Source organism: Pezoporus occidentalis, unplaced genomic scaffold (assembly GCF_034315485.1).
Source record: "Pezoporus occidentalis ecotype Australia unplaced genomic scaffold, CSIRO_AGI_Poc_V1 ctg36, whole genome shotgun sequence".
Classification (NCBI taxonomy): domain Eukaryota; kingdom Metazoa; phylum Chordata; class Aves; order Psittaciformes; family Psittacidae; genus Pezoporus; species Pezoporus occidentalis.
This window is the reverse complement of record NW_026915591.1, coordinates 2,227,192-2,465,472: the sequence shown is the minus strand read 5'-3', so window position 1 is coordinate 2,465,472 and position 238,281 is coordinate 2,227,192. Positions and strand designations below refer to the sequence as shown.

The 238,281-nt window shown below is 43.3% G+C and overlaps 3 protein-coding genes and 2 long non-coding RNA genes across 8 annotated transcripts; all 5 read left to right on the top strand.

Annotated features, from left to right (window-relative positions):
- Positions 1-10,433: 10,433 nt before the first annotated feature.
- On the top strand, positions 10,434-13,675 carry LOC134169861 (uncharacterized). Its single transcript, XR_009967033.1, has 2 exons — positions 10,434-12,266; positions 13,080-13,675. It is a non-coding gene; the product is annotated as an uncharacterized LOC134169861 (long non-coding RNA).
- Positions 13,676-43,426: 29,751 nt separating this feature from the next.
- On the top strand, positions 43,427-75,031 carry HIF1A (hypoxia inducible factor 1 subunit alpha). Of its 2 annotated transcripts, XM_062630759.1 has the most exons (15): positions 43,497-43,686; positions 57,524-57,714; positions 59,681-59,826; positions 59,926-60,010; positions 62,755-62,867; positions 63,930-64,132; positions 65,604-65,710; positions 65,891-66,038; positions 66,904-67,124; positions 67,302-67,582; positions 68,076-68,198; positions 68,420-68,814; positions 69,648-69,756; positions 72,246-72,372; positions 72,537-75,031. In XM_062630759.1, exons 1-15 carry the CDS (start codon positions 43,652-43,654, stop codon positions 72,686-72,688), a joined length of 2,436 nt encoding a protein of 811 aa, XP_062486743.1. In that variant the 5' UTR covers positions 43,497-43,651; the 3' UTR covers positions 72,689-75,031. The 2 variants fall into 2 exon arrangements, 1 of the variants encoding a protein (XP_062486743.1); XR_009967032.1 differs by lacking the exon at positions 69,648-69,756 and having other exon boundaries at positions 43,427-43,686; positions 72,537-72,676.
- Positions 75,032-81,672: 6,641 nt separating this feature from the next.
- SNAPC1 (small nuclear RNA activating complex polypeptide 1) lies at positions 81,673-92,214 on the top strand. Of its 2 annotated transcripts, none has more exons than XM_062630758.1 (10): positions 81,673-81,836; positions 82,469-82,628; positions 83,859-83,999; positions 84,475-84,579; positions 85,235-85,393; positions 85,842-85,916; positions 86,594-86,656; positions 87,704-87,845; positions 89,309-89,389; positions 91,717-92,214. In XM_062630758.1, the coding sequence occupies exons 1-10, from the start codon at positions 81,709-81,711 to the stop codon at positions 91,746-91,748; spliced, it is 1,086 nt and encodes a 361-aa protein (XP_062486742.1). In that variant the 5' UTR covers positions 81,673-81,708; the 3' UTR covers positions 91,749-92,214. The 2 variants fall into 2 exon arrangements, with proteins under 2 accessions (XP_062486742.1, XP_062486741.1); XM_062630757.1 differs by having other exon boundaries at positions 91,714-92,214.
- A 3,360-nt stretch (positions 92,215-95,574) lies between these two features.
- SYT16 (synaptotagmin 16) lies at positions 95,575-206,056 on the top strand. 2 transcript variants are annotated; one of them, XM_062630754.1, is made up of 10 exons: positions 95,575-95,695; positions 126,191-126,264; positions 127,720-127,801; positions 151,555-151,723; positions 163,262-163,304; positions 163,551-164,171; positions 185,398-185,645; positions 189,603-190,046; positions 191,133-191,322; positions 203,417-206,056. In XM_062630754.1, the coding sequence occupies exons 6-10, from the start codon at positions 163,619-163,621 to the stop codon at positions 203,728-203,730; spliced, it is 1,749 nt and encodes a 582-aa protein (XP_062486738.1). In that variant the 5' UTR covers positions 95,575-95,695; positions 126,191-126,264; positions 127,720-127,801; positions 151,555-151,723; positions 163,262-163,304; positions 163,551-163,618; the 3' UTR covers positions 203,731-206,056. The 2 variants fall into 2 exon arrangements, with proteins under 2 accessions (XP_062486738.1, XP_062486739.1); XM_062630755.1 differs by lacking the exons at positions 95,575-95,695; positions 126,191-126,264; positions 127,720-127,801; positions 151,555-151,723 and adding an exon at positions 155,588-155,757.
- An 11,942-nt stretch (positions 206,057-217,998) lies between these two features.
- LOC134169858 (uncharacterized) lies at positions 217,999-225,629 on the top strand. The gene is made up of 3 exons (XR_009967031.1): positions 217,999-218,359; positions 225,030-225,146; positions 225,237-225,629. It is a non-coding gene; the product is annotated as an uncharacterized LOC134169858 (long non-coding RNA).
- The last annotated feature ends 12,652 nt before the right edge of the window (positions 225,630-238,281 follow it).

The window sequence follows — 238,281 nt, the reverse complement described above, 5'->3', positions numbered from 1 at the left end:
CTTTCCCTGCTCTTCTGGAAGTGGGGTGATTTTTCTATAGCTCCTTGGCACACCTTTGCACTCCTTGCTGAGCTTGAAGCTGTGCGTCAGGACCATAGCCCATTTCTTGGGCAGATATGAATTACTGGAGAAGGAGGAGGATTTCTAACCTCTTGCAAAACTGATCATGGTTGTATAGGGCTAGTCACATGCTTTAACTTGCAAGAAGGGTGAGGTGCAGCAGAGAGGGACACATTCTGTACAGGCCTTGCACCACTGCAACTGTGGAGGTGACATGGGAGCAGAAGCTTTTGTCAAGGAAATTATACTGCTACAACCCTCATTACAGCACAAACCCACCAGTATGTACATGCTCACCTGCTGTAAGACCAAGTTAGAAATAAGAAATCAAGGCTGAGATCTACATAGAAGTGTTACCCCTTCTCACCCAAGCCCTCTCTACTTGACTGAGTCTCTTCTACCCTGAAACAACCTGCTGAACTGTTTGACAGATGGGGCAAAGGTTCAGTTACCCTCAGACTCTTCTTGCCTTTGTGCTTCTGTTATACCAGTTCTCCCTTTTTCTTCCCTGTATCGCCTCTTACATGTAAGCACAGCTTCATTCTCTGGCCTTCCCTCCCTTCCATGGGCATCTTCTGGCCACACTGCAGCCAGCCCGTCTCTTGGCCCTTTGCTGGTCTATAGATCCTTCAAACTGGAACAAGAGAAGAGGAAGGACAAAGGAGAAAATGTTGTGTGGTGTAAGTGGGAGAAGAGAGAGCGGATATCCAGAAAAGTTATCCAAGAACCAGTCATGCAGGCTATCTTGAATTGCTTTCCCATATAGAAAGAAACGGTGCAGGGATGAATGCATTTGCATAAGGGGGGCACTGTGGCCTCTAAACCATGATGTGGTGTGAATTAAGTGTAGTGTTCACCTGTCTGGTGCAGACATGAACCTAGGCATCTCCTCACTCAAGTGTCCCAGTGTTATGACTGCAGCAGTGTTTGCTCGGCAAGGGGTGAGTACAGCTAAGCTGGCCACTGAGGGTGAGAGCACCAAAACTATCTATGAATTTTGTGTTGACAGCGTTTTGAATGCCGCACTGTCGAGGATTATGAATGGCCTTCCCTAGACATCGGTGCAAGAGAGCAGTAAGTGATACGCTTTTTTGCCAGCACGTTGGTATCATCCCAGTGTTTTATTGGTTGTCATTCCCTGGGCTCTGGAGACCTTATGGAATCATTCCTGCTGGAGAAGCTAGTGCCACAGTGTTATCTTCAGCATCAGAATGTGATCCCGCTTCCATGGTCACAGGATCCAAGCAGCTCTGCTTACACCCCTGACAGTATGAAGAATGTCCAATAGTCACCTTTGGAGACCTTTATTTGTGTAGCAACAGCAAACAATCTGTTTCCTGAGAGCTTGGGGGATGGAAACTGAGACACCTCTGTAGTGCTGTGTTAGGATCTTTGTGAACTATAAATCAGAAAGCTTGTAGATTTCTGGAAGCTATAAAATGATGTCTAAGGCCACCCTGGGGAGCAGGAAAAGCTCCTGCCCTGGCCAGCCAGTACCTGCTTTGGCCCAGGGGCTTGTTGGCTTGATGGGGCAGGGATCAAATATCAAAGGGAGATTCTTTCCAGTTTCACTTCTCATTGATTTCAAATGGCATCAGGGTCCCTCCACCCTGCCATCACCCTTGGCTCAAAGCACATGTGCAGATCTGTGCTTGGACCTGAAGCCTAATGTTCTGCTATAATTTCCTTGATTTTCACAATTTCACCTAGATCTTGCTTCATAATTTAGGGCAGCTCTTCTCCTCCGTTGCTTGCCTGGAACTCACATGTAATGATTTCGGCTACTTGAGTCAGCAGATCCTGAGTCAGCCACATTTGGCTGAGGTCCTTGAACTCTCCCATACTTTTTACAAGGAGCTGCCATTTTGATTGTGTTCCCTCCAGACTCTGTCAGCAGCATGGATGAAGATCGGCTTAATAAAAAGTATCTATGCAATAGGTTTGCTTTCCAAAAGCTGAGTTAGTGTTTATGCCGCAATGGAATATACAAAGAAAAACTGATATTTAAAAAAAACAAAGCAGGGATACAAAAAAAAGAAAGAGTTTTTCCATGAGCGAGCCTGCCAGCTCTTCTGGCATCGTTGCTTGTCTGAGTGATGCAACATGGAGTTTAGCCTATTAATTTGGTCCTGACTTTAGGAGTATATTAAGCTGGCAGCCATGGTTTAAAGCATAAAAAGCTTGTATTTGCTCCAGTGTGAAAACTGACAATAGAGCAAATTATAATTAGTTCCCTTTGCACTGCTTTTAGTGCTTGCATGAAAAGCGAAGGTCTCTTTGATGTCTCTAAATTTGTGTTCTGTGCAATGGTTTCATTTTCAAAGAGGTTCCTGAAATTTAGCTATAAAATTCAGTGGCCTACATCTCATTCGTGGCCTTTGAAAGGTGGGGGTGAGAAGCAGATGGTCTACAATGAATAGATGAAAATCATCTCGCACCTACTCAGGCTGGCTGTGCTGCCAAAGACATTGCTTTTAATACCGCTGCTTGATAGGCGATGGAAGAAAGATCTCACAGACTCCAAGTGCCTAAGGGATTTTAATGTAAAAAAATGCAATTCTAACTGCTGGATGAAGATGTATAAATGCATTCTCAAACACTGGCACAGGTTCCTTACTCCTTGTGAAGTCCTAAATGATATTTTTCCTTGAAGCTTCATGCTCCTCCTGCAGAAGTTGCCGTTTCTCTAGTTGGATATGAGAGAGGCTCCGGTGGCTGCGGCAGGAAGACTTGATCAGCAATGCCCAGAGCCAGGAGAAGTGAGATCCTCTGCTCTGTCCCTTGGCCAGAAAGGAAAGAGCTGTTCGCTGCTGCCTGTTCTCTGTTGGTTTGCTCATCTGTTCAAGTGTCTAGGCAGGAGGTTTCTGCTCCTCCCCAGGGAGACCATTTCACAGCTTTTACAATTCTCGTTGCTAAGTAAATTTCCTGATATTTGGAAATGACGTGAATGAGATGAAAATCTGTCTTATCATGCCACTAGGATCCTTATTGGAAGCTGCAAGTCAGGGTTTGCATTACTAAATATATACTGGGCTGCCAAACCAAAGCATTCAGAAATGATGAGTCAGGTTGTCTGAAAATCCCGGCTCACTCAGGAATCAAGAGCTTTCCAAAATAATGAATGTCAAAGTATTTTCTTTTCTTTTTATTTTAACATCTGGATTATGACTTGCATTTATTCTCCACATCAATAAAAGCTGGAATGTCATGTCAACATAATTATTTTAGATAAAAGCAGGGATCCATGAATTGATGTGAAGCCAGGCATTGGAGCTTGGAAGAAAATGCCAAACACCAAGAGATGGGTGATAAAACTGCAAGAACAGAGGGCATGGGGTTTATGTATTTTTCCATGTCTTCCTATTCTTTATGTGTAGTCACCACAGTGGTCTCTTGTCTCCCTGTCTCAAACCCCACATAACAGGGCATGCATCATGCAGGAGGCCCAGGAGTGAAGAAAGAGAAAAGGAAGGATGGGGAAAACATTTACATGCTGTATAGTCACTGTGTATAGGGCTTGCTCAGAGGCATTTCTGAACTTGTGCATCAGTCCTTGCACAAGCCCGTCACCTTTTGCCTTCTGCAGCCTGTGCTGCCATTCCCCATCCGCCCCACTGCCTGTCCTGTCTTCCCCTAAGCACAGCACTCTGCATCACCCCTTGGACCATCATCACTGGACGTGTTCTGCTGATGGAGCCAAGACTGTAGGAAGAGCAGGAGGTCAAGAAGCGTGGAAGAAAGAGAAGGGGTGCTTGACCACCTGGGTGCCTTCTGGCCCTGAGCAATGTGGTGGGGACTTTGGTACTGTCACTGTCCCAGTGATGTCCGTATGACTGAAACCTGTAGGAGGATAGGCTATATGCCCTCTCACACCTTGTATTAGAAGCTGGAAAAGAGAGGAAGCAGGACAGTATCATCTGAGAAATGGGGTCACAACTCTTAGTTGTGATTGAGAGGATGGAGTTTATTTTAGAGGTGCCTTAGGCTGCTTGCAGACAAGTAGAAAGAAGACATGCGAGAAAGCTGCCCTTTCATCTCTGCCCCCATCCACACTGGGGAAGGCAGATGACTTTGCCTTGGTGAGGGTGGTTTGATTGAAGAGACCTGGGGACCACAGGTGCCAGGGATGGTGGGAGTTAGAAAGTGTTGCAGCAAAAGGCTGCCAGGCAGAATTGCCAAGGAACATTCCCAAACCCTTTCATCCCAAGAAGGAAGCCTGAAATGAGCTCAAGTCAGGCAGAGGCAGAGGCTTCACCGCGTGGGCTCCCACGTTTTAGCCCTGAAACAGTTTTAACTTGCCTGTGGTGTAGCTCTCCTGCTCCAGCTCTGAACTCCCACAGCTGTTGTTGGCAACAGGTCTTATAAAAGCGGAGTTGAGAGATTTTAGCAGTGAGTTCAGGATTGCTCAAAACTGATGACTCAGTTCCTCCAGTGCTTCCTTACCCCCTCCTTCAAATGAGGGGTTTATTCATCACCTGGTTTCTCATTTCCAAATATTTAGTGTGGGCTGGGGTCAGAGCCTCAGTTTTCCTACAACAGTGACAGCTAAAACTGTGTTTCTCCTTAAATGAAACCTGTTTCACCTTGGTCTCACTTGATTCCAGGAACAGGATCTCACGATCTTCAAACCACTGCAACAACAGCACCACCACCATGTATGCCAAGAGAGAAGAACATTGCAAGAGCTATCAATAAGCCTTTCTTTGGAGATTAGCCAAGACTTGCTGTGGTTGGGCTGGAACTGAGAGGCAATTCATAGATCTTCATCTTATCTGCTTCTAGACTCAGATGGGAAGCAGTTCCAGGCCTCCTAGTTATTGCAGACCTGTCTGCTGCCCAGAGATACCTTCTGCACAAAAGTCTTGCTTTCTTTTCCGAAATGCAGCCTAGAAGACCCAGGGTATTGAAAGCCTTTATTAGAGTTTGGTGCTGACCACGCATTTCTTCTGAACTGAGACACAGTGTCATGTTCATCTCAAGAACTGGGTCATTGGGTTTTCAAATGCCAACAAGAACTCTAGCCAATGTCTGCTCTAGCTTCTGGGATGCTGATGTCTCCCAGACTTGGGGTGAAAGCAGTGCCATTGGTAGCTTGAACCTTCTGACTTGAGGCAGGAGGGCAGTATTACAGCTGAGTCACCATTATTTTTAAGCTCTGTGAACACACTCTGAGGCCTGAGCTTAAGCACTGTTATCTGGTAGACATATCTGAACTTGTTGCTCTCCTTGGGGCAACCTTTGTTTGCCACTTCTCAGGCCCTTTATTCTTACTCATCCTTAACCCTTCGTCTAAGGGGAAGGCTGGGTGGTGGTTTTGTTCAGCTCTTTGCTTCTGCCGCTTCCCTGGACAGTGAAGAAAACCTGCCTCCAACTGCCTAAGGAAACTGGCCAAGTGAGCCATATGTCACGGGATAATTTTCAAATGCTAATCTTTGTAGGTTAAAACTCATTTTTAACTGGAGGAAAAAAGGTAAATGTGACCTTTAAACCTGCTCACCTAGGCCTAGACTTTAGCAAAATCCTTCTGCTTGCAGGAACCTTCATCACCAAGTTTCACCAGGGCTCCCTACAGACCCATGAAAATTGCCATGTAGAGCCTGCACCTAAATTACACCCTGGCAGTTGAAGGCTGTCTTTTGTTTTTGCTGCTAATGAGCAAGAATTTCCCCTGCCAGCTTGGGATGCCTTCTCTAATCTGTTGCCCTGACTCCTCTAATTTTCTTTGCTCTTCAGCAAATGACCATGTCCCCGAGTGTCCTGCCCATGGCAGGCATTTCCCTCACGCACACAGAGGGGAGCTGTGCTGGTGGTAATCTGGTGAAGATGATGTAATGCAATATGGGGCTGTCTGTCAGCTGTTCTGGTGGAGCCTGGTCATTTGTCTGAGATGGAAAATCCCCAAACTACAATCAGTGCCTGATACACTTGAGTGGAAAATGTCAAAATTATAATGTGGCTCATCTCCCCGTGCTGAATTACTCTGTTTCTATGTATAGACCTATCAGCACTGGTCTGGACCAGCCAGTGCGACCATAAAGGTGTCTGGGCCTTTGTCATGGCTCCATAGATGTCGCTCTGTTTTGATGGAGCACAAGTGTATCCCAAGGACTGCTGAGCACTAATAAATGGCTGTTGAACTGGAGTTCAACACAGGCAGCTGGCCAATAGCATCCTGCTTTGGAGACTGGTTCCTAGGCAGAGGCAAGGCATGATGAGCAAGGAGGTGCCTGGAGTTACCCAGACCTAGAGTAAAAGCCTAAATGCAGCAAGCTTACTAGCGCTCAGCATGGTGTACATGAGGTCACTTAAGGACTTTGCCTTAGTTCTCCACCCATTTGTGTCTTAGGCTGATGATGTGGTGAGCAGCTCCTAAGGGAGTGGAACCTGCCTGATGTGTAGGACCTTGCAGCTGGGCTTGATGACCGCAGGAAAAGGCGTTGCTGGAATCAGGAAACTTCTTTTAAGCAATTACTAAAGGAGCATCCTGGTTGAGAATGGGCAACTGAAGCCTAAGCTGGTTCTTGTGCCAAGACCTTCCCCTGCTGCTTGCTCCCAGACTTTCCTGCTCGTCACTGCTGCCCATGAGCCATGAACCAATTGTTTATGGGGAAATGACCACAGGCAGTGAGAGCCCTGCAACAATTTAGGGTCATCAGGCAAAGGTCACACAAGCAACACTTATGTTTCTAAGTCTTGGTGTCCACACAGAAAGCAGGATTCTGCAGCTTATTTTTATTAAAATCATAAAGTGAATCTGGCAGCTTTCTGAGATAGGGTACGAGATAAGCCTGCAACAAACCCAAGTAGACAAGTAATTTTGTTCTAATTGCTGTTGTAGGGCAGTAGAAATGAAAAACCATGTGTCCAGGGGTATACACACCCTCATCCCCTGATTAGATACATATAATGAGATGGAAAGCTAATCTATCATATTTAGAATCAGTCAATTAGAGGGTTAGGGCTATAGATGCATTTAGCTTTAGCATTAGGGAGATATTTAGACCACATGCTGTACTTAGTCATTACCATGCTAAGTGATAGTAGATGCAGGTCACCCTATATATGGGCCGTAGTAATCAGCTTGAAGTATTACCAAGTAAGCCATTTCACCTTCGGGCTCCCTTCCATGCCACCACAAATAAAATGGGCCATCAAGGTCATGGTGAGATGCTCTTTAAAACCCAACACCCACTGTTTATTGTGGAGTGGAGAGTGACTTGGATTTAAAGTTCAGCCTCTGCTGTGTGGAGAGAGTTGTAAACAAACAGCTCACCCTCTTTGACAGATCTTTTGCTTCTTAGTTGCCAGCAAAAGAAGCGGTGGCAGATGCCAGCCAGGCACTGCCAGCCCTCTGCTTGCCCAGGTGCCTGCCTGGTGTTATTTGAAGCCAGTGGACCATCCAGGTGAATAAATCATGTCAAAGTGAGTGTGGCTCTGGCACCTCCCTGCTGGCACTCCTCGCTCTTGTTTTTGGAGGAAGTCACTGAAAGCTGCACATGCTGTAGTTGCCCTAGAAAGCAGCTTATGTGATTAGGCGGAAGGTCAAAAATAGAAAAGCTCACAAAGGAATGCCTAAAATATTGCGGGTGTGATCCAACGATGGCTTCGCCACCTCTCTCTGCACCCCCTGAGGTGCTGCTCCCAAGGTCCTCATCTGGTTCTGGTACCGGCCCATTCCCCACAGGAGCCTGTGGACTCCTTCAGGCCGAAAGCTCTTGGTGGCTTTATTTTTATATGGAGGGGGTTTGCATCTGCTTTTAAGACTCTGATGTGTTGTAGCTCTGCCACAAGCCTCCCTGCTGCAGGCGGCCAGGAAAATGGAGAGCTTTGCAATGCCTCCCAGCCCAGAAGACAGGCAATGGGTGGCCATGGAGAAGGTGCAGTGTCTCTGGGTGCTCTCCAGCCCAAGGGAAGCTACTTTTCTGGACCATCTTCTGTCTCACAGTATTCCTGGCAGCACCCACTTTGCTGAGAAACACCCTGCCCTTAAACCTTCACCTCTCCATCCTTTCCTCAGAGGCTAATTGCTCCACTTCTGCCTTCATTTTCCATTTTTTAGGAGCCCAAGTAAAACTGTCTTGCTAGCAATGGGTATAGCTGAATATGTGCATGTAACAGCCCTTTCCAGACACTTCAAAACCCATCTGCCCTGTCCCTCTGAGGCAAGTTTTTGCAAGTAGGCAGGAACTGGCACAGGGGAGGGTGCTCCTGTCTCAGATGAACACCAGGAACTGGTGCTGCTCACCAGGAACTGGGAAGGTCTTGGCTTTGGCATGGGCTGGGACCAGGAAACAACTCAAAACGTTGGGTATCTGCTGGGACACAGCACAAGCATTGCCCCAGCTCCCCTCAGCCGGCTGGGGCCAGCTGGTGAAGATCCCTCAGGGGAAGCTACCAGGTTTGGGGCTAATGGAGACCTGCCCAGGGAGGTGGAACGAGGATGATGCAATGGGCCACAGCTCTTGCGCTGCTGACGAACCCCAGCAGCGGGCTGGGGTGAAGGCGGGCAGGAAAAGTGATCGTGGTGGCCAGAGCAGGCACTGGATGGTCTCAGGCAGTGTGAGGCATGGGCAGCCACTCTCACCAGGCTCTGGGGGCTGCCAGAGCTGTTGGCATTATCAGGAGGACCTCAGTGTTTCAATACCTGTTTTCCCATGGGCAAGGGGCTCCAGATGGAGCACAAAGTCTCAGTGTAGTCAATTTAGCAGCAACCACCGTGGCAAGAAGCCTATGGCAAAAACCTTGTGTTTTCCCCATGTACGGACCAGTGCACTGGTAACACATCCTCAAACTCCCACCACAGCCCACTCACTGCCCTCCCTCTTTGCTGGCAAAGACACTGGAGATGGCTGGGCAGGTGCAGTGGGTAGCAAGTATGGGGCTGGAGCAACAGTGATGAACCCCAGCTGCAAAGAAGCATTCTTTGTGCATCACCAGGTGCAGGAACTGTGGCCGGTGGTGGCTGCTGTAACGCCAATTATGCTGACGGGGAAGCTCAAACAGTTGAGCATAAGCAGGGCCATGCATTTTTGTCCCATGAACTGTTTTCCAGGGGAGTAAAATCCCCTGCTTTATGTTTTTTCCCTACTTCTTAGCCAGTGATGGCAGGTGTTGAAGGGACTTTCCATCTCTCACTAGTCTGGTTGGCAGGTCATGTTCAGCTGCACCTTGGCACTTGCAGGTTGGTCAATCACTGGACAAGCCTTTGCAAATCCACATTAAGTCATGCCAGCCTGCAGGGATGCCTCACTCAGTACCTACATGATCTTTGTATTGTCTTGTATTGTATTGTTTATCCTTGTATTGTATTGTTTATCCTCCTCCTTCTCCTTTTGTGTTTTTGCCTATCTGTGATCCTCCAGAGGCATTTCAGCACCCTGGCTGGGAAGGAGCAGTGCTATACCAAGGAGAAAGTATAACTGTGATCTCTGCAAAGTTGATTTTATCACTATTTGTACCTGTGTTTTGTTTTGGGGGTTGTTTGTTTTTCATTTATCCAGCTTGCCAAGCTACTCCTGTGCTCAGTCAGTGCTGCAAGCTTGCACAGTTAAGCACAGCACTGCCCATTTGGGTAGGGATGTGTCTGCTGTGGGTCTGTTTTGTGTGAGCAGTGTTGATGTGGTGTTGAAATGCCAGCTTTGGTGATGGCTTGGACAAGAGCCCCCTCTGTCACTGGTGGGGAGAGCAGGCAGAGCTCTGCACCATAGTGGCACCAGAGATGCTCACTTACTCCCATGAAAGGAGATGGGCACGCTCAGCACAGGGAGTTATTCCCACTCTTCCCCATGTTGCGCCAGCAGAACAGCTTTCAGCCCCATGGCACACACAGCCCATCCTGCCACAGCACCTTTCTGCTGGGCTTTCCCAGCCGCCCAGTGCAATGTGTGGAAAAGATGCAGGGATTGTGGAAAGACCCAATGCAACCAAGGAACCTCCTCCATCTCCACTATGTCATGGTGTGGGGATTCATACCACCCACCATCATTTCGGGGGATGTTTTGGCTGTTTTCTCCCCTGGGCATTGCTAGTTTTCCATAGGCAGCAGAAGTGTCCCACCGAACTTCCTCTGAGCCGTGGCCTATCTGTGATAGCCAAGAGGAAAGGAGCTAAAGGTATAGAGGTCCCGCACATTTGAGACCTCCAGCTGGTATCTATCTCTGCTCGGAAAGATGAAGATTTCTTTTGCCAGCCAGGCATTGTGAAACAACCGCCGTGCGAGGGTGGTGCCTGCAGGAAGCATGCGTGTGTTTTATGTATGGGGTGAGAGCCTGGATTTTCACAAGTAAACTTTGGGTCATGGTTTTGGGAGGTGCTAGGGTTGGGCTGTTTTTTTTTCCTGTATGCTTTCTTCCGTTGCAGCTCTAGGTCTCCTTCACTAGGTCTGAATTTCTGAAGGAGGGTGCTCAGCCTGGACTCCAAACCTGTGTTCCTGGAGGTGACAATGGAAAGTCCACCCGTGACCTGGAGCATCACTGGCTTTCTGGCTTTCCAAAGCCCAGCAAAGTCCCATGTGGATCATTTCATGACACCTCCCAGTGCCTCCCCAGGGAAAAGAGCAAGCAAGCCCCCTCCTAACTACCTGTTGCAGGGATTCAGGGAGGAAATAGAAGGCAATGCCTATGCTGGGCACCGACCCAGCCACAGAGCCCAGAGCTGAGGTGGTGTGAGCATCATGAGGACCACACCCCAGCACTGTGAAATGAGGGCTAAAGGCAGACCTGCCCCGTCTGAGCAAATAACACAGGCTGTCGGGACATTTAGTTGCAGCTTGGCTGTTTGCCCCTGTTACAAGGCTTGGCAAGGAGGGGATTGCATTTCTTGCAACATCCCCACGCGAGGTAACGTGGGTTGCCAGTGGTGTTTGTCTACTGGGACACACAGCAAATAACCTGGCTGTTTGTCCTGGCCTCCTGCCTGGTGGTTGGTACCAAGTGCTGCTGCTGTCCTGCAAGACAGACCCACACTTGCCACAGGAGGAGGCATCTCTTCAGCTGCAGGAAGCCCACAGATGCCAGGGTTTTTGGAAGAAGCAGATGAGCGGGTGCCATGGTGATGGGGGAAGCTACCTGCTCGCTGCATGTGCTGCTTTGCTTCATCGGAGGCTGTGGCGCCGTCACAGTCAGCAAGTTAAACATTGCAAGAAATATACTTTACTCCTTCCTTGATCAGCTGCTGCTGAATCACTCACCATTTGTCCTGATTACAAGGCCCTTATCAGAGCTTTTTACTACTTTACCCCCCCATTTCCCCCTTCCTGGTACACCGTGGTTCGTGTCCTGATCCCCTAGATATTTCCAGGCTCTGTGTTTGCAGAGTGCCAGGGTTTCCATCCTGGCTCTCTTAGCTGGGCTCAGCATCCTCACTGCCTTCCCAAAGTGCATGTCAGCTCTGGTGAAGAGCTCTGCCTCACTGAACCCGGGGGATTTAGCTGCAGCACCCAGCATGTTTCTGGCAGCTGCCTACCCACCCTGCATGTTGGCATCTCTGCTCCTGTAGTGCTCTTCTCCTTCTCACTCCTGGTTTGCAGATCCAGATTATTAGTGCAAAACACCACTGATCCCAATGGCATCACCTTGCCGACTGGGAGGCCAGCAGTTGATCAGTAGCTGCCCACCGTGGAGCCAGCACCTTTGGCATCGTGGCAGGCAGGGAGTGAGGCAGCAAGGGCTTGAGTGAAATGCACCCTCCGGTGTGAATCACAGCCCTCTGCACTCACTGAATCAGCATGGCCTCTTCAACACCCCATCAGCTTGGACTGCAAATCAATCCCCACTGTTCTGGAACAGGAATAGGGCAAACCAGGCAGAGTTGCCCAAGAAGCCAACCATGGGTGTGGATGGCAGATTGCAGAATATACGTGTTTTGCCCAGTTAAGTCTCTCCTGAGACATTTCTGCCCTCCGCAGCACCCTGGATGCCCCATCAGTGTGCTCTGCTAGCAAAATATGTTTGGTATCGAGGTGAGAGTCCACCCTGAGAAGGACCTAAACACCATGCATGTGGACATGCCTGGTGTCTCATTTTTCTCCCCTTTGCAGGGCAAGAGGGATGGGGTCCTCAGGAGCACAATTTGTGGCTGTTCTCCTGAGGATGGAGAGCCTTGTCTTGCTCATAAGCCATCCCAGCAGAGTATGCTGGAATTCCAGATGTGGCCTTAACCCAGGCAAAATCACACAGGTAGTTTCCAGCCACCCATGGGGATGGCAGGTGGGTATGGTCAGTACTGTGTGCTAGCGAGGCTGGTGTATGGAGCAAATTTGGGTCTTATGTAGGAGCTGCAACTCTTCCCCAACACCATACACCATAGTGTTGGCTAAACTATACAGCCCCTTTTTGCCCCACCCCTGTTCCCCTCAGGAAGCCTGAGCAAGGAGAGGCTGCCCCCCTGCCAGAAGCAGTTTACTGCACCCATGTATTTATGCTGCAGCTGATTAAAGCTCCAAGTAAGGCAATTACAGGTTATGGGGTGTATAAACAGGAGGTGCTGTGGTGTTGCAGGCTGGGGAGAGGAGCTGCTTGACTTTGCTGGAGAGTATCTGGGAATGTACTTGGGGCTTGCTTCTGCCTTTCTCACACTGCCTCACACTCAGGCTAAGGCACTGGGTCACCTTCATGGGACCGTGACTTCCAGTAGCAGTCTGTGGTGGTCAGCACTGGACTCGAGGCATTTTGTGTCCCTGACTTAGTGGTGTCTTCCCTCCCTGGCAAGGATGCTTGGAGCTGCTGGAAAACCTGTCCCTCCTCATATAGACATCCAGATAAAAGTGGACCCTGGAAAACCATGGCCATTGCCAGGAGTTTTAAACTCCTATTTTTAAACATTGCCTAAACTCCTTAGAGTTTGAGAGGTCACTACAGTTTTGTTTTCAAGGACTTTATCTCAACCTGCAACAGTGAACTAATAAAAGATAATCTCAAAGGAGAGGCGAACCCAGCCCCGCAGCAGGGCACTGAGCATCCCTCACATCTCAGTGTTCTTTTCTTCTTGATAATTTGAATTTTTATTTCTTTTCTCCTCAGAAGTCAGCTCTCTGTGTGCTGTGCTGGCTCCTATCTTGATGGATCCAGCTTTTACTGCTGCTCCACCTTCCTATCTCCTAGAGCTAGACAGCGGTTAAGAAACGGCATTCATGTGCATATACATGTTGTATACGGAGGGATTCTCTATTAATCTTAAAGATGCTTTGATCAGAAAAGTAATAACTTGCTGGCATGAATTATTTTACAAATTTTGCTTTTGCGGAGAGAAGCTCTTTGGCTTGAGATTTTCCTTCCTAGCAGAAACAAGTTATATCTGATGAACTAACCTTGCTGCTTTTGTTCTCAAAGCAGTAATTTACTCTCCAAGCAGTGGCATCACAACTTACCACCCCTGCAGCATCATTTATTCAGCAGTGCAGTCAGCCAAGAGGATAACACAGGGTGCAAGTGATGTGGTTACTATCTGTGCTGCACCATCTGACATGACTTTCCCCTTCTCAGTGTATTTTCGGACACACAAACTAGCAGGGAAATGTTTTTCTTCATGTGAGGAAATTCAAGTCACCACAAGATCAAATTTATCCCACAGAGCAGCAGCTACAGCTCCCAGTCCATTCAGTGGAAAATAGCTGTAACCCAGCAAATTCCACTTTGGCCCATACAGCTGCAGAGCCGTAAAACACTTGGATGTTTCCCTGCAAAAAGCTCCTGTAAAGGCTTCCTGCAGCCTTGACTCCTTGCCAGCCCAGCCTCCAGAGCTGCCTGAGCCTAACCAGGACTTTCCAAAGAAATTCCTGTCAAAATCTTCCCAGTTCTCTGGTTTGTGTTTTGTGCAGCACTCCGATGTGAAAATATTGATTCTGGACTATAGAGCAGCTGCTTTGTATATTTGACCAATGCAACGGTACCAAAGTTAGGCCTGAACTGTCATTGTCTGGTTCCTTTTTTATCTTTTTAATGCAGCCTTAAAAACGCAGTGGGCATTGATATTAGGAAGAGCCAAATATAGCAATGATGCAGCATAAATCCTATAGCCAGCCAATGTTGTCTGCCTCAGCTGCACACCTCTTTTCATTTTATTTTTTTTTTCTTTTACCCTCCAGATTGTGTTTAAAAATGGAAGATTTTACAAGGGCATTTCAGGAGAAGTTTAAGCATTTATGAAGAAACAGGGAAAGTCAGACTGAGCATTTGCTGACTGAAAACATACAAAACCCCGAGGAGCGTTTGCAGTATCACAGTGTTTCTATAGGCAAGCTGGGAGGTGTTGAGCTCTGCTCAAACCTGAGCTGATTGTTTTTTCTGCTGCTGAAGGAGCCTTGCCCCAGGCCAGGACCCTGTTTCATCCCTCCGTGCTGATGCACTGCTGCTACATCTGCAGCCAATGATGAGGGATTTGGTACAGAGGCTTCAAATACATGGGGCCAAGTTCCTGTTAGCATGAATTAACACTCTGAGCATCAGCCCCTCTCTAGCAAGGCATAATTCATCCCATGGCAGGGAGCTGCAGCTCCAGGTGTTGCTTTGTTTTCTTCCAGGTTCATTGCTGATGCCACATCCTGATCTCTGTTATCTCATAGGGACCGAGGATTTCACACTGCCCACCACTGTCAGGCAGTAGGTTTCAGTCTGTTCCCAGAGGACCGGAGTGTAACAGGCCAGCTGGGAGGTTGGGAAACTGCATCTCTGCTTTGCATCTCTAACAACAGCCTTCAGCTGCTTCAATTTTACTGTCAGCCTCCCTCATTCACAGCCTTGCAATCAGCAAATGAAGGTGAGTGAAAGGCATAATCACTTGCGTGTGGCTTTATAGTCTTGTCCTCTGCCTTTCGGGCTGGCTGCAGCTTGGCAGCCATATGCAGGGAAACAGAGCCTGCTCCTTCACCCCCACCGCCTCTGCCTTTCTCAGGGCCTGATCCGGACAGGGCAAGGTTTCACTCCCGAATCCCCAACAGACTGAGGTATTTTTAATGTTCTTTTATACCTGCTAATAACTTGAAGAAGCAAGACTCGAAGCATGCTGGTCACAGATGGACCTGCCCAAGTATTCCTGTGCCTTGGGTTTTTTTTAGCAATTTTTATGAGCAAATCTATACATGAGGTTTTGAAGGTGAAATTGTTTGTTACAGGGATCTGAAGTGCATCCCTTGCTCAATGTTCACTAGGTGCCAGTCAAAACTCTTTCTCATTTGGTTAACACTGGCTCAGCTTGTGCCTGTGCCTGCTCCAACTGTGATTTGGGTGGGAGCAGTGCTTGGAAGTGGTTTGGCCCCATGCTCTGCACACCACGCTCTCTGACCAAGGAGCTCTGAGAGGGACTCAGGTGATCAACTGTTTCCACAAAGCCACAAACGATCCTATATACAGCTCCAAAGCCCTGCAGCAGAGATCTGTGCACTTAAAAACACTTTGCCCTCCCTCAGTTGTGTCCAAATGAGGTGCCATGCTGGGTTAAGTCAAGGGTTAGCCTTGAGTGAGAGAGCATTAAAGGAACCTTTGCTTTCAGCTGGAAGTGATTTGGCACCACTGGATCAAAACTTTTGCAGCACTTGGTCCTGCTTGAAACTGGGTACATTGTAAAAATTTTCCTATCAACTGGGTGTCCGTTCTGAACCATCGTCTTCTGCCAGTGTTGCATCTCCCACCATTCCTCTGCACTGGTAAAGGAGACATGCTACAGGAGGGCAGCTGTGGGAGCCAATGTGTGTTTTCTCTTCCACCACTCTGTGAACCATATCAGCACAAGCCAGCCCATAAACCTGCAGCCAGCCTTGAGGACATGGTATTCGCAGTGCCTGCCATGGGATCCAGCTGGGGACTGAGCGTCACCTCTCCTTGAACTGGGATTCTCCATGTCCAGGTGGTACGGAAAAGCAGCCTGACCTGCCCCACCAGCTCCATGACTGCTTGATGCTAGAGGAAGGGTATTGTCCCTTACCACCTGCAGCCTGCTTTTATCTCCACTTGCCAGCATCCTGTTCCCTTACTTAGTCAGTCTTTTTAAAAGGCCAAAAGGCAAAGAAAGAAGATAAAGGGTAAGAGTTTTCTTCCCAGGCATGGCTCAGCGATGCTGTGGGTTGAGCACCCGAGTGTGGCTATTTTGGACACAAAGCAGGAAGAGCGGGTGGTAAAGGCATGGCTTCTATTGGTGACATGGCCATGTATGCCTGGGCACAGCAAGGGGCACTGGGGATGTCTCTGCTGATGGGGTTCATGGGGATTCACTGGAGCTGGGATTGGTGAGGGAGCTGTGCTGTTCTCCTCACTGATTTTGGACTGGTGAAACCCAAACCTTTCTGGATTGCATCCCAGTATCTGCAGTATGGCAGGACCAAGGAGGTATCAAAGGTGGATCATAGGCTTCCCACTGAGCCCAGTGGCAACTTTGTGGAGAGGCTGGTGGGTCTCATGAGGCTGCACCTCATCTCTGCATTTAGGGGAGAGGAGGGGAAAAAGTTCCAGCTTTGTTTCCAGCCTCTTTGGCTTTCTCACAGAGCTGGAGAACACTGAAAAGAAAGTATTGAGAGAGGGAAGGAAAATCTTGTATAAATGAGACACACGGTGCGGCCTCGGAAGCTGGGAGCTGTTGTCTGTTGTCTTGGTCTCACGGGAAGCTGCTGCTGCAGGGGGACCATATCTGATGCACATTAGACAACCTCGTGAAAGTGTCCTAAGGACCATCATGGGACCATTTTACTCTCTCCAGCTCATCTTAAAAGGCGAGGAGCTGAGGAACTTGCCTAGAGGGGCTCTTGACAAGCAACAGGACGATGTACTGTGGGCAGCCTGGTATGTGGCTGCGACTCAGGGCAAGTATCGCACTCCATTCAGCACACACAGGGGCAGTGGGGGGGAGCTAAACTTCAGATAACCTGGTAAGACCAAAGCAAGATCAGTTGAGAAAACTAACCCGGCTTTCAACTATTGCCAGTCCCGGCAGAAGCCGGAGATGGAGCAGTCCCGGCTCAGACAGAACAGCTTGCTGGGCTTTGTTGCCAGCCTTTGTCTGCCTGTGGGTGGTTTTCCACAAGGCCGATTCCCCACTCCCTGTAAAGCTGTGCAAATCTTGCATATCACTGCAAAACATGAAGAGGTGAGCTACAAACCAGAGATCACGGATCGCTTGAATTCAGCTAAAAGCAAAGGTGAGGGTTGTTCCTGTCCCCGCATGGGGATTTGCTCTCCTGGGGCCGCATGTATATACTGAAGTGATGAGAGCAAGGACAAAATCTTCAGATAGAAATGCTTCTGGAGATATCCCAGGGGCTCCAGCCTCCTTACTGAGGACAGAGGAGCAGGAGAGGGTTCAGGGGGGACTTAACACTCAGAAGAGAGGCAAAAAATGAAACTCACTGCAGTATTTGAAGCTCCTTGTGCCCTGTCTGGGTTAGTGCTCTTGAAGGGCGTCTTCCTTACAGCATTTGGTGAAAGAAAGTCTGAAGCTTGTTTAGGCTGCCAGTGTATCCTGGCAGTTTATTTTTAGCTGAGATGGCTTGTGACAGCACAGTGGTGTTGCAACACTACAGTTCTTGTTTGTGGTTCCCCTGTACTTTGGTACTGGAGTAAGTGAAGACTCCTAACAGGGACTCGTTGTTTTGGAAAGCGCTTGCAGAGATTTTGTGAGAAACGGTTCCGTCCCAAGGAGGCAGCATCTGAAGAAAAAAGACCTGCAAAAGCAGAAAGAAGAAAGTGGAGCTGGCCTCATGTGCAGCCTGCTGCAAGGCAATGTTGGCATGGATATGTGTCCTTGTTGCAGCCCCACAGACCCGCTATGGCATAAGGTATCTATCCCAACCTCACCACCATGTGCTGCCCAAGCAACCTGTGGACCTTCTTCAAGGGAATGGTGATGAGAGGCTCCTGCCACAGGTTATGCCTCTTTCCAGGTCTCCTGCTAGCCTTGCTGTTTCTTGCAGCCACTAAGGTCTTGCACAACTGCTTTCCCCTGGATCCCCTCCATGAGCATGAACCACACCTCTAAATCAGTTTTTCTAACTCTAGCAATGTCACCATAACTGTGAAGTGACAGCAAGGCAAACCAACACAGGACCAGGGAGGACACAAAGATGAGCTCTGAGGACTGAAAGGAAATCTATACCTACAACTCACCACTGTAACTAAACCTGTCTGCAAAAAGCAGACTTCACAGTTCAGCTTCTTACCTGGTATAAGAGATGAAACGTTAAAGGAATAAAGATCTGGTCTCCTTGGTTACTGTCCCTTCACTGGCACATGCTTTGAGCCTATTTAAATCCCTCAACTTCTGCTCAGGGTAATACAAAACAGAATGAGGTACCTGATGTGCCTCTTTTTTAGGCAACACAACCTGAGATTATAGTTGTGCTAGCTTGGTATGCTGTGCCATAAATCCCTACATGTTGGTTCCCTGTCTCCTCCTCAACAGCACACCAACAGCTTTCGGCTTGTTTTATGATTTCATGGAAGTTGCTTGACTGCCACAAATTAATTCATCTTGGCTACAGGGTAGGCAGCAGCTCAGGCAGCCCAAGAGCAAACAAGGTCAGGATTTCAGCATCAGCCCATTTAGAGAACTTGCTGGGACTCAAGCAGAACAGCCTCATTGCTCTGATTTTTATTTGGATCTCTGCTCTCTTGCCTTGTTTGCTAGTTCTGTCCTGTTGGTGAGGCCGATGTAAAGCCAAACCCAGAAGAGTTCGGCAGATGACTCTGCTCCATACAGGGAGCGAGGATTTGAACAGGGGCAGCATTTGGCTCACAAACATACAGTCACTACAAATAATTATTGACTTAAAATCCCTTTGCTGATGTCCCAACTTTTGTTTGATGATGTTAGAAGGTCAGAAGGAAAATTAAAGCTTTTTTGCCCTAATCCCTTTAAGTGCTAAATTCATGGAAAGCAATTGAAATAACAATTTAGATTAAGGCAATAGCTTCAGATGATGGAGAAACTCTGATCCTCAAAGGGTGCCTGAATGAAATGCAGCTTTTCAGAATGAGATTGGAATTGCCTTTGGCCTCCTGTTACAAAGATCCTCCCTGTTGGCCTGGTAAGTGAATAATCCAAAACTGCCATGGTTATTGCAGTGCTCAGCTCTGCAACATCTCCTTAGATCACAGCAAAACACTTTGAGCGGTAACAATAAATAGAGGGGAAAAGAAAGATCTATGTCAGACTGGCTCCAAATTAATGTTTCACAAACAAATCATTACTGCTGCCAGTGAAAAGTGTTTATCAGGTTGATGCTGCTCTTTACAGCCCTTGTTAGGGCTGAAATACCTCTTTGTTTTTTACTTTTTCTCTTCCCTGTCTAGCCTTTTTCCAAGCTTTCTCTTCAGGGTGCAGGGAGGATACCCTGATGGAAAGGAGGGATACCCACCTAGAGAGTACATAGCACAGTGAGGTGGCAGATACAAAGGAGAACCCAGAAGAGGGCTTGAGGGCAGTGTGGCTCCTTTCTCCCCTGATCCCGGTCCCAGACCCTGCTCCAACAGGGTGCCCTCAATGCAAGCAGGCATTAATCCAACAGGCTGTGAGATGGTAGATAAGATCTTGTACAGTTTAGCTGGGTTTCAGCCAGCTCGTTTCCTTGGTGCCTGTTGATAGAAGGGCTTTTACTGCACATACAAGCCTTAGCAGAAACAAAACTTGTGTCTCTTCTTTTAATAGGAGAATTGATAGATACAATGCTGTCAGCAAAATGTATTTTCCATGTATGGCTCTGGGTAGGAAAAGAGCCTGCCCCTGCAGCTATGCTTAGCAAGCAAGAGAAAGTCCTGGGGACAGGAGGCCAGGTTCATTGCTGAACAGCAGGGAGCAGCCAGCCAACCTGTATGGCGGCTGAATATCAAGGGAGATGCCTGGCTGTACCCCTAAAACTAGAGCACCCCTAAGGGCTAGGCTGATAACATGCCCTGTTATCTTTCCAGAGAGTTGCCTATGTCACAGGCCTGCTGCCAGGGCTGCCTCTTGGCTTTTCCTCCAAAGCCCTGCTCAGGATTGGAGAGGAAACCATACAGAGAGAAAATCATCCTGGACTTTCACACCAAGCCCGAGGGGTGGTGGATATTGGTATGTGGATTTCTATAGCACAGTCCCTATAAACTGATGGTTTTACTGTTATTATTCCCATGTCAAACGATCCTTTGTAATCTAAAGCACAGCAGTTAGCCATCCTGGTGAAGAATGGCTAACTGCTCTTACTAGCAGAAGTGACATGTTGAATTCCCAAATGCCACTCTAGAACAGTAGTTCCAGCCATCCCTCTATCCTGACCCCTTGGTCTCAATTTTCCTTTTTTTCTTTTTTCCAGTTTTAGATTTGCCTAGGAAATTTCTTGTCCTGAGAACAGTTCTGAGAAACATGTTTTCCATGACTGGTTCCTTCAGAAATGTTATTACTGGCTTGGGATTATTCTTATACAATAAGATTAAGTTTCTCTTGCTGGAAAATTCAGACACTACAAATTTTTAATGTCAAAACCCAAACAAGTAATAACAAGTAATTTCCTATGACCTTACACAATCTGGCATTAGTAGTCTTTCATGGGAAAATGCTTCATTCCAGTGTCTGTGTGTCTATTTCTAAGGAAACTATTAGCAAATAAGGTGAAAGGAAAAACACACAGGATAATTACAAACCCCTACTTATCAACCTTCTTCTAACCATTCTTTGGAGTGGTAGGTAAACATGCAAAGCACTAAACCACTCTGTATTTTTGTGCTTTTTGAAGTGTGAGTTCCAAAGGAATTTTAACTCACATCACTTCAGCATTCCCATAACTGGCTAGTGCTGGTGTCTTTGCGCAGCAGCCACCATTTGGCTTTCCAGAACAAAGTCCAAACCAGGTGACTTGGAGATGATGTGTCCTTAACCAAGATAAGAGATGGGCAAAGGAGGGAGCTGTTAAAGTCTTGTGGACAAGTCTCACCTCTGTTCTTCTCGTACACTACAGGATATTGCCACCATGCAACATCTGGTGCTCCAGGGTGGCATTTTCAAAGCACAAACAGGTTCTTGGTTTGCAGAAGGGGAACCAAGGTCCTTTGAGTTTTTCAGAGGTGATTTTTCAGGGATGCTTTGGTCGGGGTATGTTCCCTGCTTCAGCCAATCACGTGCATTTTATGTTTCCCTTTTTCTCGTGGCTGCAGCAGATAATCTTGTGTAAATCTCTGGAGCAATATGGCAAGGAGAGGTGCTGGGTGTCGACACTCAGGAGCCTCTGCCATCAGCAGATGCAGGTGTTGGCAAGTGCAGGCCAGCTTCTAAAAATACCCTGTGTACTTTATTCTTGTTTCAAAGACCATTAAGTATGTCTATGAGAGTCTTTTTCACCTTCAGCATGGAGAACTGCCTAATAATCCCACACATCCTTCATAATCCCCTGAATCTCAGGTTCTTCCAAATGGGAATATCTCGGCTGCAGATCTGTGCAAAAAACCTTTAGTACTGTGTGGAGGCACCAAGTAATATGGGCAATGAACCTGAATTTCTTCTTGTTTCAGCTGTCCTTCCAACACTGTAATTCTACCAAGTGCAGGCTGTGATTTTACTTCCCATATCTGTAAAGGACATAATCAAATTCAATTACTCTTCACACGTGCATAATTTACACACAATACTTTTTAACCTAGAATATTTAGGTCTGCCTCATAAATAACAATGAAGTGTCGTGAGGAAGTATTGGCTCACCCATAAGCACCTTACCAAACTCAACGCAATCATGCAAAGGCAGGAGAGACCAAGGGTCAGCCTTAAAAGCAAAGGCACATTGCTTTCCTCTTGCTCTGGGTTTGCTGCTACATTTCCAGCATGTGTGCTCTGTGATTCTTAGGAGTCCTGGTGTTTTAGTCATCCTAATATGTTTGCTTAGGCACCGACATTAGTGTCAGAAGAACTTAATACAAAGGAAACTTCCCAGGACTGCACTGGTCTCTGCCAGGGCAATCAGTCTTCTGTTGGGTGTGTATACACCGTGCCGCATTTACTACTGCAGGCTGGATAATGAATTACCCACAAATTCTGCTTCCCACTAGGCCATCTGTGGAAAAGTTGCTGTGCCCCATATGGGGTGCCTGTGGGTCCTCCTGCACTCACATCATCCTCCAATGGCAACAAATCTGAGCCAAGGATGGAAATATTTATTCTTGGTTGGTGCTGCTATCTCATTTCGAGCTGATGATTCAGACCAGTAGCACTGAAGCTGCACTATGGTGACAGCCCCTCACCCTGGCCTCTGTTCATGAAAATTCCTGTTTCCCATCAACCTAATTAGGGCTGGGTAATTGTGGGTAAGGTTCAAGCTGTGGAAGCCCCTGGCAAGGTGTCTGACCCCTTTCCCAGCCCTGTGGGGCTGGCCAGCATTTCTCCTGTACCTCCAGGTCTTTTCAATGCAAGCGGCTTGGTTTGGAAGCATGGCTTTAAACTAGACTCACGCCAGCCTAGCTGTGGGATTTGGGGTGGAGGATTTAGCCAAGAGCCTTCCCATGTGACCCCATTTTTTAGTAAGTAACTGCAAGGCTCTGTCTTTGGGCTCTCCTTACGCAAATGAGGAGAGACCTGCCTTGCGCGCTGCTTTAAGAAGCCCTTTTTCCCTCATGATTTGTTTGCTGCTTTGATTATGTTTTTTTTCAAGTTTCTGTGTCTTTGATGTAAAGGAAACGGTTACGAGGAATTTGAGCTGAGCTGTGGAGGTGAAGAAGTAATTGGAGATTACATTTAAATCTGCTGCTGGAGTTTTGAAGGCAACTCTTAGAGTGACTTTTGTTTTGTAACTTCTTCTTTCCCCTTTGTAACAGAAAATGAGCTTTCTGGGGATTCCTGTCCATCACATCTTGCCAGAGATGGGTGAATCTTCTCTGGGTCCATTTGGTACCTATCAGGAAGTGCTGCTTTACTGTCATTCACCTTCTGCAGATAGGCTCTGCCTGTAAAGATGCCTCCAGTGCCCGTAGCCTTCCTATCACACATGCTCCCTTCCTCAGGGACAAATATTTGTTAGCTCTGAAAAGGAAAGCACAATAATAATATTAACGCCAAAAAAAAAAAACCTAACCATTTCTTAGCTCAAGTGTTTTTTTTCTATGAGTTCCAGTGCCAAACCCTTATGCCTGGAAATATCCAGAGCTAATTCATCTTTATAGATGCCCAGAGTGACCCTAACAGCAGCTGAATCAAAACTATGCTTCCCTGCCCCTGCGTGGTACCTATATGTTGTGCTTATGGGCCCTTCAGAGCCTCGCAGTGACTGGCTCCGACTCATAGTGCACAGTCCCGGTGTCCTTGAAGATGGAGGGTGGAGAATCCCATTCCTGCGTGAGAGCTTTCCGGAGGGAGCAGGGAAGCGGCGAGGCTGGTTTGCTCTTCCCACATGCCAATTTACTGTAACGCAAGGCAAGTCACCTCATATGCTATCATCAAAGTGGTGGTGGTTATTCCAGGGGATTTTTGAGGTGGATTTGCCTAAGGCTGGTGCCTGAGCTGAAGAGGCCATTAATTACAGCAAACAGTATTGACTTTCAGCCTCTTTTGAGAAACTGAGGATTATTTTAAAGAGACAGATCCCTCAGAGGGCCTTGTGCCAATCTCCTTGCCATGCCAGGAGGGTCTGAGCCAGCCTGGCTCATCCCACCCCAGCTGCACTTCCTGCTCTTCTGAGGACTCAACATCTCTGCTACAAATCTGTAGTTTCAGGACTAAGAGAACTGACTTTCTTTCCATATATATATTTCTGGAATAGAGAGATCATTACAAGCAATGCAGCTATGAACAATTAGTTCCTACGTGAGCACTGCAAATAGTGTGTAAATCCCAAATGCCAGAGTTTTTCAGCCTGTGGAGAAGGGGTGCAAGCTTCCGCTCCTCCAGCTGGCTGCTTGAGTTGAAGCCAGCAGTTTTGTACTGCCAGTGAGCAGAATTCTGAGTATTTGGGTGCAGAGAGGATTTCTGCAGCAGCTTTGTCCCTGTTGTCATGTGTTTCGGCAGCTGAAACATGGAGCTTCTTAAAGAGCATGCCATCAGATTTCCTGGCATGGTGCAATTCACTGGACCCTTGGCATTTTGAGCCCACAGAAAGGTTTCTTGCTCAGAGCTTTGTTAGTGTTTGATGTTTTAAAAACACTAAGTAGACACTACTCTCCTAATCCTGTCAGACTTGCAAAGAAGCAGATATGTAATCCTTCACGGGTATTAAATTTAATAGCAATAAAATGTATTTAAGAATTACACTGTCAAATGCTTGCCTAAGCAGAGGAAAATATTCTTAATTTAAACTTCTTCAGAAATCTATTTCCAGCTGTTATTGCCTATGGAATCCCCCCCTGCATGTGTGGAAGTGAGGATGAGGAAAGTCAGCAACAGGCAGTCCCAGGCCGCTCTTTTCTGGACACTTGTGGGAGAAACGTTTTCCTGTAATACATGACCATATTCACATGCGTGAACATACTTCTGTACAGCTTCTTTTTTATACATAACAGCAGATGTAGATGTACTCAGGGCACCCATGTGCATAAGGAAAAGCCCCAAGCCGCATGATGCATATTCATGCCATAGAAGGATTTGAGGAGATGGGTGGGAATGGTACTGGGGAATGGGAGAGGGAGGAGGTGGGAGCCCTGCTACAGGCAGGATTAGCCGGCTCTGGAAGCCATCCCTATAGAGTGTGAGCAACAGAGCAGGTGGAGATTAGGGAATGGGGGGCACACCCCTGAGGAGGGAAGCAGAAAGGAAAAGATCCTGGTTTTGGATCCCCTTCTAACTCAGGAACTGTCATTTGGCTTTGCTTGGGGTTCGGCCAAAAGATGGGGGCAAGCAGCTAGGTTTGCCAGCTGAAAAGCAGGTTTCTCAGCTGAATAAACAGCTGACTTAACTACCTAATTTAACAATAATTTTAGCAGGTGATTAAAAGCTTTAACTCAGCCTCCTCTGTTGGCATGAAATGGGCAAAAGGTCTTTCTCTGACCTTCAATCCCTTAGTGTCATAGCTGGGAGCCCTACTGCAGGCAGGAGGATGAGGTGAAGCTGCCGTGGTGGTGGTACCCAGGCACAGGTCAAGGGGGGAGGTATCCCACAAAAAAAAAAAAAAAGGCTTTTGTGAGATTTCAAGTGGAGAAAAAAGAGGAAAACCCCAGCTACACTGGCTGTGAGCTACACAGGAGGATGTGGTGGGCAAAACAGGAATGGTTTTCATTTTTGAATTGTTTCAGATGCTGTGTGACTTTCCTCTGCGCAGCAATTCCCATCCTCCTCACACCAGCTGTGGCAGGAAACACCACCAGTTTGGAGCAGAGAAGCACTTCAGAGGTGAGACCTGCTGAGATCCAGCTCATACAGAGTCTGTCACTTCTTACCAGGGTATCGCACAAACAAATCCCACCCAACATGACTGCCCCCTCTCCACCTCCACTCACCACCCCCTGCCAGCCTGGTAGTCAGGCAAATGCATTTTGCTGTGGCTTGCGTGCAGACTTTTTCCATCTGACAAAATGAGCCCTGTGGTATCACCCGGGCGCTTCTAGCAGCTAACACAGGAACTGCTGGAGACCACAGGAAAATTAAGAAGCCTTTAAAAAGTTTCCGTAAGAGATGCGATAAAGTGCTGACTCTCGAGATGGGGAAACCTGGAGAAAGGTGACAGGGTTTTCCATGCCACCACCCTCCCCTTTTCTCTCCTAAGACCAGCTATCAGTGGCTGCCTTCCCAGGAGAGCTGCTTAACACCAAGGCAGTGCTGAAAGATGCTCCTTCACTATCAAATGCACTGATCATCCCTGCCACAGGCTCTGGATGCTGCAAAGGGGACCCTTGGAGCATATGGCTGACCCATGTGGGGTTGGAGTCAGCTCAGTCCTTTCCTCTCAACAGGGTTTATTTGCATCCAAACTGTGCCTGGTCAGTACTGGCATCTCCAGGCTGCCCTCTTCCTTTCTGGATCTAGCCTGCTTGAACATGAACAGGGTCTGTACAGAGAGCCAGGGCAAGAGCTGGAGTTTGCAGAAGTCTCCCCTTAAAAACCCAGTGAAGTGGGTGGGAAATCCCCTGCCCCAGGTTGCAGTAACAGGGCCAGGCCCAGCACTGAAATGAGTTTCAGTTTAATTCTGATTTGAGGAGGGCAGGAGGAGCCTGAGCCAGCACAGCCCTCATTGCTTTTAACCTCAGATAGCCCCATGTAAAAGTCTGAGTGCTAAAATCCTGTGATCCAGGGGCTGGCAGCTGCCTGCAGCATTCCTCCATAGCAACCCGCAAACTCCTTTGGTAAGAGCCTGGGGTTCCAGCAAGCAGTTTTAACTTCTGAGGATGGGGCACTGGATACATAATCAGTCTTTTGCTGTAAAGTGAGGCTTTATGTGGACAAATCTCTGCAGGCATGTGTTGGAAAACCATCAACTACATAATGATGTTAGGTTCTTTTTAAAGCAATACAGGTATTGTATTTGCTACACAAAATACATACTCCTCGAAAAGCGTTTAATCTATAGTGTTTGACATTAGGAAAAACCTGTGAAATAAACATCTTTTGGGTGGATAATTTGAGCTGAATTCCACTATGGAATTAGCAGACTGAAGTCTTGTAAACTCATTTTTTACAGAGTTCAAAACGTGTGATAAAAGGCACATATTTCTGTGCCTAAGTCAACCCTTGCAAACAGAATGTCACATTAATGTTTGCTTAGAAACACCTTCCTTTGGAGCAGCCAGCCTTGACCCTTTCTGACAGCATGAAAATATATATATATGTATATATAATTTCAGTAGCTTTTCATACTGTCTTGACCAGCTGCTGTCAGAAGCTCCCTAGGAGCTGCCTTCTTCTTGAGGCAAGGACACAAACAGGAATTTGTATCATGTTCTCAATTTCTTCTAAAAAGGTACAATTGTCTCTTTAACAAGAAAGATTGGCTGATCATGGGCTATTCTGTGGTGGATGCTGCATACCTGATGACTGATGAAGGCTGTAAATCTGCTCCCAATAGAGTGATGCTGATTTAAATGGGCTGAGGATTGGGATCATCAGATTTACGTTAGACAGGGTGACTTCTGACTTCCAGTTATGTTCTGGGGAGGGAGGGAAAAAAATCAGCCAAGCAAAGGCAGCTGCTCGCCTCTACGTCTGTGGCAGCACAATATTGGCCTCTTAATTTCCTACTGATTAAACTGTAGGAAAACAAAATCTGCTTTGCCTGGAGCAATTTGGCTTCTGCTCAAAAGCTTTCTCATCAAAATTAAATATCATTTCTGTGAAACTGTTAGCAGGAGAATAAATGTAGTTATTAAAGAAGCTATTTGTAAAACCCAAGTGGGGAGCAGCAAAATTCTATAATTTAAGGGGGAAATACTCCACAAGGGCTCTGGAAGGTAAAGCTGCTTATAAAGCCCTGGTTTCATCAGCATTGTCTAGTTAGTGGGCTTGTTCAGCAGCCCATCTGTTAGAACACAGAAGCGTTTTCTTTGCTAACATCTCTCATGGCTTGTCTAAAGGATGAGGCAGTTGGCATGGGGCTGGTGGGACCCTCCAGTTTGATATCAGTGTCCCCAAGCCCCAGAGTGCCATTGGTGGCATCTTGTTGAGAAGCACAAGGCAAGAAATGGTGGTGAAGAAGGGAAACGTAGTGTGAGCGAAAGAAGCAACTTCTATAATCCCATATAATGTTGAGTAAATAACAGGTTGTTTTAGTCATGGGAAGTAGCCACAAGAGGGAGATGTGATTAGATGTACTAAATCTAGGTCTTTAATAGGCAGAAATATCGAGGAATTGAATATTAACTCAGAGATCACTAGAAGCCCAGGAAGAAATTTCACTTCATGAGCCTGAATTTTTGCGGTGACCAAATACCTACCAAGCTGAATTTAGGAAGTACAATAGCAAAATTATTTGTGATTATTTTTTCCCCTAATATCTCCTTAATACTAATGAAAAATTGTGTTTTCTTGAATACTGCCTGAATTACACAAATAATTTTGAGAAAAAAAGAGGGAAAATGTTGACATCCCCAAAATCCAAACAAAACAAGGGGGCAGATTTTCCTTGCAAGTTGATGTAAAATAAATTTTTGATCAGTGAACCAAAAAATCCCTCATTCAGACAGCACAGCTGTAATTATCTCACCCTTAAGGGCAGACTGATGGAGTGATGTTGAAGCATTTTGGAGCGAATTATGGAGATGGCTTGAATCTGCTCCCCACAGTCTGTTCTTTAGGTTTAAACAAAGCGTTTCCTGAAAGCTATCGACTTCCCCCCATCTGAGAATAATTTCTACTAAAAATAAACCTCCTTATTTCTCCTCTCCCGCTCTTTTCACCTGTCCCTGCACAAATCCACACTTTCAGTATAAAAAGCTCTGAGAGGCTGAAGATTTAGGAAGAGTAGCCAGTGCTGGGGTGCTGTCTTTAAAATCATCTCTATACCCTTTATATCATCTGACTCTGGACTGTCATTGTAACAGTGGGGAAAAAACAGCATTTTTCCCTCCTCTTAGTGCTGTTTCTATTACGTAACTGCTAATACAGTATCTGGCTTGTTCAGTCCATCAGTCCTTGGGGCTTTTAGACCTATTTACACACAAACAGACTAACATCCATCTGAAAGTCATCTCGGGCACAGAGAAGTGATCTTTTTACCTCCCTAAAATAGCAGTTCTTTTCTGCAGGGCACTGAATAACTGTTTGGCAAAGCAAATGCCAGGTTGGTGCTCAGATTAATCTGCTTAGAGCAACTAACACAGTTGTGCAAGAGTAGAAAACATGGAGTCAAGTAAATTACATCATCCAGGGAAAAGCTATTCTGAAGAAAGCACACTTCATGAGGTTGAGCAAAATCCTGCTCAGTTAATCATTTAAATACATTTACAAGCAGAAGCTCATTTCTTTCCTTGTGAAGAAAAAATGAAAGGAGGATCTTTGAAGTTTTGGGTAATAGAAAAGCATCTGACTAAATTAATCACTGGCCAAGATCCAGAATTAATTAAAAACACATTATAATTTTTCTCACATTAGTAGTACTAAGTAGGTAAAGCCCCCAGTCCAGAAGAAAGGAGGTCAAAGTGTTGCATAGTATTGTGAATAAGAAATAGCAATTCCCTGGGTAAAATTGGGTCTGTCTTGGAAGTGATTTAATTTCTTCTACTCTCAGGCCATCTTTTAATATGATCTATCATTTGATGCTTCATAAAAATCTGTTGTTTTCTCTGCAGTCTTAAATACGACAAGGAAAACAAATTGAAGGGACAAGGGAATTTAGAGGCCATAACCATATCTGGATTTAAAACTTGACTCCTGCTGACTTGGTTTTTACTGTCCTCCTTGGAAATGTTTGTAGTGGAATATGTGCTGTCAGTGGTGAGACCTGAAAAGGGCTGATGGTGCAGCGCCTGGTTGTAAGCCGCTGTCTGGTTCCATTTTCTAGGTTGCTCCTGGGAAAACATTCACTAGAGAAAGGGTTCAGGCTTTAGCAAAATGAAAGATGGGATCAAAATGTAGGGTTTGTCTTGTGACCACCCACAGTCGCAGCACACAAGTGAGCTCTTGCTCCCAGCATCTCACCCAAGTATGCCTCTGGAAATTACAACCCAGGGGGCAAGCACCACAAAAGTCCCCCAAAAGGAGGAGAAATGCCACCAGAGATATGTGGAAATGTAGCAGACGGTGCTGGAGACAGACCAGGTCTTGGTGTCTCCATTACAGTCTCTGGACCAGAGCCCATTCCAGCCACCTTACACCTCTTGCTGGCAAACTACAGCAAAATTGGGCAGCGTGTTTTAACAAAGTGGTGGTTGTAACAGCTAAACACAAGACACAGCCAGGTCCACAGTGGTCAAGCTCTGGACAGACCCCAAAACCCAGCCTTGGAAGCCTCTGTTTTGGTTTTGCCTTTGCAGAAAATACTGTGTCATATCAGGAGTTCTGCCTCAGCCTTCTGAAAGCTCTCCTCTAGCAAAGCTCCTTGCCACTGTTTGAGCTTTAGATCACAGTTTGGGCCCAAATATGCAAGTGTATCACATGGGGAATTCCCACAGAATAGAATAAAAGTAACGTTGTTGTACAAAGACCATATCTAAACACAGTGGGTTGGGGTTTTTTTTTTAGCTCTGGTTGAACTTGATAGAAAATTGGACTTGGCTTCAAATCATTATTTCTTTCTTTACTTCCTCCCAAATCCATCTGATCAAGCCCTCTTCAGTTTTAAGAACACCTAGACACTCAACCTATATTACTTTTATTTTGGAATAACCTTTGCTTGTTACCTTCCCCTCCCATCCTGTTTCATCATTTTTTTCCTTTTTTTCACGTTAGCTTAAACTCACATGAAATAAGAGCTGCCACATTAGCAGCAAAAAAGGATAAAATCTCTGCAATTGTAATTGAGCCTTTTAGGATTTTATCTGCCTGATCGTATTAACAGAAGGACTATTATGCTAATGTGAATTTTAAAACTATGTATTTTATATTGTATATTGGCTTCTACAGTGTATGCATGTGATCAGCTGGGAGCTGGATGGATGATTCATCATTGGATGACTTAATATTGCTCAAGAGTTGAACAAGGCAGTATTAACCAGGTTCTTCACACTGATTGCCCTGCCCTGGCCAGCTTCTCCTTCCCTCCAGCTCTCCTCTAGCTCCTCCTTTCCTCTTATTCACTGGTTTGATCTCCCAGGTTCTCTCAGATCTAATTTCATACTAGCACTGCAGATAACCACATCTATCCAACATGTAGATGCAACCACATACATGTCTTTGCAGGGTGATGGTCAGAATATCATGTACATATTATTATGTGTATCACATAGAGTCCCTCTGTTCATAAGAATGAGGAAAGTCCTTAATAGGTGTAACTACTATCATTGGTATTTAGCGACAGTGTTCCTATGTAAGTGTATATTAAATGCATATTTAAAATCCTCACTCTATTTTTTCTATGCTACAAATGAGCTGATAAATGATTGAAGGCTGTTGGGATTATAATATGAATTGACATTAAAAAAAAGAGGGTTCCAGCTCCATCTGTTTGGGTTACATAACTCATGATCTCAAGCAATCTCAGAGGCAGGATTTTCTGCATAAATAGTACAATTTCCAGTAAGGAGATTAAGGTTTCTTTGCTGGGAAAGGAAGAAATGACCAGCAAAGCTGTCATTTCCATGAATACAAATAAATCATTTTTCCAAAATACATAGGAAGACAAATTTATGTCATTTAGTCCCTCTGCCCCAGATGCTGCCTCCCCACCTGTCACAGAGAGCCGTATTTTGACACAGAATACTATTTATCCTTTAAACATTTCTGAAATGCAGTTATACTTTCTATGGATGTTAACGCCCTTAAAAATCAGTGCTGATATTAATATTGTATATTTTTACAGTTTCAATCCTACTGCCTTTTTTTAATATCCAATGGCTTTCCAGAAGTGCAGGACTTCAGTAAGTCCAGGTGTTGGGAAGCATAAAATATATTCCATCAGTATAAACAGCAGCAGTCAGAGCAGCTACTATAGAGCAACCTGGCAGCAGATCCTGCTGTGTGTGATGGAGAGAAAACCTCTCCCCCAGCAGCTGACAGCGCCGTGCCTGAGCTCTGTGAAAGCAAGCACATTTTTAAGTTAAAAAAAATCTACCTTTTTTTTTTGGTGTGAATGAGGAGAAAACTCCATGTTTGGACTATTTCTGCAGACAGACAGGCAAGTGTTTCTGCAGACAGACTGTTGCTGCACGTCACATCCTCCAGAGGCAAAAGAGCCCATTAAAAGGCTGCTTGCAGAAAGCATTTATTAAAGCAACCCACAAAGCCGGCTTTCCTGATGGCAGCTCAGCTCCAAAACCAGCCGTGCACAGCGAGTGACTCCGGATACCTGCTGTGGCACAAATTCTCCTTTCTAGAGGGGCAAAACAAGTGGCGACCATCAGGGAAAGCCCTGGCTCACGCTTAGGCTCTGCGCAGGACTGGTGTTTGCTTCCCCAGGGCTGTGCAGAGCTTTGCCAGGCTGTGGGCTTTCACCCAGCTCTCTCCAGCGCTGCTCCCATTTCTGTCCCTGATTTATTTATTTGCTTATTCTTGTCTGCTGCAGCTCTTGTGTGCCCAGACCCTTCTGGGTTGTGATGGGAGTTTCTCATCTTTTATGTCTAGTGTAGTGCTTTGGCATAGACCAAGCCATGGCTCCTCAGCAGATCCCTTTTTCCTCTCCCTGGTGTCTTCTCCTTGGAAAGCTGAGAGAGGCTGGTATGTGGTTAACAGGAAATGTTGTGCTGGTAGCTCCCATTTTATTGCTTGTGCATTACCATTCCTCTGCTGAAACCACTTCATGCCTGAGTCATGTGTTTACCATCCCTGTGCTCTCAGGCCACCTCCATCCCTTGTGTGGTTTGGGAGCTCAGGGACCTGCAAGGACAGCTTAGCAGGATGCCCTGGGAAAGCCTCCCTCTTCCCAGGCTCACCTCTGCTTTTCTACCACAATGGTGTATAAACAAGTGAGGAGGCCCTCACTCTGCCCTCACACAAGTCTCAGGGACTTTAAAATAGCTCCTTATCTTCTTGTTTCACCACAGGGGAAGTGAACTTGGCTATGCTGATACACAGAAGACACACAGCAGCAAAGGGGGAATGGCTTGCCTGGAAGCACGTGCACTCAGCAGCACTGGCAAACTGAGCCAAACTCAGCATGCTTTTGAGAAGTGTCCTGTTTCATACCTTGGAAGCTGCAGCTTGCAACCTGCCACAGCAGAACCTCACAGGGGTGACACAGGGGGGCAAAGATTTTTGCGTATAGCAGCAATTAGAGCTGGTGCCTCCTCGCTGCCCGTCCTCCCCTCTTTCATGTGCATGCCCCCAACTCAGCAGCAACAGGGTTATCACACTTGGTTGGTTCCCTCTCCAGGCATCAGAGACAAAAGTTTCCCATCAAAACTCCTTTTCCTCAGCTTCACAAAAACCCCTCTCCAAACTGCTCCACCCCCAGTGAGGTAAATGGAGACACAGGTTTCCACAGCTGGTCCCTGTGTTCCTGGAGATAAGGTGAATATTGAAGGGGGAAGCCCTGGGTTTCCCTGACCTGCTGTGGGCAGCACATCAAGTGCCTGCATGGGTGCTGCAGCGAGCAGTGACTGGAGAGTTGCAATATGCCATTGCCTTTATGATGGACTATGAATGCTTCCTGTCATCTGAAAAAAGAAAGGATATCATCCGTCCCAGTCAAGCAGAGGAGGAAGCAGCTGGTGGGGCAGGAGCTGCCTGGAAGCAGGGAACAGCAAGAGTCACCTGAGCCCAGCCCCGTTTAACACCACACGCCCTGCAGAAGCTGCAGCCACTTTGTAAAGGTCAAAATTGTGTTATAACGGGACATGAACTCTGACATCATTTCAGAGTGACTGATCGATATGCCTGGCACGGGAAAGCAGCCAGTCACCAGGCAGAGCCCCACTGTTGCAGCCAGGCTTGGCAGCACCGCGTGGCTTGCAAGGGAGTTTATAATGCAGTGTGGCTAAGGTATCTATGCTTTAATTGCTATTTAGTAATGACCTGTTTGGGAGGAGTTGCCCAGGCAGGAGAGATTAGAGAGTGCCAACAGAAGAAGAGATACTAATCAATGAGGTGATTGACTTTCTCTGGTCAGATGTGTTAGCTAACTCCAGGAAATCATATTTTCTTCATACTCCTCCTACGAGCCTGCAAGAGCTTGGCCTGATTTCACTGACACCCAGCACTTCAAAGCTGGACACATCCAATCTCAGGAAGCATACCTGTGTCTGACACAGACCATAACCCTGTGACCAGCATCTACCTCTGCTGAGCAGCATTTTTCAGGTGAACATGCATATGCAGCAATTAAGTACTTGCACTGAGATGTGCAGTATTGTAACTGACTTTAACAAGTAAATTGGTTGTGCCATCTCAGACATGATAGGCAGAACTTTATTACTCTTTCCACAAGACTGCAGTAGCAATTTCTTTACCATGATATGCAGCAGAGGCTGTAGGACACTCATACATGCTACAGAAACTCTGAGGTCATGGGGAAACTTTTCAAATTAAGGAAGGCTCCTGGACATGAGATACCTATGTTTTGCTAAATACACGGTGCTCCGGGGTAGTTTTTGGCTCATTTTTTCAGCCATTTTCAGCTCACTTTTTAAGCTTTGCAGAGAAAAATAATAGAAGTTGTAGGATGCAAGCTACTTGTCTTTTCTTGATGGGGTAAAAACATGTGAGGGACTTTTCATCTATAAAAAACCCCTGTGAGGAAAATTAGTGGTTATGGTGCAGATCTGTGGGTTTGGAAACTTGAGATGTATCCCTGAGAAGCTGACTGGCTGCCTACGTGATCCTGAAGAAGTCAATGGACTGGCAATGAGCTGACCTTTGGTTTGAGCCAACCCTAAATGCCTGTATTTTGAGGGAGGAGGGAGTGTTCTGCTTTGTATTATTGTGGCTATGTTTCTATGTTTCCGATGTCCCATTGAAAAGGCACATGGCCAGAGCAGCCTGCCTGTCCCTGCCTTTCCTGCAGCCTGGTGAACTGGAGGCAACTCTCATGGGCTCTCCTCTGCCCCCTCTTCTTGCACGTACCTGCAGGGAAGTGAGATCACACCGAGTTGCCATGTAAGGGGCATTGCTCAGTGAGTGAGGCTGGCCAGAGAGGAGCCTGAGATGTGACCGAGGTGTTTCTTTCCCATAACTCTGGCACTTGCAGGCCTCTTTCTGTCCCTCTGAGCCTCAGGGATGCTTGGCAGATGGGTGAGGGTGTGGCACTCTGGACATGTCAGGCTGAGAGTACCAGCTGAGCCGGGCGTGCATTCCTGCCCAATAAATCAGTTATGGTGATACATATGCCTCCAACAGCTACTGAGACACTTTGGCTTGTGAATTCCCGGCTCAGTTCACCTCGATTATGTCTCCTATGGATCGTGGTACCTAAGGGGTTGTTTTTTCCTTGTTTGTTTACAAGCTTAAATAAATTTAAAACTCTGAAAAAGTGTTCCTGTTGTACCAGAGCACATTCTTCCTTCTTGAGAAACCGTGCTCTACTCCACCAATTAGATTTCTTTTGCTGCTGCTTTGGGAGAATATGGTTTAATGTTCAGCTGCTAGTCCTATCAATAATCCACGAGCTGCTGTACTCAGGCCTATTCTTGCTTTTACCTGGGGGATATTGCGGGTAGTACTGTCTTCTCCCAGTTTTGCGTAACAGTCCTAGTACTGTAAATGAAGAGTAGAGATGCTATTGCTATAGTCCTCTTGCATCATTTTTTTTTTTTTTTAATAAAGGCAGGAGCCATGAAATAGTTATGAAATTTAACTGGTTTCTGACCTTGCTGTCCTTTTTTTTTTGTGAGGTATTTTGTTCATGATGAAGTGAGGGTTTCTCAACTGTCTAAAGGTGAAAATTACATCCATGACCTTTTTTTTTTCCTCTCTTTGCCAAGGCAATAGGGAAAAGAAAACTTGATTGGCTTATGTGAATCTCTCTCTGTTGGGTGCATGAATACCTACCTATATGTACAAGTCTGCACTGAGCAAAAGCTGGCAGCATAAGCAAATTTTTATTTGGTTCTGAAAATGGTGAGGTCTGTGGTCATTCAGTTCCTATGAGATCTTTGTTTCCCATGCTCATGAGTTGCCTCTTATTGATAAACAGTTTCATTACTTAACGTGATCTCAGATAGCAAAGAGAGGTTTGGTGCACCAACTTTGTCATTATGGGTCTCAATTTTGCTTACTCAGTTCCTTGGCAAAATTCTTCTATCCTGTATTGACATCTTTTGACATACAAACCCAGGGTTTTCCCGGTCTCAAATGCTGTGCTTATTATCTCATACCATAACCTGCCAGGATTGCCAAATTCTTCATTAACAATTTAGGAATGCCCCCAGCCTATTGTATGCTTCAACCCAGCACTGGTGGTCCTTGTTCACTTCATCCTTCTTGCACCCCACAGTGACTCCAGCTAAAGTCGTTGGAAATGGTTTGAACCAAGAAACAGCTGGGAAGGGAACAAAGGGGATGTTGGTCTCTTACTGCTGGCTGAGGTAGGTAGCACTAAGGAGAAGACACTGGACAGAGAATCCAGATGCTACTTTGAGGTCAAATAATCTGGAGCTGTTCAGTCACTGCCTTTCCTCAGCTCTTGCTTAGCCTTTGTCTTCCATGATGGGAGTTACTGCAGTTCTGCTGGAAAGTACCTATTATACTATTCATAAGTGGAAAACTCGATCTCCTTCCAAAGAATCAGATCCACAAACAACTTACGTATCTCAGTCCAACTGATCTTTATCTCAGTTGCCTGGATATCTTTGCACATCTAGGTGTTTTGTCTGTGGTCATGCAGGAAGTCTATGGTAAGCAAAGAAGTGAAAACACAACCTAAGCTAAAGTTGTGACTGCTTGTGCCATTCTTCCCTTTATTGGGATTTATAGGGGTTTGAGAAGATCTCAATTTGCTGTGAATAACAGCATTATTTTGCCTCTGCATTTTGATATTTGTCTTTAAAATAATAATTAAAAAAAAAATCAGTACAGCAAATGATGCCTATTGATTAGCCTCTCATAAACTAGAGAGCTCATTTCAGCTGGCATTGCCATGGCTGAGAGCCAATACTGCAATTGATCATTTAATTAAGTGGAAGAAAATTAAAGGAACTGTAATCTGTGTCTCAGCTCTGTTGTTATCAAGCTGGCAAAGTGCTTACTTCTGCCTAGAGCAACGATCGGTTCCTTGACCCTGCTATTTAGAAATGATGGTTTAGGTATCCTCCCTCACCTACCCACCTGGCTTTCCGCAAAGCAAAAGCAATGTGACGTGGTCCTTCATCTGCTTCTGGATCCCAGACTCTGGGGTACTTGATACTTCTCACAGCTGGCTTGGTCAGCTGAACTCACATCTTCTCATAGCATCTGTAAAGGCTGTGGTTCTAGCAAAATAGGTGGAAAAACTGACTCTGGAAGAGAAATTGAGGTACTATAAAAGACACTATTTTGCGTCTGAAATGTGAACATGTGAGCTTTTGAGTTTACTTGAATACCAATATTTCCTTAAAGGGATTGTGATACTGATTTTCATTTTGCTACTTCAAATAAGTAATAGAGAACAGTGTGTTTGGGAGATTACTGGTCCTGAAAATACAGTGAGCTCTTAAAGTTTTGACTTAAGTAACTTGAACGGTCTGTGAACATGGAGAGAAAAATAAAAGATATAGGAAGCCATTGTTTTAACAATTGTGTTGCCATATCAAGAGAAGAAAGACAGCTGCTTCCAACTTGCCTTTGCATGCCTAAGTAATACATTAGTTACCTCATTCCCTCATAAATGCCTACAGTCCTCCAAAAGGCATGTTAAAACAGACATAGTCGTTAAAGCTTGCACTGCATTTTCTAATGTGTTGTGGGAAAATAAACAAACAAACAAATAAACAAAACCTCAAGTCCTTTGTGTTTTACCTATATCCAAGTCGGGGAAATGTTAAGTAGAAACACTTAAGAAACTGTATCTTTGGAAAGAAAGAATGTTTCAATGTAAAAACAGGGAAAGAAACTCCAGAATTTGAAACAGTTCTCAATTTCAGATCAGGTAAAATAGTTTGATGCCCTTTCCATTTTAATCACAAGTGAAGCCTATTTAATTTCATCTTTTGATTTATTTTGGACTCTTTTTTGTTCCATGTGAGAAACTTGTGGTCCAGGCTGTAAAATAATAAAGGGGTTGGTAGGAAGAACGGACAAAAAGAATTGAAAAAAGGAAAAAGAAACCTCTTTCAGAATGTTCCTGCAGACCATAACTAGCTGTAGGAGTCAGAAATTTGCATGAAATTGAAACCACATCTGCTTCTGAGAAACACATTTTCCCTCTGCTCTAGGTTATAACTTGTGCAAAGACTGTCGCACAGTTCATGCTGCATCTGCTGACTGCTCGTCTGGTTTCCCTTACGTGTCCTCAAAGCATTTCACTTGTGTTTATAGTACCTTCAAAAGGGAAGCTGGGCAAAGAAGAAAGTAAAACTAGCTGGGTAGGTATGAGGTGTTAGGGCTGATTGGCATATTGGGAGTGTCTTGCTGGCTGCAGAGTTGTAGGTTAAAAACACTTTGTTGGTCACAAGCAAAACCAGCCGGTGTCCTGCTTACCTGTGTGACAAAAGACTGTGCTGTGCTGGTCACTGCAGCCAAGAAAGATGTGCTTGGATTGTGTAAGCAGAGGCAAAGGGGAGGAAAAGGGAGTGTTCTATCTCTGTCTTACACAGTGAGACTGATGGTCATGAAAACAGCGTCTGGTATGTTCAAGAGTACTCAGGACCAAGCCAAGGAGCACCAAACCCCCTGTTTAAGCTCTCCTGTACTCTCTAAATGCCAAGTGGGGCAAACCTGTGCCCAAATCTCTTTTTTGTCTTGCTTGAAAGAGAGGTTTTAAACCCAGCTCCATCATGTCCCCAAGTGTCTCTCTGTAAACAGCAGTTAAGAGGCTAAAGTGAAACAGCTCCCTGAGGAAGGAAGAAATGAAGCTTTGCCCAAGTGGGTGCCAAACCCTGGTCTGAGCTGAACAGGAGAGAGGCTAAACAAACATCTCTGACCTCTAAGAGAGCACTTTACCCCCCAGACTTTGGCTAGTCTAAGTTCCATTGCTGTGGCTAGCTGCAGGGCTGAGTTGCTAGCTGCAGGGCTGAGTTACCAGCTGTGGATCTTGAACACAGAGAAATATCCTGAAGGACAAAAACTGGACCTGGCTTTGACAAGACCATGGGTCTAAGTAGAACTCCTTTTTTCAATGTTGACGTTGTGGTTATCTCAGTCAATCCCTCCTCAGCTGGTTTCTGCGGCTCCTGCTCAGGTCCCCAAATCTCCTAGTGTGCAGCATGGGGAACCAGGCTTCATGCCTAGCATGCAGTGAACTCCTCCACTCAGCATTGTAGTAAAGGACTGCAGCACTGAAATCCAAAAGCCTTTCTCTAAGTGATTTGTGTAAAGTCCAACAGGAAGCCTGGAACCAAACCTCATCTCCCCAAGTCTTTGTTCAGGGCTTTGGCCACAAACCCATCTTTTCTGTAATGATGATTTTAAAATTCCATCCTGCTTTTTGTCCACATCAGGAAAACCACCATACAATTGGCAGTATCTGCTCAGGAGTGGCCTGGGGTTGGCAGGATACAGCCAACTTGTGAGACTGTACAACACAGCCTGCTGAGCGCCTGCTTGCCTTATGCTTTCATCTGGTAAATTCCTTTCATGGGTAGAAAATCCTTCCCCCAAATCTAATTACTCTGAATTGGACATAGTGCTTTTATTATACTGTAGAATTTCTAGCCCACATTGGTATACATCTGTGCAGAAATCACAGTTAGGAGAGTATTTCTAAATGCCTAAATGTGCACTAAGTCAAGCAGGCTTTAAGAGGTGGGCATGATTTAAAAACTGTGGATTGTGAAAAAGCAAAAAGGAAAAAAAAAAAAGATTCTGGCACAAGAAGGGGAGGAGAATCACTAAGGTTAGAAAAGACCAGAGGAAATAACAGTTGCCAAAGAGAAATTGTGTCTCCCATCACATACTCTTGTTTCAGACAATATTTCGTATTTAGGAAAAAGCAGCACTAAGCTTTCACTACCAAAGATTTGGTTTGAATTTGATTCAAATTTCAATTCACTTTTCTGTTGTGAAATGATATGACCACCACAGATCTCAGGTTCTTGCGCTGTTAAGCACAGTAAGTTGTAGTAACAAGCATTAGATCACTGTCAGTCTGTGTAGCAGAGCCACAGGTCTGCACAGCATTCAAGACCATGTGGCACTTTTCTTTCAAGTAAATGCTCCCACAGGGGTGCTGTGAGTAAAGCAGGTTTTGTGGTCAAATATTGATAAACTAGTATGCACCCTTCATTGTAAGACCTTGCTTGTTTATTGAATCAATGAATATTTATTCCCTAAATGTAAGGGGCTGTACTATGAAGCAAAAGCCCAGGAAAGCCAGTGCTGCAGGCAGGTTGTTACAGTGACATCCCATGTGATATGAGCTGTCAACTCAAGCAAGATAAATGGAAGGAGTCTTACTTCTCTTTACCACCTGGTAAGTCCATGCTTAGAAATAGTAAATGTTCGTCAGAGGGATGATACACGAGACAGTTAAGCCCCTGATCATCTTCCCACTGAAATTATCAGAAGTTTCATCAATCAGTGTTGATGGGGATACATCCTGAGAGTTAATGCATACAGAGCCCATCATGCTGAGATGTGACCCATTAGCAAACAGATCTGAGGCCAGAGGCAGAAGCATATCTCACATCTTCATGTTGATTCGTTCTGCTGCTGAATCCCTTCCAGTGTCCTCACCGAGCTGTTTGCTGATTCATCAGCTTCTGTATTTGCCCTAATTAGTCATATGCAATCACTATTTTATTCAGGAATTTCTCTTAACGTAAGTTGGAGTATTGAACTTAGCACACCAACAAATGTCAAGAAAAATGACTAAGGCATTGTATACTGTAATAACTTTCTGTTATGAGCCACCAGCAAAGCAGGAAAGAAAATGTATATGCAGAATTTTAGTGGAGTGAAGCAAAAGCTTAATAAGGGGGAGGATGTGTGTGGAGGAGAGTGTTTGCTTAACATCTCTCTAGAGCTACTATAGTATGAAATGCTTAATTGCAGAACAAGTTTCCACTAACATCCTCCTGAAACACAGTTGGGTTTTGAAGCAGCATTCTTTATTATGATCTTGGGGTAAGCAAGTTTGTCATGAAAGAAATGTGTCTAGTAAGGAGACCAAAACACTTACTCACAGCTCTGCAGCCAGTTTGTACTGGGAATTCTGATATCTTTGAACAATCAACTTGAGCAGTGTTAGTAATTTGCAGACTGAGATTTTTCTTCAGTGTCTTTAATTCAGGGATTGCTAACACATCTTGAGCCTTCGTGCCTGAGTGATTTTAAATGACCAGAACCTAGTGTTTGAATACTCAGAGTAATCCTTTTGCTATATTGCACAGTATGTGAATTTGGGTAATGCTAATAAAGGTGCACATGTGAATCCGATACATCCATGCTAATGGGCACCGAAAACATCATTCAAAGGAGTGACAACTGTAGGATTGAAAATAAGAGTTTACTGGGTAGGATAAGCTGGGTTCTGTAGCTTTACAGCTAGGCAGTCTCAGGTCTGGACCACATCGGTGCTACTCTGGCTTTGAAGGGAATGTGAACACTGGGATTGCAGTCATAAGTGAAAAAGAGGCTTTCACATCTGTGCGTGGTGGGCTCACCAGGAACCACTTCATCCTCAGGCTCAGATTAGCGAAGCTGCAACAGCTGCTCTGAGTTGCAGCCACCTTCTCTAAGGCACAGGAAGCATCTCTGGTAACATCACTTCACTACCAAAACTCCCAATGTGTGTTCCCCATTGTGGTGGTGGTGGGGCATGTCATTTCTGCACCTGCCAGGAGATTCCCCCATTTCACTATGGAAATACCTCAGGGGCTGTTTATGGTGACTCTGCGACTGTATTAAAAGAGCGCATGACTACTGTGCATGGTTGAGTTTCTTCCTATGTTTAAACTCTCTATATCTCATTTTGAAAGATGAAGTTGTCTGTGAGTGCTTACATAGGGCTCCTTGGTACTTACTTATACAAGAGACTTGAGTTTGAGTCTTGCTTTGATTATTTCTCTTCTCAAGGCTCCAGGGAGCACAGAACAACAGAAATACCAGCAATTCACAGCCACACTGCCATGGGCTAATGTGTTGTCACATCTCACAAGTTAAGCAAAGCTGGGCTTTGTCAGCGTTGGGCTGAGAAACCTTAAAGGAATGAAAGGACTCAATAGCACCTGTGCCTCTTCTGTATATCTGACTCCTGCAGGCAGAAGCAATTAATTTCATACAGAAATTCCTTCTGATTTCTATTTAATGCCATGGTCCCTGCTTTTTCTTAAAAGAAATTACTCCCCCCCCAAAAAAAAAACCAAAACAAAACAAAAAAACAAAACCTAAACACAAGACATCCATGGTTGTATGCAAAAAGGACAGCTCATTATCTGGAAGTTTGGGCCCATCACAGAAGTATTGGGAAGGTGCAGTACTGAAGCATGGCTTTGCCCTGAAGATGTTTCTTACATTGCCTACGCACACAGCAGCACAGGGCTGTTGCTTATGCCTGTCAAAGCTGCTTTTTTTAAAGGTATCATTATATCTGAGCTGCAAACCGAGTATTCTTATGAGGTTCAGCTCCATACGATCACTTACAGTCCTTCTTCCAGGAAGCCCACAAAACATAAAGGAAGGTCTGAGCTTTCTGGAGTCCCTCCATCAGGGAGCTGCACCTCTCCAGCCTTGGTACATAGCTAAGGTCAATGTGGAGCCTGTAATTTTCCATGCGTGGGGTCAGTCCCCACTTTTCCTCTCCCTGTGCCCCGACGGGTGTGGCCTCTGGCCTGACTCCCCCGTGAGCACCTGCGTGCCCTCGGAAACACCAGGCCTCCTGGTAAGGCCCGGGCAGGCCCTGTCAAGTGTCCCACTCGTCAGGAGCTTCACGGGCCAGCCGAGCTTCGCAGGCGGCCTAGAGGCCCTTCGGAAGAAGCGCCCGGCGGCACGATTAAAACGGCCGTATGGGGCTGTGGAAGGGTGCGCGCCCGGGCCCGCCGCTCTATGGTGCCCCCGAAGGCCGCTGGTGGAGCAGGGGCAGCTCGGGGCAACGCCGCCGGGCCGCCCACCGCCCCCGGGGCAGGGCGAGGGATCGGGACGCTCCCGCCGCGCCTCGGCAGAGACTGCGATGCTGCGGACTGAGAACCCGCGTCCCGCAAGCCTGGACGGGTGCTTGGCCGGCGGGGTCGGGGCCTGCCTGGGTAGGAGGGAGGGAAGGCTGCGGGAGAGCTGTGCCTCAGCGCATCCCCGTCCTTTAAGACCTCCCTGGGCTCCTGAAGCTGCACAGCTTGCTGGAAATGTGCGGGATGACCGGCGCGTTACTCCGCTGGCCCGCCCGGAGACGTAGCACCCTGCCCCTGTAATTAGCGTGAGGGCTTGAACTCTTTAACTGTAAATGTCCCGGGTTTAGGACTTGGAAACGTTTGGGAGAGGCATCAAGCCCTGAATAAAGTTCTGTGCCATAAAAGTACGCGACGTGCCCACGGACGCGCGGCCGTGCCGGCGGGCTCTCGGGAGGGAGCGGCGGTCCCATCTGGGGCGACTCTTTAGCGATCCGCACCAGCGCTGCTCCGCATGAAGCCAAGCTACCCCGGCTGGGGCGAGCCCCGCTCGGCGGACGCGGGGGGTGCCAGCCCGGAGACCCTCAGCCTGGGGTCCGCCGGGGCCGGTCTGCGTCGGTCCCGCCCCGCGCAGCGCCACACGTGCGGCGCCGGCCGCTCCCAGCTGAGCGCTCAGCTGACCCCGCCGGCCGAGGGGCCGGGCCGCGCCGCTGCTTCTCACTGGCGCAGCGCGGGGCCCGGGCAGGCCGCGCCCGCCCCCGCACCGCCTCCTCCTCCGCGCGCAGCCCCGCGCCTCCCACCGTCGCCGTTGCGCCCATCGCAGCCCGCACCTCCCCGTAGCCTGCCCCGATGTGCTGAGCCCGCGCGGCCCCAAACCCGGCGCCTTCCGCCATCTCTCCGCGCCGGCCGTTGGAGCCGCCCGCCTCGCATCCAGGGTAGCCGGCGGGAGGAGGAGAAGCCAGCCTGCCGCCATGGACAGCCCCGGCGGCGTCACCGACAAGAAGAGGTACCGCCGGCCGCACGGAGGCCTCCCGAGCTGTCTTCCCGCGGCGCCGGGGCTCGGCCCGTGCCGGCAGCGCGCTGCCCGCCCCCCGCTCGCCGGCCGGACTGAGGGCCGCCTCTCTCCCTCTCCCCCCGCCGGCCCCCCCCCACCCCCCGGTGCTGCCGGCGCCTTCCCCCGGGCACCCCGCCGCCCCCCGCTTTGTTACCGCCGCCCCCTCCCCTTCCCCCGCGCTACCCCGGCCTGCGGAGCGCTTCGCTCTTTCATTGCTTCTCCTCCCCGCCGTCCACGTCGCCATTTTGTCGGCGGGGGGAGCGGGCCGGGGCTCCGCTGCCGGGGTGCTCCCTGTGGCGGGAGCTGTCCCGCCGGCCTGGCGTGGCGCGGCGCACGGCTCCACGCGCGGGTGGGAGCGCGCTCTGTGTTTTCTCCCCGCGGGACGTGCGTGGGCCCCGCTCCGCTCCCCGTGCTTCGCCGTGGCGCCCGGGCGGCCTGTGCGCCCAAACCGAGACACCCGGGTCGGGCGAGGAGCGGCCGCAGGGCTGTGAGAGGAGCCGGGGCGCGCCCTGCGCCTGCGGGGAGCGACCGCGGGCTGCCTTTGCCTCTGAAAACGAGTGTGGAGGAATCGATTGTGCCTTACTCCAGATCATCCCGGGCTCGGTGGCCGCCTGGTTTTGTGTAGAAACGGGCGTTTTTGGAATCTGAAAATATGATTTGGAAAAACCATCAAACCTAAACCCTTGTTGGGGGGGGGGAGGGGACGGGACGGTGTGAAGGGTGGCTGGACACTGAGTTGAGGAGTATGAATAATTCACCAAGGATTGTTACCTCAAATTAGAAGGGGGAAATAAAAGTCCTAAAAGCCTTTGTTAGGCAGTGAAGTTAGGGAGTTTGAGTATTTGGGTGACCAGATTTCTGCGTTGGTGCCTCACCGGCGTGCTTTGTGGAGGGATTAACTGCAGTAATCGCCATCTGCAGAAGACGCCGTTTATTTATATTGATATCAATACCTTTTTTTTTTGGGGGGGGGGGGGTGTGCTTTTTTTTCTGAGATGGGTTTTCTTAGCTGTTGTATCAGAGGGTCATCTGAGTAGGTTAAACGCCGTCAGTGTTAAAAGTGCGTAAGTTGTGTCGGGAAGTAGACTGGCTTGGGTTTTAAAATGAATGGTGAGCTTTGTGCTGAGCTGGGAGTGCAGGGTTCTGGGCTTGGGAGCGGGCAGCGCTTCACCTCTATGTCTGTATCACCTCGGTGGTGATTTGGAGTTGTTACAGTGGTGCAGGGGTAGTCTAATGAAATCCGTATAGGGGGGCACCTGGGGGTAGCACCGGTTCTCTGTAACCTTTCTCTGCTGAAAGCTGATGGCTATTGAGAAGTCTGGGAGAAGATGTTGCAACAGCAATGGTTATTTTGTGCTTTGCTCAGCTGCCCTGATGTAGTTGCAGGTTTTGGGACTTAAAATTGTTCTGTTGCTGGTTTTGGTTTGATCGGGTTTGTTGTTTGTTGTTTGTTTGTTTGGTGTGGGGCTTGTGGGTTTTTGTTTTGTGTGTGGTTTTTTTGGTGGTTTTTTTTTGGTGTTTTTTTTTTTCTTCAGCATTTGTTATTTTTTACTTACCATTCTGTCCCACGTGGGTACTTTTTTTTTGCAATTTCCTTGTCCTGGATGTAATCTGCTTTCTGCAGAATGTAAGAATCAGTATGCAAAGCTTATCCTTCCTTCCTTAAAGGCAGGGCTTAAGAAAGAGAATTCGTTGTTTTCTGTTTCCTGTAGGCAGAGTTCAAAGTTGGGAATGTTTCTTATAAAACGGTAAGGAACATTCAGGTTATTTCTGTTGTAAGGTTGTAATCGAAAACATAAAGTTGTATCTGTGGTAAGCTCATCCTGGGGGCTGTGAATGTGCAGTTGAGCAAAGATGGCTAAGCAAAAAGGAAGGATATGAGCTCACCAGAGAACTTACTGAGAATCTTGAGCGTTTCTCAAGAACCTGTGTTGTTTTAGATGGGTTTAGGTTTGATGGTGTCCATGTTGAGAATACCTTTAAGGGAGAAGACCTTTGAGTCTTGTTCTTCGATTACAGAAATTTGACTGATTGTATGTATTATACACCTCTGTTTTGGCATGCATTGCGATCCTTTTATTCCTTGTCTCTCTCTGTGCCTGTATTTGGATAGTGCTTAGCTCTTGATAGTTGAAGTGAAGCTTGTTATTTGCTTAACTATGTGCTGTGAGATGCAGAATTACGGAATTTGACCGAGTGTGTGTCTTGGTCTTACATAAATGTAATTTAGTCATAATAGTAAGTGTGGATTAATATACTGATGTGTTGAATCCATTCTTTCATCTAGTCCCAGGCTTCTCATATACATACAGGTGGAAATATTCCATAAGAAATGAAGTATCTGTAACATGATTAGGTATTTATTTGGGTTTTAGCTATTCTTCAGTAGTTGTATCACTTTCATGTGAGCCTGGGGTTTCCCCCATGTGCTACCAGGGTGAGTTTGTCTCAGTGCATGGAGTTGGTAAAACAGCATTGTTGGGAGTTTTGTTTGCTTATTGACTCTCATTTGGTTCAAATTTAAGGCACTTATTGAGAAGAATGCCGATTTTTCTCAATATTACTTTAATAAACTCTAGTGCGTAGGTGGCAGATGCTATGAAAAGGTTTTCCCTAGGTCTGTGGTGTGATGCTTCACTATTAGCAGAGTAATTCTCGCACCATTTTAAGTAAATGACCCATTTAGGGTTACTGGTTACACTGCTTTGGTGTAGTGGCTTGCAGGTAGACACGCTAAAAAATACGTATGTTATGCTGCAGAGAAGGACTTAAACCAATCCAGAATTCATTTTTCTAATGGGATGGGTGCTAAATAAAAATTAGAGGCAGGAGGATTTAAGTGATTCCTTGAATGTTCATTCTGAATCTTAAGATGGTGAACTTTTACATCCTCATTTGAGTGTCTTGCAGAAAAGCTTCAGCTTTTCAGCTTCTTGGATCTGAGACTTGAAACTTAACATCTAGTGTCTAAGGGATGATTTGGAAGACCAGGGTTTTGCTGCTGAATCTCTGCCACTGAGTACAGCTCCAAAATCTGTTTGAGAAGCCCAGGTCCTGTGCTGCTGGTGCTGAGGGGCACTAGCTACTGCTGTTTTTTCTTAAACTTGTGTGAGGTCTTCAGGGTTGTATGTGCCATTGTTTTTTGTCTGTTAGTTTCTTTCAGTACTGGTGGAACTGAGCCACCATTGCTGGAGTTGAAAGCAAATACAGAAACCTTTTGTATCTACTGTGTTGTAAGAAGGGGAGAAATCTTTCAGTAAATCTGCTGTAGTGTCTCCCCACAGGTATGGGGAGGGCAGGGTGGCTTCTGGCTTACAGAATGGTGGTTTTACTGCTTTCTGTTTTTTTTCTGGATTGTCTGTCTTGCCATGGGGCTTACCTTGTGGTAGTGCCTGTGCTGTCTGTTCTTTGCTGTTTCCTCAGACATGAAACAGTTTTGAGGTCCTTCAATAAAAGCCATCAGAAATTACTTTTGAATGCCCACTAAAAATAAAGGCAACAGCATAGTGCTACTGCCCTTCCTGTCTTGTTATTAAGGCACTGACACTCAGGGAAGAATAGCCATGGAGGATTTGCCTACTGAAGATATTTTCCATAATTTTGCTCTGGTGATGCTTTGGTCGCCTTTCATCAGTGAAGGTGGGAGTGTTTGGCAGTATGTTGATGGAAGCAGCAGGAGGGTTTTCTGTTTTTTTTTTTTTGTTTACAGTAAAGCTTGCTTTGCCCTTTTAAAACAGTGTCTCCAGTCTGCAGTCTGGGGCTCTTGATTGGCATGCCTGAAATACCAACAACCAGTCCACATTTAGTGAAGAGGTCTAGCACAGATGTGATCAGATGGCCCTGGTTATCAGGTGGTCTGTAATAGGGTGATGGGATGGTAAAAGGTTTTTATTTCAAGTACCTTCAAGCTTTTTTAGCAACTCTGTCTTGTGTAGGAATGCTCTTCCTTTCTGGTGCCGCTGGAGGCACATCCTGGACCCTTTTCGGGTGGGGGGAACAACACAAATGAATCTGCATACTGTTAACAGCAACTTCAGCCTGGCAATTAAGTCAGCTATTGGTTTAATGGTGAAGATGTGAAGTGGATAATCCATTTTATTCCCTCACTTAGTTGCCATCACAATTTTCTTGGTTGGTTTCTCATCAGAAATGTCCATCAAGGGCTTATTTAGGTAAGGACGTGCTAAAGTATGTCCTTTGTAAGCCTTGAGAAGAAGGTTGCATGCTGTTTTTCTACCACCACAAGAGATACCAGAGAAGACCATGCTGCTATCACGTGTAAGGCTTCAGTCAGCAATGTTAAAGTATGCACTTGCAGGTGCATACTTCCTTCTTGGTGCATTGTAAAAGCAATCGTAGACCTTTATTCCTCCCTATCCTTGAACTATGATGCATGGAGTTTATAAGGCTGTTTCCAGGACTCTGATTGCTGATGGTGAAGTGGAAATAAAAGTCAGTAAATATGGATAAAACTAGCAAATGTCAGCAGTGTTGCACTGTAAGCCCACACCCTTCTGAGATTCTTGAGAGTGTGCCTGTTCGCTTTGGTGTGCTTCTGACCCAAAAGCCTTGAAGACTCTTGCTGAGCCTATGTAACTCAGTGGATTGAATTCTTGAGTGTGTCATGTTGTTCAGTAGTAATATTGCACCATTTTATGTTAAAGGTTGCATTTCAAGTAGGCTCATCTGACATTTTTGGTATTAAAGAGGACATTGGATGACAGAAACAGCTGGTTTTTGATTATTCTGTTTGCTCTTCTGCAGAAGAGAATTTGGCATTTTAATCTCAATTTATTCTTGCAGAGCTTGGTGTTATGATATGCCAACAAAATAATTTTTATATGATTGTAGAATATGCTTTGTTAAGTAAACCCAGGAGGGAAGTACTGCATGGTTCAGCAATGGTATACGAGAGCATCTAGATTTTCCTGATGATGCTGCTCTTTCAAGGAGATGCAAATACTGATCTGATTACAAGATGTGTTATTTAACAAACAAACAGCTCAAACCAAACACAAATCTTGCAAGAACTGTAGCAAGAAGGCACAGTAACCTGTTTCTAGTAAGCTGATGTCCAAAAGGAAGGAATGTTCCAGATTACAAGTCATCAGCTCAAATGTGCCTTTTATCTTCACAGACAGTTATATAGGCAGGTGTTTACATGCCTCAGAAAAACCACGTAGGTAATGCATGGAAAGAACTTGGACCTAAATCATCTTTTCATGTTCTAACAGCCCTTTCTCTTTTGAATTTGAGAAAGTTTGAGTATTTTGAGCCTCTCTTGAGAAACCTTTGTATTAGAGCAAGTGGAGGAGCATGCAGAAAGTGAGTGTTCCACTGAGTACTGCGCCAAAATGGGAGGCACTTGGGGGTTTTACGACATTGGTAACAACAGAAATGGCCCAGGAGAGAAGGTGAGCTTTTTTACTTTAACTAATGACTGAAAATTCAGGAAAGTTACAGGTTTTCAAATGACCTATGAATATGAAGACTGTTAAAGGTTTTATTCTATTATTTAGTTTAGAATAAAAGCCTTTATAAAAATTAAGTTCTGAAACTATTAAAAACATTAACATGAAATCAAGGGAATGCATACCAGCATATATATATATATATAAAGGTTTTTTGGTTTGGGGTTTTTGTTTTTTTTTTTTTTTTTTAAATACAGTTTATGTAGGTGACAAACACTTTAAGGTTCTTTGTGGAGCCATAGGCTCAGTTGAAGCTATGCCCGTTCATAGCAGCTTGGGAGTTTGGTCTAAGATCTCAAGAGTAAGTGCATTGATAAAGAGGAGTTTCATCACATGCTGAATCTGTAATTTTTTTTTTTTTCTGTTGAAGCCTGATAATACTGGGACTTCTACAAAAAATGAAGCCTTTTAAAACACTGAGAAATTTTAGTATCAAGACATTTGAAATGGCTGTGCTGGCACTGAAGAACTGGTGCTTTGAGATGATCCATTAGTTGTACCTTAAAGACATCCAATACATTATAAACTGTGTGTGTGTGTGTTAGGAGACGCCGTGCATCTTCTGTTTAATTTGGTGTGGTGTGAATGAACGCTTGTTAAGCGTTCTGAGCAAAAATGTTATATCTTGTAACTCACTACATTAAAATAGAGCCTGAAGTTCAAGTGAAGAATAGAGGAAACTGAATCAGCAGCACTGAACTATGCTATTATATTTACAGCAGTGGAAGATTTCACCCAGTAACTTACCAAATCACCTTATCAACTCGATTTGTAATAGTCCTGGGAGTGTTACCTGAAAAAGATGACACATTTTGTTTGCCAGAAGGAGTCATTTCGCTGTCAATCCTAAAGCAGATTGGTGTTAATTGTGAAAGTACATTTCAAGAAACAGAACAATTTGAGGCTGAGGCCAAGGCCTGTTTGGTGGGTTTTTCTGATGGTGAGTTTTTTGGGGGTTTTGTTTTGTGTTTTTTTTTTTTTTTGTGAATAGTAAATGGACTGATAAAGCTAGAGAGGGAGTTACTAGAGGCTTACCTTGTTATGTTTGCCCTCTGCTTACATCCATCAGAAGAGGTGAGAATGCGTTCCACAGAACAGAAGACTTGAAGTAATCCACATCAAATGTAAAGGCTTCAGCCTGCGCTAAAGAAATGAGAAGGTCTACATGGTTTAGAAGGGGACAGGAGTATTTGGTGCCCAGTCCGTCAGAAAGGCCTTTTCCTGTGTTCCCTGTTGAATCTGCTGGATGTTGAGCTGACATTGCTGTGGGCTTTTTGTCCTAGCTGTTGTTGCAAGTATTTTTCTTGACTGCTTAGTGGATCTGTTAGTTCTTTATTCATACAGGAAAATAAGATTTTATATCTCTGTTGTTTGCTTGATTTTTCTTCTTTTTATATATATATATATTTATTAACCTTTGATCATAAGTGCCCTGTTAACTGAAAGTGGTTGAGGAACAAGAGGTAAAAGGACAAGAACTTGGATGGAACCTTGAAGGGAAAAAGCCCAGCCTCCCATCTGGAAAACCTGAATACAATGACATAAATTATACATATTAAAGCCATGATTTAAACTAAAATTAGTCACTTCATCAAGAGTTTGCATCTGTTGGAGGACAGACCAGTTTGTAGCTAAAGCATTCTTAACTGAGAGCCTGACAGATATCTCAGGGTTATGTTTTGCATCTTTGTTGTGAGCTTGGTACAAGTAAAAGCAGGAGGGCTGAAGCATGGGGAGTGCTTAGTGGCTAGTTGTGTAAAGTGGGTGTCCAGATACCTCTCTTGAATAGCTGTGTTTTTTTTCTGTAATAATAAACACAATTTAAGTACAAAGTATCTTTCATCCTGAAGGGCAGACTAGAGGTAATTAAAAAAAAATAATGCTGTATTATACCAAAAAGCCGAATAACCAAGCTGGGGAAAAAAAAAAATAAAGAATTTTCTGGCAAACAGCGATTTCTATGCCATGTGGTTGTTTAAAAACAGTAAATTACTATGCAGAGGTAAAATACCAGTGGGTTACATTGTGTAGTAGGACACAGCAGGTTTGCTTCACGTTCTGAATTGGAAATACTAATTCTGGAAGCTTTCAGTTCTTGATCACACTTCCTAATCGGGGAGGTAGTTGGGGTTTCAGGTCAGCTCGAGGCCAAATTGAGGTGATGGATAATCTTGGCAGTGTGTGGTCCTGTGCTGGCTTCAGGAATTTCAGGCTCTGCTGCCTGTTCCTGTGTGCCACAATTTACTTGTCTGTAGAATGGCTGTTTGTATAGACTTCACAGTTTTGGTAGTAAGACTTGACTTTGTAAGTTCATGAGTAGCTTGGTGGACTCTCTTCTCACTGCTTTTCCCCACCATCGTTTTGCAAATGGCAGTAGGTTTCAGTGTTCACTCAGAACATTTGTGCTGCTGTAGCTAATTTGGTCTGAACTGCCTGCTGGCTCTCTTAAGTTTTTTTTTGGTGGTAGTCAGGTTAGAGTAAATGCCTGTAACTACCTTACGTAATGAAAATGGATCAAATTGCTATGTTAGAAGGGAATATGCATTGGATTGAGTTCTAATAGTTTACATACAGCGTTGTCATCTTTGCCTGGCTATTATGCTGTTTTCTGCAGTTAAATCTCCTTTAATTCTTATTGTATATAAGGTATTTCTGATTTCTTTTCCTGATATGGGTTACTGGGCTATAATGCTCATTAATTCATAAAGAGCAAGACTTTTGTCTAGAAAATCACATGCTTATGGTTACACATAAGATTTGGGTGTGGGGTTTTTTTTTTGCTTGCTATCTTCCTCACAGAAAAAATGAATGGCTTTGGCAGTCTGTGCCTTTTTTACACAAGTTTGTATGTGGTCAGTATTTTCTTGGTGCGCTGTTGTGCTGTAGGTAAGAGCGGCTGGCATGGACATGCCTAAGGTTGAGCTGTTCAGATGGTTCACCTGAACACAGCTAGTTAGGCTGGTGTGAAGATATCAGTGTTAATGTCTTCTGCTGGGGTATTGCTGCAGACTGGGGGTTGCATACAGCTGTGCTGGCAGAAACAGATGGTTTAGGCTAGGTGTGAAAAGATGACCAAGTTTTGTACCAGCTGCAGGAATGAGTTCAATCTTAAAATCAAAATAAGAGGCTGCTTACAGGTCTACTTTGATACCATCATGATGGCATGTACTGTTAGGGTAGTATTGCACCGTAATAGCTGCATCTTTTTGGTTTTGCGTAGTGAATGAAAAATGAAGCTGTGTTACAGCAGATGCAGTTTTCGTGGGTCCATTTCTAAGCCTGGTATTTCCCGTGCTAGTTTTACAGTCTGAGGAGAGGTTGCATCTAACACTGAAGTACTGAGTGTGAATCTTGTACTGGTAAATGATGGGAATTAATGGCAGAACTGAAAACTAGTTGGAAGTTCAGTAATGAGATGTTAGCAGATTTGAGGCATGTTATTAATTTGGGTTATATTATTTCCATATGGTATACTCCTGTGAAACTGTTTAAGAGCAGGTACCATGATAAATACAAATCCACTCAACTGCAGAAAACAGTTGTAGAGTGAAAAAATGTGAATTGCTATCGGAAGATGCTTATGAATTTTTAGAATGTTCGCAAAACCTAAATCAAGAAAGATGAGCCTGGATTAATTATTACATGCACAATAGCTCTTTTACATGGGAACTGAAAACATCTTTAGGGCAAAATCCACCTGATTAGAGAAACAGTAAGTTAGAATGGGAGAAGTGCTAGAAAATAGATAACAGCAATAAAGGCACATACAGGAACTCCCTTGTTTCTTGTGTTACTGTAATATTGTGTACACAGTGTAAAATTTTCCTTATAATGAGTGGTGATTTAGAAAGTAAGAAAGAGGCAAAGTTGACGTACTACATGTTTTAAGCTTTGTCCGTTGACCATTTTAAATCTAGTTCTTTTAAACTGAAATTTATTGGTTAGTGATGGTATTTTCCAGGGTTCCTTCAGGCAGTGGTAAATAAGCAGGAACAAGTCAGCTTAAATTGATTTGTTTTCCACTGAAGGAGATGAAAAATGTGGGGTGTATTTAATTGGAGAACCACGTGTAGAAGTATGCAGTGGTAGACAGAGGGGTCTTTGGGATGCTATGGGGAGCAGTATATTGTTTGAGAGACCCAAATCATTCATATGACAATGACAGAAGTTGCACATTCGAGAGTCCATGTTAACATCTGTTACTCTGGTGCAAATGTGATTGCTGCTGATGTGCTTTGTTCTGAAGGCCATTGGGCCAGTTCTTGCTTGCTGTAAAACTTTATGTCCACCTTGCTGTATTTTAAAGCCTTTCTGATTTGAGGCAGTGAGTGGGAGCCTGCAGTGAATCCTGGTGGTGAAATAAGTTTTTGCTCTGGGTCTCTCATTCAAATAGCTGTTGGAACTCTGTTGTTTATTCAACTGTTGCATGTGAACATCTCTTACGTATAGAAAATGCATAGGTTTGGGTTTAAAACTGTCAGTGAAGCACTGCTTTCTGTGAGCTGTGATACATAACCTGCTCTGGATTGCTCTCTGCTTCTGTATTCTGGTGGCAGAAATACAAAATGGAAATGAATGTCTGGCACTGAAATTGTTCATGAAAAATCATACCTGAAAATGCATGCAATTTCCTGCCTAGCACTGGCATTTCTGATATTTTCATTGCATGTATAATCCACTCTTCAGCTCAGATTTTCTTCTGAGTCTTTAGGAGGTTTTCTTTCATGCAAGACTGATAGCAGAAGGTTGCTCTTAATTTGGGGGTTTGTTTTAAATGGAGCCTGGGTTCCTGTTGTCTCAACAGAATGGCTATTTCTGTTGTGAAGGCAAACTGCCCCTTTACATAGGGGCAGTTTGGAAAATCTCTCTTAAATGACTTATTTAAGTTGATTTTAAAGCAGTTCACATCTGGCTGTTTAAAGTCCAGCTTCCTTGAGCTCCTTTGCTCCCCTGTCCCCTTAGTTGAATGAGAGCTCACTTAGGAAATATATTTTCTATACAGGGATTCATCATCCTTTAATTGACTACACCGAACTTTGTGGGCAGCTACACATGATGATGTGTGTTTTTTCATTTACTTTATGCAACTGTAAGTAACAAAGCTTAGAGTAGTTGCAACAGTGAAGGATTTTTTTTAGTTGGTGGCATCCTATGTTGAGGCAACTCTGACTTCACTTGGTAATTAAACCTCATTTGTGAAAGACCTTTTCTCTATTAATTTGATCCATTAAAGAAATGCTCTTTGAAGCTGGTAGTTAATCTTCGTATTTAAATTGCTGGGTTTTACTCAGATTGGTTACAGCTTAGTTTTAAACAGCAGCTAAAAATAGCAAACTGTTGTGCTGTACAGTTTAAATATCTGTTTATAGTAGTAGCCTTTCTAGAAAGGAAATACCTAGTAAGAGGGAAAGGAGACTGCTGCTTGGACAGCACTGGTTGGTACCAGCATTGCACTTTTCCTTGAGTTTTGCCCATCACAAGCTCAGGCAGCCCTCCAGTAGGCAGCACTTGATTCTCTTACTCCAGGATTATTTTGTAACAGAAGCACTGTGAGCTTGATTAGAACAGTGTTTCATTCAGTGATCAATAATTCAGTGGTTTGTGAGAAATTTTGACTGTTCATGTTGAAGTCTGCTGCTAAGCATGCTAAAACCAGGCAAAAATCCAGAAACTAGCTGAAATATTTTCAAGAACATTAGCCTTTGAGAAAGAAAATATAAGGGAAGGGGCTCAAATCACAACTTGTGAGGTTAGCATTGATTTTAATCTCTTGTATTCTCCTTCTCTACATGCCCTTTGTGATTTGCACAAGCCTGACAAACTTGTAGACTTGAAGTGCGCAGTGTTATTGCCAAAACATGGGGGTTTTAACTTAGAAGTGTCTGCAGCTGAAAAGGAAGCCCTGACAAAACTGCAGGCATCTAGGCAGATGCAAACCAATTACTTCCAGTAATGCTCCCTTGAGTTTCTATTGTAGAATGAACTTTCTGCAGGTGTAGGGATCTTGAATGAGTAGCTAACAAAGAAAAATCGGAGTTATAAGCGTGGATCTCTCTAAGGCAGCATAATTACTTCTGTTAATTTTGTCAGTGAATCTGTGGTCTAAGAAGAGGAACAAAGATAATCCAGATGTGTTTTCACCTCCAGCCTTAGTTTTTCATGAAGAGGACAGTTCCTTTAGGCCTGTCTTCATAAGAAATGTTTAATCAATTAGCTTATATAGCATTTTTTTCAGTATTGTTAAAGGTCAGACTTCTTGTAATAGCTGTTTCCAGATATATCTGTAAGTTAAGAGCCTCAAGCTTCTCAGTGCAAGATGTCCATGACTGGAGCAGGAACTTCTGTTGTCATGGGGAAATTGAATATGAAGAAATCTGCAAGATGGGAAGTATTATCAGATATTTTAGGCTACCCTTCTGAGGAACATGAGCTTACATTCATGGAAACTGATAGAACTACTGTATGTCTGGAATTTTTTAAATGGTGAAATCCATAAGTTAGTTTTCCAAAAGATCTCCATTACTGTTGATTTATTAATGTTTCTCATTATATAGAAATAGTAGTTCTGTGATCAAATAGCCTGATAATGCCACCAAAGGAGAAAACACAATCCTATTCTTAGCTCTATAAAACTTACCATTCTGAAAACCAAGCTTCTAGCACTTCTTTCTGCTGCCAGTGGCAAGGGTTAGGAGGAGAGGATGGTGGGGTTGGGGATGGATGGGCATGCCATATGGTTTAATGAAGCTGGAGAAAATGAAGGTAATCACAGAAGAGATTCTGGTACTTTAGTTTGTCTTTATCACAGTTTATTGAACTTTTGTGTTTCAAGGCATTCATGCTTTCAGTGTTAGTTTCAGTGCTTTCGCTTGCATGTTTCTACACAAACTAGACAAGTTTTTGGCCTAGTTTGGGGGTAGCGCATCAGGTAAATGATTGCAAGCATGTCCTTTTGGGTATATATGTGCGTACATTAATCTGGTTCATTATTTCCCAAGTAATATCAGCTTGTGAATTGCTTTCCTCTATCATTTGTGGTACCTCTGACAAGAGGCATACTAATTAAAAAGTGCTTTTGCATAGATCTGCAAACTTAGCAATGTGAATTTGGCAGTGGTAGTATATGACTTTTAAGTCTAGTGATATTTGAAAAAAGTAATTCCTAAATTGTTGCTAATAAGTAATGCTGTGTTTTTTAATTAGTGATGCATTCTCTTTATGATAACATCGAAAGGCATGTGACTTTGAATTATAAAAGTAGCGTTTACAGACATGTTTATCTTACACTTTTCATGTAAGTCAGTGGAAAAAAAGAGGATCCTATAGATTAGTGCAGCTGCCTTTTGTACCTCAGGTGTATGTAAAATAAAGATAGGGTGCCTTCAGAAGATACATGAAAAGAAAAATGGGCAATAATACCGTATGCTTTTATATTGTCCATTAAAAAATGAAAGCACATTTAACTGCAGTGACATAATTTCCTTGGGGACCATATTTCTTTTTCAAATGTAAAAAAATTTGGAGCTTCCATCTGAAAATGCTTACTTGAAAACTCATGTGACAGATGCGTGAGACAAACGTGAACCAGTGTGGGTACTGGGAAAAGGGAGAATTATCCATGTTACCAACTGAATGAGAGTCTTAGCTGTTTGAGTGCTTGCTTTTAGTGAGTTGTCTTTTACTCAATGTGCCTTAGAGAAGGTGAGCCTAAGAGAAGCAATGGAAGGAGAATAAGGCACCTTCTTAACAGCTGGAGTTTTCCAGTATAGGGGAGACTATGGAAGGGGCTGTACTGGAGAAAGCTGGCAAAGAGACTTTTTGGATTGCTTGAAAGTCAGGACACCTCATGTTAAATCAATATCTTTGCTTATCTGGCCTGTTAGGTGGGCTTTATAAGGATGGTAACAAGGGAAGAACTCGGAGGGTGTACGTGAGGCTGCTAGAGCATTGAGCTGGAAATAATTTACACTGTAGTATTTTGAATGGACTTAAGGAGCTAGGAAAGAGGAAGGAAACAGGATTTGGAGGCTAGAGAAGCAGCTGTCAAAGCATAAGATAAGTACTTCAGGAATGGTTCTGAGTATGTGGATGTCTGTTTGAATTTGTCTTGTTGGAATACTCTGTGGGCTTGAATTTAATTCTGTCAGAGTCCAACCATGGCAGAACTCTACACAGAATTACAGTTATACTTTTGAACTGAGGTTTTCAATTACTTGATTTTGATAACTGGGTACTTGGCTACTGGGCAGCTTAGTTTCAAATTTAATTTGCAAAGAGAACTCTGTTTCCTGTATTAACTCCAAACTTTGTTTATATAGGATTAGCTCAGAACGCAGAAAAGAGAAGTCAAGAGATGCAGCCCGGTGCCGAAGGAGCAAGGAATCAGAAGTATTCTATGAGCTTGCCCATCAGCTTCCCTTGCCCCACACTGTGAGTGCACATCTGGACAAGGCATCCATTATGAGACTGACCATCAGCTACTTGCGCATGAGAAAGCTGCTAGATGCTGGTAAGCAGATAGTGTAGCAGAATCTGGAAAAGGGGCTGGAGTTATATTGAAGAACAAGCTATTTCCAAAAACTATCAGCAGTTAAAATACATAGATGTCCACCTTTCCATAGAAAGTATGTGACTGACTTTGCAGTAGAAATAGGCTGTTGGTGATGGTACAGGAAAATTATAGCCACTCTTCAATGTTTGTTTTTTTTTTTTTTTCCCTTTCTGTTTTGGTGATCCTAGTTAGCTCATCATGGCAAACTAGCTGAATATATATATCTGTCTCTGCAGTTACACCTACCCATGCAACTACAGGAGTATCTGAGTTAGCTTATGAACCAGTATCTGTATAGCATGCCACAGATGCTGTACTCGTTATTTGTACTCATGCATGCATACCTATACCACATGGAGAAGTAACTTGGATAATCCATACTCTGAAACTTCTCTTAGGAAGCCCCGAGAAGTTTGTAACGGCTTTTTGAGATAAATGGTAAGATTTTTGCTATGCAGTCCTTTTCCTTAAGGTAGAAGGTTTCTTGATTTATGCATAAAAGCACAGAGGGTTAACCTCACTGATTTTCTGTGATTTGTGATACCATTTCTATAGCTTGAAACATTTAATTGACCACTTAGATAAGTGAATTATACTAGTTTAGAACAGTTCTGCAAGATTGACTCCTTGCAGACTGGTGCCAGAAGTTGTTCCTGATAGTAAGTGAAGAATGGCCTTCTATGATGGGGCTACAGAACTGATGGACAGGGGTAGAGCAGTTGATGTCATCTACCTGGACAAAAGCGTTTGACACTGTCCCACATGACATCCTTGTCTCTAAATTGGAGAGACATCAATTGATGGATGGACCACTCGGTGGATAAAGAACTGGCTGGATGGCTGCACACAGAGTTGTGGTCAATGGCTCAATGTCCAGCTGGAGACCAGTAACGAGTGGTGTCCCTCAGGGATCGGTGTTGGGACCGGTCTTGTTCAACATCTTCGTCACTGACATGGACAGTGGGATTGAGTGTGCCCTCAGCAAGTTTGCCGATGACACCAAGCTGTGTGGTTCGGTTGATACGCTGGAGGGAAGGAATGCCATCCAGAGGGACCTTGACATGCTTGTGAGGTGGGCTGATGCCAACCTGATGAAGTTTAACCATGCCAAGTGCAAGGTCCTACATCTGGGTGGGAGCAATCCCAGGCACAGCTACAGGTTGGGCAGAGAAGAGATTCAGAGCAGCCCTGCAGAGAAGGACTTGGGGGTGTTGGTCAATGGGAAAATGAACATGAGCCAGCTTCAGTGTGTGCTCGCAGCCCAGAAAGCCAACCGTATCCTGGGCTGCATCCAAAGGAGCGTGACCAGCAGGTCGAAGGAGGTGATCCTGCCCCTTTATTCGGCTCTCGTGAGACCTCACCTGGAGTATTGTGTGCAGTTCTGGTGTCCTCAACATGAAGAGGACATGGAACTGTTGGAACAAGTCCAGAGGAGGGCCACGAGGATGATCAGGGGACTGGAGCACCTCCCGTATGAAGATAGGCTGAGGAAGTTGGGGCTGTTCAGCCTGGAGAAGAGAAGGCTGTGTGGAGACCTCATAGCAGCCTTCCAGTATCTGAAGGGGGGCTATAGGGTTGCTGGGGAGGGACTCTTCATTAGGGACTGTAGTGACAGGACAAGGGGTAATGGGTTAAAACTTAAACAGGGGAAGTTTAGATTGGATATAAGGAGGAAATTCTTTCCTGTTAGGGTGGTGAGGCACTGGAATGGGTTGCCCAGGGAGGTTGTGAATGCTCCATCCCTGGCAGTGTTCAAGACCAGGTTGGACGAAGCCTTGGGTGTCATGGTTTAGTGTGAGGTGTCCCTGCCCATGCCAGTGGGGTTGGAACTCGATATCTTAAGGTCCTTTCCAACCCTAACTATTCTATGATTCTATGATAATGGCTGATGTTTACTTAAGTGAAAATGTGTGGCTGCTTGTAGGTGAGCTGGAGACAGAAGCCAAAATGGAGAAGGAACTGAACTGTTTCTACTTGAAAGCTCTTGATGGATTTGTCATGGTTCTGTCTGAAGATGGGGACATGATTTACATGTCTGAAAACGTGAACAAGTGTATGGGACTCACTCAGGTGAAATACTAACAATTCCTAACACTGTTTCAAGTCTATAAAAGTTATGTTTTTATATATATAAAATTAGACACCTGTATGCCTCTTATTTTTTTGCAGTTTGAGTTGACGGGGCACAGTGTATTTGATTTCACTCATCCATGTGACCATGAAGAGCTGAGAGAAATGCTTACACACAGAAATGGTGAGTAGAAAGACAAAATTGATTTGATTTTTTTTTTTTTATGGATAGTTCCTGTTAGCATTAGTACAGTTGGATATCTGCCAAAAAAAGCTGTTGAGAGAACAAACTAATATCTTTTAGTGCTTAAATCTCAAAACAAACCTTGTTCAGCGATACTAACAGAAATAACCAGAATGTTTTGGCAGTATCATAATTAAAAAGGAGAGAAGACTTCATTACTACTTTAATCTAAAACAAAATTCATGACTGAAATGGAATTATTGAAGGTTGAAAGAATTGGCATGCCTGCAGGAATAAAATTAGAGGTAACTTGAATAAGGATGATCTTAAGCGACTGCTGTAGAGGGATACGGAGAAGTTAAATTGGTGCGTTTGTTCTGGTCTGGGTTTTTCTTTACAGGACAATTTGAAATCAAATACTTTCTTCCAGGAATCTGTGATGGTATACTTAAAATAAAAAAAGATACTATATTTGAGACACTGAAAAAGTAATTGTGCAATACTTGTATGGTCCCAGAAAGGGCTTTGGGACTGATGCTTCTCTGCACCTTTTAATTGGTGCATGAAATTGGTATCTTTTCACAGATTCCTGACTCCTCTCTGTCTGAGAGAGCAGAACACTGTGTTCACATATTCTGTATGCTTTTGAATTTAACCAGTGCCCATGAATTACTGCTTTTATGTCTTCTAAAGGTTTATTAATGACTATAAAGACTTGGCAGCCTGCATGCCTCCAAACAAATCTGCTTTACTCAATTGTTAGATGTCCAAAATCCAACCTTTTTAATTTCTGTTTCATCAAACAAGGGTTATATGGATTCTGAATCTAGGCTGTGCTAAATTACCAAGCCTGACCTCTGCTTTCATCTTAGGTTGCCATTCTGTTTAATTCAGTGGAAGTGACCTGATAAGATACCATAACATTAAGGGCCCCAACTTTGATTTTGTGTTCTCTAAACTGCCCTTAGTATTAAAGTATTGATGTAAGTAAGGCTTGATGAGACTTCCCCCACCATCCTTCTGGGATACAGTAATGCATCTGGGAGGGGATGGGGAAACAACTTCACTAAAGCAGTGTTTAAAAAAAAAAAAAAAAAAAAAAAAAGTCTTGTTGCAAAAGCTTATTCTTAAAAATGTCATATTAGTGAGCTTCTCATGCAAACCAACTGTAGTGTGTCTAAATTGGCCAGACAGGAATAAAATGTCTGGAAAGCATTATTACAAAATCTGTCTTGCAAATGAAGTTGGCAGACAAAAGTCTAAATTACAGTAATAATAGTACATTTTTATATTTATTAGAATTCCCAGGTTGCATTCTGTTGTAGCTCTTACATCACTGGAATTATTCTGGTTTTGAATTAAGCAGTAAATACTCCCCTTTGGGATTGTACAGGTGCAAATGACTATAAATGTGACTGGTAGAAACTGAACTGCATTCTGATTTTATGAAGTTTCTCTTTAAACTTTCAGAGCTGGCAATCTTAAAAATAATGTCCAGTGCTGAATCAGACTTGAGAAAGTTGCTTCATCTTTTACAGTGGCTTCTTAAAGCAGAGCCTTAAACATGAGGACTGGTAACAATAATGTGTGGTCTTCAACTATGAATTCCTAGATTGGTTTAACTCCTGTTTTATAAAAAAACTTACTGAATTAAATAATTTTTAGTTGCTTCTCTGAGCTCTGCTTTATTCCTCCTCCCCTTTAGGAAGGGTATTTTGATGTTGCATGAAGTAGGCTTGTCCCCCGTTAGCCTCAGCTAGAAGCTATCGACAGTGTAGCATAGGGGCTTTTAACATTTTTCTAGTGAATTTTGTGAAACTAGTAGCTGGAGTACAAGCCACCGTGAAGAGTTTCATAGCTGCTGTTGTCTGTGGAGGATGAGAGCAAATTACTGTATAAACTTGTATCGGAAGTAAGCTTGCATGGTCTGAACCTCCACCCTCTGCTATGATTTGATCCTTACCCCTTAGCATACCTCAGCAAACTTACTCTTCCACTGCTCCTTATCCTAGGTGCTTTATTTCCTTCTGCCATGCACAGTGAGCTGCCCTCCTGTTAGGATCAGTTTGCATTTTCTTTGCCCAGAATAGCCTAGCTAGTAATAGACTCTGAAAGGTTCTCACCCTGTAAAGACAAAAAATTAAAGCTTGATGGTAGAAAGACTAAAAAAAATTAGTGTGACTAATATTAATTTGTGTTACGATTTCTTGGCTATTTTCTCCTCCAAGAATGCTAATAATGTGTTTAAAAACTTGGTACTGTTTACTCTGAGTGTAAATATTTGAATGCATGTAAACAGCAGAGTTTTAAACTCTGAATTGAAAAACTTAAAACACTGCAGTCCTGAAAAGCTACAGGTCCAAAACATACTTGATTTGAATTTCCCTTCAGTGAGTTACTGATGCATTTCAGTGGAAACCAACTCAATAGCACTTCTTATTCTGCACATGCTTTTCTTGTTCTCTCACAATTTTAAAGGATATTAAATTTTCAGTTGGTCTCTCATTCTCCTCACTCCTTTTTCCTGGGAATGTGGGGTTGGCTCACAGTAAAACTTACTCTGAAAAGTGGTGTTATCCAAAGCACTTCTAGGTTTACCAATCTTTTTAATTTGTGGGTCTTCTCCTAGTCTCAGAAGTCTACAACATGGCGGGGGGGGGGGGGGGGGGGGGGGGGTTGGGGAATTAATGCCTTCCGAAGATGATCCAAGAGCTTAAGAATTGATTTACTGTTTGCTTTTCTAGGTCCTGTGAAAAAGGGCAAAGAGCAAAATACAGAGCGCAGCTTTTTTCTCAGAATGAAGTGTACACTGACTAGCAGGGGAAGAACAGTGAATATCAAGTCTGCTACATGGAAGGTAACTAATGCAAAGGAATATTTATGTAGTTTGTCAGCTTCCTGTTTAGATGTCATAACACTGTATTTCAACATTTTGACTTCATGTAGTGAGATGGAGTTTCACTATCTAATGATTGTGCTTCAATATGCTGAATTTTAATGCTGACTACGTTGTGGAGGTAACTGAAAGTGTTTTAAAATTAGTTTTTCAAAACTTTTAATGAATTCTCCATTTTAAATTAGAGGTCATTTGCTTACTAGAAATTATAATTACTAAATATGCTTGCATAACGCTTTCTCCGAGAAAAAATATTTGACACCGCTTATGCTGATACCTGATTTCTTTTGATTTGACACTGTAAACGTGACAGTTAGGTCTCAATTGAGGACTTCAGTATAATTCTTTCTGAAGCTGCTGGCTATCCCTTTTGTAACGGTTGGAACAAAAAAAGCCCAGCCTGATAACTTTCTGCAGTGAATGCATTTTATCCTCTGGACAAAAAGTAGGCTTTTATTGTATCGAGTGGTATCATGGCTCACAATTCTCTATTATAACCTAAATTTCATTATTCTGGATTAAACTGTTGTCTTTGCTGCTGTCCATAAACAATTTCTGCTTCAGAATGGTTAAAAAAGAAAACACAAAATGTGAAACTTACTGTGTCTTGGAGAATGTATGTGATTACTTCTGCGGAAGATTTAAAATGGAAGTCACTACTGTTAATATAACTTTCCAATTTAAATAGTAAGATACCCTTTGTGAGGCAATTGCTTATCAGTGTCATCATTAATGTAACTTTCAAAGAACAGTTCACAGAAACACTGAAATATCAAGTGTGGCTTCAGCTAGTGCCCAAGAGGAAGTTGTTGGCAGCCCGTGTACTCATTGCATTCTGCATAGCGTGAGGAGGAAAACTGCTGCTCTCCTGTAGCCATCCATCTGAAAGCACTGCTGCCCTTCTGTTGTTGCTATCACACTGAGGGGTAGGGAGGGGAAGGACTTTGCTCTGGGTGTGTTAATGGATTGTGTTGTCTGACAGACAAGAACCTAGTCTCTTTTTAAAATAGAACTTTCTCACAGGTACTCCACTGCACTGGACACATACGTGTATATGATACATGTGGTAATCAAACTCACTGTGGCTACAAAAAGCCTCCCATGACGTGTCTGGTGTTGATCTGTGAACCTATTCCTCATCCATCAAACATTGAGGTCCCCTTGGACAGTAAAACGTTCCTCAGTCGTCACAGTCTTGATATGAAATTTTCATATTGTGATGAAAGGTAATATATATTTTGTAATTTAAAAAAGAATAATTTGAAGGATTTGCAGGGTTGGTACATGTTGGTTGATGCTGGCCTTATACGTTTACATAGTCTTACAACTTGATTCATCTGCACAGCAGAGTCATTGGTGACATACTTCAGCTTTTACTAACTGATCAGGATGTCTTATTTAAAAGCGTATTTTTTAAATCTAGGGAGAGTGCAGGTTATTATTTTGGAATAAATCTTTTGCCTGCAGTTAACTGCCTGTTCAAACTGGTATTTAGTGTAGCGGCAGTAATTAAACTGAAATCATAAGGTTCTCCTGGACACTGAAAAAAAGGGAAGGATTTTAGGTTTGTCAAAGATGGTGGTGCATTTTCGTGACTGAAAAGAGTGTGTATGTAATACTTGTTAGATGCGTTTTATTGTTACCACTTCACTTCCTTGGGAGATCAGTGTCTGCTTTCTCCAGCCCAAAAAACCCCCAAAAGTTTAGCTGTACTTTTGATGCAATACATTTGCTGTTAAAAATGAGATGTCTGTGTTCAGGTACAAGTCATGGGTGTAGTCAAATACACAAGACTGCTCTTACTATTCTCTGGAAACTTAGTTTGACAAATTTAAAAAACAGAAGTGAAAGAAATCACTGGCCTGAAGTTTTCTTCTTGCTTGAGTCTGGGGGTTCTGTGGTTTTAATCGGGTATTATTTGCTACTGCCTGTTGGGTTGTTTGTTTTTTTTTTTTATAACAAAAGCAAACTTATAATTAGTTGGTGCTGTAACAAGCAAAGAGATGTCAGTGCAGGTTATTTTCTGTCCTCTACAGAAACTACTGTTCTAGGGTTGATGGTGTCATATGAAAAGTACTTAATTGGTCACATTCGGCATGTAGAATAGGGCAAAATAAATGCGTTCCCTTGTTTAGCAGGGCCCTCTAGAGGCTGAAGAAAATACTGTTTTCTTTAAAAGCTGGCAGTGATTGAGTGGGAAGAATCATAGAGTAGTTAGGGTTGGAAAGGACCTTAAGATCATCTGGTTCCAACCCCCCTGCCATGGGCAAGAATAAATCTGATTCCTAATTTTTTAGTTGAAGGTTTACAATAGTTGATGCATAGCTATCTTATTTTAGCAAATACTCATATTTGCTTAAGCTGGATATTATAGTCCATAAGTAGCTGGTCTACTTTTAAGGAGAAAGGGGGAAGGCTAGAAAGCAGGGATTTACTTAATCCTGTCCATAGGACATGATTTATAAATATTCAGTGAGAAGTAAAATCCTGTGCCTGCTGAAATTTCCATTTTAAAAAAGCGTATTTTAAAATTTTAAAAAAGGCAATTTATTTAAAAATGAAAACTCCTAATAAACCAAAATTGCTGCTAATGTGTATGTACTGGGATTTTTCTAGATGTGCAAATATTCAAATTCTTTAATGTTTGTGCTAGTCAATGTCTGCTTTTACTTAGCAATTTTTTCCCTTGTTTTAAAGAATAACAGAGTTGATGGGATATGAGCCAGAGGAACTCCTGGGTCGCTCAATCTATGAGTACTATCATGCGCTGGATTCTGATCATCTGACCAAAACACACCACGACAGTAAGTAAAAGACACATTTAAAGCCCTCCAGCTACAGGAGATGAGCTACAGCACTGGGATAAAGCGACAGAAGAATGAAGGCTTTCTTTTAATGGCAGATGTGAAACTGCAGTGAAGTTACCTTAAAACAGGGCTTTTTTTTCTGCCTGTAATTAAAGCTGGTGTCCTTTCTGCTTTCAGTGTTCACCAAAGGGCAGGTGACAACAGGACAGTACAGAATGCTTGCTAAACAAGGTGGCTATGTCTGGGTTGAAACTCAAGCAACTGTTATATACAACACTAAGAATTCTCAGCCACAGTGCATAGTTTGTGTAAACTATGTGTTGAGGTAAGTTGGGTGTGCATCGCTGTTCTTTGTCATTATCTTTGCTGAAGACGAAGTCAGATTCTGATGGCACTGCATCCTTTTTTCAACTTTGTAAGAATGTGGTCTCCTGTTGAATGTGTTATGGTATGACTATTTCCTACTAATGAAACTTTGCTTAGAATACTGCCTGTCCTAAGATTAGGAAATGCATTTGAAAACAAAACACTTTTTTGATCTTGTAGTGTCAATAGGAAGTTCTCTGTAGGCACATGAACGTAGGGCTAGCCTCTGCTGTACTATCACAAAGGAAGTGAGAGAATTTGTGTGTGTTCTAGACAGCTCCCTAATTCTGCAGTCTGGAGCAGTTCATTTCACTAATAACTTTTAGTCATGGACTTCAGAGCAGCAGTAATGGCGTCTTTTTTTTTAATCCTATTTTTTTTTTCCATAGAATTTCTTTTATAATTGAAAGCTTCAACTGAAAGCAGACTTGTTGACTTTTTCTGCAACTGTACAATAGTTCTAAATTAGTTTTTTGAAACTTCAGTGAATGTACCAATATCAATCTATCAACGTATTGCACATTCATTTAAAAGTAGCTTTTTTTTTCTTACTTTCTGAATGCTTTCAGAAAAGCACATTTATTTCTGTGACTTTTTCTTGATGGCACCACAATTAGTACTTGCTCTATCTGTTACATTTGGGGAAAGAATGAGTAAGAAAAAAAGATTTCTTAAAGCTCCTATCCTGGTGATTTTGTGGTATGGGAAGTATTTCTTTTCTTTTTTTTTTATTTTTATTTTTCTTTCCAACTTACAAAACCATTAACCCTGAATTTATTCCTTTTAGCTGTTCTTTAACAATTTTATTCCTCTCTGTCTGACAGTGGAATTGTTCAGAAGGACTTGATTTTTTCCCTTGGACAAACTGAGTGTATGCTGAAACCAGTGGATTCTCCTGATATGAAAATGACCAAAATATTCAGCAAAGATGACTTGGAAGATACCAACAGCCTATTTGAAAAACTTAAGCAGGAACCAGATGCTTTAACTGTGCTGGCCCCAGCTGCTGGAGACACAATTATCTCTCTAGATTTCAGCAGTAATGGTGGGTGTGTGTTTAAATTGGAGATCATGCAAATTAGTAAAGTTAGTATTTTACAGTAAAAATAACCTCCCAATATCACTTGCCTAGTAGTGTGTCAGCTGCTGTTTGAATTTAATGAGGTCCGTAGACATGCACAGTATTGTTACTTAGGTTGATGGTTTCTTTTAATTTTTATAGAGTCTGATGAACAACAATGTGATGAAGTTCCTTTGTATAACGATGTAATGCTCCCCTCATCCAGTGAGAAATTGCAGAATATAAATATGGCAATGTCCCCACTACCTGCTTCTGAAACTACAAAGCCACTTCGTAGCAATGCTGATCCTGCACTCAATAGAGAAGTTGTATCAAAGCTGGAGCCAAACTCAGAGCCGCTTGAACTTTCTTTTACCATGCCTCAAGTGCAAGAGCAACCAACCAGCCCTTCTGATGCAAGTACCAGCCAAAGTTCACCTGAGGTTAGTTATGTAATTTAGATACACTGTCATTAAAATGCAAGTGCTGCTGGGACCTGTGGAGCAAATCAGGTTAAGGATGTAGCCAAGACCTGAATTAAAAATTATTTCTATGTTGTGACTTAAGCTTATGCCATGATCTGAGGAAAAAGATCAATTTTGAAACTGAGTATCACCTTTTCAGCAAAGTGAGTCTTGCAAATGCTTGTAGTACTGACTGATAGAAACAAGAAGAGCTTGAAGGTCTTTCTAGAAGAAAAATGGTTCAAAGACAACTTCCCTAAACAGCAAATTAGATGAAACCTATTACTGTAGAGGCCACTTCTGAGTTCCAACAAATTGTGTGCTTCCAGAGTGGAGTAAATTTGAATGTATAAATGTGTTTTTGTGCATGTATAGTTTGGAATTAGCTTTTACATTGGAACATTTTTCAGAGAACCTGTGCAAATTAATGTAATGGCAGAAACTTAAAACTGCACTTACAATGTTTTCACAGCCCAGTAGTCCCAACAACTACTGCTTTGATGTGGATAATGATATGGCTAATGAATTCAAACTGGAATTAGTGGAGAAACTCTTTGCAATAGATACCGAAGCAAAAAATCCATTCTCTACTCAGGTAATGTATGCTAACTTAAAATTCTGTATAATCTTAATACTTAGTCTCTGTGCTTCTCTTAGAATGTCTTCAGGAACATCCTTCCTCTTCTATGCCGTATTTTTGTTAAATGGCAAAAAAATACTGTACGGATTTGGTAAAGGGAAAAGCCTTAATGAAGCCATGAAGTCACAGCTGAGATGTTCTTACATATTTATAATTTTACCTCTTGTCTTTTCCAGGAAACTGATTTAGATCTAGAGATGTTGGCTCCTTATATCCCAATGGATGATGACTTCCAGCTGCGATCCTTTGATCAGCTGTCTCCACTGGAAAGCAGTTCTTCTGGCTCTCAGAACGCAGCCACCATTACCTTATTTCAGCAGACTCGGACACCATCAAGTACTGCTGATGAAATAAAGCCAGTGTCGGAACGTGTGGATGATGTGAAGTCGCTAATTGTTCCTTCATCTCCTGTTCACATAATCAGTGAAACGAGTAGTGCCCCAGGATCCCCTTACAGTGGGAACAGGAGTCGAACTGCATCTCCAATCAGAGCAGGAAAAGGAACATCGGATCAGACAGAAAAACCTTGTCCTGGAGCACCCAGTTTGCTAACAGTCACTCTGAATAAAAGGTATTTTAAAAGTGAAGCTTAAGCCCTAGTATATGTTGAAGAAATTAGATGTATTACACATTTAAATCTCGCCAACTGTTATATGTTGTCTTTGGCACTCTTTTTCGAAGTAGAAATCAATATATTTAAATTTAGACATTTGAAACCAGTTTAGTGTGGTTTATAGTAAGTTTCCCTAAAGTTAATTTTGCAGTAGCTTTTACATAAACATCTGATTTAATAGGCAGCTACTGCATACAGACTCCTACATAATTTTGTTCTGCTCTTGTATCTGATGTGCAGCCTTTTTAAAAGAGCACAGTAGGCAATGTACAAGTAGTTATATACACGCTATTTCTGGTGCTTGTCCACTTCATTATGTGGTAAGAGGTGACTGCAGTCTGTGTGCTGCATTTATTGTGTTTGAAATCAGCCATATTTCATAATGATGGACTGTGGCATACGTAGTAGATGTTTATCATGATAGAAAACTCTACGAAGTCAAACATCAGAATGCTGATCTATAGAACACTTTTCTGTACATAGAATATTCAGAATAGACTTTTCCTCACTCACCCTTCCCTCCTTTCTGTTGAAAGTGAATTGATGAACTTTTGCGCTTTTTTTCCTGCAAAGACTATAATTTTTGTTATAATTCATTCTGAGCTTCATGGCAAGATGAAAAGCTAATATTTGCTATGCTCATACACAATGATTGTTGAAATGAGTTGATTATGAAAGAAAAGTAGTATAGTTCATAAATTCAGTTCTGTGATGTTGTATGTGTGTCCACAAAAGAAAAATGGCTTGAGGATAGTAGAAACGTCTTAACAGCCTGAATCAATTTTTCTTAGATCTACTGCAATGGATGAAGAACTAAATCCAAAGATGCTAGCTTTGCATAATGCTCAGAGAAAACGAAAAATGGAACATGATGGTTCACTTTTTCAGGCAGTTGGAATTGTGAGTTTTGTTTTACCATTTTAAAATATTCACTTTTAACCTTGCAATTTTTTAAATGAGGCACCAGTTCAGACTCCTAATTTTAGTTCTTGGTATGCATTGGAATCTTGGGATCAGAGAAAATTGCTTGGTAGTGAAATTCCCATGTATACACAGATACTCTGATTATTTATTTTTTTTTTTTTAGTTGTCTTTTACTATCAGCTGTTTCAACAGTACCCTCTATACCTAAGCACATTTCTTGATTAGGTAGGAAATACATTTGTGCATATTCTGTAGAAGAGCAAATATGTTCACAGAAGAGTTAGACATCACATTTAAATGTGAAATTGCCATATTTCACCTTTGCATTCAAACTCAATTTTCATATTTGTCAGTACTGGAGATAGTGTTATTGTGCTTCTTTCTATGCATTCATTTTTTCATCGAGTCTTGCGTTCTTTTATTTGATCACATAAGAAGACCATCTGAACCGTAAGGGAATAGAATTAATATAACCTAGCACATATATATAACTACTGCTTCTATTATATGCACACTCTTTGTAGTGTTAAGTGTGCATGATTGTGAGTAGCTCATCATTGTCTGTTCTAGCTATTCAAAAAAACCCTTGGGTATTCTTAGGTTTGTGTCACTTAATTGGGGCTATCTAGGTTATTTTCTCCAAGGGTATTTTGTCTCCGTAATCTTTGTCTTTTACTGTCAGTTCTTAGTATTTTGAAATCTTGAGCTTTGCCATTACATACTATTATTTCTCTTTCTGCCTTCATTGCAAATTCACACTTAAGTTTTGTACAATTAATTCTTGGTTCCTCTACTGCAAGGTAGTCTTTGAGATTCTTTGTTTCTCCAAATCCATCTCCTGGGGTAATAATCCATCATGTGCAGGATGATTTTTCTTTTGAACTATGAATTATTCCTGTATTTGCATTCTGGTTTGGGCATGAGACAAATTACTGTATACTGGTTTTATCATTTTTGTCCTCCAGAAGAGCTGAGAACTTTTATATGTCCATTTTTATTCTATGAGGCAGACAGTCTTTAAAACAATCATACTATTGATTTCATTTGCTAAATATTTTGCACTTTTATGCATGTTGTTCTTTGCTTCCAGTAGCTCTGTAATATTCACAGCTCTGCAAGTTACTTTGCCTTCCATTGCCTTTTTCTCATGTAATGGTGCTACAGCTGTCATGTAGTGTTGCTGATTAAATATTCAGAGTAGCCTGAATTGTCATTAAGTACACAGAAAACAAGCAGTTCTGCATTAACTGCTGTAATAGTGTTCAGGCGTTTATGCTTAATGCTTAAAGGTTCAGACTTCATCCTTCACTAAATATTTTTCTTTTTTCTGTACTGGAAATAAGTGTTGCAAATGTCGACTGTTTCTGCACAGTCAGAAGCTGAATTTTCAATGTAGCTGGGTCTTAGTGATATTATTTCAAGCAGATACAAGAAGATACGAGCTATATCTTTCTTAATATGAAGGCTGTATTGCATTCACAGTAAAAACAAGACCAAAATATCCAAAACAAACAACAACAACAAAAAACCAACACAAAACAACCCCAGCAACAATGCAGGTGACCGACCTTACTATGAAATGCAATTTCTAAGTCAAAGTTGTTTAGCTTCTATTATACAGCTGTCCTTTTGAAGTTACATGGATGTTTTATAACCTGAAAACTATGTTCTTTGCTATTTTAACTGTTCAGGATAATGGCAGTGTTCTGAAATACCTTTTCCTCCTTTAGCAGCAGTCAGTACTACTAAGAAGACAAATTTGCAGATTCAACTACTTTTGCTAGTAAATTTGATACTAAGATGGTGTGTTTTCCTTCCATCCCTTCTGTTTCAGTGGCAGCTTCTTCTTACTTATACTAATCGTATGGAGCCTTTAAAAGCTTTCTAATCGCCATATCTTCTGTACTGCTGTCAAAACAATATGCTAAGGAGCTGTATCTGTGGTAGAATGGCTTAGGACTGCATTCCCTTTGCTTGGCTTAGACAGCTTGGTGGCAGTAACTGGAGTGCAAGCAGAATTTATGTCTTAAATTTAGATAGAATCGACTTACCGAGGTTCCTGAATCTCCTATCTATGCTATTAACTACAGTGTAGGAAGCCATCAGAGACTTTAGTGAAAACCTGATGCTTACTCATACAAGAGCAGTGGCAATTAAATGGGTGTGTATGCGTACAGGAACATGCTAATCTTCAGCTTGGTAACTGATCATAACCAGGATTTAGTAATTGTTTTCTGTAAGGGAAGCAAGGTCTTTGAAATCTGATTCAGTTTTCTTTTAAATAATTCTTAAGGCTAGTGTACTTGGAAATATATTTCTCCCCAAGTTCTGAGTGAAGCCCACTTTAAATTATAACAATGCCTACACTAGTAATTAGTGACAGGAACTGTTAGTTTGGAAGAGGGACATGGAGGGCTACAAAGATACAGTATTCAGTAAAGAAGACTTATTTTATTTCTTTCTAGGGGTCTTTATTCCAGCAGACAGGTGACCGTGGAGGAAATGCATCACTTGCTTGGAAACGTGTGAAGGGATGCAAAACAAATGGTCATAATGGAGTGGAGCAAAAGACAATCATTCTACTATCAACTGGTCAGTCTCTCTTTTTAATACCTAGAGGGGGGCAGAGGGGGTTGTGTGAAAGAGAACTGAGTGACAAAAGCATACCCAAACTTACCTCCTTTATGAAGAATTGCGGAGAAAAAGTTAAAAGTGGTGAATAAAGTGCACATTTTCTCCTTCCCCTCCCTCTTTAGACATAGCAAGTAAACTTCTAGGGCAGTCGATGGATGAAAGTGGGCTACCCCAACTCACGAGTTACGATTGTGAAGTAAACGCTCCCATACAAGGCAACAGAAACCTGCTACAGGGTGAAGAACTGCTCAGAGCTCTGGATCAAGTTAACTGAGCTTTCACAATACTTGTTCCTTTTTTTGGACACTGGTGAATCATCACCTAAAGCAGTCTATTTATATTTTCTATATCTGATTTTAGAAGCCTGGCTACAGTACTGCACTAATTCAGTTAGTTCAGTTTTGATCCCCTTTCTACTTACTTTGACAGTCTTTTTAATATGTTCTTTATGTAACAATAACTCAAAACTATAGTGCGTTTTTATAATTCTTTGGTACATACACTTTTAAGTCCATTACATTTAAAACACTCTTGCAATAGCAGCTTTGAAATATGCACCTGATCTAAAAAAATATAAGTATTTATTTTTTGGCTGGGGAGTTGGTCACCAAAACTTAGTAGTAAAATGTCAACACAGGAAAAACTGGCAGTACTTCCACCCTGCTTTTCATAGGTAGTTGGAAGACTTGTGTTCTCTTACTCTTTATGTTCAAATAAGTTTTTTATTTTAATAGTTTTTATAAGATACAACAATGCTTTGCAGCAGTGCATTGTAGCCACAATCGCACAATATATTTTCTTAAAAAATACCAGCAGTTCCTCATGCAATATATTCTGCATTTATAAAAACTAGTTTTTAAGAAGAATCCTCTTTTGTTTGCCTATGAAATTGTATTTAAACCTGGATTATGTCATTATTTTAGTCATGTTGTAATATAAATTGTTCTTAAATGCTGTCTTATGCTTTTGACTTAAATGAGTGTGGTTAGTCAAAGGAAAGGCTTTATCTGGAAAGGGCTAGCAGCATTTTATTTGGATTTGTTCTCAATTTAGGAAAGTTTGATGTTATTAAAGTAGTCATTTTGCCAGCTTAAAAAAGAAAAATCCCCTGCCTGTAGCTGTTGAAGTTAATGCTAATATTGTGTATGATCTTAAATCTAAATGTTCAGCTTACCCTGTGTGGTATAGGTGATATTTCAAGCAGATTGTAAAACATCTTGCATTGTTAGCAAAGTTTTATCTAGTACATCATTGAGTTGCTCAATATTTTGATGTTTTGGTTTTATGCACCTTGTTGCTATTAACATCCATATGTTTTCATGTAGATTTCAGTAACTTGAATATATTTAGCAGCCTTTTTATTTAGAAATACATAGTTGTCACAAACATCTTAATTTCCTATATGTACTGTACAAAACCTTCATTCACTCATTCTTTTGCTCTTTGTGGTTGGATCTAACACTAACTGTATTGTTTTCTTACATCAATAAACTATATGTGGACCAGGCCCCCTTGGGGAGTGTGTTATCTGAGAGAAATGAGATAATTTATATTTTTGTTAGTGGTTATTGTTCATCCGTGTTCCCTTTTTAAATTAGAGTTGATTGGAAATCACTGCTCCCTTATTTTGATTGTAACATCTCTGTGTTAATTATTTGAGCCTATTCAGTACTGAAGTCTAGACAGTGTTGTACTACCGCTCACCAAAGATGTTTAACTTTTAAATCTGTTATCACACCAGTTTGCAAACTTTAAAGTGAGGAGACAGCATATTTGTGTTACTGCAGAGTGGAAGGATTCTTCCTTGTGAACAGCTTAAAAGCTTGTCTCTGGAAGCTTTATCAAGGTAACACTGGAAAGCAGGAAAAAGTAAAATTCACAGGACTGATCAGGTAGACAGATTTTTCTCACAAAACTGCATGATTACAAAATTAAGCTGGTGCTTGATAAGCTTGTTCTGCATTCTTATGCTCTTGGCTCATAACTTTAACTAGGTGACTTCTCATTTTGCTGCCATAAAACACAATACTACTGATAGAACCTTATGTGTAAGTATGGTCAAGATAATTGTGCATTCTTCAGACTACTTTAAAAATTATCTCAATGTAAGACATCACACGGAGTGTCACAAGAATGATTTTGGTTTTATTTTGAAACTTTGGCTTCATTAGACTCCTGCAATCAGTATAATGGTACATAAGCTTTAACCTGTTTTCTACAAATTACTGTTTGACTAAAATGTGCAGTTTTGAAACTGAAACAACTGTATTAAACTAAATGGAGACTATTAGCTACCAGCTTAAAGTAAAAGATAAGGCACTAGTAGCAGAAGAGGGTTGCATACTTAAAGTTTTGAATAGAAGTTGCACATAAAGGAGAAAGCATGTAGGTGCACTAAGCCAGAGTTGAAGCTTCGTGCAGAGAACATTTGAATATATATACATGCCTGCTGCTGAATACTACAGATTTTTAATGAAGCCTTTAAGTGTACAAAGCTTATAAAGTTCTTGGGATGAATACAGCAGAGCTACTCTGTCCCTGCTGTGTAAGGTCCTGGAGATGATGTTCTATCAGCAGTTAAAAGGTTTTAACAGTGAAGTTGCTAAAGGCTTAGAGTCATAGAATAGTTAGGGTTGGGAAGGACCTTAAGATCATGTAGTTCCAACCCTCCTGCCATGGGCAGGGACACCTCACACTAAACCATGCCACCCAAGGCTTCATCCAACCTGGCCTTGAACACCGCCAAGGATGGAGCATTCACAACCTATTCCAGTGCCTCACCACCCTTACAGTAAAGAACTTCTTCCTTATATCTAATCTAAACTTCCCCTGTTTAAGTCTGAACCTGTTACCCCTTGTCCTGTCACTACAGTCCCTAATGAAGAGTCCCTCCCCAGCATCCCTATAGGCCCCCTTCAGATACTGGAAGGCTGCTATGAGGTCTCCATGCAGCCTTCTCTTCTCCAGGCTGAACAGCCCCAACTTTCTCAGCCTGTCTTCATACGGGAGGTGCTCCAGTCCCCTGATCATCCTCGTGGCCTCCTCTGGACTTGTTCCAACAGTTCCATGTCCTTTTTATGTTGAGGACACCAGAACTGCACACAGTACTCCAGGTGAGGTCTCACGAGAGCAGAGTAGAGGGGCAGGATCACCTCCTTTGACCTGCTGGTCACGCTCCTTTTGATGCAGCCCAGGATACGGTTGGCTTTCTGGGCTGTGAGTGCACACTGAAGCCGGCTCATGTTCATTTTCTTATCGACCAACACCCCCAAGTCCTTCTCCGCAGGGCTGCTCTGAATCTGAATTAGGGTAGAGAACCTGCTGGTACGGCCATCCCTTCTGCTCAGCTCAATGTGGATTCATGTGATGCTTCTGTGAGATAGGAGAGTCTTGATATGCGTGAAAGGTTCAAGTGGGTTCTGCTTTTCTTACTGCCCCACCAAGCTTTAAGCTGCATTGTTGGGTTTTCCATTTCCATCTTCCAAGAGAAACATCATACAATCACACCTGAAGTTCTTTTGCTACTCTCTTGACCTTATTTTGGAGCAGCCTGACTTGTTTGGATCTGTCAGTTCCTCTTCAGTGTATTTTAAGAGGGCAGTAAATTTTCATAAAGCAAATCCATGTTAAAGGAGGAAAACTTAAGTGACCCACATGATTTATGTTTATGTGCCTGTTGGAATCATCTCTGGTCCCAGTGAGAGCAGTTCTGTATTTAAATGAGCCATGCTTCATCTAAGAATCTTCCCAACTCTCACGTTTTTTTAATTACACATAAGGCATAGCATTTTGCTTTTACTGTTCATGTAAAAGTGACTGAAGCAGTTAATGACATGAACTGCAGTAGCTGTATTGTTTACTTTTTGTTTTGTTTACAAAGAAAAAACCTCCCAAAAACACTGAAAAAAATACGGAAAAGTAACAGTAATTGCTCTGGCCTTGTGAAAGCTTTGCTAAATGCAGCTGGAATTTCACAGAATCTAGAAGGACACCTTCTAGCTGCCTTGTTTTAATTTTTTATATATTTTTTTCTTAGACTCTCAGAATGCATGGTCTGATTCTAAACCTACTTTGGAGGACAATCTTCCTGGTCCAGTGGAGGGTGTCCCTGCCTATGGCAGGGGGTTTGGAACTAGATCATTTTAAGGTCCCTTCCAACCCAAACCGTTCTATGCTAATACATTACTTCTACATCTTAGGGATTTTGAATACTTTCTTTGCTGAATTGCTACCTTTTTAAAATGTTGAGACAGTATATTAGAGCATTTGTTCTTTGCCAGTAAAGAACTGTAGGTAGATAACAGTGTTTCATTCTGCATATGAAATCCTCAATTATCATTTTCACATAAAGTGAGGAGACTGTAACAAAGTCAGCTTCCAGAAGGTTACTGTCACTGCAGTAGTAGTCAAGCCCTGATGGCTTTATTAAAAGAGAGGAATTATAAAACTAGAACTTAATCATTCATTCCCTTACCTGAAAGTAGTTACTAACTACAGTTGCAGCTCCCAAGAAGTCACTGAAGTCTGCTGCCTAGCAACTTGATCTCAGGTGTAATATACTGAATACATTAAGGAGTCCAAAGTACACCTTTCTAACAAACATACCTCCCTCCTGTGTAGCGAGAAAGGCTTGGACCCTGCTGATCTTTGAAAACCTTCAGGTGAAATAGAAAGAAACTGCTATTAAGTTTCCTTTCCTGTATGTCTCTGTTCACATGTTGAACTCTTCCTAAGTAATTACTGCATTAAAGAACCACAAGTTAAGGCCTTTACATGTAACTGGTGACAGTAAAAGACTTCAAAGGTTATACTGGATTAATTGATCAGCCCTGCTTCCAATGAAATACAGCTTAAAAAAATCTGATCATTACAGGTTAAGATAACTGTATATTTAATAGTTTGGGTTTGTGGTTTTGTTTTTCATTATTTGTAAAAGCTGTTTAATTAAACAGCTAGCCAGGGGTAGTAAAAGGCAGACATGGGCTGTCTGACCAGTAGCTATTGGCAAGCATTCTCCCCACTTCCACTGTGGACTGAACTGTTCCCTGATGAACAGAGTGGTGGAAGCTGAGAAATGTGAGTGCCCTGCCACTGTCACCCATCTGCTCCCAGCCTGCTGATTAGCTGCTACTGAACCCAGCACAGATCTTGCACAAATGTCACTGCACTTAAACACATTATTCAGACTAATTGCCAACACAAAAATAAACATTTCACAGGCCAAGAGTATTTTGTAAGAAGACCATTTCCGTAGTAATTCACATGAGTTATGTATCCAGCTTTCATTAAAAGTACCATTAACAATTACAGGGACTTGACTCCCTGGAATGTTCCATTCTGGAGAACTGTGATTATTTTTTATTTTTGATCCAAATTGCAGAAATTAGTTGTCATTTTCCTTCTGCTTCCCTGTTTACCTTGAGCAAGTTACCAAAAATTAAAAGAGTTTGCTACTGGATTTATACAGTGTGGTAGACTTTGTGAATAATAGCAGTATTCTCTCATGAAGAAGTGGTATATTTTAATGGAATTCTTTTTTGGAGCCAAGTACAACATATTGCAATTGATATTTCTCTTGAAACATTTTGACGTACTTGTGACTGTATTTCTTTTTGATTGTGTAACAGTATAAAATTCAATAAAAGAGAGGGTTTGTTTCTAATTCGTGACATCTGTGATCTTTCTGTTCATCCCTTATCCCTGTTCTAAAAGATGATGGCAGATGGCAAAAACCACTTCAAAAAAAAGTGAATTAAAACCCACTATGCAACTAAGACTCCTCACATGCTTGAGGTCTTACTACTGAAGTCAGAAACTTTAACACTAAGCACATGTGGTCTGTTTTCCAAAAGCATTGACAAATTCTGTCTTGCCTTTACAGCTGAATCCTGTTCACACTGAATCAGAATCACCTAGGTTGGAAAAGACCTTTAAGCTCATCAAGTCCAACCTTCACCCCAGGACTGCCAAGACCACCACTAAACCATGTCACTAGGGGCCTCATCTACACATTTTTTTGAACACACCAGGGACGGTATAGAATCACTGAACATTGGACACAATGGTTATCCCACCTGAATTAAGTAGACTACGTGCATGAACTAAAGAGACCTCTTTGAGTAATCACATAAAAAAAATGCCCCTACTAACAAAACAGGAACTACTTTGAATCCAAGGTGCTCTCTCCAGGTGAGTTCACTTGCTCTCAGTACATGCAAATAACTTCACGAGAACTTGAGACTCCTGCTGCCTTGTTAAATCAATAGTGCTTCCTATTGCAAACATTAAAAGGCTTTGGCAAGATTTATGCTTGGTTGGGAAGTCTGAAAGCAAAAGGTAAGTGCCAGTGCTGTCACAGTAGAGTATGATCCTGTTACTTGGTATTAGTGATAGGCTTGTACATACAGAAGTTTGAATATACCATTTAATAAAATGTATCCATGATTTATTTTCATGAGAATACATTAAAATCTGATTTATTTTAATGCTTTCAATTTGAAAATGGGTAGAATACAACCATACAAGGTATTAAAAAAGAAAAAAAGAAAAAAGTTGTCTTGTGCGATGTGCATTTAGAGAATGCCCTGTTATTTATATTTGTGCAGGATAAAATGGCTTTTTAACTTGCAACTTATAAGCTAGGAATTAATAGAGGAAACAGGACTTCATCCTTTAGGAGTTAAATAAGAATACAAAGAAGATACAGTACCCAGCACCCCCTTACATCATCTGATTTTTCTTGGTTTTTTTTTTGTTAGGAAGGTGGTGTATTAAGAATTAAAATATATTACTGAAAAACTGAAGGAGCACTAGATGAAAACACAATTTATCAAGATGAATAGAATATTAACCTAAAAATTGACACTATTTCATTATATACACCATAGAAATGGAATTCTATGGAGACGCCTTGTTGCTTTCATTTTTTTATTTATCTACATTTTCATTCTCTTTCTGCAAGGAAAGACTTAGCAAACGTTACTATATGGGCATAATAGCCTCATCCTCACTATATCTTACATCATCTTACACAATGACAGTATCATGACATGCAGCCCCATCTGCCTTATAAAAAGACATTTCCATCTAGTATTTCCTGAAACACCATCTCTGAGAAATCACAATACTCAATACTTTACACACAATACTTAAAATACAGAAAGCACACTGAAGCCTTACACATTCAGCATCACTCCAGAGCCAAGCTCCTCCACTCCCTTTAAACTAAGGGATAGCTCCTGTAACTACATGGGGATTGGCTTGACCTGTAAGTAATGATAAACTCGCTCCATGACATGTCAATTATTAACTTGCTTGTGCTTTTAATCCATAAGTCCATTGGAGGGGGACTATGTTATAACTGTTTTCCCAACAGCGTTACCACTCTGTTTCAAAATCAGTACAATCTGTTGAAGACAGGGTCATGTACTGGATGAACAGGGTCACTGCCCTGTGTCTCTTAAGTATTAATCCAAATGAAAGATGAAAATGTCTTTTCAGAGAAAAGCCAACCCAAACTCCAGCAGGTGCAGCAATTCTTTCACTGCAGCTGCTAAAACCTGTCTACTTCACGTGCAACAGCTCTACTAATGCTCCTATAATCAATAACAGTGACAATCAATGATGCTCAAGTGCAACGGCTGTTCAGCTGATAGCCATTCATTTCCTCCTCATCTACAAAGGCTCTGCTGGAGGTTGTATTCCAGCAACCTTGTGAGAAATATAATAAACATGGAGAGATGGGTTTGTGTCTGATGCATTGTGGAAGCTACTGTCACTAGGAGTTGATAGCTTTAAGGAGCTACCGTTGACGCGATCAGTTGATGCTAATGGTGGATTGGAAAACACTACGGTAGCAGAGCCAGCAGAATTTAAAATCCATTTGGTAGTGCACGATTATTTGGGAAAGCGAAACGTGAGGTTTTGACTTGATCACATTGGGAAATTCCTGCAGGTTTAAATACTCCGAAGGCAGCATGCAACGCACCATCCCGTACACTCCCTACTTTCTCTACATCCCGTTCCCCCGGCGCAGGGACAAACTCCCACGAACCCAGCTCACAGCCCGCCTCATCCCACGGGAGCGGACCCGCTCTCCCCGCCGGTGCCGCCACCGTCAAGCCCCGCTCCCATGGGAGCGGACCGAAGGCTGCCCTCAGCCCGTCTCCAACGGGAGCGGACCGCAGGCTGCCCTCAGCCCGTCTCCAACCAAGCCCCGGCCACAGCGGCGATTCCGCCCGCGGGCGCTTACCTTGGCAACAACGCTTTGAAACCGGAGCCCCGTCCCCGAACCCCCATGGGAACTGCTGGAGGGCTGCGGAGCTTCCCCAGGGAAGACAGCACCGAAACCCGTCTCCCCCAGAACACACATCTCTGCCGCTCCGGGGCTCGCCCGCCTCCCGTGTGCCGCAAGTCTGTACTCGCTCGGGGCGCGAGGGCTCTCCAACGCTCCTCTCTGCTCCGCTCCTCCCGCAGCCGCTTCGGCCGCCGCTCGCCCCTACGTGCGCGGGACACGGGAGTCCCCGCGCCTGCGGCGAGGCCGCACCCACCCACCCTACGTGCGGCTCGGCAGCTGCGGCCCCCTCCCCGCGCGCCCGGCTCGCCCCGGCCGCCTACGTGTGTCCGTGCATGCGGGGAGCGGCACGCTGCCCTCAGCTCGGGGGGGCGGCCACCGGCGGATCCGCTGCCCGTCGCGCCCGCTCAGGCGGAAACGCGGCTTCCAGCCGCCACTGAGCCCTGCGGGCAGGGCCGGGAGGCAGGCGGCCACCGCACCGGCGCTCGGCAGCGGGACTCAGGCAGGCCGGCAGCGGGACTTCGTGAGCACATCTGCCCGGGAGACTGGCGGTGCCTCACGTTCACAAGGCCGCGAAGCGTGGGCGCACCGCGGCGCTGCCGAGCCCCGCCGCTCCCGGGCCTGTCGCGCTGTGGGACTGCCAGCTCCCTGCGCCGCTTCTGTGGGGACAGAGGCGGAGCCCGCCGGCATCCCCAGGCTCCCTGTGGCTGCTGTACAGTGGTGGCTGCTGACCAGACCCCCGCACCTCCCTGCGCTGCTCCTGACCAGACCCCCGCATCTCCCCGGCCTGCCCCAGCCTGCATCCCGGGGCCAGCTGAGAAGCGCGGTGGGCGAAGGGACCTCTGTGCCCGGGAGCCGCCAGCCGCGGCGGGGGATAAGGGTACACCGGAGGCGGAACACCCCTGCCCCGCACGGAGGAGCTCCGGCAGCAGGCCTCGCGCATGCGCGGGAAGGGTGCGCAGGCGCTCTGGGGAGGTGGCGTGTGGCTGCGCGGCGGCGGGATGAGTTCGGTGCCGGGGTTGCAGGTGGACTGCGAGGAGCTGCTTGGTGCCTTTCAGGAAGCCGACACCGTTCGGTTCGAGCGCTTCGCTGAGCTGTGGCGGGAGCGCCGCTTCCACACCATCTTCTAGTGAGTGAGGAGGTCGGTGGGCCCACTCGTCCTTGGGCTGCCTCCGCCGCGGCCTGCCCGTTGCGAGCCGGCCTTAGAGGCACCGGGTCCGGCCGCACGTTCGGGCCCTCCTCCCGTGCCCCGCCTCACGGAGCCCATCCTTTCCCTCCTAAAGCGCACACCTCCCCGATGCTGAGTTTGCCCTGGGGACCGTGAGGTGGTGTGCTGGGGAGTTGAGTTTCACTTCAGGCATGGGGTTTGGGAAAGGTTTGCCTGGCTGGTGTGTAGATAAATGGCAGTGAAACATCGGTCCCTGTGTGATACTGAAAACCAGTTATTAGCACAGTTTATTTTGTGCATTACTAATGCATGATTTGAACACTGACATCTAGGAGCTTGATGCAGTCCTCATGAGATTAAAAAATGATTGGTGGATGATGCATTTTCCTCTTTAAATCTAATTTAGCACAGAGAATTTTATGCAGTACTGTGCGAGAGCTTAAGGGCTGGTTGTCTTTCAAGACTTCCCAGGACTTTGGTCCTATGATAATATATTTTAAAATACCTAAAGTATGTTTCTGCATTACAGATTTTCTGAAGCCTCCACTTTTATTTTTACTTGCTTTAACTTGCTTCCCTTTTATTTACTTTAGTGGTAGAATAAGAGCTTTGGAGAGGAATAAGCTCACAAAGAAGACTTTAGAAGTGGCACAGCAGTACTTCTTGCCCCCGTATGCTTTCCAGATTCGAGTTGGTGCTCTGTACCTTTTGTACGGGCTCTATAGTACACAGCTTTGTCAGCCAAAACAAAAGGTAACTATTCTTGATGTTTTATTCTCAGGAGTTACTAGGTATAAGATACATGGTATGCCTCTGTCTGCTTTGTCATTGTAAATGGGTAGAGCATTTCCTCTCGCTTTTTTAAAATAAAAATATTTGGAAACAGATGGTCCCTTTGGAAAAGGTAGCCTTTCAAACACCTTTGGGCTTGAGAACTTAAGGAGGTGGTGACTGAAATATTGCTTATGCCTGCTAAATTGTAGCTGTGGTCTTGGATGTCTTGTTTACAAAATAGGAAGCTGTTCTCTGTTAAGAAATGAAAACTACTAGCTTTCAAAATGGGAACAGAGGACGTGCTCATCAGCTGTAGGATGAACACCATTGCAGCCCCAGTTATTCTTCAGAAATTCAACATAATGAAATGACTGGCTGAATTATTTTCAGAAGTGGAATTCATAAATAGGTTGAAAGTGTGAATGCCTGAACGACATGCCTCCTTGCTGCTTTTAGGACAGGAGACCACCATGTAAAGGAGTTGGAAACCATGTAAGAAGTGGTTTACTTAGAAACCGTGTGATGTATGTTGAGCACATATGCACAATTGAGTCCAGATTCTTTAAGTATGAAACTGAAGTTTAAGTAGTCTGCAGGGATACCATTATGCCTCATATCTTGATTTCAGAGAGAGAAGTCAGTACCTTTTATGGAGATGAATTTAGGCAATTTTTAAAACCACTACTGTATACCAACTAGTAGAAAGTATAAGAGTTATTAAAGAAGCTAACAGAGACTAAAAATGAAGTGGGCAGAGTAGATGTGAGAGGAACAAAAGCATGAAATAATGGAGAGATACTTTCATGAGCATTTCACTGGCAGCAAACCATGGTACAAGTATTGTTTCCTGATACCTGGTGTATGGGAGTCTCCTTTCCTAGGTGCATATTGTTTTTCAGACACTTCAGAAGGTGAAGAATTAACTTTCTCAAGTGTAAAAAAAGGACTTATGTTACATGTCACTGTTGAAGATATAGACAGAATATTTAACATATCAGTATAATAAGCTTATCTGCATAACATCTTGTTATGTATAGTAGGATTCTTGTTATGTTATAGTAGGATTCTTTCTGTAGTTCTGTGATCATATGACATGCTACACCCTGGACATCCAGGCATTTTGTATACTATAGCATGATCACAGTTGTCAGCTGGATTTTTATTAGTTGAAATAGGTAGGTATGATAATATGTAACTGTTCTGTTGCAGATCAGAATCGCGCTCAAGGATTGGCCTGAAATCCATAAATTTCAACAGGATCTAATAAACTCCCAGCATTATGATGCAGCATACATTTTTAGGGCACTGCGACTTGCCAGAGCATTCCATTTCACAGCAATGCCAAAGCTTGTGAGTTATTACATTTATGAAATTAATGACTTGCAATTTTTAATAAAATATCTTTAGCTTTCAATGGCTAACAGTTCAGTAGCACTCATATTTAGTTTAGCTTTAAGGCTGTGTTGAAATGTAATGGCTTGCTTTAAGTAGCTAGGTATGTGACGTGAAGCTTGGAGGATATTTGAATGTAGCATGCTTCTCACCTGAAAGTATTTTTTCGGTATCTAATGTTCTTACTGTAATTGAGATGTCTTACCATTAGTGAAAGTGAGTCTGGGTGCTGGGTTACATTTTTGACTATGGAATCTTTTTTTTCTTAAATGCTGACTCCAAGCACTTGACAGTAAAGCCGTATATTACTGCTGATGACATGGTTTTATGCCCTTCAGCATTTCTTGATTGTTGGATATGCAGTAAGAATTTTCAAGAGGAGGTGGCATTTTCAGTCTGCTTTTAGGTTACTAAATATTATCTTTTGCTTTAGCTAAACTACAGAACTAAGAAGAAGATTCAGGAAAATGAATTTAAAGAAGAATTTAAGGAGCCGAGTAACAGAGTAAACAGCCTTATCACTAATGATGTATTGGAGGTACATACTTTTAAACTACAGATTAATCAGTGGGGCTTGTTTTGTTTTTCTGATGTTGTCCAAGAGGTACAGCTTCTCTAATTAGCACAGTCTTGTCTTTTGTAAGTCTTCTTATGGAATGCAGACTAGGGTAATAGCCTTAAATTTTATAAAAAATGGAGTAATTCAAGCCAGGTGTAAGTTCTATTGCTCATTATTACTTAATACTAGATTTTTGTTTACAGGTTTTTCCGGTTGCTGCTACCAGATGCATATCATCAGTAAGGTTGACTACAGTGGTACAAAAATCAGTAATCTGGGAGACAGCAGGGTGAGAAGACCTGCTTCCTGAAAGGAGGAAGTAAAATACTTCCTCAGAGATGAAAATAGACTACCATATCAGAGTGAATCCTCTATGAGCAGTGATCCTGAGTATCACTGATACTTCCTTCTCAGTTTCAGTAATGCAAGATACTCTTCAGTGCTAGGTAGCAGTATTGTTAGGCTCCCTAAAACTGGACTGATCTAAACAGAATCTGTTTCTAATACTCTTTTTAGTTCAATGGTCTCTTTAGAATGATTTGTATAAACCTGGTTTTGTTCTTTGAGGACTAATACTACTTTGTTGCTGGAATATTTTTTTTTCCCCTGAAAAGAGTTTCTCTCTTATTTTTAGGAACTGATGAATATTCATGACCACTATCAGAAAATGAAGTGTGTCATTTCAGCTGACAAATCCCAGCCAGACAAGGCCCTGAGCTTGATAAAAGATGATTTTGTAGCTACTCTTAAAGATATAACCTTGGAACATCAGGAATGGCAGCAGAACAGAATGGTAGGTAATATCAACCATTATTCTGTGGCGGCTTAGCAGATTGTGTGAACATAAAAGCTGTCTTAGTGTAATTACCTGTGAGCATACTTTGCAGATCTCAGACTTAAGTAGAAGGAACTGTAACACTGAAGACATGGAATGAGTAAAGCCCTAGACAGAGTTATGGTATGGGGTGAAGGACATGGAATGTGGTACTGCCTCCATATTCATGTAAATGATTGCTGAGATGTAAGCCCTGGAAGATGTGACTTATGGGTGGTATTAGAAGGACCATAGAAGTACCTCTGTAGCACTTATTCTTGAATCAAGGATAGGCCATAGCGTAAGATCAATGAAGAAAATGGACATGTGTGTAAATATTTGTTTAGTTTTTCACAATTCTTGGATTTTAGCTGTCTTGTATATGACAGACATTTAAAAAAAAATCCCACTTTTGTTTTTTTCCCAGAAATTATTCCTAAATGCTAAAGAAACTGATGAAATGCTAAATAAAAAGGAAGAAGAGAATCTGCTAGAATCAGAGGTAAGAAAAATTAACTAGTTTGCTACGATGCGCAAAGCAGATCTGATAGTTTTTTGACTTCAAATCACAGGCTAAGCAGTGGATGTTGGGGCTTGATAGTGTCAAAGTAACTGCCAGGAATAGCTAATGAGGCTGGTTGTTTTTTCTTGTTTGGTTGGTTTTGTTTTTAAATCAGATTGTTTTCTGTTAATCTTTGAGCATTCACTGCTGTGATAGCTCTTAGATGCTCATAGTAAAAAGCCCTTTCACGTAAGGAGGGGAAGAGGTGCATGTTCTTGGTCAAACCTTTATGGTTCCTGGAGTTTCAACTAAACGCAATACCCATGGGTTTTTTTTTATGTTATAGAATTATCTCTCTTCTTGTACTTAGCTGCTTATTTCAACTTTGAATTTAAGTAAGATGTGAAGTTTTAAATCTGATTTACTTCTCTTGGGCTTTGTAACAGTGAAGACAATCAAAATTATGCTCCGTCTTTTTAATGAAATTTGAAATGTATTTGTTCATTTGTTTGTTTTATTAAAGTAACAGTTTGGCAGCATTCTAATAATACAGAACTAGTTACAGAATAACAGTGATGGTGAGATATTGTTCAAGTGATTGTCTGATGTAGAATTGCATTTAAATACTGCTATAATAGTTATGAAAACATTCTGACTGATCTCTTGTTTCTTTGCAGGGTTCTGAAAGAGCAAATGCTTTGGCTAGGATCAAATACAAGTCTTATTCTGCGGTTGTTGAGGTTGGTACAAAATTTGAGAATTGAAGTGTATTTGTTTTAAACTGGTATGTAGTGAATTATTACATTAATGACTTACCATTTTAAATAAAATTTACTTTAAATGTAAATGATGAATTAGAAAGGAATGAGTTAAAATTGTGCTCTTTAATTCAACCTTTGAATGTTCTAGTATTCCTATAGCATAGGGGAAACCTGAAGCTCTTATTGTTCATGTTAGATTTATGGTAACAGTGCAGATACGGTCTATGCTTGGGGAATTTTAATTTACAAGTATCTTTTAATGTCTATGCTCTGTTTAAGTAGATGGGATTTCAAGTAGATGGAATAAAAATACTTACAAGTTTAATTGCTCAAATTCTTTGAAGCTTAGACATTGGAATCTCCAAAGATGCTTGTGAAAATGGATCTTGGGGTTTTAAAGTCAGTTGGAAGTTCTTGGAAACATTGTGTCCTGGGTTCAGCTGTAACAATTATTTTTCTCCTTAGTAGCTGGTGCAGTGCAGTTATTTTTTCAATAATTGCTACTTGAAAAATACTGTTGATTTGTCTTTTTTATATCAGGCCTGTGAGAAACATCAAAACTTTGCTTGTTGATTAAAATTTCACATCGAAAAATGCACTATTAAATGAAACAGAGCTCTTGAATGTATAACAGGCAGTTTTCTAGGCACATAAGCAAAATATGACAGTAAAGTAAGGAGGCTTTATGGTGCAACAGTTTTCAGAGGTGTTCCTTTCACTTGCCCACAGCAGTGTCCAACATAGTGTAGGCTGATGCCAAGAGACAGTGGTTTGAAAAGAAATGAATGTTTCATTGCCTGAATTTAAGTGATACACCCATTAAATCATAGAAGCACATTGCCTGGTTAAAACTGAAGACCAGTAACTGGTGGCAATCCACCCACACACCTTCAATCCCTTCCTCCAGACATGGAAGTTGATGCTGTGGTCCTTGCTGATATGTAGAGTACTGGGTGACAAACAGTAATATCTGGGTGTAGAAGTTTAGCTTTTTTTGTATCATTCGTATGTATGTTTGGCTTTTAGGCTTCAAAATCCAGAAGACATCGACAAGTAAAATTGGAATCTTCTGAATCAGGATTGAATTATGGGAAATCTCCAAGCCGAACTAGAAAAAACAGTAGGAGACCACAGCTAGCAAGAAAAAGAGATTCTTTGGGAATTAAAGGTATTTCTCCATTGCATTTGTGAACCTGGAGCAACTATAAAAGTTTATCCATTGCTTTGCTAGCTGAGGTAGCTGGGTTAAATTTTACTGTTGATTAGTAGAGGTAGAAGATTAAGTTATACCAGTATGTAACTGAAATTTGTTTTCCATAGTCTGGTTAGGTTTCTACCTAACAATGTAATTACATGCAGTTTCTTGTTAATGTGTAGTCTCTCTCATACACATAACACTCCTGCTAATTTTTTCTCTGGAAAGGCTTGACCTCAGAGAAGCATGTTCTGTGTGGCAGTGTCTAAATTTTTCCTGTTGCCATATAATAGACATATTAGAGGTTGATATATGTCAGTTTCTTCTTCTGACAGATAGCTTTTTTGAAGCTATCTTTTTGATGAAAATCAACCTATCTGGTAATTTTCATATTATTCTAATAGTTCATACTATTTTAATGAAATCCAAAGTAAATCTTGCCTGTTTCTATTCTGTTTGTGACCTCTTGAAGGAATATTCTCTAATACTTCTCCAGAGAAAATTATATTGATGTCTTAATGATTGCTTTGTAAGACTAGTATGTCAGTAGTCTTACACTATCACATCAGTCATTCTCCTTCCATCTGATATTTATCTTGTCCTTTTGTTACTGAAATTTGTAGTCCTTCCATATGAACACAAATCTTTTTTCCTAACTCGTGTAGTTTCAAAACTCCCTTCCAATTGTTTCCTTAATCCCAGTATTGCAATTATTACATTAGAATAGTTCCAGACTTGTCTAGTTTATAGCTAGATGTAACTTTTCCCTTCTTGACAGAAGGGTTTTTATACACCTGTGAGTTGTTTCTTATTTGATTCTGTTCTGTAATTCTGTTTTTTTGTTTTTGTTTTTTTTTTCTTATGAGCATTGTAATTTTATCTAGGAATAAAAACAAGTTTAAGGAGCAGACTTTTTTAAAAACAGCTTTTAAAGTGATAAAAGCTGTTCTACCATTTAAGTTTTTACTTATTATGTATTAAAGTTTAAATGAAATTGAACAGCAAAGTAGTTTTGAATGAACTTTATTTTGAACACAGGGATTTAATTTCAAAGTTACAGACTCTCTTCTGACTTGCTTAGCTTCTCCTAGAAAAAAACTCACTGAGAAAATAAATCCCTCGTCAGACGTGAGCATTACATAATGTTGCCTTTGCTTCTCTCTAAAACAGTAGATGAAGTGTTGAAGCGGAATAAGGCATTTTGGATTATCTCTGCACTGAGTTGGTGATTAATACACTTTACACTTACAGTGTTAATTCCTTTTTATTGGAGGTTTCTTTAAGGAGCTGTATGATGGTGCTGTGACAGATAGGTGTTTCTCTACAGCCTTTGACTAGAAAGTCAAGAGAGGAGCAAGTGAGCAATCTTTTAACTGCTGGACCTGAGATGTAGAAGCAAAAAAAGATGACGGTTCTTACTAAATATCTGTCTGCAGGTGAAATGCAGGTGGCAAAGGAAACTGTTACTCAGCATATTGGGATGCCTATAATCACAGAAGAAAACTCAGATGAAGAAGGTACAGTGATTGAAATTCTAACAAAACCAGTGACCTGGGTTTTAATAGTTCTCTGCATGCTATATTTTTTTTGAAACTAAAGCTGATATTTTGGACCATGTGTTGCTGCCTTGCAAAATCTGTATTAGTTTTAGCCTGTAAGTTGTAGCATGAAAATTGAAGCTTTGATTTGAGTCTCTGTGCATTCACATGGTGGCAAAATCACTAGAGCCATGTTTTTCGACATAGATTTCATTATAGCACATTCAGAGTTAGAGGTCCAGTTAAAAGGAGATTTACTCTTCTGTAATAAAGTCTGCCGTGAAATGTTCCAAGGTACAGGGAAAAGTGGGGTTTTTTTGTCATTCTCCCACTCACAGAAAATACCTGATCTAGTAGCTCTGGGAATTATGTAACCTGCCTCTCAAGCTTCAACTTTGTGGAACTGAGGCAACATTGAAATTCCCCCTCTAGCTTTCATTTCAGCTGGGCAGTGCTTCAAGGATTATGTTCCAGTAGACATGTACAGTAAGTGTCCTCTGCTGTATTAGAAGTTGTCTGACATAGTTGGCATGGGATTCTGGGGACTGCAGCAGAAGAGTGGATGATTTTTCTATCACTCATGTTACTAGAAATAATGTAATTTTTATTTGGAAGCAGTGGTAAAGCAGGTTTCTCAAAGCTGCTGGTGGAGCTGGTCTGAGAAACATCAAATGCATGCAGTAAAAATTGAGGTTTTAGAAGCATCAGGGTCTGTTCTCAGTATTGCTTGAAGAGAACATAAGCACCATGGAACAAATCATAGAATCATAGAATAGTTAGGGTTGGAAAGGACCTTAAGATCATCTAGTTCCAACCCCCCTGCCATGGGCAGGGACACCTCACACAACCATGTCGCCCAAGGCTCTGGTGAACCTGGCCTTGAACACCCCCAGGGATGGAGCATTCACAACCTCCCTGGGCAACCCATTCCAGTGCCTCACCACCCTGACACTAAAGAACTTCTTCCTTATATCCAATCTAAACTTCCCCTGTTTAAGTTTTAACCCATTACCCCTTGTCCTGTCACTGCAGTTCCTAATGAATAGGCCCTCCCCAGTATCCCTATAGGCCCCCTTCAGATACTGGAAGGCTGCTATGAGGTCTCCATGCAGCCTTCTCTTCTCCAGGCTGAACAGCCCCAACTTCCTCAGCCTGTCTTCATGTGGGAGGTGCTCCAGTCCCCTGATCATCCCCGTGGCCCTCGTCTGGACTTGTTCCAACAGTTCCATGTCCTTTTTATGTTGAGGACACCAGAACTGCACACAGTACTCCAGGTGAGCTGAGATGCTGCATCCTTCTTACCTTGAGGTACCTTACTTAGCCGTGCTCTGGGAAGAGCCAGGATACGCTTTGCTGCCATGTCTCAACTACTGGGAGAGTAGCCGACCAGCTAAAGGCGTGATTTCTGCTGACAGTTCTGGCTGGTCTAAGACTGGCTTAGTCTTGCTTAGAGTGGAAGGCAGATTTGATAGACCAGAGGTTCTGGTTCTTAACCTGAAAGAGTAGGGTTTACTTAGGTTACTTAAAGCGGGGGGCAAAGAGTTAGTAACAACTTCTGGAAGTCTTGAAGCACATAAGTAAGTGTAAGGAGTATATCTTTTGGAATTAATTTACTATCCAAAATTTTATGTAATGGAAGGGTATTTCGTACAAGGAAGCATGATCGTTATTAAAATACATTTGTAGTGAGGTAGCACGTTTATATTTGTGCTTTTTAAAAGCAAAAGTGTGCTTTGTGATACTGAAATGAGACGGCATTCTCTGATCACCTTAGTTGTAGACAATGTGAATTCATTCAATTTTAAATGGTCATATTGAAGTCACAGTGGTGCATTTAGCATTTAATACCATACTTTATTTACTTACGTATCCTTCAAGATGTTGTGGACAAAAAGTTTCTTCCGTTTTCTATTTCTCAGAAAATTCTGAGGCATTAAGAATACCCCTGAGCAATCTCTTCAAGTATTCTGTGCTTAATTTTGTGAGTATTCAATTTGACAAACTCACAATGAAATCTTGAAGGTGTTCGTGACAGGCAGAAAGCTGTGAAGGTTGAGTAACTTTTGAAGTACAGTATTTTGTTTATCAGTGGAATTGTAATTGACACTGAATGATAGTGTGCTGTATAATCCAGTAAGATTATTTTTTTTCATATTTAAAACAATGGGGAGAGGAATTGGGAGGGGATCTCGAGCTCATCTAATTGATTTCCTTTGCTGGGCAGAGTTAATTTTACTTTAATAATTCCCATGAAGGAAGACAGATTGAAAAGCTTGTCAGAAAATCTCTTTATTTCCTTTCAGAAGCATCTCTTCCCGAGAGGAAAAGAAGATGTTAGAGGATCCAGTTGGAGAAGCGCCAACATTAATTTGACAAAATGTTAATGTCAGAGGTAACACAAAGTGCTTGTCTTGGATGTCTTTGAACATACAACAGGAAGCGACTGGGACCACAACTATAGGTGATGCTGGAATACTGGTAACGAGTGGTATACCTTAACTGCCTCTTGGTACAGCTTCTGGTGCCTTTGTTCACTGGGTGAATGCTTCTTTTGGGAGACAAAGTTGCTGTGCTCTGTTTGAGATTGAAAGAGAACATGGTTGCTTGTTGTATTTAGTTTGTACAATATGAGTTACTGCTTGGAACTCATGTTGATCTGAAATGATGGTTTTAGCCGAGATTGTAAAAGAACAGCTCACAGTATTTCCCCAAATGAGACATGTTTGTAATCTTTTGTCTCTGAACATAAAATTAAGGTTATTGACTGTTGAAAATTAGTACAATAAATTATTTTTCACAGTTTACTTGCTCCATTTTATAGTGTGTAACTTCAGCAATGTTTGTTGTGATTTGATCCCACAGGTGCAGGAAATGTACTTGGTGATAAGTCTTTTATTGTACTCTGTCTCCAGCAGATCTGGAATCATTGTGTATTCAAATAAAGAAATGTAAAGTGTATTTATTGATTCTGCAGATGACCCTAAGCTGTACATGGCCAGGATTGGAATTCAAAGTGATTTTTATAAACTGGAGAGGCATGGAAGAAGCTGATACTTGTGTTTTTCTGTTGCCAGCTTAAACTCATTCTGCCTCTATGCATTTCTGCTCCTAATTTTTGGCAAGCAAATACAAGAAACATGAAGAGACCTCTTAAGGAAAACTTAACCAGACTTTCTTGGTCAGTATTTTCTGCTCATCTTAATGCAGTTAAGATCCTGTTGGTAATACTGTGTTTGTCAGTTTTGTGAATTCCAGCCGCTGCTTTGGGTGTGGGTATAGAGGAAGCTTTCCAGTATCCTCACATTGCGGGGAATGGATATCAGGAGAGGTGTAATAGTGGAGCAATGTGATGATGAGATGCAGTGGAGCACTTGAATCTCTTCTTATCTAAAAAAGATAAGGATGGAGAGTTCTTTGTAGCAGATAGTGGGACTACAGCTTCAAATTTATAATTTCTTGTGGGTTTCTTCACTTTGGAAATTGCTTAAGGATGAACTTTACAGCACCAATCCTCTTCTGCTGTTTCTAGTCACCAAGGTTAAGGTACGTCTTCCAGCTACATGGTTGTGTTTCCCTTGAAGAGAAACTTGAAAGTGACTTCTCTTTTTCTGTTTCCCTCCAACTTGCAGGTATCTTTCTCAAGGAAGCAAAAGAGGAAGCACAGCTACAAAAAAATCTTTTTTACATTCTTGACAGGTTATTTTCAGCTAAATTCCCTGCACGCACTTCTAAAAATGATTTGCAAATCCACATTGGAAGCATGCAAAGGCTTGACTAGGCTCAAAGATTTGTGTAATGTTGCAATTATGAAAGCAAGCATTCTTTAATTTGTTTATAAAATTACACAGATGGAAGTTATGCTTAAGGATAGACTTAGAACTGCTGACTATATGCAGTGGTAATAGTTCAAAATGATAATCCTGAGAATTTAGAGGCAGCTGTAAGCAAAGTTTCATAATGCTGGTGTAATCTTAAATCCCTTGCTGTAGTTTGATGGGCAATTACAGACTTTTACAAACAGGACTTCCTAAATGCTTAATTTGAAGCAAGCAGCTGTCATTAAAAAACAAACAAAACTACCTCCCCCCCCCCCCCCCCCCCCCCCCCCCGCAAACAGTAAATCTAGACTTCCAAGAATACTGTTCTCTAGGTTCTAACTTCTCTTCTTGTAGCCTCAAGGTTGCAGCCTGAAAGGCTGCAAGGAAACAGTCCCTTAAGGCCAGCCTGACTTCCAGCTGATCTGGTGGTTGGAAGTAGGGCAATGTGACAGTGTGTATCTGGATGTAGTTACAGTGTTCGTAAACGAATTAGAGACATATGATTTGGCTGAAACTTCTCTGAGATGGATACGCAACTGAGCGAAGAATTACATTCATTGCTTTGGCAAAGCTAAAGGATCCTCCAAGTGGAGGTCTGAGCTACTGCTATGCAATGTTGACAAGTACAGTGTGGGTGATGAAAAGCAGAATAAACTTAAAACACTTATAGGTGACACCAGTTTAGAAACTGTTTAAGTAGAAGACATTTTCCAGTCTAATTTTTATTATAATGGGTAAAATCAACAAGGTCTAATTAAATAAAGGGAAGTGTAGAGGGCTGCACTTGGAAGGACAGATTAGATGAAAATGTCAGCTTGGCAATGCTTGCATGAGCAGCTGTTCTCAGTCTGCATGTTGTGCAGCCCTCAAACTGAAGGCGGATCAGCAATATGAGGGTGAACTTCCAAATGCCGTGGGTGGCAGCCGTGATCTGTGTTGTGTATAATTTGGGGAGGATACAGACATCACCTCTGGAATCATTAGAGAATCCTAAAAAACATTCACAAACAGAGTGGAAGAGGGTTTAGTCTGGAAAAGAGAGTTTGAGAGTGAAACAATTCCTGGTAGCGGTCTTTACAGGTTTAAAGTACGTGTTTATGCAAGTGGTGGTTAATTGTGTTCTGTGTTCACTGAGGTAGAGCTATACAATTTGCAGCAACATTAATTTACTTCATAAGATTTTTTGCAGTTAAGTAAACAGTTTGGCCTTAAACAGCAGAATCACTTTTACTGTTGAAGTTCAAAACAATGTTGGAAAAACATGAGTCGTGGTTGTTTGAAGTAGACCTAGTCGTGCTTTGGAGACTGAAGATGGACTAGAGGTTCATTCTAGTGCTGTACTTGTGTGTTTTGCATAACAGGACCCTATGCAGAGAGCTTATCTCTCATCACACATGCATAGCAAATTCTCCAAATGATACAGATATTTTATCTCCTCTGGCATGTTTCATTTTAAAGTTCATTCTGCTGCTGCAGTTGCCTGTTCATGTTTTATAAAGCTTGCTGCATGGATCTGGCTTCCTCATCCCATTTTCATCTTTGTCCTTAAATCTAGGCATCTGATTAATCCTGGTGATGAAATACTTCCCTCCCCCATGTGTATGCAGCCCCACACTTGCAAGTGAAATTGTAGGAACTTTATGAGCTACAAGGGAATGAGAAATGTGCCAAAACTCTGTCTCACCCCTACCACTTGAGAACTTGGGTCAGTCTTCTCTGCTGGCTGCAAAGCAAAATTATTTTGCAACAGCTTGAGCTTCAGACCCCAAACTTTCTCTTTAATCATAAACCTGGATATGGAGAATAATGGAGGACGTAAGGGCCAGCCATCAGCTGCTAAAGGTTTTTTGAGATCTGGAGTGACTTGTTTCTTTGGAAGGGAGTTTTGTATGTGTGATGAAAAGTGAAGCAGCATTTAAATCTTACCGACAGGCTCAGTGCAACCTGCTGTGTCTCCAGATTAGTTTCTGAGCCAGGGCTCTGTGTTGACCATGCCCCCGAAAGCTAGGCTGGAGTTGACTGTTGTACCTTATGTAGGCTACTAACAGGTCATCACAGGCCTGAGGACTCGTGAAGAACGATGCCACAACGTTTTGTAAAGCGAGGTGAAGCAGCTTTACCACCCCAAGCGAGAGACGTTCCACGGAGTCTCGCCGGGGCCGCTGCGCGGTGTGGTCGGGCTGTGCTGCCTTCCGCGCTGTCCCCCCGCCCGAAGCGCCCCGGGCAGGGCTCGCTAGCACCGCCGCGGGTTGCAGCAGCGCTGCTCACTCCCGCAGCCCGGGGACCCCGCGGCCGCTCCCGCATCCTTCCCGCACCGAGCCGGGGAGGCGCCGTACGGGCCAGCGCGCACCCTCCCCGCTGCCGGCTGCGGCCCGGGCCGCCTCCCGCCTCGCTGCGGGGCTCCGCCGCCGCTATCGGACAGCGGGCGCGGGAGGCCGGGCTGCCGCCGCGGCCATGGCGAAGGACGGTGAGTGCGGCGGGGTCCGGGAGGGCGCGGCACCCCCCGGACGGGGCTCGGGCCCCGGCCAGCGCTGGGGGCGAGGGGCTTTGCTTCTGCCGGCCCGGGCGGAGGGGGGCGGCGGGGAACGGGCGCGGCGTGGTGGAACCGGGCCCCGCTCCGGCGGCCCTGCCCCTGGGACCGGCAGGGAGGGGAACCGCGACCGCGGGGCCCGGCTAGGCGGAAAAACGGGGTTCAGAGGGTGTCCGTTCCCCTCCGTGAGGAGGCCTGGCTGCGCTGCCCGAGCCCCCGCGGTTTCACAGGGGATGGGGTGATGGTAGTGGGTGATACCTGTGCCTTCCACACGGGAAGGGATGGGCAGGTGAGTGCCCACGGACACAAATTTTAGGGAGAATAAAGGAATAGGAAAGACTGCTTTTAAGATGCTAATAAAGAACAGGTGTTCCTGTAATCACGGAAGGCTTGGCTGTGTCTGCGAGACCCAGAGTTGCTGGGTTTTCTGACCACACTATAGTACAAATGATTTCAGGGTGATCGCCTTCTGTTATTTGATTGATTAGGTTGTTGCCCAATGGCATGTTACCTCCATGGCTTAGGTCTTGGCCATGGTACTGGTGCTGCTGCATGGGGGGTGGGTATTTCTCTTAATATTTTGGATCACAGCACTGGTGAATTAGAACCTGAATTACTGCTGTTAGCCGAGGTCCTGGCAGTTTCCTCCTGATTTACTGTAGAAAAAGCAACATCAGCGCTTCACGGAGATTGCTAGGTTAGGTGAAACAACCACGTGAACCTTTAAGAGATAACAGGATGGCAGACAGCAGTTTCTAAGCTCTCAAGAACAAAATCCTACATTTGAGCTCTTCCAAGAGATTGGACCTAATGGGGAGTTTAATTTCTCTTCCTTTTGTCATTTGGTGATGGTCACACATATTTGCTGTTTTCTTTTGAGGCCGTGTCTCTGAGGAAGGGCCATCTCAGGCAAGGCCCAGGCTGATGTGATGTGAAGTCATCCCACCACTTCAAGGTGGTCTTGGGAGAATTAGGAACTGACTTGGTTTGTTCAGAGTAACAGTACACTTTTGCTTAACAGAATCTGTCCTTCTCTTAATTATATACTCAAAGTAGAGATCCAAAGGCACTAATAGGGCTCAGTACATAATTATCATTAGTTTGCATTTTATAGTATTTTACTAATTATTGACAATATGGTGACTTGGGTTCTCACCTCTGTTCTTGCTGCACAAATGTGAAATGGGTAATTGTGCAGTATTTAATTAATTTGATATCTTTCTGACCCAATAGTCAGCAGAGCTGTTGCATTGTTCCTTAAACAAAGAACACCTCTGTGTTCTCCAAAATACTTACAAGAGGTATTGTTTGTTTAATAGACCTCCTCTTCTGGTAGGAGGCTCAGGCTGCAGGCTGTGCTACTTGGTGGGTGACTAGTTAAGGTGTGGGGACAGCTGAGCTCCTACCACCCTGACCCTCTGCTGTTGGTTTTGGGTATACAGGGAGCTTGGATTAGCTGTGTGGACAGGCTCTCCCAGCCTTGGATTGTATAGCAGGGGTGAGAAGAGCTCCAAGTGAGGTTTTATTTTGTAGGTTGTAGCTCTAAGATCAGATCTGGGCACCCAGAATTTTGGTGTTCTTTCTAGAGAAGGCGAATTGGAGGATTTTTTTCCTAGAATTTCAATTTAGTTCAATTTCATCACACTTAAAATAAGAGGAAAAACAGCATAATGTGACTAAGAGCGCAAACAGAACATTTAAGTTTCTTATGATGCTGTAAATTAGCTCCTCATAAGCCTAACAAATACAAGGGATGGGATTCACCATACAGTATGGTCACTGCAATGGTGGAGTGTTGATACAGTGAAGTATGAAGTGTACGAAAGCAGCCTAGAGACATATGCATTGTCTTCTGGTTCAGCTGCTGATGCTTTGGAGTGGATCATTTCCCAGACTGCTTCTATTAGGTGAGCTTTGCTGGAAAATGTCTGTGCTTCTTTGTTTGCTGTTCCTTGTGGTTCCTTCCATGTGTTGCTTTCCTGGGGCTGCCACCACCTTTCGCTGGTGCCACCGTGAAACCCAAGCTAATAAATCCTGCTAAACTCATTTGCCTTGGCCCTGGGCCACTGGAGTGTCATGCGCTGCCCATTGTTTTGTGTGCCAGTCCAGATGTGGTGAACTTTCATCCTGCTCTGTCACCATTAGCTGTCTTGCAGAGCTGATGTCCTTGGTCTGAGGCATCATGCTTTCAAAGCTACCCGTGTGTTTTGCGTTCATTAAGATACTTGGTGGCTTGCAATATTTAATCTTAGTAAGTGTATCTAACAGTTAATTCCTCATCTGTTTGAAAATTACTTAATGTTTTGATTGAGAAATAATAACCTAGAGTAAAAAGACCAGAGGGAAGCCTAGTATTAAATTAATAATGTGGCATTCATTGGACTTCGAGTGCTGGTATTAAATTCCACTAGATATAAGCTGTGATTCTTACTGAAATGGGCAAATCTGTATTGTTCTGTTTAGCTTTATATCCAACAGACACCTCAGCAGATGCCAACCCTGCCTGCACTTGCATGGAGCAGTGGCACCATTGGCAGAACTGGGAGTTCTGCTAGATCAGGGAGCTTTGGGCTGAAAAGGGGCATCCTGATAGCTCAGGCAGTGTCAGTTTCTGTCCTTGTATCTGAACCGTTCCTCAGAGATGGGAATAACAGCCAGAGGATCTCTTTTGCTCTGTGATTCTGGGCTGCCAGAAGAGCTAGTGGTGCTGACTTGAAGTGATCAGAGATATGTGTTACAGCAGTCTGCTCTGAGTTTTATTGTTAAATAATTCATTGTTCCTGCTGGCTGAAGGATCAAAAATGAAGGAAGTTTGGTCTCCAGTAGCTTTGGCTTCAATCCAATTTGAAATGAGTACAGCTTGGAACAGGGTTCAGGTCAGTGCTAAAGGCAGCTGTGGATCATTTCAATACACTTCTAGTGGTATTAAAGGGGCAGGAGGAGGCCAACCCCATGTGCTGAAAGAGAACCTGATGGGGAAGAAGGCTGGCCTGCCTGAACAGAGCTTTAGCTGGAACTTGGGAGAAGAAGATGACTTTATGACCTTTAGAAGCAGGGGCAGGCAACTTAGCAGGACTACAAAGATGTTGTGAGGTTATGCAGTGCCGCAGAAAATATATGGACTCAGTCAGAGATCAATATGATCAGACAAAAAGCCGTTTATTACAAAGCCTTAACCCCTTAAATACTATTTCTTACATGCACTTACAGTGATTTGGCATATTATGATTGGATACATGTCCTGAAGACCCTTTGCAACTAGCATATAATTGGTTAAGCGCAGGTGTGGGAACTTGACCTCGAAAGCTTGCCAACAGTCCACAGTTCTCATTACATCAGTGAATTCTAGCTTCTTCTTATCTTGCTTGCTTAAGCTTCCTTGGGCCTCTCATGGCCTTGCTGTATCTTTCAGGATTATTCAGAGTTTATGTACCAATTATCCATTCTCCTGTGAGAACACTGTCTCCACAATGCAGGGAAGAAATCAGAAGGATGAAAGCCCAACTAGAAATTAATCTGGTTACTGCTGTAAAATAGCATCCTGTTTTGTATCAGAAATAGTATGGCCAGCAGGACTACGACAGTGATTGTCCCCCTGTACTCAGCACTGGTGAGGCTGCACCTCTACTAGTGAGCTGAGACATTACCTCCTGTGCCAGTATGCTTGATGCCTGACTGTAAAATTGCGTAGAAGTGTGGAAGGCTTGTTTGAGTACAGCCACACTGGTGCGTATGAAAAACCTGCTACTAGGAAATAAGCAGAGCTGGTAGTTTCTTTTTTTCTTATTTTTTCTTTTCCTTGTATGTTACCTCCCTTGTTTCATTTTGATGTAGCATTGCTTAAATTCTTGCTCATAATAGACCTGTGTCACATCTGGCTGTGTGGAAAGCGAATCTTGAAAAATGCTTGCTTTGTGGAAAATATTGATTGCAATTGTATGTTCTCCTCTAAATACGTGAAACAGTTACTTGCATGGAGAGACTGCATTTATGCTTATGCACCTGTCCCCATGAAAAAACATTCAACTACATAGTCAGACTTCAAAGTAACTCACAAAATAAATTGGAGAACATTTTAAATCTGTTTCCTTCCTGTTTTGATTCAAGTGGGGGTATTCTCCAGGGACACTGCCTCTGATGAGAGTTTGCTTGGGGCATTATTATTTGCAAAGGTAAGCAGCTTCGTATGCCTAGGAGGAGAGGATGGGGAGTGTTTCATCTGAAGAACTGGGATGCAGTTGTAGAGGTATAGGCAGCATTCCTTCTTTGACAAAATAAAAGCTAAAGGGCCACTGGGCTTGTGGGTCCTAGAGCCAGGCTTTTTAAAGATATTTTTAGAGGTTTTGAAGATGCAAGTGAGGCACCAAGCCATTTTTGAGCTTGTAGGGCACCTTAAATCAAATCTGTCCCCAGAACCTTGATGATAATGGCTCTAGCACTGATTCAATAGGCTTGGGTCCCTGTGAGATGGGTCACATTCAGTGCAGATGGGCAAGTAAGAAAGAAGTCTTGCAAATGTGGTGGTGCATCTGTGGATGCGCTGGGGCCCTGAGCTGGAAGCACTGCAGCTGTGAGAACACTGTGAGCTGTGTCAGGGTTTGTAAAATGAAGCACTGTGGCTTGCCTTTGCTCTAAGTAATGATGCCAGCACTTCCAGAGGGACCCATCTGTGGCAGTCTGGAACTTACTGCACTTTACTTTCTTGAAGTGTTCTTTTGGTACAAGTGCACAAGGGAACAATCTGGCCTGGTTAAGTCCTTCCATGGTGCTGCTCAGCTGTAGAGATGACTCTTACCTAAGTAGGAATATCTGTAATTAACAGGGAAGGTTATCTAAAACCATCAGGCAGCTTCATTTTGAAACCCTGCCTCTTATGTGCCTTAGATAAGGTCATTAAGGAGATCTTGTGTTCATTTTCTATTTGTATGATCTATTGCTGATGGCTCTGATTGTGCACTGAGAAAATTTGATCAATTATTCAGCAAGGGCTTGAGTCTAATCTGTTTTGGGGCTGGGAAGACACTAAGTCCACAAACTGGTGTGGTTAGTTGCTATTTAGGCACTCAGACTTTGCACTGACTGTTCTTCATGTAGTTTTTGGAGATCAATTCCTGGTCCGAGGCGGATATAGTTATCAACTGTTCATTTGATATGTATGTATTCAACCTATTACAGTGGCTATAAAGGAATCAAATTAGACATGTTTTAATCAGTCATGGACACTGTGTTAGCTGTGCTATCAGGAGTGGAATTCTTGGATATCTTCCTTTTCATGTGTTTTGTGTTGAAGGGTTAAATGAGTGGGTAAATGGTTAAAATTGCCAACAGCAGTGTTACCCATCAGCAGGGAGACCAGCTGCAGGACTTGGTTAAAGCAATGAGAAGTGACCTTTCTGACTACCTTGTCAGTGGGTATGAGGAAGACAGGATGCCATTTGTGAAGTCCCAAAAGAGCACCTCACAGGAATCAAAATGGAAAAGATTAGGAAGGGAGTTGAAAGAGTATGGGAAGATTGCAAAGTGCATAACAATACAGGCATTATACAGAAACAAGGTGCTAAACCCCAGAGCAAGTTGTGAGACAGGATGATGCCCTGATCTTGGGCCAAACAGAATTATGAGCTGTGCGTTAGCCATGTTGAAATTTCAGCTGATTCACAAGGTGTAGAGTAAAAGCACTGGAAAGGCATGCCAAGATCTAGCATAGATGGAAAGGTAAGTCTGGATTGGAAGCAGAGCTGAACAAAAAATAGAGGCTGAGACTGGAAGTAAGATGGAAGGGAGAAAAAAAAGGAATAGGTCTCCTGGGAAACTCAGGGAGATGGGCAAGGCCTAGAGGAAGATAGGAAGATCATGAAAAGAAACAGTTGGAGGTGTGAAAGGATGGTTGCATAAGCCAAGAGAGGATATGATTTTAAGAACAAAGTGTATGATTGCATCAGAAGCACTGACAGGTTGAGTAGGAAGGCCATAGAGTGTTGGCTGAAGAAAGGGTATTGGAAAGGTATCACAGAGCTCACTCTCCGTATACAAACACAAAATTACACTTACTCCTTCCTCTGCTTGTGGGATCACAGCTACTTTTCATGCATGTGTGAAATAACAGCTGGATGGCATGTTTTCATTGACATGGTCCTGATTTCAGGCTTGGAATAAATTGTGTGATGCTCCCTGGTGAAAACTTCTTGTGAGAGGAGTACAGGGGCTCCGAGTGGCACTGGGGAAGGGTGAAGATGGAATGGGGCTGTTTTATTTTCTTTTAGGGTACTTCTCGTCATTCTGACACCTCCAGTTTGCAAGTACCTTTCATAACTCTCTTAGCCCCATGCAGAGGGCATGGCTGGGACTTGTGCTGGGCATCAGTCCTTGCTCTGCTGCTGACTTCTTCAGAGACCGTAGCATTCTGCTTCCCCTCCCTGCATCTGTTTCCCTTTGCTGTTTCTGCAGTGTGCTGTAATAAAATGTGTTACATGTAAGCTAGGTATTATTATTAGCTGTATTATTATTATTGTTAGTGGGCTTTTGTGACTCAAATGTACAAGATAAAAGGTGCCTCCAAGAGCAGGCAGGAGGGGTAAGCCTTAATTAGCCTTCATTGGCTTTGACAGGCTTTGAAAGCATCTGGGCACTTGCAGGTAGTGCTTATGCCTACAGCTGGCAGACATGTTTTCAGATGGCTGTTATTTTTAAAAATAAAGTTTTGTGGTACCAAACCTAATTATTTTCATTTATGAAAATGTGGAAAATCAGAATGTGTTTTACATCTTGGAAGTGTCTAAAGAGCATATTCAGATGATGTATATAGATCTTTTAAAAGTCCCCCAGATGTCTCTCATCACCTCATCCTGAAAACCAAGTGCTTGCACAATTGAAACAAAGTGTTTGGTGACAGAACTAAAACCCAGTAATTTTTACACAGATCTACTCAGCCCTTTGTGATATCTCACTGTGAAAGAAAAGAGCTTTCTGAAATAATATATTGCTTTTTGATGTGGTACTTTCTCTTTTTCTAAGCATTAGTTCTTCAAGTGAGGGGGGATTCTGCAGAATGGTTATGCTTTGTGCTTAAAAACTTGGAGTCAACCCTGAAGAACAGCACAATCACCACAAAAATCACACACGATATATTTAATGTGTGGGAGGCTTTTGTCCTTTTTCTTGTTTTGCAGCACTTGAAATCCTCCGAGTTTCTTTTGAGAGGAGTAGATAAAATGAAAGAAGGCATTTTCTTTTATTGCCACGAGGACTAGAATGTTGCTTGTTGTAGCAGATGAGATTGTGGCCTCGTCATTTACTAAAGAATCCACACATTTAGCTAAAACACCTATTTTTGTTCAAGGAGGGCTTAGGTTTTAGTTGGTGAAGTTGATAATTGCATTTAAACAGACCTGTAAAAAACATGCATGCTCCATGAGGCATGGGTATAGTTACAACCTATTTAATTTTCTAGTTGCAAAAATGACTTTAGAAGTTCTGTACCTTTGACCCTGCAATTATATTCATCGGTCTTCATGTGGGTGCTGCAGCAGGGAGCCCTGCTCAGAAATTAGTCCAGGCAATTTTGTTGCTGTATGGCAGAGAAAGTGCTTGTCAAGGTTTTACTGGAGCCATCACAGGTGAGAGGTACAAATTCTTGCAGGATTTTGCAGGAGTGCATTGGATTTTGTTCTGCAGTTTGAATTACTTGTTACCTGCAATTAAGAAGTGTTCCCCACTGGATTTTATATGGTTGTATATAGAATCATAGACATGGTGTATCATAGGCTTTTCCATGGAAGCAGAGTGCATTTCATGATGCTGAAGTCAGAAGACAGCCTGTAAACAAATTAAGGTGTATTCCTGTTGCCGTAGTTCATGTTGGGAAATTCTGTGTTTTAAGGCAGTCCACGATCTGACAGCCTGCAGGCTTTTCAGTCTATGCTATTCCTGGTGCTGTGTACCAAGGGTGGTCAACTTGCCTGGCTGCAAAAGCCATATGCCAACATTTTCATGTGACTGAGAATGACAGATGCTGGCAACCTCCCACCTTTCTGATTAGCAACCGCTGGGGAACAAGCAAGAAGTCAAGATTGCCTTGTGTCAGGTAACTCACTGGTGCACGATGGAGTTGTGCTTTGGTGTTTCTCTTTGGTACATTTAGCATTTAAATGAAGCAGCTTCAGCAGTGTTACTGTTCTGAGAGTTACTGTGCTCCAGGAGGACTCCACAGGCTACTCGAGTGCAGATGCTGGGGTTCAGATCCTTCTAGGCAGACCCAGGACTTCCACTCAGGGCTGTCCTGTCTTGCAGCTGTAGCCATGCAACTGCTGGAAGAAAGGTGCTGCCCACTTGATCTGATAGGGTGCTTTGTCTCCCTGGTAATAGGTAAGGAAACGTAGGCAGAAGTTTCTGTGTTACGATTGTGGGAAGGATTGGGTATGAGGGAGTTCTGCTGATTTGGTTAATTCTGTCACAGTTTCTGTGAGCAGGTGGATGCCTGGGGAATTTTAATGCAAAAAATGTCAGATCCCCTAGGATTAGGTGTCAACTGACTGATGGTTTTGGACTGCAGTTTTGAATTTGGCACCTAAAAATAACAATTGTGTGGGACTTTTGTCACTGATTTCTTTTGAGAATCACCCTTTTCTGAGAACTTTGTGATTCTGTTGGCATTCAATTCTAGTATGTAAATATTCATTCACCAAATCTCATGATTTCACTCTCTAAACCCCTGTGCCTCCCTGTAGCATATACTGTGTAGCTTCAGCTATTGGGATGACACAAGGGGTGAAGAGTGTAAGGCCTAAACTGCACATGGCTAGCAACATGTTTGTACTGCAATAATCACAAGGTAGCATCTGTCTTGTCCTCTCCTCTTATTTTTCTTTTTGAAACCCACTGGTTTTGTTTTTGTTTTGCAACCCTTGTTTTATAAGTACTTGGGCTCCTCATGAAGGTAAAAATAGTTCCTCTATTTAGAGAGAACAGATGGTTTTTCTAATGATTTTCCCTTAACATTGAATGAATTGTGCCTGAGTCAGAAACTGCCAGCCCAGAAACGTATGTTTTCATTAGAGAAATATTTGATTAGGTTAATTGAGTGTGATTTAATGTAATGTATGTTTGACAAACTTAAAAGCTTTCCCACTTTGTTTTGGATTGAGATAGTAGTATTCCAGTGTTCGCAGTTTGCTCAGTAGTTTCCAAAAACATTACATAAGCAGTAACAAAACATGGAGGGAGCACTACTGAATTAGCAGAGGGAATATAGTATTTTGTAAAAAAAACCCAAAACTGAATCAAACCCACATAACAAAATCCCTATTTTTTTTAGAATAGTGCAAACAGGGAATGTATACTTAAGTTATGTCCAGACGTAAAACTTGCACTGGTTTAATTATGCTAATACTGTATACATAATATTTTATGCAAGGTGTGTGGCTTCCCAGAGAACACACAGCCCTATGTCATTGTGATGGGTTTAAGGGCAGAGGTGAGATTCATTGTGAGATTAAACCAATGTGAAGGTGTGTGTTAGGCATCTGAGCTCCCATTAAAGTTAATGGAAATCTGGTCATGATGCTCCATGAAGCCAAGAAAGTGATTCAGCTCACTTTGAAGTAGATATGGAGTGAGTGCTCAGGAGAGTGGCTCTCTGAGCTCCCTAGGCTGTACTGAGTGGTGATGCACTGACTGTGATGGGAGCTCAGGCGCCCAGTGCACACCAAGCTACAGGAGACTGGGTTTTGGTGTCTTCATTGTGAACTGAGGCTCATTCTTGCTGTAACATCCACATGGTAGCTGTGTGCCTGTAGCTCCAAGGAGCTGCTGCTGGAAAGGCAAAATCCAGATATCCCTCAGAACAGGGGGATGGCAAAGAGGGTGCAGGTGAAGATGGATAAAGCATGTACTGTTTAAGAAGGATTGGGAAGAATTTAAAACCCATGTTTGTCTATTTTCATCTTGTTCCTAACAGTGAAGTCTTTGCCATCATTACTAAAGAGCAAGCTCCTTCCCATTTCCATCTGAGAAGCTCCAGAAAAATGAGCTGAGTTCAAACCCAAACCAAGAGACAGCTAAAGGCAGTCATGGAGACCCTCCTTTCCTGGAGGAGAGAGGCAGAGAGAGTAAACTGTAAAGTAAGTTGTTACCATAAAAGTCCATCAGAGAAACTCTCTTAAGACTCAATTTGGAGTTTTAGAAAGCAGGCATTCTTTATTGCAGTGCTGAGCACACACTCAAGTAGTTTTGCACAGGTGAGCATGCCTGTTGCTTTCAAGCAGCAGCTATATATTTAGCATACTCATGCATATTTACAGATTTTTCCAGGAAATCATTTACATATTCATGACCCCCCCCCCCCAACTAATTATAATATTTGCATCCCAATTATGCATGTGCTTTCGTGCTGAGTGGGAGTCTCTGCTGGTCAACGATGGTCTTCCTCACTGTGTTTACTGAATGACCTCAGTGCTTGCTCATGCTTGCAAGGTCCTAGTGCTGAGCTAGCAGTTGGCATGTCCTTGCTTCTGTTCTGTTCCAGTCTCGCTCTGCGCTGGGCACCACTCTGCTGTCTTGAAGGCTGGCATCCCTGGTTTTATTTACTGTCTCCTTAGTTGTTATCAGTCCCATGATGTTGCTTCCCCTGTCAGCCAAACATTCCTTTCTCTCTATGTGCTAGCAAGTTAGAACAGTTTGCTGTATTCTACTAAGTTAGTTTAAAGGCACACAGTTAGTTCAAACCTACAATTTAAGCCTACAAGTTTGTCTTTGGGAAGTCCCTTTGTCATAAGATGGACCGGGAATTTGGCTACACTGAGCGTGGCTAAGCTAAAAGACTTCAAGGTTGTGTTTGTGATGTCCAGGATAGCAATGCCTTGTAGCAGATAAGTAACCTTTACCAACTTTAACGGAAAAGGTGATGGAAGATCCCCTGGGCAGTCCCAGCTGTTACATAAGGTGCTTTAGTCATGTGCTGTAATTTCCATGCAAGCTCAAGCCTCACAGGACAGAGTACAGCAGAGATGATGTGGAGCTTGAGAAAACAGGCAAGCTTCAGGGAACAATCCCAAAACCCCAACCTCTTGGCTCTTTTATGATATTTGCTGGAGACTAAGGGATCACTATGTCCCCTGGAAACCTTAGTCTTCTTCCAGACACTGGCATGTAGCCAGAGAAACTCTTAAGAGCCATATTCTATGCCCCTATCCTGTGTGGCTAGAAATACCACACAAAGAATGCAGCCCTTGATATTCCCACTGCCATCCAGCAGTTAGTCTGGGCAGTGCCAGGGACCATCTTATATTGATGCTTCATTTCTCATGGCTGCGTGACTTCATACAGGCTCCAAGCTCTTTGAGAGGGGTCCCGACAGTCTTGGTTTTGTAATTTGCAGCATATCTTTCAGCGGCTGGGCAGTCTTTCTTTTTTTTTTTTTTCCCATTTTTCCCCAGAGCCCCTTACTCCTGCTCTGTTTTTACTACCTGGCTCATGAGGCCAAGACATTCTCCAGACCTGAACTCACTACTACCGCTGTGATGCTGAGAAGGTCATCTGATAATGGACAAGAGGAAGCTGGCTCAGCCATGTCTCTGTGTTCTTTTAAGGGTACATTGTGTGTGCATACATTCAGGCATGTATCTATTACATATCTGAAACGTATCATGTCCCACAGCATTTGTGCAATTTGATGTGGATGGTGACAAATCAAACAAGATGGCTTCTGTCCTTATTTCAACCCCCTTTATGTTCCTTCTTTAGGCCCCAAGTGATCTGTAGAGTGAAAGCCATCTGTTACTGGGAGCTTATCACGGAATCCTGAAATCAGCTACTGCCTTTGAGCACTGTTCAAGTACAAAGAATATATTTGTGTATTTCAAAAACAGAAAGGCAGATGCCACCATTTGGGAAAGCATATGGGTTGCTTAGATGCGTAACTATTAGGGGTGAAGCAAGAGGTCTGAAATGTGTAGAAGATGCTCCACCATTCCCAGTGCAAAAGGATGAAATATATCTAGACCACCTCCTGCTACAAGGGACATGAGGATGTGTACATATGTTAGTTAGAACGTGGTGTCAGCGGAACGTACTTGAAATAGTTTTGATATGCCAGGGTTAAGATATGTTTTGTCCTTGACAGCTTATGAGTGGAAAAAATGGATGGTGGTTAGCTGCATGCAGATGGATATGTATGTGTAGTAGTGAGCTGTTTTGGGGATATTTCATTATCAATTTGAAAGAAGGGAACTGGAACTAATTTGAAATCAGAAAAAGGCACTCCTAGGAGCAATATCCATCTTTCTGTAGCGCTGCACAGAGTTTGAATGCAGCAGCTCTGAGTGCAGCAGTGTTTCATTTGGAGGGAGCCAGGTAGATTCTTCATCCTGCAATCTGAGTTACAGGAATAGTTATGGCTTTTGGAAGGGAGAAAGTAAGAAAAAATACAGTATTTATTTTTACCTTTGTTAGCATCTTTATTTCTGTGGATTATAAAGATACTGATATTGAAAGTCCTTTTTAAAATGTAATGCCTTACTTTATAGAGATGCCTTTTTAACAAGAGGAGTGTGGGGGGAGAGATCATCCAGAATAACACTGAGAACCACTTGAAGAGTCTGAATCTGAACTCTTGTCCGTGCTTCATATGTGGTAGACAGCACTCCCTCTGTGATGTCTTAGAGCCAGTTCTGCAAAATCTGGCTAGATGTTGGAATGAGTAAGTGGCAGACTCTAGAGGGCACTGCAGCACCCCTGTGATGCGAGTATCTCCAGGGTTTATCTCATTGCGATCTTGCTCTGCAGGATGATTGCTTCAAACAGTTAAAAATAATAGAGAATTAAATGAAAGCTTTTGTTATTATTTTTTTCACAGAAAGTTTTGATTACTGAAAATTTTTGTAGCAGAAGACTGGACCCAGTTTTTGGAGAGACTTTGAGCATTATACTGACTGTACTTGGGTTGAAAAAGTTTTAATTTCTTGGAAAAAACTGGTAGCATATTTGTGTATTAAGGAAGCAAACAAACCAAAATCACTCTTCCCGTGCATCAAGCAGAGCCCGCAAAAGAACTGTTTGTTTCACATTGCTTTCACCTGTCTTCCAGGACAGTCTCATAATGTAACATATCCTTTGACTGGAGGTGCTGTCTGGTTTCCTTGCCGGGAGAGAAATCAATAACCATCATGTCAGCAGAGCGCAGCTTGAAATTTCCTTTTCCCTGAAAGGTTTTGAATTAATTTCAGGTGGGAGTTCAGATGTGGAATACACACACACGTCTACAGATAATATTACAGGGCTGCATTCAAAATGACAGGGTGTTGATTCAGTATGTCAAGCTGCTGTTAAGAATGTTGAGCCACAGCCTAGAGGCTGCTTATGCTGTCAGAAGGGGTCTGTAGCTCCTTGCTACCCAATAAAAGTTTGTGTGCAGCTGGCTGATTATCTAATGAGCACTTGGCATGGATTTTTGCTTTATGAGAGAGTTCACATCTCCACCCTGTGACCTTTTATGTCTCTGCAAAGTGAACTGAAATCCACATCTTGCAGCACATGAGGCCTGCAGAGCCTGTCGTCCTCTGAGCACTTGTTTGCTGTGAGTTAAATTGGGGAATCACATTCAGATGCCTCCAGTTCTCTTTGGAAAGGTGCAGGTGAATGTGCATGTGTGCACATGTGCACACACTTATCTCAAAGGATGTTCTGGAGGGCGTGCTTGGCTTGCATGACCCTCTTCCTCTGATAGCTGTGAAGGAAACAGTACAGTTACGTACAGTAACATCCTGTTTTGTGGCCATCAGCAAGAGTCGCTGCTTTGTCTTCAGTGTCCTTCCAGAGGTGCCTCAGGCTGCCTCTGGCTGCTCACACGGGTGCGCGCACTGGGGATGGGCAGAGAGTCAGCGTGCCGTTCACATTGCAGGTACTTTCAGTGATGGGCATTTCAGTGCTGAAATCCAACAGCCAGGTGCTTGAGCAAGGATCTTGCTACAAACATCACTCTCTTAGTCACTGGATGACAGTTTTCTATTAACTTTCACATTAGCAATGCTTCTTCCAAATGAAAATTGACTGCCTTTCACAGCAGGAAAGAGTTGCTTTGTGTGCATGCAAAAGTCTGTGTGTGGACTCAGCATTAAACAACTGACCCTCCTTTGCCCTACACTGTTTCTGTTTAGGGACTCTTTCTTCCAATAACGTAATGAAATACAACTGCTACCTCATATATGTTATGGGAATCACATAGTGCACATCCCTGTGCAAAGTGTCTTATACTCTAATACTTCTGAAAGACATTTATTTCTTTGTTTTCTAAGTATAGTGCACCTTGTTCATCTGTGTAAATTAGAGAAGATCGGAAAAGGGGAGATGTGGATAAGAGAGACATGACTGAGCTAAAAAATAAAATGCAACATGCTCTCTTTTAAAGAGATGAAGGTACCTGTGCTTTGTCAGTGTACATACAATATGGTTACATTTTGTTTGATATGGTCTCTTTCAGACCACTGCAAATGCCCTGCTTTCTTTCATTTACTTCCCCTCAGATATTATCAGCCTTCTCTGAGCCCTGCAGACTTTCCCCATTAGGTTTTCTTCCTTCAGATTCCAGGTCTGTCCTGTCTGAGTCTGAAGTCAGGGGCAGGTATTAGGACAGAGCAGGTATGCGTCAGCCTGATTGGTTCCTTCCCCTAGGAAGTGTGGAGCATTTTGCAGGGCTTGCAGTGGTGTTAGTTTGTTCAGATGAGCAGGTGATTTGAACAAAGTGCCCTGTTGGACCACGCTGTTCTCAGACACTGAGATGTAGCATTGTCTAGTAGGATGTCTATTGATACAGGTCTTTTTGAATCTGATTGACTCCTGCTTGATGGATGTTGCATAGGTATTACATAGGCATCACTGTTAATTTATGTTTGTACCAATTTATTTCACTGTGTGTTCTCTAGTTAACTAAGGTGTGACTGTAAAGTGGATTAACAGAATGATGCCAAATACCTGTCTAGTTTCCTTCTGAATTAAGGTTGTTATTTCCTCTGTGGTTTAAATCTGAGCCACGTGTGCCACCTTACTTGATTTAGATTAAAGAGTATGAAATCAGCTTAATTTTATACTGTTATTATTTAAGACTACTTTGATTTTTGAGGAAGAGAGATAGCCAAAGGGCTTAATGCCATTGAACCGATATGCTGAAAGATCTTGTCATTAGCATTTCTTTTGTGTGCATGTCTCTGTCAACCTCTTTAAAATGAGTGATCTTTTCTCTACTCCTGCTTCTGCCCTCAGTATCTGCTTGGCATTTTCACACTGTTCCTTTGACTGCCTGATGTTCCAAATGTTCAGAAGGAGATGAATAACTGGGGGGAGTGGTGAGGTAGTGGGCTAATTTTTTCCCCTAAAATTTGGAGTCAAAGTGCAGTTGTCAGTTTTTAAACAAAGTGGGGCTTTTTATTGCCCTTTTTTTCCTGGGTAATTTGGGCCTGATCTACAGAGAATTTACTGTATTCTGCCTGTTTTGGCAACAAGAGATAAAAACCCCATCTCCTTCTAAGGGAAGTTCAAAAACTTAAACTAGATTAAGTATAAGCAGTTTGGCTATGAATGAATAAATCTCCCATGCAGTACCTGGAACTTGTATCTGCTAGACACACAAATTGTTCTGATCATGAGAGATATTTCTGCCTCACTCAGCTGGGTCAGTCAGGATCTAAAGAGAATCAAGCATGATGACTCTGGATCCTAAAGCTTCTGGTGGTGCTGCTGCTTGTATAATTCCTGCTTTTGCAACCAGCAGAGAAAATGATGACCATTGGGTGTTTAATACTCTCTGTATATATATACTCTTATTAAAGGTGTGCTCATGCCTTACAGGCTGGATCTGCTGTAATCATCACAGCTTCCTGACTTCATTGGAATTAGCCTTCTACACTTCAAGATCTTACCAAGGTTTTAAAAGAAAATGCAATTCTCTTGAGCTCATTGTGAAGGCTGTTCCTCACCTGCTGGGGCCACAGGCATTTGTCAACTTCAGATAAAATCTGAACAAACACCTGAAATGGAAAGGCTAAGTTGACAGCAGTGCTAAGGAAGGTACAGCGCTCCTGTGTGGTCTTGTTCAACACCCTTATTCCACAAATACTGCTGACTTAGTGCTGAGCGAAACACATTCCTGTCTAATATGTGAGAAAACAAGCATCAAGTCGTGTGATGGTGAGGCACATCCATGTGTCAGTCAGCATAGCAGGAGACCTGCTTTTCATTGCTGAGCTGGTGACATGGGAGAGAAGAGAATTTGATGCTGAGGCTGGGGAGACTGCACCTCCTGGGAGGTCCTTTGGTGGTGGGTCATTTCCAGGGAGCACAGACTCATCAGTGCTTTGCTAGGAAGGTGTGAATTGCTACTGCTAGAAGAAGAAAGTGCAAGACAGGGACTGGTGGGCGTCATGAGCATAAACTCGGAGACCTGACAAGTCTGTTGCAGTTTTGCTAAGATAAAAGGGCTGGTTCTTGGCTCATCCCATGAACCTGTCTTGCCAGTAGCATGGAGCAGGGGAGCCATCCAAGCATGCTCTGTGTTTTTGCACCCGGTGCCCTGATTGCATCCAGGAAGGATGGAGCATTATTAAAGAGAAGGAAACTAGGGTAGGCAAGTGAAAGGGTTCACAGTGTCCTCTATACAATTACTACTACAGGAGCTTGTGGGTACTTCAGTGTGTATCTGCCCTAGAGTTTAAGTATAGTTATTGCTAGCCCAGCATGTAGGAGTGGGATGAGACAGAAGGACCAGCCTGGCACACTGATAGAGGATGGACACAGGACGCATCCTTGCAGCACTTGGAAAGCATGGAGAAATAATGTAAATTTTCCACTGTCCCTGTGGCTGTGGAGAGAAACAGGACTGCAGTGGCTAGAAGAAAGATCTCTGCTGCCAGCATCTTGTCTCTGACAGCAAGCAATGTCTGATAGGAGCACAGGAGCAGGACTGGCATGAGAGCTGCTTCTACTTTCCCGATTTCTTTGAGCTTTCACCATTTGCAGTTCAGGTACTCCCTGAGGCAGGGAGCTGCAAGCTCACACTGCATGGCTTTACCAGGTCACAGAGATGCAAACTTCAGGCAGGCAAGGTCACACTGCCTTCCCGTAAACGGCAGGCATGTGCAAAGTGTAATGGATAATTCTATGATGTCAACGACCAAAAGCAAACATCTTGCAGGGTGTAATTGGTTTTCCTATAGTGTCAAGAGCTTTTATGTGTTCAGTGTAAATATCTTTGCATTGATTGGGAGAAGGAGATAAAAATCGATGATTTACAATGCAGAAGTGCTTAGAACATGACATTAAAATGACTCTGGAAGACTTAGCTCATAGGGGACATAGTAAATACTCAAGAGGTACAGGAAATGAAGAGACTCTTCCCGAGTCCTGAAACCAAACAATAAATTTAATAGAGTCTGTGCTTCTCTGCTGATGGATTTTAATACTGACTTTCCTTTTGTGGAATTGCTCTCTTTTTCAGGGTTTATTTGTGGTTATTTCTTACTCTTTTTTGTTTGGATGTTTAGGACAAAGGCTAAATAAAACCGTTATTTTTTGTGGGAAAACTCTTCAGCTTGAACAAAATGGGTACCAAATCCTGTTCAGTCTGGCTTTGTACACTAGTCAGCAGGAGGGTGTCTTGACCCATAAGTACTGAGGAGCAAAGTTAATAATAGAAAATAAAGCTGGACAGGACCACAGGTCTGTTCCCTTGCCCCACATCCAGATGAACTGTATCTAACTCCTGACAGGTTTTCCTGCTGCAATTTAAGCATTGTATCTAATAGAGAGAAATCCCCTTTCTATCCACAGTGATTCTCTCCTTCATCTTTTCAGCTGAAATAGTCCACCTTTCTTTATGTCTACTTAGGTGTTATTTTTTCCACAACCTTTTTTTTTTTTTTTGTATTTTTTTTAACAGATTTTTAAATGTTTATTTTCTTTACCCCCAGGATACTACCAGGTACTAGATGCAGTATGCAGCAGTACTGAGAAGAGAGGAAGAACTGTTTCTTGAGCCTCATACAGGGATGGTCACAGCTCCATACTGGCAAAGGCAACCAACCGTATGGAATGCCCCCATGTAAAATTTTACCTCAGGGGAAAAGCACGAATGGGCAGCCCAGTGGTGTCAGCTGGACATGGCACTGGTGTCTCTTGGCTGTAAGCACCCTAGTTGTAGTGGCTCTTTTGCAGATGAAAGGGCTAGATCCCAGAGAAGCTTACAGGCTTTTCTGTGTCTATCCTGCAAATTAATCCTTGGCAAGATTAATTAGCTGTGCATTTCTGCCAGAGCTAGACTATCCCCACTACTTGTGCAAACGAGCTTGAAGCCAGCTGAAATCTCTGCTGCATCATCTAACGCAATGCCATGTACAAAGCAGACAGACAGCAAGCCAATTTCTTGATCTTCTTTTGCAGAGATCATTCCATGTCAGCCAGGGGTTTTCCTTGCTAGACCTCTGCCACAGCTGAAAGATTTTGCTGAGAAGAGTGGTTGATTCCCAGTGCCGCCCCAGGACCAATGTGTTCACTTTACACAAGTTTCCCAGAGTTTTGCCAGTATGGTAATCCTGGGGCCCAGCTGAGTTTTTTGGTGATCCTTTCACCTCCATCTTCTTTCCAATGAGAGCCTTTGATTCCTCTGGGGCTGGAGAATGAGACACAATTGTAATGGGTTTTGCTGGAAGTATATATCATAAAATCATGGAATCATAGAATACTTATATATACTATTTTTTGTATTAATCAGGAAGATCCTAACTGCCTTTCATTGCTGGCAGCAATTTGTGTGATGAGCTGTTCTCTAGAGAGGAAAAATGCTCCGAGCTCCCCAAGGAATTGCAAACCCTTGTCTGAGAATCTCAATTAGAGTGTGGGCTTTAAAGTAGAATTGAAAATCACAACTTAGGGATGAAGTATCCAGATTTGACTGGTGCAGGAGGCCATGTGATGAAGTATGCAAGTGGATTCCTGGTCTGTTGAGCTGAAAGTAAGGTGATGTGTTCCTGCATTTGTGGGAGGGGTACAAAGGAGGATGTCCCTGAAGTACTGTGCTGGCATTGTGCATCAATGTTGTGCAGCAAAAGACATCATAAAAGTTTACTCGGTTCTTCAAATACATGTAAGTAGCAAGGGCAGTAAATAGTCTGAAGAGAATTAGCAATGATATTTTCAAGAATTTGCACTATGCTTGCCTGCAGACACAAGATAAAACATCACTTGGATCTAGTGTCTGTGTCTTCCTTAAACCTTTACCGGGGAAGGAAAAACTGCTTGCTCAGAACTTTCTGCCTGTTCAATGTACAGGTCTAGTTTGACTTTAGCTGCCTGCTTTACTTGCTGGTTAATGAAAAACCTGTAAAAACTAGTGGAACATCCAATAAGTCAGAGATATATGCAGAAAAATATTCTCAAAGTGACGTGAGAACAACTGGGGGTATGATCTGCGATCTCCTGTCCCTGTTTTTCTCCAAAAGCACTGAGGGAGCTCCTGGTTTTCCACCTGGATGTTGTCAGAATTGATGATTTGTGTCTCAGTATCTCCCCAGCTGAGAGCTGCCTTTGAATGCAGTCCAGCCCAGCACCTCTGCCGGGCAGACTGCTGTGGGTGGTGCTGACTGTACACTTTATCTAGCACTGCCAGTAAACTGCTGCCCTAAGGTGAGGCTGGGAATACGTTTATTGTTAAGTTTTTAAGGAACCAGTCAAGGCTACTGCCGAACTGAGGATATAAACACGCTGTGAGCTGAAATAATTAACACTGGTCACAGAAATATGTATTGCTTTGTGTATGACTATATAAGTGTTACAGTGTTACAGGGAAGAGTGAAAGGTTATAATGATACCTCTTCATTAACCTAATCCTTCAGATTTGCATTTTGGGTATTAGATCCTGGTTTCTGTCCTTGCCACCAATGTTAGAATCATAGAATAGTTAGGGTTGGAAAGGACCTTAAGATCATCTAGTTCCAACCCCCCTGCCAAGGATCTGTCCAACCTGGCCTTGAACACCACCAGGGATGAAGCATTCACAACTTCCCTGGGCAACCCATTCCAGTGCCTCATCACCCTAACAGGAAAGAATTTCCTCCTTATATCCAATCTAAACTTCCCCTGTTTAAGTTTTAACCCGTTACCCCTTGTCCTGTCACTACAGTCTCTAATGAAGAGTCCCTCTCCAGCATCCCTATAGCCCCGCTTCAGATACTCGAAGGCTGCTATGAGGTCTCCACGCAGCCTTCTCTTCTCCAGGCTGAACAACCCCAACTTCCTCAGCCTGTCTTCATACGGGAGGTGCTCCATTCCCCTGATCATCCCCGTGGCCCTCTTCTGGACTTGTTCCAACAGTTCCATGTCCTTTTCCTGTTGAGGACACCAGAACTGCACACAATACTCCAGGTGAGGTCTCCCGAGAGCAGAGTAGAGGGGCAGGATCACCTCCTTCGACCTGCTGGTCACGCTCCTTTTGATGCAGCCCAGGATACGGTTGGCTTTCTGGGCTACAGGTGCACACTGAAGCTGGCTCATGTTCATTTTCTCATCGACCAACACACCCAAGTCCTTCTCATGTTGGTTCATGGTTTGTATTTCACCCCTTCCCCATTGTGCCTGCAAGCAACCCTGCACCCAGGCAGAGGAAGGCTCTGTACAGGCACTCCATATAGCACCCTGAACTGTGGTGCCTCAGTTTCTCTTGCCTCTTGTCTTGACATCTTGAAAGAGCTAATGCGATGCAATAATTTGATCATTTTATCAAAATTGGGTTTATTAAAGTATTCACACTCATTTGTTGCAGAACTCCAGTTAAATGAAGTGAGACTGTCCATGAGAAAGCAGGCTTGTCTCCTTTCCCTGCAAGGGATCCTGGCTTTTTGGCTACCTGTTGCCAACCAAGAGCTGCCTGTAGTGTCGTGGGAGCTCTGATTTCTGGATTACTCCTGCAGACAGGATGACTGGCTTAGCTGTGTTGACTTGTTTATACCTGCAAAACCAGGAAAGATGCAAGGTTGCCTTCTATTTGGTTCTTTGGCAAAAAGCAATTCTGAACAAAGGGTTGAGCATACCTTTTGTTAAGTGATTAAGTGATTGTTAAGTGATTAAATCTGTTTATCTCCCTCTGTAGTGCTGTCTTTCTGTGCCTTTCCCATTGCACTCCCTGCTTTGTGGTTTGATGAAGAGTGATGCTGGATCACTGGGTGGAAAAATTCATGACAGTTCAAAGCACAGGTTAGGTGGAGTTTAGGTGGTCTGATCCTGTGATTGCCATTGGTGAAGTAAAATCAGGCGATAGGGACCTTGGGCTGGATGAGCATCTGGCATGCCACGTTATCCCAGCTTGTATTATCTAGCCATTGCTTGTTTTACACTTGGATTGCAGATATACATATCTGTGCTGAGTCCACATGTTAATCATCATGCCAAGGGATGATCATGTAAGACCATGGAGGAGATGGGTTGCAGGTGCCATCTGAATGCAGCCAATCCCCATGTTCTCTCTACTCTGTCCCAGCCAGTTCAAGACTGGGAAAGTGATAGCTGTGCTCGTGGCTGTTAGGTCATACTGACTTTTAGGAAAGCTGTGGATATGTGATGCTGCTGAGGGATGAGCACTTGTGCCCACTCTCCAGGCACAGATCATTGGCAGGAGGAGTGGTGTGGGCTTTGCAGTGCTCCAGGCTGTAGCAGGCTGCTCTGGGAAGGTGCTGGCCTGCTGACCCTTGTGCAGGGCTCGCTGACATTAGTGAAGTTGCTGTATGTTGCCACCCTTTCCCCTTGCCAAGCCTGCCCATCTTGTGCTGCCCTGGCACAGGGAACAATTCTTGCTTGGTCTGACTCATAATCTGGCATCCCGCTGCTGCAGCAGCTCATGGGTACCAGTGGGGAAATATGCTTTTGGCTCTCTGGAGGGGAATGAAAAGGGACATACTGGTTCTCTCTCCTTTGCCCGCAAGGAAAGCCCATTCCTGGTGAATGTTTTGGCCATTTTATGGAGCAGTGTGTGTGTTGGGTTGTTTGTGTGTATTTGATTTGTTCTGAAGAGAAGAAGAAATCCTTCTTTATCCTGTACTCCATTTTTATTCTTGTTGCTGCCACAGGGAGAGCATCTCCCAGCAGCAGTGGGCAGGACAGACAGTGTTCCCTGTCAGGGCAGTTCTGGCTGGCTTTGCAGACCTGTCAGTGGGAAAGAGGAGAAGACAAGCAGAAACACCGTCTGCCCCAGTTGCCTGCCAGCACCTCTCTGCACAGGGCAGAGAGGCAGCACAGATGCTGCTGGTTGAGGGCATCTGCCTTGGAAGGGCACAGAGATCCTGTGCAGGGAGTCAGCATCTGCTGAGCCTGTCTGGAAGGCTTGGCTGGAGAAAATGAGGTTAGCAGAAGTTTCTACAGCATGCCTACCAAGTGGCGGCTCAAGTTGGCCCAGGATGCTGGAAACCACTTTGTAGCCTGGGAACTTCTCCATCTACATCCAATCTGTGCAGCAACCAGCCACGCTAAAGAGCAGGGAAGTGACACTCCCTGGGCCTGTCTTGTAGAAGATAAAGCGCCATATGGAAGCTGATGGCTCAACCTGACACTGAAAGGTATCTAAAGAGAGAGAGGAAACACAGGACCCACACCCTTAAAGGAGGGTGTGTGGGTGCCATTTCCTCAGTGATTGAAACTTGCACTGTCTGATCTATCTGTGGTTTCAGTCTCTCTTCAATAGCACTTTTGCTAAGGGGACAGTTGGGAAGAAGTTCTGCTTCATAATAAGTTTTCAGGGAAGATCAGATTTGAGATCAGAATGTGATTTTTCTTGCTTAGTTCATATTTTCTCAGGAAAACTAAACTAGTCTCTCAAATCTGCAGATTTGATTCTTTTTGTTTTGTCCATGAGATTTCTGCTTTGAACTCTGATGGCAGTGCATTCCTGATATATCTTTGGGTTTTATTTTTCTATTTTAATCACTCTCTTTTCTTTCCTGCCTATTGTTTTACTGTAACCTCTCCCTCTCCTGCCTATTTTATATTCCCTCCTTCTTTTCTCAGAAGTTAAGCACTGGAACCTTCTGCTGCTGAACCCGATCATTATTTCTGCTACAGTGCCTTTTCTAATACCCTGGTAGTTGATTAGTCTCAGATTTCTAGACATCTTGTCTAGTTGCAGTATCTAAATTTGATGCTCTTTAGACTCATCTTCCTAACGTAGAAAGTTTTATGCAGGTGGAAACCCGTGGAAAGTATGGACACTTAGCACTTATGAAAATTAAGTACCATGTGTCTCAGGGTGGACAGACAGAAAATAAAGTGCTTTTAAGTCTGGATAAACTTTTGGAGATTGTCTCCTTTCTCCCTAGCTATCTTTTTATGATTTGCAGGACTGGGATAATTCTGCTAGGTAGCTGTGAACATAGTGAATAGGTGGTCATTTTCTGTACTCTCACAGTTCAGAATGACAGGCCACATCATTAAAGCTCACTGCATGTGTACTTGATACTAAACAAATTGGACAACTCTGAGATTGCTTATTTCTTCCAGAGATACAAAGATGAATAGAGCCAAAGCCGTTTGCAGCCTGGCGTGTTTCAGCTCAAGCCTGCTAATGACGCATCCTAGAAACACAGAGCATCAGCAAGTGCTTTGTACTTTGCTAATATTTTTCCTGCAGTAACATGAGAGCAATTACAACTTGGAAGGGTGGGAGCTGGAAGGCTGGAGGAGATGAAAACATTCAAAGAGGAAAACAGAATTTCATAAAGTGAGGCAGGGGGTGTATGTGTGTGGGTGAGGGAGCAAGCATCTGTAAATAGCTGCCACTGACAGCTTCTTTTGAAATATATAGGAATTGAGAAAGAGAGAGGTAAAACAGCTGCAAGTGTGCATATGTTTTATGGAAAGAGGAGAGCCATGTGCAGCTTTCCTTTCTTCCCTCTCCATGTGAGGGAAGGGGCAAAAGAGCAGAGCTGGGCAGGAGTCCATGGGAGGGGCAAAAGTGGAGCAAAACCAGGGTGAAGTTGGAGGAGAAAGATAAACTCAAAGAGGCTTTCAGGAATGGGTATAAACTATAGCGCAGCTGATGTAAAATCCTCTGTCTTGCTAGTGACTACCAGGGAGGGGAAAATTGCTGTTGCCAGCTGCCTGCGGTTCCAGCCTGTCCTCCCTCCCCCCATTTTATCTTTGATTTATACTAATAAGAAATTGGCCTTCCCAAGAGCAGGTGATGGGACTTGGATGAGGGATTAAAGCCAAGCCTCTGTGCATATAGTAATGCTTGTGAGTCATTGAGACATCCTCTGTATTGGCAGGTTGATGGATTCTTAACTAGGTTGTTAGTGGCATCTCAGTGTTGCTGTCCAAGATGTGCTTTTTGTGTTTTAAACTCTGACTTAGAGAAACAAGTTAATTTCAGGCTTTTTGTGTTTTTCATCTCCTTTTCTCAGCTTTCACTTCTTTAAATGTAGACTTCTTTTGACAGATCATCTCCATGGTAACTAACAGGACCGGGCTGCCTACAGAAATTGTAGTAATAAAGTGGTTGGTTTTTACACATGATGAAAAGATGATGATGCACAATGATAGGTGATAAAGACACAGGTAATTGCTCTAGAATAATATTGCTGCCAAGAAGATGACTGAACTCCCACACAGAAGATGAACAGATAGTGTATTTATTGAAATTCATAGGCTGAGAGAAGAAAAATGTTAAGTGATGGCTATGTAGGTTTTGTTTCAGTTTACTATACACTGAGCAGAGCTTGGAGAGCAGGGTACCGGCAGATGGAGCCCGTATGCAGAGCCACTCTTTTCTCACTGGAAAACTGGCTTTTAGCTTGAGAGCACCAATCAGTGCCATAAAAGCAGCAGAACCGCTAATTGCTCTGATGCATTTCTCTGTTTTAGATCTGTCACATAGCTCTGTTTTATTTTAGAAAGGGTGTAACACTTCTCTAAGAGCAGTGGTGGTAAATTATACTGGCATACCAGGAACATCAAAGTAGAAAGCTGAAGAGCAAGTACTTGCAAAACTTGTGCTCAGTACAGGTTTTCCAAGACCAATGTATGTTTGTGTTAGCAAATGGCAGCTGCAGGTTATTTACTAATCTAGGTGCTGGAGACTGTTTCCTGGTATGGCAGTTCCATTGTTCAGATCCATGAGAAGGCAAACACAAGGCGTTTTCCTCAGGTTGCGCTCTCTGTTTTCAAGTATAAGGGAAAACTGGTGAATTTGATGTTGAGGTTCTTGTGAAAATGACTGTTATGGCAGTGCTATGGATCTGGAATGGCTACATAGCTGCTCTGTGGTGTGGTGCAGCGGTCCTAAGCATGGAGTGCTCTGGCATCCCCTGCCACAGGTCTTGGTGCCTTCACGTTCCCAAAAAGATTGCTTCAGTGCTGCCAGAAGAACATAAATGTCCACTGACGTAATTTTCTGAAAGGTCTTTCTCTGAGAGGTGCAAATAACCCTATTTATGACAAGAGTGCCATCTCTGCAGCATAAGGATTTTTCCCCATGTGTAACAAATGCTTACATTTGGGAGAAATACTGTTGGGGTGATGAACTGGTTGAGCTAAAATGCTGGTGGCAGACTGCTGCCTTCCCTGGGGCTCCTCTATTCTCCACAGCTTTATCACCTCTGTTGTGCCTCTGCTAACTTCATAGCACCATGATTTATTGCTGATAATGTCTGGATGCTGTTTAGCAGATCATATGATTCTCTCTTTCTCTACAGTCTGGTGCTACTTTATTGATTGTATAACTCATTTTCTCATCAAGTTCGGTAAGGAAACCACTTCCCACTTGGTTTTATATCCAGCTGCACCTACTCACATATTGACTACATTTGTAGGACTTGCAAGCAAGAGGCTTTGAGAACGCATATAAATAAAAGAAAAAACAGGTTCTTTGTCTTACAATGGTACTGTCAATAAGAATGAAAATAAATATGTTGTAGTACAGAAGAGACTTTCTCTCCAGGACACTTTGTCCTAGGGAAGAAACTGAAAGTTGCAGGTTCATCATTTAACAGTGTTTGTTCAAATTCACCCTTCTTTTTATTTCTTCCCTCCAGATTGGCAGGGCCCCCACATCTTCTGTGGCACCTGAAAAATCTGATTTGCATGCAAATTGCTCCCGTTTAGGTTAAAACACTGCTGTCATTCTTTTTCCAAACTTCTTTCTTTTTTCATGCAGAAAAGGAGGGGTAGAAAAAGTTGCTTAAGTGATACACCTTCTCCATACAAGATTAAACAGAATTGCATGAAGTGGAAAGATGTGCTTTTTTGAGACCTGTCAGCCAGCCAGCAAATGGAGCGTTAAGAGATGCCAGTGAGATGTACTATATTAGTAGAAGAAAGAATAGGAATTGAAGAGCATGAATCTGAGCACTGAAAGGAGACTACCAGATATATCTGAGCAGCTACTCAAGAGCATGAAGCGTGGCTGGAGTCATATTAACCCAGCTTGGTGACCACCATTGTGGTGACTGGCTCCTAACAAGCCTGCTGATCTGTTTTCAGCACCAGCCATTAATGTTGCTAGATACAGGCACCTGAGAGGCCCTGTGGACCGCACTGGAGGGAGCTGGCAGGGTCTGAGGGACCTAGACCATGTGATAGGGTTCTCTGGAGAAGATAGCACAGGGCATCCTTCAAAGGATAAGCCTTGTTTGGAATAAAGGTCTGGATGTGTTAGCTTGAACACAGACTTGTCAGGTGCTTGGTAACCTGGGTGCTGCCACCTTCTCTCTGCCAGGCTGGCTTTGTTTGCTGGCCAGCTGCTGGCCTCTTCTTTTTTTCCCTATTCCTGCTCTGCCCTTCACCACTAATCGATTGTTTCAGGCAAAGCTGGTCAAAATGTTTTTAACGTTTTTATTCAAAACTTATTTCCCTTGAGCTTGGCAGCATCAAAGAAAAGTGTAAATAAAAAGATACTGTAATTTTTCTGGGAAAAAAAATCTCATTTTCAAAGTTAGAAGCTGAACTGTTGCCATCCGGCGGGGGGGGGCACAACACCTTTCCCATTGTTTTTTCCTTTTCTGCTTTACCTTCTCTCCTTTCTTCATTCTGTCTCTGTTCTCTTTCCCCATTCTGTGAGCTCTTTTTCCCTACTTGGTTGTGTAAAAACTGCCAGAAAAGTGAAAGGAATCTAGGCTGATATGGAGACTTCCTGTCCAAGTTGAGTGCTTTTCATTGAAAAAACAGTTGGATGTTTTTTCCAATCTCCCTTCCTCACAAAATTAATGATTATTCTTGGAATGATTTCTGCCTTGGGTGGGCTAAGGCTTCTCTGGTTTCCTTGCCCATTAGGGTGAGTAACAGCCAGTGGGGCAGAGCTGGGCTGGTGCCCTGTGCACTGGTTTCCAGACCTCTCCAGCAGGCAGCAAAGCCTGTCCATGAAACTGCCTGTTAGTCTCTCGAATTTCCCACTGATTACATGCACATCGCTGAGGCTGAAAGAAGGATGCTGCTTTGCCATTGCTGGAATGATGTTATCTGGCCAAGAGAGTTACCACTGGTAAGTACTTATCCTTGTGGCAGAACAGACTCCAGGCTGGAGGAGATCATGGCCTGGTAGAGGTTTCACTGCTAAAGCAGAAACATTTCCTTGTGCTGCTTGGCATAAATTGAGAGCATCTTAGTAAAATAAATAAATAAATAGTAAAATGAATAAAGGTAAGGTTCCAGATTAATGCCTCGCCCTAGTTTAGGGGAGAGCTGGGATTATACAATATCCAACTTTTGTACAATTGAATTGCAGGACCAGGGGACTGGTATTGACTGTGTGTCCACAGCATATCACTTGGGGTGATGCTGTCAGTCACTGGGTGATTAGCAGCATGAATTAGCTATCAGGTACCTTTTTCTGCCAGGACTCCTACTCCTGAAGTTAAAGCAAATGATCAGAAAGATTTACTTGAAAGATGAAGCTATTGGAGCAGTTTATTTGTTTGGTCTACTGAGTGAAAGCTGCAAACCAAGCAGTTAATTTTTCATCCTTTGTTAACAGCTTGCAATCTTACAGTTTGGATTGTATTTAGATTTCAAAGTAACTTAAAAAGTTAAGCAGAAAAGCAATCTGGGGGGTGCTGCCAGAAGAATGGTTGTGCTGCGTCAAAGCAAAGGTCCCTGGTGCTGGCTAGTAGCAAGTACCTGGGGAGAATGTTTAAGAGCGGTTTGGCTGTGTGTTTGGCTTCTGACTGCAGTCTGGGGACTTGTAACCCTGAAAGTATGGTCTTTATGTTTGTTAGCCTGTGATGAACCCATACTCCATTTGTCTGTTTGCTTTTTGAACCCATTGTGCTCCCAGACCCTGCATTGTCCTACAGGGGTGAGTTTCATAGTCTTGTGTTGCTTTAGGGGTTATTTCTGTGCATTGTGTTTTGTACCTGATACCGACTCATTTTGTTGTGTGCCCTCTAGTTCTTTTCTACAAAGTAGTTATAATTCATTCCTTATTTGCCACCTCCATACCACTTACCATTTTATTGCCCCTCCATTCCTGTGCTAATCCCATAATTACCTCTTTCTCTATCTGAAAAAGTGAAGTTTTTACTTGAGTAGAAGCTATTTCAGACCCCTCATTATCCAAGTTGCTTGTCCGTGTGAGTCTATTATAACCTTTTCAAGACTTCTGCACTGCATTGAAGAAATGGGAGTGTAGTATGGATTTGTCATGGCAAGGGTGTTTTTGTGGTCTTATTCACTAGTTTTCATAATATTTATCTGCCTTGTTACTGAATGCTGTGCTGTTTTCAAAGAACTGGTTGGACAGTCACTGAGATACCTTTCATAAGTGAAAATAGCTGAATTATGTCCTTCAGCTTCTTTACGGGTAACACTGCTGCAAAATTTGGCTTTCCTCTCTAGGCCTAGTGTCATGAGTGTTCCTTGTGTACCTTCAGCATCTCTGACCCCACAAGCTCTCAGGAAGGTGCCCTATTTCTGCAACACTTGAAAAAGAGTTGTAATTAAATTTTCATGCTGCTAGGAAGTTGCTTACCACAGTTGTTTTTTGGTCTGCCCTCCTATGATTCCACGTTTAACTTGCCAGAAGTTCATGATCTTTTCTTCTTTTGCTCCTTTGAACGTGATATTCACATTCTGAAGGATATTCATTTTCCCCTTTTTGTCTTTACTGCCAGTAGTGGCCTTAATCTGCTGTTCAGCCCCAAACAACAAATTGATTTTTTTAGTCCTTTTAAAGTATTTTGAATTAATGATGTAAGTATCCTGATGCTTTCCTATAGTACCTGTACATGATCTCCTGGAAGTGTTTGCAGCTTTCCAGCTATTTCTTTTTACTGCTACACTGATTTTTATGTAGTTCTGCTTTTTCAGATCCAAGTTTATTGCTTAGATTTCTGTGGGTTTGGGTTTTTTTTTCTTCTATAGGATGCTGAACAATGTGTCATTGGGGATGAGCTGCTTTTCTATTACAGTTTTTTAAGTAGTTATTTATAATGTCTAAAAATAGAGTGTTTTCATCATCCTGTCAAGATAGTTTCCCAGTCTGTGTGGGGTGGTTTCAAATTATTCTTGTTTTCTGTCTACATACCCAGTCTCCTGCAGTCTCATGGACCAGTGTTACAATCTGGTTGGTTTTAAACTGATCTTTATTTGTGCTTTTTTTTAACAAGTCACACCATTTGCCCACTGGCCTCACTTGCTCTCATATTCTCCTGCTTCTTGGATTTGGGGGTTACAGTTTCCCACTGGGTTTTGTCTTCCCTTGAGCTTTATCTTGCTGTGTCCCCCTTATGTGAGTCCCTCCTCCTCTGCAACAGCATGGGGCTTGCTGCTGGAAGGTGAAAGGTGGTTGCAGTCTGTGTCTATGCACTCCTTGGCACAATGCTCTGAAGATGGGGAATTGCCTCATCTTACCAACAAGCTGTCCTTTGTTGTAGGAAGCACCACTGTGCTGTTGAGTAACAGCCCAGGTAAACCTAGAGTTTACCTTGAGTACTGTGCACAGTGTTGGCCGCCTCACTCCCAAAAGGATATAGCAGAACTGGAAGAGGCAGTGAGGTCAACAGTGTGGATGTTTCTAGTGCTGGGCATGACTGATTGACAAAGACTCGTAAACTGTGAAAAGAGACAAACTTTGGGGGATCATCAGATATACAGACTTATGTGAGTAGTAATGGGGAGGTGGGCAGGGACTGCTTTTCGCTACCTCACAAGGCCTGGAGGCTACCAGAGGAAGCCAGCTTGAGGAGGAACAGAAAGAGCTGGACCTTCATGCAGTGGGTGGTAGGTCTGCAGAGGTCTCTGCTGAAGAGATCTCTGGTGGGCACAAAAAGTGTACCTGAGTTCAGTGGGAAGCTAGTTAAGTACCTGGAAGAAAACAATTAACCATGTCAGGCTCAAAAATCCTTGGAAATGAATATGGTTGGAGGTGTGAAGGCTACTCAATGCACCTGTGGTGTTCTGCTTTTGCTTTTTCCTCAGCATCCACTTATGGCTATGGCTGGAGAGCAGGCTGCCTGGGGGAGAGGGATCCTTGCAGAGAAGAAAGGCTGCTGGTATGTTCTCATCTTGTGTTGAAGCTTTTGCTGTAGGTTTTGATATACATCTCTGATGTCCACCAGACCTTCACCTAATTGAGTAGATTGACCCTGACTCTTACACAGCAGCCAGTTAATCAAAGACTGACTAATCAGCTTGCTCAATGGTTGGCACCTTGCAGAAAGGCTGGATATCACTGACATGCTACCTCTGCAAGCCAGTTTTATGCTCTGAGATTTATAGCCAGTTAATTCTATTGAATTCTGTGGATTTACTGTAAACTTTAATTATTAGAAGCTCTGAAACATATTACAAGTTACTTTACTTAGATAGTTCAAGTGGGAATTTAAAACCTAGGTTCTGTAGATGCTTTAACTTGTCGTGGTTTAAACCCAGTCAGGTAACTTGTTCACTCACTCCCCCCCTTCTTTCCCTCCCCCTACTCCCGGGGGGACGGAGAGGAGAATCGAAAAGAATGCAACTCCCAGGGGTTGAGATAAGAACAGTTTAGTAACTAAGGTGTAACACAAATCACTGCTGCTGCCACCAATAATAACAATGATAAAGGAAATAACAAGGGAAGAGAATACAACACCTCACCACCAGCCAACCAATAACTCACCCCCCCCCTCCTAGCCCGACCAAGCACCGACTGATACCTCCTCCAACCCTGCCGTCTCCCAGCCCTTCCGGCTAACTCCCAGTTACATCCTGGACATGACGTGCTGTGGTATGGAATACCTCTTTGGTCAGTTCAGGTCAGGTGTCCTGTCTCTGCTTCCTCCCGGCTTCCCCTCCTCCCTGGCAGAGCATGAGGCTCACAAAGTCCTTGGCCAAACCAAAACATCCTTGTTATCAGCTCTGTTCCCGAGCTGAAAGTCAAAACACTGCACTGCACCAGCTACCAAGAAGGAGAAAAATGACTGCTACTGCTGAACCCAGGACAACTAATCACACTCGGAAGTTTTACCACACTATTAAAATTTAGCTGAAATCTCTCCCAGAAACTAAATACCTTGAAAATGACTGGCTGAGCAACAGAGTCAAAACTTATTCTTTAGGGTTTAAAAGTAGTTTTATTCAAAGGTCTTAATTTTTATTTAGATAACTTCTGAAGTTAACATTTGACACTGCTGAAAACTGGAACTTGACACTTAAGCTAAGGTTCTCATTTACCATGCTGCAGCAGTTAATAATCATTCAATGATGTGAACTGCCATCTATTAGGATTTTCAAAGATGCACTGTGAAATAAGATAAAATTAAACAAAGCAGAATAAATGTGTACAAACCCTTATTTTTCTCACACAGCCAAACTCATTTGTGTTAGCATGGTCTGTGCTGGGGCTGAAGCAAAGGTCAGCAAAGGGTTCTAGTCAGAGGCTGTGGCACTGTCCTGAGGGGAGCAAGTGCTGCTGGCATCCTTGTCAAGAATGACATGAGGGGTGACTTGGGTTTTTTTCTTTCTTCCAGCCAGGCCTATATATGAGCTCCCAGGTGATCCTCTGAGCCCACTTCTGATGTCATTTTTCTGCAGGAAGGGGGTAAGTGGGCTGTACTTTGCTTGTTTTGTTGATGTTCAGTTTTATTATGTGTCGTGGTTTAAACCCAGTCAGGTAGCTTGTTCACTCACTCCCAGTGAGTGGTGCCGAGCTGACAACAATCGAGGTCCGTGTCCGTCTTCCCCCCTGCCTCCCCGCACCGGGGCTCTCCCCTTCCCCGCTCCCGGAGGAACGGGGAGGAGGATCGAGAGAGTGCAACTCCTACGGGTTGAGACAAAAACAGTCCAGCAACAAATCACCACCGCTACTATCAGCTACAACAATGATAAGGGAAAATAACAAGGGAAGAGAATACGATACCACCGGCCAAGAGAAACGAGCTCCACCCGGAAACCCCTGTCCTTCCGGGTCACTCCCAATTACGCCCCACCCTGGGCATGACGTGCTGTGGTATGGAATACCTCCCCGGCTAGCCCGGGTCAGGCGCCCCGTCTCTGCTTCCTCACAGCCTCCCCTCCTCCCTGGCAGAGCATGAGCCTCACAGAGTCCTTGGTCAGGGTAAACATCACTTAGCAACAACCGAGAACATCGGCTTCACCAACACTGTTCTCAAACTGGAAGTCAAAACACAGCACTGTACCAGTTAACACAAAGGAAAAACATGACTGCTACTGCGGAACCCAGGACATTATCCACCCCTTATTCCATACCATTCACGTCGTGCTCAGATCCCACATTTTTCAATACACCATCGCTCTCCCACATATATACATCCATATACATACAGACCAAGAGGAAAAATCATTTTCTTAGTGCATGGACCAATCCCTATAATGCTGCCGAGTCCATTCGGTCCATGATGTTCAAAGTTCATTCTCTGTTGGGATGATGGCTGGAGGGAAGTCAGGGCCAGTCGCTTGTGACCTGGAGACATCTAGTTGATGGGCTATAAAAGCATTACACAGCAGGCAACAGCATACAATTGAGTTCACTGGCTGTTTTCCCCTAAAATCAAATCCCCTTGAGGTATACATCGGACTTCCCCATCTTCCCGCATTACCCACCAAGTATATCCAGGTCCCTGAACAAAAGCAATCCCACGAGTGGGTTTGCCTTTACCTGAAGCAGGAATTACCCAGACTGTCTTTCCCAGCAAATTCTTCATATGCACCACGGGAACTTTGTCCCCCTCTACAATATGTAACAGTTCTGACTGGGCTGGGCCAGCCCTGTTGGCAGATCCTCTGGTGTTGACCAACCAGGTGGCCTTTGGTAAGTGTGTATCCCAATGCTTGAAAGTTCCCCCACCCATCGCTCTCAGTGTAGTTTTTAACAGCCCATTGTACCGTTCGATTTTCCCAGAGGCTGGTGCATGGTAGGGGATGTGATATACCCACTCAATGCCATGCTCTTTGGCCCAACTATCTATAAGGTTATTCCGGAAATGAGTCCCATTGTCTGACTCAATTCTCTCTGGGGTGCCGTGTCGCCACAAAATTTGTTTCTCAAGGCCCAGGATGGTGTTCCGGGCAGTGGCATGGGGCACGGCGTATGTTTCCAGCCACCCGGTGGTTGCTTCCACCATGGTAAGCACATGGCGCTTGCCTTGGCGGGTTGGTGGCAGTGTGATATAGTCAATCTGCCAGGCCTCCCCATATTTATACTTCAACCATCGTCCTCCATACCAAAGAGGCTTTAACCGCTTGGCTTGTTTAATTGCAGCACATGTTTCACACTCATGAATAACCTGGGCAATAGTGTCCATTGTTAAGTCCACCCCTCGGTCACGGGCCCATCTATATGTTGCATCTCTGCCCTGATGGCCTGAAGTGTCATGGGCCCACCGGGCCAAAAATAATTCACCTTTACGTTGCCAATCTAAGTCCATCTGAGCCACTTCAATCTTAGCCGCTTTATCCACTTGTTGGTTGTTCTGGTGTTCCTCAGTGGCCCGACTCTTGGGTACATGGGCATCTACATGACGTACCTTCACCACCAGGTTCTGCACCCTGGCAGCAATATCTTTCCACAGTGCAGCAGCCCAGATGGGTTTACCTCTGCGTTGCCAGTTGCTCTGCTTCCACTGCTTCAACCACCCCCACAGGGCATTTGCCACCATCCATGAGTCAGTATAGAGATAAAGTACTGGCCACTTTTCTCGTTCAGCAATGTCCAGGGCCAGCTGGATGGCTTTCACCTCGGCAAACTGACTCGATTCACCCTCTCCGTCAGCAGTTTCTGCAGCTTGTCATAAGGGACTCCATACAGCTGCCTTCCATCTCCGATGTTTTCCCACAATACGGCAAGAGCCATCAGTAAACAAGGCATACTGCTTTTCACTTTCTGACAGTTTATTATATGGTGGGGCCTCTTCAGCGCGCATCACCTCCTCCTCTGGTGACATTCCGAAATCTTTGCCCTCTGGCCAGTCCATGATGACTTCTAGAATGCCTGGACGACTGGGATTTCCTATTCGAGTTCGTTGTGTAATTAGTGCAGCCCATTTACTCCATGTAGCATCGGTTGCATGATGTGTAGAGGAGACCCTGCCTTTGAACATCCAGCCCAGCACGGGCAGCCGGGGTGCCAGAAGGAGCTGTGCTTCAGTGCCAATCACTTCCGAAGCAGCTCGAACCCCTTCATAGGCTGCCAGTATTTCTTTCTCAGTTGGGGTATAGCTGGCCTCAGATCCTTTATATCCCCGACTCCAAAAGCCGAGGGGTCGACCTCGAGTCTCCCCTGGAGCTTTCTGCCAGAGGCTCCAGGTAGGACCGTTCTCCCCAGCTGCAGTGTACAGTACATTTTTTACATCTGGTCCGGTCCGGACTGGTCCAAGGGCTACTGCATGAACTATCTCGCGTTTAATTTGCTCAAAGGCTTGTTGCTGCTCAGGGCCCCATTTAAAATCATTCTTCTTCCGGGTCACATGATAGAGAGGGCTTACAATCGAACTGTAATTTGGGATGTGCATTCTCCAGAACCCCACTGCACCCAAGAAAGCTTGCGTTTCTTTCTTATTAGTTGGCGGAGACATTGCTGTTATCTTGTTGATCACATCTGTGGGGATCTGTCTACGTCCATCTTGCCATTTTATTCCCAAAAATTGAATCTCCTGTGCAGGTCCCTTGACCTTACTCCGTTTTATGGCAAAACCGGCTTTCAGCAGGATTTGGATTATTTTCCTCCCTTTCTCAAAGACTTCTTCCGCTGTATCGCCCCACACAATAATGTCATCAATGTATTGCAGGTGTTCTGGAGCTTGCCCCTGTTCCAGTGCAGTCTGGATCAGTCCATGGCAGATGGTAGGGCTGTGTTTCCACCCCTGGGGCAGTCGGTTCCAAGTGAACTGGACACCCCTCCAAGTAAAAGCAAACTGTGGCCTGCACTCTGCTGCCAAAGGGATTGAGAAAAATGCATTGGCAATATCAATCGTGGCATACCACTTGGCTGCCTTTGACTCTAGTTCATACTGAAGTTCTAGCATGTCCGGTACGGCAGCACTCAATGGTGGTGTGACTTCATTCAGGCCACGATAGTCTACTGTTAGTCTCCATTCTCCATTAGACTTTCGCACTGGCCATATGGGGCTATTGAAGGGTGAGCGGGTCCTGCTGATCACCCCCTGACTCTCCAGTCTACGGATCAGCTGATGGATGGGAATCAGGGAGTCTCGGTTGGTGCGATATTGCCGCCGGTGCACTGTTGTGGTCGCAATTGGCACTTGTTGTTCTTCAACTTTCAGCAACCCCACAGCAGAGGGATCTTCTGAGAGACCAGGCAAGGTGGACAGCTGCTCAATTTCCTCAGTCTCCAAAGCAGCAATACCAAAAGCCCACCGGTACCCTTTTGGGTCTTTGAAGTACCCTCTCTTGAGGTAGTCTATGCCGAGAATGCATGGAGCCTCTGGACCAGTCACAATAGGGTGCTTTTGCCATTCCCTCCCAGTCAGGCTGATTTCAGCCTCCAGCACAGTCAACTCTTGGGATCCTCCTGTTACTCCAGAAATATAGATGGGTTCCACCCCTTGACAGCTTGATGGCATCAGGGTACACTGTGCACCGGTATCTACTAGAGCCTTATACTTCTGTGGGACTGATGTGCCAGGCCATCTGATCCACACAGTCCAGTAAATCCGATTGTCCCCTACCTCCACCTGGCTGGAGGCAGGGCCCCTCTAACAGTCGTCACAGCATTGGACACTTAAGTCGTGTTGAAAGGGATTATTCTTCTTTATCACAGGAGCTGGAGTAAAATCAGCTCTTCCACTCCATCTGGGAAACTGATCACCAGAGACTGAAGCCGTAGCTCTCATGGGACGATCAGTCTTGGCCCTTGCTCCCCTCTTCAGTTCACTCACCCGTTCCTCCAAAGCTGAAGTAGGTTTTCCATCCCACTTTGTCATGTCTTCTCCGTGATCCAGCAGGTAAAACCATAGGGTACCCCGTGGCGTATACCTCCTGTATCTCCTCTCTTGAACAATAGGACGCCTTTTGTTAATAGCTGAGACGTGTGTTGGTACACGTGAGGAGCCGGATAAATCAGATAGATTGTCCTTCAATTGTTCGATGTCCTGGGACAGTTTTTTCACAGCTGAGATGATGGAAGGGGTGAGATTGTCTTCGAACTCTCGGAGTTTATGAACCATTTCATCCACTGTTAGTGGTACTATGTCATTCCAGGTTACTGTTGCCAATGAATGGGCATATGATGACGGTGCATTCCGTGTAAGTTTTCGCCACATGGGTCGTGTACATTCAACTTCATCTGGATCTATAGGTGTATCCCCGTTATTCGGCTTGATGTGATAGATCATCTCTACGATGGCCGATTCCCTCAGAGACTGGATGCCTTTGTCTATAGTATTCCACTTGGCCGAACGACTCGTAACATCGTCCTTGTACGGAAACCTTTCTTTCACAGCTGCCAAGAGCCTCCTCCAAAGGCTGAGGGACTTTTTCTCTCTTGCAATTGCTTTGTCAATTCCCCCTTCTCTAGCAAGTGATCCCAGCTGCTTGGCTTCTGTACCTTCTAGTTCGTGACCATCAGCCCCATTGTCCCAGCATCGGAGTAACCAGGTGATGATGTGCTCCCCTGGTTGACGGGTAAAATCTTTTCGCATATTCCGCAGCTCGGTTGAGGTCCGAGGTCGAGAAGTTACCTCTTCTTCTTCTTCTTCGTCATGTGATGATGACTCCTGATCAGATTCTGGACCGGGTGGTGAATTCATTGGTTCTTCATCTCGCTTCACCCTTTTTGCCTCCTTTTTGCTTGTTCTCTTGCGTACAGGGGCAACTGATATTGGTACGAATTGGTCCTCTGGTTTGGCTGCAGTGATTATCACTGTGGTTTGAGTAGCAACTGTACTTGTTACTGGGGGTGGTGTAGCTACTGTGCTTGGAGCTGGGGTAACCGCGCTGTCTGTTGCAGTTGAAGTTTGAGCAGCTGCTGTACTTGCCACTGGGACAGCTGTGCTGTTCATTGCAGCCAAAGTTTGAGTAGCGACTGTTGCTTTGCCCTCAGATCCGCCGACATTCTTTTCCTTTTGAAGGTGCTGGATAGTGTTGAACAAGGCCCTGTAAGCATAGGCCAAGCCCCAGCACGTTGCCATGATTTGTCCATCTCTGGTATGGCCAGAATGACCACACACCTCATTTAAGTGTTTTACTAATTCTTCTGGATTTTGCAGTTGTTCAGTAGTGAAATTCCAAAGTACTGGAGGGGCCCACTGACCTAGATACTTGCCCATACTATCCCACACACCCTGCCACTCATGGCTGTCCAGCCTCAGGGAAAATCTCTCGGTCCTCCTACATCGTCGTTTGACCCCAGACAAGACCCAAACCTGAATCTGCTTAACTCTTGAAATCAGTAGTGGGTAAAACACACTCTGTATGCGTGTTAGCATGGTGATTCCCATCACCATCAGCAAACAAGTCTCAACAGCATTAAAAGGCCATTCAAAAAATTCAAAACTCTCAAATGTAAATGGTCTGGGGGGACGACTAGGAGGGTAAAAGGATGTCTCCTTCCCAGGTTGAGCACCTGAGAAGGAGAAAAAAGATGTGTAATTGCTAAGCACCTCCATCATATACCTCCCAAAGTATAAAGGTGGTGACCACACTGGGAACATAAGCCAGATCAATTTCATGATCAATGATTCTATTGTATTACAAGTCATTACCATAAAGTACAATGGGATAAAAACCTTAGCCCAAGCCCCATACTTGAAAAACACTAATACAGCAAGTACCGGATGGACGTAAGATATCATATACTGAAACTGTGAGATCAAGAGGAACAACCTTGAGAGCCAATAAATCAGCATTGTGACGAGTGACTATCAATCCAGTCAGATCTGTTCTTATCTCAACCCTTCGTGCCCCACGTTGGGCGCCAAAAAGAACTGTCGTGGTTTAAACCCAGTCAGGTAGCTTGTTCACTCACTCCCAGTGAGTGGTGCCGAGCTGACAACAATCGAGGTCCGTGTCCGTCTCCCCCCTGCCTCCCCGCACCGGGGCTCTCCCCCTTCCCCGCTCCCGGAGGAACGGGGAGGAGGATCGAGAGAGTGCAACTCCTACGGGTTGAGACAAAAACAGTCCAGCAACAAATCACCACCGCTACTATCAGCTACAACAATGATAAGGGAAAATAACAAGGGAAGAGAATACGATACCACCGGCCAAGAGAAACGAGCTCCACCCGGAAACCCCTGTCCTTCCGGGTCACTCCCAGTTACCCCTCACCCCGGGCATGACGTGCTGTGGTATGGAAGTTATGTAGCCTGTCTCTTAATGTGCTACAACTTTCTTTTGGTTCACACAAAGGAAAAACATGACTGCTACTCGGACCACCCTCACATTTATTCCCTTTCTGAACCTCTGATTTGAGGCCCTGTCTCTTAATGTGCTACAACTTTCTTTTGACATTTTCCATTGCTTCTCACAATTGATTGACAAGTGAAGCCCAGATACCCCTCTCTGCTATGTTGTTTATGGTCCTTGGAGTCTGTATTGTAGAAGCTGCCTTCTTTGCTTGGCAGCTTCTCTTGTTCTTGTTTCTCTTAATGACTTTTGTGTCCTTTTTTGTCACTTCTATGATCTAAAGCATGTTTTTGTCACTGAAAGCACAACCTTTTTTTAGCCCTCCAGTCAAATCTTGAGCTGGACTACCCTTGCAACCATGTCTTTACTGATGGCAAATCCCTCCTGTACTTTTTGCTTGCACTGTTAGTCTCATAGCTATCTTTTAAGTGTTTGATTTTCTTTTCATTGCTGGTACATAGCTATATTGAATTCAGTGGAGTTGTACAGACTCTAAAAATGTGATTCCCTGTGTTTTCTGGGGCATGGGCATTCCCCAATGCAACTGAGATTCTCTTTAGAGTAACTGAAAGGTTTTGAGGAGCATTGTTTTGCTGTCCATTGTTAAAGTATTTATTCCCCCTTCCCCCCCCCCCATATTTACATCCAGGCAAATCTTTGTTTCAGAGCATGGCTGGATCTGGGCTGGGTTGGCAACACAGCCCTGGCATCCTCCTTTCCCCTGTTTGTGGTGGTGCCCTCCAGGCAGATTCCAGGCTGTCATTCACAAGTGCTGAGCATGGACAGATGACAGTGCTTGTGCGTGTCAAGTACTGTGTAGGTTTTGTGATAACATTCCTGGCGTTTTGAGCTCCTTATGGCATTTGTTCGGGCATTTCCAAATGGTTTTACTGTGTATCATGAGCAGCTGGACCTACAGTCTGATACTGTGGCTTATCAGTGTTGCTGGGATTAGTTTGTAGTGTTTGTACATGGCAAGTGTTTGAATTAGCTAAAGCCACTCTGGAGGCATCTTCCTCTTGTCAGTGTTCTCAATCAGTGCATGTGTTGCTGTTTGCTGATTTTTTTTTTTCCTTCCCGGGATATTTAGTTCTGTCTCCTTCATCTCTGTCAAGATAGCTGTTAGGTGGGTATTTTCCTCTCTGCCTCTCATCACTTCCCATCGTAGAGTGAATGCTATTGCCTGTATTCCAGGTCTGTTTCTCTCATCCGTCCAGCTACACTGCTTTAGCCTATGTGCTGACTTGGTATTTGCATTCTTGTTTTGGTTATTTTCATTGGCAGAGCCATTGCCTGTGGCTCTTTGCTTGCATTTTTTGAGATTTAGATCTGCTCTTCTCTATACTCTTGCTTGCAAACGGGGACTCATGTAACCCACAAGCTCTCTAGTTTGGTGTTTCCAAAGTATTATGTGGACTCAGTTGTGATTCGGAGAAGACTCCAGGAACAAACTCGCCGACAGTTTCAAGTTGACAAGCAGGTATTCTTTACTGCGGCGCCGGGAGACACGGGGGATAGCTCCTCCTAACGTGTGTCCCCGAATTGCTATACAGGCCATCCTTATGTGGTCACTGAGCATATTACATCATTTTCCAAAAAGTTTCCGGCATGCATACAAAAATGTGGTGGTCTTTAAGGGTCGTTTACTTTTCCCAACAAGCTTAATGAACATTACAGACATAGCAATCATCCTGGCCTTCTACTTATCAGTTAGTTTAACTGCTCTCATCCTGGACATCTGCTAGTCTGGGGTACTCCCTAAGTAGATGCTTACACCAGTTTAATGGGTTTATTAACACCTCAAGCATAGCAATCATCCTGTCCTTTTACTTATCAGTTAGTTTATCTGTGCCCACCCTGGACATCTGCTAGTCCCAGATACTCCCCATCCCCAGGTCCTGTCCTTCTATTCTGCTTTTCTCACACCTTTTGTACTGAGGTCCTGAGGGCCTGAAACTATGTCAGCTACCTTCAAGCACCGCAGTTATTTTCCATTACAAAACCATCAAACTTAACATCACTTAGAACTGATTACATTTTGTACTTTTGTGCCTCCTTGGTCAACATTTGTTTTCAATCATGCAGCACTAGGACTAAGTGTAAGTACAGGGAACAGGGCACCCACAGACATGTGGGCTGAACTGCCCCGGCCCTTTCCTGGTAGCCTGTCCCTGAAAATCTTCAAGGGATTGGTGCTTGCTCCTGAATTAGAAAGGGAGATTTCCCACACTGGCTTAGCAGACAAGGCAAGTCTCCTGGGCAGTGTGTGAAACCTGCTCAATCGGTTGGTTTCAGTGACTAGCCTGATAGAACTAGGCTTTGCTTTTCCCTTGTTGCTCTGCTGTGCCCTGTGCCCTTGCATATTTTTAGTTCAGTGCCATGGCTGCCGCCTGGGACCTCGTATGGCTGATCAGCATGGTCACTCAGCCATGCATTCTGGCATCACAGAGACGGAAGAGAGTCTGAAAAGAGCCCTCCTGAAAGCAAAGCATGTGTCCCCAACTGTGGCCTTTCTCCAGGGCTCCCCCCTATGCCTTTTGCCTGCAGCCATCATACAGCCCAGGAAACAAGACACTGCCAGATCCATGGGGAATCTGGTGTGGTAAGACTCATGTAAGTTAAGTGGCATGATGTTTACTCAATGAGTACTTTTCTCCCCTCTTGAGCTCTTTCTAAGTAGCTTTTATTTTGAAGATGCCAGCCTGGACTACTCTTCAGGGATCTGCCAGGCAGCAGCTTTTATAAACAAGATCATCAGAATGCCCTTTTTGGGGGGAAAAAAGAGCTGCATTAGGAACACCTGCAGAAAATTGCCTCAGGGAGCAGTTTACCTTAGAGAGGCAAGATACTGCTGATAGTTGATTAGAGCCAATTTACAAAGAGCTGCAGGCAGTGGGGCCACAAGCCCTTTTGGTTGTGAGCAGCCAGGTCTGCAAGCCCCTGCTGAGTGGGCAGTGCTCCCTTCCTTCCCCCATTTTCTGCCCACTTTTGCAGTGCTCTCTGATGTTTTGAACATTGTGAGCTGCTGGGTTCAGATGTGTGATTTTACTCTGCAGCCTTCTCATTCTGTTTTTGAGGACCACCAGGTATTTTAGAAACCGGAAACAAAGTTTTGCATGGGTTAGTAAATTGCTGGGAAGAGCTCTAGTTTCTCTGCAGAGAGACCTTTTGTAGGCTGAGACAGTGGGGATGGATTTGCCCTGGATGCTGGGGAAATATAGCCCTTCTACTGGGAATCAAATCTGTGTCCAAAATGCACATTCAAAGCACCAGTTGTGTAGATAGTGAAAACAGGACATGATTTCACTGCAGGTGTAACAGAGCCTTCCTTAAAATATACTTTAAGGTTTGGATTTGTTTTTTTTTTTAACACACACCCCCCTCCCCAAAAAAAAAAAATACCCAGGAGTTGAAGTCCATTCTCTACTATTTCTTATTTTTTCTTTTTATTCTTGCAATGAATTGTGTCTCTGTAAGAGGCAGTCTCCAAGACGAAATCTCTAAGGGTTCATGGCTGTGTAGTAGATATATAACCTGGTATGCATTAGGATCAGTCCTGCGCTTGCTCCTTTGGCTGTAAGAACAGGTTTTATGTCTGTGTATACAAATCCCATCAGCAAGCATGGAGCTGCTGGTGCAGCTTTGCTCTTCCAGCTTGGGAGCCCATAGCAATGGAGCAGGGCCCCAGCTAGAGAGTGCGTAGAGCTGATCAAGAAAGGTAACGGCTGACTGAGGCCTGGCAAATGCTAGGAATAGACTGCTCCCTAGAGAGGAAACATTTTGGTTTAGACCGGATGCCTGCTGTGATTCTTACTTTACTTTTTCCGCTCTTTTTCTCTGTAAACCTGTAGGAATCCAGGATGGAAAAAGTACATTTCTAAAGAAGATCCAAAATATTTATGACCAGAGTGTGAATTCGAGTAATAAATTGTATTTCTCTACAGGAGAGAAAAAAAATCACAGTTTCATGATAACTGAACTGTAATATTTTTTTTTTCTTTAGGTAAATTCACTAACAGGATAATTGTTTGAATAAAGACCTGGCATTCATAAGGTGAGAGCAGTAGGAAAGGTACAGGTAAGGTAGTACTTTCTAAATAAACCCTAATGAAAGCAGCATAGGCTGCTTTTATCTTGTTTCTCTGACTAGCATTCCTTTAGTGGCTGTCACATGTTTACCAAAGAGCAGCCTTCCTTCTTCCTTAGGACTTTAAATCAACAAGTACATGTAGAGAAAAGAGCACGAGCACTGCTCCTGTGTTTGAAACTCAGGACTGTGATTCTCTTCAGCTTTGGCCAGCTTGTGTGAGCACTGTGGATCCGGAGGATTTAGCAACCTGTCCCTTGAACAAAGGTTTCAAATGTGTAGCTTCTGAGAAAAGTGTTCCATTGCTGGTTTGACTTGTTTTTTCCACTTTATGTAAGTGTGATTAGGTAAGTCTCCGGTTTTGAATGGTTTGTGGCTATTTGTTGATGAGAAAATAGCTTTCCTAGTTTGTTACTTTGGTGACAATTACAGTCTGAAAAGGAAATTATGTGTTACCAACACTTCGGATTTGTAGGCTTCTTTGGTTTTCTTGAAATACGGAGGTCTTGTAAATTGCAATAATGAAACAGGAGTTAGCCTTTTCTTTTGTTTTCTGCTTTGACAATGTGCTGTTTCCTGCTTTCAAATCAGATTTCACTGTGAAGCAATAGTAAGGCCATCATTCTGGATCCATAATGAGTAACACAAGTGCAGAGTATTTGCATTCCTGTCAAGCAGAGGGCACAGCTGATCAATATGCAAGGGAAACCATACTTGCATGTATTTGTGACTGGGGTAGGTTAAAAAAGGACCTGAATCTAACATGATATCTGTGGGAGAAAACTGATGGAGAGATCCAAAGAAAGCAGTAAGTAGACTCCATGGCTTGGCTCAGTGTGTCTGAAAACGTCCAAGGAACACGATGCACTTTATTCTTATGGTCCTTTATGTCAAGTGTTTTTCAGAATGTGTGTGTGTATGCTCATGTGGGCTAGACTGGAGCATCAGAGCTGCAGAAGTCCTTGAAATATGTGGAATCTATTTTAGTCTCCATTGCATCTGTTCTGGTTAACAGCTGCCTCTACCTGCAGCTCCACTTCTGACTCTTCATCTGGCTCTGAAGTGGCATGGCTCCCTATTTATTCCCAAGACCAGTCTGATGTCACAGCTTTTGCTTGAAAGAAACTCTGGATGTATGCTTTGAAACTTGTTAACTCAAATGAATCCTTTGAGGCAGTGTTGCGATCTGGAGAGGGCCCTTCTCACAGGTTTTATAGTGCTGGGATCCTGCCCTGCACGTTTCCTTTTACAAAGGTTTTATGGAGGGTGTCTTGCATCATCAGCATTTATTTTCTCAGAGATCATTCCTGCTCCCCATTAGATTGGTGTTAGCTCTGCTTTTGATTTCCGTGCTTTTGATTTTCTGCACCCTGTAGCAACTGATATTTTGGGTATAAGTCTCAGGGTCCATTTTTTATTCAGTTTGGCTGAACTGAGATTAAGCAAGGCTGAGGAATGCGTGGAATAGAAAGAAGATGTGATAGAGGAAAGAATAAGATGGGACAGCACATATAGCAAGCCAGCTGTTCTCCTGGCCATTAAAACCAGCTCTGCTTCTTTTTTGCTTGTGCCTTTGGGACTTCTTTGCCTTTCCCGTATCACAGAGCCCTTGGTTTGCTGAGCAATGACTTCACTTCACACCCTTCTCCACTGCAGCCCTAGTAACAAGTGAACTGGTTTGTTATACTGACGTGGATAGAGAAATGTTCATAGTGGCACGATAGAAGGTGGCAGTGCTTGCTAAGCTCTTAACTCTATTAAATACATGACTCCAGAAATCACTGGCATTCTTTTCCCCAGGCATTTGTTTTAATGTCTGTTGATATTGTTACAACATATTTTCCATGGGCGTAGTTTGCTTGGTTGGTACCAGAGGCCTAGAAATCTTCCACAATGAACTCTTTGTTTGAAGCCACACCCTGCTTTATGAGCAGCCTTCTTCCGCCTCCCGGGTCCCTTTTAAATACCAACAGTTCCCGCATCTTCTTCCTCAGGAGCTGGAGCCTGACCTTGCTAGCTAGCCCAGGTCTCAGGGAGCAGTTTGGTGGGGCAGCATCTCCTGTGGAGATGGCCTCCATACCAGCAAAAAAGCATCTAAGGGTCTTCTGCACCAGTTGGTGCAGTACTGTGGGTTAGTCTGGCAGCAGATGACATGCATGGAATGAAGCTTGGTGTAGGGTCTGTGCCTTTGGGTTTCAGAGACTGGTGGGTTAGTGTCCTCTGGAATGCAGTAAAGAATGACCCAGGAGGTGAAAGAGAGCCTGAATGCCAGGGTTAAATCTGCTTTCAAATGCCCTGATTCCTTTTGGCAATTGCATGGAAAGGGCCATTTGGGGGTTGGAACTAGGTGATCTTAAGGTCCTTTCAAACTCTAACCATTTATCAATATCTATCAAATAATTTTTCAAAATCTAACATGATTTCAGATGATGCAGCATTGGGGGTTGTTAGGTGATAATTGGTGCTTTTTCATGGGTATGAATCTCATCCCAGCAAACAGAATTTCTTGTCTCAGAAGCAGCACATCTGTAGAAAATTCCTCTCGTCTGCTGTTCATGCCTCTTTTTGTGGCCCCTTGGTTGTGCTGAATGCCAGACTGATCGTCTGTCTTTGTGGCTGGGCTTAAATGCAGGAGCCAGAAACCTTTAGTGGAGCTGTAGAAAGGTTGGTCTTGTTTCTTCTTAAAAAAAAAAAAAAAAATCAATTACTGGTTGTGCTTCCAAGGCAAAATTAGCCACCAAAGCTGCCCTTTTAGCACTGCCAGTTAGAAGGTTTAGAATAAAGCAGGTGTTCTATGCTGCACTTTGACAGCAGTCCTTGGTCTAAGAAGGTCCAGAAGGTTCATGGTTGCCCCACTTCTTTTTTTGGTCAGCAGTTTGCCTCTTATGTTGCCTGGATGTGTCTAATGGGATCTGAAAAGGGGAGCAGAGTGCCCTAAGAAGGCTCAAAACGTGTAGGCCTGTAGGTAGTGTATGTTACCAATATTGGAAACTACTTTTCTTTCAAAGGTCAGGGTTGAGGCATGGACCGTTGAGGATCCTGGTGCCTGCAGGCAGCTCTCAGCGGGCAGCTGGTCTTCTGCCTGTTCTCTCTGCAGCCTGCCAGGCATCTGCTGAGCACTGTTGTGGAGCTGCTGAGCACATAAGCGAGCACATGGAGGAATGTGGGTTGTGGCCTCTTGCTGCCTCTTCATCTCTTTCAGTAGCTATCAGGAGATGTCCGTGGCCTACAAGGATCCAACAACCGGTCAAGGAGGAGCCATGGTTGTGCTTGGAGGGTTCTCTTTCAGTAGCTATCAGGAGATGTCCGTGGCCTACAAGGATCCAACAACCGGTCAAGGAGGAGCCATGGTTGTGCTTGGAGGGTTCCCTGCTTTGTGTGGGCACATGGCCTGCTCTCCACAGATGGGAAATTGTCTAAGTATTAGGAGATTTGGTTTGATTAGCTGAAATCTCCTGTTGGCAGCACATTTCCAGTCCCTGGAGCAATGGAGATCAGACAGGTTGTCAAGGCAACGCACAGCCTTCAGTGGGAGGTTTACTGCTGCATCGTCCTTGGTCAATTGATGGAGTAGGGTTTATTTAGGTCTTTAGAAAAAGAAGCTGCTGTCCAGCCTTTTGCTGTGGTGAGTCATTCTGCCTTGGGTCAGATTGGTGGAACTAAGAACAAGGCTTTGTGGATGAGAAAAATAAATACATGAGAGCATAAAGATCGCAATTATATTCCTCTTTGAAGAGGTGAGAGCACTTCAGTTCTGAGTACAGGCAAGTTATTCTTCCTATCCCCACAAATATGAAACAAGCAGCAACTAAGACCCTTCTTTCTCCTTCCTCTCCACCTCTTTCCTCTCTCTCCCAAATGTAAAATACTTGGTTTTATTTGCTACAGGACTCTGTGCTTATTGTTGAATTCTTGACCCATAGCAGGGATTGTTCCAGTTTGACCTTCTGTCACTGCTTCACTTGCTGCTCTCTGCTCCCTCCTCTGTTGCAGAAGGCTTGATAAATTCAGCTTATATAAGTTTTCATTTTATTGCATTATTACTCCTTTTACACCACCTGCAAGATGAAGAACTCACCGGGTCACCACTGTGAACATCACTGCAACAGTGGTGGTGTGCTCAAAGTCATTCTGTCTGTCATTGTCTGTTCATTGGTCTGGATTCAAAGTTGGACACTTGGCTGGGACCTGGGAATCTGTCACTGTGAGTGTTCCCTGGTTTTACTGAGATAACATGGTTAAGCAAGTCGTATGCAGAGCTTTCTCTGAAATTTTGGAAAGGACCCTGTGCAGTGTTCCTGTATGCATGGTCAAGGAGGGACATCTATTGTTTTGAGTGCAAGAACTTGATTTGCTAAGTTAGTAAAGGTTTCTTTAAAGTACTTCTGGCAGTGATAGGAAAGATATGCTACAAAGCCAACAAGACCACACCTTGTGACTTCAAGGTGGTATATGGGAGATACAATCACAGTCCCTGTTTTTGTTTCTCTTACTTTTGACATGAATGTGGGTTGTGCTCAGCAGTAGATGCCTTGTTAGTTTGGGAAGAAATCACTGTACAAGAAGAATGATGAAGCAGTCACTGCATGGCTTAACATGGGGAGCCAGCCTGGCATTTTTTGAACATGCAGGTGCTTCTCTTGTGTGTGTGTGCTTCAGCTGGTATCATGCAGTGTGGGGAGAAGAGAAGGAATTAATAAATAAACCTAGACACTGCTTGCAAAGAGACAAATTCAGACCTTCTCTGTCACAAAATCAAGGCATGAGCTTTATAGACAGCAATTTGTATGTATGTGAGAGGGGAAAAATTAAAAAGGATGGAGGAGCCTTTAAAAGTCTACATTGGCATCCTTACTTATTTACCCTTTTTGAGAGGTTGGCAGTTGATAGATGTGTCAGTGTGATGATGCACTGTTATCTTCTTTTCCCATCTCAAAATACTGCATTAGTGATGCCATGGCAACAAAGAAGTCGTCTTTAAGGAAAAGGAGAAAAAAAGAAGTGTGACTTCAGTGTTCAAGAAAGGTGGCAGACTGACAGCCCTAGTCTTCCCATTCTACCAGTAAGGCAGTGGTGGTGTCAGCTATGACAAAGTGTATCCGATTATGAACTCTGTGTCATACTGTGACTGCAATCAAGCCTGGGACACGATCAAAGACAAACCCACTACAGTAAGAGCAGGCTGAAAGTTTCCTGAGAAAACATGCTCCTCTTAGACAATTAAATTCTGTTTAAATGCAGCTTTTTCTAGGAAATACATAATATTGAATAACCTTTCCTAGACCCATGTCCTTATTCAGGATAGAATTCCTCTCTGAGCAGAGCATCATGATGGTGAGAGAAACCAGCTGTCCCTTCCCACTGTGGTAGGTTTTCTGGAGGTCAGTTGGTCAAAGGACATGTGAGAGGGAGAAGTTCAAGCCTCTGTCCTGCTTAATTCAGACTTGCATTTGAGCACAGATCTCATTTCTGACATGAAAGCCCTAAGCAGCAGGAGGCTGGCTTTCAGGGACTAGTTTCTTTCTCTCATTTAATCTTATCTAGGTGTTGTAGATAATTATCACCACAGTCTTTTTCTTGCTTTCCTATGTTTTAGGTGAAAACCAAGTTAGTCCTCTCACTGCTTTGTGTGGTGGCTGTTTTTACAATGCAAAACAGTTCCAGCATGCAAAACTGAGCATAGTGCAGAGATTAGGGTGAATATTGAGATAGAGAAAAAATGACAGAGCAAAGACTTGAGTGTGAGGGTGACTCATAGATTATGGACTAGGAAAGTAATTTTCTGCCCGGTTCTAATTTTCTTCACTGCTCTGGAGAAGGACTGAAACAAACAATTGTGAAGGCTGTGGTTTTCAGTTTGATTATCTCAGCTGTTGGACCAACTCTGAGAACAATCCTGTCAGGGACCAGTGGCAGTACAGAAGGACCAAGGCGTGGATGGGTACCATGATGTTCTTTGTGCTGTACCCACTCAACCTCTTCAGCCTTGATGTGGAGAGGACCAGTTTTCAGTTTGTGAATGGCAATTCAAGTGCCGTGCCACTAAAATTCTCAGTCTCCCTGGCCATGTTAACTTCAGTGAATTTTAAATACCATGCTGAATTGGAGCCTTTTCTAAGATTATTACTAAGATTGACAATTAATTTCTGAATCACCCTTTAGAGGCCTAGATTGTTACTTGCATCACCTCTGTTAGACAGCATGAATGCTCTCCTCTCCATTAAGACACAACTCCGTTCTCTTCTTTCATCTGTACTTGTGGTGTGTGTGCTTACACATAGAGAAATGGGGTGAAAGACAGGACTCTTCTGGATGCAGAACATCAGGCATCATCATTAGCATACACTGTGTACTTGCTGTTTACTTGAACTAGTGCTCCACACTTGTCTGAAACACATCCAGCAAAACAAATAATTAATCTTTTCTAATTGGAAAATGGCTTTTGTTGAAAGCAGAATATTTCACAGAACCATATGTGCTTGGTTGCAGATGTTGTCAGGAGCACTGCTTAAGGCCAGGGTGGGATTTCTCCTGCTGGGAAAACAGTGCTGCTGCACTGTATACAGCAAGATACATAGCAGCCTTTGTAAAGTGGAAAATCTGGCCTCAAAGAAAACCTTGAACTTGGGTTTCCTCATTGCTAGCTTATGGCTCTCACAGGTGAGCTGCTGGATGCTCCGAAGTTTGCCAAGTGTTTCTGGCTTGGTCATTTATCTATAGCAGGTTGTCAGCAAAGTCCAGACTGCATCCTGAGAGCTCAGGTCTGTCCCATTTCTTAGGTGAGTGCCCTGGCTTAATGCCCCTGCCTCCTTGTCCCTTGTTGTGCCCGATGTACCTTCCCATGAACTCAGTGCTGCCGGGACCTGTTCAGCACCTCTACTGGATAGCGTCCCCAAGAAGAATCAGACTTTATGGGCAGAAATGCCAGTTCTGTGGCTTTCAGGTGACCCAAGGTGACTGAGGAGATGCCCAAAGGCCTGCAGCTGTTGCCGTGGTGTTATCTCTAGGAATGTGCTGTAGATGGTCTACCTGGGACCCTCAGCCTTGCTGCAAAAAGTGAGGTATTTCTAGATAGTGAAGTGCCTGTGTACATGGATGGAACTTTTCTTGATTGTTCTTTCAAGTCTTGCTTCCACCATTTTGGGTTGTGTCTGTGCCATGGCTTCTCTTCTGTAGAGTAGTCATGTTAGCATTTTCCTGCTTCACAGAGTTGCTGGTGGGATAAACACAGCAAAACATGTAAGGTGTTTAGGGACTGTGGTTATGTGGGTCATAGGAGCAAGAAGAATGAAGTTGCTGTACTGTCTTTGAAACCTTTGAAATTGCATGCCTATGTCATAGGTCACAAGGACAGCTTAAATCTTTAAAAGTTAATAAAAATATATTCAAGTCAAAAGTGCCTTTTGGTCCTTCACATTCCTTCTGTAAAAGGACTAGAGAACTTCCTCATTCTTGGTATCTGTAAATCAGCACATAAAAATAAAGCTTCTATGCAGGACAAGTCCTGCTGCCTTGGATGGGAATTTTACTCTTCTGCCACAGCACTGAATGTGGTCTGATTGTGTTTCTGGTAATGTATTTGTGGATCACCTTGAGAAGAAGAGGAGGAGTTATACAACTGTTCCCTCACAATGCTGTTAGGAAGGGTCAGGCTTTGTCTTGTTTGAAATAGATACCAGGAGGGAGCTGCAATCCTGTGAAAACACACATTTATTTCTGAAGAGTCTGTATATTGTGTGTGTGGTGCACATGGATAGAATTGCCACCTGTCCAAGGCTGATAACGCTAAGTAGTGGTCATGCGCTCCTTATTCTAGCAGCTTGCCGTATGAAGAATTGGTGCCTACAGCTTCCTTTGGTCTGAATTTATGAAATGCTATGTGCAGTGAATTGCTTCACCCTTTGTAGCACTTTCTGAGTTTGCATGGATTCTTTGGAGGTTTTGCTATAATGGAAGCAGTGTTAGCTATAGCTCATGAAACCTCTTTACCTTTTTTCTGTCTTTTTCTGATCCCTCTCACAAAAATCCCATTAGTTATCCTATTCCTTTAGTAATCCACGTATGGCACTGTTTTCCTTTATAACCTTGGCCTCAGACTGTGAGTGGGCAAAGTGATACCCACACGTTTTGGGCACCGAGTAGAGGAAGTGACTGAGAAACCTTCTTGGTGTTTCCATTGCACATAGCAGGGAACTCGTCCTTGCAGTGGGGCTGCTGTCATCGTTTCACTCCACATAACTTTCCTCCAGTAGTTGCTGAGCCTTGTTAAGCACAAGGCTTGTTACAGATGGATTCCTGAGCTTTGCTGCACTGTGATACTGCTGATAGGGATGAGGATATGTAGGTATGCAAGTAGGTGGAACCTTTCTAATACATCGTAATAGTAATAATAATAATAATGTGCACTTCTACTGCCTTGCAGCTTTCTCTAGATCTTCTGCCCACACATCAGCCTACTTGGTTCACAATGCAGTGTGCGTGCTAGACAATTAGTGGTTGATAATGAAAAATGTCATGGGAGCCAGCGGGAAAATCATAGCTTACTCCAAATATATAATGAAATGTAATTAGCACAGACAGTAAAACAGACAATTTATGTTTTTTTTTGTAATTAAAAAGTACCAGTAAATATCCCTTTTGCAGGAAGCTTTGTATCAAATGGAATTAAAGAGCTATTGTCTGGAATGGGATTTTATGCAAAATTTAACCCATGCAGAGCTGAATGGATTAAGGTTTTGTTAACTGCAGACTGTCCAAGTGAATCTACTGTGGCACTTGTATTTGTTCTCCTTGTCCTGGTCTGTCTGGATGGGCCAAGTCTGCCAATAGAATTGCTGTGAAACCTCCAGCAGGCCAATTACCCAGCCATTGTCAATGCATGTAAAGGTGTGGCCAACACTTCCCTCCTGCTCTTCCAGATGGATTCTTCCCTGAAGTCATCCTGTAGTGTAGAGGTAGCTTTGAGGGAGAGGATGGAGCAGAAACAGCACTGTGATATCTTGTGCTTCTTCTGTTAGATTTCTTCTGTTGATCTCACTTCCATCTCTGATCTCCTGTTTCCTAGCTTGGAGCCATTCACAATGCACCTCTTGTTTGTTCTTAAGCAGTGTATGCAAAGCAGTGTGTGCAGTTTTGCATGCCCTCAACCTGCCAGGAGCACAAACACTTCTTCTTGGCTTGCACTCTCACCTGGGCAAAAGAATGTGTGAACCCACTGTGGTATTCCACAAAGGTGTCTGTGGCATCAATTCCTTTATTTAAAACCGGGTGATTTGGAGAGTCCTGGCTGAATGGACTGTTCTTACCCCAAAGCATGTGGTGGACAGCTCCTTCCCTGGACTTGGGTGCCCAGGGTTTGAACCAGCAGTTGAATGCCTCAGTATATTTTCTCTTCTTGCCCTCAGTCTGTCATCTATTTCTGTAAGGCTGAACATTCCAGCAGTGCTGTAGCACAAGTGATGTGTGTGCATTTCTGCTGCTCATCCTCTCCCTCCCAGGCCCAGACATTCCACCACACACCAAACAGAGCTCTACTCCAGATCAGTTTTACAATAATTTCCCAGGTGTAGTCTTAGCCTAGAGTTTCAGGTCTGCAGAGAAAGCCCTCCAGCTGAGGGTTGACAGAGCTATCTAAGTGGTCCGGGCTGTATGCAGGTGCAGCATGTTTTCCTCTTGATGATGGAGGAGCAGATTGCCCACAAGTCTCCTATCACAGAGGAAAATGAGCTTCCAGCTGGAGTCAAGTGCACAGACTGTAACGTTTCTACCCACATATATGAGACAGTGCTCAGGTGCAAAATCGCAGTCCTCCCTCAGAGTCACTGTGGCACAAACCTCTAATATCTGGCGCAGATAACATGGGGGAGAGAAGAGGAAACTTCTTAAAGCTGTGGGACAGGATGCACCTTGTGCTGCAGAACTCTCAGCTACCTCTTTACAGTTAGGCAGCCTGTCTTTAGGAAAGGGACTCTGTGGTTTGCTATGGGAGCGGGAGGTGTCAGTTCCTGCCAGAACTGTGGTGGTCTTTCTGGGGCACCTTTCCTCTGCTTGGTGCCTACAGGGAAGGGGAGGAGTGGTGCAGGGATCTCAGCCCTTGTTAGTAGCTAGCTGATAGTCTGTGCTGTTCAGGATGTCTGGGGGGTGAGGTGGGGGAATGGTCTGTGCAGTCCCTTCTTACCTATGCTTCCAAAGCCTCTTCCTCTGTGCAGACACAGTTGATAGTGTTTGGCTTTGAGAGCTTCCTCCCAGAAGCTGCTGCTGCACCTTTTATGAGCAGTGACACGAGATGCCTTTTACAGCTCTGTCCCAGAGTAGAGGAAGCCTGAAGGGTCATCCCAGGTCCTATGCCACTGCACTACAACTTTCTTGTTCCTCTGTAGCTGACTAGGAAACAAGAATAGGTGGACAGTAATGCTGTTGTGCTGATCTGAGATCCTTTAGAGCAAGTGAATAGCAGTTTATAATTTGTCTCCAAATTTTACTTTCAGGCTGCCTAGTCTAGTCAAGGGTCTGCATTTTCTTCTGGAATTTTTCAAGGTACTGTGCAGGTCTGTTAGAGAAAGGGGCACTTTGAGGATTTCTGCAGCTGGGGGTCATGTGGCATATCGGAGCATGTGCTGGACAATTTGTGTTTGAAAATATTGGGGGCTTGTTTGTGCCCTGTCTGAGAAGTGGAAACCCTCAACATCTCCTTGGGCTCAGAGCTGAGATTTTATCAAAGGGTTTAACAAATAGTAACAGCAGTGTCTGCCACCCCTCTACATCACACTCTTGGTAATGAAATTACTCACATAGAGCCTTCAAACTGTGATTGTCAGTTTGCTACATACCTGCTCCAATTTCATGCACACACACACACATGCACACACACTCACATGCACACACACTTGCAAGCTGAGATGTGGTGATCCTGAGTGGTTTTTGTATGTAAGATAGAGCATAATCCTTTTTCCTACATACGCCATGCTCAAGAAAAGGAGGGGTCAGTGATGGGACCCAACTAGGCTTTCATGTATATTCTGGCATTATGGCTACTTTGATTTATGCTCAGCTCCTTTGATTTTTACTTGGCTTCAGCAGCCAGTTAATGGTGACCTCAGCAGCTGAAAATAGCCAGAGTAGATGTATCACTCAGCCACTCTCATGTTCCCAGCTCTGCTCCCAGGGTTGAGGTGTGAAGTGAAGATAGGTCTGGTATGTGCCTGCCAAATTATCCAGGGAAGCAGTGGCACTGATCTTCAGTGCTGTCAGGGAGACCTACTGTCTTTATGGGCTGCTTAGTGCTGGTGTGACATAAAAGGGACACAGAAGTAATTGCCAGAGAAGTGTCTGTGCCCATGCAGAAGAGAGAAAAGGAAGTGTAGACTTGATTTTGTTGTCATTTAAGCTGCTGTAATTCAGTGCATACTTCTGTTCCTTCCTTAGGCTGGAGTGACCAAGATCAGAGCCACCTCCAGAGTTTGTGTAAGCCATGTTCCTCTGGGTTCAGTCCTAAACACTTGCCTGACTTGTATGTGGATTGCAGCTATGCACTGGTGATTTTTGTTTCCAGCTGAGGCAATTGAGGCATGTTGGCTTGTATTAATTTAGGGGTTTTTAATCCCCTAGATGACAGTCCTGCTATGCAATAGCAAGGTTGTAACTAAAGCCAGTGTAGCTCTTCTTACCTAAATCTTTTGCTGAGTCAAGTCTTGTAAACTCCCAGTGGGATGTTTCACAGGCAAGGCTGACTCTGTTTACATCTCATCCCGTGAGCTCATCTTGTCTGTAAGCTGCAGCTTTGCAATAACAGGCATCCCTGGTGTGCCACTGATGCTGCTGATGTTTCATTTTTTATAGGGTCTTTGACTTGAATTGAACAACTGAACTTCACCCCTTCCTGGTGAAGTAATTACCAGGAAAACAAGCCTTTTTCTTTTTAGATGGCACTTACAGTTTTTGATGTGTGTGCCCTTGTCATCCACATCAGATGATGTATGTAGTGTTTGTCCTTTGTTTTGGCATTTTGATATGTGTGAGAGAGGTGAAATGGCTTTAAAAGCTTTTTCCTGGCGCCTGTGGTTTGTTGCAGACCCAGTGGTACAGGCAGAACATGATAAATTGAAATAAGATTGTTTCTCTGCAGTTTGACATAGGGATCATTTAGATGCGTAGTAGTAGGTTGTCAGCTGGTGCAAAACCACTGTGCTCATTATGTGGCCAAACCTGACACCAAAGGAGCTAAACTGAGCTGGAGGCTGGTCTTTTGCAGCAAAGAATGGTAATCGTGTAGTAAAGTAATGTACTTCTTACTTAAGGGTAAAGCAACAGTTGAAAGAGGATCATAGGCTATACATTAACCTGGTTCTTAGTAAATGTACTGAAGTTCATGAGTGCCTTTATAGTGTAATCTGGTGGTTTAAAAGAAAATGCAAAAATTGCAAAGGAGGTGTTGGGGTCTTTTGACCCCTAAGTTGCTCCCCTCTCACAGCAGCCTCTGAGAATTTACCACAAGCTGTGCAGAAATGGTTTATGACCAACTGCTGTTTCTTGGCTGATTCTTGTTGCACTTCAGAGTGTCTCTCTTGAGGCTGGTGGAATTCTGCATTGTTATGAAAGGTTATTAAAATCAGAGCCTTTCTTGGAGTTCATCATGTGACAGAAACGAAGACCTTGATCAGAACCAAGTTTGGTGTGTAGTGTACATTACATTTACCACAATATCTCCCGTAGGTGAGCCCAATGCGGGTGGCGGCACCAGAAAGTTTAATGCATTTAATGCAAGTCAAAGTTCTGCTGAATTTCAGTGCCATTTCTTCTGTGGAAGGGATGGGGAATCAGAGCTGTGGATACAGATGTGGTTAAACCACAACTTTCTCAGGACAATTTTCCCACTTGTGCTGATGTTTTCTTTCCCGAGACAGCTGGGGTTTTACCTGCTGTTGGAGTCTTCATTATCCTCCCTGCAGTCCTCTTCTACTTCATCAACAAGAAGCTCTGCTTTGAAAAGAGAGATGAGCTTCCATGCATGGGGCAAGAAGGAAGAAGAAAACGCTACAAAGAAAAGTCCAGAGTTCAAGAGGGCTTTGGTAGGTATCACAGTATTATATTGTGTTTGATGTACAGACTCTTCTTGAAGCTTTGACTACTGGGAGAACAGAGATAAACCCATTTTCTGTGTCTTGGGTTATTTGTGTGGAAAACAGCAGGGTTTTGGATAGACTATACTAACCTCCAAAACTTGATCAAATGGATATACAATTGCTACCATGCTCCCATTATCTTTGTTGTGTGAAGTGATATCTTGAAAAATGGAGGGCAACAGTGGGTAAAAAGCATACTCCCCACTCTCTCTCTGTTGTGGGGGTGTTTTGTTAATCTAGTGAAGAGCAAAATGTGAGCAATTCTGAGTAACAACACTACCTTTCTGCTCATGAAAGATATGCCTGTCCTAGTTTTCTTGTAGTAGCTATTACATGTTCTTTCATGTGTTTGTTTTTATCTGGAAACGTTATGTCTTGGGTAAACCTGTAAGTCCTGGAGTCAAAATAACTGGGAGTTTTACTGTGTTACAAAAGTAACATTTTAAAGTTTCTCAGCCATCAAAAATGCATCCATTCTGATAATAGTGGTAACTAGGAATTTGGTGATTTCATGGTACATTTGTTTGTAAATTTGCATGTTAAAAGCGTATAATCATGGTAATAATCAGCCAAGAGGAGGCCTCAGAAGCCTTCCAATTAAAAGGTCTATTCTCAGAGATTCCATCTTAAAGCTAATTGTAGAAAGACACAACCGCAAAGTTGTGGAGCCCCTGGAGATTTTCTTGTTGTACATTTTGCCTTGTACACAGAGCTCAGCATGCTTTTGGAAAGGGCGTGAACTCATCATACCTTAAAAGTCCAGGATTTATGGGAAGTTGAAGGCTTGGATGCCATATGTAATAGGAATTCAGTGAGACTGGCTGCTTCTTGCTAAATGCATTAGTAAGCCAGGGACAGGCACCAGAAAGTTAAAAGTACTTGAAATTGTTTCCTTCTCCATTGAAAGTCCCAACTTTAATGTTTCTAAACAAAGACTATGGAGTTTTTTTAATAAGTTTCCTTCTTCGATATTATTTTTAAGTCTTTCTTCCCTTCTCTTCGCCTCTCATCAAGTGGTGTAAAAATGTGGCTTTTATTTCAGTTTTTAAGATGACACATCTCCCAGGAGTGTGTGGGTGTTGACATTCTAGGGAGCTGTCACAGGCTATCGTGTAAACATATATTTGCAATGCTTTTTAAAATGTGAATTATTAATAAACAGGGTGGCTGGCTTTTTTTGTGTTTTGTTCCTTCCAAATTTTGAAGGACAAAAAATTGCTTCCCTGCTGACACACTCAGTGGCAATTTTCATTTCAGACTAAATCTTATGTCTGAGTAATAAACCTTTGAAAACATGGGTTTATAATGGAAACACTAATTCAACTTTAACTACAGCTGTGCCATACAAGCAAAATACCACACACATTAATGAGGTGCTAAATCTGATACAGCAGAGGAATGTGTTGTAATCATTAATTACAATGGAAGCTTAAAGTTGGAGCCTGTTTTTTCCATTCAAACAAAATCAGCTTGGTGAGTTGGAGCTAAGAGCTATTTAAAAATATCACCTCTATATTTAGTTTGAATTTCACCATAGCGTTTAGATACTTGTAAGGCCAATATGGGATATGCATGCAGGAAATGCTAATTCTTTTAAAGGACAGCAGCATGAGAGAATATATTAAACCTTGGGCTAATGTAGTGTGTCACATGGCAAATGTAGAAACCTGGAACCTGAGCTTGGGCTGGGAAGCCAGGAAAGGCTGTTTCTAGCATTGCGGTTGCTTGATGAAGGAGACTTCCCAAAACGAGTGTTGACTTCTCAGAGTTTGTTTCAAATTCAGAATCTGACTTTGCTTGGTAGAAAGAAGAAGGATGGGAGTGTTTGTAATGTGTAACTTTTATGTTAGTGTTCACCTTTTGTTGTCTCAACTTATTCTGGTGAGCTGCATTTGTTACAAGGAGATCCTGATTCTAAAGACTCTGCTGTTCTTTAACATGTAATCCACTAATGATTGCTCTTTCCAGTCCTAAGCTCTCACAGGGAAATCTTTTTGTTTCTCCACATCTGGAGATCAATGAAGAGTGGTTAGAACGTGTCTGTCTAAGTAGGAGAGAAAAGCCATTTTGCATTTTGATTTCTCTGGCATGACTATACCATCTGCAGTAGGATAAACCTGAGTTTGCAACAGCATATGTGCATGAACGCTGTAGCCTGAGAAGGTGTGTTTGGGTTCAGTGCATGAGATGTTTCTTTTGTCCTTGGATCTAGTTGAGTTTTGAGTTATCTACTGACAAAAATGAATGTTGGTATAGAAACATAAGCATCTGTCTGCACTTTACAGGTACACAGGCTGACATTTAGAAAATGTACTGTAAAATGTCAAAGTTTGTTGTTGGTTTTGTGTTTCTGTGTAGAGCCTGACCTCAGAACGAGGCAAGTGATAGAATGCAATAGGTGCTTCGCTTGTCATGGCTCTAAGATACAACTGGCTGGTTTGTTCCTAATTTAATTTTAATTGCACAGTTTGTGTCCTTATGCAAGGAACAGGATAGATAAAGAAAAATCTTTGTGAAAGTGAGGAATTAATTGAAAACCTTTCAGGAGACTCCAGGACAAAGCATCTTAATTACTGGGGCACAATGGATAACATTTTTGATACTTGAAGCTTTTGTGGATCCTGTTCTTGACTGCTTCATTGACCTTAGTAATGAGCCCATCACTTGTGCAAGGATGTGCTGCCTTGGTTACCTCTCACTCAGCTGCAGGAGTGCATTCACTGGCAGGGGGGGCTGGAGCTCATCTGGACACAGCCAGCCTGTATTTAGGATGGTCTTGGCACTGCAAGCGAATGCTCAGAACAAGCTGTGGAACCTGATAGAGAACATGCTAAATATGTAACCAATAGCACAGAGTTAACTTGATGCATATCAAGCTTGCTTGCTTGGCTATGCCCAAGCATGTGCAGAAGAAAGTGATGGTGGCATGAAGCAGTCCTGACACAACTGGAGTGATGTAGAGCCTTTATGTCGGTCATGTGCAGAATTCCTTAGTGAGGAAAAGATTAATCATCAGACCTTTGGCCTTAATATAGTCAGCTGGAGTGGATCCTCACAGCATTTGTAACCTTTCAGGTGGTGGGAGAGTGTGTGTGGGTGAAATTTCCCCTTGGAGCATCCCCCCCAAGCAAGGAAGGAGGACCTTCCCTTGAACAGAGGTCTGACAAATGTCAGTGGGGTCTCGTATGAGACCTTGCGATGCTGTAGCATGAATTTCAGGACTAAGAGGTGGTGATGGTGTTCTTGCATGCGGCGCTGCTGAGCCCTTTGCTCCAAAAGTTCGTGGGTGAAATGAACTTCACAGAAACATGTGACAGTGCTGGGAAAACCCTTGTGTAAAGAGCTGTATCTAACTGTGTGTTTCAGTGCGGTGACTTGAAAAGGGCCTTTTTTGTTCTCTACTGTAATCTTTTTATAATGATGTGACCTGAGACTGGGAAAGAAGTTGTAGTTTCCTGACTGTGCTTTATACAGAAATATTCCAATTGTGCTATGCCTTGAACACTTGTTGTGATGTTAAGGATGTACTCCTGATATGTGGACTCAGCTTAAACATCATGAGGTTTGAAGAAACATTTTTTTCCATTTTTTCCTTCTGTCTTACAGCCTTGAGGATACTTTCAGTTCATGTTCTCAAGCTGTTCTACACAGCCACTGCTCTAGCCTCTAGGGCTAGCAGCACACTCAAATAAATGGAGATGCAGGTCTTTTATAAACCTCTCATCTCCTGTAGCTGATATTTTAAGGAAAGCGTCAACACCTATAACACTCAGCAAAGGCAGGAATGTTATCATGGACGTTGACCTTGCTTTGCGCGTGCAGCTCTGGGCCCAGTCAGGCACCAAGGACTATCATGTGCAGTGTGCAGGATCATAAAATGCCAGCAGAGGCTTAGCTTCATGTTTAGAAACCAGTAATGTGGGTGAGTGTGACAGTACCAGTCTGGAGTGCACAGTAGGCTGTCTTCTTCTGACAGCATGGTAAGGAATGTCCTTTTCCAAAGAAATGCAATTGTGGTTGTTCTTTGTAACCCTGTTGCTGAGTATCCAGTAGCTCCATTGTCCTTGGTGAGGTGTGGGTTGGAAATGAGTATGGGGTTATTTATACCACCAACTTGAGGCATGTATCTCAGCCATGGTGTTAGGTTCCTTGATCTGCCAGTGGCAAGAGGGAGAGAAGGCCTTGAAAAGGAAGTTTCTCAGTGCCCAAATGAAGCTGCTCTTCTAATTGCTTTTTTTCTTAATTGCTTGTATAGAGGCTTGTAGGAATAGTGGCTGGACATGAAACAGTGTGACTGTTGCCACTGATGTCTACCCTAGATACCAGAGAACCTGGTTTGCAACAAGGCTAAATTAAATGAAGGGGAAAAGGTGAGGGAGCAGTTCTTAAGTTGGTAGGGACAGCTGTACACTCAGATTTACAGCTCTGAATTCTTTTAAACCATTTGAAACCAGGTCTGGCTTTCCCAGTGACCTCTTAGCCTCCCAGCATGTCAGGTTGGACTGATGGTTTGACTTAGCAGAAGTGAAAGGAGATGGGAGCTATACATTTAGCCATGTGTGTACACATGGATAACCAGAATGAATAATTATCCACTGCATTTGCTACTTAGGGCTGTGGTTCCCAAAAAGCACTGTCTGCACTGCTTGATGGTGGTCCATACAGAGCAATTTCCATAGACTCTGTAACTCTGTAATGGAGTGTGTGTGGGGGAAGAAGGAGTAACAGTAACTGGGTGACTTCTCAGAATGTTTCTAAAACATGTTCATTGTGTTAAACAGCTAGACCTGCTCTGCACTGCTGATTTCCATGCAACTAATTGCTCCGATTGATCCTAGCTTGTTGAGTTGCCGCAGGCTGGGTAGCATGGTTGCAGGCAGGGTGGAGAGTCAATCTACTGGGTCTGCTCTTTGCAACAGCTTGACAGCACAGGTGGGTGGGTTTGAGTGGTGGTGTAACTTGGTGTTTTCCAGCCTTTTGAACTTGTGATTTCCTTTTGGTTCTTCTGTCTTCAATCAGATGAATGACAGCAGCTCAGTTACAGAATGTGCTGTGATTTCTGACTCTGGGTTTTTTTCTTTCATTCTCTTAATACAGTAATTACAGATGCTTCTTACTCCTTTACCTTAAAAGATCACAGTTGCCACTACTAACATCAGTTTTCTAATACTCCAATGATCTGTGACTTTCTTGATGCCCCTTTTGAAACCCTCTGAGAAGTACAAATAATTAAAGTTATTCATTGTTGTTTTTTTGTAATACCACTTGGTACAGAACTTTTAGGTTTTTGAACCTATGGTAACAAGTGGCTCTGTAAACACAAAGGACCTTGTTTTGATTTGGAGGATGTGACTGGCTTCAGTGGGGTGACTCTGGACTTAACACCAGTGCTGAAGCAGAATCTGGCTCTCTGGTACATCCAGGCCAAAGATTATGGTCAATTATCCCTCAAGATTTTGGTGGTGTTCCAGGCCAGGTTGGACAGAGCCTTGGGTGACATGGTTTAGTGTGAGGTGTCCCTGCCCGTGGCAGGGGGTTGGAACTAGGTGATGTTAAGGTGCTTTCCAACCCTAACTATTGTATGATTCTATAAGTTTTATAAAAGTATTTTGGTGGCAGTAGTATCTATCTGTGCAGTCACAGATTGCCTGTTTTGTGAGTATACTGAAATGAGCACGCTTCTGAGTTCAGGGGGTTTTACAGTCTAAGCGAAAACAAAGCTGGGAAGTGGTCAGTATAGGGAATTGCATTCAGCTCCTCAGCCCTGTTACTGGTGTAGCTTTTTTTTTGGTTTTCTTTTTTGTTTTTTGTTTTTTTTTTTTTTTTGCAAAAGGCTCCACAGGTTTGAACAATTAATATCACATTTGCATAATATTTTTTTTCTTTTATCCCTTTCCTCTTCTCCCCATTCCACTGAAGCTGTTAGAATCAGTAATTGTTGCCATTATTTTTGACAAAGGGGGAGCATGCAACAAAGGAATGGGAAGAAAGAAGGAGACACCATAGGGCTAAATATCCTGATCAAAACCACTTACGTCATTTGAGTATCAATTTTTACAACTAATTTGGCACGGCATCACTAGTAGCAAGCTGCCTGCAAAGACATGAGATGATTTGGGAGTGAGGAATAAGTCTGCAGGCTTCCTCTGCGTAGGCTAAATTCTGTGCAGCAGGGTGCATTGCTGTCTGTTTGATCTCATGTTTGTTTTCAGTTCACCCTTTTGAGGCTTGCAGGACCGATTCCTTGCAGCAGTGGGTTTATTGCCTTGTTGATTTGTAACCCATGAATGCTTCCAATGAGATGTGTGTAATTTATTGATATAAACCATTAAATCTTCCTTGAATGCCCTGGAGTTTCTGAATCACTAGCTGAAAACTATTATTACAGAGCACATAATCACTTGGAAAGTGCCTCTGTCTTTTCATTTTATGCATTAAAAGTCAGCTACATAAATAGCATTTTTATACCATGTAGGCCAAAAAGGTACCAAGATGTTCTCTATTTCTGTTTTGTTTTACCTTAGGGAAACTTGGTCAGCAGTGACACCCACAGTTGATGTGAACCTTGGGCAATGTCTGTGAGCTTCCCTCATAATGCTTCTGCAAGGGGCTCCAATCAGCTGAGCAGCTTCAAGTGCAGAGGCTGGTTTTGACACTGTGAAATTTTCATTGGAAATACAGTTTCACAGAATCATGGAATCACAGAATGGTTTGGGTTGGAAGGGACATTAGAGATCATCTTGTTCCACACCCCCTGCCACAGGCAGGGACATATTCCACTAGACCAGGTTGCTCAAAGCCCCATCCAGTCTGGCCTTGAACACTTCCAGGAATGGGGCATCAACAACTTTAAACCAATTGCTTGGTTATCCTTCACTGTGAGGTTGGAAGGGCTCTGTTAGCATTTCCTTAAATATGATTCTGGCAACTACAGGAGGAGTGAGGAGTTGAGATTGTTCCCAGAACTGGGACAGAGGATTTCTTGGCCCAGTACTGATGCTGCCTGCCTTCAGTGGAGTACATTTTGAATCTTTTCTCTGCTATTTTACATGTGTGATAATTGGGGCTCCAATCCAAAAGAGCAGGATCAGGGTCATTATAGTTTTGAATAGTTTAAAAAAAGTTATTAAATCATCTTATCCCTCCAAGCCTTCCTTACTCCCTTCTTTCATGAACAGCAAAATGACCTTGTGTTTTGCACAGAACTTTGATGTTCTAGGCAAAAGCTGAGATTCACACTTTGGTTTAGATCTTTCCTCCTAAGCTTGGAGCAGGACTTCATGATGGGTCTGTAACACTGCTTTTCCTAGATGTTCACACAAATAAAGCTCCTGTTCATGGATATGATCTATGTCATGTCAGGTGGACATGAAGAGCCAGTGAGCTCAGAAGATAAATCATTATCAATGTCTTAAATAAAATTTCTAGAAAGTGGGGAAGGCAGAGGAATCATTCATCTGGATACGTGAAGTGTGGCTGTCTAAACCAGTGACCCAGCTCACCACTCAGAGTTTCAGTTGTGGACAGATGGATCCAGCAGCTTGCCCAAACTGCCAAAGAAGTTTTTTTTTGGTACAGTTTTCTTGGCACTGGAAAAAGAAGTGGATCTTCCTAAAACACTGATGTGACAAAAATGTCTTAGAACCATTGAAAGCTGGGAGCTGATCTCTTCTTGTGTCTCTACATAGGACAGTGAATTCCCAGGCAGAGGAAGGAGGCTGTAGATTTCTTCCTCATCTAGTGTTTTAGAAATAAGCACTTACTTGAAAATTGTTCAGTTGTTATATGCTGGGACACTGTTTTCAACCTGTGGTCTATGAACCTCCCTACAATGGAAGAGTTTGGTAGGCAGCTTCCGCAAGGCCACACAAAAAGTGATTGAAGAAAAAGCAGTTTGTGCCTACGCTCTATGACAGCTTGAATAAGGGAAATGTTCTAAGAAAACCTCATCTGATGGCAATTTTTTAGGAGCCTGCATATCAAGAAAATGGAAAGACACTTTGTTAATATTACAAACCTCTGCATTGTGGTAGTGTTTGAAATTCTGCTAATAGTTTTCTTTTTTTTTAGCCATACAGTAATTGCACTTCTCAATGGGAACGCTACTCAGTAATAATGATCTGATCAAGCCAAGTTAATATAGATCGTAGTAAAGGTTATGATGGTTTCTGTGAGAGGCTTAACATTGATCCTTTTAGCTGATTTTCCAAGAGGAAAACAAAAAAAAAAAGCTTTGAGTTAAGCAAGCGATTCAGTGTGAAGATTCTTGTTGTTAGTTTTAGAAGATGGAACTTGAAGTGAATTTGCTAAACTGTTTTTTTTTTCCCCTGTCTCTTTCTTCATGAATGCTTTTAAAAAGGAATGGATTTTTCTTTCCCACACATTTTAAATTATCTTCTCAGTTCTTTTTTTTTTTCTAATACAAGTCAAAATTATTAGAGAATTCAAAAGTAAAAATCTGTTATGCTGAAAAGGCCACATTGTGAAATATATTATAAACACCCTGTTAGAGCAGTGCCTGCTAATTAAGGGAGAGAGCTCCTGGGAAACAGCAAGTCTGTAACAGAGCTCAGCCCCCTTTGATCCTCTGTTGAGTTTGTAAAAAGGCTGCCCGCTTAAACTTGTCTGCAGCTTGTTACACATTTTATCCATCTGCTGCAGAACCAAAAATAAGCAATTTAGAATTCAGTTGAACTCCAGTTGTTCAGCTATCACTGACTGTGGAGTCTTTGTAAAGAGGTAGAGGGCAGGAGGAGCAGCCAAGCAAAGCTTAAACAGTCAGGTACTGTGAAAATTGCACTGCTTTTACCTGTAGGGATTATGCAGGTGCTGGACTGCAAGTTGGGACAGACGTGTTGCGGGTGTTACTGCAAAGTGGTTCAGACTTTTTGGGTGAAATATACTTCAGTGTCTATCCATTGTCTATAAACTGAAATAAAACCATTTGTTGGCATTCTCCAGCTTCACTTCAGGCAAATTTCCAGGTCTTATGTAGAATTATGGAGATAGATAGATATATATATATATATATATATATATATATATATATGTATGTATGTGTCATGTTTTCCCCTAGCCTACTTATAGCAAGATTATTGGGTCAGCTACTAGGTATATGAAAGCTGTGTGTTCAAGTCTTATCTGCCTCTTTGGATAGCTGAATGACCACATCCAAGCCATGCAGGTGACTGGAGATCATGGCTTTAATTCCCTGACTAAAGTAAAATCTCACCTTCAGAAATTCCGTCCATCTTTATAGTTGCAATGCCTAACGAGGAGTCTCTTGTGCAGGACCACGATGTTTGCCTGAGCTGTGGTACAGTCAGCCACAGCATCCGGGAGAAGTGGGATGGCTCTGTTGGACCGATTGGGTGTTAGCTCTGAAATCTAATAACAAGAGGAGCTAATTATTCCCTGTGCAAATATCACAAGTCTATGTTCTGCTGATTTTTAGAACAGATCAGCACTTCATTTTAGCACCCATATGTTTTATCTGCATTGGTTAGCTATCACTCCTGGATGCCTGCATCCCTCCAAGGGCTACTGCTGTCATGTGTCTTGCTGCTGAGACGGAGGCAGAGTGTTATGAAGTTCTTATTTCATCCAAAATCAGAGATTGATTCGCTGTTGCCTGTAAATAAATGACAGGTTAAAAATGTATCCGGTAACCAGTACTTACCCACTCAAATTTATCTCCTTCCATGCCTATGAGAATCTCACTGTTACAAATACCATCTCCTGCTAGTGATTTCTCTGGTGATGTGACTTACCAGTAACAAATCTGCATTATGCTGAAAATGTGTCATTTGAAGTGTGTGATCATTTTAGGTTTATGAGAAAATAGATTTTTCTCTTTGTGCAAAAAATGGCACAAAGCAGAGAGGTTTCGCCAAGGGCAGGATTGGAAAGAGGAGTCAATGAAGGGAACAGCTCACCTCATGCAAGGTTACGCCATGACATTGTCTGTTCTTTTCCAAAGATTTAATGCATGGCAGAGGGCATTACCTGGGTCCTAGGAGCTGAACCAGAGGGTTTTGGTTGACAGGGAGATACTGGAACAGTATGTGCCCCATGCCTGGAGAGTTTGTAACAGACATCAGCTCTTAAAATGGCTTTAGTAACCTACATTCCTTTACTGCCCTTGTTAGGACTGTAATTCTTAGTATGTACTGAAGCTGATAATAAACTTGTTGGGAGTATCTGCAGTGTTAAGTCAACATCACTGAACAAAATTATTTGGCACAAGTGTTTCAAAAGGTAAAGACATCTTAGGTCTCATCTGTAAAAAAGCTGCTCACTGAGCAAGGTGGGATCTTTGTAGTCCCTGCTCCCTTTAAAAAAACAAATAACTGGGATTCCCACTACGTTTCTCTGGAGACCATTTCAGAAGGTAATACACGCTGCTGCTGAGTTTATTTTCTTGCTGTTTATACTGGGTTGACCCTTTTACAATTTGACTGCACCTAGATCTGTAAGTTCAGCAAGAAAGTGGCATTCATTTTTGATTCTTCTTTTTGTTTCTTTTCAGTCGTCTTTTAGCCTAAAATCTGCAACTGTTTCATTCTTTCTTCCTAACCCCATCATCCTATTTGTAGGTTTCTCATTCTCAGGGTTCCTAGAAGAATATCTGTCTTGTGATAATGTGGGAAGATGTATATTGGGTAAAAAGTCACCTTAACTTTCTGCAAGTCATGTTTTTATTTAGGCTTTACATCAATTTTGAGAAAATATACATTGACATGATTCCGATGCTCTTGTTAACTTGCTTCTGTTCCCTGTCATTTCATACATATAATATTCTACCTCCTGTGTTTTGTTTGGTGGTGGGTTTTTGTTTGTTTGTTTTGGAGTGTGTTTTCTTGTTTGCTTAGTTGGTTTTGTTTGTTTGTTTTGTTTTTGATTTCCATGAAGGACAAAACAAGTTGGGTTGTGTTACTCTGTGGACAGAGAGGTCTTCTTCAGAGCCTTTCAGAGTATCACAGTATGATCGAGATTGGAAGGGACCTCAAAAGATCATCTAGTCCAGTCGCCCTGCGGAGGAGGAACACCTAGATAAGGTTGCACAGGAATGTGTCCAGGCGGGTTTTGAATGTCTCCAGGGAAGGAGAATCCACAACCTCCCTGGGCAGCCTGTTCCAGTGTTCTGTCACCCTCACTGAGAAGAAGTTTCTTCTCAAGTTTAAGTGGAACCTCTTGTGTTCCAGTTTTGTACCCATTACCCCTTGTCCTATCATTGTTTGCCACTGAGTAGAGCCTGGCTCCATCCTCGTGACTTTCTGGAGCAAAACACTTGACATACTTGTCTGCTGTGGGCTGGTTCTGCATACCTTAGGCCTATCACTTAAATCAATCAAACCATAATTCTTACCAAATTCTCCACCCTTCAATTTTCCCATCTGGACATGGTAATGCTAATGACGGAAGTCAGGGCCAGGAGATTGTTTGAGGTATTTGACTGCAGGTTGTTCTGTACTTCTTTTCCAGGTCTGTTGACAGCTGTAACCAGCATGTGTGTGCTTCAGAAAAGGTATTTCTGTTCCAATGTTCTATGTTTTTATTTTTATGTAAGGTTTAGCAATTGAATGAAAGCTTTCTAGATCTCTGCAGAAATACACGTAATTTGTTCATCATTTCTGGATTTCTAATGCTATTCTCAATGGGTAGAAGTGCTTTTTTCATTTCTTCTCTCAGTTCTACACATCTTACATGGTGTGTCGACAGGTGTTGATGGACAAGTAATTTACAATAATCTCTTACGATGCTTATTCTGTAGCAACCTGAATTACAAGTGACATGCTGGCAAAGCTGAACTGATCACCAGATACTTACATAGTGTTAAACATGGCTTCTGAGGCTGCTCAGAATTTCCTTCAGCCACTGTCATCTTGGATATCTCAAATATATGAAGCTATCCAACAAGCAGGAGACTCTATATCTGCTTCACTGCTGAATTTAAGTGGAGTGGGTCATAAATCAGAAGACGAGAGGAACCGGGACTTGGAGAATAGCAAAGTTTATGAGGATTATTCTGAGGAATTGGATGATGAACGACACTTGGACCTCTGGGATGAGGAATACTTACATCCTAAAGAAGATGGTCACGTCGGGGGTCGTGATCTTGATTCACAAGACCTCCCTCACGGCTCTGGCATGAGTCAGCAGAAGCAAAAGCAGGTTAAAAATACCGGCAGCTTACCAGAGCAGTGTGTTGAAAGCACTAGGTCTTTGATCGCCAATGGATCCTACTGGACAAACGAAGATCTCCAGACACTTGATCAGCTTCCTCCCATTGTTGAGGAAGAAGGTGCACCCTCCATGAAGATGGGAGGTCATGAGCACAACCTCAGCTTGGGTAGCCCCTTAAAAAGTAATACTGGCAAGGCAAGTTTTGCAGGTAAGCAGCTAGCACGCACCCTGACAGTATTATCCAGACCTCACTTTTCTGGTATCGATTTGATTTAGTTGCTAATCTGCTCATTATGTTCTGTGTTGTCTTTGTTTCCCACAGCTGAAAGAAAACTCCCCAAATCCCAAAGAAAAATCTAACCTTTCCTCTTGTTTCCAATTCTTCTCTTGTTCATGATACTAATCTCCTTGAAATAAATGGAAATCTCCAGGGTGAAATGTTATGTATTAGAAGGCAATTGGGTCCTGTTGCTGCAGCAAGGAGTATTTTGCCACCTCCCTATTTTGTTTCTGGTAGCAGGAACCTTCAAAGGGAGTGTTTAGCCTTAAGCCTTTGCTTTGAGAACCATCTGCCTTTGCGTCATTGCTATTAAGGATATATATAATCTCAAACCTTGTTTCTTTGTGCCAGGAATCTCAAGATGTTACTGTGCCATGTGCTGTGAATGCTGTACTAAAAAGCCAGCCATATCTCATGATTTTATGGATGAGAAGCTCCCAAATCACTTTCCTTCCCTCCCACCACCCCCACAGACTTTTCAAATAAGGCTGAAGAGGACAGCAGGCAGGAGATTAGGGGAAGGAGAACTGAATTTGATATTTTCAGTTTTAAATAAGCCTAACTATAACTCCTGATCACTAAGTGATATGAACAGCTTTTCAGATGATTGTGTTCAGGACTGGATTTCAGCCATGTGACTTGTACTCATTAAATATTGCTGTAAATGTGGCTAGAATTTACCTTAGTCACAGAGGAGTGATGGAGATGTATGTCCCAACAACAAGCAGGAAGGTGCAGTCCTGCTGACACCATCCTTTGGTCTTACTGTGTTAAAACTGCTCCTTATCAACATCTTAGAAAGGGGAACAAGGGAGGAAACGGGGCGGGAGGAGTGAATCTGCCATTTGAAGGTGCTGAAGAACTTGAGACTCACTGACGGTCTTCAGAATTTGGTTTCAAATATGTAAATTCCTTCTTCTGAAGCAGGCAGTAGATGCTCTTGAAAATGTTTGGTTTATGATGACCAAGAGGTTTCCATCACTCTTGGCTTCTAGGGTAGTCTTACATATTTAGCCTTTTCTGTGCAGACTGCAGAAGATCAGCCTGTTTGCTTTTGTTTTTAATAGGAATATCAGACTGAGAGGGTATAAACCTTGATGGTGTTCTTTAAGAGTGTTAAAATTAGCTCTTTTCTTTATTCCTCACTCTTATGGCCAGCGAGTAAATAATTAAAAAGAGCTTTTGGTCTAGCTATTCTGTCTCCCAAACTGGGACTTCTTGTTTCATGTTCCAAATGAATGTTTGCCATTTCTCAGGTTAAGCACCCCAGAGCTGTATCTCTCAGAGCCCAACCTCTAACCTGTACATATCCCCCTGCATTCTGGTACCCCTATACATGCTGTGTGATATCTTGCCCAAAGGGTTTGTTCATAGGCACAAGTCATTGCTGCAGGTCTGGATTTGCTATTATATATCTATGTGTGTTAGGATTACGTGTCCAGTGTGTGTGCACAGATGCCATGGAGCAGGGCATGGTAGTGTCCTTCCAAGTGGTGGTAGGGCCGTGGATCCTCCTGGTTCTATCCACGGCTCAACCTTGTCTTCTGCAGAGCCTCTGCCCCCAAGAGGGGCTGTTAAGCAATTCATGGCAAATCCCTCAGAGAGGGCTGGGGAACAGCCATGGCCTCCAGATCTTTGTCCTGTCTCTGGACTACACTGTGGCTCACTGGATCGGAGAGAATGTAGTGAGCTTTCAGGGAAATGGGGGCCAAGAATGGGCTGCTGTCTCGTCAGTGTAGTTTCTTACCTGCAGGCTTGTCGGCAGGGACATCTGAGAAAGAGCATCGTTAGGAGCATGTGATGAACCAGATTCATTTTCTTGGTGAGAGACACACAGGGTGACAGACAGATGCCAGAGTCACTGCAGCTAAAGGGGAGAGTCACTCTGAACCTCTCTCACAGCTGAGAGCAGGTACTGATCAAGTAGTTGTTCAACTCTGTTGATATTACTGGCTTTCCTTCATAGTAAGCTGTATGGAGCCATTGCGGATCCGAAGGCTGGCCACAGAGAGCTCCCCAGCACACACACTGCTGCCTCCTAGAGCTCTCTACTTCAACGTGAAGCCCTCTGGGGCATTGTGCAACTTTTTACACCAGAGAGAATGTCACTTCAAATGCTCTCAAATAGTCATTTATCTTTTCATGTCTGTAATGCACTGGACAAAGGGCAGTCCAGTGGTCTCAAAGTTTGAGAGTTGGAGGGCTGGGAGCTGATGCCTTTATTCTCAAAACTCAGTTGTATAATGGGAGAGAAAGTGCTGAACTGTGTTTTGAAAATGCCTTCCACAAGCTCTTTGATGTGGAAGAACTCGTTTTGCTCTTCTATGTGACCCTTCACTTCCAAAACACACATGCTCTTTATATTTTATTTTTCAACTCTTTATTTCCTCTTTTTCCTTTAGATTCATTCTCTAACATCAAGAGTGTGAACTCTTCTGATGGTAACCTAGACATGCAGAGAGACTGTAATATCCTGGCAACTTAAAATTTCAGTCATGGATTAAAAAGATCAAGAGAAGATGTTTGAGGTATCCTTATTTCTGTTAGCTTTGTTACCTAAACCTTTCAATGTAAGTGAGCATATGGGCTTGCTGACATTCAGTAAAGACATTCAGTAGCATTATATTAGCTTTGAATATTTTTCCTTCCATTTGGCATTTTTTTACCCCATTTCTGAAAAAGACATGTTTCCTGTTTATCCTTATATTCTTTTCAGAACATTGCATCTTGACTTTATTTCACTTAATGTACCATATTTCTCTCCACAATAGAATATTTTAAAGCTAGATTGGCCCAAAACAGTAGCAATGCTGAATGCTTTTTGTTGCCATGGAAATATTTCTGGGCACTTACTGAAGACCTGGTTGCCAATAGTAATGTAACAGAAAATAGATATGCTTCATTTAGCAGCCATTGGTGATTAAAGAGCCATAGAATCCTGCTACAAGGTCATTCCAATATATGGTTTATTGGGTTTAGGGGAAGAAAAGCCAGCAACCAAACTTTAGATGAGAATAATTTTGTTTTAAAAAATAAGAAAAGCAAAATCCAGTGTTTTTCCCCCTCTGTTAAGCTTACAGCATACTTCTGAAATGAAGTAAAATAACATTAGAGTAAAAACCATCATTACGCCTTCTCCTTTTTATGAAATGTGTTTTTGATGTCATTTTGCCTCCCAGGAAATGTTTCCTAGCTCCCAAAGTGGCTTTTCTGAGGCCCCAAAGCAGGACGCACATTATTGAAAACCATTTTTAGGCTTAGGGGTCTAATGAAATGTTTGAGCAATGAAATTCTTGGGTTCTTAAGTCAAGCATCTGTTAGACACAGTGAGGCATGATAATCAGCAGGGTGCAGGTTTGGCTGCTGCCGGGTCCTGGTCTGTACTTAAATGATGCAAATAATGTTATGACAAGGACTCAAGAAAATGCAGGATTTTTTTTTTTTTTTTTTTCACTTTGGATGCTTTTGATTCACAGTCTAAAAATGAGAAAGTAGTTCAGCAGGAAATACTGCAATGCCAGGTACTTGATTTAAGAGGTTAGTGATGAGAAAGCAGATCCCTGCCACCGTCTGCAAATCATATAGTTGTAAATTTTGCAAATACAGATGAACTTTCTATTGCAGCTTCCCTGAGACCTTCCTTCATAGTCCAACTTCAGTGTTTCTGATTAATAGAGAAACTGTCTCCCATTGCAGAATGGGGAGAGAGCAGCCTTTGCATCCCCCTGCAGCTAAGACACTGCTGCTCAGCTGACTGGGGTGGCTGGCAAGACTGTGGCTGCCAAATCCATCATTACACAGTTGGCTAAAAAACTGGGGTTAAAAAAAGCAGTGAAGCAATAAGACACTTCTAAAAGTAGTGCACCACAAGCAGAGGGGTATTGCTGGTTGGTCCTTCCACTTCCCAGCCTGAATCTATAGAGATAAAAAAACATAATAATGAAAAAGATGAAGAGCAGCAATAATTGTGCCATGAGTGCGATGTCTTTAGTCCACTTCTTACTCGGGGACAGTGTCCTTCAGAAACAAAAAGTCAAAGTTACCATTAAGTTAGCAGTTTCAGCAGACACTGCTCTAAAAAGGCATGGGGAGAGGCACATCAGCAGAGCCGAGTCTTCTGAATCAGAGTTGAACTATTTTTGCACAGAGAGGTCTGTGATTGAAGAGTCTCCTGAGCTATCTGACATTGTTTTCATAACCCTAGGGTAATATATATGTAATCACTACACTTAAACTGCATGAAATCCTTGGAGACTTTTTCCCCATCAATTAGACAATCTCAGTGATAGCTAAAGACTGCATTTCAGTTGCACTAAAATAATTATTTCTGACTTAGAACACTCAGAAGTTTAACATCCTAATAGGAATCTTGTCTAGATGGCTAGATAGCTATCCTCAATACATGTGTAAGGGGAGGCCTCCTCTGATGCTCTAGGAGTTTTTAAAACTAGAAAGCACTATTGCATTTACTTACCTTGGCCTCCAGCTTAACAGAGGTCACTGTTTTTTGCTAGTAATTGCAGTAGTAGAGTAAATTATTCTTTCTGTTGTATATGAGCACTCCTGACTTTAGTAAATGACCCTTCCTACAGCCAGGAATTCCTAGGCAAGAAGGAAATTTTCGTGAGGTCCTATAAACCCAGATAGCAAAATATACCCATAGCAAAAAGATGCTGCATGTGTGATAAATAAAACATCTGCCTGAACCTAAGACTAAAGTAGATAGATAGCCAGTTTCCATGTTAAGATCCCAGGTGTTTGCAAATTTTATCACCTGTCTGGCTATGGAGCCAGCCAGTGTTCTAGCCAGAATGTAGCCCTCTAAAAATCACTGCCTGTACTCAAAGCAGGACATTTAGAGGCTGCACCGAATCAATAGCACCACTAGGACTGAGTGAAGGAAAGCAAAGACAGGCAGTGGACAAAAGCACTTAAAATGCTCCAGGCTGCTCAAGTGGGAGAAAGCAGTAACGTGACTGGGGGTATGCATCTGCTCTCTGAAGAAAGCAGTACGAGTCCTCTGCTTTCTGAAATGAAGGGCAGATGTGAGTTTGCACTGAATGCTTTCTCTCTGGGAGATTCAGAACCACTCAGAAAGTGTTTGTGCACAGACTTTTGTCTTTGTGAAGGTGGTACCTTATTTCTTTTTATATTTAAAGTGCTCCTTTGCAATTCTGTCTTTTCAGAGTTTCAAATTGTGAAAGATCTTCATCGCTGGTGCCAAAGTGTGCTCTGATGAGAGTATACAATAGCCCTGAAAGGAGGGTGGATTGTGGCATATCAGCTTCACAGCTGAGGGGATGAAACCAAAGAGTGGTTGAAAACTCAATTTTCAAAGGTCCTACCATTGTGAGCTCTGTCTTGGGCATGTCAACATTGCTGTTTACCCTCACTCAGTGATTTTAGACACAATATCTTTGCAAGCTCAGAGGTGATCAGTAGTCTGGGTTTTCACCAAGTTCCTCATCTGGTGGGCAGAGCTTCTTTGTGTCTAGATCTTTAGGGGGCATGAGGAAGAATGCTGTGTTCAGGAGTACTTGTCATCTGCTCTTGCCATCTAAAAGGTTGCATAAGCTGCATGGAGAAGGGTGTATTTGAGAGGAAGAAATGGATTTTACCTTCAATACAGTTACAGAACAAATTGTGTGTGTGAGTGTGTGTTTGTGCATGTATTTTCTGATCCACTTTTGCTAAGCGGCATCCTCTTCCCACTCCCCATATGGCAATTGCAACACTATCTTCCTCTGGGAAGGTTGTTTGGGACTCAAGAGGCTCCATTTACTGATAAACAGCATCTTGGCAGCATCTGGGAAGTGTTGCCTCTCTCCTAGAAACCCTGCCTCCTCACCTTCCATCTCCTACTACAGACGAGGCAGGTGTGAATGATCTCATTGTGTTGTGGTGGAGGTTACGTGAAGGCATACTAGGAGCACTCTGTGCATAGCTGGAGCATAGTATTTCAGTGTGCTGATACAAACAGTAGTATTTACTGTATTTTATTTTACTTTTTGTTGGTGTTGCTAGCTTAGCCCACTTTGTAGAAGGTCACTTATGCAAATCCATGATGGCAGACAAATGTTTGCAGAAGAGAATGACATTAGGACCTTTGGAAGCATGGATAATTCATCTTCGTTTCTTCCTAGCACCTTTGCATTGCTTAACAGCACAAGAATTGCTAATGTAAGCTTACATGAGATGAGATCACTACCAAAAGATGAGCTGATGTTGGTCCTCACCTCTTGCCAGATAAGATATGACTTCCTTGTGCCCAATTGATTTTTGGCTGTTGGAATGACCTGTTGGCAGTAGTCATCATTTTGAGTGGCATCCTAGGCTCCTGCAAGTTTTAGTAGCTGAGGGGAAAGGCTGCAGTGAAAGAAGAGGGGAAGATTACAGTCATGGAGGAAAAAGTGTGCAGTTTTATAGACAGCTGATGGTCTGTTAGGCTGTGTCAAGTCTTCCAAGGACCAATAGGTCCTTAATCCACATGTAAAATGTAAAGTTGGTGAGGAGGGTGTGGTTGGGCTGTACCTCTGCAAATGCTGTTTGCGTGATTCTCTTGCAGTTTCCCCAGATGGAGTTAGGGAGGCTTCATCAGTACCTATTTGTAGACCAACATGAATGACTCAGGTTAAATTTTAAATCAGTTCATAGCAAAATCTAGAAAAAATCCCTTCCAGTGACCCTGATAATAGCTCATGATCTCATGGCTTCAGCACCCTACCTGATGTTCAAATGGGTGCTTCGCTGTCTGGAGAGCTCAGTATCCATGTGAAATTACGCATCCCCGGGGGAAACTCATTGCATTGGTCATGAGTGCTTGCCTACACAAGATGGGAGCTTGGAGGCATTTTTTCTCCTCAGGGTGAGGAGCCCATATGGTCTATATGTAGCAGCGTAATCTGTGTGGGAGTATTTTCTAGCAAATAGTATGAAAATGGTGGTGCTGGAGAGAAAGCCCTGAATTTGGATTAATGAGAGCACTGAGGTTTGATGAACTTCTGCTTCTCAGGGTCAGTTTTGGGGTCTAAGTCTTATTGCCGTAAATAATGTAGCTATAAAACCAGTGGGCCTGAGGGTCCAGTTTTGCAATTATCAGTAGCTGATGTAAAACTGCAGCTGAGATATATTGCTATTCCTTGATCACACAGTTGTGCTACTTTCCATGTCTGTCCTCACAAGGATGCCACTGTGTGGTGAACTGGACCAGCTCTTTGCTTCAGCTGAGAGTTACCTGCCCCTTCCCTAGTACTACTGAATCAGGTGGGTTGGCCACATTATTGCTAAAACTGAAACAAGGGGAAGGGAAGGAGGACAAGATTGTCCCTTTTGTGTAACAGCTTTGATCCTGAACGCATGTGAGTCTCGTTGCACTGCGCACTCACCCACTGCTGCTGCTGAAATCTGTGATTTTCCCAGGAGTGCTATGGAAACGGTGGTGTTACAACAGTGGTGAAAGTGGGCTGTGGTGAATCAACCCTCTGGTAGCAAACAGAAAGTTTAATTAGAAAAATCAGTGGGAAAATAAATATCTGCCCTGTTGCAATGCAGTTGTTATCTGTAGCAACCCCAAGCAAATATCCTTGCAAGGCAGTTGGTTTTCACCTTGCTAATCAGCAGAGACTTATGGTTACAATGTTGGGTGCTATGAATGGTGTGTAATCAGCATGAGTATGCTGGGTCTGGAAGGTTGTGAGTGCAGGGTAGTGAAACTCCTTTGAAGAGGAGCAAGAGTCAGTGTCCTGGGTTTCCTGAACATTTCTTTGGCCAGTCTGATTTCTGCTAGGTAGAAGGCCATTTTATGGAAGAATCATAGAATGGTTTAGGTTTGAAAGGACTTTAAAATCATCCAGTTCCAACCTCCCCGACATGGCCAGGGACACCTCACACTAGACTGTGTCACCCAAGGCTCTGTCCAACATGGCCTTGGACACTTCCAGGGATGGAGCATTTACCACTTTTCTGGGCAACCCATTCCAGTGCCTCACCACCCTCACAGTAAAGGACTTCATTATACCCAACCTGAACTTCCCCTGTCTAAGAAGCTAGTGCCAGTTCAGAGAAACTTCCTTAAATGTAGTGGAGAGGGCTTCAGAGTGGCTCCTTTTCATTAGAAGGAGAAGTGTGTATCCAAGCCAAGCAAAGAAGTAGAAGAGGCAATTGATTGGGACCCCATTGTAGTACAAAAGCTAACAGGAAAACTGTCATAATGCTTAAAAAGTGAGAGTTATTTTTTTGTTGGAAAAAAATACAGTGTTTTCTAACTCATCAGCCATTGGGATCCAGCAGTTTGTTCATTTTCCAAAGCCATGAGCATTTACAGCCCCACACCCCAGAGCATGCACTGCACCCTGCAGTGTCTCCAGCTTAGACACAGCATCTGCTGACAGGAGGTGCTTTCCTGCCTCTGCAGCTGCATGTTTTCTTCAAGCAACCTAACCTGTGCTGGCAAAGGTATGTAACTGCATCCACAGCAGGGGATTTCCTGACTTAGCAGTGTCTCCTACAGTGTGTAATCTCTTTTTTCTTCCACTTTTCCACATATTCTGGTCCTGTGCTGGTAAATCCCCGTAGCATAAATGAAGCCTGACTCAATCTTACTCTACACATAAAATGTAAAGTAGGTGACTGGTAAAATCAGGAATAGTTGTGCTTCTGCTTCTTAGCTGCCATTTCCTTTCACTAAGGAAGAACCTTAGGTGGCAAAGTGAGAGTCAGTTTGAAGCTGAATCCCATGTTCCTGTTTTTAAAATCCAAATCTGGGAGTAGAAAAAAAGCAACAGGAAAATATATTGATTTTTATGCTGTTTTCTGTGGGCAGTTCTCTATTTCTTTGCACAGCAGTGTGTGGAATTGGAGTTTATTGCTCTGAGTGCTGTATTGTTTGGCTATAGAGATGCTTGATGGGCAGAGACAAATGATGTCTTGCTTCCAAATGCTCTCTGACTTTTTAATTTTTGTTGGAAAACTCCCCTGGTATGAAAGCTGCCAAGTTGTGATTCCATCTGCCTGCATTGCATGCAGACACCTAGACACCCAAATGTGTTCACCTCTGAGAGGTTCCCAGTTGGTTTGGTTATGGGGTTAGAACAGATTAACAGGTAGGGATTGACATGTTGCAGAAGTAGGACACTGTCACTTGACACTCATCAAATGGACCTTACCTTTAAGACTGGGTACCAAATGGTTCCCTGGTTGGTTTACCAACCAGAAAGTGACAAAACCACATAGGTCAGGGCGCAAGGAGAAAGCCCAGCTGGAGGTAGCCTTTTCTTTGTTAGGAAATGACCAGTCCATGTTAGTCAATGATGCATGGTCGCTGTGCAGTGTCTTTGTCCATACTGGCATGTGTAGAAGCATGGGTTTACTGTATCACAGCACTTTCTTCATCAGTTTTAAATTCATTTGTGGTCTAGATAGATGTTTCGGATTTTGTGTGAAGCTACAGGGTGTTTTCCTTAGTCAAGACGGTAAATTGGGTAGTTATGGTACTTTGAACTTCAGTCTGAACTTCAGTTCAGATGGTTGAGAGCAAAGGCAAGAATATTCCAGATTGAAGATAGTGCAAATCAGAGCTGTTGTTGCATAGGAATTGGTAGTAGCAACTCCACATGTGTTGCTGCATGTTTCCTTTACAAAATGTTTCTTATTTTTTCCTGAGAAGTTTTAACAAGTCCCTTGTTTGCAGCAGACCTTTCCAGTTGTTCAGAAGAAAAGCCCTTTTCTTTCTATGTGCGTTGGGTATTCTGGGTATTGCTGATTTGGGAGCTGTTGCAGATCAGTGTTTCTCTCTGTCATCCTGATCATGAAAATTTTAAGGCTAAGCCTATGTGACTGCCTCTGTAATAGCAAAGAACATACCACAGAGTGCTGCTGGGATGCTCCAAGTATATGCCTTATGCATAGAGGAGAGGTACTGATACTGTCTTTGGTTACATGGTCAAATAGATTTTTTTGTTTAGTACTTCTGCTTCCTTCAGGGCTTGGTGATGCTGTCACTGACTTCTGTGAAACAGAATCAAAATCTTTAAGAAGAAAGTGGGCACACAAGGGCAGCATTAAATGTGTAGGAAAAGCAGAGACTTGGCATTTGCAAACTTTTCATTGTTCATCCAAAATGACTGCTGTTTGTTATTGCTGGGTTTTTGACATGCAGGCAGACAGGACACACGCAGTACATCTATATTTTACACCTACACTATGTATTTTGTTCTTTTTCTTTTTTCTTTTTTTTCTTGGATAAGCTTTGAACAAATGATAAGTTATTCTTTATACTTGGTAACACTGTGGAGAATTCTTGAATTATTTATTTTATGCATTTTAGCTTCATGTGTTTGGATGCCTGTGAGCTTACTTTGTGACTGATTGAGTGTTTGAGATTTCTGAATAAATAGTGGTAGTTTGAAATATCTTTCATGAAAAAGAGATCACCCTCCTTCCTCCCCCACTATCTCCTCTACAGAAAAAAAATCCCACATGCTTCCTTATGAGTGGTGGGAAGTTGATTTGTAAACCAGATGCTGCATAGGGGTAATTGAGTTGAAGTTGCTAGAAATATGTATATGCTATGCAACATCTGCAGATCTCAAGCTGTATTCATTATCTTTCCAGAATTTAGATTGTAATTATGGGTCCTTTATTTCAGTTTCCATGGTGATACAGAAAATGTTTCCCCCTTGTCCTTTCCTAATCAGGACACTTGTATATTTGAATGGTGAACATTTTTCTCTCCCTTGGGTAAAGTTTTATTAATACAGAGATATTAAGTTGACATGGAGCTGTCTGCTGCTCAGGTGGAGATTCAACAGCAGACGTATCGAGCGTTTGATACAGATTGTCCAGTGTCGGCGTTTAATTTGCCTGGATGCCAGTAAAAAATAGCATCCAGTGTTATAGCAAGTGATGAAGTTATGCTTTGGGTGTTAGTAAAGTTAAAATCAAAGTCAAGTGTCCAATAATATATCAAACCAGGCCAAACTCTTCCCCTCCATCCCTTCACCTTTCCTATTCTGTCTCAGAAAATGGGCTCTGCTCTTTTTTGCAGGGAGTTGCATGCATGCAGGTCATCCAGGGGTTGTCCTCACAGGAACAGTCCAGGAGTGCTCATCCACATGGCCTTTGTGAAATTTCTTGTAGTAACCAGAACTGCACACTACATTAAAGCACATCAGGTATACAGCCTCATGTCCACATATCCAGGTTTATAGTGTTATGGTTGGTTTAGAAAATGGTGGAAGATACGGCTTAATTACTAAGGATGATGTTTTACTCAGGATTTTTTGTTAAGCTGTTTGAGTGAAAAGTGGACTTCATTTTAAGTAGAATATTTTTTATTTACCATAAATAGCCAAAAGTTCTACACATATAAATAGGACTTAACAGCATTTGCTGAGCATTTAAAATAATCCTGTAGAAGCTGCATGAGCTTTAGGTAGATGCTCATGTTGAACTGACACAGTTGGTTGAAGAGTTTTGTGTGTATTGGTTTATCTGAATAGATCATAGCACATTTAGGCTATAGGGTTTATACAGCTTGAAATAATTCTTAAAAAATTTTCAAAGAAACTTCTTTTTAACAGCTTATATAAAAATAATCTATTTTTGTGATAGCTGGTCACTGATCATTTACAAACTAATGTCTAAAAGTTAGAAACTGTTAGCTTTTTCCTCCGGTTGAGAACAATTTTCTAGAAGGAACAGCAAACTTATTGTCAAACTGTGGCAAATCAGACCAGAGGGTCAAGTCTACCAGCGTGGCAGCATGGAAGAAGCCAGCTCCTGCTGGGATGGTGGTGGGAGCGGTTTGTTCTGGTACTGCCAGTTTCCTTGTTTTGTCCTCTCTGCCTGCGGAGCTGAGTGCTGTCTTCTGTGCAGCAGCAGATAAATTTATGGAGCAGTGACAGCAGTTGTCATTAAGTTCATGCTACAGATTTTTAATAGCCCTAACACAGTGTGTAAAACGGGGATCCAGTTTCCCCACCTCTAGCTGTATGGCTGGTGTGAAATTTGAGGTGAAAAAGCATGCTTTCCCTCCCAAACCAGGCAGTGTCACTGAGAAAGCTGCCCTCCACCCATTCATCTGCAATGTCCTGTATTTCAGCTGCTTGGGTTTACCATAGTGATTATCAGTGAGTCTTGGCAACCATATCGTACAGTCCATACTCAAGAGCAGGCATTGCACCAACCACACTCGACAGGTGGCTTGTTCACACACAAACATGCATGTATACACCTACTGCCCTTTGTCCCCACTGTTCCTTTCTCTGTGCTGTCAGTGGATCAAAATGTCCTGCTGTTGCACTTCCCTGATGCTGATAGCAGGGAGATCAGCAAAATGCCTCTGCGTTTTCATCCTGATAAAGCAAGGCCAAGTATATATAGTATGTATTGAACCCTCCTTCACCCATCTGGCAGATATTCACATACTAATGAGGGTGCAGTCATCTCATATTCAAAGCACGTGTTGGTAGCAGGAGGGGAAGGGCACTCACAGGGACATGCTCAAATGCGTATCTTCACTTTTAAAGGTTATAATTTACATTGGTCTCCTGAGTTCCTCTGCTGCTGGCAGATGGAGTCAGCAGTGCCTGTTAGCCAAGTGCCGTAATTATGTGTTCCTGGTATTAACCCAGAGCAGGTTATGTCTGAGTTACTTTTTCTGCACAAAAGAAGTTCCCTCTCCACCTTAGCAGGAGCTGCAGAGGCCTGGAAACATGAAAAAGTTTTCAAGTACTTTGCTTACTACTTTGTCTTTGCACATGCTAGTGATTTTACAAGTGGTTCTCTGTGTTGTGTCTTAGTGTTCTACTCTGTCAAACACCTTAATAAAAAAACAATAGAGTCACATGCAGATTTGGGTGAGGTCTAATAATATATAAATGCTGCTGATACAATATGAAATTCACAGGCTTTACAGAGGTTTGAAGAAGCAGGTGATTCTCAAGTTCATTCCCAAATCCTCCCTGAACCCTTGATCCCCTTTTTCTTCCTGGAAGGTCCTTCTGAGAGCCAGGAATGTCCTGTGTCTTCTGGCTTCTTGACTAAGGGCAGAAGACAGTCTAAAGCCAGAGTTATGATTTTTTTGCCAGTAAACAGTTACAGGGAGGATGAAGAATAGACAGCATCTCCAGGCAGCAATGATGACGTGATTAAGCAGTTTGATATCTCTGTGTCATGCTAACAAAAGTTTTTGGTCAGAAGTATCTGAAAAAGCAACACCAGCAGGGGTGGACCATAGACCCAAATTCAGCTGTTTGCTCTCCAGACATGAGGAGTATGGTACACAGGTATCTGAATTCAAAGGTACTGTTTGCATGCAGTAAGGTTTAAGAAGTTGGAGTCTTAAGACTCTAAGAGCCTCAGCATGGAGAGGTTCTTTTGTTGTGGAGAGCAAGTCCTCAATCTTGCTTTCTCTCTTACTTGGTTTCCTTACTGGTTACCTGCAGCTCGTTTTTAAAATGGTTAGAGGAAAAAGTCTGGATCCATGTCCTACTGAAGTTCATGAAGGTCTTTCCATTAACTGTATATTGCTTTTGAATTCTGTCTCCTAATCAACTAGAATTTTCATGGATTTTATCACAAATTTTGCCACAGTAAAGACTGCAGGACTTTGTTCTAATTGTTTTTGATCTGTGCCACACAAGTAATTTCTTTAGCAAGGCTTTTAGCAGAAGTTGAATGTCTCCTTTTGTAACAGCTTTGCAAACACAAGGTGAACAGTGAATTATGCTGTATCATTTGCCAGCACATACGCCAAATGTCAGGCAATGACAGAAACTAAAATTTATGGCACAGAAGGGAAGACTTTTATGATCTTATATGGACTAATGTAATGACTCTTTTATACAAACAGAGATGAAATGCATTTGAAAACATAGCTACTTAGAAAATTGGCCTGAACACATTCTAAAATCTGGAGAAGTTTATTAGAGGGAAGAGTCATGAAAGTGCCCTTTGTTTCTAATTCTGTAGGATGTTTTAATTTTGAAATATAATTGCTTGATTTTATTGCACCATCTGATTAGAGCGATCTTTTAAAAAGATGGCTCTCCATTGAACTCTTCTTCTGACATAATATGATGCAGAGTTCTTCTTAATTTTCTTTTCAGAGGTAATATTGATATTGTTGAAATAGCTGTTCAGAAACTAGATGAAACCAGATGTTGAAGCTTACTTCCACTAAGATATTCGGTACTCTGCCTTGTTCTTAAATAAGCTCAAGATTAGATCCTTTGTTATGAACAAGTGCCTATGAACTAACTAATCCTTGGGTATGTCAGGTCTCCTTCAAACCCAGAGAGGCTTGAGGCATGTAGAGCTGCTGTTACTGGGTGTACAGCAATAATTGCACACACCCACGGCTGCCGGTAAGACATGTTTGGGAGGAAAGCTGAATGGTTGGGGTCAATCCTAGATAACCCCACAGCCTGCTGCTCCAGTTGCTGGTCTGAGAACTCCATTTGTGTGAGAGTCCATTTTGGCCCCTAGCACGATCTCAAAATCCAGACAGGTATGTGGGTATAAAGCCATCATTGTGCCCTGAGGGTATATCAAACACTGTTTCAGCTGAGCATGCCCTCTGGTCCTTTCTGGGTGAGAGGGATGAAGGATCTTTTGAAAATGCCAAGGCTCCTGGCACTTTCAGACCTTTGGACTCTGCCCAACACTTCTCTTCTCATTGTGTTCTCTTACCAGACCTTTCCCTCATGTAGCTGGTAGTTTTCTCTCAGAATCAGAACTTTGTAACAAATTTAGGCATGCAGTGAAGTTGAGCATCTCGGGGAGCCCTGAATAGCTTCTCTCCGCCTTGACATACGGCAAAGTTTTCTCACATCATGAGATTTTCTTACATGAGATTTTCCTGACCCTCTGTTTCTGTTATCAGTGTCATGGCAGTCTGCTCTTTGGACTCATTTAGCTTTAACTTTCACCTCTCTGTAGTAAACTGAATAGAGCTTGGAAAGAGGAGTACTCACTGCAGGAAGGAAGTGTTTGGAGGATGCTCTTGAGGAGCTGAATGGTTTGAATGCCAGCTCTGCCCACAGCCTCTCTGCAAATCACCCTGTTAATAAAGAGCCTATTTTAGTTATGGAAACATGGAGTCTTCTCAGGCATTACCCAGCATGTGGTAAATTAAACAATCTTGGCCTGATTGCAAAATGTCACTTGAAATTTTAAGATCCTTTTTCTCTTTAACCCCTAAAATTTACAAGGCATTTTCGTTTAGATTTATTGTAATTAGATAATAATTCTGCTCCTTTGAGGCTCTTCTAGGAAGTTTTTTATCACTTTTTGATGGCTAATCTCAAAATATCCAAGGGCAGGAGCACTGCTTTGTCTCCCTGCATCTGATTTGGTTCAGTATAAGGGAACATATAGCAATGGCATACCATACAGTGATTTGGAGCTGGGACTGTACCAAAAACCAGGCCAGAGGATTAGTGCTGCATGAGGACAAATATGCCTCAGTCCCACAGACTCATCTCTCTGCTGCTGTTACTGTCTTTCAGGAAAAGAGATTTGAAAATCACTGTTAATAGACCAGAAGTACCTAGATCCATACTGAAATCCTTCCCTCCTCTGATCCATATTTAAACAGGCTTTTAACTGCAGCATGTGTTTATGTACAGTTTCCATACAGTCTAGAAGAAAGGATCCAATTTCTTTCATTTTGGAAAATCACAAACAAAAGACTTACTTTTTCTTGGAAAAGCACAGGGATTCATTGCAATCCACAAAGCAAACATCACCTTGGTCAGCACAGGTAAGAGGCATACATGGTACTCTTCATCTCAGTGTTTCTTGCTGGTCAATGAGCTGTGTGGTGTTAATTTAACAAGATCTGTTGCACTCCATCTTTTAACTCTGGCAGTGTGTTTTAGGAAGTGATAAGGCCTCTCAGGACTTTTCTTTGGCCCATTGTAACTCCTCATAGAACTGAGAGATAGATTGTGTATCACTGAAAAAGAAGAAAGATACTGTAGGTTAACCAGGCCACTTACCTGCAGATGTGAGGGGACATTTTTCAGCCTGATTTTCAATGTTTGATGTGCTGAGCTTTCCTGTGTTTTTGGAGAGATGCTTCCGTGTGCCAGTGCCTTTGTGTTCTGTTTGGAGGTGATGCTCATCATTTTCTTCAGTTTCTTCATAGCCAGTTCTCCAACCCTGAATGCAGACTTTCCTGACTTATTGGTGATTTCTGCTCCTCAGTATTCCCCTTGCCTCTTTCCTGGCCTGTGGACATGTGTGACACAACAGGGAAAGGTTGGGAGGCAGGACTGAGAAAAAGAAAATCAAATCACATTCTTTTAGTATAAAGTACTATCTACCCTTAATTTTAGAATTGACTGCTATTGCTCTGTGGGGACTTTTGGCTAATTAAATTTGAAATAGATAATGCTGTCTCAATGTGTATTCCTGATGCTGTACTGTTTATTCATGTCAGGTATACATAAGACATTCGACATTTTATTCCTTAAGGATCTCTCAGGTAAATTACAGGCATTTTACTGCTCTGACCTTTTCCTTTACATGAAGAACTTTTGTTTTCACCATTTTTTGGTGGAATATAATGTTAGAACGGATGTAATTGGAGAGGTGTAGTTGTTCTAGTCTGTATAGTTGGGTTATTACCTGTAATGATCCTATAATACTGATACTTGTAAGTGATTATCTCTTACCAAACTACTTTAAATTTAAAGAAAAAGACTGTTTCACTGAATGGTTTTGGTGAATCACCTTTTCTGTTCCTTTCCCTGAATACTACATTTGCTTTCCTAATGCATTTTGTGCCCAAGTCTTAGGGAGATGGCTTGCTCTATTAATATGTTTCTGGAGTTCTCCTGTTATGAATAGCCTTTTATGGCTTTAATGTAGTTTTTGTAAATTCCTCTATTATTGATCCAGATATTATCCCAGCAGGAGTCAAAACCACAAGACAATTGTGTGAGGATAATTTCTTACTACAGTAGCATTTTATTCTGAAAGCCTGCTGTGTGGTGTGTGCTTTGATGGATGACCCGCTGTTTAAAATGTGTATTAGACATTGGCTTGCTAATTAAATGCCTTAAGGAGTGCCTGTACCCATTCAGTCTCAGTAAATTTGTGAAATTTCTGTTATTTTATTTCTTGCTTACGTTCTTGTGTTTACTTCTTTCTATTTTCTGATTTTGTAGAGAAGAATGGGAGTAATAAAAAAAAAAAAAATCAAATTGCTTTCTGCCCTTACTCAAGAGTTTCAGCTCATGGGTGGGTTGAGACAATGAGGGCTCTTGGTTTCAGTACTAGGTCTGCCAGGGGAGCATGAGGAGAAGAGGTGGGCTTTGCATTTCAGAAGGGAGTGAGAAGAGCACAGGGAGATCTGAATTTGGATTCCTTTCTCCTTCTGAAGGATCATTTCCCATGTCTCAGAAGAGGACCATAATTACATATGTAATATGTACACATAATTACAAAGCTGCAAGGTGCTCTTAGACTTCTCTGTTGAAGTGCCTGTGCTTGATGCATTTTACTGGGAGGGAGGATGTGAGACCATTCATAGGTGAAGAAAGGGGGTAAAGTTATTCTCCTAATCTCTGAGCTGTTAAATTGAAAGAGCAGTCAAGGGGGCAGGGATTTCTGCACACTTCCAGGAAACTTTTCCTGTGTATAATCCCCATTCCCTTTGTTGTTTTGGGTTGGGGCCTTAGTGTTTTTGTTCGTTTGTTTGTTTGTGTTTTTTTGTTTTGTTTTGTTTTTTCCCTTCTTTTTTTTTTTTGTGGAGTGGGTATGAATCAGAAACATTATATTTACTGATGAGGTTTCTGCAGGGCTGCTCTTAATCCCTTCATCCTCCAGCCTGTACTGTACTGATACTGACCCATACATGGGATTTTGTACTTGGCCTTGTTGAACTTCAGGAGGTTGATATTGGCCCACTTCTAATGCCTGTCAAAGTACCTCTGGATGGCATTCCTTCCCCCAAGCGCATCAAGTGTGCCACTCAGCTTGATGTTATCTGCAAACTTGTTGAAGGTGCACTCAATCCCTCTATGTCATTAGTAAAGATTCTGAACAGTACTGATCTCAGTATAGACTGCTGAGGTACACCACTTTTGCTGATCTCTTATTGGACATTGAGGATATTGTGTAGGGCCATGTCAAAGGCCTTACAGAAGTTAAGTTGGATGACATCTTTTGGTCTTCTCTTATCCACCAACGCAGTCAGTCCAGCACAGGTGGCCACCAGATTACTCAGGTAGGGTTTGCCCTCTGTGATGCGATATTGGCTGTGTCTAATCACCTTTCTGTCATCCGTATTCGTGGACATCTTCCAGGAAAGACCTGTTCCATGACCCTACTGGGCACAGAGATGAGGCTGACTGGTAGTTCCGAGGGTCCTGCTTTTTACCCTTTTAAAGAATGAGTGTGAAGTTCCCCATTTTTGGTCACTGGGTGTCTTCACCTGACTGGCATGACTTTTCAAGTATAATGGAGAGCAGCCTAACAACTACATCAACCAATTCCCTCAGAACTCTGGGATGCATCTCACCAGGTCCCATGGACTTTGCCTCACACAGAGTTGTGGTCAATGGCTCAGTGTCCAGCTGGAGACCAGTAATGAGTGGTGTCCCTCAGGGATCGATGTTGGGACGGGTCTTGTTCAACATCTTTGTCGCTGACATGGACAGTGGGATTGAATGAGCCCTCAGCAAGTTTGCCAATGACACCAAGATGTGTGGCTCAGTTGATACGCTGGAGGGAAGGAATGCCATCCAGAGGGACCTTGACACACTTGTTAGGTGGGCTAATGCCAGCCTCATGATGTTTAACCATGACAAGTGCAAGGTCCTACACCTGGGTCAGAGCAATCCTAGGCACAGCTACAGGTTGGGCAGAGAAGAGATTCAGAGCAGCCCTGCGGAGAAGGACTTGGGGGTGTTGGTCAATGAGAAAATGAACATGAGCCAGCTTCAGTGTGCGCTCGCAGCCCAGAAAGCCAACCGTATCCTGGGCTGCATCAAAAGGAGCGTGACCAGCAGGTCGAAGGAGGTGATCCTGCCCCTCTACTCTGCTCTCATGAGACCTCACCTGGAGTATTGTGTGCAGTTCTGGTGTCCTCAACATCAGAAGGACATGGAACTGTTGGAACAAGTCCAGAGAAGGGCCAGGAGGATGATCAGGAGGCTGGAGCACCTCCTGTATGAAGGTAGGCTGAGAAAGTTGGGGCTGCTCAGCCTGGAGAAGGCTGTGTCGAGACCTCATAGCAGCCTTCCAGTATCTGAAGGGGAGCTATAGAGATGCTGGGGAGGGACTCTTCATTAGGGACTGTAGTGACAGGCCCTAATGAAAGTTTTAAAACTTACATAGGGTTAAAACTTACATAGGGGAAGTTTAGATTGGATATAAAGAAGAAGTTCTTTCCTGTAAGGGTGGTGAGGCACTGGAATGGGTTGCCCAGGGAAGTTGTGAATGCTCTATCCCTGGTGGTGTTCAAGGCCCGGTTGGACAGAACCTTGGGTGACATGGTTTAGTGTGAGGTGTCCCTGCCCATGGCAGTGGGGTTAGAACTAGATGATCTTAAGGTCCTTTCCAACCCTCACTATTCTGTGATTCTATTCTGTGACTTGTATATGTTCAGGTCCCTCAGAGGATCTCAAACCTGATCATCGTCTGTGATGGGTGGGACTTCATTCCTCCAGTCCCTGCCTTGAGATTCAGGGAACTCGAGAGATATGGAACAAGCAATTGCCAGTAAAAACTGAGGCAAAGAAGTTGTTAAGTACCTCAGCTTTCTCTGTGTCGGTTTTCACCAGGTTCCCTGTATCATTTATCAGCTGGGAATGAAAACATGGATTCATCTAAACCAAAGCAAATTACTAATTTTCTGTTAAACACAGTAATTAATATTATTTTAAAAGATGAGAGTTGGAGACCAATTTTGAAAAATATGATTGTTCTGTAGTGATGACCTTCTTGAGAACAAACCCACAGGTTTGAGGACAAGCAAGCAGGTGGCCCTGCTTGGGTTGGGGGTGGACAAGATGACCTCCAGAGGTTCCTTCCAATCTCAACCACTCTAAACCACAAATAGTTGTGTTTGCAAAGGCAGGCATTCTGTTTTCATTAGTATTGTCAGCAGTCTGGGAGCACAACTTATTTTCTTTCACTGTGAATGCTCCTTGTTTATTTGAAAGAAGGGGAGACAAAGCAAAAGCAAGGCCTGGCATCAGATGCATAAAGAGGAGGAAAGTCCCTGTTTTTCTTCTGAAAGTTCTTGCAGAACACATTCAAGGCCAAATCATGATTTTTTTTCATCTGTGTCCCTCACATGTAATTATCTGTGTCAGTCCAACCAGAGAGCTCTCGCTGATACCTTCAAGTAAATGCTCTGTGTTCACAGTAGAGACTTCTGTGGGAAAGAGGATACTGTACTCTAACCAGAGAAAACTATTTTGTTCTCATTGATAAACCTTTAGCCCATGGAGGAAGTGTGTAGGATCAGATAACTTTTAACTAACGAAAGCAGGCAGGAAATGAGGGAACACATCTCCCCCCAGTCTCTCTTTAGACCGTATAGCCCCAGTATGGGATTTGGAGATTCCTAGCTGGCTTGTGGGACTGGTCATGTTCTCCCAAGTTCCTGGGGATGGGTAGTAGGGTTGTGGTAGTACCTGTTATGAAACTCCTTTCCCCACCAGCACCACCTGCTTGGGGCAATGCTAACTCCTGTTGTTTCCTCCTCCTTCTCCTCCTGCATAGAAGCAAATTGCTGATACCTGTTCATCAGGCCTGTGCTGTGCCTTTCTGTTTTTTGTCTGACCTGTGTTTTCATGGAAACAGTTGCTTTGGGGCTGCAAGGCAGCCCCAAGGCACTTCAATATCCCAAAACCTCAATTGATAATTACATTTGTTGGTTAACTTCTTCAAGTAAAGGCAGACGGTTTCTCAGTTCAGGATGGGGTGAGAAACAGCCATGTCCACTCCACTGAGTGATTTATACAGGCTATGGTGTTTTATAAGTTCAGTGCTGCAGTACACAGAGGTAGAAACTGTCTTGCATGCACTGGAGATGAGTGCAAAAGAAAGGAAAAGAGAGAAGAGCACATTTTGGGAGGTGTAGAGAGAGAAATTTCTTCTAATCCCTCTGAAATTATTTTATTTTGAAAATTATTAGGTCTGGATGGACTAAGCCAACTGAGTTACCAAGACAGCCTATCCTATGGTGAAGATGACCATTTATCTGTTGATTCAAGAGCAACAACTGAGAGTAGGGGCATGGGGCAGCATGAAGAGCCTAGGATGGAGTCCAGTATTGCTGATGCCATTAGGCCGCAAGCCACAGAAGGACATTTGGAAGTGGATACCAACCAGGGATTTGAAGTAAGTGATGCTACTGACAGGTCATCGCCTTGGAACCCCAAGGTATGGTGAATTGTCATGTATTACCCACAGCGTAAGCTTTCAAAGAGTATTGGGGGCCAAAAAATATTAGAGGAGAAATGAAGTGAAAAATTGGTCAGCACAGAATACGATAGTGGTACTTCCCTGTGCATGTGTGCATGAACATATGCTCCTCTCTACATGTTTTCCCTTTTTCTGGTATTTTATCTCTTGCTACTAACACTCATTCAGAGAAGCTGTTTTATTGCTTGATTTCTGACTGCAATCTCTGAATTGAAATTGGAGCTATTAGCTGCCTGACAGCATTTACTATCATTTAGCAAAGAGCACTCTGTACTGTAGCGGCCCAGAGCTTTGTTATTGGCTGTATGTGCAGGGTGAGTGTCTAGGGACCTGGTGTGTGGTCGCTGGGTCAGACCTGTGCCTCTTTTTCCAGGTAGTTTCTATGGCTTAGGCAGTGGACGCATCTGGAAAGCTGAAGGCAGCTGGTGAGGGTGGCCCATGACATAGCCGAGTGATCAAAACTCTGGTCCCCATTGATACTAGGCATCCTTCCAGGGAAGGAGAGAGCCTGAGGTTGGAGCTCCTCTGCTTTTCCTTAGCTCTGCACCTATAATTTGAAGACTTAAGAAAGCGTTACAGATTTTAAGGCATTGTAAACACCTGATGACTTAGCATCTCCATTTTCTCTCCTATTTTTTCAGTGTCACGTGTGGGTTTTCATTATTACTTTACCACAAGATTAAATTTCTTGAAAAAAAAAAAATCAGCCTGCATCAGATATATTAAAAGAACAGCACGAAGGTCACATCTTCAGCCTGAGTTATAAGGGACTGTTCTTCAGCTGTGGAATGAATACCCCCATCAAACTCTGAGGAACAAGGCTTTGAGGGAAAGGTTCTTTTCCTCAGAGCATGCTGCCTGCAGCAAGTTAAAGAGATGGAAAGCAGTTCTTGGTGTATATGCTGCAGCCCTAAGAGGAGTTTTGAACGGATTTTGATTTGCTGTACAGTCCAGTTCCCCAAAATACTACGCTACACATGGGAACTCCGTGCACTGGCAGCTCTGTCCTCTCTTTGCTGTGTGCCTCTGACACACACTGTTTGTCTGCCCTTCTGAGGCTCATTTCTCCTTTTCAGCGTTTGATGTACATTGCCATGGTTTATGTGCTGCAACGTCTCCAGTGTCCTCTTGTATTTCTTTGGAATACATGTCTTGTTTTGCTCCTGGTATCTACATTTTAAAAATGCAAAGAATGATTATAGAATCAGGGGGCAGGTATGACTAAGTCCCAGTTTATGTACTACAAGCAGCTTCTCATGCAAAGGTATTGTGTGGATTAATGAAAGACTTTATTGCAGGAACTAAATGTTCTGACATGCCAGAAATGTCCAAGCACTGTTATGCTCCACTCAAAGGACCTCTCTTTAGAAACAAAATGATAATTTTATGCCCCTGCAGTGCAACCACAAGTACTATTTTAAGCCTTGTCCATGGAGCTCCTTCAGGTTTCTCTGGCAGATGCTTATTTTACCTCATGAAGTGGATATTGGCTGTACTGGACAACTGGGTTAGACATACAGTATCAATCTGTATACTTGGCTTGACCTCTTAACAGCTGTACTGAGAAAAGAGGAAGAAAGAAATTTGGATGACATACCTAAAACCCATACTTTCCTTGTATTCCAGTTTAAATGTCTGTATAACCGATATTTTCATGAAAGGACAGCCCCAGCCCAGCTCTGAAAGCTGAGGGGAATTCTGTTAGTGACTTCCACAGAAAGATAATAGAGCATCTGTAAGCTTCACGTGCTGAAAACCTGTACAGGGGTGAGTCCCAAATAGTCTGATAGGACCAGGCTGTGGTGTCTCTAAAGCTTGGTTGCCCACAGAAAGGTCAGTGCCACAGAATCTGTCATTTCTCTTTCCCTCTCTGCTTCCAGTTCATGCAGTTTTCTCTGCAGTGGATGTGGCCAGAGCTGTAGTAGCACACACCGAAATTTCCTGAAATCCAGATTCTTTCTAGTTTTTCTGTCAAAAGCTAGGTGATAACTGACCTTCAGTCTACTCTACATGCTGCCAGGAGATGAGATACTCAGCCCTGTTGGGGCAAGAAAGTGCTCTTCAATCTTTGTACCTGTGGGTTTATGATGAATTTGCATTCTCCAGCTCAGGCATGTTGATGAAAGCAGTTATGCGGCAGGCACAGTTATCTCCTCACTTTAGCAGCAGTTCTTAAATGTCTTGATTCCGTCCTCTCAATAGCAAATGCACAGATGAAAGTAGGGAGGGGTGAACATGTGGAACATGAGTCAAGTGCAATCCTGTTACATTTCCTTCTTAGATATTATTTCATCAGCCAGACAGAAATAACTTGACAGCTACACAGCAGCACTTAGCATTTACATAACATCACAGTCTCTCCATGCAAGCTGGCCTGCCTTGCATTTTTGTCTTTGCAGCCTGCTGTTCATGCAGAAAGGCATTTTTATGGGCAACCAAGTAATTTTGTGTGCTATCCAAGCATTGGATATCATTGGACATTGCTTCCTCAAGTCATATGGCAGCAGGTCTCCATCACTAATATGCACGCATGGACTTTTGTATTCGTATACATGAATCTTAAGCACATATGAAAAGCTGGAACATTGCACATCATGGCAGATGAACTTGAGCACTCAAAAAGTAGATTGACAGTAAGTAGATAAAATTTTTGAGGTTTGTCCAAGGTCTTGTTTGGGAGACATGCCACCCTAGACACTTATGAAGGGAATTACGTCAGAAGTCCTGTGGCCCATCATCTGTACTCTTAACAATAAGATTCCTGATCTGTACTCTAAACAATAAGATGTTGAAGTGTTACTTGAAATGTGAAAGAAGATAAATGTTTGAGGAGGAGGGTGACTCAGACTGCTAGTGACAGGCCCTAATTCACCTTCTGGCTATTAACTGAAAATCTTTCCCTAGTACAGTGTATACTCATGTTTAAATACAAGTCATTGATCACTATAGCAACCACTTTATCACATGAAGCACATTCTAGCTCTAAGATAAAAAAGTAGTTTTGAACAGAAATGCACACGCCTACTCATCAAAAGGTAAGGTGAGGTGTTTTTTATCTTGTTTTATCAAGATGGTTCTTGTTTTAAAAGTAGATAAAAGATTGTGTGTGAATTGGTTTCAGCATGTTTTGATTATTTATTTTGAATTTTTATTCCAAATGTATTAGTATCTGAACTGAAGGAACTGATGCTTTTCTTTGGGAGATTTAAAAAGAGAATAAAGAGTAAATATGTATTTAATCAGACTGTTTTTCTTGATTATTGTTGCTTTAGCTGTAGAAAAGCTATTGAATTATAAGGCAGCATCTAGAAATGGAATTTCTTTTCTGCAAGAAATTCTGACATCTTGATTTCCCCTCCCTTCAACTCAAAAGCAGTGCTTAATTTTTGTTTTATTTTCCAGTGTAACAAAATATCTAAAAAGTTAGCAGATTTGACTGAATTGTTTGATTTTGGTAATGGAAAAAATTCAGTTTTGAAAGAATTCCAGTGTATATTTGAAGTAATAGATGAAGCTGGGGGGGGGGGGGGGGTAATAAAACTAAACCTAAATGTCTCAGGATTAATTATTAATATCTCAAAACTGAGGGGTTTTTTGTTTTGTTTTGGTTTGTTTTTTTTTTTTCTAGAATTTTTGCCAAATTAAATCTTCTGCAAAACATTTAAATATCGATGAAACTTTTCTTTGGAAATGCTTCAACAAGTGCTGTTGCTTACTATATTGTATGAGGAATAGTACACAAAATGAGGCAATTAACTATCCCTGGCCTTTTAGAAACAGTGGGATCCTTATTTTGCATAGCAACTGCCTGCACTTGCAAGCACAAGTGAGGAGAACAATTTCTTTTAAATAGAGTAGGGATCACAGAAGCAGTTGAACTTCAATGGGGCTTTTACTTCTTCCTTCTCTTTGCAGGAACATACTGAAGTGAATAGCATACCAGCTCATCATAGTGCTCATGAGCCCATCTGTAAATGTGGTGATTTAGACATCCTCTTCAACTATAAAGCCTCAAGTCAAAAGTTAGTAGTTACTGTCTTAGAAGCAAGGGGTATCCCAGACAAAGACCGCAGTGGAGTGAACACCTGGCAAGTGCACACAGTGCTGATGCCTAGCAAGAAACAGAGGGGTAAGACAAGTGTTCAGAGGGGACCGATCCCCATGTTCAAGGATAAAATTACCTTCAATAAGCTGGAGCCAGAGGAGTTAAGCAGCCATGGCATTCGTTTCCGACTCTATGCGGTGCACAAGATGGTTGGAGAGAAGATGATGGGTGAGCAGTTGTTCTGCCTGAGCAACATCAGCCAGGAAGGGGAAACAAAAGTGACACTGGTCTTGGAGCCAAGGAGTAACTTGAGTGTAAGTTTGATGGAAGAAACATGGACTCTGTAAAATTGTTCACCTGGTGAATGGGGACCAGCTGTGCTGACACCTTTCATTCAGAGCTATTAGGGTTAAACTGGTGGATCTGTCCTACTGTCACTTGAAAATTTATCGGTAAGGCCATATCTTCCCCACACAAAGCTGTGTGTTATTAACAATGGCTCAGCTAGCAAACTTAAACAAAATCATGTAGAGGTACTACATATAAACACATCATCAAATGCTGTGTCATTCAGAAATAATAGGCTGGTTCTGGAACCACCAAGGCTAATTATGTCTTAATTTCAACAAGGACAGTAGTTTTTTGTGCACTGTTACGTGGGTGGATCTGTACTACTACCACTGCAAGAGCTACCTCTTTTGGCACTAACACCTAGCTTGTGGATTTCTGTGTTGTGCAGTTTACATGTTATCAGAAATGCCTAGTAATGTTCCTTTTCATGACAGGTGGAAGTGAAAAGGTGGGCCTTGTGAGGAAGAACTGGTTGTGCTGCTTTATAGTCTTCCATGCACATCACAGTTGTATCTTGCTCTGGCTCTGCCAATCAATTTGTATAGATGAGTTCTGTCATGATTCATTGTCTAAAAAAAGCTCAGTGGGAGGTGGTGCACATGAAATCAATAAACTGTGTATTTTCCAGCAGAGCGGGGGGGGGGGGGGGTAGGGTGGGATAGAGAGAGCATCATAGTAACAAAGAAAGAAAGAAAGAAAATTCACTGTACATGACCTGAAAACCCCAAACTGCAAAATGCATTCCATCCAAAAGACATTGTCGAGGGAATTTACTGTGTGTTTGATGTAGTAGGATGTATACTTATCTCAGAGGCTTTGATTTACACTAGTGATAACACATTACTCAGAGTTCCTCATCTTTAAAGAGCAAGTTCAGAGGTGTGTTTTTGTAAAAGTGATGCTCTGATTCTGCTGGAGCCCCATCGTAATTCATTCTTAGTCATTGTTATTTCTTAAGAAAGATCTTACTAAACAAGGGTAAAAGATATAAATTAAGGGAGGGTGGTGTTGAATGTCCTGATGAGTCTTTCAGTGCTCTTTCCCTGCAGTGTGCAGACTCTCAGCTTAGTCTGTCAGCAGTCTCTCACAGCGATAGTGCTTCTTCAACACAGTCCCTGTCGCATGGAGGGGTGCCAGAGCTGCTTGTGGGATTGTCATACAATGCCACTACAGGGCGGCTGTCAGTGGAGGTGATCAAAGGCAGTCACTTCCGAAACCTCGCCATTAATAGGCCACCTGGTAAGTACTTTCACTGCTGTTAAATAGCACCATTGAGTCAAAATTTGGTTTTTATTTTCTTCCTCAAGATACTCAATTATGTCATTGCTGAGGTAGGTTTCCTTGCAGAACATCTGATTGAAAATTAAAAGCATTATTTCAAATACATGTGCTGGTAATTTTTACCGTGTAATTGGAGGCAATCATGAAGACGCAGCTGATGGGACAGTAATACTTGAATGTCTCTTTTATTGCATGTACCTTGACAAGATCTGATTATGGTGAAAGTGCTATTATACCCAAAGAACAGAGCAATTCTCAGCAGATCCATGAAAAGAAAGAAGCACTTTTCAAGTGATTATATGTTACCATGTGACCTACAGAGGCCCTGCCTAGTGCCAGTAAGTGTTTCCCAGGGCTATACTTTGTTTAGTCCCCTTGTTATGCTGCTGAGGGCTAGGTGATCTGGCGCTTGGGCCCTTCGGGATTCTGCTGCTGGGAATTCTCTGCTGCCACAAAAGGAAATTTTCTGCAGAAAGAAGTTTTGAAAGTTGTTCTTCTGGGTTGCAGCAGTTGAGTTCTCTTCCTGCAATGCCTAAAGGAAAAAACGGAAACTGTGTTACAGGAGGTTTAGTTAGTGCCTGAGCTGTAGTTACTCCCTGACAAGGACAGTGGTGCTAATGTCCATGATAAAGCAGCCATAGTGCATGGTGTTACCTGCATTGTTGCTGGGGTCTCTCATTCAGGGGTTGAATGGCAGTGCTGTATTCATCTTGTATTGTTCATTTGCCTCCTGTCTGAAATCAGCCGCTAATGGCTATGTGAAATAATATTTTCTTGTTTGTTCATGTGCTTGCTTTCTGTGATGTGCTTGCCTGCCTGTCACAGGTAGTAACCTTTGACAGTCCCTTGCCTTCACTGGATTTGACATAATATCTCCAACTTGCAAAATGCTAAGGTTGCTTTTACAAGATACTGTGCATTTTGGCCCAGAGCTAAAAAAATATTTATGCAATATTTCAATATATGGATGTGAAAACTTGAGTTTCCACTAAACTATACTTACGTATATTACAGAAATAATCTGTCATCAGTCAGTCCCTTGAGAATTAAGGGCAAGTCTATGCAGCAGTAATAAAACATGACCCCAGTCTGCATAGCCTTTGCAAGTCTTGCATTAGCTGTGGCAACATAGCTGTCCATGTGAGTTAAAGACATGGTCTTGTTTGCAAGACCATGTCTTACTAAAAGGTTTCATGTTGGCACCTTTTTAGTAATTAAAAGCAAAGACAGACTAAGACAAATGTCTTAGCAAGCAAGCTCAACTGCATTTATATATGCTGCAGTGGAGATACATCCTAAAGGTTTATTCTTAGAAATGAAATTCAAGTAGTCCAAATACAGCTCCAGGTTAATTTACTACAGTGTTTTTTTCTGGCATGTTTTCATGTATCTACCTGTGGTACTGGAGTTTTGTCTCTTAGCTGCCTGAAGATGTGGATTATGCAGCACTTCTGTTCTTAAATCAGGCCCTGTGCAAGTTGTCTTGTGTCTGGCTGGGTCAGGCATATGTAGTGCCTACTCTTTTCCCATAAATTGAATGTCTTCACTGTATAGAATTCAAATAATTGCCTTCCAGCTTCCTACCTGCAATATCATGTCTAAATTATTCACAGGTTTTGGTATTCTTCTAACAAATGTCTTTCTGGGTGCATGTTGTGTAGGTTCATGTGTTACAGTAAACTGAGCAGCCCTATAACTCATTGTCTATGAGTGCTGGTGAGTTGTGTCTGTCCTGGGCCTCTGATGGGATAGCATTTGGCAGGTTAGCCATGTGTGTACATGTTAGCTTTCAGCATGGGAAAGCTTAGCTGCCTTGATTAGACATCCCATTCAGCTTCTTAGCTGGTGGCTGTACAGAAGTGCAGTAGTTTGGTTGGCAGCAACTTTAAACCTGAGAAGCATTCTGTGTTGATGCGGTAAGAACAGGAGCAGTATATGGGAAAATGATAACATTCCTTGAGGGACTTTTTGATTTAGATTCTGCCTGAATTTTCCATTTTTGTGTTTGCAGGAATTCAGATAAGCCTAGTCTAATTGGTTTGATAAGCTGGACAATAACTTCTGTCAGCCATCCAAAGTAGTAGTCCTGGCATTGCTTCATAACAGTTCTTCAGTCTTCACTGTTAAGGCTATCTTGAGTTGTTTCTTTGCATCCTTTCCGTATCCAGGTCAACTTCAGCATTGTCAGACCAGTATCTCTTAGCATTAAATCAGTTTATAGGTAAAACACAGAAATTCATAAATGATTACAGGTGAGTTCTGAACCTATCACAACCTGCTTCTTTTATTCCAAGTCACATTGTTGCTTCTGCATTCAGCATTATTCTTCTGCTCTTACAAAGTTCCCAGTAGTGTGGTGAGAAAAGGAAAACCCAGTGAAGCAGAAACTGAAAGAAGTTAGAAAGAAGAAAACCAGCCCTTGTCTCAGATGTTTGAGTAGCATTTCACTGTAACTCCTGCAGGAACTGCAAAGGAGTGCTGTGAGGTCCAATCATTACTGTCTGAAACATGCTGAATGAGATGCTCAATAAGTGCTTCTCTGGGTGAAAACGAAAACTGCTATCTCCCTTTCTGGAGGGTGAGCAAATAGCCTCTGTGTTTTCTCAAATACATCCTATCTGCAGTTCTGTTGTTTGAGGCTCAGAGGGAGTGATTTATTTCTTGAAAGCATCATGAGGATTTCAAATATAACGGTGCTTCAGGACACTGAAATACCAAGCACAGACTGCTGTTCAGGCAGCCATTTATGGTACAACTGAGATAAGTCAACAGGCAGAATCCATCTCCATTCCTAGCCCTGCATGTACAGAGCCTGTACAGTACCCATATGTGGTCCTGTCGCAGCCCAGTGTCTTTAGTATTGTCTGCTGCTGACAGCTGCAGCTATGGGCAATGTCATGAGAGTCATGCACAGCATCAAATTCTCCAGCTGTGCTTTTTGCCCACCTTGACCTTCGCATCTGATACCTGCAGTCCTGCATAGGTGAGCTCAGAATCTCTTACAGTGTGTGTGCTCACTGCTTGGCATCCTTGCACAGGGATTTCACTGTGTACAGAAGGATCTGGACTGGAGCATTGGTGATTCTAGGTGTTAAAGACAGCAGAGGCTAAACCAGATGGTTTTGTAGAGAAGAAGAGGAAGATTGTGCACATCTCAGTTTTTCCTGGGCATATCTTCTCCTTCACTTAAACCTTTAAACTGAGTAAGGTAAACATCAAAGTCATGGGTGATTATATGAGTAATAACTGGGTTAGAAAACAGGTGGACAACTTGGAGACTTAAATCTTGTAGGCAGTGTCTTCTCTTCAGGTCACATATGTGGAATTTAAGGATAGTTTGGTCAAGGATAAGTGTCCAGGTATTGTTTTGGGAGCATGCTGAGTTATAGGCCTGGGTCTACAATCTCTGATCACACAAATAGATCCATTATCACTCAGAGCACTTAAGAGCACTCAAGAGTATGGCTGCAGCATTGGACTGTAAATTATTAGTGTGTGCCAAAAAGCCTTATGCATAAAAACATCTACGGTTTTGTCAGGCATGGACACTCTGTATTTTAGTGCTAATGGCTTGTATGCTGTGTACCTCATTCTCTTTGGTTCTTGTAAAATCATTAACCTATGCTAGCGTTATGCAGGGGTTCATATTTCGGTCTGTGTTATTGTATCTTCTTAGAACAAAACCTAGTGTGTTAGTTTAAAGGATGTTCATTATTATAAAAGTAACAAGAGAAACCTACACCACTGGCAGACATATCTTAAAAAAATTATAACCAGTTACATGCTATGAGCATGGTACCTTGGGACTGTAGTGATAGACCAGGAATCATTCGTGCTAGTCAGTGAGTGTATAAACATGCAACAGAGTGATGGTCTCTGTTCACATGGTGTCTAACCTTCATCAGCTGCTTTGCTGGGTGCAGTTCTGTCTCCTTTAATCCATACTTCATTCTTTCCCCTTCTGCATTTCTTTTGCGGCTTACGCCTGTGTGTAATGCAATTTGAGAAGGACTATTGTGAAGATATTCCCTTGCCTAAGGAAAGTCCTCCAAGTTTTTCAGCAGCTGCAGAATTAATCACACATAATAATTACATCCATACATGATCATTATTATACCAGCAGCGTATTAACCCCATTAAATAAACACAATAGCATTAATGCTATTGTAGACAGGAGGGAGAGAACAAGCTTATCAGGATTTCTATTTAGAACAGGATAAATTCTTGGCATAAAGCCTTGTCTGAAAACAAACATCTGAGCCGCAGATAACAATGCCGAGGAGTACAGAAGATGCTTCCATAGAAAAATTAGCATCCTGATTGCTCTGGTATCAGAATGCTTGAAAGCCATTAGTGGATTTTATTTTATGAACTTGTTTGTGAGAGAAGAAAAGTTACTATAGCTGTTTCATTCCTGGATAACTGAGGCACAGGTGAATTTTTTTAATTACTCCAAATCAGACCAGGAAGCTGGGAAAAAAAAAAAACAAAACCAAACAAAAAAAACCACCACCACAACAACAACAGCAACCAAACAAACCCAAACAAACCAAACCCCTAACTTTTAACCTGCATATCTAGCGCTGAACAGGGGAACTTGCATGGGCTCCTAAATGTTTGTAATTCATGCTTCTATCTTGTCAATAATAGAAGGGGGATCGGTACCAAAGCAAGCTGGGGTGTATTCAGTCCTCCAGAGATCTTGGTTAACAGAGCAATAGAGGTGTGGGACAGCTACTTGCTGCCAAGTACTTGCCAGTTCCTTACAGTAAGTTTGTACAAGACCAATTGTCCTCCATCTTTTTGTTGCACATACTTGAATGTAGCTTGAATAAATTTACAATAGGATCAGCTGAGAAAGTTTTGCTCAGGTTATTAAAGATGAAGCCAGATTCAAGGAGCCCCAGAAAGATGTCTCTGTAAGGAGCAGCTGGGTAGTGAGGCAGAAGATGAAGTATGGATGAACATAAGGTCTTGCATGGGGGAAGGTGTGAAATACAAACTTAATCTGGATGGACTTGGAGCTACTTTGGGGTAATATATTTATTAGGCTTATAATAAATATGTCCATGAAAATCAAGGATGAGCAGTAGTAATGAAAAAATACCCCAAACAAATTAAAGGTTAGAAATACACATAGGACAAAATGAAAAATTGGTATTTGACTGTAAATATACGGTCACCAGCATAATGAATACTGTGTACAGTTTTGGTTCCCTCTATTCAAATAGCATGCAGCAGAATTGGAAAGAACTCTATTAGAGACAATCACAGGTATGGGAGCAGCTGCAGGAAGCTACAGCTGAACAGACTGTGCCTCCCATCATGCTATGACAAAAGGAGAAAAAGGAATGTTTCACAAAGGTCTATGCAATCATAAGTGTCATTGAGAAAGTGAATCGGCAACAGTTACTTGTTGTATTTCCTGTTACAAAACCAAAGGATCATGAAATGAAGCAAGGAGGTAGCAGGTCCTGAAGAGGGGACAGCTCTTTAATGCTGTTGAATTCCTCACTACAGAACATTGTGGATGCTTAAGTCTGGTACATCACAGGACAAGGTCACAGAGAAAGATCCACTGATGACCAATATATATGAAAACATTGCCTCTGACTTGAGTCACAAATGGCTGGAGACTGGGAAGGTATTTGGGAGAGAATCAGCATATGCCGTATTTGCCATATTTTAATGGACTTAATAAGGCATTTGGTATTGGATACTGTTGAGTGGATGGACTGGCTTGGTACAGCTCTTCCCATCACACGTGAGACCTGGGACTGATCAGGCTCAGAAAAACAAGTCACAGAATAATGGACTTTCAAGAAGCAATTGTGAGATTTTTGCAGGGGATGTACCATGATAATTAGATGTCAGTGATAGCATGTGGTCTATGAAAAGTATCATCCGTGTTACGCTTGCTGGGTATAAAAATGAAGATATTTCTGAATCAAAGGAGTGCACTTAAAGCAGAATGCATGGTGGTGTCTCTCCCAGTCCCACAGCTGTGGACAAGGAAAAAAAAAATATTTATTTCTTCTTTCACCTCCCCAGAAAGCAGCACCTCCTCAGGGTTGGAGAGTGCAGGGAGGTGGTAAGTTGGCTCTCCAGCCCAACTCGTGTGCCAGGTGAGAGCTGGCACTGTAAAATGGAGTGGACATGGAGTTCACCAAGGAACCGAGCTTGGAGGGTCTCTGGAAGCAGCTTTCTTTCCTGGGACACTTGGGCATTGCTTCCAGAGAGCCCTGGTCTGCTCCTCTTCAGCCTGTCTCTTTGCATGAAACAAGTCAATGCTGTCAATTCCCTCCCCTAGGCCTGTCCTGGGTTCAGCTATAGCAGCCATTTTTCTCTTCCTAATAGCAGGTGCAGTGCTGTGTTTTTGGATTTAGTGTGAGAACACACCATTGTTTTAGTTGTTGCTAATGTTTACTCCAATCAAGGACTTGTTAGTCTCATGCCAGTGAGAAGGGGCACAAGAAGACAGGAGGAAGCAGAGACAGGACACTTGACCTGAACTATCCAAAGGAGTATTCCATACCACAGCACGTCATGCCCAGTATATAAACTGAGGGGAGTCACCCAGATGGCCCAGATCACTGCTTGGGTTGTGCTGGGTATCGGTCAGCGGTTGGTGAGCAGTTATATTGTGCATCGCTTGTGTTTATTGTTTTCCTTCTCCCCTTTTAGTTTTATATTCTCTTCCCCTGTTATTTCCCTTATCATTATTATTACTGGTGGCAGCAGTAGTGGTTTGTGTTATACCTTAGTTACTGGACTGTTCTTATCTCAACTCATGGGACTTACATTCTTCCGATTCTCCTCCCCATCCCTCTGGGAGTGGAGGAGAAGAGGGCGGGGAGTGAGCAAACGGCTGCATGGTTCTGAGTTACTAACTGGGCTTAAACCACAACAAGGCCTATCAGTGCTTCCAGAGAGTAGAGCACTCATTTCTGCTGCATTCTAAATTAAAGGCACTGCTGGTCAGTTCTCTAATGACTCACATTGTGAAGGTTGCCTGATCCCAGCCTTTTCCTTGTGTGAAAGCGGCCAGCCACAAGAGAGGGGACCTGAGCAGCAGAGACTTGGTGGAATAGGGGTAGACAGGTTGTCTCCTCAGCAACTTAACTAGCAGCTCTGAGCTCTCGTACAATTTATAGAATAGGCCGCAACCTGCCTCTGGCCTAATCCAGATATTCACTATGGGGGGCTGGGAACAAAAGCTTGGGTTTAATTCTCCTCCCTGCTCTTTTCCCAATCCAGTTCAGAGTATTTCTGCTCACTGCTGGTTTAATGGAGAGGTAAAGCCATGCCTGGTGAGGAAATGGTCTCCTGGGTCTCGGAGACCTCGTGTTGAGCTGTTCTGTACAGATAGCACAGAGGCAAGCTCTGGGGCTGCTTTGCCATGCAATACTGCCATTTATCATGTAGGCTAGGAGCGTGGGCATGCCAGCTGGGTGAAATTAAGCTCTAGGCCCAAGGCTTTATTTTACTGCAGCTGTTATTAGTCTGGATTGCGGCATGCTGACATGGTTATACTGCTTTTGGAAATGAGCTAGCTTGCCTGGTGTGCGGGTGGGAAAGTCTGTATGGCACTGTTTTGTACTCTGCAATCCACAGACCTAAAGGGTCAGGAGTCTTTGGTTGTTTATTTCCTTTCTAAATATAAATTCAAGCAGGTTGTTAGATGCTTTTGTACTTGCAGTGTTCTTGTTCATGGGTCAGCTTTATTAATAACGGTGGAACTTAGGGTAAATGAAAACAGAATGAACATTACGGTCCCTGCTTGAAAAATGTGAACATATAAATTATAGTTGATTATTCCGTTGAGCTGTCATTTTCAGTTAGTTCCCTTAGAAGGATGATGACAGAAATGGGTCATTAGAAGAATCACAGATAAAGTGATTGCCTTTGCAGATGAGCTCTCAAGAGGTGTTTTATGGTTAGGGCAGTATTGATGGGGACAGAGCAGTCTGCACAAGGAGAGGTTTGGCCAAACCTCTGGAGTAAGATTATGCAGCGCCAGCCCAAAATGTGTCTGGCTTCTTGCAGCCTTCCTTGATTTAGTGCTTTTCACTCTGGTATTAAATGCAGAGGTGTTGATATTTTATGTATATGGTAACATTGTTCAATCCACTCATACCAGAGATGAAAAATTTAGTTTAGAGTAAAGATGAGCTGTAGCACGAAATTCTGTTCCAAAGCCTATATGGAAAGGAGAGCCTGATGCAGTGCTAAAATTGGTCTTGGCAAAATTAGATGTTGTTCTTGCTTCTTCACAGGCTTCTGTGTAACTGTGGGTAAGCTGCAGTCTCAGACATTCCCAGATATTAAGAGGTCTCACTCTCCTTCATGTAGGATAGGTGCCTAAATGGAAGGTGAACACTTAGGCATTTTAAAGAATGTCAAGCCTTAATCTCTCTTCTCCTTTTGTGCTTGACAGAGGTGGCCTGAGAGTAAATATACTGAAGAGCAAAGAGTGCTGAGATACCACAGTAATGAGGCCATTATTGAATCTGAGCATGTAATTAGGTGGAAAATGTTTGCCTTCATAATGAATGGATGCTCTTGCACATACATCCCTCAGTAAATTTTCAAGTTCATCCTTGCTGTAGTTCCACAAATTTCACTGTGTATCTGGGGGTGATATTTCTTTGACAAAGCCAAATGGAGGGGAGAGCTTTTTATCTCAGAGAACCAGACTGAACCATAAGGAGAACTATGAAGTGTTTCCTAATGAGACATCTAAAAAGATGCTGCAAAGAGCACAATAGAATAAGGGCAAACCACAGTCTTAAAATGTAGTTAGTGGAGCAGAATATCAGCTCAGCCTCATACGTACCAGCTCTGCAAAGCAAATTTTAAATGCTAAATAAATTATCCACACCTACTCTTTTCTGTTCAGGCAAGCTTGATTCTTTTGGCTGGTAAAATACATCCAATGGAATAAATTTAAGAAGAGTTAGCAATCTGATTTAGTTGTCACACTGGTTTTGTGCCTGTGTTTACATGGGCATGAAAAGGGCTCATGGTGTTGGCTTTGTCCTGAGCATAGTCTCCTCCCTGCCTGCATGTTCTTGCCTGATCCAGATGATACATGCACAATCCTCATCTACCTTGATACTGTATAGAAAGAGCCTTCGTGCAGAATTATGTAGTGGATCTGATGTGTATGAAAGAAAAAGCCCGATTTTCTGACTTTGATCCCTGTTGGATATAAGTCATTGGTCATGTGATGCTTGTTTTTCTTTAAAGCCAGCTATATTACTCCTCACTTGCAACAGTGGAGGCATCAGTCAAAAGTTTGGTATCCTAGAGTTTACAATTGCAAGAAACTCATCCATTCATTGCCTGGAAAATTAACTGAGACATCCTGAAACAGCATCCTATGAAGTGTTTTAGCTGTGGTATTAGATTTAGTGTTAAAACTTATATCATCTGTAATGGTAGTGTTGTCTACTAGATTGCTGCTGAATTGTGCCTTGTGCTTCTTCTGGGGGTATTGATTATAAATTGGTTGACTCCTCTGGGGAGCACTCAAATGAATGTGCCTGCAGTTAGGTGTGATGAATCTCACCTGAGCTGCTGCCAATACTGGCAGCAGTCAGAAGGAACTGAGAGGAAAATCTAGACTTCAGTCCTCTCCCTGTCTTCTCAGAAAAAGATACAAGCATGTGTGGGTGACCTTTCCCTCAAGTAGCGTGGGGAGATAAACTAAAACATACTTCATCTGCTGTTGGTTATGTTGCACATTACCATGGCCAGATAGGATAGCAGTGACAGTGTTTGTAGCAGTCCTCGGCTGGGGAAACCCTCCCAGGAGCTGCCAGGAGATCAAAGAGCAGGACCTTTCCAGTGCTGCTACATGCCTCCACTCTGCCCTTGCTGACCCAGTCCTACCGTGATCCCACTCAAATGCCCTCACCCTCAGCAAAGCAGTTCTCAGAGGGTAATGGGGAAATCAGTATAACACCAAGGACACATCTAGAAAAAAAATGGAGTTATTGGTCCAGGAGCAAACAGAGATGGTCTCACCTCCATAAATTCCTAGGTCTCAGCACCCACCTCTTTTGTGTGTCAGCAGAAACAAGCCCCTTCAGCTTTCTGCCTATAAATGGGATTGGTTTGGAAAATACACTGAAATTACATAGAAAATGTAAGCTTTCAATTTGAAAGAAAGAAAAAAAATTAAAATTCAAACAGGGAATTGTACTAATTAGCTGCTTGTTTGTATTTAAGAATCAACTTGGCAGAGATTTTTCATTATTTTGAAATCCCCTCCTTAAAAAAAAAAAGAAAAAAAAAAAGAAAAAAAGAATATTAAGACATTTAAAAGACCCATAAAACCTCTACTCCGCACTTTATTTCCAGCAAGTTCCTCAGCCTCAGACCAGCAGCCAGGACTTCCACAGGAGGAATGGTGCATGTTACAGTTTGTCAGTGCAAAGCAAAGTGACATCTCTACAAGCTCTGCAAGAGACTGTGTCTGGTAGTTTGCTTGCATTGTTTCACATTGTTTCACATTGCTTCACATTGTTTCACAGAACAGAGACTCCTCTCTTGGGCTTTGTGTTTCTGATGTGTGTGAAGTCGTTACTGGTTTCAGCCCCTCAGCACCGCCAACACTGAGTATTACTGTGGGAATTAGTCCACCTCTAGTTATAGCAGTTCTTTCCTTCCCAGAAACAATCAGGAAAACATTTCAGGTCAGAGCTCTGCTTCTCTAACAGGTAGGTCTTTGTTGGCAAGATCTACTTCATCTCCAGGGTTACGCTGGGAGACAGGTTGGCACCCCCAGCTAATGACTGGACTGAACTTTCCCCCACAGTAACTGGATAGCTGTACAGCTGTGCAGGCTCACAATTTGCTCCTTGATTGCCAGTCTCCTGACAGCTTTTTCAGTGGAACAGTTTGAGAGGAGTGGAAAGCCCTGCTTTGGAGACACAGAAGTGTTTTCACACCTGAAGTGTAATTTCACACCTTGTGTTGCTCAGTAGATAAGTGCGTAAAATATCACATCAGAAGGGAACAGAAGAGGATAGAAATGCCATAGACAAAGACGGAGGCTTGTTATTTATTTCCTGTCTTCAGCACACTCTGAACTAAGCCTCACTTGCAGAATCCCCAGGCACAGATCACAAAGAGGTTAGGAGGGGACTTTTCTTGACAAGTAATCTGTTACCATCACTTGCAGAGCGAGGTGAAAACTTACACTGAGCTGGGTCTGTGGAGCACTGGGACAACAGAGCTCTGCCTGAGACCAAGGTATTAGTGATCATGTAGCAGGGGTAAATTAATTAATACAGGAGCAGCAAGAGTTTTAAGGGTGGATTTATAGGAGCACTGACCTGAACCATCCCTCTTCTGTAGCTACTAAGCCTTTTTATTCCTTGTATTGACTTTAAATAGTGAATAAAACTGACCTTCAGTCCACCAAAAAAGTTTAAACGATGACATCATTGTACTTTCCTTCAAAATCAGGACAAATTAGAATTTAGAAAAAACCTAGAAACTGTCATGTGAGATTAAATAATTTCACAATGCATGCAGGTTCCCTTTCCATCTCTTTCAGGACCCTTTTTGTTTGCTATATTAAATAAGGATCATAGAGGCTTTCTTCCAAAGGAGAGTGGTGGATAGGCAAGTGAAGCCAAGGCAAGCCCTGGTAAGATGGCCCCAATGAAGCTTGACTGTGAGGGGGAAGGGGGAAGGTAGAGATTCATCATTTGTTGGGGAGAATCCATAGAGATTGCTGATAGTTTCCGTTAGTCTTAGACAGGTTTGCTAGGCTTGGGAGCCAAATTTCCTCCTCTTTTCAAGAAAGTAGGGCCGAAACATGCATCAGTTTCATCCTTTTTCTCCGCAGCTGAATATGAGGAAATCCAATCCTGCTGTTTCTCATCTCAAGGATTTTCTAATGACAGCAGTCCAGCCCTCATCTATTATTCACTGTAGACAAAGCTACTCGGAGGTTTTGGGGGTGTTTTTTTGACTGCTTGGGGCTTTCATTTGTTCTACCATCTATGCCTAACTTACTATTTCCTCTTTTTTGTCCTAGATACTTATGGAAAGCTCTGCCTGCGCAACTCTGTGGGTCAGGAGATGTCTCACTGCAAAACCTCCATCCGTCGAGGACAGCCCAACCCTGTCTACAAAGAAACTTTCATCTTCCAGGTTGCTCTCTTCCAGCTCTCTGATGTCACACTAATGATCTCCATATACAACAGACGCAGCATGAAGCGCAAAGAGATGATTGGGTGGATTTCTATGGGTCAGAACAGCAGCGGAGAGGAAGAGCAAAGTCATTGGCAGGAAATGAAGGAATCGAAGGGGACACAGGTCTGCAGGTGGCACATGCTGCTGGAGTCCTAGTGGTTACCAGGACAGCCTGTGGGTCCTGATGTGATGAGCTGTCTTTCCTTGTTCTCAGTCGGCAGCAAAAAGCTGTGCCATGGCAAGCACAGTGCTCTGACGCGTCACATGCGCTTTGACCTGACTTTTCAGTATCAGCAGTCACAGGTATTAAAGATGGCAAGGCCTGGGAAGCAAGTTTAGTTCTTGTCTTTCCAGGTTGTCCTGCCTATTGTACATCCAAATAATTAATCCTAGGGAGAAGCAGTGGGAATACCTACAAAATCCTTTCCTTGGTCATTGTCTCACTCATTTTGTCATAGGTTTGACCATCATAGGACAATTTTGATGCTGTTTTTTTCTGGAGTAAACTCTGTCTTCCCTCCCTCCCTTATTTATGTTAGTGAAGTTCGCAGATATTCTTGACATGCAGATAGCTCACAGGCTAACCTGCATGCAGATCACATTCTCTCCCTTTGTATTATTGTGTTTCTACGTCCTAGAAATAAGCATTTGATACCACTATAAACTGAATGATATATTTTTCAGGCAGCATGGGAAAGCACTCTTGAATTCTTTGTCAACTTTCAAGTGCCTACACATTACTACTGTTTTTCTGTACTAAAAACTGATCTTAGCACTAAGCACTATCAGTATTTTCAATTAAGCATCCTGTGCACTTGTTAGCCTGCATTGTCGTGGGTTTGCATGAGAGATACCTAACATCAGTTTTATATTGTAGTTATACAATGCATGTTTAGATGTTTACTTGAAGTTCCTGGCTTCTGTCATCACAAATACCAAAAAAGACTAGAACAAGCTGCACATCCACCTTTGTGCCTGAATAACTCTTTTCTGCATCACTGTTTTACTCATATGTTACTTTGCTTTTTAAGGAAGGTTCATTCAGAAAAGCATTTCTGTGAGCATTATACAAAAAGGCTTTAGATCATGGTTACTCTGTGACTCTGTTAAGCACAACTCAGTGCTGAGGGCTCTTTGAATGTGCTGTCCTGTACTATCTTCTCAGCAACTGAAAGGGGTCTGGTTTTGACACATGGAGCAGCGGAGGATGCCAGACCATGTCACCTCATCTCTGGGGCGACCTCTCCTGCAGGCAAGGAATGGGATCCAGGGGGCTCCCCTTGAGGAGCTGCTGGCTCTGTTGAGCTAACACCTGTGAGAACTATTATGCTTCCTGCCTTTAACTAAAAACAATGCAAGGAGCAGGCTTGCTGGAGAAGGTGATGATACTTTTATGTAGTTACGGTGCAGACTATATTGTCATTTTCTATTTTAATCTTATTTCCTGTCTCTGTGACTTGAAGTTATGGAGATGATGGATAGGGGACATGTCTTAGTCTGCTACTCAACTATTGAAAGTTCAGCAGTTGTTAGCTGTTGCAATGTTGTGTGTGACACAGCAGAGGGTGTTCATCCCTCTGCTGTGGTGGTGGTATATAGGCAGTAAGGTGCTGAGATCTTCAAATACTATTAACTCCCCTTTCCTGGTGATGGTAGCAAGACACAGGAATTATTTTGCTGAAAAGGTTTGTCTGTGCTGAATCACTTCATGTTTTGGTTTTGTCATTTATTGAGACCTGGCACCAAATTCTGCCTCCTACCGCACCACAGTGTCTCCTTCCCTTCAATGGTGCTGTGCAAATCTAACTAATGCAAATTTTGGCACTGGCTGCTTGACCAAAATTGATACTCGGTGCAGGTTTACATCGTATACATCCAGACTAGCCAGACCCTGCGGGCAGTGGTGTGATACATACAGGTTATCATTTGTCATACACACAGTCTTTGTCTGTCCTCGTGAGGCAGACAGAATAATCTGCATGCAGAAGGACATCTGGTATAGGTGATACAAATTATTTGACAGGACATGGTTTTGTATATTCTTATCACTTACCTGTCTGAGCATCGTTTTTCTGATGGTGGGAATCCTATGAAAGAGGGTTGCCCTTACTGCCTAGATAAGCTGGTGTAATATCTGCTTTGCACTACTGAGGCTTTGTATTACAAATAACCCAAATACAGCTCAGCAAGTAAATACATTTTTGACGGCACTGTTAATGTTGCTGAGTGCAAGAGAAAAGGAGCATGTGAGTGGTAACCAGCAGAATATAAATGGTTTTTTATTATGTACTTTTATTCTGGAAAAAAGTAAAGAAACATCCCAATTGAAAAGATGCATTTGCTGATTTCAGTTGTTTTCCAGTCTCTGCGTCTTTTTTTCCTGAACTGCATAAAATGTGTATACAAGTGTTTATAATTAATTTTATTATCTGGGATGTGTATGTATAATAAACTTAGTGAGGTTCTCTTCATAACCTCTTGAGCCTGTGAAGTATTGCTTATGTTTCATGATTAGCTAAGGGAAAAGTATAAGCTGATAATATGTTTCAGCAGTGAACTGGAGATAACCCAGATTTATAACAGTGTGATTAAAAAGAGTGAAAAAGATACTCCTAAGAAGTGATGAAGTAAACTGGTTTTGGACTTTCATGCCATTTTCACATCAAGATCTTTTCTGAAGATACAGCATTAAGGGAATTGAATTTTAATATATAATTTCAGTGTAGAGTATCAGGAGTCAGAGCAAAGTGAGTGCAACTAACTTACTTAGAGTAAGTTAATATCTGAGCATGTTAAAACTTTGCTCTCCAATGGAAGCAGGTTGCTGCATCTTTGCAACAACACTTTGGCCTGATTTTTTACTAGAAATTTTAGAGGGAAGGGAAAAGGGATGACGCAAAGGGAACATTGGGGTTTTGGAGCTGCAGCTTAAAATGTTAGTGCATTTGTGGGGTTCATTATGTTCCTACTGAAGCAATGGAAGAATTTAGGAATCTTGGGATGAATACAGTGCTGGATGCTGGGGTTGTTCCTGCTTGCTACCTTGATTTTTCTTGCTTTTGTGGCTTATTTTTCTTTTTAGGATTAACTGTCTGTGAAGTGAAGGCTTTGCAGCAGCTCCTCCATATGTCATATTCTTCCCATTGACAGATTGAATTAGCCATTGCTAATATTGATACAGGCTGGCCTTGTGTTCATTGTCTTATGTAAATACAACTGCTCTTTCAATCACTGCTTCAACCCCTTGTTTCTTTGGAAGTGGTTGACAAGACTGAATTCCCAGAAAGATCGCCATTCCTTGGGAATCTTGACTTGTACTTGGCTTGCAGTTGGCAATGGTCAGTAGACTTCAGGCCCTGTGCTCCAGTGGCTTCCGTCCACATGGATGCTGATGCTGGTGCCTGACCTCTGCTTCTGTGGGGCTCCAGATGGGGAGAAGAGATGTGGGAGGGCCATGGGGAGTTTAGCAAGCCGGAAAGAAATGGCTGACCTGGTTCTGGAAATGCTTGGGACTTGCAAGTCCAGATAATAGAGGTTTCCTAATGCACTCTTGTTTTCTAGGGTAATTCATCCCCTTCTAACACCACTGTCTGGAATCCCCTTATAGCTTATTTGAATTTTCTTCTCTTGAGAGAGAAAAATAAAATAAAAATCACAGCCTGAAAACCCACAAAACCATTGTGTGGAAAGGAACTAAATGCACTGGCATAAGCCCAGAATATTGTGGGCAAGTGCTCTGAACACATCTCTCTATCTTGAGCAGCATCGTTCAGCTAGTTGCAGTCTGTTCCTTCCTTGGTCTCTCTCCAGCCAGCATGCCCCTGTCCTGCCAGGCACTCTGCTCTTGTTTTATTTTTCATTTTTAATGTGTATCGACAACAGAACAGAATGATCTCACCATGTTTATGTTCCCCATAATAATGGTGACTTTCAACTGATGCCCACAGGAATGAGTACCTCTTTTAGCCCACTGAGCTACAGCTACAGCTTACTGAAGTGCCCATTTGTAAAGGCTTTGTCTGGATGGTCTGCTACATCATTTGTTCTGTTTGGGTTTCCTTTTTACCAATGTCTTTAATTACCTGGACCCTGCTGCTCTCTCCTGTCGCTCTGGCTTGTCTCTGTTTCCCTTGAGGGGTAAAGTGGGTCGTGCAGCTCCTGGGGCACATGAACAATACTTGGGTATATATTTAGCGGCTGCAGATCCCGATAAGTTATTTGGTGCTTTACATAATAGACTGATCTTCAGTCATGAATGTCTTTAGATGTTCTTGGATGCACAGAACCAAAGGCTGCTAGTCGCTATTGATCATTTCTCCAGCACAAAGCTGAAGGTGGCAGCTTGGCAGAGGAGCAGGCATTTCCTCATTTTCTCCTTCAGCTGAAGCTGGTGATGACCTTGGAGCTGGCATGCCTGCAGAGCTTTCTTTCTGCTCCCATATTTATCATCATCTTTAATCTGTGTGATCACAGAACTTCATCTCTCGGCTTCTCAACTGCCTTCTGCCCTTCAGCACGAAAGGTGGACAGAAAGGGTGAGCAAAGAATGTGGCCTTCTCTATCACATTATCCCCAAGGCTCCAAGAACTGACTCCTGGAGGGGTTGTCTTAAAGTTATGATGCTCATGATCAAGATCTTGCTGTTCTGCTTTCTAGTCCTTGTGAAGTTTGAAGCTTGTTGGCTGGGCTGTGGTACTTTAATAGTTATGAAGGAGTGACACCCGTTCACTGCAGTGTGGACTGCGTTAATGACGGAGGAAACAACCTGTTCTCTACTTGCTTTCATCTTTCTTTTTTTACATAGCATCATGCTCTGTAAAAGGACAACAGAGCCTGAAGGAATTAGTATGCAGGAACATCCACTTTCCATTTAAAATGTACTAAGTGTGATGTTTGTGACTATGGTTTGAGGGGGAAGAAAGCAGCCAGGGTTTGAGGAAGAACTCACACTTGAAATGAGGCAGTTTTTTCCCTTCAGTGTGCACTACCCCAGCAAATACATTCTCATACCCCAGGCAGTGATGCTGGCTCCCAGCTGATGTGCTTCTGTGAGAAAAGCAGCCAGAAGCTGACAGATCCTAAAGCTTGGAAAGACGTACAGGGTAACTCAGCATAGCTGGTTTGGGTGTTTATTCAGAATCTGGTGCAGATTTAACAAGCTGTCAGGCACGAAATGAAAACCCCAAGCAGTGGCCAGGAAAGTGGTGAGGAGAGAAGGCTCTCAGTGTGCTTGTGCTGCTGTAGAGCTGGGGGTTTGCTAGCTCTGTACTCCAGAAAGCAGCACAGCCGGGCTGCACTGGCGTGAAGCCTGAGCTAAAACCCAGTTTCTCTGCATGATTCCAAGCTGAAGGCATACAGCTTTTCTTTTTTTGCCTCCTTTTTTCTCAGTGCTGAGTGAGCTTGTGTCTTCCTGCAGCCTACGCTGTAGGCCCTAAGAAATGAATGTGTAAATATTTTGTCTCTCACAGCAGCCCAAGGTCATCTTTCTGGAACAGCAAACAGGCACAGAATCCAAAGAAGATCAGTCTGTCATATGAGTAAGGTTAGCATCTGCACTTACAAATGACAAAGGCTATTAATCCTCATGCTGTAATCCCCAAGCTGTTTGCCAGCTGGCAGCAGGAAGATGTTCTTGCTCAACCCACACAGCTATCCATGTTTTTTCACCTTTATGAAGCAGATATAGGTCAATACTGTAGCCTGGATAAAGAACTTGGTAGATACCATTCATCTCTTCTAGTGTTACAATCCCTCTCGGCTCCACACAAGCCATCTGTACAAATGAGGGTGTAAGAGCAGAGCTGCTCTCCCTGTGCTGCTCCCCCAGAATAGAAGGCTGAGGGTGAGATTTTCTTCCCCCTGCTCAGCTCCTGAGTTTGCCATGGGAGGATAAATTTTGACATCTCTGCAGAGCTGAACAGCCTGAGCTAAGCACTGTCACTAGACAGGTCTTTGTACACAGAGCAGAGAAAATCCAGTGCTTGTAGAAGGCAGGTAGAAGTCCAACACTGAGACTTTTTTCATCCTAATTTAGGAACCTGTGTGGTATTTGGGTATTGCCCATCACAGGGACATAAAACCCAGAATCCTGCAAGGTACCACAGATGAAGCAGAAGGAAGTCTGCTGCTTGGAAGAGATGCAGGTAAGCTGTGGTAGTCCGTATGATCCTGCACAACAATAAACTATATGATCTTAAGGTCCTTTCCAACCCTAACGATTCTATGATTCTATATGATCACCATGTTACACATCCAGTGAGTATTAGGCAGCTGAGGTTGAAAAAAGTTGAAAAGGAGACCCAGGAGTCTGATGGGTGTTATGAAGCTCCATTTGGACCTGTTAGTTGCTCTTCTACCTAGAAAATTAGAAAGCAAATAGTTGGATTTTACTTAACAGAAGTGGTTTAACAGAAACCACACCTCCTTGAGCAGCTGCAGATGTGAGGAAGTGAGGATGTTAGCTCCTGGCACTTGTGTTTCCTCCTGGCTGTAATAGGTGACCATCAAATAAATAAATACTCTGGAGGTGTCTATCCCCTGTAACATCGTACCCAGCATGGGCTTATCTCTTTGAGTAATAAGACAAAAATATGATCTTGGCCATGAGTGAAGAATGAGAACTCAGGATTCAGACAAAAGCTAAATTCTCTCCTGAGTCCCACAGCCATTAATTAGCCTTCACCTCCAAGGAAGGCACTTCATTGTGCCAAATACTTCCCTCTCCTTTAGTTTCTCAGAATTAGGATAACACTGCAAATTTCTTTCATTAGCAGCTGGGAAAATCGTACAATTTTGCTAGCTTTCCTCATCCCTGTTGTGTCTTGTTAACACTTCCCAGGTGCTTTTCCTTCACATTGTCTCCATCATTGCCTCTCCCATCCTCTCATTAATATCTATAGAGATCTGCCTGGTAGCAATATTTTATCTTCATGGTGCTCAGGATAAAACCTATCCTTCAATCTTTTGCTGTCACTACATGGCACCTCAAGCACAAGTTTTCCATTTAAGCCAGTACCACATCTCTCCTATAGTCCTCTGCTGGCATTGCTGTGGTTTTTGTCTTGCTGGACTCTATTCTCAACTGTAACGTCACTGACTTTTTCCCAGAAGAGTTCTGTTTGTCAAGAAGAGTAAATGAGGTAATCACTTGGTAGACTCAGCATTTAAATACTGTGTGGTATTTATATGTTGTATATATAAAAATGTTTTTTTATGGGAGAGTGCCCCAAGGCATTTGCATGAAGTGTATCTCAATGTGTATTTGAGTGTTGATTTAAATATACTGTACGTAATAAGTTATTTTAAGTGTTTATTGGTTTGTTTCTGTATTGGAACCATATACCATTTCTGGCAGGTACAGGTTCCTGTTGTCCCACTGTTGCAGTCACAGCTGGACACTGGTGATGCACTGCTGAGGGGTGTGTGCATCTCCTCTTTCTTTCGCAGGCCCTGTGATATGATAGTTTTTCCTCTCCACCACCTTTGCCACAGGACAGCATTGTAAACTCACTTACTGCATCTCCTTCCCGGTGTTTAGTAGAATAATTGCCTGTAAGGTTTTTCCTTTCATTGCTGTCATATTCTCAGCACAGACCGTGGGCAGGTAGCGAGCTGGTTGGTATTCGGAGTAATTCAGCTCTGTGGCTGAGGATGCATCAAGAGTAAGTGAGATCTCAGCACTCCTTTCCCATCCTGAAATGTACAAGCACAAAATTTATAAAGTTGATCACTTTAAATAATAACAGTGCAGACAAATCAATAAAAGAACAGGTCACTAACTTCTGTCAGTTCAAAAGTAAGACTTCCAGAGCTTGAATTTATTGCTGAATTATTTTTATGGCAAATGCATCTATAAAAGGAGAATTGTTCATACTGAGAAGGTTGTAAGAAACAAATTCATATACCCTTTTCACTTTGTAAATTTCAAAGATTTGCACTGAAAATTTTATCTTCAATGTAGTTCATAAATGGCTGATATTGACTGGTGAGGGCACTGGAATGGCACGAGCATCATTTCGCTTGCTCTGTGTGTGATAGAAAGAGCTGAAGTGCAAAACTGTGATAAAAAGATGAAAAAAAATGATGAAAAGATGTTTGGCTATTCAACAGAAAGCATGGTAGAGGTTTATTCTTAGTTTTTATGGACTTGACAATGAAACATTTTTATTCTATTTAAGTGCTAACGTGCATGATCATACAATATATTGTCTCTTGCTAATTATATGATACGTTTGGAATACTAATGTCTAGATGATATCTGGCTGGAAAAAAAAAGCATGAAACCCAGCTTCTGCAGAATTCTGGGATGAAATTATCCACGCACACATACAACCATCCACATCTCAGAAACAGTCTTATTTTGTTATGGCAAACACTGTTGTTACAGGTTTTTATGAATAAAATAGAAGCAGATGGCTCATGTAGACATGCAAAACTGTCGTATCTTCCTTTTTTTTTAATATTGTGGCAGAACAGAGTGAATATGCATCTAGGAGAGGTGGATGTGTTTTGTTCAGAACAAAGATGCAGGTGTCTGGTGTATAATGAATAACTGGGCGGAACACGAAATATCCCCTTGGTCCCCTTGTCTGTCTGCAAGGACAGAGAGGCCCTGTGGCAGGAGGTGGGGGCTGCTGGGGGCTTTAGGGAACTGAAGAGGTTCCCATGCTGCACATGTCTGCCTCTCCCTGTATACCACCTTCTAGCCAGCTCTATGTGGGGAAGGAAAACTGCTGCCTATGCATGTGATATCTGCTGTTTCACCATCCCTTATCCAGCCCCTGGCAGGAGTTGGGAAGCGGGCCCTCACACATCTTCAGTGGCGGTCCTCCAGCCACTGGTTCTCCTATACACCAATGAATGTGTTGGTACCTGCGCCAGGGCATGTGAGGGTCAATGTCACCAACATGTTTCCTGTGTGTAGGTACCAGCTTTGATGACATCCCGACCAGGTGCATAGGATGCCAAGGGATGCCCCTGTAGCAGTTGGAGTGGCCATGGGGTGTATGTGTCTTGCTTTGGAAACAGGTAAGAGCTCAAGCATTGGGCTGGAGAACTGAAATTGGGCTGTCATGAGGTTGTGCACATCACCGCAGTGGTGAGGGGTATGTCTTTATCTTATGACTACATTTGCCTGCATGTACCTTTGATCACAATGTGTTTGTGTGTGCGGTATACTTCTGCCAGGTCGCAGTTATAATCCATGCTTACATTGACACAGAAAAAGATATAAGCTAAAAAAAAATATCCAAATTGGTGATTTTGAGCTGGGAGTAGTTTGTTCCTCTCAGAATAGCAGTGCTGTCTTTGAGGGAGACAGAAGAAACCATGATTTCTGAATCCCTGCTGGCATCCACAGAGCTGGCTTTCCAGGACCAGCCCAGAAATAGTTTCTTTTCCTGGCAACAGCTGGTAGCTTCAGTCCCTGGAAGCCTCGGCAACGGCAGCCAATATAAGCCATGTCTGGGTGCACAGAAAACCCAGTCCAGAGTCTTTCATCTGAAAGATGGCGAGGAAATGGGGTACTATGGTAACTTTTTTCAGCCTCAGCTGCCCAGGGAGACATGGAGTTCGGAAAAACTCACCTTCCTTGGTGCAAATTGATGATGAAGTATGTCTTTTACTCTGGGGTCTGGGATCTCAGGTGGGCACAGCTGCCAAGGCAGTGGCATGGCCTGAGTTGTTAGCAGGGCAGTACTTTCTTGGCCTGATTATTCAAATGCTGTTTCACCCCATGCATTTTTCTGAAAACCACTTAAATTCACCCTGCCCATCAACTGGCCTCAATTTCCTCACCGGCTCTGCGCTATTTCTCCCATGTAAACCCAACACAAAGGAGCACCAGCAATTATTCTAAAGGACTTTGGCACTGCTGGGAATGCTACATTTGCTTTGCTGCTCCTGCAGTCTCACAACATCCTTGGGTGACAAGAGAGGTGAAGGTATTGTCACATTGGGTGGGTTTTCTGAGTCTGATCACTAGCACAGGGCTAACCAGAGTGGGTTTTGTTTTATTCCTTTGGGCAGACTTGCCTGTGTCCCCATGCAAGCTCAGCACATCCTACAGTGAAGCTTCTGGCATTGAACTCAGGGAGAGTGGGGAATGGGCCATATGTCATGGTGCCAAGACTTGGGCAGCTTGGCCTGAGCAAAGCCACCCATAAAGCTGCTGGTAAAGTATGTCAGGCTCTCTATGTGCTTGGTGTACAGCATTGCTGTGCACATCGGAGGTTGGGTTTGGCAATCTGCTTGCTGCTGCTCTTGCTGGAGTGTCCACTGTTCAGCATGAGCACATGTGGGTCCCGCTAGGCTTCCGGCTGTGTTTTGTTTTATTGTTCTAATTATCATGTTCTTCCTCCCACTGTATTGTAATTCCTTGCTTAGAAAGACTTCATTCCTTGGTGAAGTACCAAGTATTGTTTTGCTGAGACATGCCTGCTTTCATGCTAATTTTGACCAGTTGGAAAAGTCACATTTTTAATGTCGGCAAACTAAGTTTTGAATTTTAATGAAAGAGTGATTTAATTTTTCGTGAGAGGGTGAAAACATTCCCACTTCTCAATCAGCTCAGTTGAGGCTAGAGAAGCTGAGCTGTCTGCCATCTGTCTCCTTGCCAGTCTCTCTTCCACCATCGTAATTTTTTAACAGGTTGGCCAATTTCAATCACATTTGAAATAAGAGTAACTGTCTCAAAGACAATCATGCTTCTACAAATGTTGTCAGCTGACAGAGGATCATTTACAGAGAAGCAGAAAGAACTAGGCAAGGGTCGGTCCATCAAAACAGCATGTGGCTCAGGAGCAGATACAGCTTGTGCTGCCTCTTCTGCAGTCTCTGCTAGAGCTGGAGGTGTCCAAGGGGACATGGTGGAATTTGATTGGTGGGGAGGATGTAGGGGGACAGAGAGCATAAATGCATAGGAAAATGGGCTTTATTGGTTCTGCTCTTCCCCAGCGTGTTCTTGAAGTTTCTTGAAATTTTTTTTTAAATGCAAAAAGGTAAGAAAAAACAACCAAACAAAAAATTTCAAAACGCCAACAAATTTTCTTGTACAGTGAATTGGAAAATAGAGCAAAAATGAAGTTCTAGTACAGGAAAAACAGAAAAAACTGGTCTTTTAGGATGAAATGCAAAGGCTGCATTTCAGGTGCAGGCAGGAGTAACATCCCAAATCATCTGGTCCCTCCGAGGTTGGCCAACTGTTGGGAAGCATCAACAGGGTCCAGAAACTAGATGCACTCCTCTGCATTTTCTGTGACAAGTCAACAGCTGGGAAAGCCTTTGAGGGTCTTTATCTGTCAGAGTCAGCTGAGTAAGCCAAGCCAGAGATCAAAATTAGTCCAGGATGTAACTCCCTGGATCTGAAACTGCTCAGTGTTTCAGGTACAAATGATAAACATTTCAGGTAAGTTTTATCTTTTGAAAATACCTCCTGCATGCTGTGTTTAGAAATACAGCAAGTGTGTAGGTATATGCTGCCTGGGAGGACTGGTGCTTTTATATGCTCACATCTTTTGAGCATTCGGTGCTTTAAATGCAAGACAGTACATTAACTCATTTTTTCTTTAACAGTTGGCTTAAGGAGACATAGCTGCTTTGAAATGAAGGAACTAATTTTTGGCTATTTCTTTGAGGCAGTTAAAGTAAATAGTAATGTTCTGGGGTTTTATATTTCTAATTGCTCTAAACCATTTAAAATCAGATTTATTATAGCACTGACTATGCTAAGCAATCTTGCATTAAAAAGACAAAAAAAAGAAAGGGGGGGGGGAGCTGCTCTTTTGTTGTCTGCCTGTCCAGGCTTTATCTTGCGCAGTATACATTTAAAGTCTTATCTTTTCAAATAATATCACTGTCAATAGAGACTTTGATCCCAGGTCATGGTTCTGTTTAATTTCCACTGCATTAAAACATTGTGTGCTTCAGCTGGGTGGAGATTTCTAAGCAGGTGTCCCTGGCAGAGGGGAAAGCTCCTCTTCAGATGAGGATGGGAGGTGATCTCTTCTGCTTCCATGGCAAGAGGAAGGGAAGGGGATGGTACGGGGTGGGGTGCGATAAAGCATCTGCTGTTCATGTTGACAGAGGTCCCCTTCAGCCAGGAAAGCAATGCTGGTTTATACTGGTGGGGGATCTGTTTCCCTGCACACTCTGCCCCCTCAGAAAGGGGACAGAGAAGAGCAGCTAGACTTGGATTGAAGAATTTGCTCTGGGCTAATCAAGGGTTGGAAATGCTTCTTGGAGCCAGCTGGGGAAAGATTAGCTGACCTTTTGGCTGTAAATTATCGCCAGCTAGTAAGTCCTGATTGTGTGCTGACAGGAGAGGGGAAGATGGGTCTTTGCAGCAGAAATTGTGTTGAATGTTAAAAAAAAATACAATCAATTTCAGGAACACTGGAGTAAGTAAGCCTGTCGTTCATTCAGCTCTTAGTCACAGAGTAGGTGCTTCTGTGTCTTCCTTTTCTATCTCTGCTTACAGAAGTGATCTTACTGAATTAATTATGACATCCTTGTGAAGAGCTAAAGAATTGCTCAAGTCCTCTATTCAGCGGTAGGGAAATGTCAGATTCATCTCACAGTAAATTTAAAATTACACCAACCTGAACTATCGCTACTGACAGCATAATAATAAGTCAGGTAATCAAAATCAATTAAATTCCAGTGCCTTCCTATTGTCCTAGAAAATTCAAATTTGAAATTAGTTTGAGTTCATTTGACTTCTCAATAGAAGAAGCAGAGTTTCAGAGATAATTTGAAACAAGTATATGGCCACGACTGATCATTTCTCAAACTGCAAAGACAAGAGGAGCTGAGTGCATGCACATGCATGTCAGTGCATACCAAGTACCAAACACAACCAGACACTCGAAGTCAATGGAGTGACTTGTTTGAGGTTGTTGTGTTGGCATATGTCAGCTGGGACTCTGCCTGCCAAGACTCTTTTGGATGAGATATAGATCAGGAGAATGCCAAACGAAGTGTGCATCCATTCCCACCATGTAAGAGGGAGAAGGACTAAGCCTGGTACACGCTCCTCTGCAGGACCTCCATGGAGCAAGCAGAGGAAGTGGAGCTCTGTGTGTCCTACCAGCAGTGACATGCCCAGATATGCTATGCATGGGACACCCATCTTCCAGGTCACAAGAAAACAGGCTTGTCCAGGAGCTACAGATGCTGCCAAAATTAATGTGTTCCCACAGCACTTCACCTTGGTTTTGGCACTGGCTGAGTCTTTGAGTCACCTTCAATAGTAGGACAGGGCATGGGCTGGAGTAAGCAACTGCCCAGATGGTGGTAGCATGAGCATGAGGCTCTTGGGAGCAGTGGTATCCATCCACTGACGCAGTCACAGCTGGGAGGCACAAAAGGAATTTTTTGCTTAAGGAAGTTTTATCTTGGAGAAAGGTGCTGAGCAAAGCCCAGGCTGAGTGTCTGGGGCTGATCTAGGTTAGTGTTGTGGTGGTAACTTCAGTGCAGCCACTAGCACCAATCTGGCTTTCCAGAAAAGTTTGTCTTGCCCAACCACTTTTCCCAAGTCACAAGTGGCACTCTTCTTCCAGGGAAGACCCCTACTGCTGCCTGGAGAAACTTTTTTAATAATAATTGAAAAAATATTATTTCTAAACACTCTTCTATCTGCCAGTATCTGCCTACAGAGTTAGGATCTTTGGAAAAGGGATTTCCTCTCTGGGCATGCTACCTTGCACAGGTACTATTTTACTTACTGCTTTTAAACTTTTCCTGAGCTTTGCTGGCTGGACCCTTGGTTATGAGGGTAGGCTGAGTCTGATATCTCACCTATTTCCATAAGGAGGGTGCTCAGTAGTATAATCCCCCGGGTACCTTAGATGCAGGAGTTGCCCCCCCCCCCACAGTAAGCTGTTTGGTTTGGGAGAGCAGGAGGTTTGGATTGTTTTGCTGTGTGGCTTCTCTTCCTGCAGTAATCCCAATTCCTGCCTATTGGATTTTAGAATGCTGTGGTGCCTCTTTGGGATCACAGGTGCATGTGCCTGGGTGAGGCCCATGGCATGTGGTGGAACATCCCAAAGGCTCAGGGGAAAAAATTGTGTGCCAAGATGTGGTCGTGGACATGGAGGAAGGAAGGAGCAACTAAGTCAAAAGGGAGGAGTGTGACCCAGAAAAAGCAGACAAGCTGGGCTCTCTGCTCTTGCTACCAGCAGTTTCAGGCACAGGATTATGGTTCTCCCAGTCTCCCCTGAAGCGCAGAGCTCTCCCCCTCTCTCCGTGCTGCAGCTGACACCTGGCACCCCTGCGGCTGCTGATACACTCCCTACGTCCTTCCGCCTGCCCCGAGGGGAGGCGAGGTTGTACTGCCGGGCTGTACCCCCAGCAGCTCTGGCGTTTCACACCCCATCCCCTGCCGCAACGCCCCAGGCAGCTCCTCACCGCCTTTCCAGCTCCAAGCCGCGGCATCTGCTCCATCCTCCGGCTCACCCGGCGCTGCGCGTCCCTCTGGAGGGACCTCCCCCTCCCTTTTTTCCTCCCTCCCCGCGGCCTCGAGTCGCGCCAGTGATGGAGAGAGCGTCACGGTCTCCTAGCAACGCTCCCAGCAACTCTCCTAGCAACCGGGCAACATCTGCTCCCGCTGGACCAATCCGCGCGGGGCACATCTGGGCACCCACCTCCGCGAGCTGCAGGGACCCGCAGGAGCTGCCACCGCCACCACCGCCACCACCGCCACCGCCACCACCTCCTCCAGGAGCAGCAGCGCTCCCGGCAGCGAGAGCCGGACGGGGAGCAGCCCCCCTCTGGAGCCGGGGCTCGCTGGGTGAGTGCCGTTGAGTTGTCGTTGCTGTGCCAGTGGCAGCAGCCGTGGGGTTGTCCGCGGGGCTTTGCAGGCGGGATCTGCCCAAACAGCTTTAGCAGGTGGCTGTTGGTGCGGAGTAAGTTTTGTATTTGTGAGCTCTCGCCTTTGGTGCATTGTGGAAGAGGGCAAAGAGCTGAGAGGGAGGCTAGCTGCTCGTCCTGCAGCTCTGCTGGCTGTGGGCAGAGGTGCCTACTGCTCTGCCAGATGCTGGCATGCTCTACAGAAGGTCATTTTAATCGGAGTCATCTTTTTACAGTCAAAGCTGAACTCTGAAAAGTAACCATACCTACTCTTTCTTTGCCTGTTAATGAAGTACCAACCTCTAGGATGAGGTAACTATCTAAATACAGTTGTCTTATAGCTGTGAGATGCAACGTATGTGCTCTCTTTTTCTTTTCCTCTTGCAGGATTTAGACCTGCTTATTTACATTCATATTCATAAAAAGTGTGAGTGCCTCTGCATACACATGTAAAAGTGCAGAGTTTGGACATGCATGTGCATATCTGTGATTGTTTGTCCCCCGGAGTGGGAAATATTCTTACTACAGTGTGCCAAACTCTCCCCCCAGAAGGGAATGCATTAGCCAGATGCTGATGCATCTACTTGCAGCCTAGAAACAGTACCATACATAAGGCAAACACTGAAACATGCATGCTGCAATAATTCTGTTAAATGAAAATGGCAATCTGACTTTCCCCAGACCTGTATTACTCTACCGGCAGTGCGGTGTGTATGATAGAAAATTAATGCTACTACTCAAAATAATGGTGTGGTTTTAATAGAAACCCTTTAGCCTTCCTCCGAGGCTGAAAAGAGTTATGGAGAAAATAATGTGCCACTTTAAGGGGTAGTGTTGAGGGCAGTAATCTTGTTCTGGCTCAGGAAACTTCCGGATATTTAGAGGAGCAAGCTGTATTTTTTGTGGCATTTACTCTGAGAGGATTACAGTTATAGCTCTGAGAGACTGAAATGATTTTTCTTAATGGTTTATTTTGCTTTTCTGATGTTTGAAATAGAGTCCAGGAAGCAAGGTCAAAGTTAGAGAATTGGATGTGACATCAGAACCCTTATTTTCTCCCCTCAGGACTGCTGAAATAGCACTTTTGTCTCTTGTGGTCCAGTTACTTGCTGTGTATGTTCTGACTTTGCCACCTGAACCATGTGTGTTTCTCCTTGACCCACCATGACAGGTAACCACTCAGCAGAGCTGTGTTGCCAAAAATGCTCACTGAGCCTGTGTGAGGAGGAAATCTTACCAGAACTGCTGAGGTTATCCCTTTGCAGATTGACTTCTCATCCTCAGATAGCTAACAAGTTTGCAGACTTCAGGTGGTCAGGCTTGCCATCAGTGAGGGGTATTACTTGGATCAGTGTGGAAAGGGGGCAAAGCTGGAAACATGAATTTATTCTATTGATAAAAGCAGCAGGACTACAGGGAGCAAGACAGGAACAGTCAGTCATTAAGTCTCATGTCTTTGTGCACTCATGAGAGCTATTCAGGTCTTTGTGCCTTACACACATGTGTGCCCAGGGAGAATCTGCAGTTAAGGTATATCTGCAAAGCAATTAGGAAACTAAAAGAAAGGCAGTTTTAAAGTGCAAACCCTGCAGCTCCAGCCAGCAGACAACAGCGCAGCTGTGGGTCCCCAGCTTTGTGAGGGTCAATTAAAGGGGGCTTTCTCTGCCTGAGTGAGGAATAAGACTTGATACTCTGGAAGGACAGAAATCGATTGGCAGTCTGTGTGAAGTCCTGGGGCTGACATGTGTTTTCAATCCACATGCTTACCTGCCTGTGGTCTGGTAGCTTTGCATTATCAATTGGGAGTCCCACAGTGGGACCAGCTGCTTTTCCTGCCCCAGAAGATGGGAAATACAGAAGCGTAGCATATGAAATAGAGGAAGGTTTCGGCTGAGTACCCTCTAATTGCAAGTGCTGCTAAGGTTAGAGATGGGGGAATTTATCACTGCAGTTTGACAGCAGTAGGAAGGACATGATGATAAGTCTTGCCATGCCAAAGTCACGTCTCCTGCTGATAACAAATGACAATTTCTGTGTGCTTAGAAGCCTAAGGTTCTCTATTTGTGCATGCAAGAGGTGTTCAGAAATGGTTTCTATCTGAGCCAGCTTTAGCTTGCATATTGATTATTCTCCTTTACACTGCGATAGGAAACCCTGCAGGGCACCAGCACATTTGACTCACCACCTTCCGCGCGCAGTGTTGGAAGGTCTGTGCTTACCCCCTGCAGATGTCTGCATCAACAAGCCAATAGTACCAGCTTGTACAACCCCTTTCACTGCAGCACTGAGCAGGCAGGGATGATTTTCTTCCTGAAGAGAGGCAAGTATAGGACCATTCCCAGGGTCTCATGCATGAGATCTGGGGCAGAGCTGCTGTGCAGACCTGGGGCTTCCAGATCCCTTTCTGTTGCTTGGGATGGAAAAGAACAAGCTTTGTGTTTGTTTTTTTCCTTGGCTGTTCAATCATTTGTTAAATTCTGTCTTGCCTCCTGTCTGAGCTATCTTACAGCCCTGTGGAAATCACCTGGCACTAATTCATGCCAAAGAGGGGCTCCTGTCACTGGGGTGATGCAGGAGCACAGGGACCAGATGAAGAGTACTTCTTGCAATTTACAGTTCAACTCTGAAGTTGCCATGTTATAAATCTATTTACAGTCCAATTTAGATAAGATAACCCTCTGTCCAAACATGCCTGATAACTCTGTGGGTACCACGCATACAGTACTGTAATTATTCCTGTAGAAATAAATAGGAGCAGGCATATTTTACTCTACTGAAAGTACAATTAAAACCCTCATGAAACTGCATTTGAGAGATCCGGGCTTGAGACAGACACATCTATTCCCTCACTGCCGCGCATGGGATTTATGTTTCAAACTTCAATTAGTGTTAATGGCAGCTACAGCCGCTGTCCTCCGATGTGCAATGAATTCAGAGCAGGCTCGCATCGGCAGGGTGTAAACACTGGCCAGCATGAGCAGGCAGTGCCTGCCCTGTGGCTCCTGAGCCCTGACAGTGCTACCTCCCTTTGCCAGTTTTACGGAGTCCTTAGTGACTGGCAGAGGGCTCACAGGAGAACGCTGGTGGGATGCTGAATGTGCTTTTGAGAGGTACATCCAGGCTGGAAGGACAAACTGCACTCCCTGGACTCAGTGCTACGCTGGTTAGTCCCCATGGGGATATTTGGCCCTGTGCCTTGACTTGTGGTGTAGTGCTGAAAAAATGTAATGTGATTAAGATGTATCTGTCTCTGAGCTTGACTGAGGCAGAGGCAGTGACTCATACCACCTTGCTGTAACTGTCAAAACACTTGGCTTGTGAGAATAGCCTTCTACACAAAAAGCACTGATTCAATATGTTTATATTTAAACAAAACACTAAGGGTCTGATTCACTGCGGCATTACTACAGCCTTGTGTGCCTGTAACTCCAGCTGAGCAGCACAGAGCCAGTCTGCTCTGACTTTGAAGATAACTGTTAGAGAAAGGCTTGTTCCCCACAAGTCTCCTGCAGGGAGTGATGCCCCTTGTATACTTTAACATCAGTGTTGGTGTCGAGGGCACAGTGCAAGGGCATACAGCTCAAGCTATCATTCCCCTGCACATGCAGACAGATGTGTGGACATCACCAGCAGCCGCAAAAGATGACAGTGGGAATAGGATGGCAGCTACACTGAGCACAAGAACAGAGCTTGAGCTTCTGTGTAGCAGCCCTGTGATGGGACTTGTTTGCCTTCAGGTCACTTTCTCATCCTGTTGCTACAGACATGCAGGCAGCACCCCTTCCCTACCAGAGAGAGGAGGTGGAACCACCACCTGTGACAACCTGTAGGAGCTGCTGGGCTGGGGAAGTGAGTGCCCCAAGCCCTGCAGATTTGGAATTGCTGGAATTTGCTGACAGCAATCCTGGTGGCGAGCAGTTTGTGGCTAATTTGTTTTTAGAGTGTAGCCTTTTACTTACAAGCGGGCACATGTTTAAAACCAGCCTTCTAGCCCAGAGATGCTCTTGGTCCTCATTTGCTGGTTGTTTCCCTTCCTTGCTACTAAACCAGGTTATGTGGGCTTGTTTTAACTTTGCCACTTTGTCTGGTGTAAGTCTTTAGGAATTTAAATATAGCCAACCACTTTGCTCCTGAGGGATACGTCCCAGGCTGGCACTGATGGGAAAAGGGGGTGCCAGTTGGATGCTCGATGAACCCACTGCCGGGGTGTTCATATGTGTCCCTCTGCAAAATACTGTTCTTACCATCTGCTTCCACCAGCCAGCATCAGTTCCCAGCCTGTGGCATGTGCTCCAACACAGCCCTCCATCTGAGAAATCAGGGTGTCAGCACTCTAGTGGCTCCTTGTGTTGTCCTGGCTCCCTGCTCTTTGCTGGTGTCTTCAGGACCACCCCTGCTCAGGGGATGCTGAAAGTCCCACTATCACCCTCCATTTCTGGGGCAGGGAAAGGAATTCCAGTGGCCAGGAGCAGCAAAGGAAAGGTTTGCATAGAGCTGGCAGAGCTGAGGGACAGCACCACAGAGCTGTGATGCTCTGCATGCTGTGGTTGTCTGTCTTGCCCCTGCACTTGGGCTGATTTTCTGCTCGCACATACGCAGTGCTGGGTCTGTACTTCCAGCCTTTTCACTGAAAACCACTAGGGAGCAAACTTTAGCATTTAGAGGCTTGGTTTGAAGGGGAAGGATGGGCCCATGGTTGGCTCATCAACCTATACACTGGGTTTGGCTCCTTTCAGAGCCCTGACAGCCTGGGTGGCTGCAGGAATGTCACTTCATCTTCTATACCTTCGTCTTCTGCAGAGTAGTGTAAGGAAAACTGTAATGTTCTCCTGTGCCATGGTGCTGGGAGGATAAATGCATTTGTGATTGCTCTCAGATAACACAGCAGTCAGATTTTCACGTAGGAGAAGCTAATATCAGAGTAATTAAATGTTCAGGATGTCCAGGCTCTGGTGAAAATTAAGTACTAGAATAAAACTTACAAGCAGTGAAGGTTGCTGCCTATGAATTTAAACCAGTGTTTGCAGCAATTCAGTGCTAACAGAGTGGAGAAAATGTCAGCTGTACCTGTAACCTTGAGCTGAGGTCTGTGCAGAGAGCACCTCTGGTGTGTGCTATGATCCAGGTCGACTGAAATGTAGCGTTGTCCCACTGCAAGAGCAATGGTCCCTCTCCTGGAGAAATGCTGCTGTTTCAAGCAATCTATGTTGGGCTGGACTCCAGAGCAGGGCTGGGTGTCTTGCCTCCAAATAAGGCGTTAAACCACCAGTCAAAGAGTTTTCTGCCCAGATTTGTAGCATCCTTTATGGGAAACCTCCACACCTCCCTGAAATTCAGGGAGAAAATAGAAGAAGATTCTCCTACGAAGAGATTTCTTCTTCAGTCCCTTCTTAAGAGTTTTTGATGTACAGAAGGAAGGGAGGGCACATTACTCCTTCCTACCAGTAAAGGAGAGACGCCACCAGTCCCTGAAATAGTTGTGTGGGTATCTTTTCACTTCCACCTGCTGGTAAGACTCAAGGAGCCCTCCAAGCTCCATGGCAGGATACTTCCAGGGACATGAGGTCTGTGTTTTGGCTATGCAATATATTTTTGCCTTTCTATTATGGCAGAGAAATAGCCCAAACCCAAGTCCTTTATTTCCTCAGAAAACCTAAGTTTCAAATGGCCCCTAAGGAGATCTCAATTTGGGGAAGAAAGCATATCCCATAGGACCTGACTTTGAGTTATTCTAAAAGGTGCCTTTAAACATCAGCATAGTAAATAAAAAACAAAACAAAACCCACAACAAAACAAACAATCAAAAGCCAACAAAACCATAGTGCATTTAAAAGCAAACAACAGAATTTTCTTACAAAAGATTGTTCGGGAGGTGATGATGCCACCTGCATTGCTCACCATTTCACAGAGGTGAGCGAGCTCAGAGCAGACCTCCACTGGGCTCTCATCACAGGAAAAAAGCCCAATAGTTCCTTCTCTTAGCCCAAGGGCTGGGCTTCTGTTCTCTGTGCCCTGAAAAACTGATGCACCCCAGAGAAAAATCAGCTCCATCACCCTCCCACCGAGATTAAGGCTTTCCTACTTCTCTGGGACGACACTACCATCTAGTGAATACTCTCTGTATTGGTTTTCTAGGGAAGCCATGGAGCTCTGTGTGTGGTGCGTAAAAATTAAAACCCACCCCTTGTCCCACGCACACCTCAGCATGCTCTGCAGACGTGTGGCCCCATCCAGGCCCCTCCTGCAGCTCATGGAGATCTTCCTGGCTTGGGCATTTCTCTGCGAGGCTGAGGCTGGCCAGGGGTAGCCCACTCGGTTGTAGAACCTGGAGACCCTGCCCAACAATGGCAGTGTGTGCCAGCACTGTGGTTGTCACTGCGAAGCAGGGCTTGCTGTGATGGCAAGCCTCAGGGTAGTGGCTCAGAAATGCCTTCACATTTGTCAGCCTCTCTATTTTTCCAGTGGGTTGAGTGCTGCATGTCAAGGCTGAGTGTTATCCTGTCTGCAACCCACCTCTGGACCTCTCCTTCCCCTACGCACCCTAGACCATGATGTTACAAACACCGTGGCAGCAAACTTTACCAAGCTCTTTTTCTTCTTGTTTTGTGCAGAGCTGATCTGATCGGGGCCTACCAAAGACATTAACGACGTCGAAAGTAGCCTACTTTAAGAGAAAATATGCAGAAGAAGAACATTTACATCAAGATTACCATGAGTATTGTCCAGAAGTGAGTATCTCTCTCTCATTCCAGACCCCACCCTCCCCCTTTTTCATTTCTCAATCCTAAAGATCCATTTGCTTGCTCTTTACTCCCCAGCACGTGATACTACCTGAGGACCGGACTTGTATTTTAAAACTTTCTCTCCAGAAACTCCGATTCCTGGATGACCCTGAAACCTACCTCCGTAGGTCTGTATTAATTAACAATCTGTTGAGGAAGATTCACCTAGAGACAGAGAGGGAGAGCTATGAATACTTTAAGGAGGCTTCGTGTTGTAGGACAGCTTACTCTGATGCACGAAAACGGCTGAAGTTTATGGTACAGGAGTGCTGTTCCCAGTCGCTCTATTATGAAAGGCTGCATTCATATCGCATCGTGCCTTACTCTGCAGAGAACGCCGTTTACGGAATGGGCTACACGAACAGCCACCTGGAGCAAAATTCTCAATTGCTTATTTATAAAATGAATTAAAGCAGCTGTTAGACCCACTGATGTTTGTTTCTGAATGCTTGAACTGCTTATTGAGATGTTAAGATGAGGCACTAATTGCAGATACACATGTGATCAGAGGCAGATGTGTTCAGAGCTGAGTGGAAGGTACTTTGAATAATGCTCTGCAGTCCCCACTGTTAACCCCCTGGTTATGAAGTACCTTGACACACACACACAGAGCTAGTGCAATACGGAGGTCCTTATCCACAGAGACTGCGTGCAATGTGTTTCATAGAAACAAAGCTGTGTTTAAGTTATCTGTGTGTAGATGTTCAAATTAACTTTGCAGTTAAATTATGCCATCCCCATTGGAAGGGGAGCCCCTAAAGCAGTGGAGTAGTCTAACAGTGAGGAGCAAAATATAAGTTATTTACTACAAAGGTATAGATAGAAGGTTTCTTTGAGAAATGCTTTGACCATGAAGGAGTCAGTGCCAAAGGAAACAGCCTTTTGCTTAATATTTTCAGAGACTTAACTCAGTACTTACACGACACTCTGTACTGAGATTTGCAATGTTTTGGGTTTATTTCTTTTTTTTAATAATTGCATTCATGTTTTACTTATATTATCTCTTAGCTGGTATCTACTTTGCTATTTTAATACAAACCAGAATGACTCACAGGAAAGATTGTTTCTTCAACCCATCATCAGTGTTTCCTCAACTTCATCTGATTCTTTCCCTAGCTGTATCTCCCTGATACTTCTTTGCATGCTAATTTGCTCTTTGGCCAGAGATTCATATTGGTGCTAGGGAATAGACAGTTATTTCTTTTTATGTGGAACGTAAGAGGCAGAAACACAATGATAACTCTCATAGATAGAGAATGAATGTATCTAACAGATGCTAGTAAAACCTCAGAAGTTCTCCTGATGAAACTGCTCAACACTAGTAATAGTGTTTCAGGTTAAGTGAAATGTCTAATTTCAATCTGGGAATTAACCTTAGAACATGCAAATGTATAAATTCACAAGCTATGACATGGGAGATGTTCAGCAAATTGATGATTACAAGTGGAAAGTTTTATAGCTGCCAAAATGTCATGAAAATACCAAAGAGTAATATAAGGGAAAAGATGATGCTCCAGCAATGGGGTCAAAAGCAAAGATTGCACTATAACCTGGTGAAATGTGATTAACGAGCCTGTAAACTAGCTGTTACCAGTACACCTGCAGCTCACCTGAGAGTGACTTGCATCCCAGAATTGCTGAACAAATATATCAGCTGATCCAAAGCCTGTCAAAGTCCTACAGGTCTGTTGGCTTTGCCTCGCTGGCTATCAGCGCTTTAAAGCAAAAAGTAAATAAGCGCACATGCAGCTGGAGGCAGATATGTATCTAAGAACCTAATACTTGATTTTGAAAGGCTTTGCTCATGCAGATGTGGCTCATGCTATTTCTGAAGCATTATACAGTATGAACAAATACCGTTACTTGCCAGGGATGTGTTTCATGTAGGATTCCTCCTGCAACCCTAGTCATGTGTGCTGCACCTATCATCGCATATCTCAGGCACATAATTAGTGCAGGAGAAGAGACAGGCAAAAGCAAGAGGCGAGAAGAGCAAAGTTAATTCTGACATCAGTAGTCAGAAGCCAGTACAGGTTTAGGAGAGAGAAGGAAACAGTGAAATCCAGATATTTATGTAAAAAAAAAAGGGCAACAGTCTAATTCAAAACAAGGACAACCTGCAAACTGGGGAACGTAAACAGTACAGATATTGTGGGAAGGCTGGAAAAACAGGGCAGTGCTGTTTGGGAGGTGCTATTAGTCATGATGAATGTTAGGGTTTTGTTTTTATTTTGAGACAAGTCATATTTACTTGTCTCTTACAAAAGGGTGTCTTTAAACCCTTGGTCAGTGTAATTCGGTGTCAGAGCTGCTTGGCTCTGTGTGGTCATATTTCTGCTATCCCTGGGCTTGCACAAGCCCGAAATCCTGTGAGTGTTTAAGCTGGTATGAGGGCTGTTGTGAGAGGTGCCATTATCCCCCAGGGAGCTCTCTGGCCTCAGGTGGCTGCTTGCATGCCTCATGCAGACTTAGGGGCGGGGTAGGGACCTTAGAAGACCACAAGGTAGTAAAGGAAAATCTTCTGATTGTTTAAACTATGTAATTTTCCCCTCTGAAGTGATCTGATTTATGCACATTTTTTCTTTCTGTCCATTTTAGCCTGAGTTCATAATGATCTAGCAGCTACATGAAATGCTAGAATGCTGGTTTTTTTTTTCTCTCTCCCTGACCTACTTTACTATATTCATAGGATGGTTCTGGCCTGAATAAACAAAACTTTTTACATAAAATTAATCATGTTTCAATGCAATGAAAAAGCTCAGTAGGATTAAAGCCTTTGACCTCACCTGAAAAAACCCATTGCCCCTGTCAGGTTGATTGTTGAAGAGCAACTTCTTTGCCCACTGGAAGAGGCAGATACTTTCTTGTCCATAGAAAGCTTCTAGGTAAGGTGTTACGACATCTGAACAGATGTAACAGACAAAAATCTGATCAGATAACAACACTCTTTGGGCTACCTGTGAAAGAGGACAGTATTTGACTTATTTGACTCATATTTTTCTCATGTGTTGTTTTCTTGAAAAAAAAAGTGATTTTTTAAATTATTTTTTTTACTCCTACTTGCTTTAGGAGCTGTTAAAATGGGTTATTTCTTTCTAGAAAACAGGTTTTATGGTTGACTTTTTGATATGAAGTTGAATTAAAGGCCACAATTTTAAACATTTTAAGGTTGCTCAAGTTTTTACTGCCTTCTGCTTTGCACAGTGATTTGTGCTGTAGAAAAGTGGGTCTGAAATATTCTACTTTAGTGCTTAAAACCCACAGTTTATGGGTGATAGAGAAGTACAAAAGTGCAATAACATTGCAAGTTGCTCCCAAAATATTTAATTTGACACTTTTTTGAATTATATACTGATTTTAACATTTAGTTACCAAGTTACTGGTTATCAGCATTTAAATACAGCTACATACAGTGATTTTTCTTTTTCGGGTTTGTAGCTACAATTCAGCTCTTCTGGCTTCTGATGTGTGAATCTATCTGTAGGTGGTCAACTTTCAGTGATATATATATATATATTCTATTATGACCGCATTAGGAATGCCCACACATGGGCTATGTTTGCACTGGATGTAAAGGAAGTCCTTCCTTCCCTTTGACTCAGTTGCCTTGGAGATAGATAGTATATTCATCAGAGAGAATATAGACGTGACAAGGGTGACAAGGACAGACTTGGCAATGACAGCTGAGCATTTTGAAAATGACTGGCTTAGGACAATTCATTTTTGTCTCGGAATAGCAGCACACTTGACTGTAATTAGTGTTTTAATGAGTTAAGTTTTCTTTGTGCTGCTTTTTCTCTAACTGGCTGTAAATGCTGAGCCTGATCCTGAATGCAGAAGGGTCTGTGGTGGCTCTGTTGGAGGCATGGTCTGGGTGCATGCATGAGGTCACCCTCTGGGGCCACAGGAGCTGTGGCTGAAGGCCAGAGGGGTGCGCATGCTGGGAGGCAGCCAGGCTCAGCAAGGAGGCATCTCTGCCTATCCGACCTGGTGCGGTCACCCCGACCTATTAGGGCCCTGATCCTGTAAACACTTCAGTTATCATCTAAGTTTCTTTGCACAGATCCTCTCGCTAAAGCCAGACAGGCTCCTCATGTGCTTGACGCTCAGCATATATGAGGGTGTGCAGGGCCGGGGCTGCTGTGGCTGCTGTGCACTGCAGAAGTATTCGCTCAATTGCCTAATTATCCTAATTATCAGTGAAAGTGATTATTGAGCTGCCACTTGAGTTCTTGACTACATTTATATTGCACTGTAAATTGAACTTTTGTTTCCAATGAATGTGTTGAGTGTATGGACTATTGTGCCTTAAAGTCCCATCCTCATATGAGCCTTTGTATATGTTCTGTAAATCTGCAAACTGTCTGTAGCTGATAACTCTGTGCACTCTATACAGATCCGGTTTGGTACTCAGCAGGACCTTGGGAAACATGACCCTGACCTCAGTTTGCCGTGAACACAGAGGGGATGTGGCAATTCCCTCTCCTCTTCTCTTTTAGATTGCTTTCCTCTTTGCTGTTCATGAGATTCTGTTTTTCTGGTTTCTGTTGCAGCTGGGTTCTGGGTTACCCACAACTACAGGTAACCTCATGGAAACCCAGAAAGTTGTAAAAAAGTTGTCTCCAGCTTTTAAAGGCCATCTGTACAGCACGCTCTCAGCAGGGGATCATAATTGCATATATCAACTGTGGCAGGTGTTGTCAAGTATATCATCATATATTTGACAGAATTAACAAAGCAGAAAAGGGATACCTATTTCTACTGAAATGCATGAGCCTGCATTATGTTAAATACATGGTGATTATACACCACTGAGTTGGAATAATACCTACTGGTTCTATAATAAAAAAAATGCTTTTTAATGTTTAAAGTTACTTGGGACCTGATTGAAGGTTTTTATGGAATTGTTTTCTAAAGTGAATAGTAGAAAAATGTATATGTATTTTAAATATACGTATGATGTGCATGGTATTAATAAAGATCTATTTCTATTGAACCAGACAGACTCTCATTGAATATATGGTATGCTGGTTTACAAGTTACCATGTTACTAAAGACAGGTTTCTAACACCATCCATCCCTGGGTTCTTTGAGGGACCTGGATCTCAGGGATGAAGCTGAACCTAACTGATGTATCTGATGTGCAGAGCTGGGGCAACTCCTCTGGATGCTGGGCAAACCCTGGCATCCACTTGTCCTGTCCTGATGCCATTGTTCACATTCCAGCTTGCCTGTGGACTTGCAAGACTCTTTTCCTTGTCTATTTTATTTAAAAGTCTGCAAGGAACCATTTTTCTAATGATGTTCTATAGAGATGCCAAAGAAGGGTCAAAGGTAAAACAGGAGCTATAGGAGTTCAGGAAAATGGGATTTTTTTACTAAAAATCCTGAGTAAAATGGAAAGATCACCTTCTCCTTCACCCTCAGTGCTTTCCTTCAAGATTTGTGTCCCTGAAAAAAACTGAAGTGAAACCCTGAACACATTTAAGGGATATTGAAAATGATTAATATTCACAAAAGGGTGAACTTTCTTGAAGCAGCCACAGAGAAACATCTTCCAGGGCCAGGTGCTTCAGCACCCACCTCCAGCCAGGGCTTGAGTACCATTTGGGTACCAGTGTTTTTAAAGACTGAGCATTGCAACCATCTTCTGTAGGCACAGCATTAAATCAGTCACCTCCAGTGGCGTTGCATTATGAGAGAAGAGCTGCATGTTGTCAACTTGAGGACAGCTCTGAAACCACCAATCATCAGTCCTTTGCACACCTTGTTTGAATCTGGTTGTTACTAGGATTAAGCAGCCACTCCAAATCCCGAGATGTTATTTATCAGACAGAGGCCTTTATGTATCTCTGAACCACACCTCTCTTTAACCAAAAAACAATACTCTAGGGCTTGGCATGGGTATGTGCGTGAGGAGCAGGCTTCTTAAAAGAGGTAGGCTGCATGTCTGCAGGTTTGGCCTCTTTGCTCCCCGTGTTATATGTGCATGGCCAAAGGCCTCTGGAGTGTCATATCCCTGGCACAGACAGATGTATCCATATGACCAAAATTCCTCCTAGATGCTGGATTGGAGCTGCTGCCTCTGAGGATACACCACACTGGCAAGAGATGCTGAGCCTTAGGCTTGGTCCAGTTGTGCAGACAGCTGCTTTAGTGTGGAAATAAAAAGCAGTGTAGCAGCTTCCTACCACCCAGCACATCTGCACTATGATGTTGTGCAACCCATGCAAATACTTTTCCACCATGAATGTTTTCAAAGCTGTGGGAATCCTCCTGGTCACAAGGCAAATTCTGCTGCAGACTGAAGGTGGGGTGCTTTATGCCAATTTGTCTGCTGCTAAAGGAGCTGGTGAAAGCATCATGACCAAACCACCATGGGTTTGCTCTGCTTTCAGCTATATTTTCTTTTTTTTGTTCTGTATGGCCATTTCCAGCCAGTTTAATTGAAGCAGCTGCTGGGCTGCCCTGCCACAGCACTACCAGCCCAGAAACATAGAACAACTGGCACAGGACGCAGGGAATCCAACTGAAAGCCGTAATTTGCCACTGCATCCCACACCCCTTGCATTGCAGGGCTTAATTAATTCAAGCCCTAAAATAAGCAGCACTGATTGCCAAACTAGGCAATGCTTTGAGCTGCAGGCTGAAGTGTGCCGCAGAGCATTGCAACTTCCTGGCTTTCCTAGCACAGCAGGACAGTCTGCACTGCCTTGCAGCTTCAGGCTGATGTGTCGCTGATGGTGAATTATCCCCAGCTGGGCTGAATAGTGCCAAATTGTATCTCTTACTGGTAGAAGGCAGCTTTTCCTGAAACAAACTGCTTAGTGGAAATTGTTGCCAATTTGCAGCAAGAAGAGTTGTGTGTAACATCTGCTGTCAGGGAAGAGGAAGGATGGCTGGCAAGGAAAAAGGTCTTTCTCCCTGTAAGGTGCCCCTATCTCCTGTTCATAGTGGGGAGGTAATATTGCTTTTCCATCTTATCACTTGAGGCTCAGGACCGTGCAGACATTTCAGCTGTGCTGAGACTATCCCCTATGATGCCCTCCAGCGTGAGTTACCAGTGCTTGCAGCCCTCACTGGGATGCTAGGGGAAGGCATGGAAGTTTTACAGCATGACCCCATATGCAGCTGTGATCATCAGTCACATACCCTGACAGCATTCCCAAAGGCACTGTGCCCTAGGCGGACAGGGTCTCTCCCAAAGCTCTTCCGTGCTGATTGAGGAGGTGTCATCCAGGGAAACCTTGGGATTCGGTAGGTGCATGGAGCCACAGGGTGGGACTGTGCGATTGCGCTCACCATGACAGTGCCATAAGGATTTAAACATCCTGCATTGCAGTAGCATGTACTAATCCAAGTCCTGCATAGCCAGGTCTAGAGGGTGATATCTCCCCACATATACAGCTTTTGTATCATGGAATCAGAGTGCCCTTACCGATGATCTCAATGAGATGGGCCCTTTGCTTACAGTATCATTGTAAATAGCCACTTTTCTGCAAAAATTTGCATCTAAGGCTGATGGTCATCTTGGTACCCTTTGGAGGAACAGGTCCAAATGTGGATAGCTCTGAAGGAGAGCTAGAGCCAGAGCCCATCTCTGTTGCTGCTCAGACGTGGGATGCAGAATGGAAAGGCTTTTGTGTAAGTACCTGAATTAGGACAAAAATCTGGGCTGGAAGAGGTGGAAGATTTCAGCTCACAAGGGTCTTGCACTTGCTACGGAGTAGTTGCTCTTCACATGTGATTGCTTTACCTGGTAATTTGTGTCTTGGGACACGAGTCTGAGTTAAGTAGTGACCAGGGGCTAATGGACCAGCTTGGAGAGTCCCTGCTCTCATTCCACTTGGGATAAAAAAAATCGATGTTGTTGGGAGGGAGAGTAGTCACGAGGCTAAAATAGCTCTCACGGAGCTGGCATTTGCAGTTCTCAAGGGTGGGGATCACCTGAAAAGTGAGGTCAAGCTGCAGCTAACTGTGGACTCGAGTCTGCCCCGCCGCCTGCCTTGCTTTCACTGCCAGGTCCCTCCCAGCATAGTGCAAGGCAGGCGTTTTACCTGAAGATGGCACTGCTATATCAAAGAACTGTTGGAAAGTTGCTGTTACAGGCAACTAGGCCGGGAGAGCTGTCGGCTTGAGTTCGGGTATGGGTGCAGTGATGGGTGCTGGCTGGGTCGGGGCTTCAAGGACCCCGTTTCCCAAGGACAGGCAGCCCCAAGACAAAAATCCCTCTGTGCCTGTTTTGTAACATCTTTTGGAGTTTTTCCTTAGCATTTGGACGCAGAGAGTGTCTAAATCTTGCTAGTTTAGTGTAAACTTTCTCCTCTGCTTCTCTTCAAAAGCAGTATTGTGTGTGCGGGTTGCTGAGCTCTCCAGAGGTCTGATGTGAGCATAACAAAATGCAAGGAGCTGCTCAAACTGACTCACAAAAGACACCCTTCTTGTCCAAGTGGCAAGAGGTGGACAGGAGTGTGACCCAGGTTCTGCCAAGGTGCTCACGTCAAGTAAAACAGTGGTGGACAGAGCCACAAGGTGTGAATGAAGTTGTCTTTCCTGGGGTCATATCCTGCCCCTCACCTTTCCTTCCTTGAAGGACCTGAAGTAGCAGCAGGTAATCCCTACACTCTACAGGTAAGAATTAGTCCATAAAGTGGGGGAAATGCCCCTGGATAACCAGGATCTCCCGGGTCTGTTGTCTGAGCACCAATATTGACTTTGTTCAATGCAAAGGTGATGAGAGATTGACTGCAGTTATGGCAGTGATATCTCCTAGGGGTCAGGACTGTGCATGAGGTAGCCCGAAGGAGGGGTCCAACCTGAGCTTGGTGGTTTGGGCATTACCTGTATACCAAGAGATTGAGCAGGCAGATTTGGGCTTGAGTTAAGATGGGAGGGTGCCCTGACTGCCAGGGTGTAGCACACCCCACATCTGGTTTGAAGGGCTCCTTGGCAGAAGGTCAGACGTGGCTGCAAATGGAGAAGGCTTGCTCTGAAAGCTTCATGTGGCTCAACTTTGTGCTTATTTCTGTCTTTACTCAAGCCATGGTTTTGAGAGACAGTACCCATGTGCCCGCTTGGAGCCAGAGCTTAATTTAATGTCTTCTGTGCATTGGCACCCCCAAATGCCATTAACAGAGAGAAGCAGTTGTTGCCTCTTACGATAATTCTTCCTCCTATGCACACATTAAAAATGCATAGCTGTGTGTCTTCATTTTTACCACTGGAGGGCTACATCTACCTGCAGACTTTATTTAGGTTACATTAAACCCAGGGCACCTGTCACATCGAGAAATGTGTTATACCAACGTAATTGGGGAAGGCTGAAAAGCAGAAACTGTTTTCTTTTGGGAAAAACCTGGCTGTACACTTCATCGATTTGCAGTGAAAGCGCTTTTTTTCCCTGTTGGAAGCATTGTGGTTAGTTTTAATAAAGGCGGTGGGTTGGGAGGGAAGTGAGAAAATTGCTTCAGGATAGTAGGGCTGTGAAAATAGGAGCCTTAGCTTGTTCTGAGCTATGCTCCTTTTCTTATAAATTAAGTAGTGGGGCCATGTGCCATTGGAGGCGAAGAGGTCTTTGGTCTCCTGAACATTCTGCCAGCCATTTATTTATGTGTTGTGCCTGAGCTGTACCCTGCAGCTTTGTCCCTCTCTGGCCTCCAAACCCCAGCCCTTCTTGGCCTCCATGAGCTTGACTGAGCAGAGCTCAGTGGGCTGAGCTCCCTTTTCCTAGTTAACTTATTGGAGAGAAAAGGCAGGCAAGCAGCTGGAGCTTGACAAAGGAAATGTCTTATCTGCAGATGTGTTAAAGTATGCTAAAGAGCTATGCCTCTCCAGGGGTTTCTGCTCAGGCTGTTGTGGTTTCTTTCAGCTTCACACAGACTTTGCAGATTTCTGTCCCAGCTTTGAATTCCTATAGATTACAGGCACATAAGAAACATGAGCAGCAAGAAAAGTATTGCCCCAAGCCATGTTTGCCCCTCTTTCTAACTACAGCGTGGTTCCTGTGAAGGTTTATGATTGACCCTCTGGGACTGGATCCTCAGCAATGGGAAACCCTTGGGATGACTCCCCCAGAGACTACACACCTGGCAGGCTGACTGTTGCTTTCCCAGCTGGACCTGTCATCTCATGGCATCTCGGTGTTTTTCTTGTGCTGTCTTGGGCCCACACTTCTAAGGGTTGCTGGAGGGATTCAGTAAAAAGCAGTAACGTTCCTGCCATGGATTGAACAAAGCTTTGCTTGGACTACAGATGGCAGCAAATTGCTCAGAATACAGTAGACTTTATCCCATGCTAATTTTAGCAGCTGCAGTTATATTGAAGTTCAGTGCTACTGAGAAGAGGAATGGGGCATCAGTACAAGGACCACATGCCAGTCAGCATGGGCAGAGCAGGCAGGTCCACCATGCCTGCTGCTGGTGGTTGGTGTAGAATGTTGCTCTTCTCCACCAGCTCCTGTGTAAACGTGTTTGCAGCTCATGTACCAGTTAGAAAATACCTGGGATGGAAAATTGTGCTTTGTCTTTTCCAGGCTACAGTGTGATATTTAAAGTATTTTTTTCCCCACTTAGGTATATGGTCCCTCCTGAAAAGACAGAGGAGCAAGCGAGAAAGGGCTGCCAGGTTAAAACCATGGATTAAGTCGTCTGCATTGCCCACTGGGGGTTGCATGTTCATGCAAAGCACTCTGCGCCTGTGTGTTTGGTGCTCCAAACACAGAGAAGTGTGTAACTGTTTCAATAAAAAATTCTGTGGACTTCTTAAAGAAATCCTTAATGGACATTCAAATTTTTGGCAAAAGCTGTTCTAGATGAGAGCTTTTTGTGCTGCACCTCTCTGTGTCTCTCCCTCCCCTTTCAGATGACCATGTTTCCTTTAAACTCCTTTGAAAACATCAGCTTTGAAAAATAAATCACACAGCACTGTGTTCCAGAATTGCTAATAAGATCTGATGCTAGTCAGTGAGCAAACTGTTTTCTTTGAAACCCTTGCAGAAAGGGAACCAGTTGTATCACATATATGTTGTGTCGAGACACTTCATTTTGGGGGGAACTCATAGCATTATTCTCTTTTCAGTACGCAGAAACTCGGTACAAATGTGCCAGGAGAAAGAGCCATGCAGCCCTGTTAGTTCCTATTGAACCACTTCTGGATCATTTAGAGTTTTTACGGACCTGTAACTGCTAGTAGCATCTCTCCATATACTGAGAAATGATGGACGCTGGTATGGTGAAGGCCAGCAGTGTTCGCTAGTTCATGCAGTGGGAATGAACACATATAAATGGAGTGAAATATTGTCTGCCTTTTGTGCGTTAAACCACTTTTGCTGAGGGGGACACTTCTTGTTAAACCACTTTTGCTTCTCCTGCCTGTGGGATGGGGGGCACAGGAGAGTGTTACAGAAGGCTGTACAGATGTCTGTACATGTATTGCTCTTCTATGCAGGGCAGCTTCTGTTTCAGATCAAAAGTACACATAAAAGGATGACAGCAGACAAGAAGCAGCTGTGATAAGGTATTAGCACAGTAAAACAGCTAATGGACTGATGGTTTTGGGTGGTCTCTTCATTTCAAGCATAGTTTTGATAGTGGTTCAAGGCACAAACTGTTAAAGCCCAGGTAGATGTGGACCAAAATAATACTGTAGTGTCATTGTTAGGAGGGGATATTTCATCTTTCTAGTGGAGATGTTCTGGGGCTTGGCTAAGCTCAGAAGCAGCTGGTAGGTGAGATTTTGGTAAATTCCAGCTGGGTTTCTCTCCTGGGCCTCTGTAAGAGGTGACTGCATGACACCTTCCAGAAAGCATCCAGTCTTAGTATCGATACTCTATCCTTTCCAAATAGACTGTCCCAGTGGTCACAACCATTTAAATAAGTGGCTTAAAAAAAAAAAAAAAAAAAAAAAGAAGCTGGAATTTTTTTTTATTTTTAAAGTGCCTCATTTCTAGTTGGAACTGGTCTGGACTCAGCTTCTAGGCACAAGCATTTTGTTAAACCTCTCTCCTGGATTACAAACGCCTTTTAAGTGCCCGTTATCTTAGCCATGTGAAGACAGTGTAATCAAGTTGCCTCCTACTCTGTCCCTTTTGAGACTGAACAGATTGATCTCCCTGTCTGTGGCTAAAAGGCCTTTTCTAAACCTTCCATCAGACCTTCACTTGGATATCTGGGGCTGAAATGGGATTGTAATCACTAAGTGAGTCTTAGGCTAAAGTGATTTTCTAAAGCATGACACGAAGCATTAGAGATTTCTTGACCAGTACAGGGTGAAGTCTTTTTTATCCAGTTTCTTGACTCTTGCCTTTTTATGTTTGTTTCAGTGGTTTGGACACTAAGATGGAAGATTGATTCTGGATATATCCTACAATGCTAGGAGACAGGTGTGTTGGCTAGGGGTGAGGTACCTTCACCGGGACCAGAATATTAACTATTCTCATTAAGTTCAGGTCACACTGGAGAAAGAAGATGAAGATGGGGCCAGGGAGACAGCAAGATCAGCTTTGAACTCAGGAAAGCCTGATGCTCAGTCTATGTTGCAAGTGCCCATGTGATAGCTATAGGGCAGAAGGTATTAGATAAAGGTGATAGTGGTTTCCTACTGGGGATAGTAACAGTTTCTCATTGCCTTACCTGTCCTAGGAAAATGGTATCTTGAAATCTAACATGAAATTCTCCACAGGTAAGGGACATGGTTTTCCTCCAACCCCAAGGGTATAAAAAATACAATTTATTAAAAGAAAAAGGAAAGAAAAAAAAAAAAAGGGTGGACATCTCGGAAAAGGAAACAGGCAGGAGAAATCACCCTCATTGTCCCCTTGAGTGTTATTAAAGCTGTTGTCTGTAATCCACCTGCCTGTGTCTTAGAGAGTGATGGAGCTTAGTGGATCATGCAGGTCCTGAATGCTTTGGTTCTCAAATCCAGCACAGGGCTCTCTGAGATAGCCAAGGTGTAAGGGATCAGTGTTAATCAGGAAATCTCAAGCCTGGGAAATCCTACTCTGTCCCTGTAATATGAACTTCAGAAACCTTTAGTGCTTTTGTCGCCAATGGTAGAAGCTGCTACTGCAGAGCAAGAACAGGAC

Coding starts and splice junctions, on each gene's coding strand:
- HIF1A (XM_062630759.1), top strand. CDS start 43,652: ATGGACAGCCCCGGCGGCGTCACCGACAAGAAGAG. Junction 59,827..59,925: donor AGTGTATGGGACTCACTCAG/GTGAAATACTAA, acceptor ATTTTTTTGCAG/TTTGAGTTGACGGGGCACAG. Junction 66,039..66,903: donor TGTGTAAACTATGTGTTGAG/GTAAGTTGGGTG, acceptor TCTGTCTGACAG/TGGAATTGTTCAGAAGGACT.
- SNAPC1 (XM_062630757.1), top strand. CDS start 81,709: ATGAGTTCGGTGCCGGGGTTGCAGGTGGACTGCGAGGAGCTGCTTGGT. Junction 81,837..82,468: donor CGCTTCCACACCATCTTCTA/GTGAGTGAGGAG, acceptor TATTTACTTTAG/TGGTAGAATAAGAGCTTTGG. Junction 89,390..91,713: donor AGAAAACTCAGATGAAGAAG/GTACAGTGATTG, acceptor ATTTCCTTTCAG/AAGCATCTCTTCCCGAGAGG.
- SYT16 (XM_062630754.1), top strand. CDS start 163,619: ATGGCTTCTGAGGCTGCTCAGAATTTCCTTCAGCCACTGTCATCTTGG. Junction 164,172..185,397: donor TGGCAAGGCAAGTTTTGCAG/GTAAGCAGCTAG, acceptor GAAAATTATTAG/GTCTGGATGGACTAAGCCAA. Junction 191,323..203,416: donor CGCCATTAATAGGCCACCTG/GTAAGTACTTTC, acceptor TTTTTGTCCTAG/ATACTTATGGAAAGCTCTGC.